Genomic DNA, 280,253 nt, shown 5'->3' with positions numbered 1-280,253 from the left:
TTGGAGGCTAAGGTAGATATGAATTCATTATGCAGCCAGCCAGCCGGCACTGTGAGCAACACCTGCTAGTTAGTCAGCAACATGAGCTGCATGTTGGCAACAGCAGAAACGACGACGACGTCGACGTTAGCAACATATTGCAGCTGGTATGCAAAACGATTGCATTGTAGTTTTAGTTGCAGCTATTATTATTATTATTATTGCTGTTGTTGTTGTTGTTTACCGCTGCCTTTGCAATTCATTTTGCAGCATGGCTTATGGAGAAAGACTTGTTACAGGGGGGAGGGGAGGAGTTAGGTAAAGCAGGAGATACATAGTTCTCTTTGCAAAAAGATCTCCTTGCCAGTGTAAACAAAATATTTTTCAAACCTATTTCTTTTTGATAATTTATTGGCCCTTTTGTTGATTTCCCTAACTAAAATAAATTAGATCTCATTTCACATTTGGTCTCAGAAAAGAAAACGAATAGATATAAAAGTCAGTGGAAAATCAAAAATCAATAATCAATCAATATCCTAAAAAAAACTAATGTTCGATTATCTACTTAATCGACTACTTAATGTTTTGAAAAAGTAATGTTAAAGGACAACTTTATTCTTAAAAAAGTCTTTATAACTTTTCTAATCCTTCAAATACAACCAATAAGTCAGTCCTCAGTTGCGTTATTGGTAAAAACAAAAAAAATTATACCAAACAGTTTTCGATTTTATCAAAATAGTTGTGAAAATAATAAAATCAAAAAAGAGGGAACCCTTCTACTGTATAAACAATTTCATGATATATTTAAGGGGTTACATCTAGTTAGAATTTTCAAAAAAACGAATTTTTCTTTTTTGTAATGTACATGTATTTAAGTATACACTCTAAAAATTTAAAGTCAATCCGACGATTATTTTTGAAGTTACACGCATAAATGTAACGACGCGTCAGTGTATTTTAAAATGCTTTTAAAACTTTAACCTTGTCTTTCTCAAAACTGTGTTTTGAAAGTCGGTGACCAAGATTTCTCAGAAACGGCTAAACCGATTCATCTTAAATTTTTACACAGGCTTCTAAACTATATTTTCTAGTACTTAATCGAAGCTTTTTTATTATCGATAAAAATTGTCTTTTTTATACACAATTTAACGCCAAAATTATGGCAAAAAATATATTTTTTTTTTTGAGAATCCGCCATTTTGTCAAAAAATTTTTTTATGCTTATTCCTTCGATTAATTACAAGATTATACATTACTTTAACGAAATCCGATTGGTTTTTTCATTTCAGATAGTCCACTTCAGAGATATAGTGGTCACCGTAAAATGCCTTCTCTAAAAGGGGTTCCAGGAGATCTGCTGTAGGAGCTTTAAAAACTGTTATTTTGACAAATAAAAAATTTTTAAATACTCTTCATAGTTACCATAATATATGTACAAATGCTTAAAATAATAAATTTAGAAGTTTTCTCAGGAAAAAATTTTGAGAAACCTAATTTTTGAGAGCTTCTAACTAGATGTAACCCCTTAACTCGACCTTACTCTAAAGATATCGACGCTTTGGAAGGTCTTTTCCATTAAGAACTGAAATAAAAATTGCAGAAGGTAAACGCATCGGTTAAAGATTGCTAAGTTGCTGCCTAAATACAAGTTTAAATGTCGTCGTAGCCAAGTAAACTTTTTAATACATTATAAATAACAAACATTTAAATTTTTAGCATGTTTGTAATAAAAACTCAATATTTATAAACCTGATCACCATGTCACAAATTTTGTCAAACGAATAACACCCACATCATAAACAATTCCGCAACTTTGTGTAAATGTTGCAAATATTTATGTATGTGTTTGTCTATTCCAACAAACAACAATCTAATCTTAATCTTGTTTCCATTTGATTAGAAATTATATCTGAAAGTATCTTCTCTAATGTTACAAAAACACCTTTTTAGAGGTCACACGGGAGCAATACTTATATGTAGAAAAATCCCTAAAAATCCTCAACATACGATTGCAATCCAAAAGAAATACACAAACACAGAAGATATCAAGTCAAATAGCCAAAGACAAACAGTCAAACATAATAAAATGTCTTACGGGAACAGCCGCAAAACAATTTTTGACAGTCAAAATAGACATGCCAGACGACAGGCAGGCGGCAAGAGAAGATTCATCCAATACCGATCCCGATGCCTATGCCGATGCCGATGCCTATCCAAACCTATGACAAATGAGCCGTTTTAAGCCAAGAGTGGCAAATGAAAAATTCCAATCGAAAATTAACTTAAAGAGATCTATGTTTGTCTATTTTCAACTTGAAAGTTTGTCCCCGGCAACATTTGTGCCCATAAATCATCGACCCGATGATTGCTATAGAGCAGCGATTTGACAGAGAGCGAGAGCGAGAGAGGGGAGGAAACTGGCAATAGAAAGAAGGAAAAGGTGAGGCTTGGAGTTTCCTTGGCCAAGACAAAAACTGAAAATCAATTAAGTTTAGTTTTTTTTTTTTTCTATTTTTCGGCAGATAGCAAGAGCAAAAGAGAGAGAGAGAATTGAGTTGTCAATCAGATGTTGATTTTTGTCGCCATTTGCTGTCAATCAGCAGCAGTAACAGCAACAATTGCAACCAAACCATCAATTATTTGTTTTTGAAGGTATCTTTCAGTTGTTGTTTTGTGTTTTTATTGTTGCTGTTATTGCTGTTATTGTTGTGCACGTGCGTCTCAGTTGCAGTTGCTGCTGCCGCATTGCATGTTGCCGGCTCATTAGTTTAGCTTTTATTTTTGGAAAAGCCAACGCGACGCATTTGCCGGCCTGTCTGCTGTTGCTGTTGCCTTTGCCGGTTGTCGAAGTCACAGACATACATAGACGGACGGAGGTACGGATGGACGGACGGAGGTACGTACTGACGGTGGAGATGAAGATGGAGACGGAATCAGAGTCAGAGTCATCGCCGTCGCCGTCGTCGTTGACGCTGCAGTTGTCGATCGTTAGTTGCCAGCTCTGTTGTCATCCCATCGAGCACATTGCCGTCTCACCGTGGTTTCATATTTATTGATTCTTCTCTCAAATGTTTTTAGATTGCAAAAACCTCAAACGCAATAAGGCTCAAGGATTACTTAAGCTTAGCATTTCAATATTAAGTCGTAGGACATTAGAAACCCTTAAATACATATTTAAAACTAACGACTTTATTCTAAAGAAATCTTAAACATTTAATATACAACAAAAACTTTTATATAGGGATAGATTATTTGAACTCATCATAAAAAAAATTTGTGATAATTTTTAAACGGTTCAATTTGTTCACTTCTAAAATTTGTAAGACTCAAAATTTTGAGTTTTAGATGAGATGACCAAATTAGTTTCTGCAGGCAGTTTAGGTAAATTTCATTTTGATTCAATCCTTTTTTTTAGCTTTAAAAAACATTGTGGTCTTTAAGATGTTTCTGAACCTTGACAAAGTTCTAAAAATCCATTTCAGCGTTTAGAAAACTTTAAAAAATGCAAACTTTTGTTTCCTTTCGGTATTGAATGACAGATGAAGTCCTAAAGTTGAAACCTGAAGCATTTTATTTACTTAAATCACTCAAATTAACAATTAAAAGGTGATAGTAAAATGCCAAAATGTCAAGCAGTTTGTGCATTGAACCACTGTGCCAGTCAATTGTATCCAAAAAAAAAAATGAACAAAAAAATTATTAATAGACCTTTTGTCTGGTTGTTGCTGCTGCTGCTGGCGATGTTGTTGTTGTTGTTGTTGTTGTTGCTGCCGTTGCTGTTGGCAAATGCCAAACACCGCAATTGTTGCTGTCATTGTTCTGTTACACTTGCAATCGCTTCATTTATTATAGTCGCGACTTGGTTCAGTCAGTCAGTCAGTCAGTCGGTCCGTCAGTCATTCAGCCTAGAGCCATCCAATCGTTCAACCTTCCAACCGTCCGTCAGTTCGTCAGTTGTCGCGGTCGTTGGCGGCTCACTTCTCTGTCCTGTACTGTCCCCTCTCCTCTCCTCTGCTCTTTAGTCGTTGCCCCCTTTTGGCAGCCACCAAGCTCGATGCAGACGCCAGGCGACAAGACACCTAAATTTAATGCGACAACCGCCAACCAGCTGCATTCAATTATTTAGTTGAAAAATCATGATCATCATCACGATCATGATGATGATGATGCCGATGCTGAAGCTGATGCTGATGATGATAATCGTCTTGTTTGTCTGGCCATCGAAACAGACAATAAAACATCATTAAAACTCAACGGCGTTGTAATACGCCTTGCAAATATTTTAATTGTTTTTCCTTTTTTTTCTCTCTCTGTCTCTGTCTCCGTCTCTCTCTCTTTCTCTCTGCATTTTGGCACTTTTGCTCAAAATTTTCGTATTTTTCTTTTCTTTTGGTTTTCCTCTGTGTGCGTGTCTGCAGAGGCTGTTTTTCAATTTGCATTTTTATGACCGAAAAATTGCGCAAAATTTGTTTTGCTTGGTGTTGTTTTCAGTTGTTGTGCCTTTGAGGTGTTAGGAAAGGACCATAAAGTTGTCTAAAGGCCACACATGATCACACATCTCTCAATAAATGGGCCATGAAAATGTAATTTTAATTGAAAATATACTTAATGTATTTAGCTGAGATTTCAATAAGAGAAAATACACAAAAAATTTGTGACTTTTGAACAGTTCTCTAAGGAGAAGGCACTTTCCCTCTCTCTCTATCACTATCTCTGTTTCCATCTCAGTGTTTAGTGAGATTTCAATAAGAGAAAATACACAAAAAATTTTAGACTTTTGAACAGTTCTCTAAGGAGAAGGCACTTTCCCTCTCTCTCTATCACTATCTCTGTTTCCATCTCAGTGTTTAGTGATTAAAATCAATATTTTTTATAACCATTTATTTTAATTAACATTAATACTAAAAAGAAAAAAAAGTCCCCAACTCACCTAATTGTTGGTAATTCCACTAACGATTTTCAAATAAACTTTAATGAATAAACTTAACTTAACTTTATTAACTTTTCTACATGGAGATTTGTAGACACTTATTATTTAGTATTTCATTCATATGGAATGGCGAATTTGATGTGAAGTTATGGGAGGAACAGATTTTGTCATTTGGGGGGTGGGAAATTTCAGTCTGCAAGATTTCCTTCAATGATTGAAAGTAGAGATAAGATCGCGAATGAAAATGCTTCCCGTCCCATCCCGTCCCGAAATCAAATTTGCTTTTCCCATCCCGGTTATCCCGAAAAATTTTCAGTCCCGACCGCGGGTCCCGACATTTTCCCGAAAATTTTTTTTCATCTATGCATATGACTTTATTTATATATTTGTTTTTCCAATAAACTCTTACTTTATATATCCATATTTTTATTTAAAAACAATATTTTTTCAAAATTGTCTCCAATAAGCCGAGTTCTTCTGTCTTCCAAAATTCTACTTGAAGTAGAAAAAACTCTTTCGCTAGTTGCAGAGGATGTCGGAACATTTAAAGTTTGCCTAGCCAGCATTTGCAATAATGGCAATTCATTGCACTGCTTCCAAAAAGATAATATATCCACATTTTTCTTAAGTTTAACATTCTTAATACAATTACTAATTTCTTCGTCAATATCATCTTCACATGGAAAACACGAAATATTGCACGAGTAATATTTCGTGTTACTAATAAATTGCAGTCAGTGAGTAATATCGATAAATACTGAAAGTTTTATCCCGTCCCGTCCCGGTTTTTTGAAAATCTTTCCCATCCCGGCCAATTCCCATAAAGTTTTCGGGTCCCGCGGGATTTCCGAAAATCCCGATCCCGACGCCCATCTCTAATTGAAAGCATCAAACATAAAAAAAGGCTTGTGGAAACTCGTTCGGTAATCAATTATAATAACAATTTGATTAGAACCTTCGTATTTGATCTTTAGTGTTAGGCCTTAGCAGTCAATATGTTAAACCATTTTGCCAGATGCGTTGCATTTTTGAAATTAAAACAAATTCCAAGTGACGACATCGAAGAAAGAAACGGGGGGTTGTGGAAAGGGGACGACGGGGGGCGTAACCTCACATCGGACGACTCGTGAATGAACACCTGTGCGCGGTGCGGCGGCTGACTGTGTCTGAGTATTTTAATTAAAATACCAGCGCACACAGCCACAAACAAACACAAAAGAAATGAAAATTTACATTACACGGCGCCTGACAATCAATCAACATGAAAATAGTTAAAAACCAAAGTGCCAAAGCCGCAAAAGCGAAAGCCGTAGAGAGAAAACTAATCCATCAGAGAGGTTGGAGAGACTCATTTGCATTAAATTAGAGAAAGGGAGAAGATAGTCAACTCTCTCTCCCTCCTCTCCCTTTCGCTCACCATGCGCACTCAAAATGAAACCTTATGTTCGTTACAAATTTGTTTTTTCCAGCCATACGGAGCCATATAAAATACAAAGTAGAGACATCGTAGTAGCAGCAGTAGTAGCACGGACTAATAGAACATATGGATGCCGTGTCCAATAATGATGACGCGCTGATGTTTTGAAAACAAAAAAGGAAACCGGAGGAAACCCATAGAAGTGCATTTTGTGGCATGTGTCGTTTAATTATGCTAAAAGCTAACAACACAAAACAATAACAAGTCAAACAAATGTCTGAAACGAGTAAAAATTGGGATGGCCATTGATACACTCACTCATACTCGAAATTCGTTTGTGAATGTGAAGAGGGTGCGCAACCAAATGCCAACCCCTTGGCTTAGAGCCCTTTGGGAAATTAGTGCACGTACACACACAGTGAAACGGAATAATAAGAAGAAAACCAACAACTGTTCTACTATGAACATGTATATATATGTATATATAATGATGGACGGACTTGCGCCCACTTGGCGCATTTATCAGGCCATTTCACAAAAGACTTTAACGAAAACAAAAAAAAAAACACAGCATAAATATCAAAATGATGATGTCGATGACAGGACAGAAGAGTTGATTAGAGAAGCAAAGCAATAAGCATCCCAGGCAAGGCAAGTCGCCAATCTTCAGCTCATGTGCGATCTTTATCAACATGTCATGCTTAAGTCTTCATTAGCGACGGAGACGTCTCCATGCCGCAAAACACACACCAACTCCAGTCACCAGTCACCAGCCACCAAGCCCCAGTAAGCATCAGCAGCAATAGAAACACCCAAAACATTGTGCTGGCACTTTGGCAACATGTTGCTGGCAACATAATGATCATCAACATGCAGCTAAAGCGAAAATTACCAAAGCTTGCGCTAACATGGTCTAAACTGCCATTCGACACGCGGACTCACTGGACTCTATATCTATCTCCCTCTGTCACTCTTTCCCTCCCTCTGTCTTGCTTTTTTCCCCTTTTCCATTCGTTTCTTAGCCCACAGTGACAGTAAACGTGGGGATACAGTGGGTCCAATTTCAAGAAGAAAAGCAACACCTGAAAAAAACTCTTTGATGATTACCTTGAGAGTGTTACCCAACCGATTTGAAATAGAATCAAACATATCTTCAAAAGGTAACCAACATTATCGCAGATCGTTAACGATTTCTTGAAAAGTGCTACCTCTGAAAAATGTAATCTATTAAAACACAAGAGTTATTTATACAGGTAAATATTTACTATAGCTACTCGGGCCCAAAACGCGCTTAAACTACATAAATTTGGTATCAAACAAAAGAGAAAAATTCCACGAGCACGACCTCAGGTGCGCCTTGGCGATTTATTATGTAGTTTTTGTGCAATTAACAAAAGAAAAATCATGTTTTTAGCGGGATTATAGCTAAAAGTAGCTTTTTCCGGCTAAAAAAAGCTGTCAAATTTTAAAATAGCGTTGCCAGAGCAGCGGAATATTCCTTAATTTTATAATTTAGAGTAAAATATTTAGCTGCCAGGGCGGTCAAACAACGCGCCAAATAAGAAATAGCATTTGCCAACACTGAAATCTAGCTTTAGCCGATTTCTTCACTTTTCAACACTGAAATCTCGAGTAGCTATAGTAAATATTTACCGGGATTTAGAGAAATATCTCTACGGATATGAAGTAGCTCGAATTTGTTCTCGAATCTCGAACTTTATAAAGCTCTCTAACAGAAAGTTCTTACCGAACCAGAGAGCCTGTAATACCTTTGTTTTGAAGGATTAGAGGATCTATAGAGATCCGGATTTCAGATTTAAGTGGATTTTTATGGTTTGATTCATTATGTCCAAAAGCAGCGTCTTTAATATTAGCGCAGATAGTTTAATAATTTGAGTTGTGATTTTGTGTCCATTTTAGTCTTCTTAATGTTCAATTGGCCTCTTAAGTAATCTAAGTTTAGTTCAGTTAAGATGTCTATTAAGTGTGAGACAGAGATATTTGGTTATTTTAACAACTCGTCTTTCTTTGGAGACTTTCAAACAATTGTATTGTATTTTATGTGTTCTTCAAAGAGAAGAGTAACTTGAAGTTTCAATTCGAACAAGATTCTGCATTGAGTTAATAGTTATTATTCTCGATTGTCGAATATATGCTAAGGCTTGTGGGTAATAAAGACTGTGCTTTAGCCTCATTGTATATCAGGTTAATGAATTCTGGCCAATGTAGAACTAATTTAAATGCTTTGGCTAACTTACGCAAACCTTTTCCCATGGAAAGTTTTAGAATCTCAAATACTTTTAAGAGCAATTTGGTCTTCATATTGGCATCTTCGAAAAAGTAGTCTGTTACCTCCTTCATTATATAGGTAAGAACTGAATAGATTAGATTTTTGAGTGGATATCAGAATTGGTTAACGTTTTTTTTTGTAAAATCTGTATCCATTGAAATCTAATTACACGTAATGATCAATTATTATTGTGAGTTGTCGTTTCGTTCGGAAAGACCACAGTAAATATGAAATCAGTTTCGGTTTGGATAGCACCTCGTTGCTAATGTTGCTGACTACCGGTATTAAGTATATGCTTCAACTAGCATTTTTTCGTTGTTGTGGCAAGACCACAGGCTGAAGAAAAACTTTTTTTTTTTTTTTTGGTCAGCTAGCTTGGCACGCGAAAATGCATTTCCATTTCCCGCTGTGATCAAGGCATATGCCCAGGCTAGGTCTGGTCAAGTCGCCAGTTGGCTTCATGTTTTTCACGCTGTTGTTGCATATTTCACACACACAGCTTGCGGCAACACCTCGCACACACACACCGGCAACAGCAGCAGCAGCAGCACCGCCAGTAATCGAGGCCTTCGTCGTCTCAAGAGTTTTGCCTCGAAAATTAGTGCAAAATAAGCGTCGTCGTCGTCAACGTCATCGTTGTTGAATGGACAAAAGGAGTTGGAGCTACATTTCGGTGTGTTGGTGTGCATAAATTTGTGTGCATGATCGGCAGCAATAATTTTATTTGTTTACGATTATGTTCGCTGGCCAACAGCCAATAGCCAGATGCTGCTGACCAGGTTTGTTCCTTGTTTGCAGTCGCGTCACTCATACGCCCCGACGACAGCCAACAACAAAAAAATAGGCAGCAAGCCAGCGTAGACTTTGTGGCCCCTTCGCCTGGGTTTTTTTTCCAACCAACCAACCAACACCAAGTCTTCTGTCCAGTTGGTCTGAGATTAGAGCCAAGCCAAGCTTGTAAGCAGGCGCCTGCGTCTTGGTCTCTCGTTCAATTCATGTGAAAATTGCTATAAATTTGCCCAGATCAAGCCAGACTTTGTTCAATATAATTTTTTAGCTTGTTTTCATACCCTATACATATATAGCAAATAGTTGTCAGAAGAGGGTATATCAAGTCCAGATCGAAATTGACATATTTTCATTTTAAATTTTACCTACTTACTACTAAATCTGTGACTATTTAAGCTCATTTATATATACTTGCTTTAATCATTTTGTACAGGGTATTCTTAAAGTCCAATGAGCTTCTCCTTATTATTTTGGGTTTCTTTTGCTTTTGATTTTATTTTCTTGCCGCACACGGTAGGGATTTATTGTTTATTGAAATTGCCACAAAACGGTGCAAAATAATGAGAAAATCGTTGCAGTTGGACATTTTTATGTTTTCATTTCAAAAGTTGTTTACATTTTCCGCTCTGACAGCAATTTGAGTCATGTAACCGTAGACGTCATTAAATCTCTTCAAATATCCAATCTGGCAAATTTCCCTAAAAGCCAAACCACCCACCACATCCTCAGCCTCACTCTAGTAGCTGACCCCTCTTCTGTTCTCTTCTCTTGACTATCTAGCCGACACGTGGCCATCTTTTGTTGCTGCCATCCATTTCCATTCCAGTGTCTGGCTTGTTAATTTTCATGTTTTGTGAATGAGAACAACAAAAAAAAAAATACAAGAAATCACGTCTAATCAAGATTGATAGCGCGTAACGCATTTATATCTGACTTTTAACGCTGAGTGTAGAGAGTGCCAACCCCCAAATAAACGAAGAATGGTATTGGTAATGGAAAGCCACCAACCCCTCCCCAAACACACACACACACACCAAAACACATTGATTGCAACATTTGTGCTTTTGTTGGTCAAATGTTTATGCCGCAAGTGGCAGCCACAAAAAGGACAGCCCAATGAGACGAAATATCTAGCCCAAGCAAACCCCATATGTACCATTAGCGACGGCTGCCTTGATTAAGTTATAAAATTTGATTCCTCAAACAACTTTATGTGTGTGGGAGGAGGGAAGTGAAGATGGAATCAGAAATTCGAACTATATACAAGTTAATTTCAATGACATATGGGCTAGAGTTTTAATTGGCTATTGACTATTTTATAACAATTGAAATTCAACTCCAAATGCTTTTAGTTTTTCTTGGTTTGAAAATGATCGCAAATGGAATATAAACTTTAGTTTTATGTACTAGGTTTTGGTTAGGCTAATTTGAAGTCCACATGGAATTCGGAAATCTAAGGTTTTATTTGGTAGTAGAGAGATATACAGATATATTTGAACAAGTTTATAGACGTAGTCGTACAAGTGGCCCATATGACACCAGGCCCGAGCCTGTTACGAATGACCCTAAGTAAAGTTAATGTTACAACCTCTACCCACTCCGACCTAAGGGTATAGGCGTATTACATACATATATAAACATAAATTAAACTAAAGAAATAGAAAACAGGATAGGTTAAAATAAAGATGATTACAACTAATTACGAGCGAGGAAGGACAAGATCGCAGTTTTTATACCCGGAAGCGATGTTTCGGAACCGATAACGTGCCAAAGTCTGTTGTAGTCACTACATAGTATACGAAAAGGTTCATGCAGAGAAAAGTTAGTTGTGCAAGTGGTAAGTATAAGCGGTGTGAAGTTGCGGGTCCTTCTAGATGAAACAGAAATGTTAATTTGGCTCAACAGCTCGAAAAAGTCAATCTCACAATTCAAAAGTTTGTAAAGAAAAGTTACACCAAGCATTGTTCTACGATTAGTTAAAGAAGGAAGGTTAATTAACTGAAGTCGACTAGAATAAGATGGAAGTTGTACACACTTGGATCCCAGCGCAAATCACGAAAGGCAAAGAGTAAAAACTGTTTTTGTACAGATTCTAATTTGTTTTGATAAAACTCATATCTATCGAGAAAGCGCTTTAAGCTGGCAAGACTTTTATATGGAACGGCACTTATTAGTTTAAGTACTTCTCTCGTTAGGGTCTGCTAGGAAAGTTAAGGACTCATTCTCTATTTCCATTTCTAATATTCGCTTTTTACCTCTGTTAGTTTAACATTTTCTCAAGTAGTGAAATGGACTACAGACATGAGAAGCAACTTTGTGTTTGCTAAGCGATCGTTACAACAAATTAGTTGTGCCTTCCAGCCAAAAGCGACCCCATTTTTCGTAATGTCATGTCTGGCCTAAGGCCCTTTTCTCCCCTTTCGTATGCCCCCCCCCCTAAACGCAACTCAACTCAACTCTCTCGCCCAATGTCAATTAAACATCAAATCAAGCAAAGCAAACAAACTTGTACATATTTGTCTGGCAATTTCATTTTAGTACATGAACAAATTAAAATTACTTATTACCATTTCCAAAAACGGACGCAAACAGAACTTACAGAAAAATTTGGACAAATATTGAACAGACAGACAGAAGAGGGAGAGGGGAAAAAAGGTTGACATTTGTTTGAGCACAAAGGCAAACAACAATTCCAGATGCAGTCGATGGAAGGAAGAGAGAATAAGAAGGGGAGATAGCTTCACTTCATTGGATTGGATTAGGACCACCGCCGATTGCGACTGCTGAGCACTTGTTATTCCATTTTAATTAAGTTAATTGCTCAGATTTCGTGTCATTGGGCGATTTGCCCAAAAACGGACGGAGGAGGGTTGCCCAGCACCTCGCTAATATTCAGTCACGCACAGTCCACACCGAGGAGGATACGATCGGGCAGAGGGCATTGTGTTTCAACCCTCCAACCCTCCGTGTGAGGCAACAAAACCAGCCAATACAACAAACAAACACACGAAAAATGTGCACAGACTTGCAGACTTGGTGGCGAATTATTGGCAAATGTTCTGAAAAAACAATACGCAAAATGAAATACTTTTTCGCACATTTGTTTTGTAATTTCCGCATTTCAACGGTCTCTATCTCTCTCTCTCTATCGCCCTTTATTTTATTATTATTTTTTTTGTACATTCTAATTTGGCAGGCAGTTGTCTCTCTCTCTTTGCAAATATTTGCCATGTGAATGAGAAATCTGTGCGGTTGCCTTGTCAACCATTCGAATTGATTCCCTTTGGCTGTCTGCCGGTTGCGACAGTTGTTCAAAATGCAGCAACAACAACGTCATCTGTATCCAAGAGTGTTCCCACTAATTACACTAGGCAAATAAAAATATGAAGCACACTCTATATAATACATATATATGTACATACAAAGGTACAAATCTCAGGGTTCTACTCTACTCCAACAGATGGCAGCGAAAAAGTGCAAAAAAAAACTCCTAAGTGGTTGACAATTTTAACAATTTAATGTCTACTAAAATTAGTTTGAAGATTTCAACAATGCCAGAACATAAAAATGTTCGAGTTGGGACTCATTGGAGTCCAAATCTTTGTCATTGAATTGCTTTAGTAAATGAGTTGATGTTATAGTATAATGGTCTAAATGTCGATGGAAGAGGCTTAAACTGCATCACTTAATTCATGAGATTATGCCTTGACATCTTCCAGCTTCGATTTGGCAAAACTGATAAACAAATAGCTTTAAGGCAAGAAGAAAAAATACACAAAACCACCAGAAAAACCCCAGCCACACTCCCCACGGCCCCCGCCTAAGCCGTTGTCCTATTCCTTACAATTTCGAGGACAAACCAAAACTTTAATGTTACTGAACCCGAGAGCATTAAATTCAACAAACCGAAACGAAACGATATGCCCTGTGTGTGTGTGTGTGTGTGTGTGTGCCATGACAGCGAACTGAAAACTTCTTTCCTTGACTAAAAGCTTTCGACGCAAAAATTTATTACACACAGAGCTGCCGCCCCCCCAGCGCCCACCGAATCCCCAAGCAGAGAGAGAGAGAGAGAGGGAGAGTGGTAACAGTAAGGAATTCTAATAAATGTCAGCCCAGGTCTACCCCACACACACACACACACACACACATACAAGCAAATTCCTTTTGATGAACTCGAAATTGTGCACGTGCAAAGTAAAGTCAGTGGCGGGCACAAGGAAAACCAAGACTCGCTTCAGGCAGAGGGAAACGCCACTGGATAAGTTGGATGAACGCGATGAACAACCCCCAACTGGGATCTCTCTCTCTGTCACACACACACACACACACACACACACACCCACACAATGTTGGGGTGTGTCGGAGTTAACGAGTTCAAATGTATTCATGAGCTGGCCTTACCAGCTGGATAAATGTGGGGGAGAGACCAACCAACCGACCGACCGACCGACCTCCCCCTCAACCGTCTCCTTCTCCTCCCATGCCTAAGGGCTTTTTAGCTCTATGTTAGGGCTTCCTGTCAGCTGTTAGACGGCTTGCCTGATATCTGAGGGTTGACTCTGACTTATTGCCTTGCATTTACATTACATTTGGAATGCGGTCGACGGTCTGGAGACGGAGAGGCGAAGTGGCATTTTTAGGTCCTGTGTGTCGAATTCACGAATCCTCTTTTCATGTTATGCAATTTGCAGGTGTTTTTCCATTTGCACATCTGTAGACATTTTTCCTTCTTCTTCATTGGCTTTCAGTTTTTTTTTTTTTTTTGTGGTAAGGAAATTGTGCAAGTGCGTAAGGCGAAATGAAAACTGAGAGAGATAAAGAGAGTGAGAGAGAGAGAGAGGACGGGGGAGATGGGATTCCGAGATGTTAGGTGAGAGGGAAGAGTGTTTGAATGAAAAACATTGAAAGAAAACAAACATTTCAACATCAATGAGGTGATAACAGGCTGCCAGTTGAAGCAAGTGTTAAGTGTCTGCCGCTTTCTGATGTTGTCCAGAAGTCGGCAGACGATCATCAGTTTTCTTCCTCCCCCCCCTCCTTAGCCTCTCTTCTTTACATCACAACTGAAAAATCGATCGGCAGATGAGCGAAGTATATAAAATAAAATATTTCCACATAGATTTTCGAATAAAAAGAGAAACGTTCATTGTATTTGGAGAATATCAGCCGGCAGCTCGTTAAATTTCCACCCCCCTCCAACAACTGCTACTGAACTTCATTTAGATCGGAAGCAGCATTAAACATTAACCACACTGCCACCTACCAATACCAATACCAATGCCAACACAAAGCTGACCAGGCCAGGCATCCAAGCAAGCATCAAGCACCCAGCAGCACCTTGGGCCCCCATCAATTTTCATGTCTAATTTAGTGGCAGTTGCTGCCGCAACAAATCGCCTTCATTAGGCGCACAAATCGCTAGCTTATTGACCGTTTCACATACTACACATATGTAGATATATATATTATATGTTGAGCTATATGCACATTCAGTATAAATTTATGCGAATTTATTATGGCCTAAAAAAATGAGTGCAAATTGTAAATACACATACATCCATACATTCAGTACAGTAGTTAAAGGCTATGGCCAACAACAACAACAACTAGACGATGCAACTTAAAACGATGGCAACCCGCTGTGATGACCATCATCGTCCCCACAATGATCGTTGTGTGAGTGTTAAGACCAACAAAGTGTTGATGTGGTAAGGTGGTGTGTCCAATGATCACCTCATAGCCATCGCCATCGCTGCCGTCGTGGTCGTCGTCGTCGTGATCTTGGTCAAGTGTAAGTGGATTTATATTAAGCGGTTTGTAATAGTTTTTTGAGTATACTGAAATTGGCTACTAAGAGGAGTGTGCCTCATGAAGCACACACTGATTCAGCATAATTTTGTTTTTATAGCCATCGTCAATTGTGTAAATTTCATTTTAAACCATTAATAATAGGAGAGTTTTTTCTTATTCTACAAATAACTAGATCTATTTTATGCATCTTGCATCTGTCATGATATGTTTAGGTTTTATGTGCATTCTCTTCTACGCAATTGAGTGAGAATCGGTGGGAATAAATAGTTTTGAAGCAAATTTTATGTTCAGCCTATTGAGAAACGAATTTTAGCGGCCTTAAATGAAAACAGTTACTAACTATGTGATTTCAGAATAAGTATAGATTTCTATTTATACTATATACAGCTGTGTTCAGAAAAATAGGAATGCATACTAGTATGACACTTACAGCACTTTTTTGACAAACAGGTGCTCACAAAATTTAAAGAATTAGGTGTAAACGACAAAATAGCGTAAAATATATGACATTCTGGCGTTTCCTTTTCTTCTTTTCAATGCCAACTCTGGCAGGCAGTTCAAGAAGGATGGGGCAAAATATCTGTGCAGCGTTGTCAGGACCTTGTGGATTCCATGCCACGTCGTTGCCGCACAGTTTTAAATTATACAACAAAATACTAACTATAACCAATAATATTAACCGGCTTAAATGAAGTTCCTGTTGTTTTCTTTAACGTTTAAGTAGGCATTCCTATTTTTCTGAACAGACGAATTTAAGAATTTATTTTGTTTTTGAGCCGTGGAAGGCAAACAAATATGAAGTATTATCCAAAAAATGTGTAGTATTATGAGAAATATATACAAATTCTTATTTTCATTTATTTTTGCAGCTATTTTGCATTTTTCTTGTTTTTTTTCTCCTGTTTCTGTGCAAGACAACTACATTCCTATTTTTCTGTACACAGCTGTATATGCCCTAACAATTAGTTGATTAATTTGGTAGAATGTCAAACCAATATTTATCCCTCGAACCAATCTGACTTCTCTTACTTTCTTTTCATCATTTTGCGTTGAGTTCTTCTAAAAAATTAACCAAAATTTTGGGATTTGTGGCCACAATTTGCGGAAACCTAGCTAATCTCGAAATCGAATTTTAATTATTTGAATGATATGAAAAATACTTCTGTTAAAGTAAATTTTATGTGGTAAATTCCCATTCAAAGTAAATGTGTCGAGTTTATAAGTTCATAAAACAAAATTCAAAAGAGTTTCTTAATAACTAAGAAGAATAACATTTGAAGTCTTCTTCACTTTTATGTAAACTCAACTTATGAGAAGTTTTTATTTACTAAATGTCTCAATTCTATAGAATTGATTTTATCTTTAGGCTAGCAATTTTCACTAGAAAAGTGTAGAGTATTTATGGATAATCGGGCCTATTTTTTTGATGTACACTTTCTGTTTTGGCTCTCTTCAGCTTGAGCATTTCCACCTTCATCTGCCCTGCCAATCACACTTCCATAGCGCTTTCATTTTTTGTTGTTGTGCTTTTCTTTTAATGTACATATTTTACTTTATTTATGTGGCACATAAATAAAATATTTTTGGTACATATTGGTCAGCTGTTTCCCATCAACGGTGCTTGCCACATGGCAAACAGTATTCAAAAAAAAATACATATATGTACATAGACGAACACTGAACAGAAGCGATTCGAGTGAAACCAAAACTGTCGGTGGTCCATCGATTGCCATGGGCTGGCGGTGGTCTGGCTCTGGGTCTGTCTGTCCATCCGCCTGTCCCTCTGTCTGTCTGTCTTGTTGTAGATTCTATCACCTTCATTTTTCTCAAATATTTTTTTCCCTTTTTTGTTTCGCTGTGGCAGTGGCATAAAAAAGCGCTAATGTTGCATTAAATTCAAATGAAATCAACTGTTAAGTGGCTTTCAGTGAGCTATTTAATTTTCCAACACCAAAAAAAAAAAACAGAAAGAAGAGTAAAAAAAAATGATATGAAACAAAAAAAAATGAGCAAAAGAAAATAAATACAAGAAAAAAAAAATGTTCATAAATAATCAAAAGTTGTGCATTTTGTGGAAAAATGAAGAGAATTTTTAATTGGAAAATTAAGAGGATGTTTGTCTAATAAGTTCTTCACCTTCTTCTTGGTCGATGTGATGAGAGTATAATTAATAAATACCCTTTATTCATTAAGGTCAATGAGTTGAAAAGAACCGCTCGAAGGAATGTTCCTTAAATTCTATGAAGTTCGAAGTTTCTTTTAGTTAGAAAATTCAAATGGTAAATTAATGTCTTAAAAGTAAGTAGGCCAAAAGTAGTAACCGACAATGAAGAGGCTAAAGATTTGGTAAGAAAAGAGCGAGAATCTCTCGTTGGTGTGAATGTTGCAAGGACTTTGTGGGCCCACTAGCAGCAGCACCAGGACAAACGAAATAGAAACGATGCCATCAGCTATTGCCAAGCTCTTGGCCAATAGACTAAAATATTCTTCGAATGACTGCAATTAAGGGAACAGTTCTAAATCTCTCCAAATAGTTAATTCATCTACACATATTTTGGAAAGGTAAAAGGACCTGAGTACATGGTATCGCAATGTTAGTCCATCTAATTTCAATCCTACTTTATTTTATTGAAACTTCGATATCTCTGGCATAGCTTTTCCAAGCCAAGATAGTTAACTTGTTTACCTACAGGACATTTTGCTCATTAAATCTCATCAGATCATTTAGTTGGGTCGATGTGAACTTTTTAATTAAATGCTCTCATGGATATCACTTGAACTATTGTAAGCCATCCATTTGGTGAATCTTGTCATCACCAAATCTCAGCGATCACTGACAAATGCGACATATGTTGCCTGCCCCAAGTGACATAGGACAACAACAACAACAAAAAGAAAAGAGATAGACAGACTAAGGAGAAAAGAAAAAGAGAAACACTCTATATGTATATAGAGACAAACAAAAAGGAAAAGATAAAGAACAGCAGCAAAATAAATCTAACAAGAAAATAATTCTCCATTCACTTTATTTATATTTATTACAGGCAAAGTCACGGCGACGAAAGGCTTCTTAGAAAATGCATAAAACTTGTGTGTGCCAGTGTGTGTGTGAGTGTGTTGAGGGAGGCGGGGGTATTGGGGGTGTGCGTACACGAACGATTGACTGTCGTGAGGCTTCGTTTAAATGCATTTTTAATTAATTATGCGACGCGCGTGCCACATGCAACATCAGCAGTTGTGGCGCAGTGGCAACTGGCAACACGATCAACATAAAAATGCAGACGTCGCAACGGACGACAGTCATAAAAATGCAGCAAGAAATTTTCAAATTTGTAAAACGCAAAGCATTCCCCGCATTGCCCATTCCCATTCCCATTCCCATCTTCATCTTTATCCTCTCGGCGTTGTCATTCCAAAATGCCATACCCTAAACCATTCCCCCCCCCTGACTTTGCCGCCTTCAAATCCTCAATCCCAATTGCAATCCTTCGCCACGCATGTGTTAATCTGCTTGGAGCACAATTAATTTTTCTGCAAATGCTTTGAGTCGCATTTTTGAACTAACAATGAGGCACACCGCCCTACCATCCTGGCATATGCGTTCCTCCTCCTCCTCCTCCTCCTGCTGCTGCTTTTCCGTTCTGGGGTTATGTTTTATTAATTGCACTCAAGTGCTCTGGGGGCCACCAAGGGCTGAGGCAGAGGAGATGAGACTGATGATGCTGATGCTACTGCTTGGCTGGCTGGCTGGCTAATTACTGAAAAATTGGCAGTTGTCGTTGATTTTATGGTAAATTATTTGTCAGAAAGATGGAAGATGGCCATGCATGACTCTGAGTCTTTGACTCTTTCACTAGTTGATGGCTGGCGGCATCTGTCTATCTATATATCTATCTATCTATCTGGCATTGCGTTGTCTGCTGTCTGTTTATCTGTCTGTCTGCCCGTCTGTCCTCCACTCTTTGGCCAGATTTATGTTTGCCATTTGAATCTTTATGAATATCTCTCAATGCGGATCTCATTTGTGAGTTAATATGGCCATGAGCTATTGCTAATGCTTATGTATGAAGAAAATTGTCGAAACATCATGCTGCATTCAAATTGATTCATGGACAAAAACAAAAGATCCGCAACGAACCCCAAATCAAATCTTTTGAATTCATTAGTGGACATTATGGGCTCCTTTTTCCAGACTTCGTTGCAAACAAAAAGACGTCCTGAAATCAATCCTTATCGTATATAGAATAAAGTTTTTCCAACAACTGTGAAAAATTTCATTCCTTGATCTATTATACTTTTCTCAAAAAAAAATTCTTACTTAAAAGCGCCTTTTCCGCCCAAAAAGGTAGAAACCCCCCTTAAATACAAGTGAAATGAAATGATTGAAAGATCTCACTTGGAAATGTTTAGTTGTTTTTTCTTTATGATGGAGGAACCTAGCTTATATAGTCGAGAAACAGTTAACTATAAAAAGTAGTTAATGTCTCCCCATCCCCCCATCATGATACAAAACTTCAATTCAAGAGACATAAAATGCAATTCTGAGGCAATTTAGAGATGTTGTTCTTGTTGTTGTTGTTGGCCTGCCTTTTAACCTAGCTAGCTGAATGGAAACTAGCCCACCCATAGCCATCTAGAGAGGGAGTGGGGGGGATGGAGGCCATTAAATGAAGTCAAGTATCTTATTTTTATGGGCCAAGCTAGTTAACATTTCCACTAATCAATGTTTTCATTCTTTCTCTCTCTCTCTCTCCAAGTCACATGCTTTGCATATTTCGACTAATTTTCATTGGTTTTTCATCCAAGATCTTCTTCTACCCCTTCTTCCCTTCTTGTTCTTCTTCTTACTTGATTTTATATACATACATTTTTGTGTGTCTTTCACGGGTTTTTCTTTTTGAGTTTTCGTTAACCAAATACAAATGCCTCATAAATTGTCGGCTGATTAGTGCAACAATTTCAGGGTCATAAAACTTAATAAAAAGCCATAAAACCGGCATATACAGGCAGGCAGCCAGGATCCAACCAACAGAGACAGAGATACAGATAGAGAGGGGGAGGTGAAGATAAAAATGTATCTCATAGATGCGAACAACATGCAACAAGCAGCAATAAAAAATCCAAATTGCAATGTCTAAACGACTGTAAGCGACTAATTTTGCACAAGTTAATAAATTTTGAAGGCGTGCAGCAGCAACAAGGAGCACGAGGAGGGGGAGGGGGAGAGCGAGGCAAAGATCCAGAGATCGGGAGATGAAGATCGTGCTACTCTGTGGCTCAACTACTACTACTCGCTGCTCGGAGAGTTGATCTTCATATTTAGTAAGCTGCAAATTATTACCGCAATTTCCAGACGCAATTTGCCGAAAAAAGGCAACGAGCAGAACAACGCACAAGGAAAACATATGGAAAATTATAGTAATAAATACTTGCAGGCGGCTGGCAAAACTGGGAACGGGGCACGGAGGGGAATGGAGACGAGATTGGACGACACGCAGCCAAAGTCTTGGAGGTAAATCTGAAGAAAAACGATAATGGCAGCACTAATAAATTGCAGCCAACATGTTGCATGTTGCACGAGTTTTGCAGTCGGCCTCCTGCTCCTGCTCTTGCACCTGAAGAGACCGATCGACTGACCGACCGACCGCGAGAGAAACTGTGAGTCAAACATTGGCAATGCCAGGGCGTGCAATTAGACTACAACCTCTTTTTCCTTTTTTCATTTTGGTTTTTGGCTTGTTGTCGTCTTAAATCTCAGTTTGGTTCGGTTTCGGTTTTTGGTTTTGGGTTCATCGTTGGGATTGCTGCTCATGCAAATGACGCACCATTGCAATAATGCAACGCACAACAACAACAACAACAACCGTGCCCCAAGGGACACTTATTAAAACACAGTTATTAAATGCGACAAGCAACGCGCATGGAGATTTTCAAAGTTATCTGTAGAGTGGTGCGTGGTACCGAAAAAAAACCAAAACCCCCAACCAAGTCTCAACTCGCAGCTCCAGCTTCAGCTTCATTCTCAAGCCAAAGTCGTGCAAGTCCCCCGCGGCTTTGCACGTGTTCCACTCGTATTTGTATAAGGACATGCGTACAAACGGCGTCGCCATCGACATCGACATCCCAACCCAAACAGCTCGTCGGTCGTCGTCGTCGTCGCCGTCGTCGCCGTCGTCGTAGTTGTTATTATTACAATTCCATGTGGTTGCTCAGACTCTTGCAATATTGGATTTCATGTTTGCCACTTTTTCGTTATTCACATATTTTTTCCCCCTTTTATTTGTCCCTCCTCTCCCTGCTCTCCCTGCTCACTCTCTCTCTTTCATTCGCCTCTGCTTGGGTTCGGGCGCGGCTTTTGGCTACATTTTATGCTGATTACACGTCTAATCCGCAGCGTGTGCCTCCCAGGCGACGCCGCATTATGGCCAGAGGGAGAGGCGGTTGGGGGATCAGAGAGCGAGCTAGAGCGACGTCATTCAATTGCCATTTGCGCCATTGGCGTTTATGTTGATATGGCAGAACTTTAATTGCATACAGGGTGTGCTTTCTCACAGTGCTGCATATATAGACTTTATTCCAGATTTATTTACTTGAAATGCTATTTAGATTGGAATAAATGTCACATCGATTTCCTGAGGATCATTTAAGGCTTCCAATCTTTTTCAAGAATAATTAAAGTCAATTAGATATCTTACCTCTTAGTTTAGACGTAGAACTAACTAAATCAAACTACAAACCAAATAAAATCTTATAACGTTGTAAATCAAGTGTTGTGTTGTGTCTCCCTGTAAAAATCCTGAGTTTCCCAAGTCCAATCCTTGTATCTAAAGGAAGGAAATGGTAAGAATTCCCCTATAAGGAAAATGGAAACTCATAACTGGCGAAAAGAAACTGCATAAGAATGACTTTTAAAGAGATTTTTTCAAATCGATACAATATTATGACATATAAAATAATACATTTTTGTGACTATAACTTAAATAAAATCCCAAGTTTCTGGTTTTAAAACTTCAATCCTTTTTGTTTGTTCCTGTGTTAACTATATGATTTAGTGCGAAGGAAGGAAGCTCTTTCATGAATAGATAGTTTCTATTACGAACAGAAGCCGAAAGGCAATTGATATTTAATGGACTAGGATTACGAGCCAAGGGTTTAAGGAAATTAAAGATAGTTAACTTTACTTATATAGTACTTTACTTATATAGTAAAGTTAACTATAGTTACACGATAGTTCAAATCGTGAAAAAGTTAAATGTTTAGTTAAGATCATTGGATTATCAGTTTGCCAAAGTAAATTTTATAAAACTTGTATTCCTTGTAAAACAGAAATCAAAGGTTTTTTTAAATTTGAAAACATGGCACACACCCTGTAGACAAATGTAGAGCCATCCAAGAATGTTTACCATGAGATCGAATGAATGGCAATGGCAACGACTATCCCATACTAGGGTTTTTGGCATTGGCGTTTAATTGGAATCTTGAGCAAATATAGAAACAAATAAAAACATGGAAAATGAAAATGAAAAAAAAGAAATCCAATAAATGTCCTGCGTTGCACGTGCACGCTGTGTGAGACGACGCCGTTGCCAGTGCTGAGGCCGTGAGAAGTTGGGAAAGTTTCGACTGGGCAGCCTTAATTGAACAGGCGAAGCGCAGCAGCGATGGTAACGATTCTTGGACGATTGTTGCTGCTCGGCATGAAATTGGATAAATTGAGAGATGTTTAAAGGGAAGGAGAGATAGAGAGAGGAATATGGGCTGGGCACAATGCCATGTCACAACAATCGATTGTCCTTTTTGTGGCCCGCATAGCTGACATCATCCATATAAGTAGAGAGTCAGCGGGAACGAAAGAAATTGCCACCCTCGCCTCCACCGACAGCAACGACGACGACGCACTTCCGATTTCCGACGTGCTCTGATGGATTTTTGCTTGGCCGTGCGCTTTTGTGTTATTTGAATTGATGCCGCGACACGTGTTAGCTACCCCTCTCGATTCCGGTTAATGTTAATGCACGTGTGGATGGATTCCATCCAAAAACAAAAAAGGATTCTCTCAAACAAGCCAACGAAGGAGCGATATTTCGTGCGACCGGAAGCCCATAAAAATGCCAACCTAGCCACATAGTGAAACCTTATCACATTGGGAAAATCGATTTCGTTGGCATCCTGTTGTTCTCAGATCCTTTTCTCTTTTTGCAGTGGGAGGCGCCTGGCCGCAAGTGGACGCCATTGCTGCGCAGTAGAGAAACCAATATCAAGAGAGAAGAATAACATACAAAAAGATGGAGTGGGATAGAGGGAGCTAGCTAGCGACACTCCCCGTCTTTTGTAGACATTCCTTTAAAACAAAAAACAACACACGTGCGAAAAAGAAAAACCCGAAAACAAAAAATCAGTGCAAAACCTTATGAGTCAAACAGCACAAAATGTCTACAAGGCATAAAGTCTTACAACTAACCAGAGTGTGTCTGTCTGTCTGTCTCAGGTCTCCATCTAACTGGCCATGGGCACAGCCTGTCCAAACAATTGTCTACGTCGATCTATTTGAAAATTGTGTTCGAACAAACGTCGCATTAACGCAACATTTTTCCAATGTTTTTTATGGCCAAAAAAAACAAACTCTCGGGCCATTGAGCCTCTCTGACGGCCGCTCTGCGTCAGCTGCCTGTTATTCAACACGGCGGCGACAGCCAACCTCAGCCCCCCAACAACAACAACAACAACAACAACTGCAACTCCAGGCAGCTATGACCAGGTTCAGGCTAAGGCTCACGCTCAGGCTCAATCTCAGGCTTAGGCTGCTGTCCAGTTATGCGCCAAAAGCAGTGCAGTCTCCAGCTGTGACTTGAACTCAAGTCTTTTTCACAACACACACACACACAAGCGCCTCCCCCCTTTCCACGAACCACCACCTCCTCTGCATCCGAATCCGTATCCCTGATCGATACGCCTTTGTTTTTTATGGCCATTCGAAAGCTTCCAGCCAGTCCCACAACAACAACAACTCGTGAAATGCCAGTGCCAGTTGCCTATCTCGGCAGTCGTTTAGTCTAATCAGTGCCCGGACTTCAGCCTTAGAGAGATTTTGCCTATTTTGTTGCTCTTTGTCTGCTGAAAGTTGGAGACTCCGTAAACCAAACGACCATAGAGACACTGTTCCTAATAACTTCCAGTCTCAATCATAATTATTATTCATTTTTAATGTTTTTTTCTTACTATTGAGTCTCTATCAGGGTTTGAAAACTGCGAAAACTCTCAACAGTTTTGCTGTGTGCTGTTGCTTCTGCTTCGGAAACTATGAACAGTCGAAGCAAAAGCAACACAAAGTATTTGTTTTCATATTTGCTAAACAGTCACAGCAATGAATAGCACAAAATTTATGACTTTTGCTAATTCGACTACAGCAATTTAAACACTGGCCTCTATTCCCCTCCCCGCATATGGCATAAAGTTCCACATTTCATCAATTTCTTCAAAACCTCAAAAGCAACATCAAGATGTTGTCGGGCCTGTCCATGGTTGACCCTGCATGAAGTGAAGAAGATACTTTAAATACACATGTCATCTTGCTCACTCTTAAAAGAACTTTCATAATTATTCATTCAATTATTGACTGTAAACTGTTAAGGAGCCAAATTAAACTGTCCAACTTCTGGGCCTATCTAGATAATTTTAGTAAACTGCAACTCAACATCCGACCAAAACATAGAACACGTACTAAAAAACTGCCCTGCAACCTCCCACATTAGGAAAGAAATCTTTGAACAATTTTGCCCCATATCAATCCTTGCAAACCCTACTCCAACAAACCTCTTAATGATTATAAACTACCTCAAAAAAACAAATTACTACCACATCCTATAGGTTTAAATTTAGAAAATATAATTAATCATACAAAATGGAAATGTAAATAAATAAATGAAATAGGTAAATGTAATAGGTAAACTAAATATGTAAATACACAAGCCGAAGGCCCATGCAGCTAGCGCTTAGTAACTAAGTTCCGACTAATTTGTAATTAGTAAATAAATAAATAGTAAGAATTTGTCAAGACCAATTAGAGTCCTTTTAGCAAGGTTTAGCCCTTGGTCTTCTGCTCAACATTCGCTTTTTAGACAAACCCGAGAGAATGTGTGTCTTAACAAAGACCAATCAATCTCTAAAGAGCAAAGCAAAGTGGCTCGTGATGGACAGCTCAACTTCCTAAGCCACAGTAGGTGGGTCCAACCGAACTAAGTGTCTCCTCCGCTTGCCACAATTTTCAGTTTGATCACACTTCTTGAATTTAAGCAGTGGAAATAGACAATCAAAACAGAGAAAAGTTATTTTATTCTGATGAAAAGTCTCTGTCTATTAAGCTGATAAAGATTCAATAGGTGAATTTCCCAATTCCAATTCTATTTTATGCAATTTAAATGAAAAATCGTTGTAATCAAATTTTTATGTTAATCAGAAAAATGTAAGTTCTATGTCCATGTAGAGAGCATGGTTGTTATCAGCAATGTTTGCTTGATTATCTAACCGGGTTTAAATTCCGCTAACATTGCCATGGCCCGCTAGGCATCCCCCCCGAACCACCCCCTATCATCTTGGTTAGCCTGATTGACCCTCATAAAGTCAAATGCCAACGTTTAGCGATCTAAATCAGTTCAAACAAATAAACAGAAATGCAGAAAAGAAATAACTGCAACTGGCAACAACACAAACAACAACAACTATAGTTTAGTTATATGCAATGCAGGAAACTCTTTCCAGGAAACACCAACAACAACTGCAACAACACGGTTGTGGCAGCTGAAGTAAACTCTGATTGTGTTGTGTCCACCTTTTTTTGGTTTTTGGCTGCCCAATTGAACCGACCAGCAGCAGCAGCAGCAACAGCAGTCAAGAGATTTATTTGCCAGGCAGCAACAGCAACTGAACAACCGAATGAACAACATGACTTGGTAGTTTTTCGTGTGCATGTTGCTGTTGTTGTTGTTATTGTTGTTGTTGGCAGTTGCTAGTAGTCCTCGAAGATGAGATACTTGCCGTCTGATTAGCTGACACAACCAGCAAACAACAACAGCAACAGCAGCAACAACAACAACATCAACTCTAAACTCCAAGAGTGGGCAGCAGGCACTGTCAGGCTGCCAAGTCAAATCGTGTACACAATTGGCGCGACATGCAACATTATTCTCCTCCACCAAGACCAAGACCCAGACCAAGACTAAGAGAGAGACCTGGACCCAAAAGACCGCCGATCCCGATATCCCGATCCCGACGTCGTCGTCGTCGTCATCGTCGTCTCTGTTATGCTGTTGCTGTTACTGCAGCTGCAGCTCCAATTGAAAGTGGCGCGGGCGGCCAACTGTGTGTGGACAGACTCCAACTCCGAAACTCCAAAAACTTTAGGCTCTCCATGATGCCCGCGTCCCAATCGCTCGATTGCCCGATTGGTAAACGTTTGCAGCTTTAGTTTGACTTAATTTTCACCGTCCTCCTGGTCGTCGGTCGGCGTCATCGTCGTCGTCGTCGTGGTCTATTGTCTGCCGCTTTCGCTTCGTGATTTGCGATTTTATCGCATTGAAATGAAATAATTTGAGTTCAAAATGATGAAGTTAATTGTGTTTATTAGGCTGCCAGTCACAAGAGTTTCGAATTGAAGTCAAAACGACTTGAATTTCAACAAAACTGCCGGCTGGTGGCTCACTGTATTTCCTTCTATTTTTTTTGGTTTTCTTAACTGACTGACTCTCTGACTCACTTGGGCCCTCAAGGCGCGCTTCCCTCTGTTTCAGCAATTGTTGTTGTTGTTGGCCAAATAGTCAGGCGGTTTATGCAAATTCGTGAATTTATGAGCTGTGCACCATTAAGTCATTTTAAGAGACTCTTTTTTTTTTTTCTTCTCTCTACCTCACTCTCTATCTCCCAGCAACAGCAGCAACAATGGCCAAAAGAGTATACAAAATCCGAATCATGTCTGCATTTCTGCATCTGGATCTGGATCTGAGTCTGAGTCTGGAGGGGGCTCTGCAATTGATACTCCAAGACTGGCAACTTCAACTCCTAGCTACAGAGTTAGTTTCCGAACTCAAGACCAAGACCAACATCGACTGGGACACACTGGAGTCCGAGTCCAGTGAGTCCATCGAGTCGTGTGCGATATTAATCGCATTTGCTGAAAATGTCATGTCAGTTTTGTGTCGTAACATGATTATGCGGTCAGAGTTAGACCCACAAAATCCAACACAGATTCGAAAAATTCTTACGAAATGTTTTGCAAAATCTAAGTAATTAAATGGGAAGCTAACTAAAAATAGTTTTCCATTTTCATCATTTAAAGAACATATTTATTCACACATTTTGCGTTGCTCGAAAGGAACTTCCCTTGTTCTTTAAATTTATGCAATTTCTGCCTGTTTTTTTGGCAAACAATAAGAATAGAAATGTAATGAGCTGGAAATCTGAGAACGGAACTGCAGTGAAGTGGACAAGGACAAGAACAAGAAGATGAAATCGTTATGGAAGGGCTAACCTTCCCATTATGGCACATCAGCAATATATAATCTCATTGTCAGAGGGTTGGTTGGTTGTTGCTCTGAGATTTGAAATGTCGAATGATCATATCGCGCAACTTAAAACGCTTGTCAGCCGTTCTTAATGAGCAGAACGAAGCCTCGTGTCGCATTTGTAAGGGTCACGTGTTGGGAATTTGTGACTTGTCCAGCCCCCCAAGTGTTCATCTCAAAGCACACACACAGCTGTCATGTTGGAGGAAGAACTATATCTTGATATATCCAATGAACGACATGAGCCAACGAAAAGCTTTGCATCTGGGTCTCTACTACATTTCTAGGTGGGTTTACTTTACAGAACCCAATCAAACCATACCAAATCGGTTGAACCAACGAAATTCTTTGCATCTGGTGTCCATATAAATCGATTCCCATCGTCTGAAAAGCATTAGCAACTACCCTTGGGGACCAGCCAGGGGGGATGGATGCCAACTTACCCCCAAAAGTGTATGTACCTATGACAATATATGTTGCTATAGCAACCCAGTCAATGTGGAGACTTTTACTCCCACTTTGTCCTCTCTATCTCAATCTTTTCTCTCACAGCGCATGCACTTACAATATTTTTTGAAGTCAGCCATTTTGAATTAATTTGAATAATTTTCATGGGTGAGAGTAAGAGAGTGAGAGAGAGAGAGAGTGAGACAGAGAGGTAACGATTGTCATCAACCCCCAAATTTGGCCAGCTCCAAACTGTAGCTGGGGACCTGCAGACGCTTTGTAGACTTTTTCATATTGATTTTCTTGGTTTTTCTTTTCGCCTACCCTAGAGAGGGGTAGAGTGACTGGGGGGAGGAGGAAGCCACTGTTACGCCCACATTTTAAGGCATTGCCATAAATCTTTTTCTATAGACATTGCATTTCTATAGTTTGATTTTTATGCAAATCGCAAGGCAGACAGAAATTGTCTATGCATATTTGTGGCATGTCACAAGTCCAGACCGAGACAGAGAGAAACCCATAGAGAGAGACCATAGACCATGCTAGTGGCGCTACACACACACACACACACACGCCAGTCCCTCGAAAGGAGCGCCCCCTCACATACATAGTTACTCACGATCGCAGCACAGCACGAAATACACAAAAGCCAAAGCTCCTGAAAATTGTCATGACCCCAGCATGGCAATTGGGTCAACATTGGCGAGGCGACATTTGTTTGGTGACACAACACGAAAACATTTTCCAAAGGGGCATACACACACCAACACACACACACACACCTTTATATGTATATGCATTTCCGACACGTGGCTTATGGAATTTAAGGCAGCTGGCCAAAACTTTTACCTGTTCCCGTTCTAATGAGGCTCGATCCCAGGCTCTTTTTTTTTCCCCTGTTTCTTGTGGTGCATAATGCTGACAGCCACGTGGCCGCCTTTGCTTAAGGGGGAGGCGGTGGCGTCGTCGTGCTGTTACCATGCCACCACCAAAAGCAGTCTCCTAATTGACGCACGTCCTCCTGGTCGGTCGTGTGTCGCTTCAACTTCGCTATATGAAAATTTAATTGCTGCATTTGTTTGAATGAATTGAATGGCCCTGGGGAGGCAGACAACAAGAGAAAAAGAGAGCTGCGCAATCAATTTAGTTGATTAGGTTACCGCGCCCCAAACCCAAAACACACACTCACTTCATCCATGCACATCAAATTATTCACAAATTGGCAAATAAAATGAATGACACACAATAATAAAACATGGAAAGGTTATAGTTAATTCATCTTTAGAAAGAATGAGACTAAATTAAGTCTTAATCGGGGGTAATTCCCCGATTTGGAGAAACATCTTTACAGATCGATGGGTTAGAACTCAGTCCGACTTTCCCAGACTACTGAACTTTTTAAGCCACAACAAAATTGTGGTAATAAGTTGTGGCAACGAATTTTAAAACTAGTGAATCGAAACCAAGCCAAGCCTCGCCAATTGGCTTACTTCACTTTGATTAAACTAAACCCCCATTTCCATTGTAATCTCGGCTGTTTTAATATTCCACACAAAAAATCAGTATAAGTATTTTTAAAGCAAAGAAATTTGGAATACTTTGGGTGGTGATGAATGAAAGATTTCATCATCAATCAAGTGACGCACAATTTAATCAAGTATTTTAAGGGGATCAGAACCATTTAGTCCTCTCTTTGGCAAACTTCCCTCAGGGCTAGTGGCGAACAGCGATGCCAAGTCAAAATTTGAGAAATACGTAATAAAATCTACGTATTTTTACGTAGCACAATTTTGCTGAAATACGTAGATCTACGTACTATTTTTTAAAGCTTAAAAACAATAAAAAAAATTAATAAACCATTAAAATTTTAAATTAACTGTATTGTACTTCGTTGTTATTAATTTCAATTGTCGTTTTAGAAAGCAAATTATATTGTTTAAATTATACATATTGATTTATGTACATGTTTTACAAAAATTTATACATGTTTTGATTAAAATATTTTATGTGTTTGTCAGAAGGCTCTAAGTTTTCCTATAATCCACTTTTGGTGTGAAGCAATCCTTTTAAAGTCTTATTTGTTTCTATTATTTGTCTTAAGTAAATTAATTTCTGAAAATAAACGCTCAACATTAGCACTGCTATGTGGCAAAACAAGCAAATTTTGGGTTAACCCCGTCAAGATGGGAAACATTTGGGTTGAATTTCCGTTTTTCGAAACGGAAACGGAATTTAGTGCTGCTAACCCAATATAAATATCATCTTTTTTATTTAATTCATAATATATTGATATTACCCAAAAATTTTTGGTTTTAAAATTTGTTTTCAATATTTTTTAAAAGTACGTAGTTTTGGTCTCTTCGTACGTAGATCTCCTTCGAAATACGTAGATCTACGTACAAATACGTAGACTTGGCATTGCTGGTGGCGAATTACAACAAAAATAAAGGCAAAGTGTACAAATTTAGAGTTCATTGAGATAATCAACTAGGTAAAGCCTGTAAATTATCTATACTATATACTATAAATTCATGAACGATTTTGAAATCTAACTTGAAAGCTATATAAGCTCATTTTGAATGTCATATTTAACCATTAGTTGCTTTCTTCTAAACATAAATTAATACATTTTGCTAGTCTGTCTATCTGACCCTTCTATGGACTTACATTAAGATGATTCGTCTGTGATGAAGGGTTTAAGTCAGCTTAATTTTAGTGTGCAGGCAATATGAACATTAAGGAGGAATTAAGGAGCAGCTACCAGCAGAAGACAAGCGGCGACAAGGCGAGGCGAGGCAAGTCAAAATGACCTCTGAACTGCAATTGCATGTTTAACTAACCAGGATGCACACTTGCACAGTGCATTCATCTGGCAATCTCAGCCTAAAGCTGATTAATTGAAGTCATCATGAGATGTGGCAGCCAAAGCAGAAGCTGCTGCTGCAGCAGCACAAGCACAAGCACAAGCACTAGAAAGATTGCAACATAAATTCACTTAAGATTGCAACAAGCTCTGGCAATTTGTAGACGCTGCAACAACAGAGGCATTCACTGTATGTCTTTGGATGTTGTATCTTCGTGTGGCTGGGTGTGTGTATGTGTGTTGCACCACTTGGATTCTAAGCCAGCCAGCTGAGTGCAGCATGTGTCACACACACTGCCAGCCAGACGAAATGATTAAGTGAACATTTAACGGCTGCTAATGAATGTGGTGCAGAGTTGCGACTGCACTTGGAGTCGGAATCGGAGTTGGCGGCTGGAGTTACAGCAAATGTCACACGCGATGCTCGAGCGATTGAGGCACAAGACGACGACGACGACGACGATGCAGAAAGATGCCACTGGAGGTCGCGACCGACAACTGACAAAACGGAGGCGTCGCAGCCAATCAAGAACTCTTCTTTTGTGGCATCATGATGGTGGTGCGATGCTGTTTACAGTTTCAGTCAGTCGGTGGGTAAAAATTGTACAACGAAAAGTTGCAATTGACTTTGGTAAGCAGTGCCTTGCCTCGCCTTGTCTTAAGTGCCGTCGCGTCATAATCCCACATGGTCCGGGTTTGCCTCATCTCATCTCATCTCGTTGACTCGTCTGGAATGCAGTTGTGTGTGTTTTGCTACACTGAGAGAAACCACTCAGCTACAGGATGATTAGTGGCCATTAATACATAATTAACCACAAATCGTTTGAGTTCATTAAATGTATTAAAAGAGATTTTCGATTTGTCTATATGAAATGTTTAATAAAACGTTTTTGTGCAGTGCCACTAAGAGGGAAACCTCTCCTTCCCCGTCCCCCCTCTCTCTCTCTCTCTCTCTTGCCACATTTGCATGCGCTTTGTGCAGCTGCAAAATCTAAATCTACCAGATTGTATAAATATTACTCTTTCACTTGAAGACTAATTAAATTTGAATTTTTTTATTAAACGAGACTCAAGCGGGAGTAAGTACTTCTTAGGAGATGTTGCTGCTCCTGCTGAATTGGGTGAGGATGAGGGTGAGGAGTGGTGAAGGAGTGCATCTCATCTACTACTCCACCACTTGACTTTGACACCAACGCAGCTGCAGACACGAAAAAAAAGACTGAAAGAGCGAGAGGAGCCTGACGAGACACTTGCAGAGGCGTTTTACTTGTAGACAACTTGCACTGGCCTCCGCCTCCTCCTACTCCTCCATCATAACTTCACCATTCGACTTCGCGCACCCCCGCCGCCTCCCTTCCCCATTTTATTATACCATTTCTATCCTTACCCCCATCCCTGGTCCAACTACTGCCACTTGGCTGGTGGTCCAACGGCGTCTAAATTTATGGCTTAATTTGGTGCTCTTGTGTTAATGCGTGTGCCTCAATCTATGTGTGTGTGTGCGTCTCTCAGAGGGGGGCATGGGGGCATGACTGCATGTTAGTTCGTTGCTTGGTTGGTAGGTGGGCGTAGCTGTCAGAAATTTTGACATTTTAAGTGTCTTGTGTGTTCTGTGGCTAAACAAATATTATCGCAATCAAGGGTTTGCCTAATTGCCCTCTATAGCTCAGCAAAGACGTTCGCAAAGTTCGTTCTTTTCACACTCACTCACTCGATCTATCTATCCCTCCTCTTCTTATCGGTTATCGTATCAAAGATAATGCTTATTAAAAATCTATTCAACCAATCTAATCAAGTCAAATGAGGACTGTTCCAAACAAAAACTTAATAGAGATAAACAAATCCTTTCAAGTCATTGCTATTTTCGCAGTCCCCAAAATCAGTCAAAATCAAGGACATAAAAGTCAAAATATTGACATTGTGCATAACATAAAATATCTCTAAAATATCTCTTTAGCTTATGGTTAATGGTCAACACGAGTTTTTAGTTGGCCCTTTTCAAAAAACAAGTTCAAACAGTTTAGTTATATAGAAATTTAAGTATGAAGAGAGCTTACCTTCTTTTAGATTATTATTTTCGTTTCTTACAATTAGTCTATTCCATTTTCTATTTCTTCTGCTGTAAATAGGTAAAAATCATTTAAAAATATTAATATTTTAATATAGAAATATATATATTATTTCATTTCATAATATGCTTTATTTCATTATTTTTAATTTTAGCTTAAAGCTAGCTATTTTCATAACAGAGTTTAGACTATTGTTTATGCAGCTGAGATATTTTGTATTTTGTTTTTTTTTTTTTAATTTTATTTTTTGTAGATTTTGAATGGTAAAGGAAATTGGACGAGAAACCTTTATAGAGGACTTAAAAGGCAGGCACTTTAGGGAAACTATATATGTAGATATAGTATGGTAAGTACCTGTCAACTCATATATCGAGCTAGATAATTTTTTGTATTAGTGAATTTTATGGTTGCACGGGAGATGAGCTCATCAATCGTATTAAGATTGGCTATTTCATGCAGAGAAGTCGTTCTGTGATGACCTGGTAAATTTAGGATCATTTTAAAAATTTTATTTTTTGCGATTTGGAGCTTTTTTAAATGCGTTTTGGCTGAAATATTTCATATTTCTGCTCCATACATAACCATTGGTGGTAATATTATTGATTTGTATATTGTTAGTTTGTTTTTAGTCGATAAATGAGACTTTCGATTTATATTATATATAGTATTGAGATTGTCGTCTCTAGTTCTTTGACTTTATTCCCTTTATAGAAACATAACATTTAAGTTATTCCACCTATTAATAGAAACAATGTCTAGCCGGGTTCCAAACTGGGTATTGGCCCAATCGTTTACAAGATGGAGATACATATGAATGTGTGTGTGTGTGTGTATGTGTGTGTGTGAGAGTTTACCATTTGGGATGGACTTTTTCTAATTGTCATGCAGCGTATAGCTCCGGATGTCTGAGTTGTCAGCAATGTTGTCGTTGTCGTTGTTGTCAGTGTCAGAGAGCCCTCCTGTGCTCTCTGTCTGGGCCTGATTTGAATGCGCATTTGGTTACCAATTTGGCTAGAGTTTTATGTATGTATATGTTGGTATGTTGGTTAACGTGTTAGCTTGTTGCCCATTTGATTGGTGGCGGCCCATAAACAAATCGAGGCGCAATTACCTACCAAAAACAAATGCGACAACAATTTGATGGGTTTTGGGTTTAAAATTAGCCCCGCCTTTTATAATTAGCCGCAGCAGGAAATTGGCCAAGTTTCGACCGTTTTTGGTTGTCCCGCATAATTGAAATTTAATTTAACCATAGAAATGTTGGATTGCTATATGGAAATTAGGAATGAGAATGCAAAACGATGTGTAGTATGGGGGGGACTAGACGGTGGACGGGGGAGTTGGCCACAATTTGCGATGAGTGGTGCCAGATAAATGTGGCACATACAAACATGAACCGCCGACGCCGCAGCCTCAGCCATTCGATGTCGTGAAAGAAGGTGTAAAATTATGATTTACTCGATCCCGAAATGAAGATAAAATGTAGTCACACTCGCAGCCAGCCAGCCAGTCAGCCAGGGCAATGGGGCAACATCGTGCCGATGCCAACAGCGGCGGAGCAAACCTTCACAATATGGAGGTGACAAATCTTGGTTAGCCAATTGCCATAGTATATGTATATCCAAACACCTGCATTATATCCCATAACCAAAACACCAGCAGCAGTACATATTGTGGCAACACGAACAAAATACGGAAACAAAGAAAAAGATCTCTTCATGAATCTATCTACATATATATATATATATATACGGTAGAGAATGTTACACTTGAAAAAACTTAAATTGTTTCCAAATTTCAAATATCATTGCATTGTTTTGTTGACCTGAGTAATTAAAACGTTGGTAAATATTTACTTAAGCTACTCGAGATTTCAGTGTTGAAAAGTGAAAAAATCGGCTAAAGCTAGATTTCAGTGTTGGCAAATGCTATTTTTATTTGGCGCGTTGTTTGACCGCCCTGGAAAGACGGAATATAAGGAATATTCCGCTGCTCTGGCGGATATTGTATTCTGAACTATATTTGTTGTCTAAAATCAAGAAATAATGTAAACTCAACAATATTTTCGATTGTTGAGAATAGTGCGAACAAAAGTTTCAAAAAGTATTCGAGTATCCGATATTTGGCATCTGGCAACGCTATCTTAAAATTTGACAGCTTCTTTTAGCCGGAAAAAGCTACATTTAGCTATAATCCCGCTTAAAACATGATTTTTCTTTTGTTAATCGCCAAGGCGCACCTGAGGTCGTGCTCGTGGATTTTTTCCCTTTCGTTTGATACCAAATTTATGTAGCTTAAGCGTTTTGGGCCCGAGTAGCTATAGCTATATGTAGCTATATTTACTATAGTAAATATTTACCAAAACGTTATCATGAATTACTAACTACTGCCTTTTGCTGTTCAAACAAGATTTCATCAAAAGGCTCTAAACTTCTTTATTAAACATAGACAATATTGAAGTATATTTTAATTATTTGTTGACTGCATCTAATAGATAAATTGATAGACAGTCAAGAAGCAAATCTATAAATTGGAGCTTTAAATTTATTTACATCAGAAGAACTTTTCTATTGTATTGACTATCAAAGTAAAACGTGAAAATCTGATAACTATATTAAAGATATAGCTGACATATGATTAATTTGTATGCTTTATGGGCCGAATGGTTAGGCCACCGAGCTTAACTTTGTAGACATCTGTTTTGGCAGAAATTCTAGAAGGGAAAGAGTATGCAAATACATAGGATTTATGAAGCTAAGGATTAAGGATCAATCAAGTCATTTTTCTTATGTTTATGACTTTTGTATATTTCGGTGAAAACTTTTTTAAGTTTCACTCAACACAGTTAAAAGTTATCATTTATACACTTGATAGAAGAAACAAAACAATAGTTTAGCCAAAGCCTTGGCTAAAACAAGAAGAACTTTTTGTAGATTTAAGACAATTAAAATCGTAAATTGTTGTCTCTTAAACAGATTAGCAATTAATGTGTTTTATTTTTATCAATTAAGCTTTATCAAAGGCCCAACTCTTGGACTAGGCAATGTATCAAATGCATTGAATTCACATGAATGTATTTATAAGGTTATGTCATGTTGTGAAAGGTGTAAGGCATCACACCAGCTGCAGGAATTATGAACTCGCTATGGCCAGCCAGCCAGCCAGCCAGCTGGCAGTCCGAATCGTTTCGATTCGATCCGAAAAAAATCTTACGACTGCTGCTGCCCATTGACCAAATATGCAAGGCGGTCGCGTAAAAAATATTTCAAATATCGGTCGAATGACCATAGAAGAGAGAGATCAGCAGCAACAGCGGCGTCGTTTTTTTTTTGTTTTTTTTTTGCATTTTCAACAAATATGGTCAAGGCAGGTCGTCCGGCCGGTCGACCGACCGACCGACCGATCAGATCGGATCGGATCGCGGCTAGTGCCTAAAACCAGGGACCACTAAAAATGTGCACCCAAGTGCTGACCACTTTTGGTGGCGTAGAGTAGTAACTGGTTGCATCCATATCCATCGTTTGGCACTTGTTGCTGTTGCTTTTGCTTTTGCTGTAGCCGTCCGTTGTTGTCGGGGATCGTTTTGGGCGTGTTTTATGCACTTGTCGATTTTGTTGCTGTTTTTGTTTGTTGTTGTTGCTGTTGCAGTTGCAATTGCCTCAACATGGCTGGCAAGTTTGTTAAATGTCAATTTTGTGTCAATATGCATTTGGTTGCCAGAAAATTGGCGAAAAACTACGCAAAATGAATTGACAAACCCCTGGCATTGGGCACACACACACACAGACACGCACACGCACATACACAGTCGACAGTTTGTAAGGCATTGACCATAAAAGGTGAGGCGCCTCTCAAACTGCACCGGCAATCAAAATATTTTCATAGCCATTTGAAAATTAAAAGCTCCACAATACACAAATACACGGGGTCCGTCCCCAGAGAACGGACCATTTCATTCTATGGGTCTATGGGTAGCCATAAAATATGACACGTGGGTAATATCAAGAAGCCATAAACAAAAGCTAAAATATTGGGCAACACTTGGAAAAATATTAAAAACTAAAAAAATAACCCGAACAAAATAAGCAACAACAAGAGAATTATAGAATTTGAAAGAATGAAAATGGTTTGTTGAAATTATTACAACGAATATGAAATACTCTAGTGCAAGTTTTATCTAGATTAGCCCTTAAAATGGAGAGAATTCTGAATTCATGTTGCAAATGTATAAATCAAAGTTCACATTTGAATTGTTCTAAACATATTCGAACATTTATATAGAAAGGTTTCAGGATAATCATTATACCCTTCTGTCCGTGTAGGGCATAGCCATAGCATAAAACGAAAAAACGTGAAACAAACTCGAAATAGATCACAACGCATTTAACCCGTTGGCATCATTAGCAGCTCGTATGAGGGGCTCCCACTATGAACAGCTGAGGCGGAATGGTGACATGTGGGAACTGGAAATCACCCTAAAATACCCCCCCAACCCCCAACCCCACCTCCACCCAATCCGACCATCACCTCAACCCTAAAACACTTTTGCCTTTTTCTGTTATTCTGTTTTTTTTTTTCGCCTCACGCTCATCCCATCCCATCATCAGCAGCTTCCTCTTCTTCCTCATCATCATCATCTCCACTCGGGTGCCCGCCCTCCCCCTTTTGACAGAAATAGCGTGTTAATCGTGGCACGCTCTTTTGCCTGCAGAAGTCAGAGAAAGAGGCGGAGATCGTCGTCGTCGCCGTCGTCGTCGTCGTGATTTCCACTTCCGATTTAACTGGAAATGCATAAAAACTCACAAAACTTCCCTGGGCCCCATCCATCGCACAAACGATCCCAAAAACCCAAACAGAGTTGGAGCATGTGTGTGGCTGGTGGCTTGGTGGCCCCCTTTTTTGGCTTTGGGCTATTCTTTCGAAAATTTCCGATATTCTCTTTCATTTTCCTCCATTTGAGAGGGCAGATAGAAAGGAAGGAAGGAAGGAGGTTGCGTTCGGAGCATGCGGCTGTCATGTGTGCCAAATGTGCAGCTGAAGGAGACGATCGAATGGCATACCTTATGTTTGATTTCATAAATACAAATGCCAGAGATACGAACCATATAGATACATATGTATATTTGTATATCTACATATATATATATATATATATATATATATATACATATAGTATATTCCCACAGACAATATTTCTCATTTCTCAGTTCGCTGGGATATTTCGCCTTGGCGCGCATTAACATGTAACAGATGCGCGCCATATTGCGGCTACACGGACAACGACAACGAAAAACGGACAGACACACAGACAGACAGACAGATAGACGGAATGGACAGACTACGGGAATGAATATTGTTTATAAACTGCATCCGCAGTCAATAAAACTTATACTTTTTGATACACTGCCCAAGCATTGAATATACAAAGATATACTTATACTCGATTTACAAACAATCGAGCACACACACACATAGAGAGGGAGAGAGAGAGACAGAGAGATCATGCTAAAGCCTTTGATCAATATTTCTTCGATTGAGTTTTATTACCTCAAATGGTAAATGGTAAATGAATGTTATCAATAGTTGGAATTTATTCAAAATGCCATTATCTCAGACAAAAATAACTAGGTCAGCGAGATTTTCAATAGAACTAAAAGTTATAACTTAAAGTACAAACAATTCATAAAATCCTTCGAGGAATCCATTAAGACTTGATTACAAGAAGAAGAGAACTGATTGATGAAAATGACTATAATTTTCTTAGATCATTTCAAAAATTTAATCGGGATTAAATGTAAAAAAAAAAGGTTTTTCAAAAAAGTTAAATCAAAACAAAAGTTGTACTGATAGTTTGGTCCGATAACTATTGCTCTTTTGCGATCATGAGTCCCCTTCCCTTTTTTGGTTCCCCAAAGTTGATTCGTTGGCAATCAGTTGCCATCAAACTGTAATTGCAATTGTCAAACTGTAATTGCCCTCAGGCTTCTGCAGCATTCAGGTCGCGCCCTAAACCATGCAATTTCAACTTTTAGTTGCCAAATTGCCAAATGACCCAACAGCAACAACAAAAATTGAGTAAGAGAAAAAAAATAATAACACAAAAGCCAATCAAAGGCCTCGGACCCACGACCTGGCCAAGTGAAAGATGCGAGCCAGAACGGACCAACAGAGCGAAGCAGTGAGCCAGAGAGAGTGGGAGCGATCCAGGGAGTGGAGTGGAACAGTAAAAGAGAGAGAGAGAGGGAGAGAGAGAGAGAAATCTCTGCCTGAAATAAACTTCCAATCGATTGCCTTTAAACCTTTCGAACTTTAACTGCGGATCATGGCCTGAAAATTGCGTGAAGCGGGGCATTATGTTTATTGCTTTATGTCTCTCAGCTTTGTTTGCTCATCCAAAAGTGGAGTGGAGTGCAGCAGACAGTGGATGGAGGGCAAGGAGTAGCCAGAGTAGACCTTTAAAGGCAAAGCGTGCCCGCCCGCGTCTGTCCACAAAGTCTCTTTTGCTGACCTTGTTTAAACATCAAAACCATATTATTGCCATGCCGACGATGTTGCGTTTTGTTTTTGAGTCTTTTTTTTGGTTTTGTTTTTGAAAAATTGCTAAAGTTAAAAACCATTTCATTGCATTTACAGGGTTTCACTTGCCTCCATGGCCAGCCATCGCCTCCATCAATGTGGTCGTCATCATTGGTTGCGGTTCGCTGCAATTCGATTTGTTTTGTTGTTGGCTCTTTTGGGCTTTGGGTTTCCAGTGATCGTAGCCGCCGCTGCCACCGCCGCATTGTGTAATTTATATGCGCCAAAAAGCAAATGAAGGCGTTGCGTAGTGCAGCAGTGTGGATATGGACGACTACGTGACCTCCAATTTCGGCTCGATTTCATGTGCGTTAAAGTGCACATGTTGCGGACTGTATTTCTTTTTTTTTTTCTCTCTCTCTCTTTCAGTTCGGTGTGGTCGCCTTTGATGCATGCCGCTCCATTGACTCCAACTTCAATTCCAATTGCAAACGCTCCTACCCCCCCCACAACACGCATCCCCACCCCTCGTCGTCGCTTCACTCCATTCCACTCCTCAGAAACAGAAACCACACGCACTGCTAAAAACTCCACACAGAAAACTTATTCATATGCTAATTTCGTTTAGCGTTAAAGAAAATATGGCCAGGCCATTCAGACAGCCACCAAACCAGGCTAAAAGAGCCCGCCGCACTTGTCACCCTGTTGACTTGTGGCTTTACTTAACTTAGCTGCATGATGGCAAGGCGACGTGGCAAGGGGTGCAAGATAAAAGCCGACAACAAATAACCAATTAAAGTTATTCAACGTTGCGACAATATTGACTGCTGTGCCATGCCTTCTATATTCGATCAAGAAAATCTACATAACGAAATCAAAATTGATTGAGACATGGCCAGAAATTGGTTAAAAATCAACTTCTGACTTTTCATTCTCATTTTTACTTAACGTTTGACTAAACAAAGGGCCATTATTCGTCCTTTTGTTTAGTACCTTTACGTGAGAATTGCCTCTCTATTTATCCTTACTTTCATATAATTCATAATAATTAAGAACTTACAATGCTTTTATTTAATAAACTGTTAAGTTTTAAGTTTTTTGTAGAAGAATCTACAAGTTTAGAAACAAATGTGATATTTATTCTTTGTATGCTTAATGCATTTGTTGTTTCTCCTCTTAAATTTAAAAATAATTTTCGAGATAAATCTATATGTATGTATATGTAAATCGTCTAGTACTAAACCCAACTCCAACCAAGGCTAATCATTTAGACGAGTTCGATTATAAATAAAGTCAATTGATAAGAGAATTGGCTAGCCCTTTTGGGCCAGTTGCTGGTTAACTATTTCACATTTTACCCTGATATTTAAGTCACTATAAATTTTGTTGTTCTGAATCTGCCAAAATATAATACAATATTCGTAAGCCTACTTCTAAGTGAACAAACACTTTCCCAAAATTTGAGGCATGTGCAGTGAGTTTTCATATAAATATTTCTAAGTATATTGATCCCACTTTCTTTTGCAAAACGAAACAATCTTTTGTCTGTTGGCATTAGAAATTATTATTAAACATTAATATAAACGAAGACTCTTTTCCATTTTGCATAAAAATGAACCAAACTAAAGTAAAACTATTGAGTTTTTACCATTTTATGATGTGATTTGCAAAGAAAAGGGAAATAAAAACTCAATGGGGAATGAGATTCCATTCTATTCCCGATCTTTTGAATTCAACAGAAGCTTTTGAGTTTAAAATGTCTAGTTTTCAGTTCATTTGTAGATCTTTGGCTTTAACCATATATGGTTAAGTATCACATTCAGTTATGTGAAGAAATGGTTATTAGTTGATAGCTCTCTCTGTCTTTTTGTCGGTTCCCCAAAAAATATCAATACACAATTGTTAGCCTTGGAGAGACACAAGACAATGAAAATTTCTATGGATTTTCAAAATGAAAAACCAACAAAAAAAAAAAAAAATGCCTCACTAATTAAGTGTGGAATGTTAAGGCAATCAGTTGGCTCTATTCAAACAGGGCCGAATGCTCTTTCCCACTCTCCGCCACTCCATAGTGTCTCGAGGTGTCCAAAAATGGTCATTGAACGTGCGTGATGCGTGGCTATACATACAACACAATACAAGTTTTTGGGGTTTAGTTTTAATGAGCCAACAACCAGTCAGCCTGGACCCGCTTACCCGCTGAAGTCTATCAACGCTCTTGTGCGTTGCGGGTGCGTGGCCCCAAAACAAAAACAAAAACCAGGGAAAAAAAAAACCAAAACCATTTTTTTTTTTCCATCAAAGCCCCCCAGCAGCAGGCAGCTTCAGCTTCAGCTTCAGCTGCGTGATTATCGTGGTCATTGTTACCCGTCGGTCGTCGGTCGGTTTAATATGATCTCATGTTGATTGATTGCGCACACCTGTGTGAAAGACGAGCTGCTGATGTCGATTTTGTTATTTCGGTTTTGATACCCTTTATGGGATCCCTACCAACAATCCATGGGCATATATAGAGCACAAAAAGGGCACACAACATAAATAAATAAATAAATGTTTCCTAAAGGAAACTAAAGTTTCATATATGATCCTTTCTCTCATTTTTATTTATATTCTTTTTCTCAGTTTAGATCAAAGAAAGATCAACGCAAGCAGCTTTATCTACAATAAATTCTACCTAGCAACAATTCAAATTCCTTTTCTATACCTTTCTCTTTCTGAATAGATCCTTGAGTAATGTGCTTTTTAGGTTGCTTTTCATTTCTATCCTACTGTTGAGTAAAATCATTGAGAAACGATTAAATTAAACATGATTTCAACAATTTCAATTTATGCTATAAAATATTAACGAATTTTCATCAACGTTTTTCCTTTTTACCTCGTTACCATCTGCTATCTAGAAAAACTCTGCTAATTCGAAGTTTGTAAAAAATGGAACATGAAGTAAGCTTCAGATATCTAATATTCATGTTTAATAATATGTTTGTTAAGTTTAAGGTTATTGCTATTACTATTTTTGCTTTCAATGCTTTCCAAATAAATATCAGGCAAAAGAATTCAAATCGTTGGTAACTTTGATTTTTAAATGGCAACACAATATTTTTCTTTGTCTTTGTTCAAAGGGGAAGCCCCTTCAGCAATCTGTGAGCTATCAGCAGAATAACATGGTGCTTTAACAAGGATATATAATTCAAGAAATTGTGAATCACTTTTTATTACAACAATTTATGTTGAGTGATGAATAAAGTTGACTTGAGCAAAGAGACCAAAAAAACAAAAGTCCAATAAAGTAAGGCAAAACATCTCCTAAAGGATCTATCATAGAATCTACATACAATTCACTTTTTTTACTATGTAATTCCGACTTGTAATCAACAGATCTAACTTAAAGTTCTATCTATAAAAGAGAAGTAATGACAATCACAGCCTAAAAGTCATTTGTAATTATAGACTTGGCTATAAATTTTAAGGGCATTTTAAAGAGCATCGACCAGTTGAGCCACTGCTTGATGATATGCACAGGGTATGTCAAGGTCTGTGGCTTTTACCTAATGTATGAGAGATTTTGTTTTTTTTTTGTTGTGTTTGGTCTTTTGTTGGTCTTTTGTTTTATTGTCTCTGCGGGCCTGACTCTTTGAGACTCTGGGACTGAGAGACTGTGTCGGACTGTGTCGGGGGGGTCTGCGGTTGTCTTTGACCCGCTCGGCCCGACGGCAAAACACTTTTGCCTGGGAGAAAGCTAAACTGGAAGCTAAAGACTGCTCTGAGCCTTTTGTGTTCGTCGGTTATGCAATGCAAAATAATTATTTTTACTTTATTTTAGTTTTTGTTTTTTCTGCTTGTGTAGTGTGTTTTAGCTTGTTGTTGTTGTTGTCTTTTTTGCTGGTCGATTTTTGTGCTTGGCTGACTTTTTGATGGACAGTCGCATTGGAGCTGCGCTTGGGTGGCTATGGGGGCTCTCCCCAAAAGTAAAAAAAAAAGAAGCTTATGCGCCATCCTGCACCCTTCCTGTCTGCGCGCCCCCCCAAACTGCTGACGATGCGGCGGCTGGCTAGCTAGAGCTATTGTTGTTGTTGTTCCGCTGCTTGGCGGTCGGTCGCCGCTTGCAATTTGTATGAATTTCAAATTTCTTCGTCTGTTTTGCTTCTTTTTTTTTTTGGTTCCCCCTCATTTTTTTTCTTTTTTTGCTGTTGTTCATCAACATTGAAGAATATACAACAACAAAAAGAGCGGTTGAATGAATAATTTCCGCAGTCGTCGTCGTCGTCGTCGTCGTCGTCTTTCTTCCGTCGCCGTCTACAAAGATTCTGCCGTACAGCTGTTGTTGTTGTTGTTGTTGCCGCTGTTGCCATTGTTGTTGTGGCTGTTTATCGTTGTTGGGTTCTCTCTGCCTCAGCGCCAAATGAAAATGAACACGTGCGTCCGGTTGCTGTTGCTGTAGCTGCTGCTGCTGCCTCAGCTGCCTCATATATGTGTAGCATATGCCCTGTGCATGGGTAAAATCCACAGCAACAACAGCAACAATATCAACGACAACAACAACAACAGCCCCAACAAGGCTGATCGCCCCCAAAAAGCAGCCGCCAAGCAACGGCCGCCAAATCCAACACAACAAAAAAAAAAAATAAAAAAAATTAAGCAGCAAACAAAATGAAAGAAAACAACAATTTCACTTTATTGATGAGCACTGCACTTGAATTGCAGCTGTGTGTGTGTGGGTGATGTGGCTACCACAGCTTGATCACACACCCGCACACTCACACTCACACACAACCACCCACACTCATACACACACACACACGCTTCGAAAACTATTTGCAACGCTTGGCCGCACAACGAGGCGTATAAGCGATTTGCCATTAACAACAGCTGTTCTAGCTCTAATATGAACTATTGTATTTCATATTGCTCTCGGCTTGCTGCTATTTCAGCAATTGTTTTCATTTTCTCTATTTGTATTTTTCTTTTAAATTCTTTTAAAAATTAAATCGCTTTGAAATGCAATACACAAATAAATCTCACACAATCACAAGTTTATACATTTTTGACCATCAAGACTTATTTTTATCACAAAATCAACAGAAGAGCCTCAAATCGATTATAGAATTAAATACATATAAGCCTTTGAGGCCAAACAATTCCAATTTCTTTATTTATTAGGATCATCCTTTAGTATCATTTCTATTTAAAGTGGCAAATCTAAAAGATGTGAAAGTATGGAAATATTTCCCCCCGAAAAATGAGTAGATATGAAACGCTTTCCCAAAGTGGCAGAGTTCACTTCCTTCAAATCTAAATGATGATATCTAGTATCCTGAGGCGAAATATGATCTTTAATCTATTTTTATTAACCCACAAAAAGAAGAAGAACCTATAGTTTAATACTTATAAATATTAGTCAGAATTTGCTTTTGGTTTGGTTTGGTTGAAAACTGATTTAACAAGACTTTCCACTAAGAGCTTAACATCTAAAATCACAGCTTTTACTTGAATCTTGAAGAAGAAAAAAAATGCAAATAAAATAAAAAAGGAGAAAGTCATAAGACCAAATTTCAAACACATTCAAGATATTTCATATTGGTTTTAGAACTCTCTTGGCCAACTCTGATAGACATGCATACGCAGGCCCGGACTGGGACCCTGAGGGCCCACCGGGCATTCAAGTTGAAGGGCCCCCTATACTACATGCTTGAAAAATTATGTCGAGGCGAATGAAAGGTACACATTTTTAGGTTTTACATCAATATGATCGCTTATGTGAATAAAACAAAAACGACTTCTTACAAACAATTTTATTTGCCTATCTTTTTTCAACAATGCACTTCTACGTAAGGCGTAATTTTACTAGATTTTAAATCATCAAATAGTCAAAAGTTTTTGAAGTAAATTGCTCTGTAAGTATAAGGCTTTAAAAATGCGTTCATTTTCAATTTGATTCAAGTTTCTGCCATAAGCAAGAAAGTTTCTAAAATTTTGAAAACAATTTCTAAAGTTCCAGCAGCTTACAGGGCTTCTGAATTCCAGGGGCCCCAACGTATGATTCTTACTGGGAACCTCGTACGAAGGGCCCTAGAGATTAAAATTTGCTACTCTACTACATGAAATTTCATCAAAAGGGGCCTCCTACCTTGAGGTACCTGAGTCCGGGCCTGTACATACGCACATACATAGGTAATATACATGTTTGAGATTTACAACTACGGGCCGTGTGAAGGGCATTGGGTAAAAACTCACTAAACCGTATCCCACCATATCGTGGAGTAAGTTGAGATCAAAAATATTTATGAAAATGCTGATTTCTGCATGTGACGACTTCACTTTGAGTTTGAGTTCAATGTGCGTGTGTGGCAGTCAACCAACTGTGCAATTTCAACTTGATAAATCCCCTCGGCCATGTAACAACAACGCGTTTCATTCATTGTTTTGCAAAAATAACACGAAGCAACAACAACAACAACCACTCAACGCATTTGGGCCCCGTCCGTTGGTGGGGCTGGCCGATATATATTTTTTTTCCACTGCCTTAGGAAGTTGCCATTGTGTCTCGCTATCTTTCCCGCTCACCCACCCGCACCACAACAGAAGCGCGGATTGCTCCACTGGTCTGGACCGAGAAGCTTGTCCAACGAAGCTTGACAAGAGCCAACAGTAAATGACCCTGCTCCCAAAGCAATGAGGATCGGAGAGTGGAATAATAACCTTGCAATGGCAAAATTTGTATCGAAAATTTTCATCAAATCTGATGACTGTGGCAATTTGAACAAAATTCTACGCACATGTTGCTCAGCTGTTTGCAATTACTCCAAAATTGGGAGAAATCAGAAAAATCCTAATCTACCCCCCAAATCAAATCGCCTTCCCTTCCCTGCTCTGCCCCTTCACGTTAAGAAAAACAAATCAAAGACGATTGTTCCATACAATTGCGTAACAGAACCGAAATGGATGGAGTGTGTAATGGGAGGCAGGGGTTAGGGGGGGAGATGCTGCTGCTGGAAATGTATTTCAGGTGCAGATGATCATCATCAATGTCGGCCTGTTTGCCGGAACTGAGCGACTTCCGTTCGTGTCTTTTGCGATCTATCTGCAAGAGACTTTGTTTGTGTGCAAGTGTGTGTGTGTGTGTGTGTGTGTGTGTGTGTGTGTGTGTGTGTACTGTAACCCCTTCCTTCTTGTTCATCGTCGTCGTCGTCATTGACAAACAACACGTGTGAGAGATTGAGTGAATGAGTGGGGCAATGGCAATCAATGTAATGTTTATGCCGACGCTGAACGCTCACTTTTGCCCGGCTGGGCTGCTCATCAACCAGGAGAAGGACCAAGAGACCCAGGCACTCATTCATTCATTCACTCACTCACTCACCCAGTCAGTCAGTCACACAGCCAGCCAGCCAGTCAACCAGTCATTCAGTCAGTCAGCCACAAATTGCTTTCAATTATGTTGCATGTTGCTCCCGTTTTTATGGCTCATTGTTGACGTGTCTCCGACAGTTGCCTCTTTTCTTTTCTTTACCCCTCGCTCACTCTGTATTTCTTCCCTCACAATCAGTCTCTCTCTCTCTCTCTCTCTCTCAGACGTGTTGATGATGATGATGATCTGTTTGCGATTGATCAATATTTTTATATGGCAACAACTCCACCAAATCCACCATCGAAAACGAAATCTTTGAGAATATTATTATGTATATATATGTTTACCGTGATCGAAAAGTTTAGCAAAATGTAAAAATTGCAACTATATTTCTATACAACACACACTTTTCTTTATATTGCTAACAACCGAAAGAAACATAAGTAAATATACTTCTTTTAATAATTCTGGAATCAGTTGAATAACCGAAATAACCAAAACGAAAAACACTGACTGGCAATTAGAATTGATTACCGTTAGTGAAAACAAACAAGAAACTTGTAATAAGTCAAAAAAGTGTATTACCATTCAAGCTTTCTTCTTCTTAATAACCGAAATAACCAAAACCATAAATGTACAAATAATATCTTAATTTTAACCCTCATATTATTTGTTGTCTAAATTATTATATATATTTAGTAAATTCTAACGATAAGCGAAATGATGGCAACTAATCGGCTGCATAACCGAAATTAAATTACAAATTATTACGGTTTCATGAACTTGAAGGTTCTTGACTTAGTTTTAGTGATCAAATTTTTGGCTAACAATAAGATAAATTTTTTTTTTTTTTTTTTTTTTTCTAAAAAATTTGTATATTTGGTTTAAACTAGTTTGCTGATACCTTCAGTGGCAACTTAACCTAGCTTTACATTAAAGGGAAAATACAATAGATCACAGGTGATATTTACATACGATGAACAACGTTACATTCAAAATTTACAATATTACATTTTTACAAAATTTACAAGGCAGATTATTTCATTAGTCATGGGACCTATTAGGGAGATCCGTTGGGTGGTATCGCTTCAGTCTTCTCTTCCTTGGTTTGGCAGTGAGACGTCTGGCTAGGCTGTTTAAGTGACCACCGAGGCGTTGCAGATACTTTTCTGCATATTGCTTCATAGCATCACCCACCTTAGGGACGCCCAGGTCCCTTTCAATATCCTTGTTTCGTATATACCAAGGTACGTTGGATATACGCCTTAGAATTTTTGACTGCGTCACAACTATTTTCTTTAAATTGGATGTAGCTGCAATTCCGTATATTTGTACTCCGTATTTCCAAATGGGGCTTAGTATGGCTTTGTAGATTGTCACTTTGTTGTGCAATGACAATTTATTTGTAGGTGCGAGCAACCAAGCCATTTTCCTTGTTTTCGCCATTATAGACTGCTTGACCATGGTAATGTGGGATTTGAACTTTAACTTCCTGTCCAAAATGACACCCAGATATTTATAGGAGCTCTTGTGCTGAATTGTAGAACCCATCATTGTGATGCCTCCGCAGGACAAGGGTCTCGTTGTAAAAGTAACGGTTGCACACTTGCTGCTATTTACACCTATGTTCCATTTTGAAGCCCAGTCTTCAAAACTGGACACATATTGTTGTAGGGCTTCAGTGGCACAGGTGATGCTTGGGCTTCTGGTCAGCACTGCAGTGTCGTCCGCATACGTAGCTATCAGCACATTATTCTCGCCCAACCTGGTTATTTCTGTACTGGTGGGCATATCAGCTGTGTATAACATATATAGCGTAGGGCCAAGAACGCTGCCTTGCGGTACGCCTGCACATATAGGGCGCTTTGAGGATTTGACTCCATCAACAACAACTCTGAAATTTCTACCTTCTAGGAAACTGCGAACTAGTTGGAAAAGCTGCGGCGTTAATATAGATTTCACTTTAGATAGGAGGCCATCATGCCACACCCTATCAAAAGCTTGCTGAATATCCATAAAAATGGCAACTGTGTACATTTTGTGCTCCATAGCATCCAGGGCGAAATTTACGACACGATGAAGCTGTTCAGGGGTTCCGTGACCTTGCCTAAATCCAAACTGCCACTTTGGAATGGTTTCAGTTACAGGCTTTAAATTCATAATTCGGTTGAGGATCACCCTTTCTGTCATTTTGCCCAACGCTGAGAGCAGACTAATTGGTCTGTATCCATTGACTTCGGAGTGCGGCTTTTCCGGCTTTGGGATCATGGTGATTAGAGCAGTCTTCCAACAGTTTGGGAAGTGACCAATCCTTAAGATACTGTTTAATAGCAAGACTATAAACAGTAGAGCTCTTTTTGGTAAAAGCTTCAGGGTCTTGTTGTCAAGTTGATCCTCTCCAGGGGACTTCTTGACCTTGAGATTCTTAATTTGTTGCTCGACCTCTTGCAGCGTCACTGGATTTGCTGGTAAAGACATCTGAAACGGGATTTCTTGACTCTTCTCTACAGCCGCTCGCGTCTCTGTAGATGTAAAGTTAAAAGGCTTAAATCTTTCCTCTAGACTGTTTGCAAATACTTCAGCTTTCTGCTGACTGGAGTAACACCATCCTCCTGCTGGATCTTTGATTGGAATTTTCGGGATAACAACTCGCTTAAAGCGGCTCGTAAGCTTCCAAAGAGTATAGTTAAAGGATGCATCTGGCCCAGCAGCTTCTAAGATGTCATCTTAGATGTCATAAGATAAATTAAAAAGTTATTAAGACCTTTAAGATTTCCTGTCTCTATGGCTTCTCTCTCTCTCTCTCTCTCTCTTTCTCTGTCTGTTTGTTAACCACGGTGGCCCCATCACGACACTTGGGTTTTTATGGCTTGAATTTTAAACATCGGTTTCAGCATTAAAATGTTCCATTATACCCCACAGCCGTCTCCATTGGGCAAAGAACCGCAGCAAATTGCTTACGGAAGTGTGCCACGCCCACTAAAGTGCATGTTCAATTCAGAACGAAGACTGCGCACTGCGACTGCGACTGTGAGACTGAGGCGGAGAACGGAGATTGTGATTGTTGATTTGGTTTTTTGCGATTGCGATTGAGTTACTCAACGCATCGTCATCGTCATCAGCATCGTCATTATCATCATCAGCAGCATCATTATTATTATTATCATCATTATCATTATCATCATCGTCATCCGTCTCCATCCCCACATTTCCATCTCTGTCTCAATTTTACTTCAGCTGCGTGCAAATTTGTGCTTTTAAAAACAAACTAAAGTGAAAATTATGTCAAACCTGTTGACCAGCCGGTCCCGCTCCCCAAATGCTGCTTCAACCGATCTCGATCTCGATCCTCATGATCTTGGTCTCGGTCTCGATCTCAGGCATCAGCATGGAATTGAGTAATTTGTTGCAAAGACAATTAGATGCTACAGATTGTTGACTAAGTGACTGAAACGTTTTACAGTTTGGAGTTTGGAGATCGGAAGATCGGAGGATCGGCCACATGAAGACATCAGTTGCCTTGGGCGCAAAACAGTTTTGCTGCCAACTGTTGGGAGTCCAATTCTCTCTCCCACTCTTTGCCTGCTGCTAACAACCTGAGAGTTGTGAGTTCAAATGAGTTCAGTAGTCGTCAAGTTGAAGTTGAAGTTGAAGACGAATCAGCTGCAACACACACACAGCCCTCGTCACATTTCATAATTTTCAGCCAATTATGCGAAAATTGCCAACTCTTTGGGGCCACAGCCAAAACAAACAGACCTTGGGGCCGAGTTAATGACATTGAATGGGGTCAGGCCGCAAAAACAAGCAGCAGCAACACAAACAACAACAACAACAACAACAACGAATACAAGAGGAAAGATTGCTGACAGCAATCAACAGTTGTGGACTTGGACTTGCCGCATGTGAGTGTCACTCTTCTTCTTCTTCTGCTACGCTACTACTTCTTCACTCCTCCCTCCCTCTGCTCCCAGCTCTTTCATCTTCATCGTACGTTTTCTTCTTTCTGTCAGTCAGCAATTTATAAGCATGTTGCAACAAATTGGGATTGCGTTTACGATTTGATGAGAATTGGCGCTGGGAGAGAGAGGGGGGCGAGGAGATTCATATCCAGTTAGAGGCACAGAGTAAACATACTCTCGGCGGCCACCTGAAGGTCCTACTAAAGTTAATCGTCTCCCCAAATATTCAATTCTAAACATCTAAACATCTTGTCCAAGTATCGAAAATCTCAAAGAAGCCAAACCAACTTATCGGAGTTTTATTAATCTTTTCAGGCCCATTGTTTGTCTATAGGCAACTTGCAATTAATATTAAGTTAATCTCTATACTAAGTTCCACTATGTCAAGTTCATAAGAGATTGTCTTTTTCAAGATTTAAATTGTGAATTTACAAAAATTGCCTTTGATCTATTCGCATATACCCTGCAGTTAGAGAAAACCCTGTGATCTATCTGTCTCGCACTCCCTCTCTCACTCTCTCCCTCTCTCTCATGCAAACAACACGTGTGCGCACACATCGAAAGTCTAGGCTTTATAATTGGTTTGGCGAATTGCCCGTCCCTCTACCTCTAACCGGCTTAAAGCTTACAACCTGGCCAAAACCAAAACCAACGTCGTCGTCAAACGACGCTAAGTGAATTAAAATAATGCTGATGCCGCGCACCGTGCGACGACTGAGGCTGAGGCTGCTGATGCTGATGATCATGATGTGGCTCTGCCCCATTCTGTGGCCAGTTGGCTAGTCTGATGATTCTATTTATTACATGGTGAGCAATTTGCAATTCCTCTTCTTCGTTTTTTTTTGTGCGCTGTGTTTTAATTATTTGCCATGCCGTTAGTTTTAATAAAGTTGCTAACTGTGAAGAGACGTGACTGGTAAAGAGCTTTTTTTTTCTAACTTTTTCTTGAACAAACGGTACGCTGGAAAATTGGGAAAATGAGCATTTAATTCGCAGGCGAAAGTGTCGGAGGAGCGTTTGGGTCTCTCGAGGGGTTGGCTGGCTGGATGGCTGGCTCCTCCAGCCGACATCTGATTAAAATCTCAGCACAATTCGCAGAAAATTCTTACACGCAAACGTTGGCTGACCGCTGGGACGACAGCTGAAAAGTTGCAACGTTAACACCCAGCCTCCAATCTCGCCGTGTCCCACTCCCTCCCCCTTGCGATAGTCGGGATGGGGATGATGGGGATTCATGCGAAATTCTTTATCACGCAAGAGGCATTTGAACGACGCCATGTGATAAGCATCTGCCAAATGCTGCAACGACTCGACATGGCTGACTCTCTCGCCAGATATAACGATACAGCAGCAGCGCGATCTTTGGACGATCAGAGATTGTGATCATCATGATCATCAATGGGATTGCAGGCGATCGAATCGGGCCTTGCAAGCAAAGGCGCGCACACAGCAAGGCGATACACGCCCCAAATTCAAACATAGCCCCGAAAATATAGCTGGATGGGATGTGGTACGGGATGTGGCAATGGTGGCTAGTGGCCTTATCTACAATCGGGCATCTTTTGCTGAACGCATTCCAATCGGAATGGGCGTGTTAGGGTTTCTTCAGCCATCCTCCCAACAAGTGCCAAGTGTTTGCGCCAAGCGTTGATTATTCTTATCGACGGGCAGCATCTATCTTTGCTTTCGTCGCAGCTGCGTCAAGTACAGGAACGGAATGGGCTACACAACTCAGTGGAAACTTTCAATCAGATTTCCTATCCTACACTTTGAAATGTTTCTGCAGTCCGGCCCTGATCCAAGCATATGGCGTGAATAGAGATTGCGTGCGCTCCTCTCGAGAAATTCGCACAGCGTAGAAGAAAATCTCAAAACGAGAAGGAAAAGAGATTGAGGTGAAGAGGCAAACAGCCAGACAGACAGCCAGCCAGCCAAGCAAGTGATGAATGTCCGTGTTATGCGATCTAATGATCTAGAAATGAAGTTAATAAATCGTTTAACCAAATGGCCCCCATACACACTAAACAAAAAAGAAAACACAAGAATGAGAACGAGAACACGACTAGACGACTACGACGACTCTTCTAGGTGTAATGGGCTAGTGGGATTTCGGCCGGCCGACCACCGAGGATCACCTGAGCGACAATTTGCATAACTACTGTGTGCTTATGTGCTCCAAACATAACAAATTACAACAATTTCTGCGTACATACCAAAGTGGTGGAGTGGAGAGAGGTAGAAAAACGAGACGTTTAGCAGAACATTCTTCTGTGTTGTGGTCCACCGTTTCTCCATGTTCGCCATCTTCATCGTGGCCATAACGGGAAAGCAAGGAGAATTTCGTTGCCGAGAGAAATGGTGGGGGGGGGGGGGATGGCAAAATTATAAGCAAACAAGGCCAAGATAATGCTTTGCACATGCTAATAAGAATAATATGTAATAATAACCAAAGAGAGACTCTCTCTCTGTCTCTCTTGAGTGAGAGAGATAAGCAAATATTACAACAACAGGAAGTGCAATTTGTTTTGAAACGAGTTGTTGGTTGTTTCCTCTTCCTCTCGCTCTCTATACTCTTCTCTTCTCTCATCATCCTTTGCATATTCCATTAATATTACCTCCTTTTGTTGTCTAATTATGTGAATTTGTCCTACTGCACAGGAGGAGGAACTTTAAGCGTCTCTGTGGAGCCCCAGTAATTGGGCAATATGTGTTCAATTAAAATTAACAATTTGTTTCTTAAGTACTTATTAATATTGCTTAAAGGCGACGGACCCTGACCAGCTTTTAATCTAATAAACCTTAAACAATTGATCTTACCAATCAAAAGATGAAACAATATACTTTAGAGATGGCTCCAAATGCCACAAAATCTTCATTAAATTTGATTAAAAACCAATCTAATCTCATAACCAATCTACAAGACACACTTTCCTTACCGATTTTGATATAAGATAAACTTATCTGTTGATAAATCAATCATTACAACTGAGGGGGGAGGGAATCTTCTTAAACCAATATTTAAACTTATTCTAACCAGCAGACACTCTAAACAATAGAGACACACTCACACAACCTCTGCCACACACAATTAAGAACTATTTTTTTTTTTCGAGAGAGATTAGCTTTAATATTATAGTAAATTAATCTATCATTATTGCAATATGTTAATTATTATTCTTATAGATACACACACTGGCAGCAATATGTTCTTTCAAGGGCCATGTTGTTGTTTGGGAACCTAGAGCCTCCTTTTTGAGACAATTTCTGCTAGTGTATTAATATTTAGACTTATATTTAGTTTAGTTAGTAGTTAAGAAAGAAATAAAAACTCTCGTTTTGTGTGTACATTTTGCATTAAGTGCTGTAGTTTTATTGAAAAATCACTTAGATTAAATGAATTAAATTTGTTGTGTACTTTAGATGGATGAATTGTGTCCTGATGAAATGTACAATTAATTATCGCACACAAAAACACACCATACACACTAATCTTAGACTAATATAAATAGGCAGTCGTTTTAGTGGTTGCATTATGAAGGGGATCTACAAGAGAAGAAGAAGAAAAGAGATACCAAGTTTCATCAATATTTGTTGCAGCAATTGGAACAAACTAAAAAAACAGAAAACGAAAAACAAACAAAAACCAGAAAACAAGTCTCCCCCTCCTCCTCCACCCACCTCTTTGGAGTGGGAGACAAACTCAGTACGTAATTTACAATCAAATTATTTCATTAGTCTAACATATGTAAAAAACATCATAGTATTGTTTTCAGGATCGGGATTTGAATGTGGATATATATGTATATTGGTTATGTGCAACTAACTCTTACCTTAAATACTAAAAAGTGTGTTTCCCAAATCGAGATCTGCTGCGTCGTCTCATTCTTTCATTCGAAAACTGTAAGAAAAAATAATGTGGATAAGTAAAAGTCTCTTAGCGCTCAATTAAATAAAGACTTGATATCATTGAGTTAATCAGTAAGCTGTTACACTAATCAAAAACTTTTCATAGGTGTCCCAAGGTAATTACGTTATATCATCACATTCAAATCAAATCAAATCAAGTGTTTTCTTCTAAAATGATAACTTACCGCATAAACCAAATTAATAGGTTCCTCTCCTTCTCCTTCGCCTTTTCCGAGCATTTTGAGCATCTGTAAATGAAAAAATTCAAATTAGATTACAAATGTTAGAATTGAGACATTTTTTGAACAGTTTTTCATCAGTTACTAAAATTATACACTAATCAAAAACTTTTCATAGGTGTCCCAAGGTAATTGCTATATCATCATAATCTTAATTCTATATATTCCCAATTAGATTGGAGTCCACAAACTCACCTTTAGAAGGCATATCGTGTTCGAATGTCCTCCAATTTCTTGCAGATCTGATTGGGCGTACGGAACATGTCGCCGGCTATGCTCTTTTGCTTAACCGCATCAATGGATAAATACTGCTCACATAGGTCGCCATCTAGGACATTCTTGACTGGGTAATAGGAGCTGCGGTAGCTTAAATGATCACGACCACACAATGGCGGATTCTCGTTACGCATATGCATCTCCAGATGCTGAAAGAAGTCGTAATCCTCGCGACTGGTGAATGGAACGAAGGCTCCGACTGTTCCGCTCAGTGTGGCATAGATGAGAGCCTCAGAGCCACCCGGAATCAGGGTGGCCTTTTGCAATGACATGATAATTTCGCCCACATGAAACGAGCAAATGTTTTCCGATTTCTGGGATGCACCCGAAAGTAGGCCACGATCCCATAATGATTTTGTGCCCGTGGGATCCTCGTCCACATCATCGGTGACAGAATGCGGCAAGCGTTGAATACTCAAATTGCCAAATTTATCGGCTATAGCAATCGTATCATAGTCCAGCAATGTGGTGGCTGTCACCCATCGCGGATGCGTATCATCGGCGAATATAATCAACTGATTTTCGGCACGACGATAGCGTATAAAGAAAACCGACTCTTGGACATCGGAGACATAGACTCGATGACCCATGGCCTGAATATTGACAATCTGATAGGGAATGTGTTTATTCTCGCATTTGCGGAGCATCTTCTTCTTGCCGAGATCATAGATGCGAAGCATACGCCCACATCCGGCCAGCAGGCGACCCTGGAAGCCGCACAATGCTCCAGGAATCTCTTCAATTTCAGTTCGATGCAAAAACTCCAAGCTAGAACATGTGGGATCAATTTTATAGATATCAATGCAACCACCCTGCGAGATTCTCGGATTCAATTGCAGATCCTTGGCAATGCCCACAGCCAAATAGTAACGACCATCGGCAGCAATGGAAAACTTGAGCATGGCCATCGACATGATGGCCTCATTCTGTGTTAGCGGCACATTGAACATTGTCTGGCCATGCATGGCATCCAGACAACGAATCTGTGAGGCCCACAAGCCTAGGCCAGCTTTGGGTGCCGAGAAGACATCCTCGGGCAGAGCTTCGCTAATAAATGCATTCGCCATCTCCCTGGCCAACTCACGCTCCTCGTCTCCTGCTGCATTGCGCATCTCTTCGGCCATTTGCTCTTTACGCGCACTCTTCGTATCCTCTGTGTAGGCATTGTGATCAGTTTCGGCAATTAGCATGCGACCCGTATCCGGATGAATGACAAATGTACGTGGAGTGTATTGCAATGGGAATGCCACCTGATTGAAAACAGCGCCCAGCTTCTCAAGAGCCAAGATACGCAACGTATTGGTGGAAATGGCCACAATACCCTCACTACACTGCTCGCTGGAGAAGCCCGAGGCATACTCCAGGGTCTCGTACGACAATGGCGTGAGATGGAAACGATTCTGATGATAATACGACAACCAAGTGCGACTAGACATGGCAAGTACAGCCTCTGAGCCCTGCATTTTGATGCGGAATAGCTTAACAGGCCGTGAACCCAAGTAACGAGTTCGTGTATCGGCCAAATCACCGGAGACTGGATCCAAGACGGTACGAAGCAACACACCGTTGCTCAGTCCAATATTTAAGTATATTGTTCCCTTATTGCTGCCGCCGCTACGTTGGGCAGGCACATCTTCATCACCGACCGCAGTCGTTGTGCTCTCCGTGTGGCCCATCTCAACCAAACAGAGAGATTCTGCCGGCGAGGGTAATGCTTGCATTGAGCATGGGGACAAGCAATTATTTGGATCCAACGAGAGTATCCGCACTGTATTGTCAGCCAATCCCACAGATAAGAACCATGAACGTTGCTCACCATCGGGAACGGTGCCCAGAGCCATGCACATAATTTCAGCCGGCATTTCAGAACGTTCCGTATACTCGTTCAACTCGCCAGTCTATCAAATGGGAAGAAAGACACGTGCTTAGTATTTAAAACATGACAGAGAAACAGAAACTAGGATAATGGGGAAATGCTGCTCAGCACTGCAGGACACAAAGTGCCTCAACATGATTGTTCTTTTCGTGTTTTTGTCATCAGAGCAAAAGAGTTCAAATAGAGATTGTTGGATAGGTCTTCCAAGAATGTCTTTAATGCTTACCGGATCCATTTCGAAATAGACCAGTTCTCGGCCTGATAGAGTGATGACCACTTGGCGTTGGTTAACAGCACATTTGGTAATGGATTTCTTGCCAGGAGCCTTCCATTCATTGACACGCTTATCGGAACGTATATGTCGTATGCCATCCGGATAAACCTGAACTAGGGCATCGTCACCCAATGCGGCACAACACAAAGTCGGCGTTGTGCCCAGGAAACCGCTGTCCGTAACTTCCTCAACTGTCTCGCCGATACTCAGGACAAGAGTGGCATTAACAAAGGACACGATAATATAGGCATCAAATTCGTCTAAAAGTAGTTGTAAAAGAACAAAAGGAGGAAAAACGTTTTGGTTCATATTCCAATAACAAAATTCATACAGTTTTTTCTTTTTCTTTTCGCCTAACAACTTAAGAGAACATTGAATAATCAGTTTATCATGCTGTAATCAATGTAAAATTCAGCTGAAACACGGTTGATAAAAATCGCATCATGTTCAATGTCTCCAGAACGAGAGAGAGGGAGAGGGAGAGAGAGTTGATAGAGAGATTATATTTTTTGCCTACTTTGCTCTCCAGGAGAGTAATAGTAGTCTTTTTTTCTTTTGGGTTTTTTTTTTTTTTGGGTAGTAGTATTATTTTATATATATGATCGTATTATGTAGTATCTGTTCACTTAGGAATTATATATCCCAAGTTGCGAAAATGTTGCCTTACCTACTATCGCTTCACAAGAGACAAATTCATTTCATTTTACATTTAGCGAGAGAAGAAGTATTCCTCTTCTCTTCACTTTCACTTGTCTCTTTCTTTCTCACACACAACAAACAGTTGATCCGTCTGTGTTTAAGCGCCTGAAATAAGAGAGAACTGGTGGTTGATAACTTGTCGATGGTATTTTGTGTGGAATTAAATTTGAATCAATCTCTCATATCATCAATGCACCAGTTGAGTTATTAGAGGGAATCATTTCTTTTTTTTTTTCTCATTTCACACTTTTGTATTATTTATAGACTAAACTTAGAGGGCAAAAATGCGATAAAAAAACACGCAGCAATTCTTTCTACTCACCGTCAACACGTTTCTTTACAGTCCATACAGCATTCGGATTGCCGGGCAATTCAGAGACAGCCATTTCGGATACTTCCAGGCCATGTCGGAGAACACGCAATGTGGAACGTGGTCCACGTCCGCATAGAACATACAATTGCGGTGTATCCTCATTGGCCAAATCAGCCACCTGAGATGTTACAATCGGTGCAAACGATGGCAACTCATCGACCAGTACAAGATTCTTCAAGGCTCGCGGCGCAAAGAAGAATGTCTCGCCCTCCTCTAAGGGCATGGCCGAACTGAATTCGGGCTCATCGTCATCATCACCCAAATGAGCAATCTGATAGAGATAACTACACAAGGACAAAAAGCGCAAAGTTAGCATACGTGTGGCGTCGTGTGAGGAGTACAAGATTTCACTTACTGGTTGCCAAATTCACTGGCCACAAAGAGAAAACCAGTCTTTAGCACACACATTGCCGTTGCTGGGGGCACAGTATCAAAATATTTAAGTTTAATCTCCGATACAACATCGTCGTCCGTTTCAAGGGTGATCTTGAAAATGTCACCTTGCTCGGTTTGCAGTAAAAAGAAATACATGCTCTTTGTTCGATGAGTGGCCGAGCATATGAAGATCATGCCACGCTCTGGATCATCCAAGTCATTACGACGCCTGGGTATGGGGCAACGTATATCATGCTGATCGCCGAGATTCTTATATGTTAGATAATTCTCCGAGCAAATGAGCACACCCGATGGCCCATCATTGCCGCCAGGAACAGAGACCAAAAAGTTGGCATGCTCCTCCAATGGCTCAGAATATTTTCGTACCACGTGGTTTAGACCCAAATCCAATTCGTAGAATGTCAGAGTTTGTTGAGTATGCTGAGCGGCATCGCCTGCAAGGAATGCAAGGTAAATAATGTTAGCAAACAAAATACATGGAGATAGAGTGTGAATGGGTGTGGGCCACAAATCAGTGAAGTGTTGCTAGGCAATTACAGCAACACCAATGGTTCAGTGGTCAATCAAATTTATCTAGCACTAAGTACAGTCAGTAGACTATGGTGGAATCCACAGTCTCTGAGAATTGAAGTGCAAAATATTGATATAGATATAGATGAGAATGAGAATTATTACCTTACCTGAGGGATCTAAGTCGGCCTCCTCATAGTCAATCTCGAGGCAGGCAAACATGGGATTATCGAAGCCCACATCGACGCCGACCATGTGATAGGTGAGGGTATTCGATTTATGTGCCTCCAATGGGGATGAGATAGTCAAACGTGCCTGCGTATCACGATTCATGATATAGGCCAGCTTTTGTTTCTCAACGGCGCCAATCATGACGGCACGACCTTTGGGATCAATGGCAAAATATTGTCCCGGCACAATGCGACGACAACCCGTCTTTCCAAATGTCTCCTGATGCACTTTCTCTAAAGCATTTTTGGCGGGAATGTACTCCAAAATGACAATGCGGCCGGAATCAGAGCCCACAACAATATAATCTATGCACAAGTACAAAGAGTGTGAAGGGGGGAAACAGTTAGATTAGATTGCCTTTAATTTATTTTTAGATTTGTTAATGTGCCTCGAAGTTTCAATTCGCCATACCATGTGGTTATAAGGATAAATGGCAAATGCGACGACAAGTCTTTTTATTCTCGCACTTAGACATGTTTAAATAAGGTCTTACTGGGGCCAACTATTAACAGTTGCCTCAATAGGGATTTGTGCGTCAAAATTTGAATTTTATTTTAAATCTTAAAAGTCTATTTCTTACCTTTTGTGCCGCCAGTCAAACGAAAGGACATCAGAGCTCGTATGCACCCAAAAATCTCTGTGGACATCAATGTATGAACTTTGCCCGTGTTGGGATCGGGCCTGAGGAGCTCCAAAGATTTACCACGTGACAGCAGCACCTCTTGCTGCTTGCCCCCGGAAAAATTACCGTGGATTGCATGGGTCACACCCGTTCCCTTCTGCAGTGTTAAATTATACAAATACATGATGAAACGATGGACTCTAGAAGCGGGAAGGTACAAAATATCAAACATTGAGGTTAGGTACAGTTGCCGCACATTGTCTTCAATAAGATATGGAAAATTTCTACATTAATTTTGTACTGCTTTGAAAACCATGGCCACAGTATGGATAGTCGTGTCGCCTAACGATGCTAGTAAGCAGCAAATACAATATTTACATTTATTTAGCACGCTAAAAATGCGACCAAAGCGCAGACATTTCTGCTTTTCTGGAGATACGTCGTGCATACATATAAATTATTATAAATTACCTCAATAATACTACAAACTAATAGTTTAAGGTATTTTTGCTTACCTTTTGTTAATCTATTTCAATATTTCACACATTTTATCAACGATGGCTTTGGATTAAAATTTTTTACAAATTATTCATCCAGCGCCATTTTGAACTTGCTTCTGTTCGAGTTGCCGGCCACAAAAAAATAGACAGTGCTGGTCATAGAGGTGGTAAAACCATCGATGGCACCATCGATATTATCGATATTATCAATGGAGTGCGATAAATCGATGGCAATTTTTCAATGTCGATAGAGAGTAAAAATCGTGAAAAATAGTACCAACATCAGGTAAAGGAGTCAAACTCCGACAAAGGAGTCCAACAAAAGAGTCGAACTCCGACAAAGGAGTCGAACATGCAACAAAAGAGTCGAACATCGTACAAAAGAGAGTTGCCAACATGTCTAAAGCAACGATACCATTTTCGATTTGTACTCATCAAGTATCGATAGCACCATCGTTATTATTGATAACATAGTTACTCTGCCCTTAGCACTTTGGCTCGCCCTTCGCACTTTGACTCAGCCCTTAGCACTTTGGTTCAGCCCTTCGCACTTTGACTCACCCTTCGAACTGGTTGGAGTTGCACTCATTGGTTCCACTAGGCCTTCGCACTGCTCCATTTTATACCCTTGCAAATAGGGTATATTCGTTTTGGTCAAAAGTCGTCTGCAACGCATAGAAGGAAGCATCTCCGACGAGTTGTCTGGGGAAAGAGTAACAAAAAATTTAAATTTTACTTTGACTATTACAATCTACTCGTGTGTTTTGCGGGGGCTCTCATACCATTTCACTTTCTCTTGTAGCTGTTATCAGCTCAAGGGTGTTATTATTAAATAATAACTAAATACTCTTATAGTATATAGTATACATATTTACAAGTGCAAATTGCATATTTATTTTGTTATTAGCTTGTAAAAAAAAAATATATATATGTATATATTAGTGTAAACTTTAAATTTTTTCTTTGGAATACGGCTGATCGTAGAAGGCGGGCAGGTGGGTTGGTTGGGATATACAATACTATTTGAGAATTATATTATGGGCAAAAAAAAAAAAAACAATTATAATAATAATATTAAATATGTGTAAACAAAAACAATACTATTTGTTTTCTATTGGTATTGATGATGGCGCAAATTGCCATTGGGACTCAATTGCGGCGAATAGTCCGGCATGGGATAGCCATTGGTGGCCACCAGGATGGTTTCCTGCTGCACTGGAGCCTGTGATGCCTGGCGTGCAGGTGGTGGCTGATTCTTTGGGGCCGGATACTGTTGAAATGCATCAATATTACGAAAACGGCGATCCAATAGATTGGCGTCGCGTGACAAATGTGCTGCCCGTACAATGGCCTCCTCATTGACTTCAATCGTTTCCGCAGTAGAGCTTCTATCCGGTACGAATACATCATTGCTATAGCCACGGATTTCCACTCTGCAAGGGAATTTCAATTTAATCCAATTTCAACTAATATATTCGATCGGTGCTGCTTACCTCTCTTCTTCCTCATAGGCGCGTATGGGGGGTCTGGTGGTCAGTATATCATTGGAATCCTTGCGTGGATTGAACAAAGTATCCTGTAAGATACCAAAAGATATAATGACTCATGATCTTAATGGGAATGTATAATATCCTGATTTCTATATATGTATGTACATATGAATCATTATCATTAATAGTTCAAATTTCCACGTAAATTCCAATTAAAAGTACTCAGTGAGCGAGAGTCCATACAACCAATTTGTGTTGCCGATGGAACATGGCTTATCAGTAAGTAGAGCAAAGCTAACTTTAGGCATGCCGTAGTCGCATTTTTTTTGTGTTTTACCTATTTAGATTCATAATTTAAGTTGTTTTTTTTTGTGCGTATGCCGAATTCTATGTAGATAGATAGAGACTACACACATACCACAAGAATGTGCGACTTGGAGCTTAGTTGCTTGTTCCATTTATGATTTATAACAATAGACAGCAATGAGCAAATGGATATGATGTCATTTGGAATTGGTAAAGTCTTACTCACCGTTCCATCCTTATCGGTGGCAATGCGAACAGCTCGTATTAGTAAATAGATCAAGAGGCCGAAATTGATGAACCATAAAATGAAACCTTTAAAGGATATTATCATCATGGCAATGGCAGCCACTCCGCCTGCCATTAGGGTGGATGCCATTGGATAAATTTCTCCTGCATTCATATCGTTGGCATTATATATTGAAGCAGCTGCATGGAACCGACCAAAATCCACACCAAAAATAACTCCAGCGGTTACATCCATCGCACAAATGATTAGTATAAAAAAGCCCCAAGTATAGATGGCTGCCAGAGTTTGCTTCACATTGTCTTTACGCACAACTGAAATATAAATAGTTTAGATATACATATCTAGGAGGTTTTATCTAAAGGGGTCTATATATCAACATTATCGATCATTTCTACCGATATCTTAATGGAGATGGAGTAGCAAATACTTTTTTTCTGCGAAAAAAAAAAAATGTAGAGGCCAGAACCATAAAATCATCCAATTGTTGTTATACAACGCGTCTACCATAAAATACAAAAACAAACAAATACAACAAACAATTGTAATCAGAAAAAAAAAAGTACATTTTGCGTTCTCTCTTTGGAATTTTCAGTATTCCTGCGAGGGTTGCTCATAGATAAAAACTAAGGTTCCATTCTTGAATTCTTGAAATATCTAAAACTATAACAATCAATTGGGATTTCTTGGATGGCACACAGTTTGAGTTTGGGTTTAGGTAACTTTCTTTTGATTTTTATCTTGGGCTTATAAAAATGAATTGGGGTTTAGTTATTTTTTTGTGTAATGCCGACTGATAAAATTGCAATGAATCATAAATAAATGGAAGCACAATGCGTTATCTAAGGGAGGAGGGCGATTGCATTTCCACATCCGTTTCGTAAATTTTGTTTTCTTTCTTAGGGTTTACTCACACAGGAATAGCGCAATGGAGACAATAAACCAGCAAACAGCTACACCCAAATATACGGAATCCCAGATCAGTAATTGTGTGGGATCGAAGACCGTTTGGACCTCATTCAAGAATGTATAATTGAAGTTTTGATAATAATCGAGTGGCATTTTGCAGTAGTCCGTGTGGAAGTATACTTTAAAGAACACATACTTCATCATGGTGCCAAAATTCAATTCCGGCGCTATATACAGAATGCAACAATATGCCAATATGGATGTTATCGTAAGACCAATCCAGATGACTGATTGAATCTGTGCAAGAATACAAAAACGATATGTAAATGATTAGATTAAACAACGATCAAATCTATATATGAGAGAAGTTCGTATCAACCCGTGCATACATGATGTACATATGAATGAATTGTCTCTGCTCAGTGATTCAATGTTGGATGAATGGTGTTTTCTTTATGGCCAGCTGATCTGATTACACTTTTTCTAAAGTGTTTGTGTGTGCATAATGGGGTACTCCCTGATTGTCAGATATGATACGTTATAGATGGATGGATGGATGGTATGATGATAGAAGGCAATTAAAAGAAGTGCCAGAAGTGCTTTCAGTGTGTACGACAAATGTCAAAAATTTGTCCTTATCTAAAGTGTTGAAGTGTGTGTGTGTGGGTAAAAGAGGTCGCGGTCATCGATTTGAGAGATATGAGATTTTTGGATCACACATATATTTATGTATGTTATGTACTTACCACGCCAAGTATTCCGGCCCATAGTACGGCCGTTCGCAATGATGGGAAATTCTTAATGGCCGTGCCGCCCGTGGCCCCGTACATTTTGAGCTGATCGGTTGGCTTTTGTTCGATTTGGATCGATTTGATTTTCTCACGCGCCGTAACGAAACGACGACCGTTTGGCAACTAAAAATCGACCCGGACACCAAATAGGCAAAAACGTAACATGCGCCAATTAATTTTGCGTTTAGTTTTTTGTTGTTGGTTTGCGTTCTGTTTCGATAACTGGGCGATAATGGAATCTCTACTTTGAATATCAACAACACCAACAAGGTAAATGTCCAATATATATATTTTCGCTGATATGTATGCGTTCGCTTTTCGTTTCGTTTGCCAACTGAATTTAGCTTTGCCGTCTTCGTTCTGTTACCAAATTGTATATCAATTTTAACTTTTTGTTGTGTGTGTTTGTGTGTCCCAGCTGATAAGGAGGCCAGAGCTATAGCCAGGCGATTTTCCTTCGTGGCTGTCGGTCGGTGCTAAATAAATAAATCGAGCGCCTAAAAATGAAATATTCAGCTTAATGGCATGTGAATCTTATCGACAAAAACAACAAAAAAAAATGTAGTTTTTCATTATTATTATTAGACCACCTTATACACACATTTAGTTGTGTATTTTATGTTAGCAAACACATTATCGCTGCTATCGTTTGTTTTGCCTTTCTTACCTCATGATTTCATTGAGCCTTATATCTGTTTTTGTTTTGTTTTTTTTTTTTTGTTTGCGGTGGTTGGCTGGTCCGTTAGGTGTGCATTTGAAATGCCATGGTGGCGCCCTCTGCTCATTTGATCGATCAAGTGGCCACTTTCCGATCAAGTGGCAACACTGATTCAAGTGGCGATAACTCAGCTTTAGTGTGAACGTATTTTGCAGAGCAAGCACGGCGCAATCAATTTTTGACAATCTAATTTTGGACTTTACCCGAAATTCGAATCATGAGTTATTACTACGACTCCTCATCGTCCTCGTCCTTTTCCTCTTCCTCTTATGATTCGTATTCCGACAACGTATCAGACGATGAATCCAGCGAAGAGGAGATGTCATTTGGTGAGGGAATTCAAATTGCTTTGATCAATATACAATGGACACCTCAAGAGCTAAAGATTATGACAACAGATGCGCAGATAATACAGAACATAATCATGAAAACGCTCTGTGATCATAATCCGGATTTCAAGAAAGCATTTGGAGGACTCAGCTCGGCTGACAGCTTTCTGGATGATATTCAGTTCTCGTTACCCGACAAATACGATCTCAATATTGAATTAAGGCTGCCTTTGTTCCTTCAGGCTGTTTGTGCCTACGATTATTCCGGTTTCGTTTTTCTACATGTCATTGGTGGAGATTATGGCCATCGCTGCGTCCAAAAATATAATGGAAATTACTACATCAATCGCCTTCAATTGCAGAAGTGGTTAACAAATTGTTTATCCAAAGTGATGTATCAACTTGCTTTTGTCAATGTCAGCCGAAGACGCGCCTATAGCTTAAAATATATTCCACGTGGTGACGAACATAGATTCGAGGCCATCGAGACATCTGGAAATGGACGCCGTTTATGTTTTAATTTTGTGCCCTCCATTAAATTTGCAGCCAATCAATGGCCTCGGGGATTGGATAAAGTGCCAAATAAAAATCTAGACTGGTATGCAAAGCCACGAAACTATGATAAAGCAAACTGTCAGAATGATAGTCGTTCATTCATCATATCAGCTCCGCATTGGGAGAATTTGGCACTGTATAATAAAAAAAATCTCAAGAATTCGTTGCGTCTGATGAAAGCTTTTCGTCAAGCCAATGAAATGCATGGCCAAGTAAATTACATGATCAAGTTAATCTATCTAAATGAAATCAATAAGAAGCCTGAATCCTATTGGTCACAGTCGCCAGGAGAGCTATTGATATGCGTGAGTTAATTGTTGTAATTAGTTTGTTCCTCAGTAATTTTAAATATTTTTCTCGCTTTCTCAGATGATGAATAAACTAATTATTGGTTTGCTGAAAAATTACATACCCTTCTATTTGGATCCATCGCATAATTGGCTCGACCAACTCAAGGAGTCCGACAGGCGTCAATATTTACGCAAAACCAGTCGATGCTTGAACAAACTTAAACGTCGTCAAAATGCCAACTATTTAACCGATGAAGATCTTGATGAATTTTTTGGTGTTTAACTCACTCTTTCCTTTTTTTTCATAAAAACTTGTAATGATATTTTTGTATACCGAACTACAATTTACATATACATATGCACTTTTCATTTAAATTTGTACATAGTTTGTGTTTTTTTCTTTAGATTTATGGTGTTTATTATGTTTTATTTATGGTTACATTTTTAACATTTTTTTTTTGTTCAGTTAGAATTTGTTTTTAGCAATAAACTCGGTCAACGTTCGACAAATATATATGGCAGATTACAAAAAAAAAAAAAAATACTCTGATGTATCCCAACTTCATCCATCCATTCACATTATCCTTTTATCCTTTCATCATCAGATGATCGATCGTTCACTCTTATAACATACAAACTAGCAAGCAACTTGCAGCAGGTACGTTGAGGAGGGCCTTGTTAATAACCGCTTAAACATAGAAACTAGTCTTACAAATTAGTTAAGATTTTCTTTTTTTTAGATGTCTGTATGGTAAGAAGGGAGTAGATACAATTATAATAATAATAATAATAAAAAAAAAAGAAAATGGGGGAAAAAACAGACTCACACACACACGCACACACACACACACACACACGCACACATACATTGGTATATATTACATATAACGATTACGGGAAAGGGGTGTCCAGGGAGGAATTTATGTTTTTGTTTTTTCTTTTCTAGATGAATTTCCAGCACAACAATTGAAAATTCTTCCGCATGCTTCTCCAGTTTGTTTTTTTTTTTTTTAGTAGCGTTGGCTTTCGCGATCCGAATATTTGCCACTTAGCTTGCTAACCGAATACCTATCCGAATAGTTATCATATTTATCGGCCTTATAGTTGATCTCTTGTGGTGTATAACCGATATTCTTTTGCCAATGTCGCGTCCAATACAAATCCTCGTTGCGCACTTGCGATGGCGTTTTGGCATCCCGGCAGACATACACACAGTAGATCATGCAGCCGATCAGTGTGAGGAAGCCAAAGATCAGGAATATAATGCCCAATATCCACACATAGACGGGCTCATAGAACTGAACCACAACAACAAAACCCAATGTGACCAATATGAGGCCCAAGTTGAGTAAAAGCATTAAACAGCAAACGCCCTTGACATTGGGACAAAATGGATTGGGGGCCGACATTGTTTCGATTTTGGCTCCACGTTTGGTAGTCGAGCGGGCACTTCTTCCCGTTTTGGCAGTGCTGGCCACCGAATAGACACTGCGCGGTGCTCCACGTGACACTGGACGATGACTATAGCGGCTAAAAAAAATGCAGAAGGACATGAGAGTGGAACAACCAAATTTAATTTCGCCATTACCTAATCTCGGAGGGCGCTTTATAGGCGGCACTGGTCACATAGATATCACTGCCAGCATCTCCTGCTGCCTGGTCATAGCTCAAGGCGGAGGGCGCCCTGGGCGGTTGACGTGTCGGCGGCGGACCACTCAATGAACGGGGCCCACCATTATCCGGTGAGCTGGATAGGCCCATTTGACTGTGGTTATAGCTATGCTGCAGGTATTGACCACCACTGCCGTTCGTGGAGCGTTTCTTGCGTGATGAATTGATGTATTGCGACTGCTGGGATTGGGGTGAAATCCGTTCATGGGTCAATGTGTATTCAGAGTAAGTGGAGGGTGCACGATGCGAATGCGATTCCTCGCCATCGGAATAACCGCGATTCGAATGCACATACGGCGGATCTGGGGTCAGCCGTCCATGGGTGGCCACATAATGGCTGCCCTTCAATCTACGGAAAAACCAAATTCAATTTTCAGTTGCTCAATCGATTGACTTCATTGATTGAAACTCACTTTTTCACTTGTCGTTCATGCATTTCCAAAAGTCCAGAATTTTTATTTCGTTCTGTTTTAATTTTTTGATTACTTTAAATGAATGGAAAGGAATGTCGTTTGAGCGGAGAGGTTCGTCTTACACGGCGGAATGGCGGAATGGCGGTTCACGGCAAATGTTCTCGACTAGCAATTCCACACACTGCCTGCAAAAAGAAGACATACAATCATTAAATTTGCCGACAAATTGAACTAAATTAAATCTACAATTGATTTGCATTGAATTTAACTTTGTTTTTGACTTTACTCTGATTTCCATTCATGCCAGAGTTCACTGTATTTTTTGTTTGATTTGATGACATGACAAAAGTCTACACACACACATACATAATTGGTAAATCTCCTGAGAGCTCTCAAGAGTCAACTTATTGTTTTTGCCTCTTTTCTTTCTTTGCCAAGGCGTGGGCGTAAGCAAATAAACATATCGATAAGCTTCTTGCCGCACACACACAAATCCGCACACTCTTCTCCTCTCCACTTGCCCCTCAACAGCACTCCATTTCAGATCATTTCACTCTGAGAACCGTAAAATTGTATTTTGTGTTACTTTATTTATGATTTGACAGGAGACACACCCAGAATTGTCGTTTTCGTTCTCGCTCTCGTTTCGTTTTCTTTTAAATGCAGTTCGTTGCACCTGGCAACGTGGCAAGGTGGTGGCCATTGCCATTGCCATTGCCATTACCATAAGCATTCCGAGTGCTTTAGTGTGTCCTTGTGTCAACTATTTTTACCGCATGCCACATGCCCCCTTGACAGTAAAGAAAAAAGTTTTTTGCATGAAATTTTCTTTCAAGTTCAACTGACATGGAAATGTGCGAATGGAAATGTTTTGCGAGGGTGGGCGGAAAATTGAAGTTGCTGCTGCAATTTGTCACTTGGTCACGTAGCGTTTTCGGTCGCTCATCCTTAGCTTGGCCAAGGTGACAGGTGACACACTCAAGATAGACTTTGCTCAAAAGCGCGATAAGAGTGAAAAGCACAACGCATCACCTAACAAACTGGTCCAGGCCAGACTGGACCCCATGATGCCGCAAACTTAATTACAGGCTGCTTCTCTCCCAGTTGCTCAAGGGATTTCTGTTCTCTTTACTCTAGACCTGTGATAGATACGAGTATATTAATTAAAGCTTAAAACTTGAAATAAACGATGTGTGTCTCCCCTCCAACCAACCAACTAACTAATTAGTAAGCATTTTAGCACTTGGTTACTCTTCGAGTCGATGTCTAGGAGAGAGGGTATTGGCTAGTCGTCCATCGGTTCTCTCTTCTTCATGTGAATATATCAATGGCGGCTCTGTTGGCTTTGTTGCTAGCCTTGTTATTTAAATGAATATTATTATCGCCTTGGCTTTGTTTTTGTAGTTTGTTGTTTTTTGTTTTCGTTTTTGATGTTCTTGTTGCTGATAAAATTGAGTTATTGCTTCGATTAAGCCAATTAAAGGGTGTCGTTAGTTATCGGGGCAGGAAGGCTTGTCAAGTTTCAACCTCCTTGCTTATCCCAGCTCCATCTTCCTCCATTCCTATTCGAAAGCAGCAGCCAATGTCGGCCCCTTTTTTGGTGTCTTTGTGTGTGTGTGTGTGTTTTGTTTTAGGAAGGATCGTTTGGGGGCTTAGCCCTTTTTCTTATTATTATTTCAGCTGGATGCATTTTACATTTGTGTTTCTTTTCTTTTCTTTTTTTTTTGGTTGCCTGGCGGTCAATCGCGATACAATTGTCTATTCCCTCCCCCTTCCCCCCTCACACCCATTGTCCCCCGTCTACAGCATTTGCCTTCTTTATTATTTGCCTCTGTGGTTTCGCATCTTTGGAAACTTTCAAGTTCAATGCGGTGATTTTGGCGCCCTGGGGATCTACTGTGTGTGTGTGTGTGTGTGTGTGTGTAGGGGGCGGGGTCAAATGAAAAATCGTAACAGCCAAACCCCTTTAGAACCTTTTTTGGGTAGTGTGTGTGGTCTTCACCCCGCCATGCCCCTTCCCCCCATAACTAGGACCCAACTAGAAGGAATCCTCGCTCTTTTCCATTTTGGTTTTTGACCATTTTCTATCACTTTGGCGGGCATCAAAGGCTGATTTTCTGATGTTGTTCTTGCAAAATTCCCAAGTGTGTCTATCTCATCTCTTCTACCACTGCCCCAACTGCCCTGCCCTGCCCACCTAGACATCTTCCATCACTTCCATTGCTAAGCACATTGATTTGTTTATGCGGTTTTTGTGTGGTTTCTGGTTTTTTTGTTTTCTATTTTCTGTTTTCTTAGGGCTCGTTTTGCCTTAAAGCCTTTTTTCGGGGTTTTTCTTTGTCGAAATGCCATTAAAATGTATTTGCTTTCATATTTACCTTTGGCGCTAAAAAATAAAACCGACTTTTGACGACGACAACGACGAGATGAGAGGAGCAGACGAGGGTTGGAGTGTTGGGGGGGACCCCTTTAACCATTTAACGCAACATAAACAGCATTAATAAGGCCTGACACAAAATGTGTGAGGGGTCTTTTACGATTCAATATAATATATGGCTCATACATGAATTTTGCATTTTGCTCTTTGATGATGGATTTCACAACTTTCGCTGGCTGCTGGCCGCTTCCGTTCCACCGTCTTTCGACTCAACTCGACTCGTTCAAAGCGAACGGAAGTCGTTTACAAGTGAAACACAATAACAATAACGAAAAAAAAAACCAACTCAAACGTAACAAGAAGTTAATTTTGTAGCAATTTTCTGTTAGACAAAAGTGAGAAACAACCACAAAAATGCAGTCACCACACCGCCCTTCCCCCCCCATGCCTTTCGTTTTAAGGGCAAACTATTCCAGTTGGGTGCCAATTTGGTGGCTTCATCATTTTGTGGTCAAGTGTCATAAAAGGTTCAACAGATATTTTAAGACCTCAACTTGCTTTGCATTTGGGGTCTGTGCTCTGGTCTAGGCTGGCCTGGCCTGGCCTGGCTTGGCCTGGTCTGCTCTGCTTGGCCAAAAGCCATGGAAATTTCATGGCCACACATTTTGTCGTCGTCGTCGTCTTTTCAGTTTGGTTTTTCGGGGCGCGGTTTAGAAAGTTTTTCCTCTGTTAAAACTGGGGCAAGGCATTCACTAGAACCGCAGGCCAGCAGCAGCAGTTGCCTGGGACAAAAGTGTAACACACATTCACACACACTTACACACAGCCTTTCACAAGCTGTGGTACATGAAGCAGGAGGAGGACGAGGAGGAGGCGGAGGAGGAGGAGAAGGGAGACAGGCTCAAGAAAGTTGCCTGGCAAAAACAAAAAAAATTACAAGTCTTACAATATTTGTGCTTATAAATTTATACGAGAAAGAAAAGAAGCAAGAGAGATAAGAGACAGAGAGAGAGAGAGAGGGGGACAGAGAACAAATGCAGATTTTCTGGACCGGGAGCCGCCTTAAGATGCATTCTCTTTGCCATGCAACACACATTTCAACTCGTTTAGAGAGTGGAAGCAGTGCTGCCAATTTAGCTATTTTCCCACTAGATCTAGTGGGTTGCAACAAGGAAATGCGGGATAAATTGTGAAATAGCGGCTAGCGGGAATTATAGCTATTTTGCAAGAAAAACAAACTTAACTTTATATTTTGAAACATTTAGTAACTTCGTGTATTTTTATGCTCTATGATGCCACATTTTCATACGAATAGTATTTTTTTCATTTGAATGGCAAAAAAACATCGATAAGCGAAACGAGTACTCACAATCAGTCTTATCGTTTTCTGTGAAGTTTACTAAATGTTTCCCTATTTTTAAACCGCGAGCAAAAGTTGAAAAATGCGAAAAATTTACAATCAAAAACCGCGTGGTAAAGATTGGCCGACTTTAAATGCAGCTGATGCGGGCAAATGTTATTGCAAATACTGACATTAGTCAAATGAATATTGTCAAAACGAAGCAAAGAAATAGGTACGGCTAATACAACTTTGAACGTCATTTTACATATAAGGAAAAGCTTTTGTAAAGCTAATATTTTACAAAATTGTTAATTACAAGAAAAATGCTGCCACGATTACAAATTACCAACATCATGTTAGAGAAAGATAGGGACCAATGAAACCTACATAAACCAAGATGTTGAAGATAAAGTCACTGATGAAATCATCTAAAATATTGAAATAAACCAAAAATAAACAAATATTTTCTTTTTTTTTTGGCTACGAAGAAATATTTCTAGCTATTTCTAGCTTTTTTCAAAGGTTGATTTAACGTTTTGATGCAACGAAATGTTGGCAGCACTGAGTGGAAGTCGAAAATTTCCTTAACAATGGGCGTAGCCTGAAAATTCTACTGAAAATTTATTTACCAAATATGAAAGTTGAAATCTCTTAAAGAGATTTACCTACAAATAATTAACAATAAGCAGGCATCCACAACGTCCTGAGTTTTGTCTTATTTAGTAATTTTGATTAACAAAAACAAGTTACAAAATACATTTTACACCTGACAACAAAAGAAGGCATAGGGGCTAAGGGGGGAGAGAGGGAGATGCTAATGTTGATGATGATGATGTCTGGTCTAAGCCAATGATTCCAATTCCAAACAGTTACATTTCTTGTTGGCTTATGGCCTCAATTTATCAGTTGAAACAGTTAAACAATAGAATTTGTTAATTTTTACAGCTTGCGACGAGTCTTGGCCGTTGGGAAAGAAAATTGTTAAATTTTGTTGGCCTTAAATTAATCTGTGAATGTTGCTTAAGCGGCTAAGCTTGCTTGATTTTACGACTTCTTGGAGAGATGACTCTTTGCTTGCTTGGTTGGCTCTGCATTTTCTCCTTCTTCTTGTTGTTGCTCATTCTCAATAATCAGCATAAAATTTGATTGCATTGTTAAAACACAAACACTTAATGCCGAATGCTTGATGCCTGACAACGACAACAGCAACAACAACAACAATTCACAGTGGCAGCCATTAAAACTGGTGATCTTAGAAAGACGTTAAGTAGCCATAGCCACAGTCATTTGCCATAGCCATGTCGAGGGGCGATTTGGCCTGGTCCTGGTCCTGGTTCTGGTCCTCGTTCTGAGCTTGGCCAACGCGTTAATCGCTTTTAATTGCTAAATTACGCTCTCTGCATGGGCAACATTGTCCATATTCAAGTGTCCCGAGTTGCCTAGTATAGGTCGCAGACCTGCTTCAGACCAGCTCCATCCCAGGAGGCGGCTGTTAACACTCTTTCTTGGGATTCTGTTCAGAGAGACAGAGAGAGAGAGAGAGAGCGAGAAAGAGAACTGGAACTGGGGATCTAGGCAATGCTGCTAATGCGTGTAATTAGCCGCAAAAAAAAAACAAAAAAAAAAAAAAAAAAAACAGACCAAAGAAGAAAATAAAGCGGCAAGACCACTTAACTGATTTATTAAAACGTTTTTCCATTAAATTTTTAACCCTGCTGGCTATTAAAAACACTAACACTAACACACACACACACACACGCACAGAAACTGGGTAAAAAGAGGCCGCAGCAGACCGGCAATAAGCCACCAAAAAGCGGGATAAAGGGGGGCGACAACGCGCTTACCGAAGAGGGCGAAGAGTTGAAAAATGAGCAGCATTTAAAATTCTGTTCTTTACTTTACTTTACTTTTGTGCACAGTGAGGCAAATGTTAAACCATTTGCCATATCAATAATGAGAATCCATATAATGGAAAAAAGTTCTTTCTAAACAGAATTTGGCAAATTACTTTAGTTAACCCTCTAATGCCCAAGAGTGTGTCAAGGCACATATCGATACTTTATAAAATCATTGACACTGACTATTTTTTAAACCATTTAGAAGTTAATTTATGTTAAAAAGTTTCATTTGTTTATTCCCAACTTTAATGATATTAAAATTTTTCAAAATAGTTTGTGTTCATTGTTTGTTCCATAATTTTATGACAATCGATAAAAAACTCACGAGCATTAGAGGGTTAAATAGTAGTAAAATCGTTAGCGATATTTCTCGTAAATTCTTAGTCGAACTTCGATAACACTGACATCGATATCTTTAACTCCAATAATCTTCAATTTAAACAAAAAGGGAACAAACAGATTAATTTCTTATAGAATCGTTTTGGCCGATATTTCAACTTAGTTCATTATTCAAACTAGTTTTAATTTAAATTGACCCTATCGTTTAGTCCTATTTGTTTGCATTGGACCCACTGTTCGTTAAGTGGTGACGCTTACAAGCTGCCACTGTCCCATTATCCATGTCAAAAAACCCACCGCCCGGCAAAAATTTAAATGGGGCGGTCAGTTGGCAAAACATTTTGACAATAAAAAAAAAAAAGAAACAAAAACCCATCCAAAAACCATAAGTTACAAACACTTTCTAGCCATAAATGGGCGGAGGCATTGAGGGCTGGGCGGGGCGGGGCCGAGTCGACAGCTCATGTTGTCGTCGTCCAGAGCAAAAGGAATGAAATTAATTAACGTGGCCAAGTGCGGGCCCCGTTTTTGGCTGATGAAAGTGCGATAAAGCCTTGGCCACATATTTCGTTTATTAATTTTTCTAAGCCATTAAAATCTAAATGGGCGAATGAGCGCGGTCAGACAAAAGGGAAGTCCAAAATCGGAATCATCAAATGAGTGAGCCAAAAAACAGAAAAAAAGAATAAGCCAAGCCACACACCAAAAAGAGACATAAGAGTTGTAGGAGAGAAGGTTACAATTGCCGTTTTATTATTGTTTCGTTCTTTTTGTATACCTTTTTTTTTTTGGTTTTGTTGGTCTGCTGTTTGTTTTGTGGGTAAACATTATTAAATCTCAACACTCGTGAAGAGAAAGTTGACTTTATGGCCGAAAAAGCTAAAGCCACAGCGGTTGGGCCCATCGATGGGCCTTGCAAAAGCTTTCAATTTTCATTCCCTTTATTTTTATTTCGATTTGATTTTTTCTCTTTCTTTCTTTCATTCTTTCCTTTCTTTTCTGTCTGTTTTTGCAAACTCACTTAAAACTACAACAACAAAAACAACAGCACCAGATAAAGGGTCCGCCGCCATCCCTTTCCTCGTCGCGGATTCTAGTTGGTCACGGGGCAACTGTCAGCTGTTGTTCGCATGATGAAGTAAGGTGTTAGCTCTTGGATTGGGGTCCCTTTTTCCACTGCGTCACGTTTGATACATTAATTTCAATCAAAATGCCACGCCTCCGCCCTCTGCCCCTGTCCCTGTCCCAACCTAACTTACTAGCGATTTGCCAAGTGTATGACTAGGGCAAGAAAAAAAGAAACCCCAACCAAACAAACAACAGGAACATCAAACGCAACAGTTGTTCAAAATGTAAGCCGCCTTGTGGGTCGTTTTGTGGCCAAAAATATATCAAAATTTCATTCCATGCATCAACTAACAAGATACCCTATAAAAAATTTAAGCACTAGTTGACTTAAAAATTCAATTATTGTCTTAGCAAGTTTCTCTATGATGCTTTTTATGCATCGAAAAACTATATACAGAGCAATTTATCTTAGCAATGGCATACTTTTGGGCGTTCAGAAACTATCTACCCTTTCTATTTACAGGGTACCAACAAAGCCACCATGTAAGCCTTTGCTAAATCTATGAAAAAACCTTTTGTGTGAAATCTTTTGGAACTTGTCAAAAAAAAAACAACAACAAAATAAACACAAAAACAAAAACATGGGAAAATATACTCTGCTCATAGGGCAAAATTTTGACAAATTTTTCACAAACCAAAAATATTTGAAAAATGCATAAGATATAAAATTGTGGCGACATAAAAGTAGAAGAATTTCGAAATTATCTAGATTTGCATTTTCAATTTGACGTAGAGATCGACTGCTTAGAAATTTCTCAGCTAAATTAGCATTCAATTCATTTTCGAATTCTAAAAAGATACGAAAACAAAACAGTTTTGGGTTTCGAAAACGTTTAGGAAATGAGAACGAGTTTAAAGGCCGCATTCATATTTATAAATAGGACAAAATAAATGTTGTCGGGTCGGTCATCTAGTTTTGTTTCTAACAGAAATAGATTTACTATTATTTAATTTCTCTAGTCTAGGATAAGGATAAGATCTAGATTAACAAAAGCAACCATTACTACCCGAGATAATGGTACAATCTTTAAAGAATTCAAGTGAAAAGGAAGATACAGGAAATCAACAAAGAAATGAATTAAAAATGAATCAAATATGAAGATCTTTACAGTAGTCTAGTAACTTCTAGAGTTATCACTGAAATATGCAAATAGTTGACATTTTGTTCTTTGATTTGAGAGAAGTTGATTGGTTTTTTGCAATCAGAGAAAAAGAAGGTGGGAAATTACCATTTATATACTCAATTATTTGTATTGTATATTTTGATGTAGAGAATCTAAGATTAACCTTTGTTTAAATGATGTGATTAACGATTTACAATAGATCATTGAATAGCATCCACCACCTTTTCCCAATCCTCTATCGAAGCAGAGAGATATATACCTACATATATTCCGGTTAAGTATGCACATTAAATTGCTTTTCATTACTATTGGGTGTCGTATATTGTGGGCAATAAATGTGCTTCCCAGCCATATAGTAATCATGCAGGGGGAATGGGTGGAAGAGAAGGGAAGGGAAAGACACTTGGGCATTAAAATGCTCTCCAAAGCAGAACCGATAGATAGAACGATAGAGATCATTGTCAGGTGTTTCGCTTATTCTTAACTGTAACTTGAAGTGTCGGCAAAAGGTAACTATGCGGTTTGGTGGTGCTGTTGGTGCAGTTGGTGGTGGTGGTTGCCGCTGAGTGGATTCAGTTGTGTCTGCGGCTGGAGCTGGGGATATCCGTATCGCAAGGCGGTATCTAACTTGTGTGTGTTTTGGCGCACGGTCTAAATGGCACCCAAAACAATGCGCATAATAAATATATGTTGACGCTTTGACTCTCTGGTTGGAGTGGCATAGACTGAAGTGGCATAGGATGGAAGGGGGGGTGGAGAAGTGGGGCGGTTGGTGGATAGATGGATAGACCAAAAAGTTTAACTAAAACCAGTTACTAGTCAGAGAGGCAGCGCGGCACATATATTTATGGGCATTGTGGCATGATAAAGTCTCTCTCTCAATCGAGGAAAATTTCGTAAAAACCGTTATGACTTTTGTTTTCTTTTCTCCCTCCCTCTCTCTCTCTCTCTCTCTATCTCTTTTTTAGTTAGTAGTTCAAATAACTGCACAAGTGTTTTATGCACGCACTCAAAAAAAAAAAAAAAAAACCAAATGATACTCTTTGAAACGATGCTTCTTCAATTTGATTGCCCAACTAGCACAAAACTTTATCTCAAACAAAATGTCTTAACAATATGCAAAACGTCTCTTTTTTTCCAATCAACCATAGAGAGAGAGAGAGAGAGGGAGAGGGAGAGGGAGTTGGGGTGTACTCTATTCCAGCATACATTTTTGGCTTTTGGTCAGAAGAAACTGGCTTTTGCTTTGGTTCCCACGCTTTCAGCTTGCAGCTGCTGCTGCTGCCATTCGAGAATGCCCAGAGAATGGTCGCTGATAGATACAAGCATTATTCGCATAAGACTGGTATTTGATTTTACCAAAGATTAATTAATATTGCAAATTGTTGGCAATCGTTTTTTCTTTCCACTGCACACACACACACACACACACACAGACACAAAAGACAAATGCAAATACAAATCCAACAAATTATATATAATCCTTAATGCTTGACACATTCTGGGAAATAAATTTCTCTTCTCTTAGTTTCAGAAAAATCTATCAAAGTTTCTTGGGCAGAAGAAATATATCCAGTTATTTGTTTCCTTTAATATTTGGAATAGGGGAAAGTGGGGCTAATCGTCGCAGTCGAATTATCTTGAAATATAATAGCACGATCCAAAAAGTGAAAAGTGTCCTAAGATCGCATTTTGGTAGCCTATATTTGGATAATAAACTTAGAAGTATCCAATTCGTAGTATCCGAAATTTTTGTGATTATGTAATTTTTAACCTCAAAAATTCATTTTTTTTCGCCGAGAAATGGTTTTAAAAACGTTGAATAAATTTTTAATTTTCATAGATGTTAACTAAAACAGGTTCCGACATGTATTAACTTATGGTGTGCACTTCGTTTTTTTTTTTAAATTCACACAGTTTTAAAATATTAAGTTTAAAATGCTAAAACTAAGGGTGGGGCAAAATGGCGCACTAGTTGAAATTTAAATATGGTGTTTTAAAATCATAACTATATTTGATATATAAACTAATTATTGTTAAAAACAGTACATTTGCCAGAATCAGACGGATCAGAATACTATATCATATAGCTGCCATACAAACGATGAAATTAACAATCATAATTGAAAGTCTAAACCAATCAACATTGTTGGTGGTAAAAAGAGTTTTTTTTATAAAACAAATTTTTTAATATTAAACTATTTTTTTTTTTTTTTCGAAAAATTGCTTGTTTCTATATAAAAAAAATTGTAAAACGCCGATGCGCCACATTGCCCCGCGATTTTTGACAACGCCAATTTCTGGTAAGTTCGGAAAAACTGCTATAGCTTTGTAACGGTAAATTATATCGAAACGTATCTTTGATCAATAGTTGGACAATGAATTAACCTTTCATTTAAGTGGTCATATGAGAGGATAAGAGCTCCGGATCAGGATATATGAAGGATTAAAAAAAAATGCGCCGATTAGCCCCACTCTCCCCTACTGATGATAGAATTCTTTCTATTTGTAATTCCATACTTTCTTTTTGTTTATCAAAAAATTAGTTTCAGCAACGTTTTTTGAGATGAAAACTGTCTTTTAGCCTTATAATAACTCTGGATTCTTCAGCAAAGTCTCAGCATTTGATATTCATACGATTTATTAATATCAAGTCAACTTACACCCAGTTTTGATTCACTTTGGCAGAAATCTTTTTCTCCTTCTGGCATATTAGCCATATGGGCATTTAGTTGATTAGTCATAAGTAGTTGAAATTTCCATAAAAATCAAGTGACTATAAACCTTAATGTGATTCACCAATAAATTGTGTATTAAATATAGATATATATATAGGAATATGTAACTAGGTATAGCTAATATATATGTACATATATAACATCATAATTATACATCAAAACCGTGTTTAACTAATTGAAGAGCGAAACATGATGACTTCAGATTAAGCTTTTGTAAACTCAATGAATAAGTTGTTTTTTGTGTTTTGTGTTTTATTTTGGGGCCACAACGAATCCATTCACAAGTTGCAAGATAAATATGTGTATTTTGTCTATGAAGATGATGCAAACACACAAACGGAGAAAAAAATGACTTGTGGGTAAGGTTAAATTCAACATTTGCCCGTTAAATGCCAGCCGAGATTGTCAAGGTCTTCTCTAGGTGGCTAGATGGCTCGATGGTTCAGTCTTTTGCTCTTAACGGCGGCTAAAAATCACACAAAGATTTATACATATATATGTTTATGGAGGGGTGGAGTCATTTTTGTTTTTGTTTCTACTGTTTTTACGGGTTTTCATGTTGTTGTTGCTGTGTGTAATTTTATTGTCAAATTTTTTGTATATTTTTTTTTTGCCAACTTTCTGACTCTTATTGTTATATTTAGCTGGTAACCATATGTACCTATAATTTTCAAGCACTTGGCTCTGTTTGCCTTTTTGTTTTTTGTTTTCTGTTTTCTGTTTGTGGCTGTGGGCGGAGATTGAAATTTGTTGAAAATACTTTAATGTCAAGTGTATGGGAAATGAAGATGAAGATGTTGATTGGGCAAAACACAGACTTTGCAAATACCCTATAACCAAAGAGTGCAAGTGAAAACTGAAAAACTATAAAGAGCCGTTAGTTGACAGCTTTTTCCTGCCTTTCCAAATTGTTTAAAGAAATTTTCAAGAATAGAAAAGTCTGAAAGGACATACCCCTCGTTTAGTTTTCATTGCAGGGTATTTCAAGTTATTCAATTGTTCAATTGAAGATTCGTATCAAATACAAATCATCAAAATCAAGTTGTTCAAACTGAACTGAGGACATTGACGTTTTCCCTCACCTTAACAGAATTTGAATACGAAAAAAACACACGGTTTTCATTGTTTTTCAAATGCTCGGAGCGAAGCCTGACAAATTCCAAAATGAATCTCAAATTGTTTTCATTTGTTTTACAAAATTTCTTTCTATACTTGAAAATTAATTTGAAGGTTTATTGCAAAAACTAATAAGAGAATTGACATTTAGTTGGTGTAGCTGTCAATCGTACGCTTTAACGATCGGTCTGCTATATATATGTCTATGTCTGTGTGTGTGTGTGTGTGTGTGTGTGTGTGTGTGAGGAATGTCAGTAATTTTTATTTTGTGTAATGACACGAGACATTAATTACATTGCGATGACATCATTATCCACATCATTATCATCATCATCATCATCAGGCACATCGTCTAAAGATTTCAATTGCAGTAACAACTGCACATGCCAATTTGCGAGGGTTGTTCCACATGTTTGTGTAAAATATATAAAATCTCCATCTACATCGAAACTGAACTAAGCTAATAGCAAAAACGTATTCAAAAAGTTGTACCTTTCATTCAGCTCATTTGTTTGTTTGTTAATATTGCCAAAAGAAGCTTCTTAAATATTAATTTCCCATAACTTTACCCAATAAATTGTGATAGGACTAGATGGAATGCCATAACGTATACGCCATGTATGGTAAGTCACTTTAGTTTCAAGGATATTTTGTAGAAATAGATCCATTTCAGACTACTTTTCTATTCAAAAACTGTTTCAAAAGTTAATTCTTTTGGGGTAAAATGTGTCTAGAGACATCTCACTCTCTCTCTCTAATTATCAAGAGAGTTACTTTCATCTATCAATCTTCTTGTATATTGGGTTTTAAAACATGAAATGAACTTTGCTAGAGTTTTTGGTAATATATTCCTAGGCAAAAGCTAATGACTACCCACGAATTTATGGCTAAAGTCGACGTCTGCCATCCGCCAACCGCCATCAGCAGCTCTCAAATGTCATATGAAAGTTGCAGCACAAATACTTATTAGATAATTATATATGTATGCACATACACACATATGTACATATATCTGTGGTAAATCTATGTATGTGTGATGGTTGTCGTCTCGTTCACTCTCTCCATATCTATCTCTATCTCCATCTGTTTGTCTGACAGTTTCACACGCAAACACAAAGTCAGTCTCAGATTGCACAAGAGACAGACAAGAGGTTATGATTTTATTTTATATAACCAAACTCAGTCGGACTTACTTCTCTGACTTGCCAATTGATGATTAGCGCCTTGATTGATTTCACTTGACAATGCGCAAAAATTTCCATATCGTTAATGATTGTTGCAAACTTGGGGGAGGGGGAGGGGAAGGGGCTTCTGCAATTGCATCATACTAAATAAAGATGCCACACAACAAATTCTAATTGCTAAACACAACACAAAACGAAAGAGAGACAACAGCAAAAATTATTATTATTATTATTTTTATCAAAATATTGTCATCAACAGTAACCACAACAGAAAACTAAAAACTAAAAAAAAAGAAAAACAAACACACTTGGCCCCCTGGCTTTGGTTTTGAATTTCTGTGTTGTGGATGATAGTTGGCTGTTGTTGTTGTTGTTGTTATTGTTGTTGGCCGTGTAACTTTTATTGGTTTGGTGAGCGTGCTAAGCACGGTTGCCTTTTAAAACTAAACATACCCCGAGGGGACAAATTCCTACCATTGAGTGAGTCGACTTGAACAACGACTAAAGAATACCACGCAATGACTGTGAAATGTTTCCAGTTGGCCCCATTTTGCTTCACTTTCGAGTGGAAACCTCTTCCTAAAACAAATTCTGGGTGATAACCCTGATAACATTTTGGAGATCCGTTTTTAAGGGGGTCCCTGGACTTAACCATTTCCTTAGCCCGGCCTTGAATGTGGCTCCAAGTAAGCCTTGTTGTGAAAGAGAAATGGAGTCATCTAAAAAGAATCTTCTCTAATGTTTGTAAAGTAAAATGAAATGCTATCTAAGGCATTGCTTCTTTTAATACCTAACATTTGTATCGACTTTTGCTAGAACCACTTATACCCTTATAGGCCACGATTACAGGGTAACACAACAAAATAATAGAGGGCACAAAAAGCAAAATAAAAAACTATATAATAAAGGAAAATAAAAGCTAAAGCAAGTTCTGTTATGCTTAGTCGCATTACATGAGAAATGCAAAGGAGAAGAGACGATAAGGGAGGGAGTGGGGAGGGTCAAGGGGAAAGAAGGGCAGAGTAGGGGCGGAGGGAGATTTAACTATGAGAGACGATTTAAACCTTAAGTATTTTTTAAAATGTTATGCTCATTGTGCTTGGCCCTATGAATTGACATCTATTATGATGATAATATCTTAGGAAAGAAAATAATTTCAGAGATTACTTTTGTGTTTTTTTCTTTGTTTTTTGAAAACGATTATCTTTGTAAAATATAAATTTAACATATCAAATACATAATCTTTATATATGTTTAAGGAATGATATGTATGGAAAAGGTATATGAAGATTTTGTTTTCTTTTGTTCCTTCTAACCAAATGAGAAATTAGGTTCAATATAATTTGATCATTAGAGGAATATCTTTCTCTTTTTTAGAGAAAAAGTAATGAGAAATTGAGTTTCCAAATAGGATAAAAATGTAATTACATAAAAAAACAAAAGTTGAAAATTGTGAATTTCTGTTTTTAGTCTTCTAGCCAAACTAAGATGGATGCATTGCAATAACGGAGAGGAGAAACCAGTTAAGTTAAGTTATTACCAAAAGGCAAAAAGAGCGAGAAACTCGAATGACCCCCCAAGGAAAAAATGAAAAAAAGAAAGAGAAATCATTCAGACATACAAAACATGCAATTTGTATTGGAAATAAGTTCGATTTTGGTATAGGTATGCGATACGGGAAATCAATATGTACATATATAAGTATGCGCCATGCAATTTGCCTCGAACAAGAAGCAAAATGAAACTTGAATGAAACGTTTTTTCTTCTTTTTTCTCTCTTTTTTTTGGTACCTGCAGTTATTATTATTTTATTTCATTTTATTTTACTTTGCTTTGGATGCTCTGCTGACAAATGACATAAGCAAGACCAAAATGAGGCAATAACTTGACTCAGAGATGCGAAGCGTCAGCGTCAGAGTCAGAGTCAGTTTGGTTCAGTTCAGTTGGCCATATATTAATGAAATGGAAATGAAAATGGAAAGATAAAGACCGAATCATGTTGGACACACATAAAAGGCAAATCTTTAAAGCTCCTCAGTGCCTTTTACGTCTGTGTGTGTGTGTGTGTGTGTGTGTGTGTGTGGGTTTTGTCACTGCAAAACTTCCATATACAAACCATATACCTCATGTATATATAACTTTGTAGATTTTTATATTCATATTCAGGGTCAAAACCCCACGCCAAATGATTAAAGAAAGAAACAAACTCGAGACAGATTCAAGAGAATTCAACAATTTTGCGGAAATGAGGCAAATGCCGATGCACTTGAGTTTCTTCTTGTGATTGCCTTTTTGGCCAAAATCGAACAAAAACAAGTTTAGAATATGTATATATATATTGTGGGTTGTTTGGTATATAAGCCCACATACAAGTAAACATTTTTATACCAACAACAATAACAAAAAAATTGATATGCCAATGCACGAACTAAATAAATAAGTGAACAACAAAAAAAAACTGGCTTACCTTCTCTCCTCATTGTTATACAGTTCAAGTAAATTGTTGTTGGCGTTTGTTGTTGTCGCTGCTGCTGCTGCTGCTATTGTTTTTCTTATTTATTGTTAACGCTTTTTCGCCAGGCCAATACACACACACACACGCGCAGAGAGAGAGAGAGAGAGAACGACAGGTTGTTAGTTTTTACACTGAACTCTCAGACACATTTCATTACACTTAAATCTTGAAGAAATAAAAATATAAAAATATTTATTTAAATTACATAAATGAGCGGCTGCTGTTGCTGCTGCTGTATTATTGCGTAGGCCAAAATCCAAATTCCGATATCTGCTATTTACTACTCGTTCTGGCCAAAATGCCAGCCAACATATTGACTCTCAAGTATGATATAATCGTTGGATGAATGAATGAATGAAAGGCGTTTTCACACTCACACACAAAACAGAAGATTAATTCTAATTTTTCAAGTCATTAAGTCTTTGGTTACCCATTAATGGCAATGGGTATATTTTTTTTTTTTTTTTTTTAACGTTTAATATATATTTGTTGAATCTACTCTTAAATTAGAGCCTAACAACAAGTTTGAGATATTTTTCTTAGACTAGTACTTAAGATAAATCCTGGGGATATTGCAGGCGGCCCTAATCACTTGTTATTGGGTTGGTCTGTCATTTCTTTTAAGATTTCTTTTCTTTTAAGAGTTCTATTATTGGTTCGCGTAAGGGAATTGGCAAGAACATTTGGGTGTGCATCCAGTTTCGCAGAATACTTTAGTTGTTGAGTACCTATTTCAGATTTTACGCTAGGTATATTTAGATCATTTTGAATGTTGTTGATTGGATACGAGAATATCCATCTCGATTCTCAAACGCGTTGGGAAAGGAGGGAAATTTTGCTACCTCAAATCTGAAACAGGAAACTTTTCAATATCCAAGAACAATGTTCTATATAAAATCTCCAAAATTTTGAGCTAAATCTCCGACTGCTTCTCATAATATTCTCTTGATTTTTGTAGCCCTTTTAAGGAAAGGAAAGGATTTCAAACTTGAGGGACTCTTGTTTGGGTTAGTGCTAAAGGATGAAGGTCATTTCAGTTAGCACAAACCACTAACTAACAAAAAGGGTCTGATGAAATGGAATAGGTAAAAGAACAGGTGGTAATTTACACCCATTTTCCACTTCTCCCTCCATGTTTTATTTATGCAAACAGACTGACGACATACATAGTAACTTTTTTTTAGCGTATCCCCAGACCGAGCACATAACGACCCTTTGATTTATAACTATCGCTTGTTTGTTTGTTTGTTTGTTTGTGTGTGATAGTTTACGTCATTTTCCCACGATCCCTTCATAATGTGGCATGACGCAATGGATGAGTGAGTAAGACTTTTAATTCACCATTATGGCTCTATTAATTAGCATAGCCTCTCTAGACTGAGGAGACTAATGGAGGGGGAGGTGGAGGGGAGTGGAAGGAAGGAGGGAAGATGGAAATTCCAAAGAGGGGACATTTTCTAAGGTACGAAAGAATGTGTTGCAAACACTAGACACACTACTAGGGGGATGGGTTGTTGAGTGAGAGGGGCGGGGTTAGGGGGCAGGTAGATTGTTTCGGCATTAACGTTAAGAGCCAACAATGGGCAAAACTTGTCTGCTTTTTCGTTGTTATTTTTGTTGTTGTTGTTGTTTTCAGCAAATTGCAGCCTTATAATCTCTTGGCTTAGGCTAATAATAGCAGCAGGTTTTCGGCCAACACATATACAACAGCACACCAATACATCAAGACGCCAACACACACACACACATTCGCACACACACACACAGAGTCAAACACATGCACATTATAGCCAAAGGGCTTAGCAATTTTTGCTTGTTAGAAACAATTTTTTTCTCTCCTTTTTCGTTTGAACAACAACAACAAAAAAAAAAAAAATAACAGCCCAAAAAAATTAAACAGAATAGCAAAATATAAAAAAAAACACATATACACACAGACAGAACTCGAAATTCAAATTTAAATGACACTCACGTAATCGGTCTAAAAATATATACACACATACATACATACATATATAATCGGAGTATATATGAATTTTTGTGTTATTGCGCTTTAAACAAAATTGGTTGTATTTGTAATTTTTAACAGTAGTGTATGTAGTATTGTTGGCCGTGTTTCTTTCAAGCGCCGTCGCCTCGAAGTACGAAGCGCAAACGTTGCGATCTCAACTCGAACTGATCTTCGTGAAATCGGGCCCAAAACAACAACAGAGAAGCGCCAAAACTAGCCCCCCCACCCCCGCGTAACAGAGACGACTGAAGTTTCGGCTTAGGAATTGCAATTTGGGGAGGTTGTTTTTTTTTTACCCCAAAATTAATAATTCATTTATTGTTTGTGGATAAATTGAAAAAGTTATCATTCTTTCAAACAATTTTCTAGACTTCTAACAAAGAAAACACACAAAAAACTACAACAACAACCTGTTAGGTTCAAATGTGACTCTGTTAGATCTCTGTTAAGCTGACAAATCTCTGTTAAATGCAAAATGGTCGAAACTGGTCGAAGAAGCAGAGATCGTAACTGGTTTTCTTGAGCTTGGATCTCGCTCCCACACCCACTCTTTTTTCTCTCTCTCGCTCTCTTTGAAAATATGTCTCTCTTTTTGCCGGTTGTTGGTCGCGTTCCCGCTCTTTCGCTGCACTTTGCACTTTTTGTCTGATGGTTGTTGCTGTTGTTGTTGCATTTAATAACCGTTAACTGAAAGTTCTGCAACACGTGCAGAGCCTAACAATGACAGAGAGTTGGCCAAAGGTGGAAATCAAGTGATGGAATAGCGAGTGGCGATGGGGAGAGTGGGGAGTAGTGTTGTTAGTGTGAACCAGAGAGGCCTGTCAAGTTAGCACTTTGACCATCTGTCGCACGTGACTTTCATCTTGTTGAAAGGGTCTAATTTGCATCAGGTCATTAGGCCATAATGAGGCCAAGTCTTATTCCCCCTTTAACTGTATAAGTATCTATATATTTATCTCTCCCCCTCTCTCTCTCTCTCTCTCTTGGCTGGGTTATTCAATTTGAAAAGATCTCAACTTTTTCCAGCGACTTTTGCACAGTGGACCTCAATTAATAAAGTTTAATTTATTTTGCATATCTCACGTTAAGGGACCCAAATGAAGTCGTTGAAAGGGCTTTAAAATTTGCCTGGCTTTTGGCACTTTTCAAATTAAATGCAAGAAATACTTTTAAAATATTTATAATATAAATAAAATTGAAAAGTTTGTCTAGATTGAAGCCACTTACATCAATAAAACTAAAACAAATTTAATTTATTCATAAACAACACTCGAAAATTTTCCAAAATGTGCAGTGGTTTTTCTACATTAATTTATAAATCTAAATATGAATGTTGTTTAACACTTTAACGCTTTAAAAATGTTCAATTTTTGAGTCAAAGCTTTAAAAATGATTCTATTATCTTTGGGTTTCAAAAAAAGGGCTAAACTAAAAGGCTTTTCTTATGTAATAGACTGTTATTGTTCAGAAATTGAACAAAATGGCGTTGAACTTTATTAAGAAAGTCTTTATTTATTATTTTCTGATGATGCCCAAAGTATTTTGAAAAATATTCAAATTTTAAGTTTAAAGATTTTACTATGCAGTTTGTTCGACTGAAGCGTTGCTTTTTATAAGACTATTAACCCAAATAAGATAAGATTATAGTTCAGAAAGTATTCTAAATATTAAAGAAATTGAACATCACGAAAGCGTCTAAGTTGTAAATGAATATAGATTGTTAATCATGAAGAAATATTTAAAGTAATTTTTGCATGAAATATTTTAGCAATTTATCTTTTGCTCACTGTGAGTAAAACTATTTTGCTTGCAATATATATGTATGTATCTACATATTTACATATGTGTATGCATACATGTATAGAAATATGTTTCTGTGTATATGTATATATATGTATATGTGCATAGGATGTATGTAAATCAGCACGTTGCTCGTGGGCACAAAAGTACACGAAAGCCACCAACACAACTGGACTAAAATAATATGGCGCATTTTGTGTTTCCGCTTGACGGCCATTTCAACTCAACTAGAAGCTTGGCTACAACAAAAACCAAAAAAAAAAAAACAAACGAGAATGAAATATACCACTAAGTAAACGAAATTTCTCATTCTTTCTTCATTTTCTTTTTGTACGTTGAGCTTACTTGGGGAAAATATTAAGAGGAGGGGGAGAGGGAGAGGGAGAGAACTCAAGAGTTTGGTTTAAATCATTGCAAATTTAGTTTTATATCATCAATTAGTTTAATATATAAGTGCAACTCGAACAACTTTAAGTTAATCATACCTTTTCCTGTTCAAAAGTTAAGTACTTAGCTCAAAGACTGACAAACTTTTTTGGTAGCTATGCAAAGTCCTCAATCTCTTAGATCAGTTAGTTTAAATTTCCAGCGTATTTCAAGGTAATCAGTGATCATTTATATATACCAAGGACCGTAAATAATGATTATTTTTTTTTTTTTTAATGAAAAAATCATTTACTTATAGAGGACTTAGAAAAGAATAGATTACACCAATATATTTAATTCGATACCATCTATGCATTTTTGGAAAGATTTTTAAAAATTCAATTTTTTCAATTTTCTTCAAAGAAGATCATTAATTTTGTAATTTAATAAGAATTATCCATAAAAATCTTTTTTGATCAAAAAAAATAAAAATCAAAAATAATGATTAACAATGATTTATGTATATTTTTTTCGCTCAAAATAAAACTCATCAGCTTTAGCTTTTGAAAAATGTATGAAAAATGAAAACAATGATAAAATTGGTATTAATACTAATGTAAAAAAAAAAATTATATGGAGTGGTAGTCCTTGAACTCCTTTTTAAGGATGTACAAAAATATTTTGAAAATATTTAACATGGAAGCCGTTTTTCAAAAGTGAGTTTTATTTTGAGCGAAAAAAATAAAAATCATTTTTAATCATTATTTTTGATTTTTATTTTTTTTGATCAAAAAAGATTTTTATGGATTTGTCTAGATTTCGACCTTATTGAAGTTAATCAAAAATTTGTTTGAGCAGGCTTCAGGTCAATCTTACTGATTTATTTGTAAGACTTTAAATCATAGGCAGCACAAAAGGTGAGCAGGTTGTCTGTATAGCTATTTCAAGAACCACCAAGTTCTATCATCAGCAGACTTCGCTAAAGAATCCACAATTGTAATGGCCATACCATATCTTCAACACTAAAACTAGTTGGGAATTACATTGCCAACTAAATGAAGCGAAAAAAGAACGGCAAAGCTTGCAACTGCAGATTCCACCTTTTTTGTGTGCATACCCATGGGCGCCAGCTGAATTAGTGTAAAGGGCTTCGCCTTAACCAACTAATCGTCGCGCCCAAATATTTTGTAATAGTATATTGTACTATATGCAAAAAAGAGGGTTTTTACAGCAAGTGTAAAACGGCGGGCCTTCCGTTTTTGGTATTTGTCTAGATTTCATTACAATTGTGGATTCTTTAGCGAAGTCTGCTGATGATAGAACTTGGTGGTTCTTGAAATAGCTATACAGACAACCTGCTCACCTTTTGTGCTGCCTATGATTTAAAGTCTTACAAATAAATCAGTAAGATTGACCTGAAGCCTGCTCAAACAAATTTTTGATTTTTATGGATAATTCTTATTAAATTACTCAAAATTAATTATCTTTTTTGAAGAAAATTGAAAAAAATCGAAATGTAATGATTATCAAATAAGTTTTTTAATATAACTTCTAATGATTACGGTCCCTGATATATACAACTTTAGATATATTTAAGTTCAATCAATATTAAATTACATTCTCAATATATGTACATACTTAGATAACTCTTTTGAAAGATCTTTAAGTTTTAATTCCACTTGGATTTTTAGGATAAGAAGACTACATAGTTTTGAAGGCTTGGAAAAGGGTATACACAAAATATTCTCTTTTTTAATCATATCAAAAGTGGTTTCCATGTCATCATTGTGCCTATGTGGGCAATTGTCACAGCAGTTGAATGCATTTGCCTCTCTCATTGTCTCTTGGTTGGATTCTCAGTTGAGAGTGTTTGGCTTTAAGATTTTTGGGATATTTCTGTCAGTCAAGTTAAAGTAACCTCCTTTTTTTTTTTGTTGGTCTGTCAACCCACACAAACACACATTTGTATGTGTGTGTAGATGCTTCATGTTGGCTTGTCTGTTTTGTTAGTTAGTTTTTTGTTGCAGTTACTCTCACATTCCCTATCTCTCTCTTTTTCTCTTTCACTGTGTGTTTGTCTCCAACTCTCTGTTTATCTGTTTCTGTTTTTTTTTTGTGTGTGTGTTGTTTTGTGTTGTGTTTGTTTATGTCTCTGATGCTTGTTCTTTGTGGCACACATACTGCAAGTCGGCAAAGTCGTAAAAGTTGCTTCTGTGTCATAAAAGTTGCATAAAAACTGCTGCTGTGGCTGCTGCTTCTGCTGTGATTTTACAGATGCGTGGCATGACACGAGAGAGAAAAAAGCAAAGTTTTAGGGTCCCAATCCCATATTCAGGGCCTTAAATATATTTCACAGGAATTCAAAGGACTTTAATATGACCATACAAGGTAGAAGCATAAAGTTTTCATTTTTTTTCTTTTTCTTTTTGCCACCTCAAAATGGCAAATCATTTGCACGTCATGTGCAACTATATATGAAAGAGCAAACAAGTAAAAATAAAAAATAAATGGAAGAAGGAACGAAGGAAGCAGAGCAAAAGGAAAAAACAAGAATTGAACTTTGGCTTGGGTCGTCGTGTATTTGGATTTAATTTAGATAAAAGCTTTGCCACACTTCTTTCCTTTGGGCCAACAAACACACGAGCCTTCTTCTTTGATGCGTCGTCAGATAATGCACTGAAATCAATTCCATAAACACTTTGGCTGAGGCCACAAGCCCACTCGAAACCCGCTCAGACCAACCGCAGGCCAAACCATGCCCATCTCCATCTCCCTCTCTTTCTTTCTCTCACTCTCTCTCTGTTTCTCTCCCTCCACATTTGACAGCGAAACGACAATTTATTTTCATCGCCAGCTTAACATATTGGATGGATATGCTTGCTGGCGCTTCATGTCAAGAGTGACTCAAGCTTAACAGCTCAAACGGAACAAAAAGGATGCAGGATATTAGCTAAATGGTTTGTTTTTCTTCTTCAGCAAAAAAAAAGAAAAAACCAACAAATGTAAAAAAACCTTGTCTTTAAAACGTATTCCATGAGTTGGTAAGGGAAATCAAACAAAATCAACATTTTTTCTTTTGCGATTTGCAATTTTCCCAAACATCACTCCACGGAACAACTGATTATAATTCGTTATCTATTGAGAATCAAGTCGAGAATCTTAAATTTACTTTACACATTCGCCAAAAATTAACGTCAACATGTTCTTAGATTTTATACATAGTTTTATTCTGAAGTTCGCTAAGCCAAAGTGACCAAAAGATATCAGAATTGAACTATTTCACGGGATTTATGTGTCTAAGATTATAAATTTGTTCACTTACCCTCTTAATCATCATTGAAGTTTTGGAGGTGAAGAGTGGGCAATTTCTGAAACAAAATAAAGTTAAAATAGATAAAGAAATAAAATAAAAACTCAAAGTCAAAGCAATTACAGTGAAACCTCGATATAACGAACTTCGTTATAACGAAAAACCCAATATAACGAATTTTTTGTTAAGTCCCTTGAAAGGACTAAGGTTTTACATTTCAGTACCTATAGCGAATCAATAGATATAACGAATAATTTTGCGATCCCCCTCAGATTCGTTATATCGAGGTTTCACTGTATATTAACAAAACATTAGGTAGTTAAATAATAGTTAAAAGAGATGGGAAACTATTTGGTTAACGAAACTCAGTGGCGAATTTGTGTAATGATTTTCATTCTTAAGTACACAACTTACCTAAGATTTTCATGATTTGTTGGGAAAATTCTTATAGCCTCATAGGTAATGGAGATAACGACAGCTAAAGGTTAGAACAACAAGTGGTGGACTTAGATTCTTATATAGGCCAGGTCCTCTGCACTTATCTCTCTGTCTATTCCTAAGTATTCCTCTCTCAGAAACGGAGATAAAGTGTGGGCGAACGGGAAGGTGGGTTAAGGCAACTAGGCGATAGAGGCAGAAGGATGGAGTAGAGACCAAATCTAATTTCTCCCGCATTTGGACGACTTTCCAATATCTTGAAAATTGCTGCATAGAATTGGAATCAACTCAAATAATTCCCCATAAAAAACATTTGTCTTTGAGGGCGATCTTCCTTATCTTTTTCACTCTTGGAGAGTCATTCTTTCAATTGTTAGACCAGCAGGAATTCAGTTAAAACAAAAGAACTTTTAATTAATTATTCATTGACATTTATTGATTGAATTTGATAATGGTTTTTCTTGTTCTGCAGCTTTGTTTTAAGTTTTGTGTGTGTGTGTTTTTTTCAGTTGTTGAAATTACATTTATAATATATTTGTTATTGGTTTTTTTTTTGTGTTTTTTGTTTTTTTTTTTTTGCGGGGATTGTTGCATTTGCATCTTAATATTTAAAACAGACATTCATTTGTTTAAGTTAGTTTTTTTTTTTGCAGTTTTTGGTTTGCTTGTTTGGCTAAGAGTTTGTTTTGCTAGTTTGGTTTCAAGATCAAAAAACATTTGCGATCGTAGGAACCTGCACACAAGTGAGTTTAACCCCCGTTCTTTTTTACGGGGGGAGGGGGGTTCTGGTGGTTTTCTATATACTTTTTATTATTTATAAGTTTTTCCAAAAAAAAAGAGTTTTTTTTTTTTTGTTTATTTTCTTTAGATTTTTCGGCGGTAAAGAGTTGGTTTTTTTCATTTTTGTTTGGTTTTTTTTTCAATAAACCAAAAAAAAAGAAATTAAATATATATTGTATACATATATAGAAATGTAAATGTGGAGAGAAACGAGTTAATAAATATTTGTTCTTGTTGTTGTTGTTGTTGTTTGTGTTTGCTTGTATCTCTGTATAAAGGATTGCCTTGGCTTGGTAATTGCTAATAACAAATTTCTGTGTAATAACATATAATATTCAGAATATACATGTCTATATATATATATATATATATATTTATGTATATATATACTCAAAAATAGTTTTTTTGTTTTGTTTTGTTTTTGTTGTCTTTTACTAATTCTTCTAACTGCTTTGTTTTTGTTTGTTTGTTGTTGTTGTTGTTGTTGCTGTTGTAGTCTTTAATTGTATATAGCAAATGTTTAGATGCACATTTGCTTTTTGTATATATGCATGTAAGGAGGGCTCTGTTAAGGGTACTCAACAATTGTCTATATACATATATATATATGCATACATATATATATACATATAAAACATGTATTTAGGTATTTGTTCATTTTTGGCCTTGTCAAGTTTTATTTTGTAGCTGGAAATGCTTTTGGTCTTAAATTGCAATTTCAGTTTCTGGTTTTTTTTTTGTTCTCTGCTTTTAAATATGCATAAATTTGATTTGATTCGATTTATTGTAGTTTGATATATATGTATATGTATGTATATATATTATTGTAGGAAATTATCATAGGTACACATATCCATTCAACACAGTTTAATATGTATGTATGTATGTTTGTTTGTTTGTTTGTTTGTTTGTTAGTTTGCTTGCTGCTTGTTTGTTGGTTTCTTTTGCTTGTTGTTTATGTATTTTAGCTTATTTGTCTATTAGGTATACATATATTTAGATTTATTCAACTATTTTTTTCATTGCATTAGCCAAGAAAGGAGAAGCGTTGGAAAATCAACAATTAAAAGAAATCGTTTTCGCTTAGGAGACAAAGAAAGCGGGGGAAAAGTGAAAGGAAATAACCACAGCAAATGGCAATCGAATCGAATTGTAATAAAAACACTTAAACTCCAATGCAGTTCTCATAGATTTTACATAGTTGTGAAACCAATTGGCAATAAATTATATTAGAAATCCGCACATTCCCGTTCGAGTGCAATAAAATACTTTATTTACTTATTAAATTTCATAGTCTTATCACAATATAACTGAACTGTAAATAACTAATTGATTGATTCATTTTGCAATTTGCTGGTGTCAAAGAAAACAAGAGTTTTTATGGAGTTTGGAGCTTGAATACATATGATCAATTAGCCTACTACTTCGATGTTTTTCCGCGCAGATCATATCAAAATATAAATATATATATATGTAAACATATGTCGATGTCTTGGCGATGATGAAATTAATAGAGTAAAAGAAAACTCAAAGCCAATTTATATAGTTTTAGATTTTGTTGCAGTTTTCGGTTATTATTTTTCTTCTGTTTTGTTTTTGGGGTATGAGATTTTGCCTTAATAACTAAATATTTGATATTATTTTGTTATTTGATTTCGTTTATATATATATATATGTATGTTAATGTATAATATGTATGTGTGTGTGTGTATTTATATTTTATTTTTCTTTTCTTTTCTTTTAGTTTTTATGCTTCATCTTAGTATGCCACACATTTGTTCATTTCATTTCATTCATAACTAACAATAATAATGAAAGTTTCCTTATGTTGCATATGTTTTTTTTCATCATCTTGTTCTTTAAGTTGTTGTTGTGTAAATATTAAAAATATTTTTTGTTTTTGTTTTTTTTATAATTTGACTTGGGCCGTAGTTGTTGTAATTTTTGTCTTTTTTTTTTTTGTTGTTTGTGCAATTGTTTTTGTTTTATTTTTTAAAATTTAGTTGTCTTTCAGCGAAAGGTATAAAAAGTTGTTACTTTTACAGTTTAAAGTTTATCTATATAATGGTTTATAGTGTATATAGTACAAAATTTACAGTAGAAGCCAACTAACTTCCCAAAAAAAAAAAAGGTATATATAAATTTATATAATAATTAAACAAATCTTTAGTTTCTTTAGTAAATTAAAAGAGAAGAAGGCGCAAAAAGGTGTAACTTATGTGTGTCTTTTGGTGGGAGAGAGATAAATAGAGAGACAGACAGAGAGAGGTATAGAATATTTGGCGGTGGGGTTTAAGGTCTAAAGTTTTTGGGTCGGGGGCGGAAGGTCAAGGTAGGGCGGATTTTTCATATGAAAAGCAAAAGGCTAAAGGCTTTTGTCTTGCTATAAGCATCTGTGTGAGTATGTGTGTGTGTGTGTGTGTGTATATGTTTCCCTAATAAATTTATACAAAATCCGTGCTCAGAAAATAGTTTACAAATATTTGTAGTATTAGTTACACTGTCCGTTGGGCGTGATATATTTTAATATATATATATTTGATGTGTTTGTTGGCTTTGGTAAAGTTCTTGTTGTTGGTTTTGTGTGAATTTTCAGAAGAAGCTCGGAGTTACTCTATTTTAAAGGTTTCTTTTGATTGTTTCTAGGCTGTGAGAAATCTTTTGTATGTGTGTGTGTTTGTGTGCTAAATTTGTTTAATATTCATATTCATAATCGTATATACGTTTAAATTGACCCAAAAAATGTTTGTGTGTGTGTGTGTAGTTTAGTGTAAATTTACACATGCGCGCACACACATACAATACATATGTGTGTTATGTTTGTATAAGTAGTGGTTCCATTTAGAGCTTGACTTTTAAGCTATGCGACAACACTCTTCAGCAATAGTTTTTTTTTTCTTTAGGTTAAATTCTCTATATATCTAATGTGTGTGTGTGTGTGTTAGTGTGTGTATGTATGTAAGTTATCAATAAGCATTCTAAAGTCTAAAAGAATAGCCTTGAAGCAGACAGGTAAATCGTTTTGTATCTTATTCGAATTTGCCACCAATTCTTTGTGGGTTTTTTTCTTTAGCAAATATTTTGTAATATTTTTTTTTCGGGGGAGGATGGAGGGGGAGGGAGGGGGGGAGGAGGTAGTTGGCCTTTCATTTCTTTTAATAAATGCGTCTAAGCAACATTATGACAGTTCTTTTTTGTCCAGTTTTTGTGGCCAAGCTTAGAAATAAACTTTTCGTAGCATACTTATTGGGGGCAATTAGGTATGGGAGAAAAATGTTTAAAAGTTTTGAAAGTGTTCGGTTAAAAAAATGACTTTGGTTGTAATGAATCTTCATATTTGGCACTCAAATCCAAAATAGTCATCAAGATGATTGATGGTGAAAAGTGAGCTTTAAAATTGCATCTTTTGATTGTTCTTTTGTCTGCATCTAAAAACTTGTTAAACAAAACTAACAAGTTTCTAGTCTAGTTCAGTTCAACAAAGAAAACGATTAAATTCATAGAAATTTTAGTAAACTCTACTTATTGAACGAATTAAATTTCGCTTAAGATAAAAACTTCAATTAACTTTTCCAGCCATGTCCTTTGCGATTTCACATTTTTCCTTTGCTTACATTTCTTTTGGGGGGAAAACAAAACTCTGGTAGCAACTTTTCATTCAATTTGCCTGTCTGTCTGTCAATGGCTTTCTTACTTTTTATTTGCACCATTGGAATTTCTCATATTTGTAGTTGGTTTTTTTTTTTTTTTTGTGGGGTTTGTATTTTTTTTTTTTTTTCTTTTTCTTACTTATAGTACCTACAAAAAAAAAAATACTTTAGTCAGTAGGGTTTGTTTTTTTTTTGGGGGGGGGGGAGAGTTTAGGGGGTAAATAGTTGTAGGTTTTTGGAGTCTTGTCTTTGTCAAATAGCAGCTACAAATTTAAGTAGGTACAATTACATTTAGTGTAAAATACACATTTAGTTTCACTTTAGTTATTTATACATTAATGATTAAGTTTAGCAGCAGCAATTACATTGCAAAATCAACTCGAAGAAATCAATTGTGTGTGTGTTTGTGTGTGTGTGTGTGTGTGTGTGTTTGTGTGTGTATGTATACGTTTTACAAACGCTCACCTGTCCACCGACCAACGACTAAAAATCAATTGATGAAACGCGCTTTCTGTTTGCGCACAAAGTCCTGTGCCTGTTTATCATTTAAACGCAGCTCCAGTATCTGTAAAATGGGATTACCTGGAAGGAAACGAAATGAAAGGGAAATGAAATACATAAAAGCGAATGCGTCGTCTTCTTCTTCGTTTACTTACATTTATCCTTTTGCTGCATTAGCGGCAACTCAATTTGCTTTAGACCATGGAAATTATCCACACTGGTGCTATAATCAGCCACTCCTGGTATATTGCCCAGAGCCAAATAGGCTTCACCACCAAAATCATTAGCCGTAAGGACATCATGGTCCATAACAGTGAAACAAATCATTGCCCCTTCGGTCAGGCATTGCTCTAAGGTGACCGAAAACTCGAAACATTCATCGAAAATGGGATTGAGAGTGCGCTGAAAAAAAATGAAGAAGGGGAAAGGGAAAAGGTAATGCGATTGAATGGCAGTTCAGTCCGATTTCGTTTCGAATGTTTTACCTTATGCACGTTCGTCTGCTGTTCCATACAGTGTAGGAATATGCGTCGCGGCAATAATTCAATCACCACAAATGGATCACTGAAACCATTTGGATCCAAGGGCACAACATCTCTGGCATGCAATACCTCCACACATAACGAATCGTGATTGAAATAGGCTCGCACAGCCAATGAACCATACGGCCCCGGACTAATGGCCACCAATTGTTCACGCAAACGATTCATGTAGAACATATCGATCAGACGTTCTGTATCCGTTTTATGGAATTGTAATCTCTGCTCAATGCGCCAAAAGTCCTCTGTATGGAGGCACTCCAATAGTAAACCTTGTCCCTCGGCATGAAAGAAATCCACCAGCAATTGCAATGCCTCATAGAGCCTTTTATGAAAATGTGTTGGCTTATCTGTCTCATCGCCCGTTTCCATTTGCCGCGACATTTCCCCCAATACGGTCTTCCATATGAAGCGCAACGAACGATTAAAATTTTTCGTAAGCAGCGCACTATTCAATGCAGCCAGATGGCAATCCAAGTATTCCAGCAGCGGAACAATAGCCTGATTGGCAGGCAGAGAGTCGGGTGACCAAGCCAAATGGAATACCGCCTTCTGCAGTGACATTTGCATCAATGGGGCCAATTTGGATAGTATACGTTCGCAGCGATTTTCCATATGCGTTAAACTCGACTCGAGTAAATTATCAGCCGATTCTTCAAGCGGCTGCTCATCCGAACGGAATTCGGCCAATGTGCGTCGCACATATTCCACATTATTTACCGTCACACACATATCATCGGAGCACCGGAAGGGCCCCTGTTGCTCATAGTATCCACTGTCCGCCAGAGCCGTATGTATGAGGTCGCAATAGTGCATGGCCGCCGAGCAAACGACATCAATCAATTGCGATTCCAGCATTATGGCCGTATCCTCATCGGGCCAATTGATAACCTTCCAAAACTCTTTGATGTTCAGCAATGTGCTGGCCGTGTCCACCGAGGAGCTGCTATAGCGCACAATTCGTTCACCCTCACAGATGGCGTCCATGCGGATGGCAGCTCGAATCCGTTGCAATGCCTTCGCCTTGCTCACCATCATCCAACGCTCGTAAGTGGGTATGAACCACTCGTGGCTATTGCTCAAGGCCAGCGGTTTTTCCGGCGGCTGGGGCTGGGCTGATAAATGACGTTTCAATTGACAGAACTCCTGCAGGGCCAGAAAGAGTTCAAAGGGTTTCGTATCCACTGGCTCCTGATCACCCTCCAGTACAGCATATTGTGAGAGATTCATTCGTACGCCCGGCACTTGGCCAGCAGCCATGCGGCTATAGATCTCATCTCCCACCATTGAATCATATTGTTTGTAGATTATGCTAAAGTACTGAATGCCATTGGTGCTACACAGGAAGAAGAGCAAAAACAAAAAAAGGAATTTTCTCTAAATGATGCAATTAGCTTTGATAACTTTTAACATTCCCATCGCCCATCGCCCATCACCCGTCAACGACCATTCCAGAACACACTTTTAACACACTCAAAGGTTTGGCCTGGCCTGGCCTGGTCTCTCGTCTAGGTCATGCTTGGCTCTGGCCAGGCTCTTTACCTTGTCAGTTATTGCTTCAACATGAACTTGTGCTGCTGCCTACCCCCATCCTCATGGGAGGGATGGCAAGGGGGAAAAGCATTTTTATGACAGCACAATTAATTTGAGGCTTATGTGTGTGTAAGCCACTTGATGTCCCTCATTAAGGTCCCTTTTATGGCCTCACTAACTGGGGCAAATATGTGACTGATTAGTCCAAATGGGAGTCATTTTTGCACAAGTACAACATTCTAAGAACCCATGCAACTGTCTATATATACATACATACATGAATATGATGTGAACAAGGAAAGGGAATTTGTCCTTTGTCTATATCAAATTTACATTTAACATAACAAACAGATGTAACACATTTGAAAGCATTAAGGAGAATTAGAGCTAAGCGAAAGCTGAAACCTGTTATTTGAAATCAATTTTAATTAATTTCATTTGAACTGAATCAAATCAAACCAATAATCGATTGATGCTTGAATTTGACTTTGATAAGGCTACTGATACGCAATCAGCAAGAATTCAGCTAGTTAGTTTAGTCATTTTTGTAGTCCCCTTTACTAAATAGTTCTCCTCTTTTTGGGAGGGGAATTTTTTTGGTCGGTCTGTCATGACAACCAATTTGTGGCCCCTCATTAATGAGGTTTATGACTTTGACCAATTGACAAATGGCCCCCCAAAATGATTAGAGTCGACAACTGTAAAGTTGTTTACAGACATCCCCCCCCCCACCCCCACCCTCCCCTCCCATTGCCCAAGGGTCCAAAATGGATGCCTGCTACTAAGTTGGAATGGAAAATGACGCCATTTGCGTGGGTTCGTTCGTCCGTTGGTTCGTTTGTTCGTTTCGATTCAATTGGGTCAGGCAACATTCGACAATGCAGTTCGCATGGCAACCTATTGGAACGAGGGACATCATCTAGTCGTCCTCCCTGAACCTCGCGTAAACCATCTTCATTTTTTGTTTATTTTTTATTTTGCTTTTCACAAAAGTTTTCTAGTTGTTTTGTTAAACTGCTTTTGTAAATTTTATTTGCCCAGTCAGACGACCCTTGAGGAATTGGAGAAATGGAATGGAATGGATACGAAATGGGGTGCAGCGTGTTTTATGTGCGACACGTGTCCAACATATTTAATTCAGTGCACAGGAGCACACACACAAAGGTAACCCAAAAAGTGAAAAAAAGTGGGGACCCCAACCGATACTCACTTGTCGAAGAGCGCATGATAGTAGGTCTGACCCAGCTGGATATCGGCCGTTAATGTTGTTACAAAATTCGATAATGGATTGGGCAAACACTGCGATTCACGTAAAACATTCTGGCCCCACATAATGGAGCCCTTGCGCAAGGCATTGACCACTTCGCCACGAACGCCTTTGTTGAACGGGCAGACGGCACGAAAAGCACGCATCGAACCCAATAAACCGAGACAACGCAGCAGGAATTCCAGTCGTATCAATGATGGTGGATTCAATGCTGGAAATATATCCCGATGTCGTCGTATTTGATTAAGTGAACGTTCCACAAAACCATTCATGGCCTCGGCCAGCCATTGCTCTAGATCACGAGTGAGAGCCTCCTGATTGGGTTGATTCCATTGTTTCTCCACATCGCTAAGTAAACGATGTAAAAATTTCGGATCTAATGGCGTGGTTCGATTCAAATGAGCAGCAGCCACATATCTACAACAACGAAAATCAGAGGGACAAATGAAACAAAACATTTGACATCACTTAATTACCTTGCCATGGCACAATGTAAATCGGAGAGATCAGCCTGCACTGCCGTTTGATGTAGTATGGTTAATGCTGGGCCAGGTAAATCACCACACCAGGTCCACGATGGCTCATGGGTGGTCACCTCATGTTGCATGAACACCGATTGCAATTGCTCAATTTTATGGACTTGCTGCTCATGATGGGGCTCTTCGGTGCCGGCATTGCCGCCTCGATCCTCGCGCGTCGAGAGCCACAACTTGAGACGAATCCGACCCTGGACAGTGCTACGTTGACTGCGTGCCTCCAGCTTGAACCAGGCATCCACTCCAGTGGAGGGTATATCGGCAAGTGGTATATTCACAGATCCCAGGAAATCATCTTGAGATCCCTGTCGTGCCGATTGGCAAACTTGCTTAAAGAAACGACCCAAGCCCCGTACACCGCGCACTTCATTTAAACGCGAAACGGCATCCATGACGCAACTTTCATCGTCATGGTCCCAAATGTCCAAGTGAAAGGTGTCCGTATTGATGTCATCGATGTCGCTAAATGACCAAAAAAAAAAATTAATGTGAATGGAATGGAGATTGTTACACAAATATAATAAAATATGAAGTAAGTAAGTCGTCTCGCCGACTTGGGTATACCATACACCAGGTGAAACAAATATTTAAAATTTCGAAAACCAAATGTATGTCTACTAAATTGTTTTAACATGCCTCATACCATTTGCTATCTCGCTCACTCTACAAACACACAAGCACTCTAGCGCCGCCACTAGCCAACGGCCAATTCTGCCCTTATGGATCGCGTAGCAAAATACGTTCATACGTATATTTTGTATGTTTCTAGTCCGATTTCAATCAAATTTGGTAGTTTGATAGAAATAGATAAGATTTATTAGTCTGCCAAATTTGATCGCGATGGTCAAAAAATTGCAAAAGCTAATCGGTTTTTTCTAAATTATGGAGGCGGAAGTGGGCGTGGCAACATATTAAAATATATGTGTTCTGCGCGCATACTAAGCCAATATACATACTAAATTTGGTGACTTTAGCTTTGTTAGTTTTCGAGAAAATCAGTTTTGTTTAATTTTCGGGGGCGGAAATGGGCGTGGCATAATTTTTAAATAGTCAATATCTGCGCGTCTATTAAGCTAACTTACATACCAAATTTAATGTCGGTAGCTGTCATAGTTTTTACGAAAATCAGAGTTATGTAAATTCCGGGGGCGGAAGGGGGCGTGGCAAAAAGTTGGAACAATTATTTTCTGCGCGCTAACTAAACGAGTATATAAACCAAATTTGATGTTTCTATCTGCTATACTTTTTAAGAAAAACAGTTTTATGTAAATTCTGGGGGCGGAAGGGGGCGTGGCAAAAATTTGAAACAAACTCGATAAGCGTACATACTACACGAGACTGCATACCAAATTTGGTGGCTCTAGCTCTTATAGTCTCCGAGATCTAGGTGTTCATACGGACGGACGGACGGACGGACAGACGGACATGGCTAGATCGACTCAGTTTTTGATCCTGATCAAGAATATATATACTTTGTGGGGTCGGAGATGCTTCCTTCTGCCTGTTACATACATTTTGGCGACTTTAATATACCATTTCACCCTATGGGTGTATGGTATAAAAATGGAAATCGCTTCACGATTTGTTTCATTAATGAAATTTGCATATAAATTGTTATTTTACCCGCCATCACCACCGTCATTTTTTCTCTCGTTTTTCTGTCACTTTTGATTATTGTTATTTACGATTTCAAAATAAACAAATTACTTGCAATCAGTCAATGGTCAATGTATATTTGTTTTTTCTTTTAACATTTTGTTCTTCAGACAAAAAACCATTTAGTTTATACAAACGTTTTTAATAAACTTAACTAAGCAATTGTCTAACCAATTAGTCGCCTTCATTTTTAGATTTAGAGAATTATTTATGAAATGAATTGCTCTTATCATGTCATTCAATAAATATTCTGTTCATATTAGATCAAATTGAGATATATCAAGTGTCTCCAGAAAGTACTAAATGAAATCTTTTATATGCTGCCCATAAAGAAGATCGTTTCCATGACATTTTATGTTCATTCAATCGTTCGTTCGTACCTTTGGGATACTTGGGATACATATGTATGTGTTTTTTTTTTTTGCCATTTTTATGACATTTTATTAGAAATGTATCGTAAATTTCGTTGGCAAAACATTTTTTCGACGAATTTGATGATGCAATTAAGACGATTGGATTCATTTCATTACGGTTTCGGTTTTGGTTACGATTACGTTTTAAAGTGCCATCATTTTGCTCTATATTGAACGTAAATTATGCATAACATTTTTTAATACAGAGAGAGAAAGAGAAGAGGAGACTGAGGACGGATTGTTTTGGGAAATGAAATCGTTTAAGCATGTGACACAGATCAAATGGCAAAAGTTCACACAGTTTACAATTTACCCAAAGTGTTTAATAAAGAACAGAGAACAGCAGCAGCAGTAGGAAAAGAAAACATTTATCAGGCAAATGAGGCGTAAATGAAGTATCCCTGTATCGAGGAGTTCGAGCTTGAGCCTATTGTAATTCCAAGAATTTTAGTTAAATTATAAAAGCACGCAGCTGCCATTTGTATGGTCTGGTAATTGAATAATTCGTTTTCCTTCTCCTCTTCTAAATGGGCATTAGCTGCCTGCTAAACGGTTTTGTTTTTTGGGTGGCGGGGAGGGGTTAGCGGGTGATCTAACAATTGCTGCGTGATTGAATTTAAATGGGTCAGGAAGAAGAAATTTCATTCGTTTCACTTACAATTTGAATTTCTCATTCCATTTGGGTGTGAGTGTGTGCGGCTTAATGCTGGTCGCTTTGATTAACTTGGCTGGGACAGGTCCGCCCAGCGAGTCGCGCTGCTCCCGTCGACCGGAGCCGCCATCGCGTCGCTTGAAGCTCAAGCGAAAGCTATGCTTGCGATGCGGTGGCGAGTCTGTGGCACTATTATCGAAGCCACCGCTCATGTCCGCTGATAGAGCACGTGGTGTCGGCGGCAGCGGCAGCGGCGAAACGGGCGGACCACCTCCACCACCTCCTCCAGCATCACCATCCGGTTGAATGCCCAGCATGCAATACGGATCCGAGAAACCTACAGAGAGAGAGAGAGAAATTGTGCATCATTAATGAAGGGAGATATATGTACGACTGATGACATTAAATGGCAATTAATGGAGTCGAGACCCCGTTGGCAATGAGCGCCAGCTGTCTGGGGTCACACATTGCGTATGATTAACATTTCATTTGCATAAAGTGCCGCCTCAATTATTAAGTATCTGTGATTTACAACACCGCCAGTCTCCAGGCATCAGACTTGAATACACACACACACAGACACACTCACAAACACACAAACAAACAATTAGTCACAAATTAAAGTAAAGAAATTATAAATTTTCAACATCAGAGCAGTCAAAAACAAGTTTAAAAAAAACCCTTTTTGTCAAAACTAAATCTAATGTAAGATTTAAAAAATGTTAGCATACTTTTCAGGGCAGTCGACCTAACAGAAAGACAGAGAGAGAGCAAAAGACAGAGTTAAGTCCAGTAAATGGCAACTGGATATGGAATGTAGTTGCTAAAAGCCAATATCCTTCAATGGCACTCCTCGAATCGTATAGAATTTTCCGCTTAAAGGCCATACCCGCTTTTCTATTCTCATAGTCTCTATGTACTCGTGTGTGTGTGTGAGTGTGTGTGTGTACCTGTAACCTGATTCATTTGCCAATTCGGTTTATATGCTTTGCTACTTACTTACACTCACTTACATGACCTTTGAGAGCTAAGTACTCAATATAATGACCGAGTAAAATGATGGCTGTTGTTGCCATTGCCATTGCCATTGCTATTGTTGGTGTTCATGCTCGACTAGACTCGACGTGGGCAAGGAACTTGGTTGCATCTGTTCGAACTAATGAAAACTGAACCCGTTGACGCGGTAAGCAACGGCTGCTGCTATTCCCTCCCCCCCGGTTTTCTCAACATTCGCAGCTTATTTGCCCATCGAGAGCAAACAAAAGCCGCTCACTCGCTTTACTCTCCGTCATCGTCGTCATTATTATTATTCTCATCATCATCATCATCATAGTGAATAGAAGCAGCATCAAGGGCATCCAGCAGGTAGAGTAGGAGACGCAGTAGCCATGGCCACGATTCATTGGCAACACACATACATTCACTCGCACATATAATCAAACTTATAGACATCACAGTGCGTGCCATATTTATACATAACGAACTAAGAAATTCCTTATACAAATCTCTATTACAAATAATCGAACCATATATTATCAGGTTTATAACTTCTATCATATAATTTCCTTTTTTATGGATAAAATATAGAACGTTTTCGTAGTTTTTTCAAACTTTGTTTATATGTTTTAAAAACGAGATCATTGTCTGCTTCTAATCATTTCACTGCCCTAGATCAGTGGTGAATTCTAAAGGCCAGAAAACTTTTCCACGTTTTTAATCGTGATAATAATTAATTTGAGAATTACAAAATCTGACAATTTGGTTAAACTTTCTATATGAATATGGATCAGACTGTATATATATGAGGATGGCTGACTCAATCTGCCAGTGTACCCCCAATTCTCAACATTTCCTCATTTTCCCAGACGGCAGTCGTCAGCAGTACATTTAACAGATGGCAATAGAGGAATGGGTGAGGAGGAATGGGTGGAGGGGATTGAGGGCAAGCAACTAAACACTAAACTAGCATGGGTGAAATGGAAACAGACGCACAAATAGAAGTAGAAGTAGAAGTAGAAGTAGAAGTAGAAATAGAAGTAGAAGTACAACCAGAACCAGAAAAACAGAAGTAGCCAACGCTGAGGCTAAATAAGGAACTAAGAGCGAGAAGAGAAATTGGTGGAGCAGTTGGAGCAGCACTCAACGTATTCCTTACACATCCTTGAGCACATTAAAATGCGAAATTGCGTTGCCTTCGTCTGCTGTTGCTGTTGTTGTTGCCTCTCGAGCATAATGAACGAAAATGGGTAGCATTAAATTGCAAATTTATTGAACGAACAGAGGAGCAGGGACAAAAACTGTTACAACAGCAACAGCAACAACAACAACAACAACAATATAAGAACAACAAATACTATATAAACCAAAAATGAATGAGAATATACATAGTCAACGCACATGATGCTGTCGTTGTCGTTGCCGTTGCCGTTGCTATTGACATTGCCGGTTGCCACAGTTGGTGGCGCCTCTTTATTGGCTTTTTCATTTGCCTCATAATGCAATTACCTAACCACAGAATCAAATTTTCTATAACTTGAAAAATATTTGCCAATACACACAACACTAAGCACACACACACACACACATATATGTACCTTGCTTTGACATCTACATTGACATATTGATAGATTGGTAAATTGTTAAATTGATGCTTACCATTCGCATCTTTTGCCTCCAAGCCATCAGCCTCGATTACCACAGCCGAGAGCACAATTATTTTTGGTTTATCCTCGGCCGAGGCATGCAGCAGGCGATAATGACGATCCGGATTGACACCAAAGGCGCGCTGGGCATGCAGATACATTTCGTCCTTGTAATGAGCAAACTGCAAATAGAATGAGACACACAAAACACAAGTGGATATCAGTGTGGAGTCAGTGTGAATAAATGGGTGACATTGACACACGCACAGACACACATGTGTGTGGGTGGGTGTATGTACATACATATATGTCATTATAAATTACGTTGGTAATTTAATTATTTTGTCATTTTCATTTGCAGCACAAGCAGCAACAACAAACAACATTATAATATCATTAACAACAAAAAGACAACAAAAAAAAATAAATGTGAAAAAATGAAGAAAAAACCAAAAAAAGAAAGCGAAAACAAAATTTGCATATTTTCACACCCTGTATACATATATGAAATACAGGGTGCACTGTAGACTCGCAACTCGAAACTCTAGGAACGACTGCAGACTTGCATTTCTTTAATGCTAAAACTAATTGAGAATTACAATGAAATAAAATGCACAACGAATGGCAGAGGCTTTACAAAAAACCAATTGCTAAAATTAGCAGAAGAATATTTCAACTTCATTTTTTTTCTATCTACAGTGCTTAACACAATGATAAGACACATTAAAAATTTGTTTTGTTTTTCTAGCTAAACAGTTATTTTTAAGAATTTAGCGAAAAACAATATACCGAATGAAAGATCAAAGCAACAGCTTTGGAAAAGTACCGTTGGTTTTTATTCCCAGCATCTGCCTGCAATGTACCTTTACTTTTCCAGAAATATGTATGATATTTGCTTGCTTGCAAGCGTATCACAATTATAAGACACATTACAAAAAGTGAAGTGAAAGAGATAGGATAGACTTTTTGTTGGTGTTTATTATTGATTTACCTCTAGAATTTTTATTTAAAACAAAATGGGGCGATCTACACTGCTTTGTCCTGAAGAAAAGGGCTCTATTTTAGCATTTCCCAAGTCAGGTTGGACTATTGCCCGAACTTCCCGTGAAATTGGCCGTAGTCGAACCGCAATCGCCAATTTTTTAAAAAATCCGGAAAGTTACGGTAAAAGGCGGAGTACAGGTCGAATGCCGATTCTTGGTGACCGTGAAAAACGGTACATTCTTAATAAAGCAAGCAACTCGACAATATCATGTGCCCAACTTGCTTCGATTTCCGGCAAGAAAGTGTCGGCTATGACAGTTTGGCGCACTTTAAATAAATCAAAAAATATTGTACGAGGTGTGCTTAAGAAGATACCCCATTTGACTTCACGACAATGCAGTTTACAAGCTCAAGGATGAATAGTTCGGACTAAATCCAAGTACTTGAGAGTAGCCTGCTGCCATTTTTAACAGAAAATAGGGAAAACCCCTATATTTTTATGCAGGATAACGCAAGAATCCACACAAGCCGGCAAACAAAGGCGTTTTTGCAAGACTGTTCGGTCAATTTAATGGACTGGCCAGCATGCTCTCCGGATCTAAATCCAATTGAGAACATTTGGGGTATTTTGGCAAGACGTGTTTATAAAGAAAACTAGGTTTACGGCAACATAACCGACCTTAAGGAAGCAATTATCAGAGAATGGGGTCTTCTAGAGGATCAGTTATTAAAAACTCTTTCGGATTCGATGAAAAAGCGTATTTTTGAAGTCGGAAGAGCGCAGGGAAATGCAATTAATTATTAATTTAAAAAATATTAAGGAAATTTCTACTTGTTTTTTATTTTTAAGCTTAAATTGAAATATGTCTTATAATTTTGATATGGTTGATAACCCTATTTTTTTTGTTTTCTTAAAAAAAATATATATATATGAAAAATATTATTGAAAAATGACATTAATCTTATTCGCATTCTAATTTTGAATATATTTCTAAAAAAAAATTTTGATAAACTAAAGTGTTTTAGAAAATATGTGTGAAAAACGACGTGTCTTATCATTATGATAAGCACTGTAAATAAATAGTTTAAAAATAACTTGCTAACAAAAATGGGACATTTAAATTTAGTTAACTTTCGTTTGTAACTAACGTTTTGTGTAGGACTGGCGGGCCGAAAATTTCATTTTTGGTTTTTCTTGTTTATGTGTGTGTGGGTGTGTGTGTGTATGTGTTTGGGAGTGTGCTTTTTTATTCATTTTTTTTTTAGCTGTCTACTTCTCACACACTTGCTTTCTCTCTCTTTCTCTATTGATTTATCTTCTTCAAAATTTATTAGCTTACAGACTTTTGATTTTTCTATCACGCTTCATGTAATGCTTTCATCATCAAAGTTTTCTCTCTACTTTATTTTAATTTGATTTGATTTGATTGCCTAGACAGCCTGAGCAGCAGCGTCCATTTAAATTATGAAATTTCTTCATTATGAATACCCTCGAGAGAGAGATAAAGCGAGAGAGAGAGAGAGAGAGAGAGCAAACGTTGCCAAAGCAATTTTATATGAAAAAATCTTAATAATTGGATATTTATCTTTCAGATTTCAATTACCATTTTATATGAGCCGAAAAATTTCAATGTGATTGATTTTATCAGATTATATTTATATGATTTATGCAACATTTAAACCTTAAACTGAAAATGTTTTAGAAATAGAAACACACCAAGTCATTTAACCATAACTAAGAAGAAGTCACATTATATTGATTTCCTGTCTAATTAAAGAGCAACCACTATATATATTCTTGATCAGTCTAATGAACTTAATTACCTTTCTTACATTTTGTCCTATTTAAGGAAGGATAAGCGTTTAGACAAAAGATTTAAACTACAAAACTGAATACTAAACTTAGTTAATTGCATTTGGCTTAAATGGCAAACAAAAGGGCAAATGTTGCTCATGTTACAACATTTGATTCAATGCTATTAGTTACAATATGTGAGAAACTAAAATTAGTCAAACACATAATAATACATAATAATGGAATCTTGTGAACTTAAGTTCAACTTTTGTATTATTATGATTCGTGTAAGGTTTTGATATTGAGAGGATGTTCTGCTTTATTTATAACTTTAACACAATTTACTTGACGACTTGACTGGAGGAGGTTGTGCTTGTTGTGCCTTTAACTTTATCAAAAGTGGCCCCTTAATTAAGAGTTCAACAACTTGGCAACTCTCTCTTGCCAGAGAGAATTGCTTTTAGCAATGGAATTCCACTTTCGTTGTAAACATGCCAAACAACAACAACTAGAGCAGAGCAAAAGAGTTGGCCATTTTGTGTAAGCCAAAATAGTTAGCATATTTCGTATTTTCTACTTATATTATATGAAGTAAGAGGATATACCAAAAATTTTCTGCTTGATTTTCCTGCTTGATGATTTTCCCTGGAGTGTTTTACTTGCATTTTTCATTAATTTCCATTACAATGGCCAAACGATAAACCAAACTGGGGTAAATCGCATTTATTTGTAATTATTTACCATTAAATGCAAAAAAAAAGAAAAACAAAAACCAAAACAAAACAGAAAAATAAAAGGGGCAGGGGAAACCCAGAGAGAGAGAGAGCGAAAACGAAAATAAAAATGGCCATTTCCAACTTGAATGCCAAAGGACTTCCCGCAGAGCCCAGGCCAAGTCAAATAACTCAGTATCTTTCCTGCCTGCCTGTCCACCAACGGTTACCTCTCTCTCTCTCTCTCTCTGGCTCTTTCTCTAGTTACTCGTTTCTCATTCTATCGGCTTTACTTCTTGCGAAGCTCCCGCGAGAATTGAAGGAGCAGCTGAGCAGCTTCACTCAGCTCAACTCAATCACAGCAGGACTAAAGTTATTTTCCGCTGCTAAATAAAACTTTTATTATGCTGGCATAACCTTGTGCCGCATCCCCCCCTCCCCACACAGCACCCTTCCTCTGACACACCATTACACGCAAGTCTTCACCTCTTCGGTATTCCCTGGAGCTGGCTCAAGTTTCATTAGTTGTTGCTGGCCATCTAACAATTTTTCTCACTAGTAAATTAAAAACGATAATTGAAAAATGAACTTCGAGTTAAGCCAGCAAGGAGCAAAGGGAGCCACAGCAACAGCAACAGCAGGAGCTTCAGCTGAAGCAGAACACAAATGAAAAGGGCGAAGAAATATATATTGTGAAAATATTGGAAAATTTTTCTTCCTTCCTTACAGTTTTTTTTTTTTACTTTCAAAAATGGCAATCATAGAAAGCAATTGCAAGAACTTAAAAACATATTTAATTGAATTTATTTTCCAGATGACTTCAAAAGCTGCCAAGCAGACACATTTATTATTGGTAAAGAATTTCGGGCTTAAACCAAATAGGCCAGATTAAGGACATATTCAATCAACTGAATTCAAGCCTCTCTCTCTCTCTATCCTTTCTCCCTTGCTCTAATTTGCTTCATTTGGCAACTATTTGCATAACATACACAACCCCAAAAAGTCAAACATCCACCTAATCCATCAATTAGGGTATCAGGATTTCATAATCAAGTTTGTAATGTACACCAAAAACGCATTAACATTAGGTAAACCAGTTGAAATTAAAGATGAGGAGATATTAAATATTTAATCAAATTATTATCGAATGCAAACAACTTTACCATTGGGAATAAAATTTGCTTTTGCTTGTTTCCCATCTAAAAATTTGATTTTGTTAAATATTTATGAACATATGGATCTAGATCGCAACAGATCTTAGCCAAAGGATATATTCCAAAATATTTAACAGTGTTTCACAAAATATGCTAAGCTAATAATAGGAAAAGAGCGTTCAAGAGTCAACATAATGGAAAATGTAAATAGGTTTAATATATTGATTAACTTTCTTTTAGGTTAAAGTTGTCTTTTTCTCTTTTCCCATTTTATTTTTCTCTTTTCTGATATTGTTAACTTACCTGTCCACCTGGCGCTGGAGCGCCCACTGTATTAGCTATGGTATGCAAGACCTCAATATATAATTTCTCCTTCTCATCCTGACGGTCAATGGACTCCTCGGGTGCTGGTGGATCACGTTCATTCTCGGGATTAGCCTCGGCACGTGCTTCCGCGGCACGCGTTGCCGACATGCGACGATTTTCACGTTTCCAGCCCAGAGAAGTAAAATTCTCAAAATATGAGCCATCCGTTTCCTGTACACTAAAAATGAGAAGAGACAAGGAAGAGACCAGAGCAGAGAACAGCAATAGAAGTGAATGTGAGAATGGGAGTTTCGAAAGAGTGATAAAGAGTTGCGTGTGTGTGTGTGTGTGTATATACATTCAAATTGACTAACTGAAACTGTCAGTGTCAGTGTCTAACTTTAATTGGCACTGTCAATATGCTGTATTTTTTTTTTTTTTTGCTTCTTACCTCTCTATCTATACCTCGTTTACCCCAAATCCCGAACCCCTCACTTTTTACACACACACGCACAAGGATACACACACATATAAATGTATGCAGAATGTCATACCTATTTCAATTTTGATAAGGGTCGAACCGAACCGAAATGCCTGTTGCCCCACTAGGCGTATGCTTGATATTTGCCTTTCGAGTTGTACGCTAATTGTCTACAAATATTTAGCTGTTTGCATATTTGATGGAAATAAACTTTTTTGATTTTAATCAAATGTTCAAATGAAAACGAGAGAGATGAGTTAGAGCGCAAGAAAGAGAGAGAGAGAGAGTGGGATCAACTATATAATAGAGATATATGGCGTGCTTATAGGACTAATCATTTGATTTGAAGTCAGTGCAGAGCCAACACCGTGTAGCAATGGCAACGGCAACGGCAAAGTCAATGGCAAAGCCAAAGGCAGCAGCTGTGGCTAAAGAATAAAAGTTCATTTTAACTTTTTTGCACACTCAGCAACGAGGGACAGAGCCCATACGAGACAGAAAAAGTGCGAGAGAGAGAGAGAGAGAGAGAGGCAAGGGCGGAGAAATATCTAAGCGGCTTAACTTTTTGTTGCCCGAGCAGATTTTATTTTCAGCTTTCAACTGAAGCGACTCTAAAAAAGTAGGCAACACTCTTTGCGCCGTCGATGCCACTCGGAAATGTAGGCAACACTTTTTTCACATTTTTTGGGTTTTTGTTTTTCTGTTTTAGGTGTTGTCGTCCCTTGTCCGTTGTCCGGGCGTGTGAAAGTGAAAATGGTCGGCATCAGCAATTGCTGTAAATGATAGCCCAGGAAAAGGGAGAGCAGAGAAAAATATGTAATAAAATCGTTTGCTTGCCGGAACTCTCTCTAACCAACTGCATTGTTTGTCAAGTTTGTCAAAACAAACGAACGAACGAACAAACGACACACAAAACAGAAATACGAAAATGAAAATTAAATTTTCAACTTTTTAGGGCAATTGTTGTTGTTTGTCTAGCCTCTTATTTCGTTACCCTATATCCTTTGCGATGGATTCACAAAAAAAAAAGGGTATTCTCAAGCTGTCGTCGAAATCGAACTTAAATTGAATTTATCATCCAAACTAAGTATATTTTTAATCAGTCTGGAGGCTAAAATTGCAATTTTTACAAATTGAATATAGGGTATTTGACAGTCGTCTTACTGTCTCTCCCTTTCGCGTTAGGTATAACGCATGGCATTTTTGTCGTTCTCTGCTTTCTGCTTTGTGATTTGTGAGTTTTGTCGCATGTCTTCTTGACGTTGTTGTTGTTGTTGTAGTTGTTGCTGGCGTTGCAACACTCAATTTCGCAGAGAAAGTTTTCCAGCTGACAACTTTTACTTTCCATTTATTTATACTTTAAAAAGTAATGTTTTTTTTTTTCTTCCCTTACTCTCGCTTTCTCTCCATCTCTTTTATTTATTTTGGCATTTAACTTAAAGGTAAATATTGTTTTTCAAAAAGAATTTGAACAAAAAAAAAAATAACAAAACTTTTACTGATAAGCTACAAAATCCCACGACTACAAGAAGAGAAAAAAAAAAAACCATAACTGTTAAAGAATGTGAGAAGAACTTGTGCAATTTTTTAGGTGCTCTCAACTAAAGAGGCCTGACAAAAGATGCCCAAAGAACTTTCGGAAGATAAAGTAGCCTACACAATCAAATTTAGCATACAAATATTTATGACGAAAATTTAATAAACAACACTAGTCCATTACTTGTGGCTACTTTTGATTGATACAAAAATCTTTTAGATAAATGATCAATATCGCTTCAAATTGTCTTCGTTTAATTGGCAGTTATTGAAACTAAAATTATAAAATGTAACATGGCGAAAACATAACACAGGCCGACATTTTCGAGGTCATGAAAAAGTGTTCCAAGTTCAATAGGTCATCACGCCTGACGTGATTTCGAAAAAAATGCGTTGGAATTATTCAAAATGGCCTCATTTTCAATATTTTCTAGTATAATATAAACAAGTTATTATACTCAAAACCTTATTATTTTAACCTATTAATATATTAGGTATGATTTCAAATCAAAGAGGCGTTTCTTTGTTATCATGCATATTATCATACACTTTGGATATGGTTCCAAAATAAGTAAAATTCGAACCAAAAAGTATGCTATAGAGATTTAAAGAATTTGCAACTTGTTAATTTTAAAGAATTATTGCAATTTTATTTATCTAACAAATTGTTTATAAGTAATGTTGGCAAACAACAGCTATTTTTCTTAAACAAGAAATTCTACAATTCGTTAAAAATGTAGAAAAAACAATTTTCAACTTTATATAGTATACTTTTGGGTGCCTATTTTTCAACCCTAGATCCCCTAATTACACAAAATCTGAACGTGATGAACAAACACTGAGTATGCAGTCAGAATCAGCGTACCCGAATTAGTTAAAAACATTTCTCAGGTTAACGTCACCAAAAATCTTGTCGGCCTGTGTAATTGGACTAGTTAGAAAATATCTTATATTTGATGAAAACAAAAATTCATTGACAAATTGTTAAATTGGTTGTTGTTGTCATGGCAAAGAAACAAACAAAACAATTTGCATACTCTTGTTGAATTTTTTCTTCTCTATAATTAATGGCAATTAAATTGATGCTAATATAAATATCACCATATGACAAAAATTTGCAATTTATAGTTTGATTGATTTTAGGCTAATGATATCAGTTTGCCCAACTGGCTAATTATGCATATCAATAATTATGCGTTAAATAGAGTAGTTCGGGTCGGGTTGTGTTTATTTAAATTCGAAATGTCATTTGCAGATGTTGTTAAAAGGAAAATCTTTTGCGGTTTTGCCAAAAGGAAGGCGACTAACCAAACTAAAAATCTCATTTCAAGCTTAATTAAATGTAAACCAAGATACCAGAAACTCTCGCTCATTATGCGCACATTTTCTACAGATTATGCAAAAATGAAGAAGGAACCCAGGTTAGCCAAAACGTGAACTAAGAGGTGACTCAGGGTTACACTTGGTAATGTGTGGGTGTGTTAGTGTGTGTGTGTCTGTGTGGTTGTTGTTGTTGTTGTGTAAGAAAAGTTGAGTGCCAGGTGGCCAGGTTATGTATAATGTTGCATCTTCTTGCATCCTTTCTGTCGGTTTGTGTGTGTGTGTGAGCCTTGCAACTAACAGATAATTCCATTTGCACCTTCTCGTTTACTCGCTTACACAATTCTATAGAGAAGATTGAGAGAGTCAGTCGAAAAGAAGCTTTAAAATAAGACACTTTCAATGTGAAAATGCGGCAAAACTTTTCTCTGTGTTTTCCAAAGAAAAGCAGAAGCAAGCTGCTTCTGGCCCGCATTTGCCACGCCTCATAGGCAACCGACAGCCGAAAAAAAAAGATCGAAAGTTTTGTTGTTTTGGAAACTTTTGTAATTACATAATTATGAAGGTCGCTCCCCTGATGAAAGTTTTATTTGTGCGGGGTGGGGGCGGAGACGAAGGAGCAGTGCAAGAACTGAAAGATGGAAAATCTGTCCCCTCCAGAAATACACAAAAACAAAAACTCTAAAAAAAAAAAAAAATTGAGCATGGAAAATCTTTAAAACAAAAATTGAAGTACATTAATTAATTGGTAAATAATTCATTTTACTTGTAAGTCCTTTGCTCCCATCCCACTGAATCCTCCTCCTCCTTCTCCTCCTCCCCTGCATTCCTATCCCTTCGGCTTCAAGTTTCCGTGTTATTTATATTTGCCTGTGAAATCCCTAAAGAGGCACTCATTAGTTGTTGCTGGCATCCGCACCATCCCTCTTACTCTGTCTATCTCCCTTCGCTCTCTCACTCTCTCTCTCTCTCTCTCTCTCTCTCTCTTTCTCGCTATTCTCTGCTTGTATAATTTATGCATTTCACATGCGAATACCTTTCTCATCATGTGCAAATGTCTGCCAGACTAAATATTAACATTTCTATCTGTATCCCCCTCACTCACTCTCTCAGTTCGAGATCTTTGCGTGTGTGTGTGTGTGTGTGTGTTTGTGTGGCCTTTGCCTTGGTTAATTATTAGAAGCAAACATGCTCCTGACTTTGCCCTATCCTACTACTATCCTATACCATGTAAGACAGCTCTTTAATTTCCAAATTCATTTGCTTTAGCTGTGTAGGACGCATGGGGGACGCTGGAAGGGGTGGACTTTTCCGCACATCATCAACTATGCATTAAGGGACGCCATAAGGTCTGCTTTTGTGACTTACCCGGAATTGGAGCGTGGATCCACCTCGGGCCAGCTTAGGCGGCGTTTGCAAAATGCCAACGGTGGTCGTGGCGGTGGATCGGGCTGATGCAGCGGTGAGTTTCGTTGCCGAAACGAACCGGTACGCGGTGGGGCCAAACATTCCAAAGCACGTGATTGACGACGCGAACCATGGGGCGATGATGAGGGATATCCTGAAAAAATCAACAAAAAAAGCATCAGAGTGATTACCCAATATAAATATAGGAAATTAGCCTTTAAATATTTGAATTTCCAACGAAGGCGGCAGAATGCGAAATAGGTTTAGATGCTCTTATAGTTTTAGTTAAGTGTATTTATAACCAAGTCAAACCAGCTGTTATTCTTGATTAACTATTCCAAACCGAAGCACAATAACAATTCAAAAGCTATAGAGCAAGTGGAAAACCTGAATTCTCAAAGTAAAAGTAAAATTTTGATAAGTTTTTATTATGGTTTATGGTCTAAAATAATCCAAAAAGTAAGCCATAATAAATTTACACACTACAAACGCATTGACTCCAAAAAGTATGCTATAAAAATGCTACATATTTGGTTTAAGCAGAAAATTCTAGCGAACTGTGAAGGAAAATTGAGAGCCGATTCAAATTCTGAGAGAGAAATAAAGTAAAATCATCGCAAATATTGATTAACTCTTTGTGGATAGCATTTGCATATGTGTATATACTGCACTTTGTTAGCCGATTCCGGTTGATGAAACTTTAAAATAGTATAAGGCAAGCCCTAAAGTTTTATTTCCATAGCCATTTGCAATGGGTTAAAGCTTTAAAAACCAAATGTATTGGTTGAATATTGCAACGAGGTGGGCCAACAAAAAAACGGAGAAGTTGGGAGAGGCAGCAGCTACCAAATGCATGTTAATGGGCTAATGTGGCCAGCACACGCGATCAAGATACTGCCACAATATAAGTAGGTCCAAAATAAGAAACAAAAATGTAAGAAAATAAAAGGGACTTTGAAGGCGACGGAAGGAAGAATGACGTGAAAAGTGGAAAGCAAGGAAGGAAGGAAGGAAAGTTGAAAATTGAAAGCTGGCAGGAAGTCAGAAATGAAGGTGCAAGAGTAAGAGGAAGCCAGTCGTTCAAGTCAAAGTCAATGTGATGCGGTCAATGCGGCTGGCTGGCTGGGTTGGTTGGCTGTTTGGCTGTTTGGCTGGCAGGCAGCGATGCTCACTCAAGGTAAAACTAAAAGGCAAAATGCAAGCCACACACAACCTTGATATGCAGCGGGGGGTGTGCTACTTGTACTCTGCTTCTGGCACTGGCAGGGACAATAACTAGCAAGGAAATGAAGCCCCAGAGAGAGAGCCCCCAAAAAAGCCAACAAGAAGAGACTAAGGTGGAGTGGTAGAGGAAACATTTTTTGGTCACCATGTATGAACATTTTCCCTTAAAATTTGTAGTCAACTCAGTTGAAAGTTAACCAATACAAGAATAGATATCACCACAAATCACACACACACACACAGAGAGAGTGTGAAAGCAGGGTGTGGGTGGTATTGGGATTAAGTCAAATGCGCTTACACGTCGGCGGTTTTCGAATGTTCGCTTGCCACCCACCAAAAACCGCCAGTTTGTGGCTCGTGCAACAAGATAAGCCAATTTCAATTTCCATTCAAATGCTGTTGCTGTTGCCGTTGCTGCTGCTGCTGCTGCTGCTGCTGCAGAGACGTCACTGAATCAAAATCTAAGCAAATGTCAAGTCAATGCTTTTCATGTTGTTGTTCGTGTTGTGGCTGCCTGAATAGTTTCACACACACACACACGGACAGAAAGACAGGCGGAAATCTGTACACCAAGAAGACATTGGTTTTTGTGGCCAGGACACGCTCTGCACCACTCTGGGCTCTGGGCCACCGCCTGCTTGTCTACTTTCACTTCTGCCCTTGCCCCAAACCAGACCAAAGCAGCTCAGCCCAGCCCAGCCCAGCCCCGACCAGCCCAAGCCTTATCCTGACATTTAAATGTGTTTGCATTTGCCAACTACAAACGACTTGTGCCTTCATAGGGAAATGCGGCAATGGCAATGGCAATGCCAATGCCAATAGCAAGGATCTGGGATCTAGCCTAGAAGTAGACACATATGCATGTTGATTGCTTTGGTTCCCGCATAGTTTTCCTGCGGATTTGTCTGCACATTTTGTTTATGCATATCTACTTTGCCCCACTTTTTCCTCCTTATCTCGCATTTTTTTTTGTTACCCTCCCTTTGTCATTCTTTTGGCTTGGTTTGCTTTGCTTTGCTTGGGGGGTAAAAGTTTCTGGTAGCATTTGGCTTGTAATGTGATTTTCATGATTTTTCATTTTTTGTTTCTTGTTTTTTTTACACACACACACATACATACATACGTATGTATGTATGTTTCGGAAATTCGATGACAACGTTGACGCCCATCGAAAATTCAATAAACTTTTGGCGTTTTATTTGCACATTTTTGTGGCTAACAGTTTACATATCTATCCAGCTCTATATCCTTCTCCATATATATATATATGTATGTGCGAGAGACGTTTAATAAATGACAACTTTAAGTGTTTAAATTACTTTAAACTTTCTTTCTTGATCTTTGCAGTTACTTTAGATAACCTTTGAAATGCCCCTCGCAAAGATATATCCTACATATGTACTTTTGATTTCGGTTTTTAGTTCTTTTTTGGTTTTTGTTTTTGTTGACATTTATTTATGGCCTTGCCAGCTGAGCTCTGAATATCTAGAATAATACTTCAGACAATGGGGCGTATGTGGAATATTTGTTTTAGAGCACGAAAAAAACACCGAAAACCGACACCGAAAGAGAGAGAGAGCGAGGCAAAGAAAGATAAAGAATAAATTTAAATGAAAATACAAGAAGATATATTTCTTTTATTTAGTTCTAGTTTTTCTTTATTTTACTTCTTCTTGCTAAAAACTAAATCCTGAGTAATTAAAAAACTTGTGAATCATATAGAAAGAGATACAGAAAGTTCGAGTGAATCACAAAATTGAAACGTTTTATAATACTGAGTCACCTGCCAATCAACGCACAAAAAAAAAAAAAGACACATCTGCAATTTTCCCACTCGTCAGTCAGAGTCGTAAAAATGTTATGCAATCAATCAGTAAATTCAACATTTAACATCCTGGCATAAAAGTTTTGATAAGGTTCAATTGAAGTTAACTTTTACCCACATAATATAAGCGAAAATATCGTAAACTTTTCATGGCTGAAAAAAAGAGCAGAGCTGGTCTCCACACACAAGCTCGAAAGCAAATTAAGGCCAAGGTCTTGGCCCAAATAATTTTTGTTCTCTTTTTTTTTTGGAATAATCATGAATAATCATTACACCTGTCGCCTTGAGCTGATTGATTTAGTTATCAATCTAAAACTATGAACAGCATATACCTATATAAGTATATAAGTATATTGTAGTAACAAAGAAAACGGGGCAACTTACCGAGTAATGGATTAGTGGCATTCGGATTGCCGATTACAACGCCACCGGCTGGATAATTACTGCCTGACGATGTTGCCACCGACACGCCTGCTGTCGGTTGAGCTGGGGCACCGTAGCCGCCAATGCTACTTCCGCCGCTTAGCCCAAGGCCAAGACCGCTGCCAATGCTCGCCTGTTGTTGCAATGGGGCATGTGAATGTTGTTGTTGTTGCTGCTGTTGTTGTTGCTGTTGTTGTTGCTGCTGGTGCTGTTGTTGCTGCTGGTGCTGTTGTTGCTGTGACTGTTGCAAAAGTAGCGTTTGCTGCTGCTGTTGTTGTTGTTGTTGTTGCTGCAAAACGGAAACACTGCCAGGTGTTCCACCACCTAAGCTACCAACAGCAACACCAACACCAGCAGCTCCGGCTTGCTGTTCACTTGATTCCTGCCTGGAGAGGGAGAAACGACGATTGCCAAGACCCAGACTGGATATGCCACTTGTTACATATTGTTGCATGGAACTAAGGAAACTCATGGCGGCATCTGTTGCTGCTGCTGCTGCTTCTCCTGTCTCCTGTTACGTTTTCTGTAGGATTTCCTGTCTTCTTTTGCTTTCTCTCTCTCCCTCTTGTGTTCGTTTCGTTTTTCTTATCACTGGAGTAATTGGCTTAGATTGTTTGTGTTGCTGCTGCTGTTGCGGCTGCGGCTGTATTGTTGTTGTTTTTGTTGTTGGCCCCTTTGTGAAATTAATCACTTGGAAAGCCCTGGGATTTGCTTCCTCCTTATGTAATTATAAATTTTTGGCCTTAACTCCTCAGAGTTCTGCAAAGAAAACCAAAGAAACAGAGTCAAATAAAAAAAACAACAACAAGAAGAAATATCAAGAACAAGAGAAGACAAATGTAAGCAGTCGACTTTAATTTAAGGCTTAAATCGATACAAATACCCAAAAATAAATAAATATGCTCGTCGTGCGGATTATAAATAATTAAAATAGACAAAAGGCAAAATCTCATTTGTGCATAGGTAACTTCAAAATAACCCAGAACGGTATGGGCGCTTCAAAACCGTAACAGGAATGCTAATGATTAAGCATTAGTCAGAAATTCAATTTCGCTAACCGATAACCTAACCGATATAATAAATAATGATGAGCATTTTATCAAACAAAATAAGTTGTAAGTTATGTAGCTAAACGTATGTATATTGAACTGGTCCAAGAAAAGAATGGGTCATCAATTATGGCCGTTTCTCAAACAACCTCTGAGGAATCTTTCAAAGCATTTTAAATATTTTTTTATTATAGCACATTTTAGTTTCGTTTAACCTGCTAAAGGTATTAAAGGGAACCTTTAGTCGTTTCCCAAATTAGAAGATATATCTCATCCCCAGTGGATATTTCATTCAAAAACCAAACAATGAAGGCAGCAAGCAGACATTCAATTTGCTTTTGCTTTGCGATACTCTTTACCAAAAAAAAAAAACAATAGAAGGAAAAAGGATATGCTCGAATTTACCAGAGATTCGAGAAGAGTGAAAGAAGTCAATCGTTTAAGGGAAAGACGGTAACTGTAAGTCGTTGCCTTTCTTTTGATGAGCACAGAGGATTTTCCTCATCTGATTTTGCGTTGAGTTATTCAACTTATTTTGCACTTTGCCATCATCATTTGCTCATAGTCAAGCATTCATCCCTTTACTCCCTGTTGGCACTTTTCGGTATTTGTCTTTGATTGGAAGTTCTCGAAGGTCTGCGCTATTTGATTTGCCCAAAAGAAAAAAAAAACAACAACAAGCAAAACGAACAGGAGAACGAGAACGAGAACGAAAATGTGCGAAAAGAAAAGAAAAATGATTGGCTGTCTTTTTGTTTTATCAATCGATTGAATTGTAAAGGTGAAGCATTTCTTGTTCATTTCAAGGCGCTTGCTGGCAGCTAATTAATTTTACTTCAATTCAACTCCCTTTGATTGACACACACACACACACATAGAGAGTGACAGAGAGAGAGAGGGTGAGTGAGAGACAAAACACACAAACAAAATCGACAGAGTAAGGACTTGTCTCCTTGTTGTGTTGGTTTCTAATTAACGTTTAATCAGCTAAGCTCAGTGAAGCATTTTGCGGCTTTGGTTCGACTAAAGCGACTAATCGATCTGCATGAATAATTGCCACCTGATGGCCTGATGGCTGATTGCTGAACAGAGGCTACGCCGACAGCGACAGCGACTAAGGCTATTACTTTTTCTCGCTTTCTGCTTCATAAATTAACTGCCAGTTTATTTTTTGGGAGGGCTCCCCACAAAATACTAATAATCATAATAATTATGCTTCCATAGTTGGTTAATTAATTATTTGCCTTGGCGTATTTTGCAGCAAAATGGAAATAAAATTTGGATTTTTTTGCTTTGGAAACGTGACTAGCTTAGCATTGACTTGCTTTGCTTTTTCTGGTTCTATTGAAATGTGTTTTACACAATGCAATCGTAGTAGCTCTCACACTTATCAGTTGTCATGACGACAATATCTACACTAGCCCCACACAGAAAAACGCACGGACATGAGTTGAAAACCAAAGCAAAAAGCTCTTCAAAGCGGATTAAAATAACAAAATAAAAAGTGAAAAGGCTTCACTGTGTCCAATGGGAAGCCCCAACAGAAGGATATATATATTTCAAATATATTTACTCAACTAGTCTTATATTCTCAATGTTTGCTAAATTTTGTGCCTCAATCATTTTACTAGACTTTCGATTACCTTTAAGTGCGTCAAATATTTGAATGAAAATGAATTTTGGCTATTTATTTAACTATGTATCTATAATCGATGAAGAATTTGGCAAATTCCATTTTAGTTTAAAACAAAATCTAAATTGAAGTTGTGTATTAGGTCATAAATACCTAAAATATGTAAAGTCATACCTTGTATCATGGATAATTTATTCAGAATTATTCAGTTTCAGTTGCATATGCATTATCCTTCATTCTGACAAAGGGAATGTTCGTTGAATTAAGGGTATTAAAGATAGTTCACATGCATAACGACAGATATATGCATATATGTATATGTAACGAGAGAGAGAGAGAGAGCAATCCTTTTAGCAGAGATTGTTTTCGGCTGGTAGTTAGAATGAATTTTAACTTTGTGCTATTTTGTAAATTGAAACGCACTTGAACTCTTGGAGCATATCAGACATAGGAGAATAGGTATTAAAATCCAGTGAGATTCTCTCTGTGCAGTGACGTGTCTAAGAATGTGAAGTTGGGGGGAATTACCCCCTAAAGTATGCAATAAGCAGTCTAGGAATTCGCTTCAATGAAATTGGGATATATCATGTAGATAAAATATAATTCTCAAAGCACCACAGCAGTTTATGGACCAAATTTTAGTTAAAATGTATATAAAAATTTAAAAATAAATACTATTACAGACTTTAGGGGGCGAATTTACCCCACATTCCACAGCCATAGCTCCGCCTATGGTCCGTGTGTGTGTGTGTGAGTGTGCCTTTGGCTCTTGTTTTAAATGACAAAATGAGAAGCAACTGGAAAACAATGCAAAGGAATTAAATGCTGACCATTTAGAAGCCAATGTATTTGCGGTTGTGTGTGTTTATCTCGGTGTGTGTGTCTGTATAATCAGTGGCATAGGTATATATAAATGTACATATATATGTATGTACATATTGGTGCTTGGTCAGCAAGAATCCTATTTACTGGCAGTATAATTAGCGTTAGGGCACAGCAAAAAAACAAAAAAATAACAAAATTATTTGCAAAAACCATTTTGTTTGTGTTATCTATATCTATACGTTTTTCAATGCTAAAAATAAATCCAACCGCCCGCCGCCCACAACAACAGCAACAAAAGCAACAGGAAGAAACCAACGCAAAACGGAATAACACATAGAAAGTTGATTTATATATTGCACGTAAATTTGCCATTAAGAGGCAGACAAATGTGGAACAATTAAATGAAAATGGAAACAAACGAAATGAAGTCCGATTTAGGAAGAGCAACAGCTGCCACCCAGTCAAACAGACGCGCACATACACACAGACACACTTACACTTATAGAAAACTGTGGATATATGTGTGTGGCTTGTTGTCCTTTATACATATTTCCCGCCTCTGATCTAAATTCGCAGCCAACTTTGACTTTAATTAAGATTAATTAGTCAGTTCGGCCAAGCCCCAAGAGTGTTGGGAAGTTCACTTTATCCCCCACACCTTTTTCCCCACCTTCCTGCCCAACGTAACTTCTACCCTAACTCATCACGAAAAAAAAAAAGAAGGAAGATATGTGCCAGGGGTTAGTATATTTTTCCGTATGTATGTGTGCTAATGAATCCTTGCTCTGGCAGCAATCTATTTAGTTTTTATTAATGATTACTCATACGACATGTGTGGCAGCTAACCCTCAAATAACTATCAACAAAATAAGAAGCAAACGAAAAGAAGAAAAAAAACCAAAACGTAAAAATAATAATAATGGGAACTAACTAAATGAAATGCTCATTGCATTAATGTGGCCTCTTGCCTAGTCTCGAAACTATAATTAACTTTTCTCTACTACTTTTTGGAGTAGTGTGTGGGTCGTCACCGTCGCTTCCTTTACCCCTAACTAAAAGTTGGAAAACTTTTATTATTATTTCAAAAACTTTTCATTTCTAAAACATTTCTTGGCCATTAATGGCGAAACATTAAAAGTTGCATGTGCCATTTAAATGACAAAACAAATGTCCAAATGGTTAAATGCAAATGTTAAAAAATTCATAAAATAATTAAAGCACTTTCACCATGACACCGAATAAAATGGAAAATAAAATCATATTTAAATTGAGAGCAAAGAATTTTACTTTCTACATTTAATTTTAATTGATATGAACTCGAAAATTTCTTTTACTTTGAAAATTAGCTTAAACTAATAGGAGATAAACTAGACTTTTTGTTCAAAACCATCAAATATTAATGACCCTCATAAGTATGCTATACATTTATATATATATATAGTCACTTGGTAAATTAACTTTTACCATTAAGGATAATGGCTTTTCTTTGTACATTATTTTTAGTATTCAGCCTAATCCGTTGATTCCACCCACTAAGTAAAGCAAAGAGCGCCTCTTAATCGCCTTGTTCATCTTATTATTCAAAGTAAAAAAGATTGCTTAACCCATTAATAAACTTATATTTTCCTTTGATGGATTTCCATGGCCCACAAATGACCAGCAAGCAATACAGGTATTTATTTTTATTCCATTTAAGTAGATAAATTTAATTTGAAAAAATTTCATTTTCTTTTCAATAAAAAAATGTGTATGTATGTAACACTCAGTGTTCGCTTCTCATATCTCTTTTAAGTCAACCAAAGCCGCAACTGGTGAGGAAGAAATATTTGTTTGCCATGTTTGGCAAAGTTAAAAATAAGCATATACTTTCATGGTCTTGCTCCTGTTTTTGCTCCCGTTTCTGTTCCTGTTCCACCCCAAAACTCTAGCTCTTGCTCCAATTTTGTTGGTTTTTTTTTACTTTTTCGGGGGGTAGCAATTGTAAGGCAATTTCAAAGGCAAAATTATTATGTCGCTTTATGTCATTTTTTTCAGTCAAGATTTTTCAAGGCAAACTGCGTCGAGATGAATGTGTTCAGTATTTGTGAGAATTGCAAAGGGAATGGGTGAAACGGGCGGTGGACGTGGGGGGTGGCTACGTGAAAATGACAAAGCAGCTGCTGAACAACAAACGGCAACGCATGCTGTGGCATAAAATTTATTTTCACTTCTCTCTGTCCCCCATGGCCGTGATATGTGGCCTTAAATCGAAAGGAAAAAAAAGAAAGGAACCAACCAACAAAAAAAAATAAAACTCCACACAATGGTATGGCAAAAAGTGTGGTGTGGCTTGTGAATGGGGGGCGGGGGTTAGAGGTGGAAAGGCGAAAACTCGTTTACATAGCCAGAGCAGACATTTTCAGATTCGACATTTCACAAAAGGCAAATGGCCAAATGAGGAAAAACAAAAATAACAAAACCAAAGAATAAGAGAGGGACAAGGAGAGATCGAGAGAGAAACGCACAGAGAACTGAGTTTAACAAATGTGCGGCATTCAAATGTCTTATTTGGCTTTAGCTACTGCCGTGTGTTTGTCCTCCCCTCTCCCATTTTCGGTATGTGTTTGTGTGTGTGAGGGTGTGCAAATGGGCGTGACAAAACATAAATTACTTTACGCACGAGCTGCAAGCGAAACGCGTTAACAATTGTGGCCCAAATATATACATATAACAAATATAATTTAGTTGAAGCAGTAAAAAGTCAGCCAACAGTTGAAGGTTAGCCAAATGGCCGTAAAAATAAGCATTACCAACTTAAATATATATATATACCAATTGAAGCAGGTATTCATAACAAATAAAAAAACTGTCGGTTTCATTTATATATACATAGATAAGTAAGTAGTAAGCCAAAGCGGAAGTTTATCATCAGAAAACATAATAAGAATGCCAAAAAGTATTTGTGACGGAATCTTATTCAGAATCTTATCAGGCCAAAGGGCAATGCTAAATGTTTATTGGCGAAATTTCCAGCTTTAATTTGAAAGACTGTCTCAAATGTCAACACAAATTAATAATAATGCTTCAATTTAAACTAACAAAATGGCAAATTTACCTAATTGACAGATGTTTGGCCATCGTACCGCAACTCACAGCACCCATTCAGATATTTACACAAAGAACGAAAGTGTGGTAGGTCCTTTCTTGGGACTCTCTCTCTCGTCATCAACATCATCATCATCATAAATCAGAAAAGTGCAGCACATGCATCACTTTTCACACAGTTTTCCACAGTTTCGCACAGTTTGCGTTTCCATTGTTTGCCCTGGGCCAGGCCAGAACAGTGAGGGCGAAAGGAAGCAATCCTTTTTGGGTCTCCTCCACACTGTCAAATGCAATAAACCATACCAAACACAACAATGCCACTAGACTATGAGGACAAGGACCAAACGAAGGCAAAAGTAGAAGCTGGACAAACAAGAACCTACACAACAACAACAACAGCAATGATTCAAGTCAAGGAGGTAGAGAGTGGCAAGGTTTTGAGTAATGTGGCCAGAGCATGAAAAAGTTTCCCCTCTCCATCCTCTCAAATTGAAAGCAGGAACCAAAGAACTCGTAACCAGCCGTCGTCATCTTCATCTTTGATAAATGCGCTCAAGGGTTTTGGGCAAAAGCAAAAGCAGCTGCAGCTTAATGCACACACACACACATGGCGTATGAGCAATTTGTGCAAATGCAACACAAATTCAATTAACTGCCCTGACTACAACATCCAACACACATCATCTAAGGATCCTTTCGTACGTCAACTGTTATCACACACTGCTGCTTTTAATTACAAAAGAAAATGTCAAAAAATATGAAAGCAGAAAATTGCCAGTAGCAGCAGCCGATAGAAGAGAAATGCAACAAGAAATCTGCTTTCTATATTACCTAAAGTCCTTTGGTTTCTAATTAGCTGCCAATGAAGGCAAAATATAACACATACACTCATGCACGGCTTGCATGTATGTGTGTGTGCATACAAAGTGTGTAAAGTTTTTAGCTTTTTGGTTGAAAAGTTTAGTCATAGTCATACATATGTGTTAAAGTTAATTAAATGCTGGCCTAGTTTAATTAAATCTTACGAGCAATATGCTCTAATCAAATTTCAAACCACTTTCATCCTTTGACACACAAACACACACAAACACACACACTCGCACGCAGAGAGACACAAGAAGGAATGTTCAATTAAAACTATTAAATTACGCATACACCACGTTGTCACAAAAAGGAAATGGCAATAGCAAATGGCAATGTCGTCTAATTATCATTCGTAACCCCTTAAAGGCAACACCAAAATTTTGGTTTCGTATAACTCTCTCTCAGTCTCTGTGCGTGTATGTGTGTGTGTGCGTGTGTGTGTGTGAAATAATTCGAAGGCCTAATCATTGACAGATGGTGGCACCGACACAGAGAGAGAGATAGAGTTAGAGAGGATAAAGGCCATGGTAAATTTTTGCAGGAAATTGGAGGCGCGTCAAACACAGATACACACACACACACACACAAGCATACATAATTAATGTAGTGGCAGGGTGATTCGGTGTCTCTCTGTTGCCTAATTGTCAAGTAGCCTGAAACCGCAAAGTGAAACAGATAGATACAAAAGAGAAACACACACAGAGAGAGAGAGAGAGAGAGAGAGACTGAGTGGAGTAACACAAAACACACAGTAAACAGGGAAAATCAACATTTAATTGTTGTTGCCCTTGCCTTTTGATAATGCAACAATATCAAATTGGCTTCTGTTTTTGTGGGGTTGGCTTAACCTTGTTTGTGGTATTTAATTACAAATTGAATGGAAATTCTTGCACTCTTGTACATCATTAAAACGAGGGCATAAATCTAAAACTCAAACGAAAAAGCAAAAACTTACCATTTTGCATTCAACAGCTATAATATTTTCCAGCATAGGCATAGAATTTGACTTTGTATACCCTAATTAAGGCCTTTTCATTTCACAACCAACAATGTACCCCAATCAATCGCACACATTAGAATTGAAAGTCAATAGTCCATCCAGAATGAATGCACTTGGTGTTCTATAGATTGGCGCTCTATCAATGGGACACAAAATAGTTGTCTAGTTTAATTAAAACCAAGCGAATTGCTAAATTTTTGCATTTGTTCTATTTGATGACCCCATGAACGCTTGAGTTCTCGTTGTGCACTGAACTTCAATGTCACCTTTGCTGGTTTTGTCTGTTCGTCTGTGTGTCTTGTGTCTGCTGTCTGCTGTCTGATGCGTTTTTTGACGCCAATCAGGTTTCCTTTACTACCACCCACATGATTCAAACCCATCATCTTTTAACTTGTACCCTTTCTTCCTGTACGTACATACACTTATCAGGCAAACGCTTTGTTTGGCTTTGACATGTCAAATAACAAAAGCTGAGCTGAGCTCGCAGGAAAAGCTGGTGAACATATAAGAAGACGAACCAAGATGATGTTCTCCAGGCGATGCACTGGCTCAAGTTAGCAGCTCGCACACACACACTCTTACACCCATACAAACATTGTTGCAAATTACAAGAAAATCCAAAACGGCTCAATGCACAAAATGCTCCAATAAAAATGTGAGATGGGACGTGGGGAGAGGGAAGAGTTCGTTATGGCTTTGCCAGACGGTTCAACATTTCCAACTGGTTGGCTGGCTTTAAGTTCATTTTTACTGGGTTAACACACACACACACACACACACACACACTTCTACAAAGGGCCAACATAAAAATTGCTTTTGCAGTCTTTCGTTCTGTTCTTCATTCGTGCTACTTGCTGTTGTCTCTGTGGTTGTTTTTATTCTGGTTGTTGTTGCGCCATTGGCCTTTATGCCAGTCCGAGTTTATTGTTTGCTCTGGCCTTTACCCTGGCCGCTGTTCCCTGTCAACGTTTCTCCATTTGCCATCATGCCTGCAATTAAAGGCGCCACAGCTTATTTACGTCCCCGACAATGCGGCGTATGCGCAATGCACTCACACACATCCTGTCCCTCTTCACTGGCATCTTCAGTTATTTTTTTTCTTTTTTTTTTTTGACCACCAACAATTCATGCATACATTTTTATTTTTTTTTTTTTTTTACTTTCATCTTTCAGTTTTCAGTTTTTTTTCTCTCTGTTTTTGTGGGGGCTTTGCAATTAAAATGTATTTTTATTGTACGCTTTTCCTCCACATACATATACACACGCACACACAAACACACATGTTACCACACACAACACAACACAACACAACACGCACACACATCTCCACACACTTTTCAACTCTTTTTGTTTGCTTAAAATGCGCGGTAATTAAAAAGCATTGAGGGGAAAAACGGGCTGACATGGCGTATACGTACTTATGTATACGGAATGCGCGCAAAATTTGCTCAAATATATGTAAGCTACCACCCAACATTGAGTTTTTTGTTTTTCACAATTTTACATAAATATAGTTAGTTAGACTAAAGTGAAACAGGACCAAAAACGGGAGAATTTTAACCAAACGTGGGCAACGACCAGGCGAGAACATGCAAGGATAGCCTCAATAGTTTGCCACCAAAAATGCTTTACCTCCTATGCTTGAAACTGGATTGGACTGAATTCTACTGATCAATTATCACGTATACGAAGAGTGTGCCAGTCATATGCCAAATAGTCATAATAATAACCAGACAAAAATTCTAAAATCTTTTGCCATTTTTTATCAAATTTATTGATTTGAAAATAATGAAGGACTCATGTTACTTCTTTTCTCTCTTTTAATAAGAGAACTTTATGCACAACCCGCGCATAAAATGAATGAGAAAACATCTAGCTACATATAGCATAAAATATAATCCATGTAATTTGCGAAAAGGAATAAAAGATTCATTCTTATAAAATATTAACTGCTTACCGGAAGCTACATATATACCAACATATATGTGGAATACCATTATTTAGAAATAGCTAATTCCATTTACAATAGTAAAGTAATCATTTGATTACATTGGATATAATGATGACTGCAATTATTTAAATAGGCTTAAGTGCAATAGAAAACCAGACCAATTTATTATAATTGCACGGCAAGAAATTGAAGATCGAGATAGAGCAAACTAAAGGAAATGACAGAAATGTAAATAATGGAAAAGTGAAAAATGAACAGACTCGGTGATAAAAAAATCAAAGAAATGGATAACAAATATATATAGAAAAGTGTGAGTTAAGGATTATTTCTTGGCATCGTTTTGTTTTCTTTTTGGCCAACAGCAAAATTAATCAATTAATTGAGGGCAAAGCAATAGAGAAGAAAATTTAATTCATAATGGTTTAAATGTATCAAAGACTTCACCTAAAAGTTGCCAACACAAACTCTACAAACATTTTATAAATAAAGAGCATTAAAAAATAAAACAGAATGCAAAAAACAAAAAACAAAAAAAATACTAAAATTACCAAAAACCAAAAGAAGCAAAAAAATTATATGGAAAAAAGCGACCAGCCTCAAGGGGATTTGAAGCTGATGATAAATAACCCATGGACGAGAAGGAAAAGCCTGTCAGTCTTTCATTTTTTATATCTTTAAAGTAAATACCTATATAAAGCATATATAGAGGAACCTACATACCTACATACCTACATATATATGTACATATATTTATATGTATATTTATATGACAAGCAGCCCACGTTTTATGCTGGTTGTTGTTGCTGTTGATGTTGATGCTGTTGCCGCAAAGCTGTCAACAGAACGTTAAGCAGGATTAGCGCCTTTTTTGCATTGCGCTTTTTGTTTAGAACGAGAGAAACAGAGAAAGACATAGAGAGATGAAAAGAGAAAGATGCCAATGCCGATGCCGTTGCCGATGCCGATGCCAATGTCTGCCATCAACAAGGTGACATAAGAGCAGCAGCAACAATGACAACCAGCAACAATTTTCACATATTTTGCATATGCCTTTAATGCCGCAGCTTAAGAGCATAAAAATAGCAAAAGTCGCTACGGGGGCAAAGGACAAAGGGACTAAAAGATACAAAAGTATCTCCTTATGTCGACAGCTTTATATGTATAAATATATGTATGTACATTCTCAGCTTCTTTCGGTTGTTGCTATTGTTGTTTGTCTGTCTCGAGGCAGCCTCCAAAATGTTGTTGTTGAAACAAGTTGAAGACAGCCAACCAAAAAGCAAAAGTAAAAACCAAGACTAAGTGGAAGCGAGTCAACGCCGACTGAAAGCAAGCAATTGGCATTGTCAGTTGAACAAAGTTTTTAATTAAAATAACCGAGCAATAAAACAGCGCAAAAATAATGTGACAGGAGAGAAGGGCAAAAACAAAATACACACACACCCAAAGACAACAGTGCGGGGGAGAAATTTTGGAAATTTGTTAACGACAATTTCCTTCGTTTTAAACAAAAAATTGTAATAAGAAAGTAAACTTCGGCTGTAACGAAGTTTATATACCCTTGACCATTCAACAAATGATCCTCCTTTGCTTTACGGGGTTGCATTTTGAAAATTATCCTAAAAACAATTGAATGATTTGAAGATCGTGTCACAGTTAAAAAACGGTGATGAAAACTTGAATTGTGAAATGGAATTTTGTTGGATATTTTGTCCAGTGTCCTAAGCATTCAGTAGGGGCTAGTTGACTGCTCTGAAAGGATGGGATTAGGTGGGGTGTTTCTTTGGCCCCAAACGCAATTAAAATTTCATGGCATACCCTAAAAGCTTCTATTCAGAAATTTACGCCACTTGAATATTTATTGCAGCAGTCGTCGAATAGGAAAGGTCAATGCAATTTGGCCTTGAACTTGAACCCTTTTTGCTGCCCTTTGTCCAGTTATTGTTTGGGGGTCAAAAATATATTTGGCTTGTATTCTTTCAAAGGTTTTCATGCTCCACTGACCACGCTGCTGTTCAGAAAGAGGGTGCATGGGAAGGAGACGGTTACTCAGATTGGGAAAAATCGGAGAAATTTTTGAAAACGAACTCATTAAAAAATCATAAATCACACCGCCAATGCAATGTTGAAAGCTGCATAATGAAAATTAAAAAAATATATATAAAATGAAAAGAAAAACTTTCAATAAAAAAGCAAGGCAAAATGAAAGAGGAAAAATTTCACAGTTACTGGATAATGATGGTGCGTGCGTTGGCGTTGGAGTTGCTGCCAAGATTGATTGATGACATGACGTCAATTTGCCTCACCAAGGGAAGGGAAGAGAAAACAAAACGAAACCCAAAGGAAAGAAAAGAAGTATGCAAAAGACCAAATTGTGCATGATGTGACCGAAAAGAAAGAAAAATGGGCGTACATACACACACACACACACACACACGCAGACACAGACACACAGAGGTAGAGGGTCTGGTCACGCCTTCATCTCCCCGCCCAATTCTCCCCCGTATCTCTCACTCTTTTGGCGATAACGATGACGATGTGCTCCAGCTCTGTCTGCCATGGCGCCTATGAAAAGACAATGAAAAAGGCATTAAAATTGTGGTCAGTCCCATTTCGGGGATTCCAGAATGGTTTTATACATACATACATATGTATGTATGTATGTCTGTCTGTCTGTCCGTATGATGAACCACTCGAGGGCGTTGTTGTGGTGCATGTTTGGCTTGTTTGTGGGCGTGGCAACAAAAAAAAAACCCCCCATACAAGAAACAGACCAACTTTTGGTGCTATTTTTATGGCTTTTGGGTGTAAACTTTGCTCTGCCGCAGCGACAAAGACAGAGACAGACAGAGCGAGAGAGAGTGAGAGAGGGAGATAGATTTTTCAATAGCAAGGAACTTTGCATTATCTTTTTAATTTTTTATTTGTGGCCAAGTGATAAACACACGGCAATAAACAATGATAATAGAGCAAAGATACTTTACGCTTCAATGGAATAAATCTTCAAGTTTATAAACGAATAAAAACACAAACAATATGCAAATGCCAAGAACAATTTTTCTTAAATGAATTCTATTTCAGTTTTATTTTCTTTGTGACAATTTATATTTGGTTGGTTTTCATCATTTTTCATTTTAAATGCTGTCTACCGACTTAAACTAATGTTCGTATTTTAATCCATCTCCCCTGGCCTACCCAGACCAACTACAACAAATAACTAAATTGCTTAACAAATTAATCAATGAATTATGTTGGCAGAGAATTAGTAGCTATATTAATTAGTTCATTGTTGCAAACGTTTAAACCAAATATTCCTTAAACCTGCCACTAACTTTTCAAAAATAAATCTTTTAAAACTCAGAGTCTATATTATTAAATTATTAAATAGATTTAGTCATCACTTGAAGAAAGAAAAATACTTTCCATTTAAGTCATTTAGATTTTATTTTTAAAGTGAAAACTCAGATGTTTATTATCTCAATTTAAAATAAAGAAAACGTAAAATGCCAATGAAAATTATTGCAGAAATAATTTGTTGACACTCGAGCACATGGCTTGGGCCATTTTATGTAGAGACCGCAAAATCAAGAAAAATCTATGAAAATTTCATGAAAATCAACGAATAAAACGAAGAGGAGTAAAAAATGATGCAGCAAAGGCAAAAGGAAAAATCACATAAAATTGTTGTTTAAATACTTACCGCAAAAGGCAAACAATTTGATGGCAATGCGGCAACATTTTTGCAGGCAAAACCGTCTCAAAATCCTTAGACTTGTCTTTGCTCCTACTACATCATGCTGGGCACGTTCTTCTTTGCTCTGCTCTGCTCTGCTCTGCTCGTTCTGCAAAGAAAAGATAAAACCGAATCGGCTTCAGCAATTACTTCAACTGATGAGTTTCTAATTTAGAGCTTAATTTCTGTGTGAGCGAAACGAAGAAAGGAAAGAAAGAAACAAACAACTGAAACAACTGATACCCTCTAAGAAAACTGGAAATTAAGTGGACAAGAATGAATGATCCCCGGGCATTAGCTAGATTATGTGTCAGGCTCAGGACACTAAACGATTAGGCTAGATAATTTAATGGAAAATTTCCTGTTAAATTCACTTGAACTTCCTGCTGCTTGCTCTGGATGCAGGGTATTTAGCGGACTAGTTGCCTACGGGAGTTTTTCCACATTTCTTTTTTTTAGCTTTCGGTAGGAAAAGTCATAAAATGTCAGCAACGTACAGGTAGAACAGTAACAAGAACAACAACAACAATTTGCAACACTTTATGAGGCCCAAAGAAAAGCGAAACCTTTCACCTTCTGCACACATTACGTATACGTCCCATAGTCCTGCCTCCATAAATTTAATGCTAGAAATTGCTCAAGTTATTCCCTTTGCTTTTGGGTCCTTGTAACATTTCCTCTTTTAGTTGCTTTTGGAGTATCCGTTTCCGTTTGTTGATTTTACGCACTCAAGTTGGTTGCCTCTCGTCTGTGTCCTGCGGCCTGAATCCACGTGTCCTCGAGGTAAGCAACGCACACACACACACACACACAAAGAAAAAAACGAAACGAAAAGTAAATTAGAGTGTCGCCTGTCGCAGGCTCAACTACAGTGTTTTCTCTTTTCCTTCTTTTTTTTTTTTTCTTTAGACCATTAATTGCCTTTGGTTTTCTTTTCGGTTTCAGTTTCTGCCTTTAAGGAAGGGGCCAAGCGACCGCTTCTCTGTTTTCTGCTCTTTCTCCATCTCTCCATATCTCTAACGTTCACTCTCTCTCTGTCTCTGTCTCTGTTCCCTTCTGGATCTCATGCTTGATTGCTCGGGCGTAAAGCATTAGAAGAGAACGAAGAGAAAGGGCAACATTGGGTTAGAGTGTGGGGCTTAGATTGAAATTTGCTGATTTGATGATTGGCTATTTGACTAAAGAAAATGGCACATTTCAAATGCTTTTCTGGTTTTATTCATTTTGCTTCTTTTTTTTCGCTCTCTTGTGTTTTTTTTATAGAAATCGAATTGCCATTCCATTTAATTCAAATAGTGAGACAATTTGAAACTCATTTATATTCCAACAACAGAAACAAAAACAAAAGAAAAGTCAAAGGAATGAACAAAATGTAGCATATTTGCCCTGAGACTGAAGACAAGACAAGGTGAAGTGAGTTGAAAATTTAAATGAATTTTTTATGAAATATAATAATATTCGGAGACCAATATGATAATTAGGGAACTTGAGCGAAAAAGGCAGGACAAGTATGGGATACAATGACCCAAATCTTTCATAGAAATCATGTTCAGTGATTCATGAAGAATTGACTACTATAAATTCTTTTTTCCTTCTAACTGTCGACGTTTTTTTCTAGTTAATTGAAACTAAAAAGAAAAACTTATACCACAGAACACAAACATACATTCTATTCGTGATATTTTTCTGCTATTATTATGTCTATAGACAACTGGAAAACATTCATAGGACACAATGCCCATGTCCAGGCAATCAAATGGCATAGGATGGAAATATGCAACTTCATTAACATTCCATCATTGGAATTTTGTTGTTTTCTTTGTCTCTTGCACACACAATTAAGAATGATGATCTTTTTATCTAAGAGTTGCTTTGATACAAAGAATTTTTGTGAATTAACCAACTCAAAGTCAAATCAAAACCACAAAGAGACAAAGATAATTGAACGGTAACGGGAGATGGAGAGAGAGAGGCCAGTCAGTGACAACAAACGCATGTCAACATTGTTGATGTTTCCTATGTCGAGGGACCAATTGCTGGGCCGGCCCCCAAACACAACCAATATGCCACATCACTAACAGAAAGGCAAATGCTGTCACTGCCAGATGCAGCAGAGTAAAGAGTGGAGAATGAAATGTGGAATGAAAGTGAAGTGGAGTGAAGGTAAGGGAAGGGAAGGGCAGGGAAGAGTAAAGTGGAGTCGAGTGGAGTAAAGTGAAGTGAAGTGGCGGGGTGAAGACAATGCAAATGGAAATGTGCAACGACGCAACGCAGCGCAGGCCGAACGAGGCAAAAAACTGACAGAACTGTCAAAGTGTCTTCATTGTGTCCACTTCGTTTGGTCAATTCTTTTACCATGTCCAGTCCTCCATTTCCACCTCATCTCCTCAATATCCTTCTCATATCCACTTCGTTATTTTTTCCCTTTTAAATGCCATTTCCAGTTTTAGATTTTCACTAAAAGCTTTTTCTTCTTAATGGTTGGGCATCAATATTTTCTGTTCGAATCGACAGAAAAAACACAAACAGACAAAAAACGAGGGAAATGAGAAAAAGTGAGAGATGTAAGGGGAATGGGAAAGTGAGAGGGGAAAGGGTGACAGAAAATATAACATGGCCACAAACAAATTCACTTTGTGCATTTTGATTCGTCAAAATTGAATATAGAAAACCATCAGCAACAACAACAACAACAAGAAAACCACATAATTTCATTTGACTATAGATGATAGAAGAGAGTGAAACTGAATGAGAGAAAGAGAGAAACATATCGACGTAAAATGAAAGTAAGGAAAGGTAGCTAAAATGAAATGCTAACCCTTTTTCAGAGCCACACATTATTCGGTATTTTTCGGCATTTCTATATACCCTAAAATCTGGTGTTTCAAAATGGGTATATTTGTTTTAAGTCATCAAACTTTAACCATGTGAAGATCAAGAGGTTAATAGAAATTAATTGCTTAATTAGAAAATGTAATTTTTAGCCACAGCAACTTGTTGATCATCAAAAATGGAACATCATTCTCTCTCTCTCCTACTGGATATTCTCATGTCGATGAAATAGGGAAAATGATTTTTTCATTTCATTTTTTTTTTTTTTGGCATCTAACAACTGAAAAGGCAGGCAACGTTTTTCTCTATGTGGTGGTCTGACTGTTGCCTTTTTGCTTCGCTGTCTGCCAGCATTTACACAATATAAAGTACACACACACTAACACACATTCACTAACAGTGTATGTGTGTGTGTATGTGTGTGTGTGGATTTTTTGGTATTTCGGGCACGTAAAACATCAACGCATAAATACAAAATACAGAAGCATGTGGAAGGAACACCGTACGAATAGCTGAAAGACGAAAACACCAGAGAGAAAGAGAGACTGTGAGAAAGAGGTTTAAGCCAAAAGACAGAGGAACGGGAAAAGTTAAAGCTGTCGTTCGACAGATACTCTCGTAGTTACGCGTATTGCTGAGAAATGGTAAATGCCATCTGCCGATCACTAGACAATGCAGCAACACAGTTAAGTTCAAATGTGTTAAACACGTAGAGACAGATTGAGCTGCCTGCCATGCCAAAAAGCACACAGCGAGAAAGAGAGAATCAAGAAACCAATTTGAAACAGCAAACTAGTTGCACTCTGTATGTGTCTGTCTGTTTGAATCTTGTATTTAAACATTTCATTAATTGGCTATTCATAAAAAGGAAAACCTCCTTTTTCGCACACAAATGTTTCTCTAATGAATGCTACACATCACTCTGTCTCTCTCTCTCTCTCTCTCTCTCTCTCTCTCTCTCTCTCTCTCTCTCTCTCTCTCTCTCTCTCTCTCTCTCTCTCTCTCTCTCTCTCTCTCTCTCTCTCTCTACATATGGATGAGTTTATGTCTTCGTAATCCAGCTAGAGTTATTAAGTTTGACATTTAAAATTTGATTTAAAATGAAAGTAAATTGTAAGTTTTCTCTAGAATAGAAAGGTTTTTGTACACAAAGTTTCTTATTTAAGCTGTACGTGTGTGTGTGTGTGTTTTATGTAAATGAATTTTCAAGTAAATTAAATCAATGCTGACAGCTGATACTAAGAATTTTATTAAGCTCAATTAAATGTAATTTAAGCAAGTGAGAATTGAAATTAGACCATCGAATTAGCAATTTCCTTTGCATTTCACAAATAATAAATCAAACAATGCATAAAGAAAGAGTCATGACTTGAGGATTGAAAATTATCGTCAACAAGAGGAAAAAGATTCAAATAGCTCAGTAACAACTAATATTTACCACTTTATAAAGTTCAGAAAGTTTCAAACAATATTTTAAATGGCCTTCACAATTCTTTTGGGGGCAACTGTATGAACCGAGACTAAGAGTAGTTTTTGATGTCTTATGTTTCAAATGCTTTGTGGTAACATTTCCATATGGTTAACATAGACCATTCATTCATTCATTCATTTCATTTATGACAACATTCTGTGGCCTGGCTACCTTTTTTTATATTTAAAATTTTTTGACTATGAGCCCACAGCCTCTGTCAATATTTAGTGATGGTTTTTGGCAACCCTTTCGCTCTCCCTTTCCCTCGCCCTCTCTCTATTTCTGGCTTTCTCCCTAGCAGTCGCGGAGGGGTGAAAATGAAAATTCAATTTGTTATAATTTGAAAAAATTTCATTTTTCGTTATGTAAATGTCGAACGATAAGCTAACAACGACTGAGGAAATACACACACACATGGACAGACAGTCAGACAGAGAGAGAGAGAGAGGGAGCAAGACAGAGACACATATGAGCATATGGATAGGAGTAAATGCTATTGGCACCACCCTGGTGAAGAAAAGCAATTTGTGGCAGCTTAAATGTCAATACGAATGGGGAAAGAGTGGCTAAACTTACGATTTAGCGCAAAACTTCAGGCTATAAATAGAGAAAGAGAAGAGAGTAGGAGGGTGGTGTGGTGTGGAGTGAAGTGGAGTGGAGCGGAGAGGGCTTGAAACACGTCTTGGTTATTTTTAGCTCCAGGCAAAAGGCGTGTCCCATAAAACTAAAGTTCTGTTTCTCAGATGGACAGCGTAAAAACAAATTGCAAACGATAAACAGAAGCCCAAAGGCAGCCTACACATGTCTACCATCCATATATACTTCAATATAGACACCTATACATGTATATATATATATACGTATATACTTATATACGAACGAACCATCATCGATTAAAAGAGACATGGACAAAACTCAGTCCTGAGGCTTCAGTCCAGGTGGCAACAAACCTTTTGTTCTCTCTCAGATGCCCATTGATTGTTTTGTACCTTTTGAAAACATTTTGTGGGTGTGCGTATGTACGTATGCGTGCGTGGGTGTGTGTGTGTGTGTGTGTGTGCGGGTTGTGCGTTTGTTGTTATCCTTAAACATGAGCAATTCAATTGCAAAACTCCCGTTGTTGTCGCATTGTTTTCATTCTGTCAAATAAACATCCAACAGCCATCCTATCAAAAGTTACACTATCCTACCCTGAGATACCTTAATATTGGCTTAATTCCATCATTAAAATTACCTTTTATGATATTTAAATCCCGTTTTTAAGGCATCTACACTTTGAGTTAACTTGGCATTTAGATGAAACATTGTAACAGGATAACTCTGCCATATCTTCAGGCTTATTTGCCTTTAATTAGTCCATTACCACCCCCCCCCCCCCCCCCCCACGTTGGACTCGTTCAACTTTATTCACCCTCAGGAGAGCGCAGTGATGAGAGACCTTCAAAAGATTAAATTTAGCCTGTCTAGTAGAATTCTTTCATTTATTTAGGATGAATGGATATGGTTTTCAACAATCTCTTTTCGTTTGTGTTACGCAAATTGAAGCAATTTTCATTTAAATCTATCTTTAATTCAACAATAAAGATTTCTTTTATTTTGTTGGACAGTGCTATTAGCATAACTGTCAAAAAAGTTCCTATTTTGTGGCTTATTGGGTGCAACATGGCGTATGATTAACATATATGTATAAATATATTAAAGCCTTTCGTTTTTGGTCTTTCTTTTATCAACTGCCAATTTTATATCTTCTTTATAGAGTCCCTTTTATTGGGCACATAATGAGAAGCGAGAGAAAGATAGAGAGAGAGAGATAGAAAGCGAGAGATATATGATTACGATTATTATTATTATCATGTGTACAATTGCTTACAATAAATGGAAAAGCTCTTCGTAAAATTTTAGCTCAATAACTCAATCAGATTTCGACACAAAAAAAAAAAAAACAACAAAAACAGCAATAATAACATATATGGATATAAAATATATATATATACACAGGCAGACAGAACATTTTGATGCATGGCCAGAAATACAACACAGATAAGAAAGAAACGAAACAAGAAGAAACCAAAATCTGACCTAACAATGAATTTCTAATGCTCTTCTTCGGCAAGTAATATTTCTATTAGAAATTGCAAAGCCAAACGAAATTTTCTGTGTGACCCAAAAAAGTATGCTATTTTTTTTGCAATTAGCTTGTGTGATTTAATTGGAAAAAAAAAAATGTAATTCTTTAAGTTACTTTCAATGCTAAATATTTACTGGAACTTGCTAACAAAATTTAAAGATTTTTTCACTTTCTTTCAGATAGAAAGCCACGAAACTCATTCTAGTTTAGTAGAGTAACGAAAAACTGTGGTTAGATGGTTCGGTTTTCTCGTTTTTGGCTCCCTGACCACGTATATTTGTTACAAAATCGATGAATCAAAGTAAATTACCAGAAATAAATGAGATAAAATATGGGTAAGCGAGGCAGCTCGACCTCGCCCAACCATTTCCGCCGCAATATTAGCCAGGTGAGGTGAACAGGGCGCAGCAGCGCAGAGCAGCAAACGAAATGGAGAGTGACAGAGATGGAAAAGATGTTTGGACGGGGTGTGTCGTGTGTCTTTGATTTAGCAGGAGGATAAACTGCAAGTTGACCTGAAAAGCAACTACTCTACGTGGGGGGGTTTGAAACTACATAGCTAGTTGTCGCCTCCATTGTGAAATGCTGCTTAGATGAATGGCAGCCACTAATATGGGGTGGGTGGGGAGGTAAGAAGTCAAGAGGGCCACCCTCTTGGGTGTATAACACCTTGTTCATGCAAACCCACATACACACACATGAGTGATGTGTGTGTGTGTGTATGTGTGCCGCTGCAGGAAATTGAAAAAGTTTGTATATGCCAGTGGAGAACTTCCGTTTCAGCTGTTCCGTTTCAAGTGAGTTCGAGTTGAGTGAGCTGCGGCGGTGGCGGCGACTAATTTAATAAGGCAAACGCGAAAGACACATGGCCACTTTTTACTACACACACACACAAGCACACACACACACGTACAGATCCTACATAGACACACACACACACACAATGCTTTCTCTAGGCTGCCAAATTGCCAGTGTTTCTTTACTTTCTTTTACTTTTTCTAAACTTTTACTCTTCCTTCGAATTCTTTCTTTTTTTTCGCCCTTTCTCCAAGTAATCATATAAATATTTGTTGGTAACTGTGTTAGTTTTCCACTCATATATATATATATGTATGTATGTACATATGTGTGTGTCAGTCTGTCTGTGTGCGTGCCAAAAAAAAGTTTTGCGTGTTGCGTGTTTATTAAAAAAAAAACCAAGAGAATAGAAAATAAGGCAGAATTGAAAGAAAGAAACTTGTCCCTTCTTTCTTCTTTTTTAGCTTCACAAGGATAGCTTTTGTCTGACCCATAAAGTGAAATTCATGGTCAGAGTCCAGTCTATGGAGAGTTTGAGGCGTGTTTTGCAATTTACTGTATTCAAACTTCTTACCGAAAAAAAAACAAAGTATTCAAGCGAAACAAGTCTTATTCAATATCGTGATTTGTACGATATGAAATTTTCTTTTTTTTAGCGATCATTTGATTTAGTTTAATCTAGGCCAAATTATTTAGCAAATTAATTCTGATCTCATTAGGCATGTTAATGCCATTTAATTTCAACTTTTTATACATGCTTTTAATGAGCTAGTATCCAATGACCAGCAAATCATATGGACTGAAATTGTGTCAGACACGCCTAGCCTAGCTAGCTCATTACATGGTTGGGTCTAGAGTCAAAGCCGCCGAGTCATATTCGTAGGGACTCTGGGGACCTATAGAAGTTTGCCTCCACTCTTGCCCAGACGACTCTCAAAAGCAATTCACTTATGCACACATCATTATTATTATTATTATTATTACGATTTGAACAGTTGGCCATTCGAACCGAACTGAACTCCGACCCCAAGCTATACTACATGCTACTTGTTGTTTAATTTATCGTCTAAACCAGGGCAAAAAAAAGGGGAAAAAATATTGTTTGCCTTTGCCACTACAGCACTCCACCACCATTCCAGCATTGTTCCCCATAAGTTACTCAATGGTGGCCAAATTCCCCCTTTACCCCGAGTCCTTTCGCTCTATTATGGCCATAATAAACTCATTAAAATGCAACACGCTGGTCACTGTCAACGCCAGTCGATGAGGAAGGTGGGGGGTCCCTCTACCATATGGTTGAGTGGTTCCTTTTCCGACTTGACAGTCGGCTATGGTGGTTTAGCATACGCAAAGGACCACAGTAGTAGTAGGAAAGGGCCCTGGTCTCCCTTGCCACTGAATGTTTTCCACCCCCGTTTCGCAGGCTAAAAGGTTTCTCTTTTTTTTTCTTCTTTTTCCTGTTTTTTGTTTACATTTTACTGGGCGCGTTTACTGCTCCTGCTATGGCGGCTGCTGTTGCTGCTCCTGTCGCTGCTGGCTAAGTGGGTCAATGTGCTTTGAACTGATTAGTGTTGGGCCTTAACTATGACCATCGTGATGATGACGATGATGATGGTGGTTGTGGCCCATGCTACTATGCGTGTTGGTCATACTCAAATGTTCCATCACGTTTCTTAAAGCCATATGTCCACCATACACACACACATACACACACGGACAAAATCTACAGATGCTATGCATAAATTTTATTGCAGAGGCCAAGCAAAATCGATAAGATATCGTTATGTATGCTACGGTCCCACACTCTATTCCAAAATTTTCTCACTCCCTGTCATAACGAAGCCAATAAATACAGGAAATTATTAACACACACACACACACACATACATTTTGAAAATGTACACTTTAAACAAATAAATAAACCAAGCCTCTATGGAATTTTGTGAAAACTCATTGATAAGTCAACTAACTAAAGCGAATGTCCTTTTCGTTTCAACTTGCGTTAAGTGCAAACAAAAAGAGGCAAATCGTTAGGGGGGGGAGGATAATTTAAACTCAGTTAGAAAACCAAGTGCATCATTAGATTCAGCCTATTCATTTATCTATTACTCGACGATTCATCTCATATAACTCCACTTAAACAAAACCAAATCAAATTTATGTCTGAACTGCCTTCTCTAATTAACGCAACATTAATTATCAATTGATATATGTAAATTCCTCTAGATAAAGGTTATTTGTAAGAAAAGCTTTACTTCTCATAACTCAAGCGAATTGCCATGGCCTTCCTTTGGGGTCGTAGCCTAGTTTTAGTCTTACTAATACTTAAGCTATCAGACAAATATGCACATTTTTTTCTTCAAGTGTATGAAATGTTTTTGCGTCTGCTTTTCTTTTGGTTCTTTTCTTTCCGATTTTTTCGGTTTGTTTATGTTTTATGTATAGCCAGCCCCCCTCAAAAAAAAAATATATAAATAATAATAAATAAATAAATAAAATGCGTAAGAGAAAAGAAAAGGAAAATAAAGATGTTTCAATGCGTCAAAAAATTTAAAATGAAAATGTTTATATTTATGTTTATATTCATGGCCAGTCATTCAGTCAGTTAGTCAGTCAGTCAGTCAAGGGACGGGGAAGGATGTGTGGGCGTGTCTACGCAATGGGCTATCATTAGTGAGGCAAACTTTTTCAAACAATTTGCAAATTTTATGTTTGTTTTCATTTGACATTTTGTTGGCTCGTATTTTCTGTTCTGTTCCCTTTCCATATATCCTAATGCCTAAGCCGCTTGGCTCACGATTGCCATTTCTCCTTGCCTCTCCTCTCCTCTCCTGGTCCTGGCAAGTTGAGTAACTTCATTTGGCGTTTATTGACAGCGACAACTGACAAACACAATGTCAAGCCCCCGCTCGCCAAAAAAAAAACGAAACAGTAAAAACAGCTACAACAATAACGGGATGTTGTAACTTTTTATCAAGTTATTAACTTATCTAATTCGATTATGGCCCATGCTCAGCCTCAGCCTCTGCCTCTGCCTCTGCCTCTGCCTCAGCCCCTGCTGCTACCTCTAGTTCAGTTCCTGTTCGTTTCCTTTCTTCTCCCAGACGCGTCACTTCCTTCTTCTCTCGCCAGTCTCTTCTCCTGTCGATGTGGCAATGCCGTTTACATAGCAAAGCAATTCAATTACAAATGTGGCAGCACCAGCATAGAGCAACACCATCAGCAACAACAACAACAACAACCACATTGTCAAAATGGCTGCCTAGACAAACAAAGAGACAGAAAGACAGACACAAAAGAAGAGGAAGAGGCATAGGCATAGGCAAGAGCAACAAAATTCTTCGAGTTCGCGATTTTTCCTTCCATTTATGTCCTGTTTATGCCTCAACAAAATTTCACGAATTATTCATATTTCAAATTCTTTTAATATGTTTAATTCGTTTGCTTGACCAAACATTTTGCATTACTTTCAGTAAATAAATTTATGAATTCTCAATTTCTTATATTTATATTAACATATTTTTTAATAACCAAAAATGTCGTCATAGAAGTTTAGATCTTAAAGAACTTAAAGAAGAGAAGAAAAACAAAAGTTAAAATTTAAAAGATGATACCAAATCCTAGTTATCGAGCAAAGAGCCAAAAAGCGACACAAACAGGTGGGCATGGTTAGTAATTAACCAGAAATCAATTATTCAGATCTCTAAGACTTACGACACAGATCAACTTAGTTAATAAAAACATTTAAATTAAATAAGCTTTGAGTTTTGAAAGCATTACTCCTAAAAAAGTAGTCACACATGGCGGTCGAAAAAAAGTTATCGTATAAACTAAAACTAATATCCTGTCTCTCTCTCTCTCGTTTTCTCACACACACACACACACACATATAGTCTATGTTTCTCGGTTGATGGCTGGACTTAGCCTACAGTTTTTACTTTGACAGCAGCATCAGGTTCTTTTTGTCAGTTAAATTTTTACGATTTGTTGTCAAAGCCCGCATAGAACATTAAACTGTCTTCGTGTTTTGCCTACAGGCCAGGCACTGGCAGGTCGCCGCCTCTTTATTTGTCATTTTTGTTTTTTTTCTTGTTGGAGAGATGTAGATGGACAGAGGCGGGGAAGGGCAAGGGGAGACGAGATAGAAGAAAAAGTTGGCCATTTGTCTGGCTGTCGCTTTTAGTCAGTTATAAAGTTTTTAACCTTTATGGAGTGCGGCCCATTGTTGCTTGTTGTTGTTGTACGTGACCAGCAATTGCTACATTGTCATATACTCACACACACACACTCACACATATATATACATTTCTATATATGCATGCATGTTTTTAGTATGTAAATGTATATCTACGCTCTTTGCAGTTTTTGTTTCGTTTTTGTCATTTTTAATAGCATTGTTTTGTTTCCTTTCCCTTTCCCTTTTCATTTTGGTTTTGTTTTTTTTTTTTTTTTTTTGTCCTGCGTGTACGTGTATGTGTGTGTGTGTGTTGGTTCTTTTGTTTGGCAATTGATTTGCGCCAGAGAAAAGAACAACAACAGCAGCAACGAAAAGAAACATACACAAAATATGATAATAAAAGTGGACAGACAATGGATACACCTCCCCGCCCCATCTACAAGCACCCCTCCAAAAAAAAAAAAAAAAAAAAAACTTTCTCCTGGTATTGACCTTTTCCAATCAAACTTGTATTTTGTTTTCTTTTTTTTTTTGCTTTTTTTGTTTGGCCAAAAATGTTATTGAAAGCAGCTTAATGCGACAAGTAAGCTGTTCCATTATGCCACAACATGTACCAAAACAGGACAAAAAGAAAAAAAAGAGAAAAACCGGGGGACAGGGACAAGACCGAAAAATATTCAACCATCTGAGAGCCAACTGTGCCTAATTTCAATTGCATACTTTTGGGAGCTACTTGGGCATTGATTTAGACTCTCTATTGATATGAACAGATTTCACGAGACCTTATACAAACAAAACTATTGTAGATAATATTATTAAAGTATTAATTTAAAAACTGATCATTATTATTTGAAATGAATAAATTAATATAAAGAAAATTTGTTGCCTATTAAACTTTATCTTGATTTTTTTAATCTGATTAGATTTTTTTAAGCGATTTTGCTAAAATCCGCTCCTGTATGGCCACCACACTTGTCTCTCATGCATAATGCTTTAGCATTGTTGTGTTCAAAACTGACAAAAAGCAACTTTTATATTTTTGCACAGAAAATTGAGAAGAAAAATTTGCTTATTCCGGACAAGAAGAAGTCATATTTAGCTAGAAAAGTGGAAAGTGGAAGATGGGGAAGATTCAAGGAAATTCATGAACAGGATTTAGTCACAAATACCAAAAAACAAGAGAAAGCTATACAGAGAAAGGCAGTGAGAGAGCGAGGGGGAGGAAGAGACGTAGGAGTAGTAGGTAATATGTAACTGCATAAGTATGATTGATGTTTTTGCTAGCCCAACTTCAATTACCAATTCATAGGGGAAGAACCGGAGATGGCTAACAACAGAATCATCAAGCTTCAAGTTAGACAAGCAACAACAAAATCAGCACCAAAAACAGCAGCTACAACAACAACATAAAACAAATGCCTACGTTATGTTGCTGCTTTTTGCGCTTCAATTGTTAGTGAAGAAAAGCAGCTAAATGAAATGACGGACGGTGAGGGCGACGACGGAATGGCAGAAGAGCAAGGCAAGAGAGAGACGGCAATGCCGCTTGGCATTGTTGTCAGAACAATTTCTTTTGTTAAGTGGGCTAAAATTCTCTTGCCAGCCCAGCTGACTCTCCTCCAGACTTCCCCTCCCAAATTGCTTCTCTTCCTTCCATTTAATGTTTGCTTTTATAATTAAGCGATTTTTTAATTAATTTTTGTTTGTTTTGTTTGCTTAAGACACATTACGCATACGCCACATGAGACGGCGCCTTAAACGCAAGCAAGCAACATGGCTTTAAGATTACCCCCTTTTGTTTTTTTCACTGACTTCCCGTCTGAGCATGACAATGACATCCTTCTGACCCCGCTGCTGACAGCAAAGAACAACTAAACGAAACGCCAAGAGTTAACTAAATGCTCGACAGTTGCATTTAGAGCAATGGCAGAAAGAAACTACAAAAAAACAAAACTTAAGGCTAAAAGTTTATCTCAACTGTCGCTGACAGGCTTGAGGCATTTTTCGCCATAACACGCCTCCCCCTCAACTGCTTCATTCCATAGCGATCGGCCCTTTATATATATCCGGTGCCGCAAACACTTCCTGTTTACAATTTAAACTAATAAGCACAGGCAAAAGGAGTCCAACAGAACGACAACAACAACAACAACAATAACAGCAACATGGATTGCAAACATTTTGCCTCTGGGTTTAGCTTTGGCTATGGTTCTGGTTCATCATCATGCTCGGCATCATCATCATCATCGTCATCATCATCATCATCCTTGTTGACTGGCATCGTTTTGAATTTTCATTTTAACGCCATTTTTTTTTCTTCCTGCCTGCCATATTCAATAAATCGAAATTGACATTTGCCTTAGCAGGGGGTATCCTTCGGCTTATTCGTATGCAGAAACATATTTACATATGTATAAAGTGCCAAGGAGAGAAAGAGATGGACTAAGAGAGAAAGACAACAGAGCGGATATCCCACTGGCAAGTACATATTTTATTGGCTCTATGCCAAAAGGAACTCTCTTATTTAAATTGCCATTTCAATAGAGTTTTCTTATTAGCTTCCTAATGAAATAGATTGATAACCGATCAATCGAATCGTATCTCTATTGGTTGATAAACAAAAACCAAGCGTTTACATTCTTTCTTCAGGAAAATTACAATTAGTTGCCATTATTATGTTTGATTTTTTTCGTAAATGTTTTGAAATATTTCCAATTTCCCACTGACTGCTAGTGAAAAATCTTTGACATTCCAAGACTTTTTCTCTCTCATTTCTCGGCATCTGTTTATTTGGTTAACTGTTAATTAACATGGATTTTCAACACTTTTTGTGTTCCCTTGCTAGGATGGAACTCTATTATTTTCCTCACTTTATTCGCATTCCATTCAATTTTCACAATTTTCACAATTTTTGTTTCACTCCATGGCCTCCTCCATGTCGTTCCTTATCATTCCACAACTTGTTGAAACTCAATTAACTTGTTCAACAAGAGGGTTACAAAGGGAGGGCCGTAGGCTGAGCAGTTCTTTCTTTTTTTTGTCGTTTTTGTTTTTTTGCTCCTTTAAAAACGTTAAATATTTGCAAATACTTGGGCATAAGGACACTTGAGACAAACACAACAAAAAAAAAGCGCAATCAAAATGTCAGTATTAAACAATAAACGTTAGCTCAAAATTTTACATAAACTTTTTCTTTTTAATAATTTTTATGATGAGCAGAGAGCAAAAGCAGACAAAGACGAGTGGTTAAAGGGAGATTGGTTTGTGGGCTAAAGTTGAGGGGCTTGCTCTTGGAGCTGGAGCGGGGGCGGGGGTTGGGCTTAGGCTCGGGTCGGGGTCGGGGTTAGGCGGCGAAAACTGTCAGCCTGTCAACGTGTTGCTATGAGATGAGATGAGAGCCAGTTACCGTTACTTCTACTCACAATGGTAGTAAGCAAGAGCGAGAGAGAGAGAGAAAGAGAGTGGCAGACAAGGAAAAGGAAAAAACGAGCAAACGAGAAATTGAGTGGCTCTGGGAGATGAAGGCGGAGGATAGAGAACGTTGGAGAGGAGTGCGAGAGAGCATTACAATGTTTACGTTATCTCATTTAACACTTGAAAAACTTTTACAAACACACACACACACACACACCCATGCACAGCAGTGCTGTCGCTTTGGCTTTTTTCTAGCCAGTTTTGCATACCTTTGACTTGAATCCAACAATCAACGGTTTCAAAGATAAAATCATTTGTCCCAACAATATATTATTTCTCTTTAAATAATATATAAAATAATATACAGTTCAAATACTCTAAAATTCACAAAAGAATAAGCGACAAGCTAATTGTTATTCTTTAGTCTTAAGTCTTTACAGTCTCGTCAATTTCTAGAGATCTCAGATTGGCAACTAGAAACAGCTAATTAACTCTTCCTTTAACTACTTTTTTTGATTAGACCTTGAACAAAGGACCATCTGTGGTTTTTTACCTGAGCAATTTACAAATAAAGATTTGAAACTTAACTTTCTCACCAAATTCTCAGCTCTGATGCATAAACGAACATGTCTACTGTCTGCTTCTTTGTCTGTGTCAGTATCGGTATCTGTTCCTGTGTGCGTGGCTATGTGGCTTGGTTTGTGTGTGTGTGTGTCTGAGTGTGTGTGTGTTGTCTTTTAAGTAGGTGCCTGGTTTTCTGTCTGCGACTGCTATCTCCTTCTACCTTACATTTATTCGTTCTGTGTTCTCTCTGTTGCAAAGGCATTTGCACATTAACAGTGTGAAAAATTATGATGGAGACATAAAACAGTCAGCTGAGGCCCTGGCAAAGAGCAACAAAAACAGGTTTACTTTTGCTACCCTCGCAGCGCAGACCTTGTCACATGTGTGGAAAAAAGTTTCAATGGTATTAGTTGGTTGGTTGCCTGGATGGTTTGGTTGCTTGGTTGGTTGGTTGGTTGGTTGGTTGGTTGGTTGAATGGATGGATGGATGGATGGGTGTTGTTTTTGGTGCTTTTTGTCTGTCTGCTTACTGTAATGCATAAATCAACAAAGCCCAACCAGCCGACTCCCAAGAGAGTCACAATTAAGAGGCGTGCCCCTGCACCTGTCCCATGTCTCCCATCTTCTGTCCCCTGCCGCCCCAAAAATATACATACCTACGTTCATTGGGCCTCTGGCTCAATATCAATAATAAATGAGAGCTCAGAAATGTTAAGAATTGAATTGACTTGGTCTGGCATATATAAATCAATCATATGACAAGCTGATAAACATCCAAAAACAGCTATACAAATATGTATTTAAGTGGTCACACACACAGAGAGAATAATCTGTGAATGTGTGTGTTTGTTGCGCGTGCTTCGGTATGAATGTGAATGTGAATGTGCCACTGTATATGCATTTGCTTGAGACAATAAGAGCCAAGTAATTTCTGGGTTTTGGTTACGCATTTATTGGATTTTCTCCCAGCTCTTGCTACATGTATATTGTATGCTGCTATTTTTAGATCAGCTGCTGCGCAACAGTTTGGAGCTAATGTCTATTTATAGACAATGAAAAGCTTTTCCTAGCCCACAAACCGACCCGACCCGGCACCTCTCCTTTCCTATCAAAACCCTCCCATTCCACCGCTCTCTTGCTCTCTTCAAAATAGTAAGAGAATAGCAATTTTCCTATCTTGTCTTTGCATGCAAGGCAAGCAACAAATATTTTAAGCTGATTCATAAGTATGCTACACTTTCTTGTATACGTACAAAAGAGCAACGCAAGGCAAGCTCAAAATAGTATGCTATAATTTTGCCATTAAAATAAATATAAACATGAAAACAAGGAAAAGAAACACCAAAGAACTCAAGCAAAGAGCACATGAAAGTTATAAACGTTTTCATTTATAGAGCCAAAGGATGAATGCTTTCAACTAAAAAAAAACTAACAACCAAATCTTAGAGAATTTCAAGATTTCTAGACTTTAAATAAGTGACCTAATGAAAAAAAACCAATTAATATCTGAAACAACAACTTTTGCAGACAATTCTGGAGTCGAGCAAGCCCTATATCCCTCGGATATAGGTATCTCGATTCGAGGCATTGGATAGAGAGATGTCTTGACAGTAAATCGGAGCTCTGTTTTTATTTTCCCCGCTTTTGAGTGTGCGTGTGTGTGTAATCGCTTCAGTTTTTCGCTTATATGCACTTTGCCGTGCCAAACTAAGTGGTATGAAAATGTGTTTTCTGTTTTTTTTTTTTTGCTTTTGCATTACTTATACTTCATTCTTGATTCCTCTTTCTCCATTTTGCTTCAATTTGGCCGTAAAGTATGCAATGCTGTTTCTCCTTCTTTGCATTTCAAATGTGTCTAGTCCTTTTCTTGCTCGTTTTCGTTTTTTTTCTCCCCTGTTGTATGTTAAAGAAAAGCATTTTCTTTTCTCCCTCCCGTAGCCTTAACCCATTTCATCGTGTTCTCCCTTTTTTGCGCACAATTACGCAACAACAACAAGGACAATAAAAGAACAAGCAAACGAACAAAAAAAAAAAAAAAGAAAACAGAAAAAAGAAGGAAACGTAACGAAAGCATGGCCCGTAATCAGAAAGACGTAAAAATTTTCTACAAGCAGGTAACAAAAATATTTGAAATTGCTTTTTGCTTTCTGCTCATAACCTTTCTACCCTATCCATCTGCTATGCTTTGCCTTTCCCGCCTTGCCGTGCCCTGACGCGTCCCGCCCTATTCCTTTTAGTAGCACTTCGCCTTACTTTGGCCTTTGCTTTCGGCAGCATTCCATCTGGCTCCTGGTTAATGGTATACATTTTAGGCAACGTTTCGTCTGTTTCTTGACATTTTTTCTCCTCATCCTCATTCGGTCTCAACCTCGGTTCGACGCTTGATAAGGTTAATTGCCCAATTTTTTTTTTTCTCTCTCTCTCTCTACACCTTTTTTTTTGGGTTTGCTTGGTGGCAAAATTCCTGTTACATTTTTTGTCATTTTCATTGAAACATATCGAATTTTGATTTGACATCGCTGAAATTGATAGACAGAAATAACTGAAATATTTTTCATGCCTTTTTCCAACGCAGTTTACAGGGAACAAGCAGCAGGTCATCATATATATATCTATAGTTATATATGAATCGCCAATGTCAGTTGATAGCCGTCATGGCAACTATTCACATTGTTACAATGTAAAAAGTATTACAATCAGATTCAATAAATACATAAATACATACAAAAGCATATGAATGGATACTCGTATTTGTATATTGAATTTCTCTTCATTATTATTTTTATTGTATAATGGCGAATGGCCCAAGGCAGCCAAAAGCTTAAATTACATACAAATGTTTTTCGTGGTAACGAAATATAATTGGGTAAATATTGTGCTAATTGATGTTATTAGAGAAACTTTAGCAAACGTATTAAGCATCCCTTTCCGAACATTACACCTTTCACTTGTTATCGTTTTTCCATTAAAAACTATCGAAACATCTATTAGCGGACTTGAAACCAATAATATGAATAATTTGTCAGCTTTGCGAAACTAAAACACACACATTCCAGACACACAAGAAGCACAAAAAATGGATAAAGTTCTTAACAAAACGTTCGAGTCCTGTGTGTCCTGTGTGTTTTTGACGCCCCATTTGCAGGTGACCACAAAAACCACAGGAGGAAAAACATAAAAACAAACTGAGCAAACAAATGTCTGCCAAGACAATAGGAACAAAAAGCGAAAGTGTCTTAACTACAATAAAATAAAAATAATTATGACTAACCGACATACTAAAATAAAAAAGTTGTTTCTTTCAGCCTATTTTATATTCATTTCTTTCTATTTTTGGTGAAATTAAAAGACAACTTGTAACAAAATGCAAAACAAGGAGTAAAAAACAAGAACAAATATAAGAACAAAAGGGGCGGTCAAAGTCAGAGCACTTGAAAGTTGATTTTAATGAAATGTCCTTTGAAGTTGCACCAATTGAAGAGGTCGGCAAGAAAGCCAAAGCAAAACAAAATACAGGCGGACAGACCTGCGGTTGGTTAAAAGATGGAAGCAATAAAAACAAAAACACTGCGGGGAAAAAAAAACGGAAGTCAAATGGAAATTATGATAGTCCTTAACAGAAAAAAAACAACAACACAAAAAATAAGGAACTGCTAGAAATTATGTAATCAGCAAGAAGAAAATAAAAGCGAAAGGAATAAATTTGAAGACTTTGACTCTAGCCTAATATCAAAAACAGGAAAAAAGGGGGCAAATGATGATGATGAAGGAAGTTGGTGGTGGTGGGGAGGGGTGTCTAACAAAAATATGTCTCGATGTTAAGTGCTTCATTTAATTAACAAAAGTTGACATGAAAGCCATGGCCTTATGGCTACCTTCTGTTTTTGCTTTTGCTGCTTTCACTCCACTTGCTTGCTCCTTGGAGAGCCCGCACCTTTCGGATGTTTGTGTCCTCCAGTTATTTGCTCTACTTTTTCTTTGCTTTTAATTGTTTCTCCTTTCGCTTCAAACCGAAAACGAAAGGGTACACTCATTTCCGTAGAGCCTTTGTCATCATCCAAATTGTAGGCTACTTAACCGTGGAATACGCAGAGTTTGGCTAGAAATTAAGTACAATTCAAGAACCTTTTAAGCTCTATTTCTAATCCGAAACTATGCACGATTTTAAACGATGCATCTATAGGCTTAAATGAAATATTAAGATTCTTCAAAAGAAGAAGGCTTTATATTTACCATCTACATCAGGAGACAAGTCGATTTAAATTTTATGAAAGTTGTGCCTCAAAAGGGCAGAATACTTATGTAGGTGTTTGGAAGAGTGAGCGAGATAGCCTGAATTTTCACAAAAGGAAACTTGGCATATTCTTTCAGCTTAATATTCCTCTTTGAACGTAAAGTAACCTGAATAAAATATGCAATACAATTTCTGAGTGGGCAAAAAAGAGTATCTGTAGTTCAATATAACATTATTTTGTTATCTCTTTTGTTCTATTAGTGTTTGTGTTTTCACCATGACACGTGGCTTAACACACACACACACAAATACATGTATACATACTATAATACTCATACGTCAGGTGTGCCATAGAAAGTGGCTAGAAATACTTTTAATTAATTTTGCGGTGCTGCCAAATTGGTAATATCACTAAAATTTGATACCCATTTACATATACAACTATTTATATATGTATAAGCAGAGTTCTTTTGTGTTAGTTTGTCGGCGAAAAAAAAAATATGAAAAAAAGGTAATTACAAAACAACAGACAAAACAGTAAATAAGTTTTTGGATTTTAATTAATTGCCTCAACAGGAATTTATGCCAACTACTCTTCAACATCAATAACAAACACTTTTACACATTCCCCACATACACATACACATACATATATCTATCTTTATGTATGTATTTGTGTGTGTATACAGTAATTTGTTATTACATTTTTATCTTCTCTATTGTCATTTTAGTATAAAAATCATCAACAGCTGCGCATTTCACAGACGACAACAACATGCCGTAAATCTGCAAATGACATATATGTACGTATGTATAAGGAAACAAATTGCACCACAGTAACACCCAAGTACAGGGTGATTCGTCAAAATGAGACCCCTTGGAAATCAAACATTCATTTAGCCAGGCCGCCAGGAGGCCATTCTTTCCCATTAAAACAAAGGTGTGTGGAAGTTATCTGTCTACCAACCTTTTTTATCAGCAATAAGACTAAAACTACTTGGGAATCACAACCAAATTAAGTGAAAATGGGAATGGGAAAACTTACAAGAAATGCCTTCTTTAGCTATTTGTCTCAAACCATCCAACTATGATTCGGAATATCAAAATTAATGGTATGTGGGCTCAAAAAATGTTGAATCACCCTATTAATAAATAATTATAATTATTATGTTTGTATATCTTTATAATATATACACTTATACCTGGCTTTAACACTTGTTGTTCATGTTATACATACATACGTGTATATCCCTGGATGATAACGCTGAAGTAATTAAAGTTGCCTCCGGCCGGCATCAATTAAAATATAAAAACAAGAGTTTCTATTTGTTTTCCATTGTTTTGAAAGCAAAATATGACTCTCGGTTTCGGTTTGTTTAAATTCATTTCCAGGTTAAATTCATTTCCAGGTGTGTGTGTGTATGTGTGTGTGTGTGTGTTTGTTGATTCTTAAAAATCAAATATAAAAATAACAAACTGTTAAACAAATATTCTGTTCAAACAATTTTGGATTGAACTCGATTTGTTGGCAAATGCATATTTGATTACGCGATTTTCCATTTAATAATCAAAAAAAAAAAACAACAACAACAACACTCCTCATAAACAAACATCAAATTTCATTCATTCTTTTTCTACTTTGATCAATAATTTATGGGAAATATATTTCTGAATAAATTTTCTTTTCTATTGAAATTTGTTTATCAAATAGTTTGGCGTATTAAAATACTTTCGAAATGATGTTGGCGATCAGTTTCAATAACTACAAAGACGCAAAATTATTAATTTGAAATTCCAATTAAATGTTGTGAAATATTTTTGATTTACAAGGATTAAATGCCCTGACCAAATATCAACACTTGACTTTTGACCATCGATAAATAAATATACACCCTTTGCTTTGATGTATTCCAATATAAATATACAAACACACACACACACACACACACACACATACATATCCATATATTGACATACTCAGACATACTCGTTTATATATAAAAAAATATGTTAATAAATAATGAATTGATATATTAATATCGCTGGCAGGCGAGAAAATTAAAAAGACAAAAAAATAGAAAGAAAGACTTTTTTCTCTTCATAACGAATGAAGAGCAGAAAAAAAAACTAACAAGAATTATATAGAAAAACGAGCACTTTAAATATTTCATAACAATTAAAAAACGATAAAAAATTCATTACGCTGAGCATAAATTGTTATTAAGCATAAATAATGAGACAGTTGGAACGGAAACAACGATTGGAGAGCACAAAGAACAACAAAACAAGAAACAAAAAGTGGACCAAGGACTCACCTTTATTCAGCAACTCTTTTTTTCCTCCTCTTATTTGGGTTCTCCGTTTTTTTTCTCCTCTATGGCTGCATAAATTGGCACTTGGAATAAATCAACTGGCCACGGCGCGGAAATTTTAATGCAAATTTAAAAATGTTGGCCACGATTTCCCCACTCGTTGGGTATTTTGATTCGAATTTTTATTTCATTTCATATTTTGTAGAGCGCAAAATTTTTGTTTTTTATTTCCTTTTTGTTTTTGTTGTTTTTGGTTTGTTTGGTTTTTTTTATGCAACTTTTTTGTTAAGCACTTTTAAAAAAAATATAACCGAATAACGGAGAAATAGAGAAGAGCCAAGGTTGTGGATAAAAAGGATCGTAAAATAAATATCCTATGTGTGTATGTGTGTGTGTGTGTGTGTGTGTGCAACAGTTGCCGTGACTGTTGCCTTTACCGTTATACCCTTGCTAGTTGTCCACAACCAACAAATGGGTTTTTATTTTTATGGTTTTAAGCGAGCAATAAAAACCAAAAAAAAAAAAAAAACAGGAAAAAAAAGCAACAAAAAAATAACAACAACAAACCTAACAGAACTGTGCAACAGTTTGCAATTATATGCGGCGAATGGGGGCGGGTCGAGATGAGTCGAGCCGAGGCAGCGGGGGGCGTGTTTGTGACAGTGCAAAAGGAGAAGAGAGTGCGGGATCCCGTTATAGAGCTGCTTGGCTGCAATTTGCAATTTGGCTTTTAATTGTTTTTCCGGTCCCAATTTATTTCAATTTAATTTTCTTTTCAAAACAAACAAAAAATTCACGACGCGCACTTTTAATTTAGCTACAAAAAAGAGCAGCAACAACTTTGTCTTAATGTTCGTTTTCTGTCTCTGGCTTAGTCTTCGTCTTCTTCTTCTTCTTCTTGTTCTTCTTGCTGCGTTTCTTCTTTAACTGCAATTTCAAATATCAATTTCAACTCAAGCTTCGGCTATTGCTGCTGCTGTTTATTTTGATGTTGCTGTTGCTGTTGCTGCTGCTGTCTTTTTGTTTAGCTGTTAATATTGCTGCTGTTGCTGCTGCTGCTGCTGCTGCTACCTTTCAGCGCTGCCTGCCATTTGCAAACTGACTTGCTCCAGTTTTGTGTTTCACCTTATAAATGCGAATCGCTCCTGTTGTTATCCTTAAATGTGAGTCCTGCTTCCAGCTAGTCGGTTTGTCTCGTTTGATAAGAACGTTTCTGTGTAGTAAACGCGAAGTGTGTGTGTACGTTTATCAGTATGTGTACGTGTGAGTGAGTTAGACCAAGAGAGAGCGCAAGCGAATTTGTAATTCGAGAGCTTCGAAGAGAGACAGAGAGAGAGCGAGTCACACCAGCTGCTCTTGGAAGGCCAACTCAGGCGATAGTGAGAGTGAGTGAGTGAGTGTGAGAGAGAAAGCGATGCATAGATGTATAAAAAGAGAGCGCCAAAGCTCCTGCTTGTTGCGGTTCATTTGAATTCAAATTAATAGCAAGTTCAATTTAAAACACCAAATAATTAGATCTTCAAATTAGATTTCAAAATTTTGTTTTCGAAAATTCTGTTCTTATTTGTTTATTAACAGTTTACAATTCATTAAACAAATCTTCACAATCATAATATATTAACTGAAACTACAAATAGGCAAGAAAAAAAAAACTTTCGAAATTTATAAGTATCCAATATTTAAAAATTTATACAGACGAATTAAAAGAATTTTACATTTTAGAAGATTTGAATAAAGACTAAAAAGAAAACTCAAAAACGTTTTACAAATAATTTAAATTAGTTTCTGTTATTTTTTATTTGAAATTGTTGTTATTGCTTGAAATTGTATTTTTATAATTAAAAATGTTTTAAAAAGCATGTTCAATTGTTTTATTTCGGTTTACTAACGTTTCTTCTAATTCATATTGCAAAATTACTCGTTGTTCTTGCCTTCGTCTCTCGCCTATGACTTTCTCGCTCTGTCTCTCTCTCTCTCTCTCTCTCTCTCTCTCTCTCTCTCTCTCTTCTATCTCTTTCTTTCAAAGAAAGAGGTTTGTAAGTATCTGCGTTCATGAATGAACACCCTCCTGTTGCATTTGTTTTTATTGTAAAAGTAGGTAATGTGTAGGCAGACTCTCTCAGACCATACATGATAGATAGAACTCAGTCTCAGCTAGGCAGCCACCCAATATACGCACACGCACACGCACACACACACACACACGCATACAGGCTTGAGCTTACACCCAATATCTCACGCTCTAAGCTCTTACGTCTGGCCCCTGAAGTTCAAGATGAAGGTTATGCAGGCGAATACAAACTCCAAAAGCGTTTTGAGTTAAAGCTTTCTCTCACGCTCTCTCTGGCACTGTAGCTCGGTCGCTTCCTCACACCCTCATTCTGGTTCACTCTCTCTTTCTCTCTTGCTTTCTCTCTCTCACTCTGGTTTTTCATACATTTGGTTTAACATGTTGCTGGGGACTTCGCGAAGACGACAAGGACAACGATTTGTTTTGTTTTCTGTTTTGTCGCGCCCCAAAAATTATGCTACAGTTTTGTGAGTGTGATGAGCTCCATTAAACGACTGACGGTTTCCGTTCCATTCTGCGTTTATAAGCGATTGTTTCAGCTATTTGGCTAAGTCTTGTCGTTGCCTCTAGATACCATTCCCTTTCTGACGACCCAATTTCATGCCTTCACGTACAGAAAAGGCCCCAAAGAGCTTGAGTGTAAACGGCATGGCCAAGCTTAAAGGTATTTCGGAAGACTCCAGATTTTGGCCAATCATATCTTAGGAATGATTGGCTTTAAATTCTTCACCTCTTTGGTTTCTTTCTTTACATTTGATACAACTGAGATTCGGTTGCATCGCTATTGAGGGTATTATAAGACAAAAATTGAGAACTGCAAGTGCAAAGTAAATTTGGCATCTTTTCATGCTGATATTGGCTACTACATACCTACATATGTACATACATATGTATATAAGCCCTGCGACAACTAAAGCACCAACAAAGTGCCCAGTATCCCATTGCGTTTCCCCTACATGCTGGCTTCGATTGCTCTTTTTTGGACAGTGAAAATGATAAAAGTTTGCCTCCAAACTCTTGGTACTATCTTTTTCTTAATTTGACTTTGGACCAGCGTCAGAGTCAAAGTTGTTTCGTTGTCAATGATGTGAACTTTTGAACTTTGATTGGCTGACTACACGTACACTAAGCCATACAGAGAGACAAACACACACAACAGCCCGACGTACATACCTTCAAAAGGTTTTACAGTCAAAGTTAATTCCTCGATAAATTAAATTTTCAAAAAGGGGGTTTCACTTTATATTCAGATAATTCACTTAGTGTGCAAAATCCTTTATAATTGAGTTTCTTTTAAAATGTGGTCGGAAAACTATTGAAACAATATATTTGCCCCCCTTTCATCTGCAGTTTTGTTACTGAATATTTATTTGTGTGCTTTAAGCCATCACTTGCTTCAACGTCAAGTCTTAAAATTAGTAATTTATATTATTATGTATAAGCAAAGCCAAGCAAAGGCCAATGAAAATTCCATAGATAATACCAACTTTACTTAAATACTCAGGCCACTTCCAACCCAACAACAAAAAAAACAACAACGACCCCATGATAGCCTGCAGGCAGACAATTCTGCATCCGAATGCATTCCATCAACTTCATTACGTTCATGCAGAGTGAGGACACAGCACTAAGAAGGAGAAAGAGAGAGAGAGAGTGCGTGGGGAACAAAAGCCATTCAGGTAGATGGTTTGCCTTTGGGACTGCAGCAGCTTAAGCTCAGATAAGCCTGCATGCTATAGCCTTCCCTCTGGCTTCAAAATGGATTGTCCCACGGTGCTGTGTAGTGTAGGGTGTAGTAAAAGAGCCGGGAGGAGTGTGAAATGCAAATGAAATGGCTCAAAACAAAATGCCAAAGCGCAATTGCAACAACTGACAGAAATGTCAGTCAGTTAGTGAGCCAGTCAGCCAAGGCAACGCAACAACAGCGAAGCAAAATAAATTGCTAAACTGCCGCAATCTCCACTCCATTCCACTTCCGCTCTCCCCCTAACCTTGATAGATACATACATATAACCTCACCTAACTAACCGCAAGTGATACAAATCACTTTCACTAATTATGCTTTAGTTTTGAAAAATCTAATCGCCCACATAAACACGCAATCGTACTAAAATCAAGAAAAGAAGCAACAACAAAAAAAAGAAGAAGCAAAAGAAAATGGGTGGCAAAGGTGAAAAAGCGACAAGCCAAGCCAAGCGAGGAGACCAAATTGAAAATGTTGATGAGAGCAGTTGGTCACGATTTGGTCATTAATATTATTATGGCCAGACTTTAAACGGTTTTGATTATTTCTTATTAAGTTGCTTCACTTTTAATGATGGTCACAACAAAAAAAAAAGACAACACACACACACACACACATATAAATAGAAATGTTTGAAATCAATAAATTAAATATTAGGCAAAGACAAAAAATAATCCCAATTAGAAAGGCAATCCAATCCTAGCAATCCTTTCATCTTTAAACTTATTAGTATAAAATATGTTTAATTTGTAAAGCTCAATTTTTAAATATCTCTTAATTTAATTATAAATTGTTAAAGGCAATAGATTTGTCACCATTATAAAGTTTTTATGCCTAATTCCCAATAAGAGTAACGTATACGCCGCGTGATCCCAGTTAGGCTAGTAATATTCAGCAGAATTACAATCCCCATGCTGATCATATGAGTGGATTGGAATTTATTTAACACAAAAAAGAAATTGAAAACAAAATGTTAAAGTTATCTTAGCATTGGAAATCGTTCATATTCTATGGAGAAGATAAAAACGTAGCATACTTTTTTGGGTTCTCCAATTCAATGTTTCGTTTTTTTTCGATTACAGTTCATGGCAATTTTACAGTTACGTAGGGGCTATTAAGGCGACAAGCGACGATGGCTTTCGAAGCACCCGGGAGTACTCGACGCTCCCCGATCGGTGGCGGGCATAACAAATATCTGCTAAGCCACAAGCTGACAGCTCTCAATGTTAGTATTAGTGTTGTAGTTTCTTTTCTGTTTTATTATTATTTTTGTTGTCGTTGTTGTTGTTGTTGTTGTTGTTGGTCTTTATTTGTCTACTTCTTTAGGTGGACAGTTTTTGATGGTGGCTACTGCTGCCATCCCCATTACCATCCCCTCACTGTCCCCGCTGTCTACGAGAAAGTATGTGTGTCTGCCTGACTGTCTGTCTGTATTGCCACATGGGTGTGACCGCATTTGCACCTGAGGTCACGAAAAACCTTCAACTTGTCGTTTTCGTTGTCGTCGTAGTTTAGTTTAATTAAAGTTTTCTTGAAATTTTTCGTTGTGGATATTAAGCGAATTGCTTTATTTGCTTTATTTCTCTTCTCCGTCATTTCATTCGAATTGAGTAATTTATTTGACTGCCACGACACGCGGCATATAACAGATTTTGCGGGTAAACGACACTGTCTTCTCTTTACAAAGTTCTAAATACATTTATGACTATTTATTTTTCATTAATTTAGAAAGAAACAAAAAAAAAAAAGGAAAAATAAATTTTACTGTTTTTTTGTTGGTTTTTTGTGTGTTTTTTTCACTTTCTGACTGTCGTCTACAAAGTTTTTGTCACGTAAATCAATTAGTATGAACGATTTTGTTACCTCAAAGAGTCGTTGGGTTGGGTTGGCTGTAGCGGGAGGCACAAAAGGTGCACAGAAGCAAAGGAAAGAAACGACACCTGCTGTGTTATTCCTCAAACTCAACTCAAGCTGAGGGTCATTAAAACACAAAACTCAAAAAAAAGAAGAAGTAGAGAGGGGAAAAGGACCAGCTATATAAAGATGTGAAAGGACAAAAGTAAACTCAATTCGTTTCTTCTTTATATTTTCTTTCCTTGTGAGCAGCATATAAAAATAACACAAAAAACTCTCTTCAATTTCACACAGTACTCACAATTTACATTTCTTTTTTAACTTAAGACCTGTCAATTGGTTTTTTTTTTTTTGGGTCAATTAAAGTGTTTCAAGGTCACACCTAACGCTGCTTGTGTGTTTCTGTTTAACTTGTCATAAATTTTTTGCGCCAAGCCTCTTCTCTCGGTGTCTTTATCTAGAGTTAGACAGCTGGCCTATGCCTTATTGCCCACTAACCATCATTCCACTGTCTGTTTATCTGTTCGTTTCTGCCTTTTGGCATTCTACCAGCTGCTGCTGCTGCTGCTGCTGCTCTAGTCTATGCCACCAATACGAGGGCAGATACCAAAATGGTTAGAAAGTCAAGAAAAACATTCAATTATCAATTCTTTTTAGTTTCTTTTGTGTCTTTTAACGACAGTTTTCACTTGTGATGTGATAACTTAAAGAAAAGCTTTCAAAAGATTGCGTATACGACATATTAACCCTTTTGATTTCGTTTTATCCAACAAATTTTGCTTTAGCTTAGTGAAGTGCAACTAACTAAAACCTAACAATTTGTAAAAATTCTCAATGCATTCTTCTGTTTTAAGCAACTTTTCTGTTAACCCATTAGGCTGAAGGGCTTTCCATTTGCCAATTTATAGCAAGCAGTGTTTCGTCTGCCGGTGTGTGTGTGTTTTTCTTGAGAGTTGCGTGTTTCTGGTTCGGCTGTCTGCCTTGTCTGCCACAACTCCCCATAATGGGGGGTGTTATTCCCAATGATGATCGATGCTCTGATGTTGTTCCTTAAAATTATGGCCACTGATATCTGGACACGCACAAAATTCGCTGTCGCTGTCGCTGTCCTTGATCCTGGGTTATTGTCTGACAGGGTTTTTATAGAGTTCTGTTCTGGTTTGCATGAAAATTGGTAATTTTCATTTAATTTATTGACTAATTGCATTTACACTAAACTAATGGGAAAACTCTCTCACTCTCTCTCTCTTTTTCTCTCACACGCTTTGTTTTGTCAAAATGCCAAATAAAATGGCAAATTTATAAATTTCTATCACGCGGAGCGAATACGAAAGCAGGAGCTGGACAGGAAAGGCTAAAATGATAAATATACCAAATCAACGGCCTCGTCAAAAATATTTGAAATGTTAATTTACAAAATACATCTGACCGGGTTTGAGTTTATGAGTTTAATAGTTGGCTAATAGATGGCCGTGTGCGATAGGCTTTAAAGTTTTCCCATTTTATTGTTGCCCCCGTGTACCGTGTACCGTGTCGTGCCGTGTCGTGTCGTGCCATGCCGTCGCCACTGTCAAATGAATGTCAACAAGTTCCTTTTCCTCTTATGGTCCAGGAAATTCTTCTTAGTTGTTTACCAAAAATCTGCAGGTGACAAGGTCACAAGTTGCAACTGAAGTTGTCAAGTTTCCAATTAGGGGGCATCAAATAGTTTTTCTCCCCCATCGCCCATCCATGCAGCCCACAACAATAAGGAAAACTTCAACACCCTGACCATCCTTGCCACAGATTAAGTTAAATGCTTAAAAAAAACCCATAGATATAAACCCATAGCCACCGCAACAGAGAGGCTGATAGAAAAGAGATTTTATTTGTACTCTTTTTTTTTGTTTTCCTATATATGTAACTTGATAAACAAAGTTTATAGTTACAATTGAGTGGTAAATTTTAAATATTATTTATATTTCACCAAGCTCAAAGCTTCAGTTGGCTGATTTAATGATTTAGTTTCCAGGAACTATTAAAATAAATAAATAAATTGGAATTATACAACTGACGGGCTGCAGTCGTTGATTGAAGTAAAGTTAAATCCATTGACCCTACAGGTAAGACTTTCCATTGTTGATGTATGGATATGTATATATATATGTAAAATTTTATGTATGGAAAAATATGTATATGTATGTATGTGTATGGATATGTAAAATGTTGGAGTATATATATATGTATTTAAAAATTTCTTTTTCTCTTTTTTCTTTTTTTTTTTTAAATATGAAAATATGGAATGGCGATATGCAGAGGTGTGAATGGATCGGATTTCTTTATATAAATTAATGTTTTTTTTTTTTTTTTTTAATATGATTTCTTTTGCTGTGTCTAACCGATATGCCCCCAACTTTATAGGGTGTCTGGTCACCAGAAATGTCTAAGTGTGGCTTTTATATGTGAGAGGGTGGTTCACTTTCGTTTTTTTTTTTTTAAAAATCTTTATTATTTGTATTGAAAATTTTCTTCTCTTCGTTGAAAACCACCTTTCACTGCGCGCACACTTTTCCCAGGAGTGGACTGTATTTGCACAAAACCTTTATTTTTGGATTTAATGTAGCACTGGATATGTTTGTAATTTTTGTCACATTCACACACTCTGCTTGCATATACATATATATCTTATATGTAGGAGATCACTTTTTTCGTAGGTTTGATTCACTGCATACATACATATGTGTTAATATTTTTTTGAAATTGCGAAAAAATATATATTGGAAATAGGCAAATAAAATATGGCGCCTTATATACTTGGCCTATATATGCCAAAGTGCGAGGAAAAAACTTGAAGTGGGCGAACCAATATGGCGCCTTATGTACTGGACACATATATATGTATGAAAATTTGGGGACCAAAATTTTCTCTCCTTTGAGGAGGAAAAATTTGCGCGAAAGTAATTTTTACTTGGATTAGGAGAATCAATGGCAACAATTATATGTATGTGAGTATGGGTACGGATGCTGGAGGCATGTACATGTACTCATATACCTATAATTTGCAAAAAAATTACTTAGCTTGAAATATGGATGAAATTCCACCGATGCTAGTGGTTCGAGAGGATCTTAGTATCCGGCTCGAAGGACCAAATGTATTCGTAGGGGGGTTGAATTTCCTAAGTAGGCAGCTAAATGAATTTTTTCCTTAAAATGTCTTCCTTCAAGAAATTGGGCACTGCAGCAATCTCACTTCAATGTTCTTTTTTATTCACTTGTAAGTTTGACACTAAAACTAGCTTAATTAAGAGCAGGGCACCAAGCCCCGCTTGGAGCGAAGTGTGGGGAGTTCTTTCGTGGGGAGAGCGATGGGCACCATCGGGAGAGCGGCGCGAGGTGAAAGCTTCCGCCTCCTTTAACCCTTGTGTTGCCCGGTTGGGCATAAACAGTTGAATTAATCCAATTTAAATTGATGGTTAGTTTTCGAAACTCAGTTAAACTCTGCGCGCAACAACAATAAGTCAAAATTATTTTTTTTTTCCATGAAGTAAAAACAACTTTAGCTTAATTAGTGCAAAAATTGAAAGCATTTATGTGGTGGAGACCAAAAAAACAAAACTTTATCCGAGTAGTTTTGAGTAGAAGAGAACCGGAGACGAACACGGAGACGGAGACAAAGCCAGTACAGCACAAGACAAGGGCGAAAGTGGAAACGAGGCTGTAGGTGAGGGTAAAGTGAGGGAAGAGAGTGTAAGCACTTTCATTAAATTTTGAGCGGACTTTTTGAGTTGTTTGTTGTTCCTTGTTGGCCATTGTCTAAAGTTATGGCCAGCTAATTAGAAACTCCTAGGGAAGGATGGGAAAAAAGAGAGGCAGAGACAGAGAGAGAGACAGCGAAAACGCCCTTGACTGGACAGAAAAGGATATCCTGTACATTTTGTTTGTTAACTAAACAATGTGTGAGGTGCAAACAGATACATACATACATACATATATAGAAATAGTTGTGCACGTGTGTGGCTGTGTATGTGCTGGAATATTTCGCATAATCTCGACAACAAGCCCAACACGGACAACAAAAGGCAAACACGGAAACAACTTGTTGCAACTACAAATAACAACAACAACGGCAAACAATAACAACAACACACCAACAATACCAACAAATGGCTATATAGAATATATGTGTGTATGTATGTATGTATGTATGTTGGATACAACAAAAAGCAGTCCATGTGTAGCATGTGGAAACGGTGTTGGTTATAAATAATTTATATTGTTTACCGAAGCAGGTGTAAAATCCTCACTTTCCTTATACACTTCCCCACAAGAGCAAAGGACAGCATCAATTATGGGCAAAATCTATTCCTTTGAGCGACCATCAAAATAAGAGTTTATGCTGCAAGAGCATTAGAGGTTTCCTTTCCGTCTTATTTTTCAACCTGCTCAAGGACATGATCCTACATGTGCTTGAGTAAAAGTTAAATTCGTCCTTGAACAATTTAAAATTACCAAAAATCAAATGTACTCACATAATATACATACATAGTTGATTTTGATACGCCCGCAGCGTCCATTAAAACAATAACAATCAGAGAAAATAAAAATCAATTTTTACATAAAGTAAATAGCCCACATACACACACACACACACACACATACACACACACACGCACACACAAAGCATACACACACATGTAATAACTGGCAATCTAAACAAAACAATTTCCAAACAAAACACACAATAGGGGAAAATTGTAAAAAGGAAACGGGATTCGCTGTGATAATTGAAATGCTGTCGCGTGCAGCGCCAAATAAAAAGGAGCAGATTGTTGGGTAGCCAGAGGCGAGCGGGACGGAGCGGACCTGGACAGTGGCTGGTGTGTGGTGTAGGTCCGTTAAATGGTCTCAGGCATTTCCGCTAAGCACAAGCAATCAGACATAGGCACGGCTCTTGGTAGTTCCCTTTTCCTCTTCTTTCCTTTTTTTTTAACAATATTTCCAACAAAAAAAAACCTCCCAAAAGGTTGGTCCATATTTGTTGTAACGAAAATTTAATTTTTTGGCACTGGCCCTGACGGAAGGATAGTTATGCTAAAATGTTCTTCGCCATTCTATTGAAAACGAATCCTAAGCTTAAACTTATCTTAACTACAACTGATATTTTAGTTTTTTAACTTACCACTAAGCTGGGTACGCACCACGCAGGATCCCGCTTTTTTCTCTCTCCCTCTCTCTCTCTCTTTCACATATATTCTTTTCGTTTCGTATTTTATTTGCTCCGCCGCGTGCCACCATATTGTCGTATAAACAAAGGCAAAAACTTTTAAGCCACAACTACCGATGTGGCAGTTAATTTAATTATTTACTTGTAACCCACTTTTCGTGTGTTGCTTTAAATGCATTAAAAAACACCACCAACTAAATTATTTTAAATGTTGCACTCCGAAGTGAACGGTAAACCGAATTAACAGTGTTGATCAGTGTCCGTTGAACGCTTTTAACAGTGGCACTTCGCATATTTGACTAATGTAAAATATGCATTTAAATAATTTACATTTGAAAATTTATTAGTACAAATTATCATTTTTTTAAACTTACAACATTCTTAAAAACCTCTTATTAGTCATTTAACAATCAACACTAACACTGTACACTAATCTTCAAGCTTATAGTTTGTCTGCGAGCCCACTGTAAAATCTTTGAATGCTTATGTATATAATGCCATTTCGCTCACACATATTGCGATCGGTGCAGTAGTGCCATCTAACGATTAATTATCGTCAATCGCTTATCGTTTTTATAAGACTTTAAAAAAAAACATGCAAAGATTTAGTCAAATATTTGGACAACAAAAATGCAAAGTTATTGGCATGATACATGTCGATGGGCTGCCAGGTGAGGGGCAACAATGATAGCCAGCAAGAATAATGTTATCTGGGATAACAATTAGGAACACCAAATTATGCCGGAAAATGGAAACAGACGATAGAGAAGGCCATCTATGAGGCGGAATTGTACAAGAAACACCAACTGGTCAGTAGTAACTAAACAAAAACTTGATCAAGGCAAATTGATAATGTATTCGATCTGTCGATTCAGGATGCTGTCCTCATAGAAAATATGCATGATATTCCCTATGTCCCGGAGCGCCTTTTGGGACCCGAAATAGTTGCCTGCATGACACGTGTGGGCCAGGCAGTGCGCCAGATTATGCCACCGCATGTGCCCTGCGGTGTTCAAGTTCTGGCCTGTGGCAATAAACAAGCCCTGGCCATCGCAAAGGCCAGTCAATTGCAATTCATACGCTCCGAGGGCTTTGTTTTTGGTCATGTCGCCGATGAGGGTTACACTGATGCCTGCGCTGGGGATTTGTTACGCTATCGAAGGCTAATCGATGCCCAAGATGTACTGATCTTTACGGATTTGAAAAAGAAGCACAGCTCACACTCGATCACAGCGGACGTCAGCCTTTTAGAGACTGCTCATGCAGCGGAATTCTTTCTCACCGATGGCATCATCATAACAGGCACAGCAACTGGCCAGGCAGCAAGTCCCAAAGATCTAGAAGAGCTTTCGGGCAGAATTAAAGTACCCCTCATTATTGGCTCCGGTGTTACCAAGGATAATGTGGACTTGTACTTTGATGGTGCTCAGGCCATGATCATTGGTTCGCATTTTAAACGTCATGGCAAATGGCAGGAGGAGCTTAGTGAAGAGGCTGTGGCGGATTTTATGAGAAGAATCTGTGAACTTAGAATGTCAAAGTAAATAATTAGCAGGTGTAAAGAGATTTATTGATATTTTTTTGAGCATATAAACATTAATAAAATAATAAATTGAACTTAATGCGCAAAACAGAAAATAGAACCAAAAATATTCGGTCGCCAGATGGTAAATGAGTATGATTTCCTATCTTAAGTTTATCAATCTCATTTAATCTCTTAACCACTTTCAAAAGCAAAGGGTTACTATCATATACACTTAACGTAAACCAACAAATTTTGCATAAATCTTTTTTTTTTAATATAAATTGACAAAAACGTATAATAAGCACTCAACTTGTACGACGCTTAAACATTTAGAAAATGGGGATAAATTTTGGGTAAGTCTTACGTTTGCATATAGAAAACTATATAGGAATGGATATTTCCAAAACAAAAAAGAATCAGTTGTCTTTAAGGGGAATCTGGGAATAGGATATGAAGTATTAAACTTTCTATTGTCCATCTCCAGTATGATTCAGTGTACACTTAAAGTCTTGTAACGCCGATATATACGTATATATATATATACCATAATTGGAATGGCCAAATCTCTAAAAGAGATTGGCAAAGAAGTCATAAATCCGTTCACGCAAAGAAGTGGTTTTGGCGCTGCTTTCCACTTTGGAAAATACAAAAGGTTTCTGCTGTTCCTTTGAATTCGTGGATGTTGCATCGTGAAGTGTATCATCAAATTTAACACGCTTCTTTTGGGGTGGTGAAAAGATTTGTTGCTCCTGAGCGGGAGTTGTCCATCCACCAATTCCAGCATTTGCGCTCTTTTGACTGCTGCCACTTGAACGCAATGGAAAGAGTATATCTTGAAAATTACCATTACCCAGATCTGAATCGAAGAGATCTTCGCGCTTCAGAGCTGAGGGTATGGTATTGTCGACATTATGAGCACGAAAGTAAGATTTCGAATCGGAATAACGACTGGCAAAACCATAAGTGGGATCATTATCTGGACCATGATTGACCGGTGTTGTGACATTCGAGCGTTTAAGTATACCGCGAACATTATGTGCCATTTTATCGCCAGTGGCAATCATTTTATAGAGCTTAGAAATGCGATTCTCCTTACAGCCTCCTCCTTCTCCTCCTCTTAGATGAACTGAAGTGGAAGAAGGAGCAGCGGCAGCAGCAGCAGCAAGAGGCGATGATGGTGGCTGTGGAGCCGGACGCTTCTTCACCTTGTTGTGGCTTACAAATGGAGTTGCTTTACGCTTACCCGGAAAGCAATAACTCTGTGGTTTGGCCTCCTCCTCCTCTTCGGATTCCTCGGAGCGATTTTTATTGCGAAATATGGTCTCATATTCCTGCAAAGAAATTCGAAATTAGCGTCAACTATCAAACTATATGCATTCTCCTTGCATTTGCACTCACGCATTTTCGTTTATTGGGACTCAGTACATAATCGGAACCGAATTTCTTGATATCCTTTTTCCGTATGGGTGTCCTCTTGCTGGAATCCTTGCGCAAAGTTTTGCGGCATTGGACATGCAAATCAATCGCATCCCGTATGAAGCTCACCCATGTGCGAGACTGTTGCAGATCTCCAGCCCCAAATATGATGCCATCATTTTGACAAGTCAGTTTGAAATTACCCGGCAACATTTCATACACTTTGCACTTCTTGAGAGGGAAAATGCAACAACATTCTAGAGAATTCTCAACGACAGTATTTGATGGTCGGTCCTTAATCATTTTACAGTACATGAATATGTCGGACATAAGGACACAATAGCGCTTGATCTCTGTACCCTTGTGGGTGATCTTTTGAAGGATTCCCTCCTTAATGACGCGACGAGACGGTTTCACTATATTTGGTGTACGATTGACCAAGGAATTTTGCAAATGAATCAAATATTGTGTTATTTCCTGTTCCTCCACGCAAGTATTGATATGTGAAGCAGTTGCTTCGATTTCCTTAACGGATTCTGGGGGAAGAAAACAAAAATAAAATGACAACATATTCATCTTGGGAATGATCTCGTCTTACCCTTGAGCAATTTATAGTCGGCATCGGCGGGACTGGTGTAAAGCAGAACTTGCTCCAAAAGTAATTTATATCTGGGCACTCGTTGTATGGGAACTATCATCAGGGAATTGAGTTTGCGTTGAACTTCTGGACGACTTTCGGTTTGTTCAAGAAATTTTCGAAAAACTGGATTTTTACTTATCAAATCCTGCAATATGAACAAAGCACCACGATAATCAAAGGCATAGACCGAATATAGCTTGAAGAAGGGGGCCATTTTCAGAAAAGCCTGAGCCACATTTTCCATATTGGCCTGCAGTTCCCTAAGGAATTCGCCATTTAGATTGTGAATCATTTCAATTTGTCCAAAAAGTGCTGTATGATTGGTCCCATCGATAATGGCTTGCTCTTTCAGTGGCCTGACAAAGTAGTTCATCAAGATCTCCAATTGCTCCAGATACGATTTCTCCGAAGATATGATTTCCTCTACAGCCTGCAGACGAAATCCCATACGTTTCCCTGCCTCTGGATTGGGTGAACCGATTGGGCTACTCGAATTACTATCCAGCATAGAGCATACTAGAAAAAACACACAAACAAACATTTAACATCTGGCCATGATATCCTCCTAAATTAATCCTTTACCTTTCCTTCGCGATTTGGCTGTTAGCAAATTCCGCTCTTGCAACACTTGACGCAACTCACGGCTAAAGCTTATTGGCGTTTGCGGTGAGGAGGCAAATGCCTGACCATGATGCTTCTGCCTGGGCGTATACATTATTGTGCAGCTTATCCCGAATTTGCACAAAAGAAAACCCAAACGAAAGCAAAAAAAAAAAAAGCGACGCCAGCACCTGCTGCTGCCCGTTCAAACAAAACCCGCTAATATCGATAAATATGGCTCAGAAAGCGATAACCATGAAAAATATCAACACCTTAGCACTGGATTATCTAACTATGAATTTGTATTAATTGGAAAACATTCAGCTTAAAAATATATTCGAAACGATTAAAAACTCAGCATTTTCGGCGCATCTATGGCGAACGAAATTTAATTGATTAATTTGACTTTTGATGACACAGTATAGTGGAACTAGCTCACACAAATAGCTTAAATTAGCAGGGCTGCACACTCCGAAAAAAAATAACAACAAATTTTTATTTCTATTTACGTGTCCGTGGCTCTTAGCACCTTACTTACCTTTGCATGTTTGTTTATTATAAATTACTGTTCTAAAATGCCTGCCCAATTGACTGATATGGAGCTGCGTATTGTCCGGCGCCTGAATGAGGAGATTGGCAAGGACGTAAATCGACTAAATCGAGCAGCCCACCTCAGGGATCACTATAAGGATCAAATAATCAATCTTTACCAGACTGTAAGTGAGTTTCAGCTCAAAGTATTTCCATATTAAAGTCCAATACGTTTGTAGCTTAACTATGGAGATCCTCAGAATGTGTCCTGCTACAAATCAGCCTTCCAGTGCCAGCAACAGGTGTGCGAGAGTATCGACTTTGAGCTGGAGAAGCTCAGCCAATTCGAAGCCAAATTGAAGCAAAAACTGAAGGATTGGCAACCCGCTTTAGATGGCGTGGCGGAGGATTTGCAACAAGTGCGACAACTGCAACGTCTGACGCAATATTTACGTATAGTTCAAGATATACAAGAAATCAGTTCTGCTCTGGCAAGCAGCATCAATGGCAAGGATGAGGCTAAATTGGTTAACATCTATCTGACTCTTTACGAGAGCAACGATTGCGAGCATAGTGTGGTTGGACGTCTTCATGCTGTGCAAGCTCAGTACTTGAAATCCTTTGCCGAACGTACTGCCATCTATTGGCATAAGTTGCTATTGAACCGTTTATCCACCGAGTTCGAAGCAGTACTGAAAGCCATGCGATGGGCCCATGCAGAGCAGCAACCACTGAACTATTCCCCCGGCCGAGACACGGCGAAGGCTCAACTATTGGCTGAGTACATGTTTCTAATCAAATCGCCAGCCGAAGAGCATATCTCTCTGACGGCTATAACACCGAGTATACTCTGCCCGCCCATAAACCAAGTGGTACAACTTCTATTGGCACCGTATCGTCAGCGATTTATGTACCATTTTACTGGAGCTCGACAAACCAATCGTCTGGACAAGCCCGAATGGTTCTATACCCAAATTCTCAATTGGGGCAAAGAGACGCATTTGTTTGTTGGTCAAACATTCCAAATGTCCGCCACAAAGGCTGGCAAATTGGACTATAATTTAAGAGTAAGCTAAAGGCTGGTATGCTCCTCCTCCTATGCAGTGATATAACCAATTTTGTGATTTCAGTTGGAATTTATGCGCGGCTTAGTCCAATTGAGCATAGAGAAACTAGCCTTGGATATGGAGCAAATAGTGCAGGAGCAACATCTCTTTACACATCTGCTAGATGAAACTTTGGCCTTTGAGGTGGAATTGCGTGAGACTTTTGGTTATCCATCAAGCTTTCCCAGCGCCATTTCTGTCATCACACAGCCCATGTATCTCCTGAAATGGATAGCTTTAGAAGAGCAATGTAAGAGTAAACAGTTTCGGTTTGTCTAAAAACCAATAATTTATCCCATAATCCCTACCTAGTTTGCGCTGAGAAAATGGATTACATACTGCAGGCGGAATGCCCCTTTGAATTGATTGATCCAAATACCTATGAGGATGACCTCAAAATACCCAGATGTGCTGATCAATTCATGCGTCTTTTGGAGGCCATCAAGGATCGTTATAGTGCTTTGATACAACCAGGACATCAGCTGCAGTTCCTGCATTTACAATTGGAGCTCATCGACAGCTTTCGTCGGCGCTTAGTCCAACTGCATAGCAGTGGCGCTGTTGGCAGCATCCCAATCTTGAATGCCATCAACTATATTATAATGGTCCTACGTGAGTGGGGTGAAAATGTTCACTATTTGCATTTACATGCGGCATTGGCTGGTCCAAATGCCTCTGAAATCAATTCCGTATTTGAGCATGCTGTCGCTGAATTGGAGCATTGGTCCCACCAGCTTATAAAAACTTTAGCCAGTAAAGCAGTCAACGAAATGAAATCCAAGTCGATGGCATATCGTCACGATTCGTGGCCGTCGATGCCCGAACAGTCGGGCAAAGAACCCTTCATTCTTTCACCAAGTGGTGGTGAAATGTTTCAGGTTCTGGTCACTCTTCTACATAATTTAGAGCGTGATCTATCCGCCAATTTGTTTAATCAGACGTTGCGTCTAATGGCTCAGCAAATCGATGAGTTTATGCTAGAGAGTATGATTATGAATACCAAATTTTCGCCATCTGGAGCGGCACAATTCAATTATGATATGACTAGGAATCTGTTTGCTCTCTTTGGCCAATACACCAGGCGGCCGGAATTGCTATTCAAGAGGTGAGATGATTCCCATGGACTTGATATCCTTAATTTACTCTCTCTCTCTATCTCTCTATTTTTCTCTTTTTAACAGAATCCATGATTCAACTAAATTGCTAATTGCAAGCCGAGGCACAGCTTTGCTTTTATTGGAAACAATGCGCAGTCATCAACCGGTTGAAGAGAAAGCAAAACCTTTAAGGGAGCTACAAATTCTAAGCTTGGATAGTAAACAATGCATTGAAGTGCTCGAAAGGCGAATAGATATTAAAATGTTTTAAATTATATGCAGTTTTAGTTTAATTATTAAAGAAATTAATGGAATTTTGTATGCTTTATCTAATAAAGATATCAAAAGGTAGAAATTTTACTACAAAAGGTTCGTTTATTACATTATTTGTGCGTAGTTCTAAACTATAATGAAAAAGCGAATAACTAGATTATTTTCTAGATTTTTCCTATCATAATTGTTCTGTATTTGTATTAAAGACACTGTTTTTTTTCAATTAAATACTTTGAATCCAAATTAAATTTGCTTGCAAAATCTTTTTAACATATCTTTTATGAATTAATCTGAATTATATGTAAACCAAAAATATATATATATATTCCATTTTTTAAGTATTATAACAATAAAAATAATTGTAATCAAACATATTAAATATAGCATTTCATTGCATCATAATAAACCGAACTAATAATAATATTTTTATATATGTATAAACAAATAGAAATCTTAAATAATTCATGTACACAACATTCATATAATGCATTCAATAGCTAAAGAAGCTCTACAATATGTGACTGAAAGTGAAAGAGATGGCAAACAGCGCGCTTTCTCACTCATTCATGCTTATAGAAATAATTACATTTATCAAACTAAATCTAAACTTGTTAACTTATTTGCGTTTCTTTATCGACTTCTTTCGTATGTGACGCTCCGTTTGTGGTTTCGAGCCAGGCAATTCGTAGCGAAATATAATGCAACGTCGATCAAAAAACGATTTCAGTTCCTTGGGATCATAGCGATGTCCCATTTGCTTGAAATGCATATAGATTTCCTGCAGATCGATGGGCTCATACATAAGTAGACTCTCATGTAGCTGAGGATTGGCACAAATCAGATTATGCCAGGCAATGTGAAAAGGTACCAGCGGCTGTGGCGTCTTTTTGGTTACATTGGTCTGTAGTATATAGAACTCAAAATCATCGCAGAGACTTGGGGCTTGGGTTTGAGAGAAGCGTAAGAGTTCCGAACCGCAAGCATCGTGAAATTTCTTTGAATCTGCTGTTTGAACAACTTTGGTTGGTTCATTGTGGCCACTACTAAACGTATGAACTTGTCGAGATAGTGAACAAGATGGACCATCTGTTATAATAGGCGGAGCTGGTGTGGATTTGGAACGTGGCAGATTGTTTCCACTTTCTTTAAACTCTTCTTTCATTATGGGATGCGTTTGATTATAGATGTATTCCAGAATTTTGATGGCCTGTTTACGTTTTAAAGGTTTTATGCCATAATTGTAAAGCTGTTGCAATAGCATCGATTCCGAGAGTTTGGTAAAATCCGGTTTAACCGCATTACAAACACTTATATGATACACTTTGCCATTGAACTCCAATTGCTCAGGTTCATTGGGCATTGGCTGCTTAGATTCCGGTATGGTTTCCACATTGATTTCACCCTTTAGCAACTGGTCCAAGCCACTAGGCAAGATATCCTCATTCATAATGGGATCTTTTGAGTCTTGGAAGACCATACGATCAAATTCGTCAAACTCGTCTCCGCTTCGTTTCTCCGTTTCACCTAGAAACTCTTGAAATCTATGACTACTTTTGCGTTTGAACACAGGTTTGCTGATGGGCTCCAAAAATGAGGCATCTGACCAATCAATATCCATTTGGGAATCTTTCACAGAACACTGTGATGTCTTAAATGGCTGCGAGAGTCCTTTGTCTTCTAGTATTCCAAACTCGGCTCTTTCTTTATTCAAATTGAATGAGTCTCCGGAGTTTTTCAAATATATATCTAAGTCTTCGACAGTTTTAAAATGATCAATAGTGAACTTTGCATCGGCAATCGATTGTGGTAAGGGTGAGAACGCTTCATCGTCACTGCCATCGAATATTGGATCTTGTTGCAGATCCCTGGCCATAGTTTTATTGGCCTTCCAAATGGAATAGTTTATTTCATCATCGGATAGCAAAATGCCATCTTCATTATCACTATTTTGTGTCAAGTCTATGCTTACATTCGAATCGAATGAGTGTAAAGCTTGTTTACACGATGCGATAGAATCTGGAAGTGATTTAGCCGAAGTATTCCATTGAGTAATGCTTATTGGAGATTTTCCTGGCATTGATTTATCTGAGCTATTCCAGTGACGAAAGCTAAGCGGAGACGTTTCTAAATCCAAATTCAATGATGATTGTGACTTATTTTTACTATGCTTTAGCAGAGATGTTTCTAAAGTATCTAATTGAAGAGATGAATGAGAATTGTTTAAACGAGAGCCAAAGGAATTCATTTTCGAGGTATCAGAGTGATTCCAGTGGCGAAAACTGAGCGGAGATGTTTCCAAATCCAATCGTATTGACGATTGAGAAATATTTTCAACAGATTTGGATATAGATGCAATTTCTAAATTAGTTTTTGCATCTAATATTGATTTATCCGTATTGTCCCAGTGAGAAAAACTGAGTGGTGAGGTTTTGAAATCCAATTGTGAAGCTGCTAGAGACTCATTTTCATAAGATTTGGGCTCTTGAGATGCTTTAGCCACGACCAAAGTGCAATTGAGATTATCGATGTCTGAATCGGATTCTATACTATGGTTCAATTTTTCAAATTTATCATCTCCTTCAGTAAGATCAATGATATCATCTGGAAAAAGAAAAAGACTTTTAAGCGATATAATTAAAAATATCTTAAATAATTGTAACTGACCTTCATTAGAAATCTGCTGTGGAGTAGCTTCTGAAACAGTCTTTACTAGAAGGGAAAAATAAAATTAATAATTATTTCAAATTTAAACAGATAGGAAGGGATATGACCCACCCTCATCACTGGAACTGGTATAGATCTCATACGTAGTAATTTGAGAAGATTTTTCATGACAACTGACATTCTTGTAAACGTTGAGGGAAAGGTTTTTCACATCTGAATCATCATCGGAATCAGCAAACAGATCGGGAGAAGTACATCTGGTGGCACTTTGGGGCAAACTTAGACTCGTTGAACTAGATGTTGATAATGGTGGAATCTTCGAATTAGGCAGGAAACTTTCCTTTTCCGGCGACAGTCTGACTCGTTTATCTGGTGGCTCCTTCAGAGGACTGCTGTTAGTAGAAGGAATTGGTTCGGGCTCATCTACTTGCGAGACATCTTCAACCATGTTCTCAATAACCAACTGTTCCAAGTTATCCAATTCCATTTCTTTGATTCGCCCATTATCAAAATGTTTCTCCAAATCCTTATAAACCATGTCAAACTGCTCCAAGCGCTTTAGACTTTTTGGATTAAGACGTTTTGGTGACAAGTCTCTTCCTTGTATGGCTGACCAATCTTTGAGCAAATGTTCAGCTGGCGTATAGCTTATTTCTATCAAGTCTTTAACATAATATACATTCAATTCGATTGGATCTTCACTTGGTTCCCTTATGATAGATAATTCTAAAGTGGCTTCTAGTCGTTGGAGATGAGAACTTATCAATTTATATGGAGGCATTTCAAGTTCTACATGTTTCGTCTTCACATCACATTCCTTGAGGAGAGCGGCGACTTTTTTCTCAAATTTCTTTTGCTGCACTTCGGGATTACGTAGAGTGAGTGGTGTAAATTTATTGGCCCATTTGGCACGTTTACCACGTTTACCAAGGACTGGCAATGCGGCTGCATAGGCTAAAGGATTATAATCTAAAAAATTTTGTAAGTTATGTTAGTTTCAGATTGTGACAATGGCATCTTTTTCTTGGTAACTTACCCTCTTTGGCTGCCGTACGAAAGCCATATTTCTGTAGCTTACGCCTAATCGATTCCGAAGATCCCTCTGGTCGTTCGTCTCCTATTAGATTAACCACCTCGTCTTCATCCCCATTGTGCATTGGACATTGTTTTCTCAGTTTATCCGCTTCTGATTTGGATAAGGCCAACGCCATTTCTATATCATCGGGACTAAAATTGTCAGCCAAGCAATGTTGGGCTGTGACTTCTGAGAAGATTTGCTCATTCCTTAAGAAATCACTGATACTGGGTTGCTTCCGGTTGCTCTTGGTGGTCGCCTTTCCTTTACGAGAGCTGACACCTTTTGCGTTAAGTTTTGGAGCCTTTTTGGGCTTGGGGCCGGGTTGCTCAAAAACTTGATTACTTTTTGTTTTCCTCACACTGGAAGGATTTGTTGCAGAATTCTTAGCTTCCTGATTGTCAAAGTAAGCCGACAATGATAGGGCGGATGATATCCTTAAAGAAAAATGTTCAGAAAATGCAATTTTAATTCCTTTATTAACAATTAACAGTAACAATACAATAAAAGAAATTAAAATTACCCCACATTGGGCTCATTGTTGTTATTGTTGGCCGCCTCCTGGAGTTTCCTGAAGTTGGCCCTTCGCGTATTCCTATCCATTATATTAGCGTTCCGTCCTCTGCTTCTCGCTCTCCTCTAGAGCCTCGCGTATAAATTTCCCAGTTCTTGGGGCAGCAAAATTAAACAATTCCCGACGATCCAACTCCTCTTCTGAGGTTGTTAACAACGTCTTACATAGCTTTTCATTGGCGTAACGTTGAATGGGTGTTAAACTAATAGAATAAACAGACAGAAACAGAATAGGGCATAAATGGATGAAATCAACTACAACGACTCTTTTTACCTCCAAAGGCCGAAAAGAACAGTTCCAGCAGCAAGCACAGCATAGGCAAAACGATTGCGATATGTAAAGGCTGGAGTACCTTGAGTACGTCGAGGTTTTCTTTTGCTAGTATCGATGGGGTCCATTACACTCATAAGCGCCTTGTTCTTATATAATTAAATTCATTTTATAATTTCACAAGCAAAAATCAAAATAAAACATGCAAAACGCGCCGCGTTCAGTTAAACAGAGTTGCCAAGCTGCCAACAAAACGAGCAAGGCAAATTTTTAAAGCAAACAAATTGAAGCATTTGAGCTGTTACATAAACTACTAGATTAAAATAAAGCTTCAATTATTTACAAATTATATTGCTATACCATTCGTATTGTAATTAGCTTTCTTCTTTATAGCTCTTTGTTGTTTATGTGAAATTTAAAACACTCGACATCCCTAACTGTTGCTATTGCACCTGTCTGCACAATTGTTTAGTGTTGAGCAATACTGTGACTTTCAACAATATTTGCAGAAAACTTAAAAAAGCTCTCCAAACTACTCATCTTTCGACATTATTCTCTTTTTAAAATATTCTTCTGTTAGATATAATACACCAATCTATGTGCATACCACATCACAATTTAGATTTTCATTTCCGATCACTAACAGTGACTTGTATCAGTGAAAGTGACATTGTGCAACACTATTATTACTGTATGTGCGTAATATGTTGTTAATTAGCAGAGAAGAGAGAAATTTGAAATCAATTTAGTTTGATTTGTATAGTAATAAAGTGCGGGTGCAGACGTCACCACAAAACCTAGTTTGAAGTGTAAGTAGAGTGGAAAATAGTGATAACCCCTCAGTAACAATTACAACTACATACAAATCTAAATTCCACAAATCGTAGAACGCAACAACAATACAAAAACGCAGAAGAAGAAGAAGAAGAGCATCGCACCAGCAGCAGCATTAGAAAAGACAAAGGGTAACTACGACTGCTGGTAAATACAGTAAACAAATGTCATAGCAGATAACGTAGACAAAGCAAAAAAAAAAAAAAACTACAAAAGGAAGCAAAAAAAAAAAAAGAGTTGACCACTCACACACACAGTGAGCACTGTAAACCCGATACAACTGCAATTTTGCAGAAATCAGCGATAAAAAAAAGAAAAAAAAAGCACTGAACAACGACAACAACAACAGAAACAGTAATACAACGACCTAACAAAGCGACGGACCAGCACGGTCACTGGTCATCGATCAACTGCTGCTGAATCATGGCTCGGGAGGACGAAGAACGTATAGTGGACAATGAACAAGTGGTACCGGGTGGTCCGGACACGGACGTTGACGAGGAACGAAGGATAACTAATACGCAGGACAATGAGTTGAACTTGCCATCGGGTGGATGTTGTATGCCTTCAAGTACCATGCATCGCTTTCTTGCCTTGATCTTTATGTGCCTGCTGGGATTTGGATCATATTTCTGCTACGACAGTCCAGGAGCCCTACAATCGGATTTCAAGCGTGATTTGGACTTAAGTTCGACACAATTCACTCTGATTTATTCCATTTACTCATGGCCGAATGTCGTTCTGTGCTTCCTTGGTGGCTTCCTGATTGATCGTCTCTTTGGCATACGATTGGGTACTATTATATATATGGTGATATTGCTGGCGGGTCAATTGCTATTTGCCACCGGAGCAATTTATGATGCCTTCTGGCTGATGATAGTAGGACGATTTATCTTTGGCATTGGAGCCGAGTCCTTGGCTGTGGCCCAAAATAGTTATGCTGTGTTGTGGTTCAAGGGTAAAGAGTTGAATATGGTGTTTGGTCTCCAGCTGTCGGTGGCACGATTCGGAAGCACTGTGAACTTTTGGGTTATGCAACCTATATACAATTATGTGAGTGGTTTATATAATGCCAAGAATCATACAGTCTTGGGTATGGTTCTACTCCTGGCCACTGTAACCTGTGTGATGTCATTCCTGTGCTCTCTCATTTTGGGCTGGATGGACAAGAGGGCTGAAAGAATACTGCAAAGGAATAATAATCCATCGGGCCAAATACCGAAACTAACCGATATCTTCACCTTTAAACCACCATTTTGGATGGTTTCCATCATTTGTGTGGCGTACTATGTGGCCATTTTCCCATTCATTGCCTTGGGACAGAAATTCTTCATGGATCGATTCAATTATACAGAGGCCCAGGCCAATACAGTTGACTCTTTGGTCTATCTCATTGCGGCAGTCTCGTCACCGATCTTTGGATTCGTTATTGATAAAATGGGTCGGAATGTCACATGGATTTTTAGCGCGACCATTTCAACGATTTTGGCTCATTCCCTGCTAACATTCACCCAATTGAACCCCTATATTGGAATGGTTATAATGGGCCTGTCCTATTCCATGCTGGCTGCCAGCTTGTGGCCATTGGTCGCCCTCATTATACCAGAATATCAACTTGGCACTGCCTATGGCTTTTGTCAATCTGTACAGAATCTCGGTCTGGCCGTTATCACCATTCTCGCTGGCATTATTGTCGATCACAGCAATGGCGATCACATGTGGGTGCAGTTATTCTTCATTGGCTGGCTGACCATTGCCCTGATATCCACTGGTGTCATCTGGGCATACAATAACAAACAACGAGGCAATCTGAATATGACGCCGGCGCAACGGGCGGAGTTCGTTAGTGTTCAGCATTATCAGCATTTCGAATAGAGGGAGGTTTGAATGAACGAATGAATGTGAGAGAATATGATTCACAGGGGCAGCCGCATTGAATTGGTTTTATTTTTCATTCTGTATTGATTATGATTAATTAACTATATATGTATATAAGAATACAAAAAGTTGTTCTCGATATGATATGATCTAATCTGATCTTTATCCGTGATGATGTCTATAATTAGAATGTATTGTGATGGTATTTACGAATTGCAATTGTTTATTTTCCGATAGAGAGAAAAAAAGAAATTTAATTCATTTTATGATTAAAAAATATTATAAAAAAAAAACAAAAAAAGAAACATAATCAAAATACTATAAAAATTTTAATAATTTTACTTTTACGCATATGTATTTTTAGACCAATTTATACATTGTACAATTAAAAGATTAATATCTAACTACAGTTACTGTTTTGTTTTATGTACATGTTCCACAAAACAATCTAACTGATTAATGTTAAATAAAATTTGAAAAAAAAAACTAGTAAAACTTGAAATCTATATTATCATCCCTATAATTACATGATCCTAAAAGTCGTATAGAACTATTTGAAGCGGATTCGTTTGTGCTCCGTCATAATACAAAAACAGGTACCCATTAAATTTGGAGTCTGAATAATTTAATAATTTTACTGTATACTAAATGCCTATATAACGCAATGGGGTTTTTTTTAGCAACAATGTCTATAATGTGTTAGTTAGTATGAATGCATTTATTTTAATAGAAAGGAAGTTCATACTGCGAAAATAAGTAAACAAATGAATGGACATTACAATGTAAGTTTTATACATGTATATATTTCATCACAAGATCGTGATACCAGAGCGACATTGACCTGTTAGCATAGTAGCAACTCCTTTTCTGTGTAGTTTCACAAATCTGGCAACACCGTTAACACCGTTTTTTGAAATAAACCAACCGACAGTACAAAGCTTTGTAATTCCCAATTTAAACTTGGAAATAGTTCTTGCGTGCAGGTTAGAAATTATTGGGCACTCATTTATAATTTATTTTAAGTCGAAATGGAACCCCAGTAACCCTGGCAACATAATAAACAATTAGAACGTATGAACTACTTGCGAAAATCCGGACTCCTCTCGGATTGTAGTTTTGAATTGACGGATTCTGATGGCAAGACGATTGTTATTAAATGTCACAAATGTATATTAATATGGTAAGTTCATAAATATGTCAATTCAAAATTTATATGTGTCTGATTTTTCGCAATCCCTAGCGCTTCGCCAGTATTCGAGGGCATGTTCTTGGGAGATTTTAAAGAGGCAAATAATAACGCACCTATTCCCATTATGGATGCTCCTGCCGATGCATTTGAAAATTTCATTGATTACCTTTATTGTGAAGCAGGTGGCCCTGCCATGGATCAGTTGGATTATGAAACGGTCAAGTCTTTACTCTATATAAGCCATAAGTATATGGTTTCCTTTATGATCGACAAAAGTTCTAGAGCCTTGAGTGACATGGTCGACAAGGGCTTGCCACCCAATATTGTTGTAGAAATATATAAAATCGCTAATCAGATTGAAAATAATAATTTGGCATCAAAAATTTTTATAGTAAGTAATTAATTTATGGAATTCCCTATTGTATCGAAAGAGAGGTTTGAAAATTGCTTATTTCCGTATAGACTATGCTCAATGATATCAAATCCACTATGACTTGCGAAGAGAATTTGTATAAGTTGATACGTATATGTCAAATTGAAAACTCGCAGCGAGTCAAAAAAAACTAATAAATATATAATTGTGTTTCAAAAAAGTTTTCGTTTATTTGGACAAAGTTGTGTGAATAGAATATATATTGTATATATAAATTTAAATATGTATAAGGCAAAATACAAATGTATGGAGTTTGTATTGATAGTTTAGAATTTTGATATTCGGACTGCGACAATTAGATCAATGTATAGATCATGTATATATAAAGTGCTTTAAATGCAGCATTACTTACTAAACTAATACGAGACACATCAGATTGGACGGCATGAGTTACATTATGTAAAGGCACATTTTGGTCAATGGGGGAATGTAATGGTAATGGAAATATTTGTACTGCCATTTAAAGTGCAATATTGAATTGTTAGTAAAGGCTTAGCATTTAAAGGGGTTAGGAAAGAGAGACACGTTAGTGGTAATTGATAAAAGAATGAGAATAATGAATTATGCATAGCTTATCTCATGCTCATAGGTTTTCTCCCTCAAATCATGATTGTCGGGCAGAGCATGATGTCGCAGGCCACACAAACGTGGACCATAACGCAACATTATGATAATGACACCGACAATGAATAGGGCCAGAGCAGCCACAGCGGGATATAGAAAATATAGGGCCATTTTTTTGTTTAAATGTCGCTTTCTCGTTTCTGCAACTCTACGTATTCCCCACGCTGACGCTGTTGATGCAGAGTTCGACCCTCGGGGCGGGGCGGACGTTGATGCTGATGCGAAGAAGAATGCACGGGCTCCAACTCGTCAATGCCAATGACAAGTTCGTTGTCGTTTTCGCTAGTGGGAAACACTTGCTGATGGGTTGTGGGCTGCAGCAACAAAAATGGTGAATTAATACAAATTTCCACATCTCTCTCTCTTTTATAAATGAAACTTACATGAAACTTCTGGAAATAGGAAGCGTCTTTCAATTCTGTAAAATCTAGCGGCGGCTGCTTATGCGGTGTGGCTGACCAAATGGAGACAAGCCAACGATTGCCAGTATGTCTGTCCTGCCAATATTTGCGATGCTTGGAACAGCAACCCAAAATAATGTTCAATATAATAATTGTGCCCAAGACAACTGTGCAAATGGCAATTGTCACATAAAACGGCGAGAAATTGCCGTATATGTGACCAGTGAAATATGGATTCTTCTCGTATGCCTTACGCTCCTCTTCGATGGTGGACATAATCCTCCGGAATCAGTGTGTTCCCTTTATGAGAGATTGTGAGAATGGATGCCAGCTTATGCGTTTCCCTTAAGGAATGGCCACTAACTGCAACATTTAATTGATTTCAACTCAAATTAAAAAAAAAAAAACGCTGACGCAGCAAACCACCAAAAGTGTAATTTTTGTCACATTTTGGGCGTGGCGCACTAAACAAACAGTAACGCCCCAAAGAGCTTACATTTGTCGAAAAGTAAAACTTACCATTTGCCTGCAATGTGTTGTCTTGCCAATTCCAATTGGTTTCATTCAGCTTTGTGTAATTGTTTATTTAATTCTAGTTTAACCCAAACACTTACTGTTTAATATACACCTGCAAAGTGAAATGAAAACAACGCCCAAAGCCTAGCTCAAATGTACTCGATGCTTGTTAGTGATGGTGTGGGTAAGGTATCGAAGCGCGTATGCCGCCGCCATAACCTAAACCAATAGAAATGTATCGATTTTAAGCCGGTATTTTACAGTAATAGGGGCGTTACATTCTGATTGGTATGAACACAATTTCAAATCAAATATATATATTTTCCTTCAATGACTGAACACACAATTTAAACTTAAAAACTCATAATTCATAGCTTAAAAACTAATACAGGTTTCGAAGCAAAACAAAAAATAATCTTTCTTTTAGCCAACTATTCAATAGTCGGAGAAACTAAATTAAATACCCACTCTATCCATTTATCTAACTCCCTTTTCTCGCTGTCCATCTATGGTTATCACTGATCAAAGGTTAAAAAGTTATCATTCTGGGTTATATAACGAGCCAATGCCCTCCCATCATCAGTTGGCGAGCCAAAGGCAATGCGATTCACTGGAATCTCCTGGCCCAATATCGTGTGGCATTGCACGGCTCGCATCAGTTTACGGGCAATGCCCTGACGTCTTTGCAACGGCGAAACCCAAATGCGGGAAATGCCACAACTGGAAAATACATATAGACAGAAAAAAATTGTTAGTTTTGATTAAGGAATGAGGAGGTGGGGTGGGGGTCTAATCTTACCTAGCCTCAAAGACTTCCTCGCTACAATAGTCGATGCCATCGATTTGTATGAATCGATGGGCCTCACTGAGGGGCTGCACCAGGCAAAGGCCCACAATTTGTTGTTTTTGTACAGCGAAAAATGCCACAAATATCTTGGGCACAATGAATGAGGCATAGCCCAATTCTTTGTCCACAACTTTGAGAAGATCCCGCAGTCTCTGCAATCGGGCAACTGGGGCACGTTCATTTAAACGTATTATGCGACCATCACTAGACCATTCCGGACATGCAGCAATAATATCCTCATCGATCCAACCCTTGAAACGCAGAATATGCACCGAATTATGATATTCGCGATGCAATTGCTCCTCCTCGGGCTCATGCACGGTATAGACCAAGCCGCATTGTTGACATTGACGAGCCCCGAATTGTTTTTGGCCAGCATCAATCTGATATTGATTGGACCCAATGGCAGCAGATGATAGCAATCGTTGCCTAGAGACAGCAGCAGCCGCAGAAGCAGAAGGCGCCTTGTGACGTTGGGATCTTTGCACCAATGGCTGCAAATTTTGGTTAAAGATGGGAAAGAGTTTTTCCGAGGAAGCCACCGAAGTGACAGGATTTGATACGGACACTTCAGCTATAGTTAGAGCTTCCGGCGGAGCTTCTTCGGCATTTATAATCGTATAAAGCTCGTCGACAATTCTATTGGCTTCAACCTTATGAGTATCCGGCTCGGCAATGAATATTTTGAAGTTTTCTTCAGTACAAATATTATTGCTTATAAGAAACTCCAATAGAATTTGCTGTTGCTCAATCAATTCCGGATCCTGAGTATTGTAAGGCAAACGTAGACGAAATGAGGCAAAAGGATCGACCATTGCTTGAAAATCACAAACGAGATTTTCGTAAAGCTCCTCTGACTCAGCATTGCTTACTGTATCTGGCAATGGGACCGATGCTGATCTAACGATCGGCTCCTCGGCGGAGGGGGATGCTTCGACAATATCATCAAGAACGGATTCATCCAAATTCTTTAAAATTGCATCCACAGTGGCCTGCTCGGCGGAGAATATGGTTGATGACTTGACCCGCAATCTACGCGGCTTCTTTGGAGGTTTACGGATCAATTCGATTTTACCATGATTCACACTGGCTCTTATATGATCGGTAATACGGACTTCCATATGAGTTTGACTCTTACGTCCGGATTTGAAAAATTTACGTTTGCCCAATTGATCACGATCACCTGACGATGGTTCACTTGAGATGATTGACATTGGCTGATGCTTTATTATGGGTATAATTGGTTCCAACTCGATCATATCAAAATCATTATCATCATCATCATCTTGCTGTAGCTGCTCATCTTCACTCAGATCGGAGAAGTCTGGGTTGGTCATATTATTGTTGGCATCATCTTCTATTACGTTCAATGGCTTGGCCATTTTAATGGGATCCTTTGCAGATCGCAATATCTGATAGACCTCTTCAATTTTGGCCCGTTCCTCTCGCTTTTGATTGATGATTTCCTTGAGTTTCTCATTGCGCAGCGAGTTGAGAATATAATCCAATTGGATTGGCGGCAGACGACGGGCTTGAAGAGTGCTTGGTTTACGAATATTGTGACTAACCCCTCGATTGATACCCAAACGGGGACGAGATGAGGTCGGTGACGTTCTTATTTTCGATGTACGTTTTCTTAGGCTGCCACCGCCACCTGATCGCATAATGATATTTCGTCTTGAACTGGGTGCTTTTGTTTTCGAATAGAAGGCCATTGTAGGTATACTTTGCTCCAGAGTTGTTTTACGCATTTTACTCTGTGGTGAACCATTCGGCGATGTTGGCGAGATCATGCTGCACGATGTTCCAGGTTCTGCTTGCATTTCAACTAGTTTCTTCGGATTACCCAATGTCAATGGTGGTGATTTATGTTCCCTCTTTAGAACTCTGCGTTTCGACGCACTTGGAACGCCATAGGACGATTCTGGCGAGGAGATTGATGATGAATCACAGTTAACCATAGCTTTGAGCTGATTTGCATAATCCGAAGAAATGCTTGGCGAGGATAATGATGAGTTACACATTTGTTGTGCCTCAACATTATTCTCATTAGCTGCAACTCCACTTTGACGTCTCGAGCTCTTTGGGGTACGTGGACTATTGTTGGCACTTTGGCTATTGAGACGCATTGTTTTGGTAAACAAATGTGGCAGCTGTTCTGCTGCCTCTCCTCCACCCCCAGCCATTGCAGCCTTTCCTTTGCCATGTGTTTTCTTGTTGTTCTCCTTGTTGGTCTCTGGTGAACTGCTCGAACTACTGCGTAATCTGCGGCCCTCGGTTAACTGATCTCCACCTATAAAGAGATTTTTATTCACCTTTCTTATATCTCTGCGGTGTGGCTTTAATGGCGATAAGCCCAACAAGGCATCTTCAATATCGTCATCATCTTCAATATTGTTGAGTTTATCACTGCGACTACGAAACAATTGTCGCTTGCGTTCTGACAAATGGGGCGTGGCAATCCGTGTTGACCACCCACTCCCCTTGGGGGTGTCCATAATGGTTAATTCAATTGCAAAAAACTGTTTTAAAGTCGCAATTAAACTAGAAAAATATGTTTGAGGAAGCCCGCTTTTTTTAGTGCCAAATCAAGCGATCGGTGCCTAAAGATGTGACCACGATCGATAACCTGGTTGATAAATAGTTGTTTCGATAGTACGCCAAGTATCGATGCTCTCACCCCCTATTTTAGCAGCATTAAAATAGTGGTTCACGTAGTGATGCCAGTAAAGTACAATAATAATAATTCAAGGGCGAGTAGTAAACAAAGTCAGAAAATTAAATAAGACTGAAAATAAGGTTGTTGCTTTATTCTAGAAAATAAAAAAATATTGAATACTTTCATGAATTTTAGTTTTGATTCTGATGGCCCCTATTTTGAACTTGTTTTCATTTTCCAAAGAATACCACATCTAAAAAAACAGCTAGAATTCAGACCGACAGCACTGTTTACAAACAGTGTTACCACCCCCGCACAATTTTTCGGAGATCTGTACAAAGGAGAAAACAATAAATCAATTTTGTAACATAGAGTGCGATTAAAAAAATAGAAATAACAAACTGGGAAAAACCAGGTAAGTTTTTACTAGAGAAGAAGCATATTCGAAAGTGAAAAATAAAAATAAATTCCACAATCTGAAGTCGACGCCGCATCCGAAGTGAGACTGCAAAACGCCATCTTGTATTTTGTGTGTGCGTGTGTGCGTGTGTGTGTATGTATTATATAAGTGTGTGCATGTGTACATATGCTTTTGTTTTGTCCAAGGATTCATTTACGCCTGTTTTGTCCCAGGACTTTTTAGCCACGCCATCGGAATTAGGGGTAGGAAAAAAAGATTGCAGTGATAAAAGAAAAATATGTAAAGTGGAGTAGGAACATCGGCGTTATTTGAAAAAAAAACAAAAATACCAATTTGCTTTCTTTTTCTTCATCCTCTGAGGTCGCGCCTTGTATCCGCGCTCTGACACTGTTCTTTTTGTCGTCGTCGCGAGCAAAAACTGACGTCACGTCAACGTAGAACCGGCACCCGTCACGGCCACCGCCACCGTCAACCGTCATCGTTGCCGCCGCCGCCGCGTATGCCGCATATCTTCCGCCCGCCCCGAATCCCAACATACACATCTCTCTCCCCACCAATTGTCAAGTAACTAAAGAACCGTGGAAGACAACGCAGCGGAAAACGTTGACGCCGCCGCCGCTAACGCTGCCGCTGCAACAACATCATCAACAACAACAACAACAACATCAGCAGCAACAACTGCATCAGCAACAACAACACCAACAACAACAAGCTCAGGCTCAAGCTCAGCAACAACAACGCCAACAACAACTGCATCATCCACGATGCCCGGAGCCGGAACATTCAAATTGTTCATCGGTAATGTCGATGAGAAAACCCAGGCCACTGAGCTACGGGCGCTCTTTGACAAATACGGTACAGTTGTCGAATGCGATGTGGTGAAAAACTATGGCTTCGTTCATATGGAGACAGAGCAGCAAGGTCGGGACGCTATACAAAATTTGAACGGTTACGTGTTGAACGATAACGAAATCAAAGTGGAGGCAGCCAAAAGTCGACGCGCCCCCAATACGCCGACGACGAAAATCTTCGTGGGAAATTTAACCGATAAAACGCGTGCGCCGGAGGTGCGTGAATTGTTCCAAAAATACGGAACGGTAGTGGAATGCGATATTGTACGGAACTATGGTTTCGTTCATTTGGATTGTGTCGGTGATGTTCAGGATGCAATTAAGGATTTGAACGGTCGCGTTGTTGATGGCCAACCATTGAAGGTGCAAGTATCGACAAGTCGAGTGCGCCCCAAACCGGGTATGGGTGATCCGGAGCAATGTTATCGTTGCGGACGTTCCGGTCATTGGTCGAAAGAATGTCCGCGCTTATATGGTGGCAGTGCTGGAGGCGGAGGAGGTGGACGTGGTGGTGGTGAACCGCCATCACCTCTCGGTCCAGGCTACAGAGATCGCATGTACGGTCGGGATCCGTTTCCGCCGCCACCGCCGCCGCCGCCGTTTTTGCGTGATCGCATTATGGATGGCTTTAGGGTAAATTTCCGAACAAAAAAAAAAACAAACTCCTTAATGATATATAAATACACCTTACCACCTACCTTACTACATATATACATACAAATATATATATATAGGTATATAATTATTTATATATATATGAACGAAAATTTTTCCCTTAAAAAAACCTTTTTTTTACTTAATCCCCCTCATAATCCTATAATATATCTTTTGATCTATCCCCCTCGCCAACGATTGCTCGAGATGTGTGTGTGTGACTCGCCTAACCATAATTTTTTACTCTCCTCTAGGACTATGATTACTATGATACACGACGCTTCGAGGATCGCGATCTCTATGAGCGTCGCTATACAAGCGCACGAATGCGCGATTTTCCGCCGCCTCCAATTAGACGTGAACCAATGCCATTGCCCCCGACTCTGCGATCGTGCAGTGTCTCGCGAAGTAGCTATGACACCATGTTCAGTCGTCGGTCGCCACCGCCGCCGCGCAGCAATGGGATGAGTCGTTATGGGTAAGATCGAATGCGTTTTATCATTTTAACAGCCAAAATCATAATCTCTTTACCCCGTTTTTTGCCCATATAGTTCACCCACACCACATGGGTATGAGGATTTCAGTCGTGATTCCTTTGATGATCGTATGATCTCGTCACGTGGAATGCGCGGTCCATCGCCGCCTGGGCGTCGTTATGCGCCCTACTGAGATGAAGTTTACTATTATGGCAGCAGATGAGCAACAACAACAACAACAACACCAACAGCAGCAGCAGAACTAGTGACAACAATTCACTTTTCACACAACAGCAATAACAGCAGCATTATAAGTAACAGCAATAACAACAACAAAAACAACAACAATTGTGCAACTTTCAACAAAAGAGGAGGAGCACATTCATCGACATATTGGTTCCTCTGTTGGTCGCCAGCAAAAAGAGCAATATCGTCGACGTCATCGACTTCGGCTTTAACAACAGCAACTACTGAGCCTGTTGCCTTTCTTAAGAACCTTTTTACACACACACACACACACACACACACAAACGGACAACTGACACCATAGATATCCTTTTTTTTATTTTTTTTTATCATTGTTTTGACTGAACCGCGTATTCCGATTTAATACGGGCCAAGACCTTAACAACTTTTGTGGTTAAAGGAGGAGATTGGGAATAGACACCCACACTCACACACACACACACACTCTATACTACACTATTTTGTGGATACCAATAAAATGTAATAATTCGTAAATAACAAAAATAGTTTTTTCTTTATCCATATAGAGTAAAAGCTAAAGTCTATATTAAAGTCTCTTCACAAGGTTTTTTTTAAGGCAGTTTATATGTAAGTACATAAGGGAAATGAACTCGAGTCCTAATGCTATGATGAGCCGCTGCTGCTGGCGGGCACAATGCTTATGCTCTTTGTCCCTTTGGTGGTTGATGGTATAAGCAATTGTGAGCCATCCTTATTTAGTTCCTGTAGCTCTACGGGATTTGGCTTATCAAATGATGCAGGGATTAGCAGGCGACTAAAACCAAGAGAAAGGAATTCGCGTTAATGCCATTCACTAAAAAATGGTTTTTCTTGAATTAATCTTACTTGCTGCAGAGTAACCATATCATTGATATGAGCATCATCATGGATGTCACACCGAATGTCCAATATGTGCCCAATCTGGTATAGAAAAAGCCCATAAATACGGGACCCATGAAACGGGAAAAGCAACCGGAACCAGTCATCCAGCCCATCCAAACGCCTTGTGGCCTGGGTCCCAGGACTTTGGAGAATATCGTTTGTATCAATGTCACACCAATGGGATAGCCCACCGAGGTCAAAGCGAAGCCAATTATGAATTGGGTTAAGGTCAGTGCTGGCAGCTGGCTACACCATTCCTGTGTCTCCTGTGGACAACCCAGAAATCTGGGATCGTTTTCTGTCCAATTGACTGCTGCACTTGCATTATAGGTTAGCGCCAATTTGGGTGGATCCGGTCCCCAGGGTATGAAGACGGCACGTCCCAAAAACATTAACGAGAAGCCACCCCAGATGAGGACAAAACGTTCCTCAAATATTTTACATAGCGGTTCAATTAGCACAAATGTCACAAGTGAAACAATTGCCGCGGTGGTCATCATTAAACCCATATACCAAAGAGCCTCCTCATTGGACCAGGCAAACATATCCATTGTCAATGAAGTTCCCAATCTGTCCCCACAAAAAGAGAAACAATCAGTTTGAGAAACAAAGAACAATATAGGGAACTTACGTTTCCAGTAGGACAAAATTGAAAACCAATACAAAAAAGGCCACAATCAATGTCCAAGCTGATAAATAATTGGGTTTAATGCCCTTCCAGGTTTCCTTTTCGGATGTGCCACCCTGCATGACCATAACTTCACGGGCAGCAATTTTGTGCTCCTGCAAAATGTTTTAAGATCATAATTCGTGCACATATCCTTTTAGGGGCTGCAAATTTTTGAGATAGATAGGGAGTCATCACCTCAAAGATGCCTGGCATAAACATTATGAAATTGCACAAGCTCATCAGGACATTGATCCAACCGCCGGCCGTGTACATATTGAAATGCATGGCACCCCACAGCCAGATGTGTCCATCGGGTCCAAGCGGCGTGACAGCTGCCTGCAGACCGGGTCCAATGATGAAGCCCAACACTTGGGCCAGCGACACCATGGACACGGCATGTGTGCGCTCAGTCAGACGTGTTGCAGCCGATAGATATGAACGGCAGAGGGCAATGTTCGCTGAGCTGACACCAATTAGAAAACGTGATGCCCACATCCAATACTTCACATTGTCCGGGCGTAGCTCCAGTGATGAGTATATGCCACTGGCCAAAGTGAACAGGGCCAACGATATAAGCAATGGCAGACGTATTGTGCCCAGTTTATTGCCCCACCAGCCAAATATGGGACTAAATATCATTTGGCCCAATGGATTGGCGGCCACAATCAGACCCATAAACTCTTTTCCCGCTGTGGGATCTAACTGAAAGAGAGAGACACAACGAGGGAGGATTGAGTGTCGGTTACAAGGAAAACGGAAGGGGAATCCTCACTCACCTTATTGAGATACGGCCATAGTCCAGTGAGTATTATGCTAAATCCCAAGGCCATAAGGAACATGGTGAAATATATAATACGAACCGAGCGCCATCTTAGATGGTATTGCTCCAGTGTCTCTAAACCATCATCGACATCTTCGGGCAGTCTCTTGGTTTCCAAACGGCTGCGCAATTTCTCCCACAATTGCGCCATATCTGTCCGTTTATTCTTTGTCTTTTTTTTTTTTTTTTTTTGGCTTGTGCCTCTTGACAGATGGATGGGGAAGGGCGGCGGGGGCTATCTACTTACTTACGCACATATAAAATTCAGTATGTGTGTGTGTGTGTGTGTGTGTGTGAGAGTCGATGTCAATGTCTTCTTGTTGTTTTTGTTCTTTGGTGTGCTCCTCCTCAAGCATCTTCATCAGCAACACCTCCCACGTTGCAACATGCTGCAAGTAGACATCACGTTGTATGTATTTTCTGTCTGTGTATGTGTATGTATGTGAATTTTGTTTTTTGGTGAATTTGAATTTATCATCAGGCTTACTATAACTGACCCCAACTTTGGGAAGACTTTGTAGTTGGCGCACGCAAAAGTTTGATTAAATTAAATTTAAAATTAATCATTAAAACCAAAGGCAAGAAGAAGCTAGTTAAGTTAGTTAATATCGTACAGGTAAAGACAATCTATCTCAAGGTTGCTGATGATAGCGGGCTAATCGCTCAGCTGTGTTCCCAAATGACTCGCTTATCACTTATTTCCCCCTAATCGCACACTTACTACGCCCATGTAGATAAGCAAGCCATTAGCTTAGTTAGTAACAGTCTGTAATTTACATTTCAAAAGTGCAATACGAATGACAATAACTGTACAAACCGCCCTCGCCTGTATTTATGTCTGCTTAACTGTATTTGCCGTTAGTTGATAACTTGTGGAAACTAGCAGCAAGGGGATAAGACAAGAGAGAGAGAGAAGCACAACCAATCTGTTGTTGTTGTTGTTGTTGCGTTTTATCAGTATTTAATAAAATCAAGTGTATATCAGAGTGTTGTAAAGATTGGAATTTCAGTCGCTTTTTATGTCATATCAAGCATGACTTTTTCAAAATTTATACAATTATTATTCAAAGTGCAAGGCAAAGGGGTAAAGAACCTTTTATTTCAAAATGCAAAGACGTTAAAAAATTTTCCGGTTCGTATGTCTGCATGTGTGTGAGTAGCACAATTGTATCTACACGCACGCACATATAGAAAGAGAAGGCACTAGCTTACGATATTTGTATACAATGTAGCAGCAACAAGTTGACCGTTGACCAAGGCTACTCATAGTATGTATATATGTACACACATGCATACATACATACATATGTATCTGTCTCTCTTTTGTTTTTGTTTTATTTTAATTAACTTTTTCCTATTTGCTTTGATTTTGCATTGTATATATATGTGTGTGTGTGTGTATGTGCTTGACACCAATATACATTATTTGTCGATCGCTGCTACCACACAAAAGACAAACGAACACACATAAACAAAAACAAAATAAACAACAAATCTTATTTACAAATTGTATCCAGTACTTCATGTATGATTTCTTTTTGAATTGAAGTCTTTCGTTTTGTGTATTTGTTGGCTTGGCATCTCAATGTTTGCTTACTGTGTCAAATGCTTTTTTGTTACCAATTTTTCGTTTTATTTTCTTTCTTGTTGTTATTGCATTGTACTACCTGTTCTAAATGATAATAAGAGCAGCAGCAGCGTATTAAACTACCTGTTAACGCGAGAAAAATTCAACAACAAAAGACCCGCGTACTTAACAGACTCTGTTAACATTAACATAATTGATCGAATAAGCGCAGCGAATTGAAGTTTCATAACCGATCTGTTGGCGCATGTGATTGAAGCGAATTCAAGACATATACTTTTTGTAAATTTCAAAAATTTCCGTTGCTCAGTCGTTTGGTCCTTGATAATGCCGCCATGTTAAAATAAAGTGTTTAAATAAATTTAATACATCAGTTTCTGCATTGGTGCAACAAATTGGAACTGAGTGTTATGCATTTTATATGTAAACAAAATGTAATTGATCTCATTAAAAATCTTAAAAATATACAACAAATTAAAATGCAAAAAGAAAATCTTCCACCTAATTGTTCTGGCGCTGCTGCTGGAGACGTCTCAGGCGACGCTGACGCAGCCAAGGCAGGTTCAAAATGCCTCTTTGGGGTAGCAGCGGTGCAGGCGGTGCTGGTGTTGCTGCTGGAGCCGACACCAATGGGGCCTTGGTCCGGCTCGGTTCAAACGAAATATCCCATCGACCAGGCCGACGAGACTTCTGGGGAGACTCCTTTCTGCGTGACGTGGCCTTGGACGGATAAACATCGTTCATAATATTCAAACTGAAGACATCGCCAGCATTGTTATCGGAGGCCAAATGACTGACCGTATCCTGGAGGACACGGGGAATACGCTCCACAACCTCTAGGGCATCACGCAGGGGACGAATCTCACGTTCCGGCGTCTTTTGAGGATGAGGCGAATCATCCTCAATGGAGGACACTTTGGTAATTCTACGCGAAGACTTCTTTGATTTGCGGGATTTGGACTTAAATGGTGCCGGACGTGTTAAAGTAGGCGGATTCTTCTCCAAAAACCATGGTTCGCGACGGGTCAGAGGTAAAACGGGCTCCACGGCGGCGGGTTTGGCTTCCAATTGCCTCTGCGCCCTCGTTCCTAGCGGCGAAGGACGCACCAATGTGTTGGCAAAGTCATTAAACCATTCCAAATGATCCACTGAACGTTTATGACGTACAGCATCCGATTTCTTGGCCGAAGGTATTTCCACAGCATTGGCCAATAGGGCCAAACCTTTCAGTGGCTTATATATGGTAATGGTGGAACGGCGATTCCTTGGGGTCTTGAAGCGAGCCTCCATGGTTTTCTTCTGATCAAATTGCTCAGCATTGCGTACAAACCGATTGCTGCTTGGTCCTTGGATCAGTATTTCAAAGGGAGTATTCAAAGTGCGAGCATTCGTTTGCATTGTCTTGATGCATTCCGTATCGGAATTCTCATTATTACATTCACATAGACACTCCTCGCCACAATAGAAGCCCAAGCAGCCGCAATGTTCGCACAATGCCTTACAATTCCGCTCATGCTTCTGCTCCGGCTTCATCACGGGATCAGAGGGTCGGTTACTCGACGTCGACGGCGATACGGAGGTAGTTTCAGCAGTCAATCCATTCATGATACTCAGCCATACTACGATTAATGCTACTGTATAGGCAAATAGATTGTGTTCCCTCGATTTGGATGCCGGCATCTTGCTGGCTATGCACCTGCTGTTCTCTGACTGAAGCATTTGGCCAGACTCTAGGGTTTTATACTGCTGACTTGGTTGAAATTATAGAACATACATACTGAAAAATACAAACACTCGTTCGTGACTGGCTGGCGGGTTTCCGTTTACTGTTTTTCTTTTGGTGAAATTTTATGCTGACCCGACTGCTGTGTGATCTTGAAACAATTCTTGAGCTAAAACTAGGTTTCTCCACCCTAACATTTCCCGTATGATGACGATGATGAACCAATTCAATGGGCCTTGGCTTGAACTTGAACATTTTAAGCATAGCGAAATTCTTTTGAACTATTTCTGAACAAATCGTGACATTTTCAACATTCTCCGAGTACATTGCGTCAATAAAATAAACAATTGCTATGTTATTCACAATTCTAGAAAATTTTAGACGACTTTTAGTGGATATCTGAAAGCCCCAATAATAACAACACAAATGGGTCAGATTACTTTTTCATTAACAGAATCCGTAGGACATCAAATTTCATATTTCCCACTTTAATATTTAGAAAAAACATTACGAAAAAAAGCCCGAACTAAGAGAAAAAAAAGAAAACAAACGAGAAAACGCCTACTTAACGCCGTTTGCCTTTGCCCTTCTTTCCGCCACCACCGCCGCTGGCGCCGGCTGTGCCACCAGATTGCTGCTGAGACTGCTGATGATGGGCGGCACCGCTGCCTTCTCCGCCTGGCTTGTTCTGGCGCGTCTTGAGCTGGGGTATTTTGCTGGCCACATGAAGCATTATGGCCTCACGTGTGGGAAACTCATTGTTGTACAGCGTGCCATCGGCATTGCGCAGCTGGACGCGAACACGGCCACGGAATTGCAATTCCCTGCTCTTCTCCCGACAATATTGCTTATTCTCGACAACAAAATGCATATTGGCCACCGACAGAACATCGCGCATTTCCATATAGGTGGGATTCTCTACACAATTCTCCTTGGGTAGACGTCGCCCCTCCTGGCGGGTCTTTTTGCTATTGATATAGGCCGGATAGAGGCAAATCCATCTAGGGGAAAGTAAAATCAGGTGAGATGGAAATTTAAATAACTTGGTTTTTGGTGGTTTCTGCTATATTTACCGTTCCACTTCGTTATGTGTCTTATTGGGATTCCAATTGGTGCGCACTGGTGGTGAAGCGGCCATTTTTTATCTCTGATTTAATTTAAATTTGATCAAATTCCACGGATTTGAGTAAATATTAACACAAAAATATTGACAGTTCCACGCAGGCATGGATTAGAGATGTGGCAAACGGGTTTTTGTAAATGTTATCGAATGGGGAGAACAGCTGATAAGCTCTCGATGATAGTGTAAACAATCGCTGAAATCGATATTTAGATTCGATTGTTTTGCCCACCTCTACTTGAAACTATATATATATATATATCTCCGTCGAACATCTGTTTTTGTTCTTTAACTGAAGCGCGGCGACTTAGCACGCAACGGACAAAGTGCCGCGACTCGGAGAAATAAAACCAAACAATACGGAATTCTAGTCACGCGTGTGTTTTCGAGGGCTAACACTAACAATATCCCCCCCCTGAAAGTACCCGTCCCAATCATCACCACCACCACACCGTCAACAACTTATGTTTCCACCCCCCTCACTAATAAAGGCCAGATCCCCAGTCACAACAATGGACGAACTGAATAGCATATTGCAGAAAACCAAAGATAAATCCACGCAAAAGGAGCAGGATGAGGTAAGTGCGTGTGTGGGTGTGCGAGTGCCAGTGTGTGTGTAAGCCAAATGAACTTTGACATTTCTCAAAACTCCAACTCCCCTAACCACTTCATTATTCCTTGCGCTTTATTTACATGTCACCTTCAATCTGTTACCCCCCCTCTCATCATTATTATCATCGGCCATACAGATACTTTTGCAGCCCTTTTCGTATATCCAAGAAATTCCTGGCAAACAATTTCGTTCGGAATTGGCCTTGGCCTTCAATCACTGGTTGCTTATACCGGCCGAAATGTTGACGCAAATTGGCGACATTGTCCAAATGCTGCATAATTCCAGTTTGCTGTAAGTATTTAATCATTAAAATATGAATATATTTCTATATGTGTGTATGTATTTACATCTAGTTGTCGATACCTAATTTAGGCATTAATCATGTTTCTGTTTATAACTCTTTATGTGTGTGTGTGTGTGTGTAGTACGTGATTGTATGCTGCTTTCTGATTTTGTTTATACTCTATTTAAAGAGGATATATACATATACAAACACTCGAAAAAAGGTCTTTTTCAGAATTTGTTTATCTAAAAATGTGTTAAATTTCCCTAGAAGTCATCCAACATAAACAAGAAACAAAAACTTTATTAAACTAAACACTAAAATCTAGACTTAGTCATGACCGATATTGAAAATATTGATTTTAGACAAAATTTACAGAAATTTAAACATTCAAACAAATTAGTTATTAACTTGCACTTGCTTATAATACAAAAACAGGTAACAATTCGGTTTTTTAGAATCTGCTAAAATTTAATAAATAATTCTTGAACTTGCCTTAAGTTTTTAGAATATATGTTGAGGTTTGGATTTGTTTCTGACCTTCTAGTTGTTGCATATACCCTTAATGAAATCTTTCACCATTCGGATTCTTGAAATTTGTTAACCCTGCTGCTCTCGTTATTTTCAATGTTTACCTTATGCCCGTCTTTTTGCTCATCTGTTGTATCTCACCTCACACCTTTCCACACACCTATCCATTTAACGATTTTCGGTTCCGCTTTTGTTTGTGTAGATTTTTAGCTGGAAATGTAAATTTTAGTCTTTGTTTCTTTTTTCTTTTGGAGAGGGGCTTGTATCTAATCTTTGGGTTAGCTTATCACAGAAAACAAAACAAACAGACGAAAAACAATTTAACTTATGGACGAATTTGTGTCAATGTGTCCAATCAAAATTATGATTGAAATGAAAAAATAATAATCGAATGAATAGAGGCTATCCATATGGTAGTTAATGGTTGGGTCGTTCGCTCTAGTATACATAATTAGTCGAAAAAGATGAGCAGCAAATTTCGTTCTATGTATGACTCACCTCACCTCACCTCACCACTTTATCTTACATTTTTGACCTTGTTCGGCCCATATATTGACTGTGTTTTGTATTGTATACTCAAATCAATTTCAAAAAAGAAATTTCATCATCATGAGCCCGCAGTTTTGTTTTGTGTTTTTTTTGTAATAAATTTCAATTGAATTTCTTTGCAAACAAATTTTTGGTTAAACTTCTCTCTCTCTCATTCTGTTTGTGAAAAATTTTGGAAAATTATTTGTTCAGCTACGACTTTTATATACCCATTGCTTAGATGAACAAAACATGTAACTACAAAATTAAACAATTGTTTTGTTATTTAACTAATTAACAGGAGAAGAAAAAAAAAAACACAACTGTGGAAATTTTCCATTTCATGTTATGAATTAGGAATTTGTATTACAACTATTTTAGTCATTTTGCAATTTATGAACAAATTCGATTGATGATTAACTTCCCCTTTGGGCAAAGAGTAATCAATTAATTTCAATCTGCTGAATATACTCAATTGAACTCTCTAGGCTTATTGAGAGGGTATTTCATTTGGGTAAATGAAATTGCATAAATTATTTCAGATTTTTCTGATTCATTGGAGAATTCAACTTTTTGACTGGAGACCAATTGAAGCGAATCTAAGGCTTTTCAATTAAAGTCGCCAGACAATTGGCTAATCAGAACTATTCAGGAGGACTCTCCCCCCGCCCCTTCCCCCACCTGCTGCTGGACTTGTCTGTCGCCTTGATTTTTCTCAATGCAAATGCAAATGCAAATGCTGAGAAAATAACGAAAAGAAATGTGTCCTTCTTTTGGGCAAATCCTTTTCTTTGTTCCTGTTGGCAGCTCTCCCATGATGATGATGTTTTTTTCTAATGCATTTTCATATCGACTAAAAAACTTAGTTTTACAACTATCCTTTCTTTGCTCCCCCCCACCTCAGGCGTCCCGCCAACTGACGCCTTGTCCTTTTTTCCATGCACTTATGCCCATTGTCATTTAGTCAGTCTCAGGCTTGTCACAACTCTTGCCACTATTTTTATCATCATCAACAGCAGCAGCAGCAGCAGCAGCAGTGGCGGCTCCCTTTGTGCGTTCGTTCTTCTCGCATCAACGCCCACACATTCTCTCAGTCAGTGGGCCTTGTGGCCCTGCTTTTCGCACCCCCCTTCCCACCAACCACCCAGCTCAATTCCCTTTCAATGAGCTCAGTAGTGAAGCAGGAGGAGGAGAGGGGCAGGGGGCAGAGGATGGGCTTTAGCGGAGCGCAAACATTTTTTAATTACGCAAATGTCGGGCCAGTTTGCCTTGCCAATGGGCATATCCAGTTATTGAAGCGATGAAAAGGCACTAAATAGACAGAGAACCCATAAAGTGAATGTGTGGTGAGGCGGAGGAGGTAGAGGAAAGGCTTTAATTTATATTTATAAAGCATATGTACATAAAAATTTATTATACATCTATAGGCGACAGAGAGACAGAAACGTTTCGGCAACTGTTTGACAAGATAGGAACTTGCCTTTATTTATTACGAAACTTTACAAATACATTTAACACTTTCCAAATACTGAGGACTAAGTTTCTCAAAATTTACATTTGAATGCAAGCATGCAGCTCTATCTAGATTAGCTTAATTGGCATGCTAGTTAATATAGAAGTGACAACTTGAATGTTATATGTATACACCTATATCTATATGCATAGATTTTGTGTTCTATCTAACACCCCCTAACTTTCCAGCATTGATGATATTGAAGACAATTCAATACTTCGCAGAGGTGTACCTGTGGCCCATTCAATTTACGGTGTGGCCAGTACGATAAATGCAGCTAACTATGCCTTGTTCTTGGCCCTCGAGAAAGTGCAACAATTGGGACATCCCGAGGTAAATTCACAATCACATTTAATATATACCACAAAGATGTACAGAATTCAATTGAAATAATATCCAGGCAACTCGTGTGTATACGGAACAATTATTGGAACTACATCGTGGACAAGGCATGGAGATATATTGGCGTGATAGCTTCACATGTCCCTCCGAATCGGATTATAAATTGATGACTGTTCGTAAAACTGGCGGTTTATTTATGCTGGCTATACGTCTGATGCAACTATTTAGCAGTAATAAAGAAGATTATTCCAAGTTAACTGCCATATTGGGTTTATATTTTCAAATTCGTGATGATTATTGTAATTTGAGTTTAAAAGAGGTAAAAATCTTTTGCAATATTTGGATTATCTTGTCTATATATGTGTGTATGTTTTGCAGTACACGGAAAATAAAAGTTTTGCCGAAGATTTGACAGAGGGAAAATTTGGTTTTCCAGTCATACATGCAGTGCGTTCACAGAAACAGGACAAACAGGTTTTACGTAAGTTCTTCTTCTTCCTCTTGACCTCCTTCAGAGAAGTCATTAACTACTACAACTACTATTAATATATATATTCTCCTTGTTAGATATATTGAGGCAACGCACGCACGACATTGAGGTCAAGAAGTACTGTATTAGTTTGCTGGAAAAACTAGGCAGTTTTCAGTATACACGCAAGGTGCTTGAGTCCCTAGATGCCGAGGCCAGGGCGGAGGTAAGTAGTGGTCTCTATGCCCATTGCTTAGGATCTAGTTTTGTTTTTGTTTTTGGGCTCTAATGTTCTAACGATGTTATTCCCCGCAGGTTACACGTTTAGGGGGCAATCCCTATATGGATCGGCTTTTGAATAAGCTATTGTCATGGAAAACTAGCGATACAGTCAGCATCAATCAATCGAATCAAATCAATCATAATAATATGCAGGCAACAAGTCCATCATCACCATCACCACTAACAACGACAACAGGATCAACAACAACAGCAACAAATCGTATCGTTAGCCCCAATCAGAATACATTAAATTGCAATTAACAGCCAAAGAGGCAAAAGAGGGAGGAATTGTGAATTGCCGCCGCTGCTGCTGTTGCCACCTCTTTTGCTGTAAATTCTCGACCTCAGGCTTCCGCAGCACCAAAACTAACAACAACAACAACAACAAGAAAATCGCGAACAACTAATGCCGCCTGCCTGAGTGCCCCATTGTGGCATTTTTTGCAAAAATTGAAAATCTTTTAAGATTTATGTTTATGTTCCAATTTACCACTTATCTTAACTAACTAACTAACTACAACAACAACAACAACTCGAAGAAGCAAATATCCTTCTTTGACTCATATAGAAACCTAACCAACAGCAGCCTTACAACCAGAAAAAAAAAAAAAAACAAACAAAAACAAAAACCAAAACCGCGCATTGTTAAGCAAAAAGTTAAGCGATATAAGCCAAGCTTATACACACATACATAATATAGAGTAATGGTTAAATAAGGCCACAAATTGGTTTAAAAAACTTTTTTAAAATTATTTTTGGTGTACAAATCTCAAAACATTAAGTAGTTCATATTATTTTTTTAAAAAAAAGGTGTATTTTCATATAATTTAAGTAAACAGTGGTGGAATATTTTAAGCAGGTTTTGGTTACCCTTCTCTTTTTTCCCTTTTGGCTTGAGCCGTGCCACAGTCACAACAATAAGTTTGTTTTAGTTTTACTTTTCTCGAAAACTTTGCTAAAAATTAATGAAAATAATTATATAAATATTGGTTGAAATACCTTCAGGCCCTCAGATCAATAACCAAGTCGGCAAATAATTACTTAGAAATGGATTATATATAAAGTATAGGTATATAGTAAGCCTATATATTAGAATGAACATAAATTTACTTAACTGATTAGAAAACATAATGGAAAATCTAATTTAGAATTAATGATTACTGATTAATAGTATTTCTCGTTTTTATTTTGAATAAGTATTTAGAGGTTCAATTCGTTGTATTTATCTGTCGACTATATGTAAATACTTTTGATCTTTATAACTAATTTATCTGTACTTTTATCTATTTAATTGAAAAATGAAAAGAAAAAGAAATTGTGTAAAATTTGTTGATTGTGAATCGGACTCAAGCCATCAAAAACAAAACACATTAAATACATATAATTGTAAACGAAGTGGCGGGTTAATAATAAAATGTTTTTTGTTTTATTTCTTGCAAATTTCTAAATGTAATTTTTTCTACGATCTTAAGAAAGCTCTCTTCTTATTCGACACTTCCTTTTTGATCAAACTAATTGTTGTTCCATTTTAATTGTTACAAAAAAGCAAAAAAAAAAAAAAACGATTGAAAGCAAATCATATATACACACAATATATATATATATTATTAAATATATATATATATTTAAATTGTTAAAACTATATTAAAATATTGATAAAACAAAATGATGCACTGCACAGCAGGATTTTTTGCACATTGCACCACCTAAAGTATATATATATATCTATATATATATAAATATATATTTTTATTGTAGTTATACACACGGCGGGCGAAAAAGTAATAGGAAATGCTGAAGATTCAAACACTGATGAGGTGAGAAGAGAAGGAAATACAAATCTTAAAGAATATATGAAGAAAAAACAAACATTTTAAGGTAGAAGAACAAAAAAAAAAACAAAAAAGAAACGTTTAAACATAAGCAAGGGAAGGAAGAATGAAAATAGCCAAGAATTTAAAATGCAGCCAAAAAAAAAAAATATTAAAAACAAAATTAATAAGCAACAATTGCTAAGCACCTAACATTTAGCCTATATACATATAAATATATATATATATATACATATACACTTACTATATACTATCATTATATTGTCTTACAACACACAAACCGAAACAGAAAACCTTGTAATATGTATTTAAATAAATATTGTATTTATGCCAAACAAAAAACAAACAAAGTCCTATTGTTGCTTGTATTTTGAACTGAAAAGAGATAGCAAGAGGGAAACAAAATGCAATTAGCAGTGAAATGAGCTAAATTTCTTCACAATGGGAATCGAATTCCAGAATTATTTATACAATTGCATACTTTTGGGGCCACAGTTTCCATCATTTTACAGCCCTAGATCCTTTGGGTACACTCGTGTGTTGCGATATACAAAGATCGGTTAGTTTAAACATCTATTTTAAAAAGTACAACTTTTTATTTTGGAATTTGACGATTAACAAATGTTGCCTTATACTATGCCGTTACATAAGTTATGTATGTATGTGTGTATTCGTATATGTGTACAGATTTTCATAATGTTGGATGATTTACTCTTAGGCATCTTGCTCAATCATATCCATTAGATGAAAGAGCTCCGCCGCATCCTCATAGGCGTGAGTATCAACATTGTCTTCACCATCTTCCTCATTGTCCTCCTAGGGGAAAAATAAAGAGATTACAGTTTAGTTTGGGATGCAATTTAGTAGATGGAGGGCCAAAGTTTCACTTACCTCAAAACCAAAGCAATTATCTTCATTGACCATTATGTTTTTTGGTTCCCGTTTCACTACCACCTCGTCATCGTTACTTTTAACCAATTCGACTACAACCAATTGACCATTCTCATCTTGCACTTTGACCGTGAACTCTTGCGTCTCAGATCGCTCCTCTTTGATTTGATGATAAGCTTTGCTATCCGATTTACTTTTTAGGCTACGATTTATAATGATTGGCTGCTTGTTGATAACAGGCAACGGCTTGTCCATCACCTCAACTTCCTCTTCAATGTAATCCAAGTTCTCCATCTCATTAGTATATTCTAGATTATCTTCCTCATTTGCTTCCATCGCTCCACCATCGTCATCATCGATTTCTTCATGTGTGTTCCCTCCTCCTTCGATGTTGATCACAGTGCCATCTGGTTTGATTCTCAAATTGCGACCCATTTTCAATTTAAGCTTCTCCTCTTGAGCATTTACCGAATCGTCGTGTATCTCCATGTGGCGCATCAGATTACCCTTGTGGGTGAAAATACGTGGACAACTGGGACACGAATGCAGCTTCTGGCGTGGCGGAGGCGGTTGATATTCATCATCATGGACGAGATTTATGTGTCGTTTCAATAACGGCTGCTGACGAAACGTTTGTGGACATTTGGTACACTTGAATGGTTTCACATTCAAATGGACTCGCATATGGGACTCCAAATGTCGGGCCGACACCGAGGCATAGCTACAGAATGTACAACGGAAACATTTCTCACCCTCATGGGACTTAATATGCAGTTTATAGTGATACCGATCCGCTAATTGCTGGCCACAGCGTTTACATTCGAAGGGCTTTTCTTGCTCCGTATGCATATTGGCCACATGATTACGCAAATCGGCTCGACGGCCGCATGTTGTGGGGCATAGTTCACACTGGAACACTGGTTTGTCGACGACACTGTGGATCAATTTGTGCGCCTTCAGCGAATTGGATTGTGTGAAACGCGCCTGGCATATATCACATACATAGTTCTTCTCTCCCGTATGTATGACACTGTGTCGCTTCAGTTTGAACATATCCTGCGAGGCATAAGTACAATGTGGGCACTGATAAGGACGTTCGCCAGTATGACAGGTCATGTGCCGTCTCAATTTGGTCAACTCGACGCTGGCATAACTGCATTCGGTGCATTTATGTGGCTTCTCTTTGGTGTGCTTATAGCGCGTATGCCGAATCAGTTCGCCGCTTGTGGTAAATGCTCGCTCACAGTATTTGCATTTATGCGGTTTTTTACCCATATGCGTGTTCATGTGATTCACCAGGCCAGCATTCGTTTTGAATCCACGCTCGCATATCGAACACTTAAAACCATATTCATCGTCATGGATCAGACAGTGCCGTGTGATCAGATATTTACGGTTTGTGGTATAATCGCATTGTGAGCAGGAAAACTTATGGCCAATTTTCGTGACCATTTCGGCTTTGTTGTTTGTTTTACTGGCACCAACTGACATATTTGGTTCAGCTGGCTTCAATTTGTATTGTTTGCCCGAATCTATGAAATCAAGTGTTTGTGTATTATTCGATTGATCATCCATATTTTGTTCATCCTCGAATTGATAGACCTCATCATCGGGATTGATTTCAACTTTTGTGGGTTTCGAATCATTGAAGTCATCAATGTATTCCTCAATTAGTTCTTCTACCACATTGTCATCATCATCGGGCAATATCTCTTCATCGGCTACTGCGGGTGCTGGTGGCGGTGCTACAACCCGCTTGTTGGATGCATTCTGTTTTACTCCTGCTGGACGTACACTGACTGCGGTTATGTTCTTGCTGGGCAAAGCTCGTTTCGGTGAAGTTTGTGCTGGACGCAGTTTAATGGCTATAGAAACAAAGCGATTGGCGATTAATGTTTTGAGTGGTATATTTATCCTTACCTTTAGTCGGCGCTGTTGTTGTTGGTTTTGATTTGGTAACAGCAGCTGCCACAGTGACAGTTTTGGAGCGGGTCAATCGGCTTGGTGGTTGTTGTTGCTGTAGCTTGGCTTTCTTTTCGAGTTTCTTTTTCAGTTCCAATTGCTTTTTCGGAGTGGTTTTGATATAGCAGTTTCCTTCATCGTCTATAAAATATTTATCCTCATCGTCATCATCATCTTCCTCCTCTACCTCCTCCTCTTCTATATACTCCTCCGCGACACTTGGTTCTTCCTGGTCCATTTCAGTCACTTCATTTATAGCATCCAAATCGACTTCATAGTCTTCGTATTCTTCATAATCCTTGGCCTTCACCGATTTAAGTACTTTATGCTTCCCCCTTTGGCCTTGTCCATCTTGGCCGTCGACGATTTCTTTATGGATGTTATTTAAAAAGGATTGTATGTTCCCAGATTGCTCGGCACGCCTATGTTTGGACATCTGGAGAAACGAGGAGCCTTATTATTATTATTTTGGATCAGATCAGATCAACATTAAGTGGCGACCCACAGCGGCCAATTTGCTGTGATGCGACCTCAGGCGGGTATACGGTTAAGGGGCGTCTATTGATTTCTCACCCGTTCTAACAGCAGTTTAATTGAGTTTCTTTTACTTACCGTAATCAGTGTCCCTCACCAGATTGATATTCAGATGGCGTACAATTGTCTTAACTTAACGCAATTGAGTTGTAGTTTTTTATTTGCCTCTTTATTATTTTAGTGCAAACATTTTCCGTCAGAGGCCATTTTGCGTAATTTTAATTAAAAGATGGCGACATCTGGCTTGTACCATCTCTAGCTGTAAACTAGTGATGACAACAAGATTATATCGATATTGGTATACAAAATTTGTTTTTTCATGGTTTTCTTTTATAATGCTTGTTTACCTATATAATGATGATTTGCTATTAAAAGGTTTGGTATTGTAACACAAAAGATTAGTTGTGGATCCAAAAACATATTATTGAATAGCGTTAAACTTATTGATAACTCGGAATAGCCTTATCACAAAAAGTCATTGTATACTTCTATTCGTAAATAAAATATTCGAATGTATTTACGTTATCTGTAGTGTAAAGTTTTTTTTACCTTGAAAGTTATATTGTATTTATTATTGCCGATATTTGGAAAATATCGCTATTTTTTATTCATCACTAGAGGGTTGTCGCTGGTCTCAACAATCGTGGCCTGCAGAGCTGCAAAAAGAGGTGATATCGATAACTGTTTAGTACTTCCCGCGCATTTCTATACATATGTACATTGGTGAACGCGAATCCCGGTTTATCATTTCGATTAGCTTACAGGCTTTAAACATTTTTCATTCGCCGAAAAACCATTGAAGAATTAGCATCGCCATCGAGTTATAAACACGTGCGTCATACTTCCATTGGTAAATAACCGCCAGTTGTGGCATCATCAACAACATTGCATACCACCCAAGAGGCGTCCATAACCTTTAATTTTGTTTATTTCGCAGATTTTCTGTAACCAGCAAAAGAATAAAAAGTGAAAAATGCCAAAACGCAAGGCGCTATCTAATAATAACAATGCCGATGCCGTTGAGGCAAAGCCTCCACAGGCCAAACGATCGCGCGTACCTTTCCATTTGGAATTGCCAAGTCGGCGTCACATCGTTGGCAAGGTGTTGGTCTGCGGCACCGGTGACACCGGACAATTGGGCCTCGGCGAGGACATCATGGAGCGCAAGCGTTTGACTCCACTAGAAACCATTGCTCATCCAGTAGACATTTGTGCTGGCGGCATGCACAATTTAGTGCTTACCAATTCTGGCGAAATTTACTCGTTCGGCTGCAACGATGAGGGCGCATTGGGACGTGATACCACCGAGGAGGGCAGTGAATCTTCACCGGGATTGATTGATTTGCCCGGCAAGGCCTTAAAAATATCAGCTGGCGACTCACATTCAGCTTGTCTGCTGGAAGATGGACGTGTATTTGCCTGGGGCTCGTTCCGCGACTCGCATGGCAACATGGGCCTTACGATCGATGGCAACAAACGAATGCCGATTAATCTCCTGGAGGGCACCATTTGTGTCAGCATTGCTTCTGGAGCTGACCATTTGGTTATATTGACCAACAGCGGCAAAGTCTATACAGTGGGATGTGCTGAGCAAGGTCAGCTGGGCCGTATTTCCGAGCGATCCGTATCGGGTGAAGGTAAGTCAGAACACACATTTAATCATTCACAAATGCATTGTTTCATTCGTTTATCGATTTGCCGATCTTTAGCTAAAACTTCCCCTTGTAATTTTTGAACTAAAATTTGTAACTAACTTTGTTTTAAGGTCGTCGCGGCAAACGTGATCTTTTGCGTCCTGATCAATTGATCATCAAACGATCCAAGCCAATTGAAGCCATTTGGGCAACAAATTATTGCACATTTTTGCGTGAATCCATTACCAACACAATTTGGGCTGTGGGCCTCAATAACTACTGGCAGTTGGCCCACGACAAGGAAGTCGAACGCGTCCTGCTGCCAGTTAAGACAGACCTCAAGCATATCCGTCAAATATCTGGCGGTCAGCATCACACTTTGTTGTTGGACGATGATTTGCGTTGCTTGGTTGTTGGCCGGCCGGAATATGGCCGCTTGGGTCTCGGTGATGTCAAAGAGGTGGTTAGCAAATTGACTGAAGTGCCAAAGATGAAGTCAAAGTTGATCTATGTCGGCTGTGGTGAATGCTGCTCATATGCCATTGCTGAGGATGGCAAACTTTATTCATGGGGCATGGGCTCTAACAATCAGCTGGGCGTCGGCGATGGTGAGGATGAGCTAGAGCCAGTTTTAGTGCAAAGCAAGGCCACATCGGAGAAACGTATCCTAATGGCTGATGGTGGCGGGCAGCATAGTATATTCTTGGTTGAAGTTGATCAGCAAGAGGAGCAAAAGGAAAATGTTCCAAAGAAGAAAACAGCAGCAGCAAAGAAAAAGGAAACAGCTGCCGCCGCCGCCGCCGAGGCAGATGATGTTGTTCCGCCCCAAGATGTCAAAAAGGAAGACGCAGCAGCTGAAGTAGGGGCCAAGAAGCGTGGTCCTGCCAAACGTGGACCCAAGAAGCTCAAGGCTTAAGTCTATATCCATTTTCTTTGACTACAACAACATCAGCTACAGCCTATACCCATGAAGTCAAATAATTCGTTTCAACTTTACGCTTACTTTTCAATTTTCTCTTTAAAAAATGTTTAACTCTAGAAAAAATTTAAATTAATAGTTTAGATAGCATAACCGTAACCACAGACCGCTCCGCCCAACAACCGATTTCAAGTTTCGGTTACACTTTAACAAAGAAAACAGAATTCGGTTGTCAGATTATCCGTATACATATATGTGTGTATACATCTATAATTTGCCCGATTTTCTTTTTCTTCATTTAGTCAGGCGGCCGAGGTTCCATTTGAAGAGTTGAGGGAATCTTTAGAATTAGTTTATAAATAGTGTATAAGAAAAATACAAAAAAAAATAGGGTATCTGCTTCGGTTGTTTGTATATACCGATTTAAGGAATACCAACTACTATATGCTTATAACACACACACACAAATCCCCAAGTTATGTTATTTGTTTTTGTTTTGTTTTTGATGAGAATAATGAAATGTCTAATGAGATTTATTTACAAACTAATCAACTTTTTTTTCTAGATTCATTACAATTTATGTATAAATATACGAATATATATATATTTATATATAAGATAGGCGAACAGTGGGAGAATCAATTTGTTGGAATATATCAGATTTGTTTAAGAAAAAAAAAAAAAAAAAAACTAAGAAAATATATATATATATGTAGAAATAGAAACAATAAAATACGGACTCTAAATTTTTTATGTCTATTTTATAATAAAGTCGAAACATCTTGTACACACACTCCTATATATAGAGATATATAAATATATGTATATATATTATATATACATATATATATCAGGCAATGTGGTTTAGACGACTGCGGTTCCTGTTCTCCTCTCCTGTTTCCGTTTGACTTCCCAAATAGTAGCTCACATATAATATGCCGCATATTAGGGTTAGACAAAGCAATACCCTGGCAAATTTTCGCGTCAAGGCCATAAGACCCAATAAATGGCCACCGTTAGCCACACCTCCACCCATTAATTGGTCGTTATAGTTATGTTGATGTTGTTGTTGTTGTTGTTGTTGTTGCTGTTGTTGTTCATGCAGCTGCTGTTGCATTTGGCTTAAAAGTATGGAAAATTCCTCGATACAATCATCATTATCATTATCGCCATGGTCCTTGCAGGCGCAATTGAAATAATTGTTATTGTTGTTGTTGTTGGCATTATAGTTGTTTTGATTATGTCTGGCAGTGCCTTCCATGTTATTATCATCATCCTCATTATTATCATTATACCCAGCATTCCCCTTGTTCTCCTGATCGGTTAAATTGCTAGACTTTAGTAAATATTATTTACGTTTCGAGCAAGGAAATGCAGATCCTTTCGGAGCCGAACCAGTAATGCTGCCAAAATCATGACAACCCTGCTGATATATCAGCACACTGAGGAGAGCACACAGCAGCACAAGTAATGCCACAATCACATATTGTAATTTTAGGGTACGGGAGGTCATGTGGGCCTGCAGCTTCAGCTGTAAGTAGACAACGAAATGGATAAGGATAAGTGGATTAAGGGAAGAGTATGTGATGTCGGATGGACTTACAGCTGCTGCATTTTTGCCGTCATCAACTTTATTCACAAATGAATTACCACCATCATCGCTAATTGCACCGCCACAACTTTTGACACCAGCACCATGAAAGCGACAAACCAATCGGTGTTGCTCAATATCTGGACAACTTGTGGGTTTGTTTCGCCACAATTCGGCTATATCGGCAGCATTGCAATCCTTGCTAGATTTATGTGGAATAGCCATGGCCATTACCAAGAATTTATCCTTATTCTCTTCGCTCAAGGTATGTTCCTGCTTTAGCCAGATATTGATTTCGGTGACTTCTTGGGGATCCAATACGCCGCATCGTGGCCGTACACGAAACTTATCCGGCGATGTGGTTTGAATCTGCAATGGATGAGATCAAGAAATGTACATACATATATAAAATGAGGATTTAACATGCCGAGTCCTTACCTTATAACTGACTGGTGTTTTGGCAGTGGAAACTAGCTTCAATGTGGCTTCCTTTTGTTGATTAAAGTTAACAAATTCAGCTGGTACCGGTTGCAACATGGCTAAATTAAAGGAACGCGAAAATCGAAAATTAGAAAAACCAATACCACGTGGAACACGGAACTATGGGGAATTTTGTTTCAGTGTTTTTTGCTCCTCAAATCTGTATACAAAAAATTTTGTTGAAAACTAGATGTACATATGGTATATATGTATGAATGTGGATAACTAGACAAAAAAAAAAAAATGGAATGTCAACCCGAATCGACTCGAATTTAAATTGAAATATCAAATGACACTATGAGCAAAGTGCTTTGGAATTCAAAACGAAAGGTGCCTGCCACCGAAGTTAAGAGATGATAAGAGAATATATGTGTTTATATGAATTTTTTTGAAGTTAAACGTTTGGGAAATTCTGTTACTTATGGGATAAATAAGATTTACGTTTCACCTAATTGCTCATCATCTGAGGGTGTGTGCATGTTGTCATCAATGTTGGATTCCTTGAGCACCATGGTATCGGTGTTGGCAAAGTGTACCTAATGGATGGGAAGGTAAAAAGAACATTTGTAAATTAGTATAATAGTTAGGCAGAGATGAAAAGATGTCAAATGACCCCACCCTATCCCCCATGTTCCGCCACCCTAATGTCATCTATTAGATGAGAATCTCTTTCATGTTAAACGTGCCCAAGTGTATCTACTCCTAAGAGCACCCCTTTAGCTAAGGACCCACTTATATCTTGAGGTCATTTCGTTAAAAATTGATTTGATTTTGGCCTTTGTCAAGTCTACCGGCCTAGAATTCAAAATGTTAAAACTTTAAAGCGCAGTAAATAAATTGCTTATATCATGCTGGAAAAATATTTTAATCTTACGCTAAATGGAGTCAGGATTGCGGCAAAATTGTTATATTCTTATATATGTTTATATATCTTGATTTTAATCCAGACTTTTGCCCAGACTTTTGGATACGGATACTTCTGTTATGGGTCTGAGTTGACTGTTAGCTTGCTAACTTATTAACAGAAATGCCAGAAAGACACATACCAAAAATACTAAAAAGCCTCAGAAATACCAGAAAGACACATACCAAAAATACCAGAAAAACAATGAAATACAATACGATAAATACGTCAAGTTATCGATCGATTAAACGAGCCAGTTCAAAAATATGGAACCATTTATGACCCACATATACTTTAAATACGACGGCATATAACAAATATTTAAATTATTTGCATGAAAAGCATACGCAAATCAGGTCAGCGTCGATGTACAAAAAGCGAAAACCTCTTTTAAAATTGATGGTCAAAAATTGAGTTGGCATTAATTTGCATAAATTTCACATTCGCACGACACATGATCGCATATACAGTAAACTCAGCAATACAAGGTATCACAAATTCATGGCTTTGCACATATGATCAAATACATTAACTGATCCACTTGTAGGGGTTTACACTGTAACAATTGCCACCTACCCTGGGCATTGTTGAATTTGAATATCACTTTAAACAGCCGATTAAATGGAATGCAGTTTCAGCTTTCTTTAACAATTCTTTTTCGAATTGTTAATAAATCGTAAGCATTAAAGAAATTTAGTTAAACAAAAATCAGATGTATAGGCGTTTTTCATGAGATTCTTTTTTAATTTGACTAGTTCGCGTCAATGTGGAAAGACAACTAACAAAAAAAGCACACCAGAGGCAAACACAAACATAAGGACTAACTACATTCGGCATGCCGACGTTGGTATACCCTTGCCGTGTCTATATGAAGACCACGTATGTATGTGACTGCCTACATAAGACTGCTTGGACTCTGACAAACAGCAAACATCATTATAATGGCTCTATACAATACAAGAGGTTTGTCCTTAAATATTAATGATTAACATGATGGGAAAATTTATATTTAATTTATCTGATCGTTTGTTCTGTAAGTTAACATTTGGCTCTGAAAAATAATATGATATTCACAGCAAGGGTATTAAAAGCTCTCTGTTCATTTGCAACACACACGCACACATACACACTTTTTTACTCTCACTATCGCACGCCCTCTCGCTCTCGCTCTTTTAACACACAGATGGTTTGATTGTTGTTGCTCTCAGCGATCAGCTTCTTTGTCAGCTGTTAAAGATGCATGTAAAATGAATTGAAACTGAAAGAACAAAAAACAAAAACACAAATGGAAAGTGAATATAGTGATATGAATGTATGTATGCATGTTTTGTAATGTGTGTGTGCGAGTGTGATTTAGGTAGGGGATGTAAGTAGTAGGTTTATGATAGTACCCGCATTCCGCTATATTCATGCACAGTGTCGGTCTGCCGCTCCCCCATTAATTCTCGCAATGGGAATTATGTATTTATAATTTATTCCATGAATAGTGTGTGTGTGTGTGTGTTCTACATTTTACGGGTCAACGGTTTCAAAGCGCTTCACTAGATTGGTCAGTGACGGAAAAGGAAACGAAAGTTTTAGCAATATGTCAAACAAATGACTATAAATAGCGCCAACAAATACACTGAGCAAAATTAGAAAATTGAAGTCCTTCACCCAATTAGGACAGGGTTTTTAGAAATACATAAACTTTAAGTTGGAATTTCTTAATATTTTGCGAAAAATATTGATATAATAGGGTTCTCATTGGAATTGTCAGTGCATTTATGTAGTTATTTTATTATTAAGGAGCGGACCACACACTGGGGACGGACACACACACACACACATAGAGACGAATAGGACACGCAAGCACCACAGCAGCGCACCCTAAATCAATACACACTAAAAATGTGAATCAATTATGGCTAGAAGAATATATATGTATATATGTATGTGTATGTATGGTTAGGAGGAGGCTCATCATCATTGCGTGTTAGCGAAAACCAATTAGGAAACGGTAAAAAAAAAACAGAAAACCTCTGTCAAACAAAACACGCCCAAGCCACTGGACACTAAAGGAGGCTATATACAGTTAACTTACCTTTTTGTCCATGCCTTGACTTTGTGCAAATTGTTGTTGTTGTTGTTGTTGTTCATCGTTGGCACCGGCATTGGCAGCAGCTACCTGTGGTTTGTTACGTTTAGTTTCGGCCACAAAGCTAAACTCATAGTTATCCGTGCCACCCCAACTGGCCAGACAATTGTCCTTGGCTATATATTGGTTGATATCCTTTTTCGATGTCATTTTCAAAATCTCAACAGCCCGCGGTGGTAGCAAAGTTTTAATAACCTTAAATGCAGCTAAAAACAAAACACACACAAATGTAAATTACTTTCAAATTGGTTCAACTTGACAATCTTACCATTTAGAACCCAAGCCAGCTCATAGACCAATATATAATTCAATGTATTGGGATAATACATTTTGAATGTTTCCACAATACGTTTGACGAAATCCAAATCCATGGTGGCTAAACCCGTTCCAGACATATCAAAGAATATGGTCAATTGCACCAAATGCTGTTCCCTTTGCACTCTCTCCACCCAATAGACAACGATGCGTATTAACTCATCCAAGTTCTTTGATTTGCTATGCAGTTTAACACGAAATATCAACAATGGTTTGCCATCCAAGTCCTTGCTATGCACAAAAATGGAGCCTTCTTTTAAATACTCCTGATTCAATTGCTTCTCATCCAAATCGTTGGCTCCATACGATTGCCGCCATGTGCATGTCTCCCAGAGTTTAGTCATGGATACCTCCATGTCCAGATCGTGCATTTCCAAGAAACGTTGCAACCAAACATGATCGTTCCGTATGCGATCAATATCAACAGAATGGAAGGGTACTGAAAAAAAAACCATAAATTGTAAATTACATTGAAAAAATTGTTCTTATCGATAAACCTTCCACTAAGATCTAACTTCGAAACGATTTCTAATCTAATAGTGTAAGTTAATATTGAATATCGATAAGATTAAGATTTTATTGAACATTTTAGAACATTCATTTCATAAGACTCAGATTTTTGAATGAGTAAATATCATTTTTCAATAATGGCTACTTAAATGCCAAAATGCTTAGCAAATGAACTCAACTCAAATTATTGATTAGATACATAAATAAACTAAAAGTGTTTCCTTAACCATTAACCTTTACCCTCGACACACAAAATGCTCTCACACCTTTTTTTTCAGTTTTCTGGTAGCAGTCAAAACGGCTCAAGTTCAAGTTTAAACACTCAAGTTCAATTTGTCATTGGGTTGCGATTACCTACCCATTGTCTATATGAATATCTATATAGTATACACATACGTACATATATATATCTACTATATGTAGTCACTAGTTTTGTTTATATCCGCAAAACGATAAGCAATTTTTTTCGTTTTGCTTTATGTGTGAGCAATTTGTTTGTAGCTATGTCATAGCCGAATAGATGAGTAGAGATATTTAGATATTTCTGGTTGACAAAGTTCAGTTTGTTAGATACACTTCTCCTCTAGGATTTCCTTGAATAATGTCTACTCTTACCTGCTGGCGGTGTGGCAGCATATTTAGTATTGAACTTTTGCCGCAATTCCTCGATTTGGCCTGGTGTAGGCTCCTTGACCTTAATGCCCATGGTGCAGAGGATAGTTTGATTGAATGATGGATGGTTATTATAGAAATCAAATGGCCACAAGCGAGCAAGCAACAGGCAAATTCCAAACTACCAAAACGTTATCGTTTTGTGTGTGTTTTTTTTTGGTTTTTTATAGGTCTAATCGATAATCCACTTTCACTGACAAGAATAGCGCTAAAGTTTCCAGGTACAACAATGTTTTAGCTTGATTAGATTGTTTTCTACGCGCAATATTCAAGTGCTTGGTACAAGCTCCTCGGGCCAACTGACGGTTTTTTTTATTGTTATTTTTGACTTGACTAACGGTGTAGTAGCCCCGATAGCTCGATCGATTGATCGTTCGTTTGTTCGTTATGTAGTCAAGGGGCGTACATAGTCGTCGTGGGTTTATATGGAGCACTATTACCTGGCTCTCTCTCTCTGTCTCTCTCGCTCTCACCCACTCTCCACCTGGTGCAATAGAACGCTTTGTGCATTTCAATAAAGAGCGGTGCAAAAACAAAAAACAAAAAAAAAACGCGTAACTTTCAAGCTTTCACATTCGCTGAAGCTTTTAAGTTGAGCTCAAGCCTAAAAAACAAAACACAAAAAAAAAATGAACACACACACACACACACACACACACATGCACAACAAAAATATATAACTCCAAGTTATTTCAGGCAATAAATATTGTATTATTTACACACTTTTTTTTATACAGTTTTTTGGTATTGTTTAGGCAAATTTGTACTCGTAGTCATCGTTGCCGCCCCACAATTTCAAGGAATTGTCAGGATCAACAAATTCACCAATATTCTTCTTGGTTGTCACACGTAGAATTTCCAATGCATCGGCTGGCATAAAGGTTTTAACTATTTTAAAGGCAGCTATGAAAAAGGAAAAGGGGAGAATAATAAACTTCCATTTCCTTGGGGGGCGGGAAACTTTCTGCAAAACTCACCATTTAGCAAGAAGGGCAATTCATGAACAAGAATATAGTTGGGAGCATTTGGGTATTTTGTCTCGAATAGACCAATTATGCCCTTGATAAAGTCCAAATCCATGTTGCTTAGGCCAGCTCCAGTCATATCCATGAATATGGTCAACTTTTCCAAATAGGATTCGCGTTGAACACGCTCCACCCAGTAAACGATGACACGCAAAAGTTCGTCTAGATTTTGGCTCTTTGTATGCTTCTTTAGGCTAAGGATCAGCAATGGTTTGCCCTCCTTATCCTTGTTGTGCACATAGATTTGGCCATCGTGTAAGAATTCTTGGTTCACATTCGTTTCATTGATATCCCAAACGCCGTAGCTTTTGCGCCAAGCCAAATTCTCCCAGAGCCTCTTGATGCATTTCTCGACATCCAGATCGTAGGCCTCCAATAGGGAGGCAATCCAGAGATCATTATCGTTAATGCGCTTCAGATCATTTGGATGGAAGGGATCTACATAGACAGCGGAAGTCAAGTCGGGGGTCAAATCCTTAGGTCAGTTCTTCTCCACTTACCTGCTGGCGGTTCCGTTTCCAATTTCTTCAGTATAGCGGTCTTTACTTCGCTAATCTGCTCAGCTGTAGGAACTTTACCTTTAGGCATTTTGCTACTTGGAAATCTTCAATGTGAATGAACACCAAATAAACGTTTGCCACGGATTTATATCAAAAAAAAAGCCACAAAAACCGTACACACACAACTTATTGCGGAAAAGAAACAATATCACCGGCGTTTAACCGTCTCTCTTATCAGTGGAGAATGTGATAAAATGTATATGAAAAAGCACCAACAACAACTGCAACCGAAGTATCACTTGAAACGTTGTCGTTGTTGAATCTGGATTTTGACTTGCCAGTAGGCGGGCTAATCATTAACTGACAGCCAGACCGGCCAGAAATGCTTCTCAAGTGCTCGTTCCGCTGCTCTTCACTTCACATACAACATGTGCTCCGGTTTTAGTTGTTACCCCCCTCTCCTCTCTGCACTGCTGAAGCGATCATGTAAATGACTCAATGCGGTTGTGTGTTTGGGTGGAGGGAGTGCGGGGGGCAGGGGAGGGCAATGAGCTAATGCTGATGTGGATGTCGACGTTGTTGTTGTTGTTGCTGCTGCTGGTGTTGCCCCCTGACGTTTCGTCTCTGATGTGGCTGGTTCTTTAATCAATAATAAAATGAAATAAAATGAAAAACAACAAAAAATACTACACACACACGGTGAGGAAGAGTCGGTGGAGGATAGACAAAGAGCTCGGCAAGGGGGGGGATATATGGAACTCACTCAATTGCGATAACAACGACCCACTGGCAGGCTTGGCATTATTTTGTTTATGGTCTTGTTGTATATGTATATTCAAACTTTAGGAAAAATTGATTTGTTTTTTATTTTTGCTTTTGTTTTTTTTTTTTTTTTTTTTACTCTTTTATTAGACAGATTGCTAGATTTTGGTTTCAGACTACTCGATCCATAAGCAAAAATTTGTACATAATAATTATTTTGTATTATTTATGGATCAATTTGGCTTTGTTCAAAGATCACACAAAAAAAAATGGGTATAAGTAATGCCAACGGGTTGGGGGTTTGTTTTGTCCCAATTAGTAGTGAATCAGCATGAAGAAGCTACAAATGTATCATAAGGAAAACAAGTTTCAAAAGAGAATACAAATATAAACTTATTTATAGTTAATAAAATAGAAATAATTCTATTCTAATATTCAATAAACTTACGTTATGGTAGTTCCCCGATAATAAGTATATATTTGATTCTGCTCATAATTTGGCTATATTTCATATACAACTGCGAAATGATTTCAAATTTGGGGAGCCATGGCAACTTAGACTTTTGACTGAATATATAAATATATATATATTGATTGTTCAATATATATTGTTGACAACAAAATCTCACCTGAGGGGCTTAAATCCCATAAAAGTTTGCACGTGTAATCACTAGATGTGCCCTCTAACTCTAAATGAGTTAAATTTTAGGTGATTTTTAAAAGTCATAGTGTCACAATTTGAATTTATTGCTTGTAGAATGACATATCAAATGAGTTTTCAAACATATAAACTATATAGATTACTGATCTGGATTAACAGCCAAATTGATCTAGCCATATGCCATACAAGGATCATGAGTCATCAATTTAGCTTTTTCCTGTTTTTAAAGTATGTGCCACTTCCTCATAAATTCAGAAGAATTTTCAAAGTATCCTAATGAAATTTATAACTTTAAAGCTTTGTTTTCAATAAAAAAAACTGGTTTTTCAATTTAATTTGTGCAAAGTTTGAAATATTCTCCTCTTTATTTAAGGGGTTAACGCCACCCCTGAGGTCCAAAGAACAGGTGAAAGAATGAATTATTGCTGTGCGGCCAGTATACAATTTAGGATAAAACTTTTATTATACACAGATTGAGGGTACTTTAAAGAATATTTATTGAAAAAAAAAATTTTTTTTTAACAAAATGGCGGAGATATGGGCCGGCAAGTGCCACCATGATTTGTAAATCCTTGCAGGTGGGGTGTCAAATTTCTCGGCTAAACATCACCCGAAAAATCCAAAAAAAAAAATCTTGTTATTTAGGAAGGCTATGGCTATCCGCCCACTTAGGATTTTTTTTGGCAAAATGGAGGCTGTTTGAACAAAAAACGCTCTTTTTCGGAGAACATTTTTGGCTAAAAAAATTCATAACTTCCAAACAGAACCTTAAATCAAAAAAAACTACGTGGGCGGATACCCAACAAACAGCGGACACCCTGTAAAGAATATGTGGTAAAAATTTAAGCCAAATCGGTCCAGTAGATTCGGAGATATTTGACACCCCGGTTCAAAAAAAGTAGTTTCGAGAAAAACGCAAAAGAAAAAATTTACCGCGTCGGGGCCGACTCGGCCGCGCTCACTTCTAAACGCTGTAACTTCGGAACTAATTCGAATACCGATATGATGTATTTTTTGGATTTTTCGAGCCAAAAAAAAAAAAATGTTTTTTTTTTTTGGGGTGGCGTAACCCCTTAAAGCTTGTTTTCAATTTAATTTGTGCAAAGTTTTAAATATTCTCGTCTTTATTTAAAGGATATTTGTGTGCATAAGAATTGTGAAAATGCTCTTAAAAAAAGGTCTGAAAGTTCTGAAAGAGTTAAAAAAAGAGCATTACGTATACGCAAGGTAAGCCCAGAAACATTTGGTCAAGTCAAATTAACCTTGATCCTCGTTCCATTTACTTTTATAGCATTCCGACCAACAACCAACCAGTGGTTGATGATGGCTTCCAGCATCATCTGAGTTTGTTTATTGTTGACATTGAAAAATATGGTACAAGAGAGAGCTAGAAAGAAGAGACGTAAATAGATGGATGAAGAGACACATAGACGGAGAGCGAGAGAGAGAGAGAAGGAGAAGAGAAATGGCAATGAGAGGACAATAACAAAATGAATGACATTAACATATATTTGAAAGCTTTTCATGCCGCCTGCCTGCCTCCAATTTGCCTTTTTGGACCAAACGCACATGAAGAACTTTCGCCTGGCCGCAGTTGTGTTTGTATTGTTTACGGGTGAAAAACGTGCGTCCTTGCCCAGACGCAGAAGCCAGTGGAAAGAAAGATCTCAAAGATTTGTCCACTCTGACTGAAACCAAAAAAAAAGGACAATTCATAATACCAGCAACAATGAAATTTGCCGAGCATTTAACGGCGCACATAACGCCCGAGTGGCGTAAGCAATACATAAACTATGAGGTAAATCGAACGAAACGAAAAGCAAAAAACTGAAAGAAAAAAACTAAAAATGTGTGGGAAAAATATATGTACGTATGTATGTATGTATCTTATAGATACAAAATCGAAAAGTGTATGCAAAGCTTTTTTGTTGCCGTATGCCAAGACAGCTGATGGACTAAAAAGCTCGAGCGGCAAACATAAAACATTTGACGCAGGCGCCTTGAAGCTAACGGCATATTTTTGTTTTGCTACCCTGAAACGTAAACAAATCTTCGTTTTTGGGATTAGAGAGTAAGAGGAGTAACCCTCCCGTCTCCCCGTCCACCCCCTCTCCACCACAGAGTACATTGAGAGAAATTAAAGAGTTGTTCTTTCTCATTCCATGTAGGAAATGAAAGCCATGCTGTATGCAGCCATCGAACAATCACCATCCGCCGAATTAGTTGATCGTGAGATGTTAACACGATATTTTGCCAAATTTGACGAGGAATTCTTCCATTATTGCGATAAGGAATTGGCCAAAATAAATACTTTCTACTCGGAGAAGATGGCAGAAGCAACACGTAAATATGGTTCGTTGCGTAGTGAGCTAACCGAAGCATTGGAATTGGGGCATTTAAAGAAACAACCGGCCTGGAAACGTCGCACGCCATTGGGCAAGAAAAATGTGCCGGCACGTAAAATTCAGGATCTCAAATTGGCATTTAGTGAATTCTATTTGGGTCTCATATTGCTGCAAAACTATCAGAATCTAAATTTCACCGGTTTTCGCAAGATACTCAAGAAACACGATAAATTATTGAGTGTCGACTATGGGGCACGTTGGCGCACCGATCATGTAGAAGCAGCACATTTCTATACCAACAAAGATATCGATCGTTTGATCCAAGAGACCGAACAGGCTGTTACCCAAGACATCGAGGGCGGTGATAGGCAAAGAGCCATGAAGAGATTGCGAGTACCACCGCTGGGCGAACAACAGAGTCCATGGACCACATTCAAAGTTGGTCTCTTTTCGGGGGCATTCGTTGTGCTCTTCATCACGGTGATTATAGCCGCTATGTTCTATGGATTCGGTGAAAATTGGCGTGTTGGTATGCGCATGTTTCGTGCACCATTTTTACTTATCGAATGCCTTTTCCTTTGGGGCGTCAATGTCTACGGTTGGCGGTCATCGGGTGTGAATCATGTGTTAATCTTCGAACTAGATCCGCGTAATCATCTGTCTGAGCAGAACATTATGGAAATTGCATCGGTGTTTGGTGTCATATGGGCTTGCTGTGTGCTAAGCTATATCTTTTGTGATCCCCTGGGCATACCTCAATATGCAGCCCCATTGTTTCTATATACCCTGATGGCGGCCTTCTTACTTAATCCAACCAAAACGTTCCATCATGAGGCCAGATATTGGGCAATACGTGTTGTGAGTCGTGTATTAATGGCTCCATTTTGTTTTGTTAATTTTGCTGATTTCTGGTTAGCTGACCAATTGAATAGCATGGTTCCGGCATTTTTGGACATACCGTTTCTGATATGTTTCTTTGGACGAAATCCCACATGGCATAAGGCTGGCAAAGGTAAGTGAATAGATCCATAAAAACAGAACTCAAAAATCCTCGCGTGAAATTGAGAGGGAAAGCTTTGTCCCCTAAAGTATGCAATAAGCAGTCCAGGAATATGTTTCTTCAAAGAAATAATAAAGATGGGGCAAAGTTTTCACTTCCCCCCTCTCATTTCAGCCCTAGCCCTAGATCCCCGTCAATGCCTTTATATGGTCTAAAAGATTAATTATATGTATTTTGTTTTTGTTTTTGTTTTTTGTTTTCAGCTGGCAATCATTGTGTGGAATATGTATCCTTATTGCATCCCATTGTGGCCATTATGCCTGCCTATTTTCGTTTCGCACAATGCATACGGCGATATCGTGATACAAAGGAAGCCTTTCCGCATCTGGTGAATGCGGCAAAATATGCTACATCATTTTTTGTGGTCATATTTGCGCATAAGTATCATACAACAACGGGTAAGTACATGTGGGTAAGGGGCGTGGTGGTCATAATAGAGGGATTCTCTTATTCCATTTCACTCCACATACACACGTGTTGTTTATAGTTCAGTGCCAATTAGTGTTTTGGTCCTCTCATTCATTTCGTATGACAACCGCAAATTCATGTTAATTTTATTGAGCCGCACATAATAATAACACGCAATTTCCTTTCCCACACTCTGTCTCTTTCTCTCTCTCTCTGCCTCTCTCTCCCTTTGTCTTGAATTCTATTAGAAACGTATCCACTATCCAAAGAGAATCCATGGTTCTATTGCTGGATTACAGCAGCCATTTTCTCATCCTGTTATGCATACACTTGGGATATCAAAATGGACTGGGGTCTATTCGATTCGAAGGCGGGCGACAATCGATTCTTGCGTGAGGAAATCGTTTATTCATCGACGGTGAGTTGTGGTCGAAAGGGGGGGCGGGGTATTCCACAAGACTAATGGCCGCTATAAATATTTGCTTGAAATGGCACGTAAAACAATCTTTCATTCGCATTCATTAACTTACATACACCCACCCACACACACACACACACTCTGCTCTGCTCTTCTCTGCTCTTTGCTGTTGTATCTTACAGTGGTTCTACTATTTCGGCATAATTGAGGATTTAATTTTGCGCTTTAGTTGGACTCTATCCATGAGTCTAATTGAGGCTGGCTACATTGAAGGAGATGTCATGATGACCATTTTAAGTCCCTTGGAGGTTTTTCGCCGTTTCATTTGGAATTATTTTCGTTTAGAGAATGAGCATTTAAATAATGTAGGTAAATTTAGGGCAGTACGTGATATATCTGTTGCCCCAATGGATTGTTCAGATCAGGTAAGACGCGACCGCACAGAAACCTTCCTCTTCTATTTCTATATCCCGCTCTTCCTTTGGGGACAGACAACAATTCTACGAATGATGGACGAAACGGATGGGGTGATAAATCGACGACGTGGCAAAGCCGCTGGCGGCAAATCGGCCACAAAGAAAAATAACAATAAGCAGGAGCAACAATTGCAGCGTTTGCTACTTCAGGGTGAATCCATAGAGGATCTATGCGGGTAGCTGATGTGGATATTTGATAAATATCCATACCCATATAAGGAGCACATAAAAACGAAGAGTCCATATTAATTAAAATAATAGTTAAACAACAAACACTAAACTAAAATTGTTATACATACGTTGAATAAACAAATGAAAAGGCATTATAATTTTACATTCGATAAAAGTTTTTAGTGGGTGGTGAGTGTGTGTGGGTGTTTTAGTGTGTGTGTGCTCTTTCTACTCCAATGAATTGTGATTATGTAACTAGGTACATTTCCGATTCAATTCGATTGAACTGTGCAGAGGAGCGGACAATATGGCCAAATGATGTGACTACTGGTTCTATATACATACATTGGTAGCTAGGCAGGTAGGCGGATGGTTGTTGTTGTTGTTGTTGCCGATGATGATGCCAATGTGTAGGACGTGCCGAATGTGTTTATTTTATCGTAAAGCCATCATATACTTTCCATTTTATTTCGTTGACATTTTGTGCGTGTGCATTTAGTCAGAGGACACCTTTTCGACACCTTCGTCTGTGTCCCCCCCCACCCTCTTAACATAAATACACAACTTTTGCAAACATTTTAAATAATTTGTTTTAAACAAAATGAAAATGAAAATCAAACCAAACCACGTCCATTGACTGCGACTTTAAACACCAAATTTTCGCCTCACTCATCAAGGTAAAACATAATATAAAAGTTTCTCTTGACTTTTACTGTTTACCCCCAGAAGCCTGAACAAAAGTTTAAGTAGACTTTGTCATTGTAAAGAGCTAGACATATGTATATATATATATATATATGTAAAAGAGGGTATATATATATATGTATATAGCAAAATGAGTTTCTTCCCTCTTTACATTCGACAAAAGTTGAAGCTATGAATGTTTCCTTATAGTTTTTAATACCCTTTTTAAGCGGTTTTCTAAAAAGTACTTTAGACTACAAGAGATACGAGTGTCAAATGTTAATTTTAATCCATATTCTATAAGATTAGATTTGCAATTTCCTAACCACCAGTTTGAATTAACTAGTCTCTACTAACAAACAATCTTAATGTTACACAGAAATTAGAGAAATGATTCTGCTATCTGACATTGAATAATTTTGAAGTTTCCCTAGAATGAGTAGACTCCAGCCAAGTTCTTCAATGAGAATCGGTCATAGATTTGGTAAAGTTTGGTCTCGCCTGGAAGCCAAAGCCTTCACATCCTTTGGCAATGGTAAATTGCCGTTGTTAATCATGAAAATGGAAATCAATTTAAGGGGTTACATCTAGTTAGAATTTTCAAAAAATCGAACTTTTTGTTTTCCTTTTTTGTAATGTACATGTATTTAAGTATACACTCTAAAAATTTCAAGTCAATCCGACGATTATTTTTGAAGTTACACGCATAATTGTAACGACGCGTCAGTGCATTTTAAAGTCGCTTTAAAACTTTAACCTTGTCTTTCTCAAAACTGTGTTTTGAAAGTCGGTGACCAAGATTTCTCAGAAACGGCTGAACCGATTCATCTTAAATTTTTACACAGGCTTCTAAACTATATTTTCTAGTACTTAATCGAAGCTTTTTTATTAACGATAAAAATTGTTTTTTTTATACACAATTTAACGCCAAAATTATGGCAAATAATAGATTTTTTTTTTTGAGAATCCGCCATTTTGTCAAAAATTTTTTTTTTGCTTATTCCTTTGATTAATTACAAGATTATACATTACTTTAACGAAATCCGTTTAGTTTTTTCCAGTAGTCCACTTCAGAGATATAGTGGTCACCGTAAAATGCCTTCTCTAAAAGGGGTTCCAGGAGATCTGCTGTAGCAGCTTTAAAAACTGTTATTTTGACAAATAAAAAATTTTTAAATACTCTTCATATTTACCATAATATATGTACAAATGCTTAAAATAATAAATTCAGAAGTTTTCTCAGGAAAAAATTTTGAAAAACCTCATTTTTGAGAACTTCTAACTAGATGTAACCCCTTAAGAAAATGAAAAAATTGTCATGTCTACCTTCATAATTTATTATAGTATCCACAAGCCTTTTTAGTACGTGTATTATCTACCTAGTATAGTATATACTTTGGATCAGACGACTCCTGTCTTCGAGCTTTGTATAGCTTTTGTTATAGGACATTATTTACAGGGTAAGAAAACTTTGGTAAATCGGCAAAAGTTTCAATTTCTAATATTTGGCTAAAAATAATTGGTGTTTCGTTTTATATTTTGCTTGATTGTTGTCATGGTGAAAATCGTGCAAGATAGCTCTCACGTTACTTATACATATATACAAACATATATACATACATATATATATATATGTATTTAAGTGTTTGTAGGTACATTTTATTATTGGTTTGCGAAGCTACTGACATTGAATACAAAATTTGTAGGTAGCTGGTATATAGATATTTTTACGGTTATGCAAAGTCCAAATCTAAATCTATAAGCTTATCACATCGATAACAGTATCTTTTGCAAGGTAAAGCACTTTTTTTTTTTTTTGTTTTCTATTTAAAAATGTTGGTCTTAAGTGCTTAGGGTTTTGAGCTGTTTACCCAAAGGGCAGAAGAGACACAGCTGCTAATGTTTATTGATTGATTGATGAATGAATGAATGAATGAATATACACACACATTGAATGATTTATTGTCGGGTTATTTGCACTTGCCACCGACAACAAAAAACACCAAAAAAAAAAAAGAGGAAAATAAATGTCGCAAATTATGCAATAATGGAATATGATTTTAACATTTAAATATGACCCATTAAAAGAGGGAGGAGAGCAAGAGCAAGAGAGAGAAAGACACATTGTTAAGTAATTTCCGTTGTGTTCGTTTTCTTATAGCCAACTTATCAATGTCCAAGATTAGCTTAAAGTGCCTTTATGCCATATGGATTTCGTAAATCTTATCGTCCATGGCATGTCAAGTCAATTTGACAATATTAACTAGATTAAAGTCGAATTCCGTCAATTTTCATTAAAACACCCAACTTGTTTTCTTTCCATTGCATTATTACATTGCCCCCAAAACAGAAGCTGATAAAATATTAAAAAATAATAAAAACAAAAAGAAAAGAAACGTAAAAGTTGTCAAAAACCAAAAAAAAAATGATGCTCACGCATATTAAGCAGTTTGGTCAATGGCATTGTGAAGTGGAAAACGTTTGATTCAGGGCAGAAATAAAGATAAATTTAATTTCATATTCTGTATAAAAATCAATTTACCATCCATCAGACATAAGTGATGATAAATGATTGGATAAAATGACAGATTTAATTGATTTTTCAATGTGGCTGGGCAAACAGAACATATTGAATTTCACTTGACAAACAGAAAGCCATTAAAGTTTCATTCAGCTTAAGCTGCTTATTATCTATAGAAATTTTTGTAGTAACAATAACATTTTTCCACTTATACACTTATAGATTTTTCTGTTGATTTCGATGCGAATGAAAAGAAGTTCACTACGTTTTATAATTTTCCTAATCAGCATTTAAGCTGCTTAAAGTTTTAAGTCCCACTTAATGTGTAAGCCATGGAATTCTGATTTTAAAGATTCATCTTCAAAATTTACATTCAAAATAATGAGAAAGCTTTGTGTATAGTAAATACAATATGCTTAATATCAGAGATGCCAAATTTGTTGTTAATCGCCTTTATTTAACTCTCTCTCTCTCTCACACTTCCTCTCTCTTGCTCTATCTCTCATCCCTTTCATTCTCAACTCGTATTTGCATTGTTCAACTTCAAGTTTGCTTTGCATTTCGCAATTCTATTGTTATTTTAATCTATAAGAGAATCTAGTTCATTCATTAATCACCTTATGCAGATGGAAAGGGAAGATGCAACTGCAACTAATGGACTTATATAGAAGTCTCCTATTGAACTTTAAGGCAATTAGAATAAATCGAAAGAGCGGTTGCAATTTAATTGGAGCTTTATTTTTGCGTTAAACACAAAAATAAAAAAAACAAAGTTTTCTAGTGCCAACAAATTGTTGCGTATACGCACTGTGGCAAGGGGAGCTGACAGATTTATTACAACATTTTCTAATGTCGTGAGCAAGATACAGAAACTGGAACTGTAAGAGCTTGTCAGCAACGAAAACATTGTCGCATTTTAACATTCGATTGGAGTGTGTTTCTTTGGCTGTGGGGAGGGAGGGGTGGTGTTTGGTCTCGGTTTGGTTCTATCAAATCAATGGAAATCTGCTTTGACAGCCTCAAATAGTCTGCCGGAAAAGTAGCAGCACTTGTCATCAGAGTTGCTTTTCCTTCTGCTGCTCTGGAAAAAAAGGAAAAATCAGAAAATCAGTTCCACTTACACACATGTTAAAGGCTTAAAGTTTTGATGGAAGTAAGAGAAAAAGAAAGGACTTGGAAAGGAGCTGAAATATAGGTTAGAATGGCAAGGCGAACCATGCTTTTATGGTTGCAAAATCCCTGGTTACATACAACAACCAAACCGACACTTTCATCTGTCAAAGGCAACAAAATGAAGGGAAGGAAAACACACACATTTTGAGCAGAAAAACAAGCCTTTATCAATTCGCCCCGCGGTAGATGGAGAGGAGATGGAAGAAAAGTCAAAAGCAAAAAATGCTTATCAAAGTAAAACTCATCTCTGTGTGCTGTTTTCTTTCTGTTGTTGGTGGTTGGTTGGTTGGTTCAAAAATTAAACGTGGCTAAATGATGGCATATATATAATAATAACACAGCCCACATACAAAAGTCTACCCACTTACCCCCCGCCTCTTCAACCAACCAACCAACCAACTTATCCTTCGACGTGAGCTCATAAAAAACATTCATTGCCAACAAAAAAAAAAAAAAGGATGAAACTCACTTATCTAATGCCTTACGGTCACCATGGTCCACCGATGCCAAAGGCCATCAAAAAAGGGCGACAATGATATGAATATATTTTTTCCCCTCTTTTGTTTATAACTAGTCACCAAAAAAAAAAAAAGCCTACAAAAACAATTTCATTTCTTATCTTAAAAGGCAAAAGAAAATACATCAAAATCATTGCCAAAGCAACGCACAAAAACCATCCCAAAAAACAAAATCCATTACAAATTAAGATAATATAGATATATGTATATACATAAGTTTTTCGAATTTATTCAAAGGTGAAAATATTATTTTGAAAAAGTAAGACACTTGAGCAAATTATTGAAATTTTAAATCTTCCTAATATTTTCTGATATTCTAGACTTTAATTACAATAAAATTATAAGATTTTGAAATATTTCAAAAAACTAGGTAAGCAAAATTTTCCACACATCCTCCATCTCTTTCTTTGCACGCATGTATGGGAAATTTTTTAAATTTATTTTACCTGGTTATTTTTTAAAGTATGGGCGATGAAATCGGTCTAATTTTTGTCGGATTTTTATGAAACATGTATCATTTGACGGGAAATTCAATTTACTTTCATACTTAGAATAAGAAAATATTACTTTAGTTTAAATTGGTATCGTAAAACGTCATCAAACAAAGAAACCTCAAGAATTACATACAAAATCCCGAAATTTCGATTGGCCCCAAATCAAATACTGGGGCTAAAATGAAAATTTTTTGTATGCAGTTTATCTTAAATTACCTAGATCTACAACTTCTTCAAAGAATACACAGGTCTAACTATAATATTAAAGATTTTGGAAAGACCGAGCTAAACTAATGGCCAGCATTTGGGGGCCGATTTTCATTCAAACGCACCTGTAAAAAAAACGTCGAAAGCTGACATGACAATAATTACGTGTCATCATCGAAATACAATAACCAACAAATAACTGAAAAAATTTCTTTATTAAATTTCTTGGGAGCCGAGAAAATCAAATTTAAAATCAAAAAAAAGGGGCTAACCCGCTGACCACCACTGGACTTTAAAAATTAAAGAAAAGTTGTGTGTTTAAATATTTCTTGATTTTTTTATAATGTCTCTTTTCTATATTATCATTAGAATGTTGCTTAAAGTTAAACTTGTTTCTAGCTAGCAAAGTGTCTGTTATATTCATCTAACAAGTAAGGATTTTGGCCAAGTTTACGTTTAATGAAGATGAGATTACCTTGAGCTAAGGTGGTAAAATTTTCCTGGTAGTCATTTATAAACGAATCATTCATATGTACATAGGTGATATACTGATGCTGATGCAATTCTGAGAAACTGTATAATTTATATCTTCTGATATAAGTTTCTATTGACAGCAATTAATTGCCAAGTTGATGGGGATTCTCTTATGTGGAAAAATCTGTGTAACGCAACAAATGGCCTTTGACTTTGGCTTTTAACCAGTGAAGCAGACTTAACAATGCATGCTTTTCCCTTTTCCTTTTCCCCTCCCCCCCTTGCTCCTTGAAGAGCTCCTTTTTTTCACTTTTACCACGTTTTGTTTAGCTGCCTCGTGTTGTCCTCGTCCTCCATTGTTCAAGTACCTTTGGCAATGGTGGGCGGCAGGTTTGGGGGAAGGAGGAGGAGGACTTTCTGGAATGAACTTTGCAATTATTTCTCATCAATAAAAAAAGCACGTGTTGCATCTTATGAACCTCATATTGCTCATCAAAATAATTATATATAAGTATTTGTAATCATCTATAATAGAAATCGATAATTTCTTCAAGTAAATGACATGATACATTTAAATAGAAAATCGAAGAATTAAGGTGTTTTGGCTTTAACCACAAATCCTAAGCATTTTCAACGATTTGGCATTAATTAAACAAATTGTTTACATTGAAAGTTAATTAATTTAAGAAGACGACAAGACAAGACATCATGACAGATAGAGAGCGAGAGAGAGAGAGAGACAGAGAGAGAGATTGTCTGAGAGGATAAGACAAGATTACTTCATTGTTTGCTATTTGGGCCCACCATCAACAGTTCCAACCAATCACTTTTGGCCAATTTGCCTTAATTATGCTAATCGAATGGCGAACAACTTTTAATTAACCATGAAACAACATTTTGACAGCCTGCAAAGAGAGACCACAACAACTAGGACTAAATTCCCTAACAATTTCGTACAACTTTGACGTTCACATTTGGCTTTAACATTTTGTGGCTTTAACTTAATGCCTAAGCCTAAATAAATATTGGCTCAAACAAAAATCTCATGAGTGCGTGCCGAATATGCTGAGTAATTTGATGCAGAAATAAAAGTTGAAGGCCTTTAACCTCATATGCCATTGATTGATGACACCGAGAGAAAGTAGAGGGACAAAGTGCTACAAGAGAAAGAAAACAAACGACTAGGGGCAGGGGAGTGGGGAGTAGGGAGTATGTGGCCAAGTGCTATTTATAATATGTATATATTTATATTTATTATTTATCAGTCATTCACCACATGCTAAAGCCAATATATGTTTACACCAAAGAAAAATCTATACAATAAACTAAACAAATGTCACAGGCAGCTTAGCTTAGTCGGCCGTGAAAAGAAAAATTGTAAGCTTAAGAAAAGTGTTGAATATTTTACAATCCCTTTACTTAAAAGCTTCTTTTTGGGCAACAAAGTGTCCTTTCAAGTGGGTGAAAAGGATTCCAAATTTGGTTTGTTAATCACTTAAGCAAATGATAAAACGGAGAATAATTATTCCTAAACCGAAATTGGTTTTAGTTTTGATTTGTTTGGAACAGAGATAAACCAGCAATCAAGTCCTTGTGTCCTTTTATACTGACTTATTAAGACTTCAAACTATAGGTAACATATTTTCAAGTAAGGACTAAATGGGAATTTTCAATTATTTGGAATGATTTTCTGTCAGTGCATGGATACTTATTGCTTTTTGTTTTGCTTATGTTTGCCTCTGCCGCTGGAAATTTGATGGAAACTAATGGACGCACCGAAAAACGGATATCAAATGCGACCCAATAGACGCATAAAAGACATTAAATTATGAATATTGGTTAAGCCATATATTTTCTTTATAAGAGAAAAAAAAAAGGAAAGAAAAGTATTAGAAAGATAAAAAGATAATGCTTACATTTTTTTTGTCAACCTTTTCGTATTCAATTTATCAGAAAAGCTTAAGCTACTTACTTAACTTACCTTTGGGCTTTTTTTTTTTTTTTTGAAATGATTTAAATGAAAATATCATTTGAAAATTTAAAGCCGATTTATGATTTACAACATTTTGCGCTTCAGTGAGTTTTGGTTAACGTTGGGATCAAAATACAAAATTTGCCTTGACATTCATTCACCGAATTGAAGGTTGAACAGGATGGGGGGCGAGGATGTCTTAAAGTTAATGTCAAGTGTCCCGCCAAGTTTTGACAATGCGAAATTCCATTTCAAAATGAACACAGAGAAAACATACCAAACAGCAAAAACAACAATTGAAATAGTCTAATGAAATATCAACAGAATTTTCCAGCATTTAAGTTTGTTTTTCTTTTCGGATGGTGGGCAAGTAGGTCGTCGGTAAATGGAAAGGGAATTGGGAACTGTTTATGATGCTTCTGAACTAGGCAGAGAGTCTGTCAGTTTTATGGCGTATTTGGTTACACTGCAAGAGAACTTTTCATTATTTACTCTGTGTCAATTCCATTAAGTTTCATAATGTATGTAGGAGGGGGTCGGTGGAGATGGACATTTTCTGATGAAATAATAAGCGTTAAAATGAGTCAGCAACAGCACTAATAATGATATACATAAATGATGCTACAATGATGATGGTTAAATAAGAAATTTCAATCAAGAAATGTTGAAAACTCATTGTTAAAACTTGGCCAAACTACCAAATACTAGGTCAAATTTTTCCTTATGTTTATTTTAAACACCTTTTCCTTTGAAAAGTTTTACTTTTGTTTTAACATGGTGAATTTGATTCAGTAAAAACCATGATTGGCATTCAAGACGGGATATAAATTTATCATTTCTGTAGTAACTTTACTACACCCAAAAATCCACTTAAAACTGTCAAATGTTTAGGACATCTTACACTTGACCTTTGTTTTAATAATATAATAGTAATCAAATGATTACATCTCACTAAATTAAGATGGGTTTTCTTGAAAATGTTTATTCATGTTAAGCATCTTTCTTGACTTTAAAATACTCTTTCGTTTGACTTAAATACTTTAATATTATTTAAGCATTTCACTCTCAAGGGGTCTTTTTATATTTATTTAACTGGGCTAAGCTTTGTTTTATATTTATTATCTCTCTTTATTAAATTGAAATGGCTGTGAAAACTTAAAGGCAATTCGTTAATTTTATGTCACACATATGAAAAATATTGACACATTTAAGGCAAGTTCCTTGCTCTGTTTGCAAATATGAAAAAAAAAAAAAACAACACTCTGAAAGCAACTTCACTTGCTGATGTCTACGGCCGCTGCTGCTGCTTCCGCTTGATTTATGGCTTATGACAACTGAGCTAAAGTTATATACATTTTGTAAAGCAAACAGGGAGAATAGGGAAAACAAGCCAAGCAGGCAGCCGGCAGACAGGCAGTCAAGTTGGCAAAAGGACAGGCAGGCGAGTAGGCAGTCAGGCAGGCAAACAGGAAAACGGGTAGACGGACAGGCAGTCAGTAAAATGAAAATGAAAGGAAAGCCGGTTTGGCTGGTTGTCACTTTGCTGCTGTTTTATTACGTATACGCAGCATGTGACAAGCATAAATATATGAGAGAGGTTAAACTTTACATAGCCATCATCAGAGTGCATGAGTGTATCTCTCTCTCTCTCTCTCTCTCACTCTGTATGTGTGCATATATATCACATATTTATTCATTTAGAAAATTAGCATATCAGACATAAAACACAAATTTGCACATCAAAGATATATGCCCACACACACTATGTACATATGTATATAGCAAAAAGTGTCTTGAAATCAGATTTAATATTCATGAATTTGTTCAACAATTAGTCGTAGTAGTGAGATGGCAAAGAAGGCCAAAAACATTAAGCTTAAGTCTCTAAAAATAAATACAATAAATAAAAATGTATACAAAAAAGCCTCAGGTATTCAGGTGCCCCAAATAGTATGCTACATTTATTTTTTTCGTCGCTTTTTAACAAAAGTTGTTTGAAGATGAATCAATGTTATAATCGCAAATGTGAATAGGACATGTGTGTGATATATAGAGAGAGAGGTGTGGGTAAGAGAGCATAATATATAGGTTAGATTATATACATATGCATACATATATACGAGGAAGATGACTGCCTACGGGCGATGACTTCTGATTTAAAAAAAAACAACTACAATTTGTGCATCGAGCATTAGCTAAATGAGCTTTGAATGTATTATTTAAAATTGTATTTCTAATAAGAGTTCTATTATTTAATCTTGTTTCAAATATCAAGGCTATTTGGAAAAGAATGTTCCTCACTATTGTCAATAATTCGAATTAATCGAGTATTAAGAAAAAAAACATTGTTCAGATCAATGTACCATATGTTTTGGAACAATTGTTTCAAATGAAATTTAGATTATTATTCTGAGAATTCCAAAAATACGTTGAACTCGAATGAAAGTGGGTTCTTTCTTTATTTTCATTTTCAAATTAAATTACATTTAAAGTGAAATTAATAATCAAAAGTTTATAGAACAATTTATTTGTCTTGCCTCAGTTTTAGTTGTTAGTTCATTAAACAATTATGGCACAAGTAGATAAATTGTTATATTATTATTACTATTATGTCATTAGGCACACAAGAAAGCCAATAACAATTATCATTAATTTAATAACTTTGTAACAAGCGTAAATTATCATACTAATTGTCTATACTTAGTTACTAACTACAAACAGCTTAAAGCGAAAGCGAAAGCGAGAGTGAAAGCTGAAAAATGATTTTTTGCCATGGCAACGTGCAAACAAAAAGGCCCCAATTAATTGGCAGTCGTTAAATTCTGTAGGTCGAGCTAACTGAAATGTGAAAATGCATTCAATTCCATGTATACTGTATGTATTTCGATGTCTGTTTAGTGTGTATAAATTTTCAGTTCAAGACTAAGGGTAATTAGCTGTTAAATCTCTGTGAGACAAAAGGAAGACCAAGAATCTAGCAAATTGTCGGTAATAAATCCATTCAAATGGTCTATGTAGGCATCAATCTTCTCAGCCTAAATGAGTCCTCTGAGAATTAAACACATGCTTTAAAGTCTTAGGTGTATAGGCATATAAATACTTGTTTACTATGTAGAACTCAATGTTTAAATTTAATTTTAGATTTGCCTATACCCTAGCCAAAGGACTAGATAAACTATTGCAACTCTCATGGGCATGAAATCGAGAGCTATTATGAGTATGAGCCGATAAGAAGCAAGTTATCTGCTTTGGTTCTTTCATGAACGGACTTTCCTAAATCACTCTTAAATTGTGTAGGCATAAAACTACTTCAACGCTTAAACTAGTTGGGAATTATAGCTTTAAAGTTTACCTTTTGGTTTGCTTTAGCCAGGGTATGAAAACTTCGCTATAGCCAGAGAACTTGGCTCAATCTTTTTGGTGTTTACTGGCTTTGGTTTTTTTTTTTGCGAAGGACTCTTCATACCGCAGCCCTTTTTCCTTTGGCATACAAAAACCTAAACAACCAAAAAAAAACAGAAAAAAAAAACGAAAACGAAAAGGTTTTTCAAAATGAGCTTTTGCCTAATGAGCTCCGTCTCTCATTCAAAATGAGTTAAAGGAATTTTGGGCATTTCACCTACATCAAGATAAACAACAATTTCCCCACCCATCCCCCTCGACCCCAAAACAAACTGCACACTCCTTTGGACTTGTTTCTTTCAAGTGGGGGATGGTCTGAAGTTGGTTATTTAATATTATTACCATTAATATTTCACTTAGCTTAGCTTTATACCTGTTCAATTTGCTGTTGCTGGAAATTTACCTAAAACGGCGAAATTTAATTAAATACATTTTAAAGCGAAGAGAGACAAAGAAGGAAACGCTTGGACAGCCTTGGACAGCCTTGGACGGAGTGTTGCTAGGACAACGTTGCTAATAGACTGACCAAAGTCAGGCAGGTGTAAAACGATTCCCTTTCATTTTTTTATTGGTCCATGAGTAAATCATGGCCAAAGTGGCGATATATCTATATATAAACAAACAGTTTAACTCAAGCGTGTATCAAAGACCAAGGTTGACTTAATGCTTCTCTTTTTTTCAGCTTTTTTTTTTCACGCTTCGATTTTGATTTAAAATTTCTAGCAACATTTACATTCTAAATTGTTGCAATTTCGTAAAAGATTTAAAAGTTCTCTTTAAAGTGTTTGTTGTTGTTGTAAGTTGGCTAAAATTTGTCAATATTTTTTTTTTTTGGTGATGATGTGGGTCTATTGTGGTTCGTTCGTTCATTTTGAGAGGCCTCAACTTAATGAATTGCTGTCTAAATTTTATGCTAACGGGGCGGCCCATTTCAATTCAAGTAACTCAGCCAACAACAATGAAACATGTTGCTAGTGTTGCCTGTTGACTGAGCTTATCTTCTATGCAAACAATGGAGGAGTTCCTCCCCCCCCATCCACCATCTCTTTGGTTCTCTATATGTTTCACTCTCGTTAGTTGTCTAAGGAACTCGAAAGTTTCTTGCTTTTAGGGATATAAACTTTTTGACAGTCTTTGTGCTATTGTTATGGCTGTGGCTGCCTTGTCAATCTTTGGATATTCAGCCATTGGCTTTGCCATTGCCGTTGCTCCTACTGCTCATTAAACATGTACATATTTTTGGCCCACATGTGGCTAGAGAAGAGTGGGCGGAATGAAAACATTATTACACTTAGTTATATAGTAATTGAATTTTCACTTAAGCATCATCGTTTTCTTGCCGCACTCAACACTAATGGAAAACTCATTATCCATGGCATAAAGTGTCCATGTCCATGTCCCCTTCGTCCATTGGAGTAGGTGCCGAATAGCAATTAGTTGGTTGGAGAGCATGTTCTATCTCAACATACATACATATATGTTGATAACACTGGACTTGGACCATTAAGTTTCTACGAATTACGCGAAATCTTTCATTCGGCTTCTGGGAATTTTTTTGCTCCTTACTGTCTAGGTAACTAGGCAAAATGTTTTAAAGCATCAGATTCCACGAATATGTTCCTATTCATCGATGTTCCCCCCCGTTTCTCATTATGCTGGAACGTGGTGCTAGCTGCCCAGACATTTCTATGGAAATGCATCCAGGGAAATGTATATGCAAATTTATGAAATTCATGTTATCCTCACAGCGCTCTGATTAATAACTATATATATGTACATTGTACACATATATGCTGTCAAATGTGTTGGGTATATAGATTTATCAATGCATTTGACAAGAAATTAAAACCATCCAATACTTTTTGTCCTATATTAGATCCCTTTTGACCAAACAAAATAAGTCCAAAAGTTTATTTGTTTTTCCTTTTTGATTTTATCTTTAATAGTTTAATAGGTATTAACAATTAAAAGACTCTTATCACACGGATGAAAATCTGTAACGATTTTGCCTATCGAAATTAAACACAATTCAATTATACATAAACATATACAGTGGCGGCAAAAAATTTGAGTACATTTTTTTTTGACCTTAAATTCTGATTTCAATCGATTGTTACTTAATGTTGGTGAAAAGTTTTGATATGTTAATTTATAACGTTCAATTGGTTATTCTATTGAGATGATGTTCTGTAAATTTCGTGGGCATATCTCTAATGGGTTTTTTTAAAATGGGTTTTGATAAAAAGCCCCCAAATTCACATTTTCAAAATTTGTAAAATTGATCGTACACCTTTTGGAAAAAAAATGTACTCAAATTTTTTGCCGCCACTGTATACGCATATAAAAATACTTTATTCAAATAGCTTTAGCAACTATTTTTATATTCAAAAATATATATGTACATGTAGAAATGTAGATTTTTGTTTTTTTGTTTGGTTGATTCAGTCATTCGACTTTATTCACCCAATTTAATTAAAAAATACTTTTTAACTTTTGCTCACTAAATACTAAAAGTTGCTGTTGGGCTTTTTTTATATTCTATTTTTTAGTTAATTAACTTGTATGTGTGTGTGTGTGTGTGTATATTTTATTTAGTTTTCATGTAATACGCTGCGTATACGCAATTTAAAGGCAGCCATGTCCTTGGCTGAGTGGCTGCTTGCAAATATAACTTTTTTAAAACAAAAGAAAAAAAAAACAGAAAAAAAACAGAAAAAATGTTTGTTTTTATTTTTATGGTAAACATGAAATCGCTGATTTAATTTAAAAATAAAATCTAGACAAAGACAACATGCAAAAACTGCAACGCGAATGAAATAAAACTGTTTGCCAATTAAATAAAGGCCAATTAAAAGATATGTATGGATATATGTTCATGTGTTATAATGGTTGAAATCTGCAGGACTCACTCTCATTCCCCCTCTATCTTTTAGGGGAATGTTGATTTTCAATTGTTTTGAGAGAGAGTTTTTAAAAATCTGTATCAAATTAGACAATTTTGCATGGTAAAGGGTATAGAAAAGTAGAAACATCTATTAGAAGTGTCTTTGTAATTGATTTCTCAATATCCATTGTTAGAAATTCATTGAATTGATTCTCATTCATGCAAAACGTCATCAACAAATGGAATGACAAAATTTAGTTTCCTCTCTTCCCTCTCTTTGAAGTGAGAGGGAAACTTCATACATTTTGGTCCTACTCCAAATGGCAAAGGATATTGGATTGTTGCTCCTTTACGTCGCTTACCGTTTCACGCGACATTTGATTCGTTTGTCTGGGCTGGCAATAAAGTTTCGCAAATGCAACATCATACTCATCATTGCATCGTCAGCATCACCTGCAGGTTTAATTAAGACTTGTACCCCAACGAGTCCAATTAAACCAATGAGAGTGATTAAGTGGCTTTTAATGACGCTCGCTTACCTTGTCCTTCTCATCTCCCTCGGTTTTTTTGATTCGCCTTTGATGAAGTTTTAGAACGTCAAATTACAATTGTGCGCAATTTTGTAGTTACAAAGATTTAAATAGAATGCTTGCGGCCTTTTTGAAACCTGACAATCTGGCACAAAGACAGGAAAAATTCCTGTTATCGGCTTTAAAACTGTCGATTTTGTGTGGGTGCGCTTGAAATTGAAGCACTTCATTGGTAGAATTAACTAGAAAATCACCTTATAGCATGCCAATCCATTTCCATTAGCGATCTCTACTTTAAGGTTGACTAGTTTCAAAGGTTTTCATCAGCTTGCTCTCAGACGGTAGTCGTTACCAGCTTATGCATTTGTCATGTCGTCGACGAGAAGGGAAACTCGAAAGGAAATTGCATGTGCAAAATGAAAGATAGGAAGGGTATCCTTTTAATCAGCATAACCGACTTAATGTCGGATAAACTAGTTGAGTCTAGTGTACAGTCAGCAGAAAAGAACACTAATTGAAATGTTCACAAAATGAAAGATGGTAGATTTAGTTAGTTAAGAGTCCTTGCCAGGGAAACGAAAAAAGCAAATAGCGAAAAAGTGAACAGGAAGACAAAATAAACTCTCATTTTAATGGAAGTGAAGAATTTCAACAGAATTCGTAACCTGCAACCTGTTGTTGTTCACGCTTGAGTGTGTGGGTGTGTGTGTGTGTGTGTGTGTGTGTGTGTGTGTGTGTGTGTTTTTGGGTCCTTGTGGCATGCCATCATAGCCCACGACCTATGCATGCATGTCCTGTGCGGTAGCATGTGTGGGATAGGAAAATATTTCAGTTTTCCCTTGCCGTTTTATCGCTCTTCCGTTGTTGTTGCTGTTTTTCCACCCCAGTTCAGCTGTTTCGAGGACGAGGATATGGATGTCCGCTGCAAATGTAATTTAGTTTGTCTAACATGTTTTTGCACCTTTTTTTTCATTCACCTTTTTCATTCTTTTCTTTTTTATTTTCAATCATTTGCAAAAATATTTTAAACATCACTACATATACATATTTCTCTTTCTCCTCCTCCTCCTCCCTCATTGCTGCGAATTGGCATCAAGTGTGATGGTCGGAATGGGAGTGGGTGGTGATTGCTCGACTGCTGGTTGTATGTCACCTTCACTGGAAGTGGCACCACTTCGTTCCGATATATGACCACAGTCGCCATTGCCATTGTCACCATTTGCTGTGCGAAACGATTCAAGAGAGAAGCAACGAAAAGTGGTTGAGAATGAATGAAAACTAAATAAACAAAGTTCTTATTTAATACGTTTTCAAACGGCCATAAAAGGACGAGTGATTTATCATCTAAATTAAGTTCCAAATTTATAGGTAAATCTATTCAAATTGACAGAAAAGATCAAAAGTTTAGGAACTTTGGATCATTTTCACGAGTTACTTTTGTCTACTTCACTATTGATAATTGCCATTTACTTTGTTTGATAGCGAAATTGGTCTCTTTTTATCATAGCTCGCAAATGACAGTTGATCGTTTTTTCCTTTATGCTCTGCTTTGTATCATAACCGAAAAGATTGTCCAGAAACGATCTCGCTCTGAGCGGCTCTCTTTGTTTTGTTTTGAATTGGTTTTTGTCAAGCGCTTTGCATTGACTCATTCGTGTGATGCTCTCAAATGAGTGTCGCGTAAAGAGCAATACGATTTTCGATCACACAAAGAGTCTCAACAAAAGACAGTTTGACTAAAAAACTCAACAGAAATGATCTTTGCCTTTCGTGTGCATGTAAATACATACATACATATACATAAATGTAAAAAGAAAGAACTCATCAATCGCGTGTGTTTACCCATACATACGCAAAAGACAATTTGCTTCATTTAACTCAAGCAATCGATCAGTGTTTGACTTGAGCGAAACGAAAACAGAAATAACTGTCTTGATCAGAGCGCGAGCGAGCTAAACAGTTTCTGTCTGAGTTTTTTTTATTGTGTGAGTGAAAGACACTTATTTGCAGACAATGGAAAAGTGTCAACATTTATTTGCGATTTATGGTTTTTATAATACTATTGAACCACTGTACATAGGTGGAGAATATTTAATGGAGTCCATTAAAGAGGATTTTATAATAAATAACTATATTACCTGGAGCTCGGAACTGCAATTGTTGTTCCTCCTCTTCGGTTATGGTCGAGAAGTTGGTTAAACGTTGCGATGTAATCAAAGGACTGGCTGCCTGTAAACGACGTGAGAGTCTTTTACTCTGGCCCGTATTTGTGTTCTGTGAGTTTTGATGCTCTCCATTCAATTGTTGTTGCTGGAGTTGTTGCAAATTGTGATGCTGTTGAGATTTCTCAGCATCCGTAAATACCACATTGGGCTAAGGGAAACCACACACACACACAAGAATTTTTTTGAAATTGAATGGTAAAGGTAAACAACATTTTCCAAGTATCCATTGAAAAACTAAGAAACCCACTCACCGATACAAGAGGCGGCTGATGGGCCAAGTGCAATCGCTGCTCACGATAAAACTGATATTGAGAGATGACGCACAGTAAACAGTAGAGCTAAAAGTAAAAATTGGTGATAGATGAACTTATGCCATATACTCGCTCGCTTCTCACTTACATTGAGGCACAGCACAAAAAAATCAATGGTAAAGATAAAACCCACAATGGGATCAAAATTCACGCGACGTGACAAAGTCAAATGGATAAGGTGAGCGAATTCGATGAGTAAATCGCCAAGCATAAAGAATATCCAAGGTAAAAGCAATTGACGTTTATTCTAAAATAAGTCAGAAACAAAATGAACAAGAAAAAGAGTTTGACAACATTTTACTTTATGCGGTTAGGCCCACTCACTCACTCCTCACCTGACGTAGACCCAAAATCAGCAGGAAGGATGATAATAGCATCAGCATTGAGCAAAACAAAAACAAAATGTTGAATATCACAGTCGCTGCGGGAAGTTAGGTATACATACACATACATAAATCAGCATAAATGCCACATAAGTGAGAATTTTGCATCTTTTTCCTTATCTTACCTTTAGTTACATCCCCCCGTTCTAGCATACTCTCACCCAGAGGCTGTTCACGTTGTCCCATTAGAAATTCCTTTTCCTCTTTTAAGTAAAACAAAAACATCAGCGTCGAGATGCCAAAATAAATCTAAAATGAAAGGTAAAGAAAAATTCACGAAATTAAGACATGAATTTTAGGCCAAAAACAAAAGGTACCACGTCCTCCCTTTATCATCATCATCATCATCATCATCATCATCTTTCTCTTGTTCATCATAAGCCTCTCAAGTTGACAGTCAAGTTAAGTCTTTGTCTCTTCAGTGTAATTGCTGTTTATATGGAAAGACAAATAAGTTGAAGGGTTTGCCAAAAATTTATTTCCTTCCTAATGAAATTTTCAAAAGTAAAATTTCTATGAATTTTTAATGCTTCTTGCATGTGTTAGTCTTTGAGTTACTAGAATTAAATCGAAATGTTTAAGCTGTTTTACATAAGAATACCCAACTAAAAAATGTTTACCTCAAAATGTTTACCTCAAAATGTTATGACAATCAACATCGAAAATCCAAAGGAACTAAAATAGTATTTATTTTTGGCTATGGGTAATTCTTGGAACTTTTGTTCCCTTTTTATGAATTTAAAATTAAGTAAACTTAACCTAAATTGAATTATTTTCTAAAATGTTGTAAATATTAAAGACTAAAATTGTATAAAAATGCTTGCCCTAGGTGAAATTTGGGTAAATTACGTATACGCACTGTATGTAAACCAAAATTTCTCATTAACGCGGTGCTTATAATGAATATGCAAATATTTTGGGCTTCTTTTACAATAAAAATTATTCATTCCGAATTGAAATGATAAACGAAAATGATAATTTGTTCAACCGGAAAACACTTTGAAACTTGCACATCCTTCGGAGAACTCTATCTTCTCCAACATTTGAAAATGATATGCTAATTTAAAGAAATTTAATTAGCTTTAATTAACAAGAGTTTGTAAAAGATTTGATAACACTTTCACTTTATTATTCACAGGAAAAAAAGAAAAAGAAAGTGCCGCCCAAGTAAGCCAAGTCAAATTCATTTCATAAATACATTATTAAGACCCATAATAAAGAGGACTTTATGCACATAGATATATGTAAATATGTGTATGTAGTTGTTTATTTCTCTGGTGTTAACATACCAGAGTATATGTGGCACAGGCATAGCTGCCCTTACGCACATTCTTCCAAAAGCAGCAGGACTCTAAGATGGCCATTTTTATTGCTTATTGTCCTTAATCAAACATTCTAAGTGGGTCAGTGGGAACGGGGAAGCGGGATGAAAGTTGGAAATTTAATTTGAATGAAACGGCAGCCGCCACTTTCACTTGACTTTTGTATTACACTTGGACACTTGGTTTAGTCTTTTAGTGGCCCAAAGAAATTCGTCGAATGCGGCTTTATATATGTGAATTGAATTTATTTATTATTATAATTCGTTTTCGGTTCTTGTCTTGTGTGGCCTCGCTTATCTCTGGACCATGGCACATAGTTTGTTTCACAATTTTTTTTGTGGCGAGAGATTTATGACACTGATTTATGACGACAGATTTTTATTTATCCTCCGAAATTGTCGTAGTGCCGCTGCCCCCAGAAAACCAAAACAAAAAGTAGCGTTCACATTGAAAGTCGCGTCAGGACTGAAAGAGAAGAAGTTAACTTACAAAACAAGATGCCTCGATGCGAAGTAACATAACATTTTACGCGCCATCTTCTTCTGTGTTTTCTGTTTTTTTTCTGGTTTCTGTTGGTTCATGAATGAAATTTCAAACTGCGTATAACGCATGCGCCTCAACCGCAACAGGCGGTCTCTGTGTGTCACTGTGGCGTATACTTGATGTGGGGTTTAGATAACGTTTAGGCCCACACTTGTAATGCAATTAACATGGCCACAAATCAAAGTTAATACTCGATTTTATATTGAAACAACTCAATTGAACGGGAAGGGCGAACGAAGTTTCCTCGCATAATCCATTTAACGACCAATTGTTGAGGGCGGGGAGAGCGTCTTGTAGTCGCCACAGGCGGAAAACTCATTGACCTGGCAGAAAAACACAAACATCATTGTATTGTATTGAATGATAAATGACTGAAAATTGGTAGACCAAAAATTAGGCTTGAAGATAACAATAAATGGATATACATAAATGAATTGCAGATTTACGAATGAGTAAGTAAGCAACCCAGTGTGACGTCAGTACTACACACTAAGTTATGTTTAAGACGCCCAACAAAATTAGTAAATGAAATTTAATGAGATTTAAGAAGTTACTTCACTTTACCAATTGTTCATCGATCGATTTATTGAGATTGATAAGAACTTCCTGAACCTGTAGCTCTGAGTTTTCTTTGTCATTTTTGAAATTTTTTTTATCATCGAAAAATATGAACAACAATGGAGGAGGACCTTCGAAGAAAGGGGAACAGAATGGCAAACAAAATGGAGATGAAGGTGAACAGGCCAATTCGAATGAGGATAAAAAAGGAAAGTGAGTCGAAGGATATATGTGTATATATGTATATAACTTATAGAGATATATAACTTATACTTATATAGAGCCAAACTCACTGCGGATAAGAGTGAACAGACAACAAGATCATTGCATGAATTGCATGTCAATTATGTGTATGAAACGGATGACCAATTCTCATTCAAGCCAACACGATCGATACTTACAACACCCCCCGATTCTCTTATCAAACACACCATGGATGATTCACAATTTTTGGACTTTGATGATTTGTTGCCAATGATTGGGGAGTTTGGTTTATTTCAGAAAGGATTGTTTGTTCTGATGATACCATTTTGTTTTATTGCCGCCTTTGTGTATTTGGGCCAGATCTTTATGACATTGGCGCCCAATCACTACTATTGCCTGGTAGCGGAACTATCGTTGGTCGAAGATGAGCAATTGCGCAAGGACTTATCGATACCGAGGGAGAAGGATGGTTCATTCAGTAAGTGTTTAATGTACGATACCAACTATACGGCCATACATTTGGCTAAGAATCGCTCACAATATATAAATACATCATTGCCAAAAATACCCTGTATTAATGGCTATGTATTCGATAAGAAGGAGATGCCCTTTGAAACGGCCACTATGGAATTTGGTTGGCTTTGTGATAATGATCGCTATGCGACCTATGCTCAAATGATATTCTTTATTGGCTCCATACTTGGTGGCTTATTCTATGGACATTTTGCCGATCATTGTGGTCGGATTGCCGCCTTGGTTAGTAGTTGTTTTCTAGCACTTGTGGGTAGTCTATTCACATCGATAAGTACAAATTTTACGGGATTTGCATTTACCAGATTTATTGTTGGAGCCTCGTATGACACATGTTTTACCATGATCTATATATTGGGTAAGCATAATAAACATAATTTCACAGTTAACTATTAGCTAATCGAATTTCGATAAAAAGTTCTGGAATATGTTGGACCAAAATATCGCACATTTGTGGGTAACATGTCCTTGGCCTTGTTCTATTCGCCATTCACTATGATAATGCCATGGCTTGCCTTATGGACCGCAACTTGGCGTACATTTTCAATTGCAGCCACATTACCGATTCTAATATCAATGTTCTCCTATTTCATTTTACCCGAATCAGCGAGGTGAGTCTCATAGGTTTCATTGATGGACCTTTTCTAAATGTCTCTTAAGATGGCTCGTGTCAGTGGGTGATATTGATAATGCCCTGAAGATATTGAAGCGTGTGGCCAGTTACAATAATAGACCTGTGCCCCACAATGTCCTTGAGAATTTTAAAACCAGTTGCCAACAGTTTTATCGCGAGGAACTTGAGGGTCGTCACTTTAATGTATGCTCGATCTTTAAACGTTCACGCATGGCACGATATACGATTTTGATGATTCTAATATGGATGACCTTGTCATTGGTCTATGATGGACATGTGCGGGCTGCCAGCGTTTTGGATAAGGACAATGTATTTTTAGTCTTTTGCCTGGCCTGTGCCACCGAATTGCCGGGAAACCTGCTATTGATTCTGACGCTGGATCGTTTTGGCCGTCGTTGGTGTGCCTTTGTGTACACATCTTTGAGTGGCATATTCAGTCTGATTGGTGCGAATCTGCAGAGGCCAATGCATATGCTGGTGGCTGCTTTGGTGGGGCGTTTCTGTGCCAATATTTGCTATAATATAGGCCTTCAATGGGCGGCCGAGATATTGCCGACAGTGGTGCGAGCTCAGGGCATAGCTCTCATACATACAATGGGTTTTGTGGCCATGCTGATGTCTCCGCCAGTCATTTATCTCTCGCATGTGTCCACCTCACTGATGCTTAACATTCTGGGCGGTCTGGGGATATTGGGTGGCATAATGGCCCTCTTTTTGCCCGAAACCCTGAATCACGATCTCCCGCAAACGCTAAGCGATGGCGATGACTTTGGTCGAGAGCAACGCATCTGGCATATGCCATGCTGTGGTCCCGGCTCAAAGCGTGTTCGCAGGCCGCGACGTTTGTGGCATCAGGGCTCCAGTTTAAGGACCATATCGCGTGAAGAGTTCCGTTCACGGAAAATGCATCGTAAGGCCAGAACGCGGGTGCATAGTGTCCCATCACCAATGAATCATGATAGCGGGAATTGGGATCATTTTCAGCGTGTTGGGCAAAGTCTGGAATCGTTACCATTGGATAAAGAGAAAGTACAAAAATCTTACAAGTACAAATGAAATGAAGGTCGAAAAGTCTAATGGAATTCTTCGCCTCAAAATAATAAATAAAAACATATATGTACATATAAATATAAAAATCTTTCTTAGTTCCCGTAGTTAACTTTGCGTATGAGTGATTTCTCTTTATTTTTAACCGTTTAACACGAGCTTAACGAAGGGAAAGCTTTTAAAGTTCAATCACTAACTTGAAGCTTTTTTCTTTTGTTTAAAAATTTCGATTAATTTGATCGATTTTGTAATCAACTTATTTCTAGTCGATAAATCGACTCTTTTATTGCATGTTCGACTCTTTTGTCGGAGTTCGACTCCTTTACCTGATGTTGGTACTATTTTTCACGATTTTTACTCTTGTTCGAAGTTGGCGCTAAATGAAATTCGATATATCGATATCGAAAAATTCCCATCGATTTATCGCACTCCATCGATGGTTTCCCAGCTGTGGACATACAAAGCGGGGCTTTGGAGCCATTTTTTAGAATGTTTTTGAACGCGGAAGCTTGCAGTTGCAGAGCTCGAAGTCATTACAATGTTACAGCTAATCTTGATCTTGGCGGCCCTAGGCCAACTGCCCACACTGCTGGCTCAAAAGCAACAATGGAGACCAGCACCAAGCAGCACAGCCTCCGTCAATGTAAGTGAAGCAAGACCAATGAGTCATCAAAAAAACCCCAACATCGCTTTAATGAATACATGTTTCTCTATCACTATCAAACAGCCACAACAACAGCGACCATTACTGATCGATGATGAAGTGCATTTTAATCAGACTTTGAATTCGATTTTGGTGCCGCGAGTAGTTGGCAGTCAAGGCCATCAACAGGTGCTCCAATTTCTAGTCCAGTCGCTTACCAATCTGGGCTTTCAAACGGAATTGGATGAGTTTAGGCAGCGTGTCCCAGTGTTGGGCGAATTACAATTCACCAATGTTATTGGCTATATTAATCCTACGGCGCAGAATTTTTTAACTCTCGCCTGTCACTATGATAGCAAATATTTTCCCAATGATCCGAATTTCGTCGGGGCCACCGATTCGGCAGTTCCCTGTGCAATACTATTGAACACGGCCAAGACTTTGCAGCCGTTTCTTAAAAAGCAATTTCTTAATCGAAGCGATTTAGGTTTAATGGTAAGACATCATCAAAACAATCTAAAGAGTAACATTAATTTTTTGTTGCTTTTTGGGGCTTAGCTCGTGTTCTTTGATGGTGAAGAGGCTTTCAAGGATTGGACCAATGCGGATTCGGTTTACGGTGCCCGTCACTTGGCCAGCAAATTGGCCAAAACGCGTAGCGTTTTATCTGGAACAAATCAATCCATACGTAATATAGATCGTATAGTAAGTAGTCGCATTTGAAACAAGTTTAACATTTAGCTCATTTTGAATAAATGAAACAGGAAGTTTTGGTTCTGCTGGATCTTATTGGTGCCCCCAATGCCAAATTCTCCAGTTTCCATCAAAATACACACGGGCTGCACACGAGTTTAGTGCAAATCGAGCAATCATTGCGTAAAGCTGGTCAATTGCAGGGCAATGGTAAAATGTTCCTAAGCCTTCCTTCTGGTGGACAGGTGGATGATGATCATCGTCCATTTTTGGAAGAAAGTAAGTGAAAAATACAATTTTCTAAGGGTGGCTTACAGATGACACGTATGTATGCATTGAGAATTCGGCAGATGCCCCTACAAATTGTTTTGTTTTTTTCCCCTTAGATGTACCCGTTCTGCATTTAATAGCTACACCCTTTCCCGATGTTTGGCATACGCCAAAAGATAATGCCGAACATTTGCATTGGCCGTCCATAAGGAATTTTGTTAAAGTTTTCCGTAGTTTTGTTTATCAATACATTAGGCTGCACACCGAACCCGTAAATCTACGCTACCAAAGAGGATAAGGATTATCATATATCTTTTTTTGAGGATAGTCTTAAATGTACTAAAATATATTATCCATAATTGTTGGTTTGTTACAACACATAAAAAAAAAAGCGTAAAACATGTTTCCCTCCATTAGCGACGTTTGCGTCCGGTTTGCAGCTTCTTGCCGGGCGCCCGTTGTCCGCGATTGCCTTTAGGTTTTTTACCAACTGCCTTGCGACTGCCCTTGCCGCCACCCTTTTTGCTGCCCTTCTTGGCTGGTTGTTGGCCAGCTTCAGCCTCGCGTCTAAAATAATGAAGTAGTGCGATTAAATTTCATTCAAATCGTTTTGACAAAATTTAGCTGTTACTTACGCCAATCGATCATCACGTTTCTGCATAGAAATTGCCTTTTCCACATCCAGTTTGGGTTTCTTATTCAGGACGCTCTTGATGAGGTCCAAATTAGCTTCCTTTTCGGGTTGATCTGTGATATGTGAGGCCTTACGCTTGGCTCCTGGTATTAACTCCTTGATACCCAAGCCGCGGGCTTCCTTTTCTTTTGGTAATTTGTCTTGGAATTTACCCACTGAAGCTGTAGAGGATTTGGCCACTGTTAATGCTGTTAACAGCTGATTCGATGAGGCAGCCTCTGGACCCAGATAGCCACTGCGAGGCATATCGATCTTTCTGGCCCTCACAATGTTCTTCATCCTTTGAATTTCGTTTTTAGCCACCTTCTCGTTGCGCAAATCCATTTTCTTTTGGAACATATCTGTATTGGGATCAACATTTTGGGGGACTTCCATAACCCATTCCTTTTCTTTTTCAGCCTCGGCACGCTTGAAACCATAGGTGGGTACCCATTTCTGTATTTAAGAAATAATAGCAAATAATTAAATTGTTATTTGTGTTTTGTTTTGCATTTCGCAAACTCACATCTAACGTTTCATCATAAGTCTTCTTGTCCTTCTTCTTTTTCACAATGCCCTTCTCCTTGGCGAATTTCTCCCACTTGGTTAGTGGACGTGGGCCAGGTACTTTACGTAGACGCGGCAGGATTGTGGTAGGTTCTGGCAGCTTTGCCACAATACTCTCATCTACACGCTCAGTGGACAGCTCCCAAATAGCATTCACTAGCAACTGGGTATTGTCTCTAGTCAAAGCAGCCAAATATTCTTCTCTGTTCTCTCTGAAATATGCATTTAATCAGTTAAAACATATGTGCATCATTTTTGGATGTTCCCTCTGTTTGCGACTCACTTCAGCTGCCGGTCATCAAAATCGTTGGGATCTGTTATGAGCAATGTACCCACATCAAGACGGCATTCCAAATGCTTTTCAACACTTATGGGTTTATATTTGTCCAATTCCTTTTGGTGTTTCTCTAAAACCGCTTTCACTACATCCATATTGCCGAGACCAAAGTTAAATAAAACAAAATTTACTTTATTTTAAACACACGTGCTAGCTGTTGTTAGAGACGGACAAATCTACGATATATTTAGTATTTAATCGGCTTCTCTTTGCTGCACGTTTATATCGATAGTGCGGTATGTGCCATCTCTAATCAATTGTGGTTATCAGTGCTGTAAAGCGCTTGTGCTAGCCGCCAATTTTAAAAACAACGTTAGAATTTTACATTTTAAATTTTTTATGAACTACACCAAAGTTTTTGGTTCCAAAGCTCTTCGCCATCTTCGACAGTTTGTGGCATGACTGCATTTTTAGTCTCGGGTAAAAATAACACTAAGAAAGCACCAATTATTGATAAAACAGTCAATATAAATAGCGGTAAATGTTGCATATAATGATCCAAATAGCAGACTAACGGCGAAAATAAAGTTGCTGCAGCGCTCATTATATGTATAAGTGCTACACCCTGTGCACGAACAACAGTTGGTAGGATTTCTGCTTGCCACTGTAGTGAAATATTATAGCCCATGTTAGCAAACAAACGACTAAAAATCGCTGCAATAGTCACCGATAGATTCTTAGTTAAAAGAGCAGCCAATAGACTACCAAATCCACAAAACATTAACACCATAAATAATATCGGCTTCCGACCTACACGATCAATAACGAAGTACGTTATTAGACCGCCAGGGAATTCTGTTAGATTGGCCACTGAGAAGGTTATAAAAACGTCGCTTCCTATATCAACTATAAGGCGCACATGAGCATCGTATATCAGAGTAACTAGCATTCCAATAAGTAATAGTATAATGGTTATGCGACGCATTCGTGGATATTTGAACAAATCGAATATTGTATAATTTTTGGATGACTGTTCAGTATTATAAAACAGTTCGCAGCATCGATGAAAGTCTGACAAAATACCTTCGGGGATTTTTGCGCCATTGACATCAGCTGCTCGCTGTATATTTCTCATTCCCTCATCGATTCTACCAACTGATAACAGCCATCTGAAAGCAGGAAATCAATTTAAGGCAACAAGCGGCAACAAGGCATTGATCCAAACTCACCTGGGTGATTCAGGCAAGAAAAAATATAACACAAGTCCAAAGATAATCGGTGTTGAGGTGACTAAAGACAAAATGCGCCAGTTATTTAAAAAATAGGCTATCCAAGGCAATAGACAAGCTGATGGTGTATAGAATAAAGCAACGAATACATTTGCTATCAGCGTACGATATTTAACACCCACATTTTCTAAAACTGCAAGACAAATTTGGTAAGCCTTATTATTAAGTTGATTTCATATTGCTCGAATACAATTAACTTACTTAATATATAGATGGGAGTGAAGCAACTGTCAATGGCCAAACCCGCTACAAATCTGCTTGCAGAGAAGGTATAAAAAGTCTTGCAAAATGCACTAATTACACCACCAATCAACCCACATAAATTAGCCAACATCAATGCAGGAATTCTGCCGCAATGATCGGCAATATAACCAAAGCAGAAGCAGCCAACAATGGATCCAAGAAAAAATATTACAACCGTATATGTTCCCAGTTGATGATTTTCGCACACCCAGTTATATTCCATGGCTATGGATTCATAGGGGACTTCTTCTCGATCATAGGACCAACCCTTTTGACATGGAATTTTGGGCCACTCTGAATTTGCTTGAGTTATATTCAATGCTTTTAAGGTAGTATAATCAACATAATACATTGAACATGTTTCATATTTGCCATCTTCAGACTTTGGTATTGCCAATGCCAATTGTTCGGCTTTGGGTAAGGACTCTATCTCTGGTATACGACACCAATAATCGCGCGGCAAAAGAATAAGAAAAATTTGCGTTAAATATGTAAAAGACCAAAGGAAAACAAATGGCAGCAATGCTAGAAGCAAAAGCTTTTGATATAAACCGAATTCTCCTATGTACGTTAAAAATGCATCAAAGTCTAAACATTTGGATAATTCGGTATTATTTTTTGTTTCTTCATTCCTTTCACTCATTTTAAAAATTTAAATATCGGCGCCTACTTAGCTATCGATGCTCTAGAGAGCGGCCGGTCACACTTAAGCAAATCGTTTATTTGCATAGTATTTACTGAGAATTTGTAAGTCGCTCGAAACGGTCACACTAAATCGTAATTTTCCCGCCATGGACGCGGAATTGCTGCAACTGCGTAAGAGAATTACAAATAATTTTAAATTAAGCGGATTTCTCATACGTTCGGAGAATAGTTCCTATTTGGCCGAACAACTACTGCCCTTCGACCGGGCAGAACGAGACAAATGGCTGACAGTCATCACCGAAAATCTACAGGGACAGAAATTGGCAACGCCGCATGTGGAGCGTTCGGCGTTGGAGAAGGCAATCAATGAGCTTAATCGTGTGGGACTGGATGAGGGCGAGACTGTGTTTGCTGTGATAGATGCCTTCACGGTGCCGCGATATCGCTACAATCAGCGCAATAAGAAATTCGAACTAGATGCGCAGCCGCGTCAACTGTTGACCCAGCCGGGGATGAAATCCACCTATCTGCAGCAGCGGTATGCCATGCTATTGCAAAAGACACTAAGACACGATCTGTTTGCACCGGCTGTTATTCAGGATGGTGTTGGTGCCGATGCGCAGGCCAAGAAATTTAAACTGCAATTCGCTGAGAATTTGCTGGCCACCAATAGCATGAAGGAAGCTGTTGTGCTCGGTCTGCTTACGCAGTTGAAAGAAGGCAAATTCTATGTGGAGGATCCCACCGGATGTGTGCAGTTGGACTTGAGTGGAGCTCGTTTCCATGCTGGTTTCTTTTGCGAAGGATGTTTCGTCCTGGCCGAAGGAAAATACTCAAATGGCGTACTCAAGGGTAAACACATCGTGGGGTGAAGTGCTATGAAATTTTGACACTAATCCAAAATTCTTTCAGTTGATGGCCTGGGATTCCCACCAGCGGAGGCAGCCACCAGCAGTCGTGCCTTTTTCGGTACTGCCAACAGTTGGGGCGGCGAGTCGGGCAAACTTTTGAAGTATTCCCAACGTCTGCAAGAGCTCGAACGGACCAATACGGAAACTACCATAGTATTTCTATCCGATGTACGCCTGGATCTACCCATAGTGATGGAGAAGCTGCGCCAACTTTTTGTTGGCTATGATTCATGTCCACCTCAGGCCATAGTACTAATGGGTCCCTTCTCCTCTAGCTCTAAGAACCAACATGAGATGCGTCAGCATTTTGATGCTTTAGGCGGCTTAGCTGCCGGCTGTGATCAATTGAAGAGACAAACCGATTTAATCCTTGTGCCATCAACTGAGGATCCTACAGCTCCTAATATCTTGCCGCGTGCTCCATTGCCCGAATGTCTGGCTGCTGGACTAATTAAGGCCTGGCCGCGCACTCAATTGGCCACAAATCCCTGCCGCCTGCAGTATTGCACTCAACAGATTGTCGTTTGCCGCTTGGATCTTATGGCCAAATTTTGTCGCAACACGCTCCACTTTCCCGAGGACACATCACAAATTGAGCAACATTTTGCCCGAACTATTGTATGTCAAGGTCATTTGGTGCCCATTCATCCCATTGCCATGCCAGTGCATTGGGATTATGATCCAGCATTATGGTTATATCCTTTGCCCGATTTGATCGTTATGGGCGATTCGTGTCAAAGTTTTCAAAGCACCCAACATGCTTGCACGGTTCTCAATACCGGATCGTTTGTCAAGTCGAAGTTTGCTTTTAAGGTCTATATACCAGCCACACGGACAATTGAGGATTCCGAAATACCAGGTGACATGGATTTAAGTTAATACCTAGTTAATACATAGGCATTTAAGTCTATCATTAAGTCTCTCCTATGCCTTATTTTTAAGTCTTGGTATATATTTAATTTAATTTTTATGTTGTTTCAAGAGAAAATTCTCTGTTTTCTCATTTCTCTCACATGTTGCATATTTTTTTCTATAGTATATTTTGTGTCTCCTTCATATTTTTGTCTGGCATGCGTGTTTCCCAGTTGATAAGCAAGCGGGCATCATCATCATCGTCATCCTCATCGTCAGTCATCATATGCGCCCAGCATGTGTTCCACACACAATCTTCACTGAGACTGCCTAGACTGACGTGCCTTGGCAATCTGCTTTTTACTACATACCAGGGCGAAAGAAGGTTGTCTATTATTTTTCATGACTTAAAGCCGATTTGGAAAAATATTGTTGCCGCACACACACACACACCCCAGTCCATTTTACTCTACTCTACTCCACCATTTGCCTCTCACTTAGATGCCCATTGGAAATTCAATTTCCCAGGCTCACTCGTACACACACATATCTCATCCTCTTGGTAGTAGCTGAAATGGCAATTTTGTTAATGCGTTTGACCTGAGGACAACCAATTGCCCCCAATTTTTTGTCCTTTTTTGTCGTTTGGGTGTCAAAACGTTTTTTTTTTTTTTTTAAGACATCATTAGCCCAAGGTGGCGGCATGGTTAGAGGGAGGTTTGCTTTGGGAGGAGGGATGGATGGATGGTTCGTTTCTAGTATTGATTTATGATTTATGACTGAAACTTTGATAGTTTCCTACGCCTGGCTCAAGCTCTCATTCACTCTGTATCAATTTCTAACAAAAAGTATAAGTAAGAAAAAATGTGTCCAGGCAAATTCAATTTGGTGGGCGTGGTCGTTGCTTTTATTTTTCCATTTTCCACCCCCAAAACGGTTTTTTGCCCTGTGACAACAATCTTGCTTCTGCTTCATTTAACTCGTACACTTCGTGATGATGATTCCCTGTGTTTTTTTTTTTGAAAATTTAAATATTGTTTTGCCACCGCAAACTCGCAGGCAAAACAGGCAATAACATAAAAGTATATATATCCATCTATCTGAATGGTTTGGTCATCATTTTTTATGACTTGACAGTAGTTGACACCATTTAATTTTCAAAAATTTCTGTCTCTGTGGGCCACAAAAGGCAAGTCGATTAAAGCCATGCTCTTGGTCTCTTTGGCATCATCATCAATCACCATGCCTCACCTCAAGAGATTCACTGCCCAGCTGGTCGTTTGCTCTCTCACTCCTAAAACTCCAATCAAGGATCAAAGTAACCCTTCCCATACATACACACTCACTCACACACACATCCTGCTCTTGCCACATTCTCTTCCTGCAACTTGCCTTGTTGGCAATCATGTGCATATCCTGTGGTTATTTAACAATTGCTAACAAAGTCCTTTGCTGGGTGCTTTGTTGGCATATCCCTTCCCCTCTCTATGCATTCACTCGGCTCGCACAATTGCCCATATGTCACTCGTCTTAGTCTCACACATTTTGAATTTGTGAATTATAAATGATGTGTAATCTATATTAATACTTTCGATTCCAAAATCTTTTTGTTTAAAAATTATTATTTATCCATAATTCATATATTCTTAGTTAATATCAGTAGAAGTTAATCCATTGCTTATGCCAAAACTTGACATAACTTAGTTTACTTTCGTCTTTTTTGAATAAAGAAAAGAATAAAACATTTGTATTTCTGTTTAAGAGGCTTATGAAGACTTAACATTCTTCTCAATTGTTTAAAACTTTGTATATTTTATATTGTTAAGTTATTCGCATAGCCCTATGAACTATCTGTTTGATTTGCTGAAGCTTGAATTGATCTATAACTCGAATGAAATGATCCAAACTGTTTATGAGTCTTTGTCTAGTCTAAGTTCACAGAAATGAATTGCTCCCAGGCCATTGTGTATTACCAATTAACTTACGGGTCAAAGGGAAGTGTCAGGATCAAACGGAATGGACAAGATGATTTGGTTTTCAAATTCGATTGCCGAATCTTTAAAGTTTTAACTTTATCGAGTTTTTATTCAGGCCTCTGAATAAAACAAAGACCCTAACGAATCTTGAAATGTCTGAAATCTTTGGAGAATCTCTGCATTTGAGTTGAATATTGTGCCTCGTAGTTGAATTCTATAGGTCGAAACCGATTTGAGGAACGTTTAATGAAGCAGTAGCAAAGGAGCGAGGAATAAATTTATTTTAGATCATTTTAAGTTCAAAATAATAAGTTCGTTAAAGTTAGAGATGGAAATGTTTACTCTTTGGTAGTTGGAAAGGCTCTAAAGTATTGCCAAAATCTTTGGTTCGACCTTTGATACTTTAACCCAAAATATTAAGACGATTTATGTCTTTTGCTTTTGAAGTTTGACTTTATTCCTCCATAAGACTAGAAACTAATTGACCATATCCTTACATTTCCCCTTAGAACGTATAAACAATATTCAACCATCAATAAAAAATATAAATTTTGTCCAAGTGGTTGAAGAGACAATTTTTAGATTTCGCAACTTATTTTCCTTTAATTTAAAGTCTGGTTTCAAGCACCAAAATCTGAAGGAATCTCTTTTAATATCAAATATTTTCCATTAAAAAATGTCCCTTTTATTGAGTCACCTGGCTCCTTCTTCTGCTCTTTGTACCTTTGTTCACTAATGACAGGGAGTCATCATTAGTGTCGTTTAGTAAATGAGCTGGTCTTAAAAAAAACAGAAAAAGAAGAAATTTTTCAATTTGCATGTCGAAACATCGAGTAAGTTATCTTGATCCATTATCCTAGGCTAATGAGCTGCACACTAAAACCAACGGACGGCAATGACAACCTGACATTTTGGATGGATTATTATCTTTCTGAAAGAATTAGAAAAGAAAAAGAAAGAGAATATAAGAGAAGCCAAAATGAAATCAATTAAAATTTATCACATGCCACACAGAATAAAAAAGGAAGGAGAGAGAGTGAACGAATCAGAGCTTGGTTAGTCCCCAAGGTGCAATTCGTTATCAATTTCGAGGACAATGGGCGAACAGGATGCTGTTGCGGCTTGAATTGTAATTTGTCCTTTGGCTTTAGTTTCTGCCATTGTTCCCTCAGCAGTTGCCGTTGCCAGCCTCCCCCTTCTCCTGTTGTTATCGCCAACCCAAAGACAACCAGAGACAATAAAACTGTCTCAACGCGTTTGTCGCTTTAAATAATAAAAACATTTGGCACGTGGCACAGGGCCAACAAACACCAACAAGAAAAAAAGGACAACGCATAGGCGGAGCCATGTGTAAGCAAATCGCAGATAAAGCCAAGAGCGTAAATTAATGGGCGGCACGTGCGAAAACTGAGACTGAGAACTGACTAACACTCTGGTTGTGGATTGTGGAGATTGATTTTGGTGTGCATTGCTTAGGGTTTGGGTTCCTTCTTGGGATCTTTCAATTCAATTCAATTGGTTTGCGGATTGGTTGGGAATTGCGTCCACAATGGGTGGTCCATTATCGCCTACATATGATGATGTCGTCCGGTTTTTCTGGGTGTTTATTTTCGTGGCTGATAATTGAGGCATAAATGTTGGCACACGTCCAAAACGCTTAACGGACAGCTTAACTTTTTAGCCACATAGTTGCCCATACAATTCGCTTTGAATCCTTCTCATGTTTAGTATCATCACCCAACGTCATCCGCATTCACATTCACATCCACATCCACATCATCATCATCGTCATCTCAGGGCCAGTTAAGTTGACTTTATGAACCGAACTTTTTTTCCAGTACTTCGTCTTTTTTAAGTAGAGTCATTCCCATTCGTTTCTTTATTTTAGTGGTGCACAAAAGCCAACAAAGTTGCCACTGAATGAATGGCTGGCTGTATGAATGAATGATTGTGTTGGGTTATCAAATATTTTATGCATCCATTCAGAAAAAGGGAAAAAGAGTGCATAAAAAGTTAATAAACCCTTCTCCCCCCCCCCCTCTTTCCCCACAGAAATATTCAAACGCCATCGGATCCGAGGAGAAAACAAAACAATAAGAATTGTGAATCGTTTGATTTTCCAGTTGATGTTGTGGTTTCAAAGTGCCATTGCAAAAACAAAAGAAACCTTTGACCATATGTGCTAAAAATTTGAAGCTGCTTCCAAATATTATCGGCCTACCTATTACCACCCTCCGTAGAAAAGGAATTCAAAGTTCATTTGGAGAAAAAAAGAGAAAAATGTCTGAGTAAGTTAACCAAAATTATTATTATTGCTTATTTTCAATTGGCTAAGAGTTGAATTCATTAAGTTTTAGACTAAGTCTTCTTCTGTTTAGTTCAAACCAAGGAATTCTCGTTCAGAATCGAATGAATCTAATTCATGGTCCTTGAATGCTTTGAGAGTAAATATTATCGAATCATTTTACTTAAGTTAAGTGTATTAAGATATCGATTAATTTCTTATTGATTGAATGGTTTTAGTCGGTCGGCAATGTCTATAAAACTTTGTATCTCATGCAGATCAAAATACTCAAAAAACTCTTTACTTAACCCTCTAACGCTCAAAAGTGTCTTCAGACACTTATTTTATTATTTAATTTAGAAAAAAACTTGGAGCTTTTTGGCCATTCAAATATTTTTTGATCGTTCACAGTTTTTAGAAAAAATCTTTAAAAGTCCTCCAAAGCTTTTAACGCTACTTTTTTTCTTAATAAACACAAAGCATGTGTTTTTCGCGCGTGTAATATGATCTGCTGCATGTAGTGTTTTGCAGAAATTTAAATAAAAAATCTATTTATGCTGCAATTCAACAAAAAATTGTTTCAAAATATACCATACGAATAAATAAATTTAAAATTTCTATTCAATACTCAGATGCCCAAGAGTGCCTTGAGACGCTTATTACCTTTTTTGCACCTGGCAGCTAAATGAAAACTTCTAGATTTTTTCTGATTTCATTTTTGAATTTAGAAGCCTTTATTTAATTAAAAAAAAATTGTTCTTATTTTCCTCCAATAGTTTAGAAAATAGCATTAGAGGGTTAAAGACATTCACTTAGTTTAGTTTCTACTTTCTGCAATAAATATTGATTATTATGGTTTTAAGAAGTAATATATTTACTTTGTTTATCTTAAGACCGTCGAGCTATTTTTTGGTGCTTAGAAAAGATAATATGAAAGTGCAATTTGGAGATTGAAAAGTAGAAAGAAGCAGCTCATTGATTAATAATATGATTTTTAAGGTGGAAAACTCTTTACCCTTGGCTAAATTCAACTGCTTACTTTCCAAGCGACCTAAAAATGGGCTAATAACTTGATTTAATATATTTCATTGTATGTTGTTGCCTTTTTTGGATTGAAGAAACGAACCTTATGATAACTTGTTAGATGACTTTTGGTTTCGCCCTCGTATAATGTGAACTTATAACTTTGGTTATTGAATTGATTTAAAATGTAAACGCAGCATAAATCATTTGTGGGAAAACAAGCTCTATGTGTGTTTGTTATAACTTACCGGCCAGTCCGGTTTTGTGGTCTCTTAAAACAAAAGCTCTCCAGCTCTTCCTGGATTGCTGGCTGCAGCCTTGTCAGCACAATGTAGGCGGGCAGCCAGGCAGGCAGGCAGAATCGTTTGACATAAGCCGATTTCAGGGATATCTGCCACCTCCACAGAAAAGAGAACACAAAACCAAAAAAACAAAAAAAATATAAAGACCAGAGAGCAAAAAATAAAAAGGAACCAAAAATTATCATCAACGCACAAGTGGCTTGTACTTGTCACAGGACCTACCCCTGCTCAACCCCCCCACCGACCCAGCAACCCCTTCCAACAAAAAACCTAGCCCAACTCTCCAACAGAAACAAACTTTTAGTCTGAGGCAAAAATATTTTCATTGTGTTTCAGCAGATTTTCAACACAAAGCTGATATATGGTCGAAAGGGAGAGAGTGAGAGAGTGTGAGAGAGAGGGGTTGAAAATTGGTTTCGGTAGGAATTTGAAATGCGATTACCTGCGTTTGCCTATTTGTAGCTTGTTTTTGCCCCCGAACACTGGCATTGGCCAGGGGGCTATATTTTGGGCCGAGCGAATGCTAATCGACTTTTGATTGTCTGACCATAAATACGATATTTCAGAAGCGATGCGGAGTGGAGTGGAGTGGAGTGGCAGAGCAGCAGAGATTTATCTCTGATTTCATGGGGGTTGAACTGGCCCAGAGAGATATAGAAAGCCAGTGGGAGAGAGAGAGAGAGAGCGGGAACAAGAACGAGAGGTGTTGATTGAATTTAACTCCTCATCAAGAAAGGCAACACCCAATCCACCACTTGCCACACCATCCTTTCGGTCACAGGTGTAACATATTCCTATCTATATGTTTTTGTTCTCTCATTCCAAATTTCATCTCTGCTTCACCCTCTCTCTCTCTCTCTCTCTCTCTCGCTCTGTTGTTGATATATCATTCCTTTTCCCATATATAATTGCTAAAAAACTTAAGCTGCGTAAAATCCCAAGTTTCAATTTCATGGTGTTATGAGTTTCATTTGTTAGCGTTGGACTTGGACAGCGGCAAGTGCAACTTGCCACTTGCCACTTGTCAGTTTGTTGCTCTTGTTGCTTTTTGTGGTTCTCACTGCAGTTGTTGTCGCCTTCGCCCAGGCTGAATCTTAACGAGGAAAATACCCAAAAGGAGTTATAAGAGTCTCTGAGTTAATTTTAGACTCTTCTCCTTGCACACTTCGTTGGCATATTTAAGACTAGATCTTTTTGAAGCCTTGAGATCGATTTTGATTATCGTAATCTTTAAATATTTGATAGAACAATAATGCACGACTCTCCAGCAATTATAATATGGGACAGAAATAAACAATCGATGGCTAAATGATCGACACACTTTTTGATGTAGAAACTTCCAAATGTAGAGTAATATTCCAAGATTATATTCATGTTTATACTGAAATAGTTTAACATATATTTCCATAAAAATGTTCCATCAAGGATAATATTTTGATTGCTTGCAATTTCTGTGCAGAGAAGAAAATATTGATTAGAAATTATCCCTTAAGAAATTTCGAAGATGTTCCTATTTACACTACACCAAGATGGAATAACTTATTGGATATTGAAATAATACAGATATTCCCCGTGAGAAATCTTTAAGATGTTCGTATATTAGATAAAATAAGAAAAATGAGATCGCTAAAAATATTTGTATTTAAATATTTTCAGTAGAAACACTCGACATTAGATTAAATTGATGAAATTATGTAAAAATCTACTTAATTATGGATGAAATTAATAGATGTTATCTTGTAAGATCTTTTCTTTAAATTAACATATATAACTTTTCGAATTTCTCACTAATTCTTAAAGAGTTCCCTTAAAAAGTATTGGCAATTATAAAAGATCATGATGTAAGGGCTTATAAAAGGAAGTCAAACCACCAGCGATCAGTTCTATGCGAGATTTCGAAACGAAAGATTTAGATTGATCCATTACAGGGATTGAAGAAAATCTTGTTTAGATTTATATATGTAGAAATATAGTAATACGAATCCGTTGAACACATCAATGTAGATTAGTTTTCTCTCAATTTAATTATCACTTTTAAACTAAGGAAAAAGTATCCGCTTTCATCTTTTGGGGCTACTTAATTTTCACACTAAGCAACAGCGGAAAATACTCATTCTGGTTCGGAGGGCTTCTTGTGTGGTGCGCTCTTTCGAAATTCGATGTCGAATAATATGCAATTGCGAAGGTTTTTTTGGAGCATGCGCCAAACTGTTTAAGGGGCGTGTTTTGGCATATTTAGCGCCAATGGCAAAAACCAAAATGGAGTCTCGTTTCTCTACTTTGCCGGCCCCCAACCCAAAAACAAAAATGAAACACAGGAAATTGATTGAACGACCAAGAAGAGGTAGAACTTGTGCACATGATTGCACATATGTGCCGGTTGGCGATTGCTGGCCAAGATTGTAGATAGCACACACACACACACACACATGTACAGTGTGAGAGAGACAAGGAAAGAGAAAACATGAGAGAGAAAGAGAGGGCAAAGTGGGGCCTTGCTGCCAAAAAATGGCGACGCTATCGCTTGCAGGCAACATACGTGTGTACTCGCAACAACATGTGTGATATGTGGCCAGACGTATGGAAGGCACCGCCCGCCCCTCCCGTCCTCCTCCTCCCCTTTGTCCTCCTTTTCCATTCCGCTTTCCCCCTTTAGGGCAAACAGCACCTCCTCCTGGTTTTCGGTCGGGGCCTGGAGGCTCACCCATATGTAAGTATCTTTTACACAATGCGGCGTAAATAAACAGTCTGTCTTTGCTGTTACATACATATATGTATATGAGGCAGAAGAGTTGTATACGGAGTTTTTGGCTAAACATTTCGCCTTTTTCCTTCTTCTTTATTTTCTTATTATAATAAAGTTGTGCTTAGACCGGAAGTGGAGCTTAAGTTGAACGATTGTCCGCCTCAATCAATAGTTTTCCTCGGAGGCATTTTACCTCCTCAACTTACACACTCATACTCCCTTCTTTCCTCTTTCCCTATGCTCGATTCTGATTTAGACTCTTAGCTTGATTTATGAGAGTTATGATTTTTAATGATTGATGAGTTCTTTTTAGCTTACTTCACTTGTTGGGTCCATCAATGTGGATGAGTTTTAGCCGCAGGTTGTTTGTCAAACTACTTACTTGCGAATCTGTTAACAAAATTGTTGTTAATTCCGAGCATAGAAAGCGGAAAGACTGTTGAAAATTCGACAAAAACTGTTATTTTCATTATTAAATTGTAATTCCCTAAGCAGAAAAGGACATTTTTAGTTTAAGGAAACTTGTTTTAGCTATGTAACATGTCTGCAATCAAGGCTCAATTCGTTGGCGCTTAGTCGTCTGGACTTATGTAACGACTTTCTAGTTTTACTATATCACAATTTAAATTCAAGTTGATCTTATGTAAACAGATTTGCTTGTTAAAAACACTATGTGTATTTAGAATAATTCATTTGATCTAGCTTTCCAGTACTTTTACAATATTTGTCTCGATTTCTCTTTGATATTTCTTTGGTTAGTTTATCAGAGTTTAAGTTCAGTCTTAGAATGTAACTAACATTTTTAGAATTCACCGATAAACGCTTTCTCTGTCATTTTCTGGAGAAAATGAGGATTCCTTGAAAATAAGAACATAATACGACAGGATATCTGGGAGTTAACCTCTGCTGATCTTAGGATTTGAAGTCGCAGGATAAAGAAAATGAAAGAAAAACATTCTCTGCTGATAATACAATATAATATAATATAGAATACCATGTTAAAAATTGTCAAGAGACACGTTTAAGTTAACTTTAAGATTTCTGTTAACATTCTGATTTTGAATCCAATGAATATTTGCAAAATTTACACCCACAAAATAATCGATTTTATTAATTTTTATCCTCTGTTTTAATATGTATTAAGTGATGGATTTTAGTGACTGTTTATCAATTAAAATGCAGATCTAAAATAATTTATATGGTGCTTGCCACATTTCCACTTAGCCAAGTTCTTTAAATGGGAAAACTAGTTTTATATCTTTAGTACTCGTTGTCTTTTTATTTCTTGTCATTTTTGGTAACTCAATTTTCTTAGATCACGTTTTGGTAATTATTCAAAACTGATTACCAGACAGAGTTGAGGCAGCGCCCGACCATAAAACTTAATGCTCAGGTTTTATCTTGTCCTGTGAGGATTTTACGAGTGAAACGTTTAGGAGAGGTTTGCCTTTATTTTCTTATTCTTTATCTTGTGAGAATTTAGACTCTGTTTGCGTGACTTCACGGCACACTTTTTCCAGTGTGTGTGTGTGTGTGTGTGTGTGTCTGTGTGTTTTATCAATTAGGAAAGGTGGAAGCATTCCGGCATTCCCTTTTCCGTGCCATTATTGTACTTATTACTCCTCAAGTCAGTCGAGCAGAAATGATTTCCACAATATTTCATTTAAAAGATTCAAATCGCGCGCAAACTGAGCAAACCGTGTGGGTTGGTGGGGGGGGGCTTACGGTTGGGGAAAGTGAAAAGCGGCAATAGCAGCAAAGAGGAAAAAAAGGAAAGAAATACATACATATATATAAATACGCATACGACAAGTGCTCCTGAAAATGGAGAGCAGGAGGAGATGGAATGGGATGCGTTGGGGAGAAGTGGAATGGGTTACGCACGCGACAGAAGGAAACGGATACGCTCGAAGGGGTTGCAAACAGATTCAAAATTTCCAGCCACATATGACAATGCTCCACACAGAGACTAGCGGCGGAGGATGGTTCCCTCCTCTCATTCGGCGTTTTGTGGTGCTCCCTACACAAAAATTCAAATTTACTCAGCGGAAAGGAAAGGCCAACTAACTGTATTCCATTTTTTTGCCTTGTTGTTGTTGTTGTTGCTGTTGTTGCTGCTGCTTCGCGGAAGCTTTAAGCAATGCATGTGTTGAAGGAAGAACGGGGTAGGAGACCATGTTGGGTGGAACAGGGGGCAGGTGGGGGATAGGGAATGGGGGTTATATTGTCGTCCTTATGCCAAGGGTCGTCAAGCGCGAACATTTGCATAATCAAATCATAAAAATTTGCATAATTTTTCTTCTATTTTTATGATTCTACACTCTTCTCCATCTCTCTCTCTCTCTCTGGCCCCTTCTATCTCACTCTGTCTTCCTTAAGAGAGACAAAAAAAAGAAAACTTTTTAGTTTCAATTTTCTGTTTGCTGTTCTGTTCTGTATTTTTTTTTTCTTCCTTCTGGTTGTTTGGTCCTCGTCTGTGTCTATGACTCTAATGTGTCTGTTATCTCTCATTTTGTACCATTTTCTCTCTTTCTCCATTTCTCTATCTGGGGCTCCATCTTCACAGAATGGTGTCAATATTTATTGGTGAACCTGTTTTCTCTTATCGCATGCGAAAAGAAAGAAAAAAATTTGCAAATTTTAACTATTAAAAAAGTTTTTCCCTCTCATTATTATTGATGGCATAAATTCAGTGAAAAATAATTGCTTATAGTTCTTTCGGGTCGTCATTTTCTTTAACTGCAACTGATAAATCAATAATTGTTTATAGCAATATAGAAGATAAGAGTTGCTTCTCCTTACTAGATATTTTTTTAGAGAGAAACCTTTAAATTGAAGTACGACTCACAATGCCTGAAAAATAATTATCTCAATTGAGAATTTGTGTTTAAAATTTGTTTTTGCATCTATTTGAACTTCATTTGGCATAATTTATTGATCATTTATCATTAAACTTCAATATAGACAAAGAAAATCATGATATTTTAGAAAGGAAAGAAAAGAAATTGTTCGAAAAGTATGTTAAAGTAGCTACAATTGTGATGAATAAACAAACAAACTAATAACTTATTTTAGATGTCAATATGTTAATGAAGAGAAACCATTTTACAACATGTAAATTCTAACTTTATATAGTCAATTATTGACCCAAAAAACTAATAACAAGTGTGAAAAGTCATAAGAAATTTTAAAGGCTGAGCTAGTTTTGATTCGTTTGGCAAATCATGTGACGTTTTTCTGAAACTGTTTAATCGAGATTTATGTTCTGGCCCAATGTGCGACTTCTGCTTGTTGTTGTTGTTGTTTTGCCTCAACGGATGCTTTTATCTTACCTTGTTGAAGCGGCTAAAGTGGTTGGTAAAATATTTAGCATGTCAAATGACATATTTGCCTGAGGTTTTCTCTGCCGTTTTTTTTATTTTTGTTATTATTTATTTTTTTTTTTTTTACCGCGACTTTGCCAAGGATGTAAGTGTCTTCCAGCATCACTCTTTCCACTTTCTCACTGGCTCTACCTCTCTCGTTGTTGTCAGGCATATGTGTGTGTGAGTGTGTGAGTGTGTGTAGTGGCAAGGACCTCTTCCCCATGCTCATGTGATATTTTTTGCCATTTTTGCTGTTTTGTTTGTCATTTATCACTTTTCACGAAGAAGATTTCCATATATTCAGCATATTTGCTAGCCAGCCAACAAATACACACACACACACACACACACACTCACACATACACACATATGTATATGATATATGGGATTGGGTCTTTAACCCAGCCAGAGACAGTTCAGTTCAGTTCAGTTTGGTTTGGTTTGGTTTTGATTCAGTTTGGGGTAGTGTGTCACTTATACGATGACAGCAAAGTCAACCAAGCAACCACCCATATACCCAAACTCCATGCAACTGTCTCACTCTCTCTCTCGCTCTGTCTCTCTCTCTCTCTGTCTCTCCACAGGATGGCACATGGTGTAATTTAGATAAGTGGTCATTCTTCATTTTAATGCTCATAATTTCATAATGTGCCAACCCATATGCAGGGACCTCTATGACCCCGTGCCACGTCCTCCATCCTCTCCTTTTCATTCACGAATTCACGACGGCAAATTAAAATCATGCATTAAAACAAGGAACAAAAACAACAAGGCAAACAATCAGCAGCAGCAGCAGGGTATAACAACATGGTCAGCGTCGTTCTAGTTCCAACTCCTGCTCCCGATCCCGCTCCATCTCCATCTCCTTTTTCATTTTACATATATATTTTATTTGTCGCGAGGTTTTTGCTCGATGCCCAGCGCCACCTTGAAAACAGAATGAATATGTATGGCGTGATGTAATTGGAGGATGCGGGGCACTTTGGTCCTGCTGCTGGAGTAGGCGAAAGAGGAGCAGACCGTTCCATGAATATGGAACACTCTATGTACACACACATACATATGTATGTATGTGCATGTGTTATGTTTTTTCCACCGTTTTGTTTTTCCATCTCTGATTTACGAGCCATAAAAGTTAACTTAATTAAATGGTTTTTGGTTTTAGGGAAAATTTATGGCGTACAAAAAATGCTAGATACAAATCTATGGCAAAGTGTTATAGTTTGAAATAATCATTCAATATTTGTTAATATTCAGATATATGTATCTTCTATATCAGTCTTTAGAATACAAAATAGTTAACATCATCAGTTGATTACTGTTACTTATTCTATCTATACATACATATATAAGAAACATTTACAACAATTGATTATATCAAATCATTTTCCTATCATATATAGGTATTAGAGAGCTGCATGAATGAGAGAAAAGTCAAAGTCAAATGAATCCATTCGAATTGAATTCAAATGAATGAGTGACAACTACACAATGAAATGAATGAGTGTGAGTTAGTACTTGTCATATCTCTAAAAATACGTAACTCTGTTTAATGAAAGGCAATGAATTGAGTCTCAAAGCATCGAATTGTACTAAGGCACTCGAATCATTAGAATTATTCGAATTGACTCATTTTTATTGGGATGTTTAAAAGCAACAAAAACTAATTATTTTATCAAAAATGAAGGGAAAATAATAGCGAAATGGGGGCTATTCAAATTAAAATATGCTATACACCAAAAACTTTAGTGCGCAGTTTTGGATTTGACAATTTGGGACAAATCTTGTAAAATCTAAGTTTTCTAAATTAGATTCTTAGTTGCCACGAACAGTGAAAACATAAATAAGGCTATTTAATATATTATAAAAAAAAAAATCATAATCTAATCCATCATATACACGATGGATCTACCTTTTAATATTACTTCACTAGTTGGAAGAAAAAAAATTCTCCTCCATCTCTGTAGGGGGTTTAAACCCGATAACAACAGTATTGTAGTCTGAGTACAGTGATGCCAAGTCAAAATTTGAGAAATACGTAGCCAGGCTCTAAAATCTACGTATTTTTACGTAGCACAATTTTGCTGAAATACGTAGATCTACGTACTATTTTTTAAAGCTTAAAAACAATAAAAAAAATTAATAAACCATTAAATTTTTAAATTAACTGTATTGTACTTCGTTGTTATTATTTTCAATTGTCGTTTTAGAAAGCAAATTAAATTGTTTAAATTATACATATTGATTTATGTACATGTTTTACAAAAATTTATACATGTTTTGATTAAAATATTTTATGTGTTTGTCAGAAGGCTTTAAGATTTCCTATAATCCACTTTTGGTGTGAAGCAATCTATTTAAAGTCTCCGTGTCTAATTTGTTTCTATTATTTGTCTTAATTAAATTAATTTCTGAAAATAAACGCTCAACATTAGCACTGCTATGTGGCAAAACAAGCAAATTTTGGGTTAACCCCGTCAAGATGGGAAACATTTGGGTTGAATTTCCGTTTTTTCGAAACGGAAACGGAATTTAGTGCTGCTAACCCAATATAAATATCATCTTTTTTATTTAATTCATAATATATTGATATTACCCAAAAATTTTGGGTTTTAAAATTAGTTTTCTCTAATTTCGTCTCTTCGTACGTAGATCTACGTATTTCGAAGGAGGATTTACAAATACGTAGACTTGGCATCGCTGTCTGAGTAGGTCCCCACTGAGCCACTGACCACACTAGTTTTGTCGTATAGTAATCACATATAGTTCAAAAGTATACAATACAAATAAATACTAAATACTAAAATCAGAATTTGAATGGATTCATATCATAGCAACTTATTGACTCACTTTCTAACCCATTTAATTCGTTTTGTTTCGTTTGAATGTTGTGCATTTACTTGAAGTCGATTCAAAGTCATTCAATTCATTCATTTGGTTTTGAATGTTGTTAACTCGAATTGATTTTTCTATCATTCATGCAGCTCTCTAATAGGTATCTATCTTTTTTTTTGAAATTGAAACTATTTTCATTGATCACTTATCGTTATTATATTTGTATCCTTGTTAAACTTATTTCGCCCCGCATCTGCCGATTCGATGATTATGGTCGATAGACAGAGACCGGAAACATTTCATCGGGTTTATATTTATACATTTTGTTATCATTTCTGCCTTTTGTTGATTTTGGATCAAAACTGTTTTCAAAATTGTGGCTGCTCTTTAAGTAAGACGATCCACAAAGTGAAAGAATTGTTGATTTGCAGCGTATATAATTCTATATATTCAATCTATGATTTTGGTTGGATATTTCTTTCAGTTTGTCACTGAACTTGAATTAGTTTTTACATTAATTCTTTCCGCTTGACGATTTCAACTCTTCACACATTATGTTTTTGTTTTTTTTTGTTCCCCTCGCCTTCTTTTCTCAAGAGAATTGCACAAATTTATGAGCGAAACAAACAAGTTGTGAAATATTTCAAATGCTATGCAAACTTATTGCTTATTTCCAGTCACTTCAACTTGGCTAAGTTTCAACTCTATGAAGATGCCATACTATATAAGGATTCACACTTCAATAAGCAATCTTCAGGACTCTGACAAAGACAGGGCTGAAATGCGGGGTAGAATTTGGAATGAAGGGGGGACAGAGATGAAGAGAACGAGATAGGGCAAGAGTTTGCCCTTCGAGTTGAAGTGAAAGGGGAAAAACATTCCGTTTAAGCATAAATCAATTAGCGCCCGCAAAACAATACTGGAAAAGCCTTGGGGCTTTTGGTTGGGAAAATTAACTACCTGCTAAGTTAATTGAGCAAACAACTTCCTGGGACAACGCAGGACCACGGGCCCAGGATGCGCCATAAAAAGTTGGCAACTAAAAAGTCAACTCGATGAACGGCTTACAACAAAACTCAAACTCAAAACTGAAACTCTCTCAAACCCAAAGCCCGAGCCCAACTATTAATTATGTGGCAAAAAGTTATGACAGCAGAAAACAGCCGCAGAAACTACTAAAAACTGCCAGCACGCGAGCCACAGAGACAGAGAGAGGGACAGGGACAGGGACAGGGATAGAGACAAAGATGAAGCGAACAAGAGAGAGTAAAGGGAAGCGAAACATCATAAATTACATTTCAGCAGGACATGGCCCATGGCAGAAGAAGGAGGATGTTGTTCCTGGCTGTGGCAAAGGCAAACAGCTTCCATATATCCCAGAAAAATATTCGAAAATGCCAACTCCTGCGGCAACTCACGAAGGTATACAAAATGGCTGCCTCTCAACTCCAGGACACATTCGCACACACACACACACACTCATACAGAGAGAAAAAGTGTCATGGCGCATGAAAAACTTCCTGGATTCGGAGGTCTCTGGCAGGCTCAGGCCTTCATCATCATCCTCAAACCGCAAAACAATGGCAAGCTAACAGTCAGGCAGGCCATGAGCTCCTCCGCATTTTCAGTTTTCGGCAAAATGAAAGTCGTCGCATTGTCAGGCTCAATGTTTCCGGGCTCCACCTCCATCTCCCGTTCTCTCTCTCTCTCTCTCTCTCTCTGTGGGCAGAAACAAAGCGCATCCGTTGGCGAAAATTGAAATGACAAAGTTCAAAGTTTAAGCGGCTTGGCTGTCAGTTTTTCCAGGGGCTTTCTCTCTCTTAAGTTGACTTTGAGCTGGGACCAGTATCAAGTCATTTCTGCTCTGTTCCCCCATCAACAGACTTATCTTTCTTAAGCTCTACCTCCGTTTTTAGTTTTTCGGAGTGTAATCATTATGCATTCATACTTCATTCATAAATTTCTCCATCCGCATCAATTGCATCGGTTGGAAAGAAAGACAAACTGAGACGGAACGAGAAGAAAGAGAAAACACCAAAGTGGAAATTAAATTGCCTGCAGTTAAAAACACTTTAGCCGCGGCTCAACTCAACTCAACAACAATGTCATAAAAAGATTGTAGCTACCGACACGCCTCCTTCTCCGCCTCCGCCTCCACCGAACCATCCATTACAACATACACAAAGAACCCCTTTTTGAAAAAGGATCCAACGACTATAAGGCAACGTTTAATACACTTTTATTTCAATTATATACGAATATCTCGTATTTAGGTAGGGAATTTGCTTAGAACTTATTTGAAGGGACGATCATAAAAATTTACACTGAAACTTTGATTGCAGAAACATTTTAAATTAATTCTCCGACATCTGTAGCATCAGTAGTTTATATAGTAGTAAGACACTCTAGTAAACTGGTTTGTTTTTTTTTTTTTTTGGTGTCTAATAGGTAATATGCCCGTTTTTGGTTTGGTAAGTGCATATCAAATATTTATTTGCATACTTTTAAGCGCAGATGAGAAAAATCACTCATACGCATAGAGGGATGCTATTACAGATGGCCGTGATGTTACTACACTGGGAGTTGACGGCGGGGGAGCACTTTGGGGAGGGACGGGGTGGAAGAAAAAAAGGGGCGTTGCGGCAAGCTGTCGGCTTTTGTTGCTATTTTGTGTGCTGTTGTTTGTGTTGTTGTGCTATTATAACGGTATTTGCATTGTGTTTAAACGTATTTCGAGACTCTTGGTTGGTTCTCGTCAAGGGTTTTGGCTTTGATACACTGAAGAGATCGGAGTGGGGGAGTTGGGGGATTGTGGAATCTGTGACTGGAGCTCAGGCTGGAGCGCTTACCAAATGAGCAGGCAATTTATTTACGGTCAAATTGCGAGGTTAGACAAGGCAAACAATGGGAAGGCAAGGCACAAGGCGCAGGTCGCTACCAGTACAAGAAAAAACAGAGAGAGTGTGAGAAAGAGAGTCTTTTTTGGGTTGGTGGGCGGTAAAAATGTGATAAATATGAAATGTGATTATGGCCTGTTATTATATAGACCCCATCCTATCAACACTGACACTTTGGCTCTAAGGATGATGACGACGATGATGAGGCTTATTATGAAGTTGGTTGCGTTGGTTGCCTTCGTTTTGCGGTTGCCTTGGGCGTCGTTTTGAGTGAGTAGCTGGGTTACGGGTATTACGGTGTGGGGCTTGTGTGTGTGTGTGTGTGAGTGTGTGTATGTGTGTGTGGGGCAATTCACTTGTACTCATAAATGAGGAAATGTGATTTTGACGATGTGTTGGTTTAACGAGACACAAAACAGTCTTTGCATGACTGTTCGTTCACTTCTCTCTCTTTCTCTCTCTCTCTGTGTGTGTGTGTGTTTATCCGGAAGTTGTAATTGTTTTTAAAGGAAGCTGAAATTGCTCATTGGGGGATATGTAACAATATAAATCAGTTTCATTGAATATAATTTAGATTTGCCCCATAAGAACCTTGAGAACAAGTAATAAAAAACTAGTTTCAATGACTCGATCCAAGCTAATACTTTAAAGATAATTAAAAAATACTTTCAAAAAAGTTTTTAAGCTTTTAAGAAACATTTTAAACCTTGTTTTGTTATAATGATTTAAGAACTTACTACTGAATTGTTTTTAGTAAATTCGATATTGTATTGAATATTGTATGGAATAAACAAAATGGGTAAAAAGAGTAGAAACCTTAGTAAAGCAATAAACTTTTCTGTTACCTTTAAGTGATGTCTTGATTAAGAAATCTCGAACTTAGTCGGAACGAATCTGTAATTTAAATAACTCTCTAAAGAAAAAGATCCAATATCTTTGTTTTATTCAAGCGATTGTCAAAATATTCAATATTTGTAAGGTGAATATACTCAGATCAAAGTACTTACTATATTATTTAGCTCCCATTTAAACGATGGTTGCGAAAAGAAAGTTTGATTAGATAAAGACTAGAAAGTCGATCAAAGTCGGCTGACTTTATTAAGTTTATCGCTAATTCTTTAACAGAAATTCGACTTTGTCTGGTAGAATAATTGTTTATTTTAACGCTAGGGTATACAAACGTCGGATATGTTCAGTAAGTAAGTTCGTTAAGCTGAGTTTTCCTTGCAAGCCAATTTAAAGTTCATTTTTAATTCCAATTACAGGCATTACTTATTAAAGCTAATGCTTAGGGTAATAACTGTTTAGTGCTTAAGCACATTACATGCCTAAATCGTTTTGAGAGTCTTAGTAACTTTTAGACATAATTTCGCACATTTTTCGCCCATTTGACTTGTTTATATAATTTGCTTACCTTCTGAGGAGCATCGCCCCTCTTTTCTCTTGGGTCTTTACTCCTTCCTTTCTTCCTTCCTCCCATCCAACCTTTACTCCCTCTACATCAAAAAAACCAACCGAAAAGAATGTCTTTATCAAGTGGCAAGCCAAGCAGCGAACACAAAGCCATAAAATGCTAATCCCATCATGGGAACACAATAGGCAGAACAGATCAGAGCAGAACAGAACAGAACAGAACAGAACAGAACAGAACAGAAGAGAGAACATTTCGTTTGCCGTTTAGCGAATTGATACATCAGCATCAGAATCAAACTGAGAATCAGTTGTGTGTGTGTGGGATAAGGCGCAAGGCGAAGCAAGAGAAGACATTATACATATTCCTGACATCCTGTGAGAATCAACTAACTCAGTGGCACGGGGCTAACAGGATTTGGCCATGCTAAATCAACGCGATTCGTTGTGGCTCATTTGAGTGCAGCGCTGCGAACAGAGGGCAGACTCCTCAGTGTGGCAGTGGCATAGGAGGCATCACCCCAATTGTTGGGCAAATTCGTTGCGCTTTGTTTCAGAAAAATTTGCCATGCTACAAATTCACTTCATTTTTATTTTTTTTGTGTTGTGTTGGCTCATGGGAAAACTCAAAGCGATTGGAATTGAGGGTGAATTTGAATTTCCTTTGCGCTGAAGGAGCACAAAAATATTGAAATTCGAATATCAATTCAAGCACTTGACGGCGCATCAGGAGAAGTTCAGCAAGTTCAGCATTAGTTGCGGTGTCTGGCCAAAAAGTTTACCCCATTTTCATTTAACTTGTTACCATTTTAACTGCTTTTCAGTTCCCAGCATCATCATTATCATCATTGTCATCTCACCCAGTTCCACAGTCATCTCATTAGCGTCGCCAACATAGTGTGTCTCTCTGTGTGTGTGTGTGTGTGTGTGTGTGTGTTAGCCGCATCTAATTGCTGCATACGTCGGAGTCTGGCGTTTTGCTTTTTCAACTGCAACTATGAAATCCGCGCAATTTCAGCTTCACTGCGCTAACAAGTTAAACATATTCTTATACTTATATATATATATCCCTGTACTTATATGGCGTATGTTCCAGTGATGACAAGGGTTTTTGCTAAGCCTGAGAACCTATGGTTTTTGTCTCAGGTTAGTTATGCTGGATATATACCGAATGAAAGTGACTCAGAATAGAATGCACACACAAATTTTGTTGCCTCTGCCCATTGAACAGACTTTGAACACTTTACTATTTGGCAGCGAATCGCATTAATTTTATTTCTGGTTTCAACAGAGATTTCAATATTAAATCTCTGCATAGGATATTCATACTCAACAACGGAAGCATCGGTAGAACTAGAGATGTTAAGAATTAAGATCAAGAAATACGAAGTATTCGAATCAATAATTACTCGTACAACGTAAGTTATTCTTTTAAATTTATTTAAAAGATTTTTCTTTATAGTCAAGTAATATTCCTAATGTGTTCCTAACTTTCAAGTCGTTCTCATTTCGTACAAAATTATAAGTAGTCTACTCTGTTTGTGTTCTTTACTTATAATATTTTTATACCCTTGCAGAGGTTATTATAAAATTGGTCAGATGTTTATAACGCACAGAAGGAGACGTTTCCGACCCCATAAAGTATATATATTCTTGATCAGCATGAGAAGCTGAGTTGATATAGCCATGTCCGTCTGTCCGTCCGTCTGGGCGAATGCGTTTTACTCAGCCGTCTTAAGAGCTATCGGGCTGAAATTTTGTTTGGGGGTTTTTTATTACTCGGAAAAAATAAAGTATGAAAACCATCAGGATCGGACCACTATATCATATAGCTCACGAAGAACTAGAAGAAACATTTTCATAAAAATCGGAGTATGCTATGAAATTTACATATGTGATTGTAAAATAATTGTAAAATAGAGAGTAAAATTGTTTTGTTTGTATATTGATGAATTGAGTTGCAGAAAACAAATTTTGAACATGTAAAATTATTATTACCAAGGACTGCAAGGGTATATAAACTTCGGCATAGCCGATGTTAGCTTCTTTGATATTTTCAATACATTTTCATTTCGAACAAAGTCAGAAAAAATCAATTCACTTGTACTTACATAATTTGGCTTTGTTTTATGTTTCAATCTTTATTTGCTCAGAGACAATTAAATTGAATCATTTCGTAACCATATCCTCAAACTTATTTCGAAAAAAGTCAGAAAAAACGCATTGTGCTTTGTATAATCCACTCTATTTATCTGAAGATATTCGAATGTATTCATTTCGTTTTGATATAGAATAATGAAATAGCTAATTCTCTATTTAGAGGAATAATTTTTAAACTTATAGATTTTTTGAGTCCCCCGTCCAAAAATTTAAGTCAAAATTGTTTAATACTTTACCTTGCCACACTATGAATGTGTCAAGCTTTTGAGTGTTTTGGAGTCTTGGTCAAGTTTTTGATAAGGATTTTATTCATTTACCTATATATTACTAAATCTTTAGAGTTCATATATAATTTAAGAATTCTTAACACATCTTCTTGGTCTACTGTTAAATTCTCCAATAAGATATTCAAAATCAAATCTTCATGAGCTCGAAAAATTCTGTAATCATAAAGTTTCCATTTCCCTTCTTTGCCAGTTGATGGTAAAAATAATGTTTCATAATTTTTGTTTTTGTTTTTTAATATTTGCATAACAATTAGATATTTATTTAAACATTTAGCCATATATTAAATGCTATTAAAAAAAATTTGTTGGTGCAGCGAATTCGGCAACTTTTGTTGTTTTTGTTATCTTAAATATTTTACAATGATAAATATTTTTAAATCTTACATTAGATGGAAAGAGATGGACAAGGAGAGCTAAGTACCTACTTAATAAATGGATATTAGTTATATCTGATTTTTGTTTTTGTTTTTTAATTGCACTAAATACAAAAAAATTTAAAAAAAATTACAACACACGAGCACAAAAAAATAACTAAACTTAATATCACAATCGGGTGAAAGATAGATGGGTGGTGAGGGAGAGGGCAAGCGGGCCAAAGGGAGGGATCGAGGGAGGTGACTTAAAAATATCCGAAAAAATGCTTGGATCATTTGTGCAGATTACTACCACGACGTCCTGGCGAACCACTGACCACATTGATAATCTCATTGTCACCGCTATCGGTCATCACCATCGAGGACGATGATGAGGATGCCGATGATGATGACGACGACGATGCCGACGACGAGGAATGATGATCCCCAGGAGCAGCCGAGTTGTTGTTCGGCTGGTGATCACTGGCCTTATCCTGATGGGCAGTCATATGCCGGGTCAAATGATGACGCTCACGGAATGTCTCCTGACAGACAGGACAGCGTAGCTTCTCCTCGCGCTTGCGACGATTCGGGTCACAGGCCACTTCGCTCTTGTGATGCGAACGCATGTGGTAGACCAAGTCGCTGGTCATGCGGAAACTGATGTTGCACTTGGCGCACACATTCTGGGCCGTCAGGGTGAATGTGGAGGCCAGAGTGGGTGGTATCAGGGTGGAGAGTATGGCCGCTGCGGCTGGATTCTGTAGCGGTTGGGCCACTGCAAATGGATGCGGAGGTGGTGCGAAGCCCGGGTAAGCGGCAGCAGCGTGTAGAAACTCTGGCGGTGGTCCACCTGATGCCACCGACGATGGTGGCGACGATGATGGTGGACTGATGGGTGTGCAATTCGGACCCGGTGGCCTGGTGGTATACAGTTGCTTCAGGCGCAGAGCCTGCATGGAATTGACGGCCTGGAAGGCTCCATTGAACTGATATTCCGGGCGAAAGTTGTGATAGACCAAGGGCGAAGGTGGGGCAGCAGCAGCAGCAGCCGAGGTGGGCATTGCTGGAGGCGGCGTCTCCAATGGCGGACTCATCGAATGGCATGACAATTGATCGGGCTCTATTATCGAAGGCGACTCCAAACGCGATGTGTTCGAGGGGGACGATGATGAGGTGGATACCGATGAGGAAGCCACTTTGGTAAAGGCGCTACGTAGGGGTAAGGGTGGCGGTGATGAGGCTGCTGTTGAGACAGCCTCTGGGGAGGACTCACCGCCCACGGGCAGTACCAATGTGGGGTCGTCGTAGATGCGAGGCGAACGTATACTCAATTGGGGATAACGTTGACGTGCCTCCATTAGGCTAATGTACTCCATAGCCGGTGGGGAAGAGTTGTGAATTTGTGAGGCATTGCCACGGGGTGATAAATCAGTGGGATAATGGTTTAATTGTTGTTGCTGCTGCTGCTGTTGCTGTTGTTGCAGTTGCATGTGTTGCTGTTGCATTTGCAATGCCTCCTCAAGACGAGCCTGCTTCTCGGCCTGCTTTTGTTTGATTCTTTCATCGGGCATCATGAGGAATGCCACATCGAATGATCGTTTCATTGAGGTTTTTGGTGGAGAAATTTGTTTCTCATTATTATTGTTGTTGTTCGATAAATGTTGCTGATGTGTTGCATGTTGCTGCTGATGTGGATGTTGCTGCTGATGCTGATGCTGCGGCGATGCTGTTGAGATTCTTAAATCGGCTTGACGCGGCGGTGTTGGACGACGTCCAGTTGCCGCAGGATTCCCTTGTATGGGCAGATTATCCATTAATAAATTCATTTTGATATTTTGTCACTTTGCTTTGCTGCTTCTTGCTTCGTCGTCGTGTTCTGTGTCCTTTCTGATTAGATCCAAACGTTTCGAACTACAAACTTCGACTGTTGGCCGTTGGCCCATCTGTTCTTCCTTAAGTACTCGCTCAGCTCTGTTCAAAGTGCTGAATGAGAATGGGCAGACAGACAGAGAGAGAGAGAGAGCAAGTCCAAGTGGAATTTTTCATATTGTTCCATTCAGTACCGAATGCACATCTGTCCTGATTCTGATTCACAGTGTCGTCATCCCTTATTGTTCGCTTGCTCTCACTCTTTTACTCTCTCGCTCTCTATCACTCTCTCTCTCTCTTATTAACTTACTGTCTCCTGTCCCTTTCTGTTCGCCCCCTTCCCCTTGCCAGTTTGTCTCTTTCGCTCTCCATCTGCTTTGACCCAAAGTAAACATATTCTGTGGTTTTATTGTTCAAGCTATGCGCCTTCTGGTTGGCTGAGAGGCATATTCGATATCAGCAAAAAACACAAGAAGCAAAAAACAACAAAAATTTCTATATGGTTTTGCCATATCCATGTACTCTGGCACAGTGGTTCGAACTTTTGTAGATAAGCTAGCTATAATTTTACTCTTGTTTTCATGCGCTTTCTCAAAAATTCCCGACATATAGAGCATTTTATATTTACCTTATCACCTAAGCGTTTAAGGGGGGTTTCTACCTTGTGTTATAAAAAATTTCGATTTTATTTATTGCCTTTTTGGATAGGTATATGTTTCAAGAATACTCTGTAAAAATTTCAACTTGAAACTTGTAAAATTACGAAAGTTGTCGGCCGTTGAGTTGAGTGGTCTCAAGCGCTCTGTGCCGGAGCGCAAATTTTCAAACGTGTTTTTCTCAAAACTACATTTTTGGAGCTCATGGTAGTCCTACAGGGCGCAAAAATTAACCAATCGCTATGAAATTTTTTACACATGTTCTTTAAGATATTGTTCAGCGCTGGTAGTAGAATTGGCCAAAAATATTGAAAATTGTTAATTTAAAAAATTAATTAGTAACGAAAAATAGGCAAAAAATAAATTTTTTTCTAAAAAAGCTCATAAGTTTTTCATTTTTTATCCTTTTTTCCCAATTCTACTACCAGCGCTGCGGAAAAATGTCTTGATTAAGAAAAAATTTTCATTTTCGGGTTCAGACTTTTTTTGCGAACTGTAGGACTTCCATAAGGACGAAATGGGGATGCCTTTGGAAAATTTCCCCCACCTCCCCCTTTTCACAGATCGCCGAAAAAAAAAAATTTTATACATAGAATAAAGTTTTCCCAACAACTGTGGAAAATTTCATTCCTTGATCTATTATACTTTTCTCAAAAAAAAATTCTTACTTAAAAGCGCCTTTTCCGCCCAACAAGGTAGAAACCCCCCTTAAGTCAATAAAATTTTTTTTTAAAAGGACTTATAGGATTAACATCAATGAAATTCGCTTAATTAGAAAAAATTTGAACAATGTAGAAATATCTGCCCAGATTTTGACCTTCTGGAAAGGCATTACAACCTGAGATTAGAACTCAGGAGATGCAGTTACTATGCATTTCTAACGCCAAAACCGGTTGGGAATTAAAACTGAATGAGACAAACAGAAATTGGACAAATCTTACAATTCCAGAGTTTACTTTTAGCATCTTAGAATATTATGAATTTCGTGTGTAGCTTGAAATAGTGCAGGTAAAACCATAAATTTCGTTATTTTGAAGATTTCGCTTCGAATTTTCAACTGCTTGAACCACTGTACATCCTTGTTGGCAATGAGAGGGAAAAATGTGTTCGAAAAGAGGCGGTGCTTAGGATAGAGATATCGAAATGGACAATTGCTGTTGCTTGCTCTTTCTATCTGTCTCTCTCGCTCTCTCTCTCTCTCTCTTTAGGTGGGCTAGTTCTCATGCCGCCAATGTGGCTTGCTTAGTGGAGAGAGAGAGAGAGAGCTCTCTCTCTTTTTCTCTCACTCTGTTGTCTTTGTGTTTTGTCTGTCTATCAGCATCCCTTTTCATATAGGGCTCTCTCTGTTGCACTGCCTTTATCTATGGCAGGTCGACATGAGCAACATGATATCCTTGATATCCTTGTTGCAAGTGTTTCCGAACAGGTTGTTTTTGTCGATTTTTTGGCAGCAGCAGCAGCAACAGCAGAAGCAGCAGCATCAGCAACAGCAACGAGATGCGACGCGACGAGACGAGATTGTGTGAATATGTGGCCGATGTTTTTGGGTTGGATTTTGAGTATATGCTAGGCGTAGCTTTTACATATTGCCCAGCGAAACACCACACACACACACAGATAGAGATAGAGAACAGGACAGGCCAACAAAGTGACAGAGAGAGAGAGAAAAAGAGACTTTAGAGAGTTAGAGCGAGGTGGTTGGGGAGTGGGGGGGAGGATGAGGCGAACAAAAAGATTTCGCAAACTAAAATATTTAACTCATCGTCTGTTATATAGCCAAAACTTGCCAAAAAGGACAACAATAACAAATTGTTTTATGTTTTCCGTTATCCTTTTTTTTTCCTCTCTGCTTCTTGTATTTTGGGTTGATTTTTGTTGTTGTTTCATTTTACAGGATGCGAGCACTGCTAAGGCAAAATATGTGTCTGTTATGCTGGCCAGTTTACATATTTACATTTTATTTTTTAAATTCCATTCTTTTGTGTTATCCTTTGGCAGAGAGAGAGACAGAGAGAGAGAGAGAATGTCCATTTTGTTGTTGTTGCTGCTGGCGGCGTCTGTGCAGAATTTAATATTTGCATATTTTCAGGTGCTAATTGTTCCACTTGCCATATGAGTTGCATTTTTAATTAAAATTTATTGCCACTGCGACGCCCCCCACCCCACCATGCCCCCCTCACTGCGCTACGCTGCAGTTATTGGGCACCAATACAATCTACATTATATATTTGTGTATGTGTATGTATGTACATATGTATGTATGTGTGGGACATAATTCGATTGCCGCCATGTTTTCTGTCGACAAAATTAATATTAAACACATGATTGCCTTCGGTTTGCCAATTGTTGTGGAGACATTGCATTAAAAATATTGTTTAGTTTATATTTTAATTAATTGCCAATGTGAATCAACTGAAGCTGAAAGCCATAAGCTGGTTATGCTGGGTTATTAATCGATCAATAAATGGCCACATTTATC

At 37.9% G+C, this 280,253-nt stretch overlaps 32 protein-coding genes, 1 long non-coding RNA gene and 3 other non-coding genes across 44 annotated transcripts; 12 read left to right on the top strand and 24 right to left on the bottom strand.

Annotated features, from left to right (window-relative positions):
- Nucleotides 1-54,321: 54,321 nt before the first annotated feature.
- On the bottom strand, nt 54,322-61,040 carry LOC6639411 (splicing factor 3B subunit 3). Of its 2 annotated transcripts, XM_002062366.4 has the most exons (10): nt 60,896-61,039; nt 60,339-60,580; nt 59,698-60,063; nt 58,977-59,451; nt 58,571-58,905; nt 57,502-57,809; nt 55,319-57,297; nt 55,070-55,132; nt 54,809-54,876; nt 54,322-54,521 (listed from the first exon to the last, which is right to left on the bottom strand). In XM_002062366.4, exons 2-7 carry the CDS (start codon nt 60,562-60,564, stop codon nt 55,321-55,323), a joined length of 3,687 nt encoding a protein of 1,228 aa, XP_002062402.2. In that variant the 5' UTR covers nt 60,565-60,580; nt 60,896-61,039; the 3' UTR covers nt 54,322-54,521; nt 54,809-54,876; nt 55,070-55,132; nt 55,319-55,320. The 2 variants fall into 2 exon arrangements, with proteins under 2 accessions (XP_002062402.2, XP_023037526.1); XM_023181758.2 differs by lacking the exons at nt 54,322-54,521; nt 54,809-54,876; nt 55,070-55,132; nt 55,319-57,297; nt 57,502-57,809 and adding an exon at nt 58,310-58,353 and having other exon boundaries at nt 60,896-61,040.
- Nucleotides 54,673-54,745, bottom strand: LOC6639592. Its single transcript, XR_049616.2, has one exon. It is a non-coding gene; the product is annotated as a small nucleolar RNA Me28S-Cm788 (small nucleolar RNA).
- Nucleotides 54,944-55,030, bottom strand: LOC111519779. The gene has a single exon (XR_002724482.1). It is a non-coding gene; the product is annotated as a small nucleolar RNA Me28S-Gm3113 (small nucleolar RNA).
- On the bottom strand, nt 55,196-55,279 carry LOC6639593. The gene has a single exon (XR_049617.2). It is a non-coding gene; the product is annotated as a small nucleolar RNA Me28S-Gm3113 (small nucleolar RNA).
- Nucleotides 61,041-61,729: 689 nt separating the features above from the next.
- Nucleotides 61,730-64,938, bottom strand: LOC6639417. Its single transcript, XM_002062367.4, has 5 exons — nt 64,576-64,938; nt 63,835-64,126; nt 62,903-63,234; nt 62,374-62,456; nt 61,730-62,313 (listed from the first exon to the last, which is right to left on the bottom strand). Exons 1-5 carry the CDS (start codon nt 64,657-64,659, stop codon nt 61,992-61,994), a joined length of 1,113 nt encoding a protein of 370 aa, XP_002062403.1. The 5' UTR covers nt 64,660-64,938; the 3' UTR covers nt 61,730-61,991.
- Nucleotides 64,939-65,458: 520 nt separating this feature from the next.
- LOC26529591 lies at nt 65,459-66,887 on the top strand. The gene is made up of 2 exons (XM_015179172.3): nt 65,459-66,527; nt 66,592-66,887. Exons 1-2 carry the CDS (start codon nt 65,556-65,558, stop codon nt 66,793-66,795), a joined length of 1,176 nt encoding a protein of 391 aa, XP_015034658.2. The 5' UTR covers nt 65,459-65,555; the 3' UTR covers nt 66,796-66,887.
- Nucleotides 66,888-67,501: 614 nt separating this feature from the next.
- On the bottom strand, nt 67,502-68,658 carry LOC6639418. Its single transcript, XM_002062368.4, has 3 exons — nt 68,597-68,658; nt 68,101-68,532; nt 67,502-68,042 (listed from the first exon to the last, which is right to left on the bottom strand). The coding sequence occupies exons 1-3, from the start codon at nt 68,617-68,619 to the stop codon at nt 67,523-67,525; spliced, it is 975 nt and encodes a 324-aa protein (XP_002062404.1). The 5' UTR covers nt 68,620-68,658; the 3' UTR covers nt 67,502-67,522.
- Nucleotides 68,659-92,668: 24,010 nt separating this feature from the next.
- Nucleotides 92,669-155,875, bottom strand: LOC6639051 (BAI1-associated protein 3). 2 transcript variants are annotated; one of them, XM_047012003.1, is made up of 13 exons: nt 155,692-155,875; nt 133,726-133,867; nt 119,581-120,378; nt 116,109-116,301; nt 111,401-111,641; nt 106,465-106,633; nt 103,816-104,146; nt 101,029-101,550; nt 100,496-100,969; nt 97,699-99,088; nt 97,369-97,615; nt 97,178-97,294; nt 92,669-92,689 (listed from the first exon to the last, which is right to left on the bottom strand). In XM_047012003.1, the coding sequence occupies exons 3-12, from the start codon at nt 120,089-120,091 to the stop codon at nt 97,203-97,205; spliced, it is 4,170 nt and encodes a 1,389-aa protein (XP_046867959.1). In that variant the 5' UTR covers nt 120,092-120,378; nt 133,726-133,867; nt 155,692-155,875; the 3' UTR covers nt 92,669-92,689; nt 97,178-97,202. The 2 variants fall into 2 exon arrangements, with proteins under 2 accessions (XP_046867959.1, XP_046867958.1); XM_047012002.1 differs by lacking the exon at nt 92,669-92,689 and having other exon boundaries at nt 97,026-97,294.
- Nucleotides 155,876-167,113: 11,238 nt separating this feature from the next.
- LOC6639052 (uncharacterized protein F13E9.13, mitochondrial) lies at nt 167,114-168,175 on the top strand. Its single transcript, XM_002062370.4, has 3 exons — nt 167,114-167,231; nt 167,287-167,369; nt 167,436-168,175. The coding sequence occupies exons 1-3, from the start codon at nt 167,156-167,158 to the stop codon at nt 168,102-168,104; spliced, it is 828 nt and encodes a 275-aa protein (XP_002062406.1). The 5' UTR covers nt 167,114-167,155; the 3' UTR covers nt 168,105-168,175.
- LOC6639053 (kalirin) lies at nt 168,109-170,965 on the bottom strand. Its single transcript, XM_023179493.2, has 4 exons — nt 170,724-170,965; nt 170,100-170,657; nt 169,484-170,037; nt 168,109-169,416 (listed from the first exon to the last, which is right to left on the bottom strand). Exons 1-4 carry the CDS (start codon nt 170,854-170,856, stop codon nt 168,652-168,654), a joined length of 2,010 nt encoding a protein of 669 aa, XP_023035261.1. The 5' UTR covers nt 170,857-170,965; the 3' UTR covers nt 168,109-168,651.
- Nucleotides 170,966-171,095: 130 nt separating this feature from the next.
- LOC6639054 (RINT1-like protein) lies at nt 171,096-173,843 on the top strand. The gene is made up of 5 exons (XM_002062372.3): nt 171,096-171,457; nt 171,512-172,339; nt 172,403-172,628; nt 172,691-173,483; nt 173,560-173,843. The coding sequence occupies exons 1-5, from the start codon at nt 171,317-171,319 to the stop codon at nt 173,744-173,746; spliced, it is 2,175 nt and encodes a 724-aa protein (XP_002062408.1). The 5' UTR covers nt 171,096-171,316; the 3' UTR covers nt 173,747-173,843.
- Nucleotides 173,844-174,209: 366 nt separating this feature from the next.
- Nucleotides 174,210-178,090, bottom strand: LOC6639163 (structure-specific endonuclease subunit SLX4). Of its 2 annotated transcripts, XM_002062373.4 has the most exons (5): nt 178,011-178,090; nt 177,449-177,924; nt 176,524-177,381; nt 176,413-176,457; nt 174,210-176,349 (listed from the first exon to the last, which is right to left on the bottom strand). In XM_002062373.4, exons 1-5 carry the CDS (start codon nt 178,088-178,090, stop codon nt 174,365-174,367), a joined length of 3,444 nt encoding a protein of 1,147 aa, XP_002062409.2. In that variant the 3' UTR covers nt 174,210-174,364. The 2 variants fall into 2 exon arrangements, with proteins under 2 accessions (XP_002062409.2, XP_023034915.1); XM_023179147.2 differs by lacking the exons at nt 177,449-177,924; nt 178,011-178,090 and having other exon boundaries at nt 176,413-176,452; nt 176,524-176,658.
- Nucleotides 177,948-178,552, bottom strand: LOC26528799. The gene is made up of 2 exons (XM_015179126.3): nt 178,335-178,552; nt 177,948-178,263 (listed from the first exon to the last, which is right to left on the bottom strand). Exons 1-2 carry the CDS (start codon nt 178,466-178,468, stop codon nt 178,095-178,097), a joined length of 303 nt encoding a protein of 100 aa, XP_015034612.1. The 5' UTR covers nt 178,469-178,552; the 3' UTR covers nt 177,948-178,094.
- A 480-nt stretch (nt 178,553-179,032) lies between these two features.
- On the top strand, nt 179,033-181,452 carry LOC6639165 (major facilitator superfamily domain-containing protein 1). The gene is made up of 2 exons (XM_002062375.4): nt 179,033-179,140; nt 179,219-181,452. The coding sequence occupies exon 2, from the start codon at nt 179,589-179,591 to the stop codon at nt 181,038-181,040; it is 1,452 nt and encodes a 483-aa protein (XP_002062411.4). The 5' UTR covers nt 179,033-179,140; nt 179,219-179,588; the 3' UTR covers nt 181,041-181,452.
- Nucleotides 181,453-181,878: 426 nt separating this feature from the next.
- Nucleotides 181,879-182,819, top strand: LOC124460731. Its single transcript, XM_047012240.1, has 3 exons — nt 181,879-182,223; nt 182,284-182,623; nt 182,695-182,819. The coding sequence occupies exons 1-3, from the start codon at nt 182,117-182,119 to the stop codon at nt 182,797-182,799; spliced, it is 552 nt and encodes a 183-aa protein (XP_046868196.1). The 5' UTR covers nt 181,879-182,116; the 3' UTR covers nt 182,800-182,819.
- Nucleotides 182,811-183,400, bottom strand: LOC26529355. The gene has a single exon (XM_023179513.2). The coding sequence runs from the start codon at nt 183,398-183,400 to the stop codon at nt 183,227-183,229; it is 174 nt and encodes a 57-aa protein (XP_023035281.1). The 3' UTR covers nt 182,811-183,226.
- Nucleotides 183,401-183,408: 8 nt separating this feature from the next.
- Nucleotides 183,409-184,373, bottom strand: LOC6639166. Its single transcript, XM_002062376.3, has 3 exons — nt 184,210-184,373; nt 183,673-184,053; nt 183,409-183,603 (listed from the first exon to the last, which is right to left on the bottom strand). Exons 2-3 carry the CDS (start codon nt 183,964-183,966, stop codon nt 183,409-183,411), a joined length of 489 nt encoding a protein of 162 aa, XP_002062412.1. The 5' UTR covers nt 183,967-184,053; nt 184,210-184,373.
- A 133-nt stretch (nt 184,374-184,506) lies between these two features.
- LOC26528978 (N-acetyltransferase eco) lies at nt 184,507-187,676 on the bottom strand. The gene is made up of 2 exons (XM_015179133.3): nt 185,006-187,676; nt 184,507-184,926 (listed from the first exon to the last, which is right to left on the bottom strand). The coding sequence occupies exons 1-2, from the start codon at nt 187,549-187,551 to the stop codon at nt 184,722-184,724; spliced, it is 2,751 nt and encodes a 916-aa protein (XP_015034619.2). The 5' UTR covers nt 187,552-187,676; the 3' UTR covers nt 184,507-184,721.
- A 322-nt stretch (nt 187,677-187,998) lies between these two features.
- Nucleotides 187,999-190,864, top strand: LOC26529823 (RNA-binding protein lark). The gene is made up of 4 exons (XM_015179183.3): nt 187,999-188,127; nt 188,494-189,617; nt 189,893-190,116; nt 190,190-190,864. Exons 2-4 carry the CDS (start codon nt 188,898-188,900, stop codon nt 190,305-190,307), a joined length of 1,062 nt encoding a protein of 353 aa, XP_015034669.1. The 5' UTR covers nt 187,999-188,127; nt 188,494-188,897; the 3' UTR covers nt 190,308-190,864.
- Nucleotides 190,865-190,884: 20 nt separating this feature from the next.
- LOC6639267 (major facilitator superfamily domain-containing protein 8) lies at nt 190,885-194,438 on the bottom strand. 4 transcript variants are annotated; one of them, XM_047012239.1, is made up of 6 exons: nt 194,400-194,438; nt 192,689-193,121; nt 192,108-192,614; nt 191,874-192,025; nt 191,207-191,812; nt 190,885-191,135 (listed from the first exon to the last, which is right to left on the bottom strand). In XM_047012239.1, the coding sequence occupies exons 2-6, from the start codon at nt 192,881-192,883 to the stop codon at nt 190,985-190,987; spliced, it is 1,611 nt and encodes a 536-aa protein (XP_046868195.1). In that variant the 5' UTR covers nt 192,884-193,121; nt 194,400-194,438; the 3' UTR covers nt 190,885-190,984. The 4 variants fall into 4 exon arrangements, with proteins under 4 accessions (XP_046868195.1, XP_002062414.1, XP_046868194.1 ...); XM_002062378.4 differs by lacking the exon at nt 194,400-194,438 and adding an exon at nt 194,330-194,346; XM_047012238.1 differs by lacking the exon at nt 194,400-194,438 and having other exon boundaries at nt 192,689-193,215.
- Nucleotides 194,439-194,674: 236 nt separating this feature from the next.
- On the bottom strand, nt 194,675-196,154 carry LOC6639268. The gene has a single exon (XM_002062379.4). The coding sequence runs from the start codon at nt 196,034-196,036 to the stop codon at nt 194,819-194,821; it is 1,218 nt and encodes a 405-aa protein (XP_002062415.2). The 5' UTR covers nt 196,037-196,154; the 3' UTR covers nt 194,675-194,818.
- A 317-nt stretch (nt 196,155-196,471) lies between these two features.
- Nucleotides 196,472-197,286, bottom strand: LOC6639269 (signal recognition particle 19 kDa protein). The gene is made up of 2 exons (XM_002062380.4): nt 197,114-197,286; nt 196,472-197,041 (listed from the first exon to the last, which is right to left on the bottom strand). The coding sequence occupies exons 1-2, from the start codon at nt 197,176-197,178 to the stop codon at nt 196,606-196,608; spliced, it is 501 nt and encodes a 166-aa protein (XP_002062416.1). The 5' UTR covers nt 197,179-197,286; the 3' UTR covers nt 196,472-196,605.
- A 146-nt stretch (nt 197,287-197,432) lies between these two features.
- LOC6639270 (geranylgeranyl pyrophosphate synthase) lies at nt 197,433-203,120 on the top strand. 2 transcript variants are annotated; one of them, XM_023181571.2, is made up of 7 exons: nt 197,433-197,738; nt 197,910-198,064; nt 200,853-200,961; nt 201,029-201,289; nt 201,349-201,451; nt 201,538-201,665; nt 201,755-203,120. In XM_023181571.2, the coding sequence occupies exons 1-7, from the start codon at nt 197,625-197,627 to the stop codon at nt 201,980-201,982; spliced, it is 1,098 nt and encodes a 365-aa protein (XP_023037339.1). In that variant the 5' UTR covers nt 197,433-197,624; the 3' UTR covers nt 201,983-203,120. The 2 variants fall into 2 exon arrangements, with proteins under 2 accessions (XP_023037339.1, XP_002062417.2); XM_002062381.4 differs by having other exon boundaries at nt 197,434-197,738; nt 200,817-200,961.
- Nucleotides 203,121-204,127: 1,007 nt separating this feature from the next.
- On the bottom strand, nt 204,128-207,182 carry LOC6639271 (transcriptional repressor CTCF). Its single transcript, XM_002062382.4, has 4 exons — nt 207,019-207,182; nt 206,365-206,842; nt 204,445-206,309; nt 204,128-204,369 (listed from the first exon to the last, which is right to left on the bottom strand). The coding sequence occupies exons 2-4, from the start codon at nt 206,840-206,842 to the stop codon at nt 204,268-204,270; spliced, it is 2,445 nt and encodes an 814-aa protein (XP_002062418.3). The 5' UTR covers nt 207,019-207,182; the 3' UTR covers nt 204,128-204,267.
- Nucleotides 207,183-207,626: 444 nt separating this feature from the next.
- LOC6638677 (regulator of chromosome condensation) lies at nt 207,627-210,041 on the top strand. The gene is made up of 3 exons (XM_002062383.4): nt 207,627-207,790; nt 207,878-208,577; nt 208,706-210,041. Exons 2-3 carry the CDS (start codon nt 207,914-207,916, stop codon nt 209,488-209,490), a joined length of 1,449 nt encoding a protein of 482 aa, XP_002062419.1. The 5' UTR covers nt 207,627-207,790; nt 207,878-207,913; the 3' UTR covers nt 209,491-210,041.
- Nucleotides 210,042-210,226: 185 nt separating this feature from the next.
- Nucleotides 210,227-216,542, bottom strand: LOC6638678 (motile sperm domain-containing protein 2). Of its 2 annotated transcripts, XM_023181749.2 has the most exons (7): nt 216,046-216,243; nt 214,874-215,359; nt 214,552-214,811; nt 212,013-212,100; nt 211,523-211,623; nt 211,097-211,453; nt 210,227-211,024 (listed from the first exon to the last, which is right to left on the bottom strand). In XM_023181749.2, the coding sequence occupies exons 1-7, from the start codon at nt 216,134-216,136 to the stop codon at nt 210,842-210,844; spliced, it is 1,566 nt and encodes a 521-aa protein (XP_023037517.1). In that variant the 5' UTR covers nt 216,137-216,243; the 3' UTR covers nt 210,227-210,841. The 2 variants fall into 2 exon arrangements, with proteins under 2 accessions (XP_023037517.1, XP_023037518.1); XM_023181750.2 differs by lacking the exons at nt 210,227-211,024; nt 211,097-211,453; nt 211,523-211,623; nt 212,013-212,100 and adding an exon at nt 213,184-213,726 and having other exon boundaries at nt 216,046-216,542.
- LOC6638680 (xenotropic and polytropic retrovirus receptor 1) lies at nt 212,751-224,073 on the top strand. Its single transcript, XM_002062386.4, has 10 exons — nt 212,751-212,956; nt 213,016-213,144; nt 213,224-213,431; nt 220,185-220,277; nt 220,342-220,848; nt 221,219-222,407; nt 222,659-222,853; nt 223,112-223,281; nt 223,464-223,706; nt 223,773-224,073. Exons 5-10 carry the CDS (start codon nt 220,780-220,782, stop codon nt 223,935-223,937), a joined length of 2,031 nt encoding a protein of 676 aa, XP_002062422.1. The 5' UTR covers nt 212,751-212,956; nt 213,016-213,144; nt 213,224-213,431; nt 220,185-220,277; nt 220,342-220,779; the 3' UTR covers nt 223,938-224,073.
- LOC6638679 (motile sperm domain-containing protein 2) lies at nt 216,793-218,467 on the bottom strand. Its single transcript, XM_002062385.4, has 4 exons — nt 218,391-218,467; nt 217,628-218,266; nt 217,080-217,565; nt 216,793-217,005 (listed from the first exon to the last, which is right to left on the bottom strand). The coding sequence occupies exons 2-4, from the start codon at nt 217,713-217,715 to the stop codon at nt 216,854-216,856; spliced, it is 726 nt and encodes a 241-aa protein (XP_002062421.1). The 5' UTR covers nt 217,716-218,266; nt 218,391-218,467; the 3' UTR covers nt 216,793-216,853.
- LOC124460717 lies at nt 218,520-219,125 on the bottom strand. The gene is made up of 3 exons (XR_006954733.1): nt 219,019-219,125; nt 218,838-218,956; nt 218,520-218,729 (listed from the first exon to the last, which is right to left on the bottom strand). It is a non-coding gene; the product is annotated as an uncharacterized LOC124460717 (long non-coding RNA).
- A 15,750-nt stretch (nt 224,074-239,823) lies between the features above and the next one.
- On the bottom strand, nt 239,824-243,571 carry LOC6638653. The gene is made up of 7 exons (XM_002062387.3): nt 242,996-243,571; nt 241,832-241,955; nt 241,659-241,744; nt 241,412-241,570; nt 241,264-241,350; nt 240,926-241,160; nt 239,824-240,009 (listed from the first exon to the last, which is right to left on the bottom strand). The coding sequence occupies exons 1-7, from the start codon at nt 243,068-243,070 to the stop codon at nt 239,861-239,863; spliced, it is 915 nt and encodes a 304-aa protein (XP_002062423.1). The 5' UTR covers nt 243,071-243,571; the 3' UTR covers nt 239,824-239,860.
- Nucleotides 243,572-244,192: 621 nt separating this feature from the next.
- LOC6638654 (organic cation transporter protein) lies at nt 244,193-246,634 on the top strand. The gene is made up of 4 exons (XM_002062388.4): nt 244,193-244,342; nt 244,411-245,222; nt 245,283-245,475; nt 245,525-246,634. Exons 1-4 carry the CDS (start codon nt 244,239-244,241, stop codon nt 246,552-246,554), a joined length of 2,139 nt encoding a protein of 712 aa, XP_002062424.2. The 5' UTR covers nt 244,193-244,238; the 3' UTR covers nt 246,555-246,634.
- A 379-nt stretch (nt 246,635-247,013) lies between these two features.
- On the top strand, nt 247,014-248,449 carry LOC6638655 (glutaminyl-peptide cyclotransferase). The gene is made up of 5 exons (XM_002062389.4): nt 247,014-247,188; nt 247,273-247,683; nt 247,747-247,893; nt 247,953-248,160; nt 248,268-248,449. The coding sequence occupies exons 1-5, from the start codon at nt 247,084-247,086 to the stop codon at nt 248,447-248,449; spliced, it is 1,053 nt and encodes a 350-aa protein (XP_002062425.2). The 5' UTR covers nt 247,014-247,083.
- Nucleotides 248,450-248,460: 11 nt separating this feature from the next.
- On the bottom strand, nt 248,461-249,884 carry LOC6638656 (ribosome biogenesis regulatory protein homolog). Its single transcript, XM_002062390.4, has 4 exons — nt 249,675-249,884; nt 249,351-249,603; nt 248,787-249,280; nt 248,461-248,718 (listed from the first exon to the last, which is right to left on the bottom strand). The coding sequence occupies exons 1-4, from the start codon at nt 249,821-249,823 to the stop codon at nt 248,565-248,567; spliced, it is 1,050 nt and encodes a 349-aa protein (XP_002062426.1). The 5' UTR covers nt 249,824-249,884; the 3' UTR covers nt 248,461-248,564.
- An 84-nt stretch (nt 249,885-249,968) lies between these two features.
- On the bottom strand, nt 249,969-251,423 carry LOC111519217 (solute carrier family 22 member 13). Its single transcript, XM_023178831.2, has 3 exons — nt 251,373-251,423; nt 250,898-251,112; nt 249,969-250,837 (listed from the first exon to the last, which is right to left on the bottom strand). The coding sequence occupies exons 1-3, from the start codon at nt 251,421-251,423 to the stop codon at nt 250,066-250,068; spliced, it is 1,038 nt and encodes a 345-aa protein (XP_023034599.2). The 3' UTR covers nt 249,969-250,065.
- Nucleotides 251,424-251,952: 529 nt separating this feature from the next.
- LOC6638764 (DNA polymerase epsilon subunit 2) lies at nt 251,953-253,768 on the top strand. Its single transcript, XM_002062391.4, has 2 exons — nt 251,953-252,697; nt 252,758-253,768. Exons 1-2 carry the CDS (start codon nt 251,992-251,994, stop codon nt 253,633-253,635), a joined length of 1,584 nt encoding a protein of 527 aa, XP_002062427.2. The 5' UTR covers nt 251,953-251,991; the 3' UTR covers nt 253,636-253,768.
- A 21,644-nt stretch (nt 253,769-275,412) lies between these two features.
- LOC6638765 (MADS-box MEF2 type transcription factor MIG1) lies at nt 275,413-277,162 on the bottom strand. The gene has a single exon (XM_047012126.1). It carries the CDS (start codon nt 277,073-277,075, stop codon nt 275,540-275,542), a length of 1,536 nt encoding a protein of 511 aa, XP_046868082.1. The 5' UTR covers nt 277,076-277,162; the 3' UTR covers nt 275,413-275,539.
- Nucleotides 277,163-280,253: the final 3,091 nt, after the last annotated feature.

The sequence above is a fragment of the Drosophila willistoni genome, assembly GCF_018902025.1.
Source record: "Drosophila willistoni isolate 14030-0811.24 chromosome XR unlocalized genomic scaffold, UCI_dwil_1.1 Seg144, whole genome shotgun sequence".
NCBI classification, from domain to species: Eukaryota; Metazoa; Arthropoda; class Insecta; order Diptera; family Drosophilidae; genus Drosophila; species Drosophila willistoni.
The sequence above is the reverse complement of the archived record's forward strand: the minus strand, read 5'-3'. Positions and strand labels throughout refer to the sequence as shown.

What these genes read in the sequence shown, in the direction of transcription:
- LOC6639411 (XM_002062366.4), bottom strand. Translation starts at nt 60,564, where the DNA reads ATGTATTTGTATAATTTAACACTGCAGAAGGGAACGGGTGTGACCCAT. An exon ending in GGCCGACTTAGATCCCTCAG is followed by an intron (nt 59,452 to 59,697) that starts GTAAGGTAATAA and finishes CATTCCTTGCAG; the next exon opens with GCGATGCCGCTCAGCATACT. An exon ending in TCTATTTCGAAATGGATCCG is followed by an intron (nt 57,298 to 57,501) that starts GTAAGCATTAAA and finishes CCCATTTGATAG; the next exon opens with ACTGGCGAGTTGAACGAGTA.
- LOC6638679 (XM_002062385.4), bottom strand. Translation starts at nt 217,715, where the DNA reads ATGCCTAAAGGTAAAGTTCCTACAGCTGAGCAGATTAGCGAAGTAAAG. An exon ending in GGAAACGGAACCGCCAGCAG is followed by an intron (nt 217,566 to 217,627) that starts GTAAGTGGAGAA and finishes CTGTCTATGTAG; the next exon opens with ATCCCTTCCATCCAAATGAT. An exon ending in ATTGCCCTTCTTGCTAAATG is followed by an intron (nt 217,006 to 217,079) that starts GTGAGTTTTGCA and finishes CCTTTTTCATAG; the next exon opens with CTGCCTTTAAAATAGTTAAA.
- LOC6639051 (XM_047012003.1), bottom strand. Translation starts at nt 120,091, where the DNA reads ATGAGTTTCCTTAGTTCCATGCAACAATATGTAACAAGTGGCATATCC. An exon ending in TGGAATGAGAAATTCAAATT is followed by an intron (nt 101,551 to 103,815) that starts GTAAGTGAAACG and finishes TTGGTCATTTAG; the next exon opens with CGACATCGATGACATCAATA. An exon ending in TATCATGCGCTCTTCGACAA is followed by an intron (nt 99,089 to 100,495) that starts GTGAGTATCGGT and finishes CTTCCTGTGTAG; the next exon opens with CACCAATGGCATTCAGTACT.
- LOC111519217 (XM_023178831.2), bottom strand. Translation starts at nt 251,423, where the DNA reads ATGGAATATAACTGGGTGTGCGAAAATCATCAACTGGGAACATATACG. An exon ending in AACTGGGAACATATACGGTT is followed by an intron (nt 251,113 to 251,372) that starts GTAATATTTTTT and finishes CTTAATAATAAG; the next exon opens with GCTTACCAAATTTGTCTTGC. An exon ending in TTCTTGCCTGAATCACCCAG is followed by an intron (nt 250,838 to 250,897) that starts GTGAGTTTGGAT and finishes TCCTGCTTTCAG; the next exon opens with ATGGCTGTTATCAGTTGGTA.
- LOC6639269 (XM_002062380.4), bottom strand. Translation starts at nt 197,178, where the DNA reads ATGGCCGCTTCACCACCAGTGCGCACCAATTGGAATCCCAATAAGACA. An exon ending in ACACATAACGAAGTGGAACG is followed by an intron (nt 197,042 to 197,113) that starts GTAAATATAGCA and finishes ACTTTCCCCTAG; the next exon opens with ATGGATTTGCCTCTATCCGG.
- LOC6638677 (XM_002062383.4), top strand. Translation starts at nt 207,914, where the DNA reads ATGCCAAAACGCAAGGCGCTATCTAATAATAACAATGCCGATGCCGTT. An exon ending in GCGATCCGTATCGGGTGAAG is followed by an intron (nt 208,578 to 208,705) that starts GTAAGTCAGAAC and finishes CTTTGTTTTAAG; the next exon opens with GTCGTCGCGGCAAACGTGAT.
- LOC6639166 (XM_002062376.3), bottom strand. Translation starts at nt 183,966, where the DNA reads ATGTCCACCATCGAAGAGGAGCGTAAGGCATACGAGAAGAATCCATAT. An exon ending in CCTATTTCCAGAAGTTTCAT is followed by an intron (nt 183,604 to 183,672) that starts GTAAGTTTCATT and finishes TTGTTGCTGCAG; the next exon opens with CCCACAACCCATCAGCAAGT.
- LOC6638656 (XM_002062390.4), bottom strand. Translation starts at nt 249,823, where the DNA reads ATGGATGTAGTGAAAGCGGTTTTAGAGAAACACCAAAAGGAATTGGAC. An exon ending in TTTGATGACCGGCAGCTGAA is followed by an intron (nt 249,604 to 249,674) that starts GTGAGTCGCAAA and finishes TGCATATTTCAG; the next exon opens with AGAGAACAGAGAAGAATATT. An exon ending in CTTATGATGAAACGTTAGAT is followed by an intron (nt 249,281 to 249,350) that starts GTGAGTTTGCGA and finishes TCTTAAATACAG; the next exon opens with AAATGGGTACCCACCTATGG.
- LOC6639052 (XM_002062370.4), top strand. Translation starts at nt 167,156, where the DNA reads ATGCAAAGATTTAGTCAAATATTTGGACAACAAAAATGCAAAGTTATT. An exon ending in ACATGTCGATGGGCTGCCAG is followed by an intron (nt 167,232 to 167,286) that starts GTGAGGGGCAAC and finishes GATAACAATTAG; the next exon opens with GAACACCAAATTATGCCGGA. An exon ending in TGTACAAGAAACACCAACTG is followed by an intron (nt 167,370 to 167,435) that starts GTCAGTAGTAAC and finishes CTGTCGATTCAG; the next exon opens with GATGCTGTCCTCATAGAAAA.
- LOC6638678 (XM_023181749.2), bottom strand. Translation starts at nt 216,136, where the DNA reads ATGGGCATTAAGGTCAAGGAGCCTACACCAGGCCAAATCGAGGAATTG. An exon ending in AAACACCAGTCAGTTATAAG is followed by an intron (nt 211,454 to 211,522) that starts GTAAGGACTCGG and finishes CATCCATTGCAG; the next exon opens with ATTCAAACCACATCGCCGGA. An exon ending in ACGGCAAAAATGCAGCAGCT is followed by an intron (nt 211,025 to 211,096) that starts GTAAGTCCATCC and finishes GTCTACTTACAG; the next exon opens with CTGAAGCTGCAGGCCCACAT.
- LOC6638765 (XM_047012126.1), bottom strand. Translation starts at nt 277,075, where the DNA reads ATGAATTTATTAATGGATAATCTGCCCATACAAGGGAATCCTGCGGCA.
- LOC6639053 (XM_023179493.2), bottom strand. Translation starts at nt 170,856, where the DNA reads ATGTATACGCCCAGGCAGAAGCATCATGGTCAGGCATTTGCCTCCTCA. An exon ending in AGCCAAATCGCGAAGGAAAG is followed by an intron (nt 170,658 to 170,723) that starts GTAAAGGATTAA and finishes TGTTTTTTCTAG; the next exon opens with TATGCTCTATGCTGGATAGT. An exon ending in GTCCCAATAAACGAAAATGC is followed by an intron (nt 169,417 to 169,483) that starts GTGAGTGCAAAT and finishes ATTTCTTTGCAG; the next exon opens with GAATATGAGACCATATTTCG.
- LOC6638764 (XM_002062391.4), top strand. Translation starts at nt 251,992, where the DNA reads ATGGACGCGGAATTGCTGCAACTGCGTAAGAGAATTACAAATAATTTT. An exon ending in CTCAAATGGCGTACTCAAGG is followed by an intron (nt 252,698 to 252,757) that starts GTAAACACATCG and finishes AAATTCTTTCAG; the next exon opens with TTGATGGCCTGGGATTCCCA.
- LOC6639417 (XM_002062367.4), bottom strand. Translation starts at nt 64,659, where the DNA reads ATGTACGGGGCCACGGGCGGCACGGCCATTAAGAATTTCCCATCATTG. An exon ending in GGGCCGGAATACTTGGCGTG is followed by an intron (nt 64,127 to 64,575) that starts GTAAGTACATAA and finishes ATTCTTGCACAG; the next exon opens with ATTCAATCAGTCATCTGGAT. An exon ending in CCACCGATAAGGATGGAACG is followed by an intron (nt 62,457 to 62,902) that starts GTGAGTAAGACT and finishes GGTATCTTACAG; the next exon opens with GATACTTTGTTCAATCCACG.
- LOC6638655 (XM_002062389.4), top strand. Translation starts at nt 247,084, where the DNA reads ATGTTACAGCTAATCTTGATCTTGGCGGCCCTAGGCCAACTGCCCACA. An exon ending in GAAGCGATTTAGGTTTAATG is followed by an intron (nt 247,684 to 247,746) that starts GTAAGACATCAT and finishes TTTGGGGCTTAG; the next exon opens with CTCGTGTTCTTTGATGGTGA. An exon ending in TCGTCCATTTTTGGAAGAAA is followed by an intron (nt 248,161 to 248,267) that starts GTAAGTGAAAAA and finishes TTTTCCCCTTAG; the next exon opens with ATGTACCCGTTCTGCATTTA.
- LOC6638653 (XM_002062387.3), bottom strand. Translation starts at nt 243,070, where the DNA reads ATGGCCATCTTAGAGTCCTGCTGCTTTTGGAAGAATGTGCGTAAGGGC. An exon ending in ACGGGGGGATGTAACTAAAG is followed by an intron (nt 241,745 to 241,831) that starts GTAAGATAAGGA and finishes AACTTCCCGCAG; the next exon opens with CGACTGTGATATTCAACATT. An exon ending in ATCAGCCGCCTCTTGTATCG is followed by an intron (nt 241,161 to 241,263) that starts GTGAGTGGGTTT and finishes GGTTTCCCTTAG; the next exon opens with CCCAATGTGGTATTTACGGA.
- LOC6638680 (XM_002062386.4), top strand. Translation starts at nt 220,780, where the DNA reads ATGAAATTTGCCGAGCATTTAACGGCGCACATAACGCCCGAGTGGCGT. An exon ending in AGCAATACATAAACTATGAG is followed by an intron (nt 220,849 to 221,218) that starts GTAAATCGAACG and finishes CATTCCATGTAG; the next exon opens with GAAATGAAAGCCATGCTGTA. An exon ending in ATGGCATAAGGCTGGCAAAG is followed by an intron (nt 222,408 to 222,658) that starts GTAAGTGAATAG and finishes TTTTGTTTTCAG; the next exon opens with CTGGCAATCATTGTGTGGAA.
- LOC6639270 (XM_002062381.4), top strand. Translation starts at nt 197,625, where the DNA reads ATGTTTCCACCCCCCTCACTAATAAAGGCCAGATCCCCAGTCACAACA. An exon ending in CTGCATAATTCCAGTTTGCT is followed by an intron (nt 198,065 to 200,816) that starts GTAAGTATTTAA and finishes CTAACTTTCCAG; the next exon opens with CATTGATGATATTGAAGACA. An exon ending in AACAATTGGGACATCCCGAG is followed by an intron (nt 200,962 to 201,028) that starts GTAAATTCACAA and finishes AATAATATCCAG; the next exon opens with GCAACTCGTGTGTATACGGA.
- LOC6639054 (XM_002062372.3), top strand. Translation starts at nt 171,317, where the DNA reads ATGCCTGCCCAATTGACTGATATGGAGCTGCGTATTGTCCGGCGCCTG. An exon ending in TAATCAATCTTTACCAGACT is followed by an intron (nt 171,458 to 171,511) that starts GTAAGTGAGTTT and finishes ATACGTTTGTAG; the next exon opens with CTTAACTATGGAGATCCTCA. An exon ending in AATTGGACTATAATTTAAGA is followed by an intron (nt 172,340 to 172,402) that starts GTAAGCTAAAGG and finishes TTGTGATTTCAG; the next exon opens with TTGGAATTTATGCGCGGCTT.
- LOC26529823 (XM_015179183.3), top strand. Translation starts at nt 188,898, where the DNA reads ATGCCCGGAGCCGGAACATTCAAATTGTTCATCGGTAATGTCGATGAG. An exon ending in GCATTATGGATGGCTTTAGG is followed by an intron (nt 189,618 to 189,892) that starts GTAAATTTCCGA and finishes ACTCTCCTCTAG; the next exon opens with GACTATGATTACTATGATAC. An exon ending in AATGGGATGAGTCGTTATGG is followed by an intron (nt 190,117 to 190,189) that starts GTAAGATCGAAT and finishes TTGCCCATATAG; the next exon opens with TTCACCCACACCACATGGGT.
- LOC26528799 (XM_015179126.3), bottom strand. Translation starts at nt 178,468, where the DNA reads ATGAGTGTAATGGACCCCATCGATACTAGCAAAAGAAAACCTCGACGT. An exon ending in GTTCTTTTCGGCCTTTGGAG is followed by an intron (nt 178,264 to 178,334) that starts GTAAAAAGAGTC and finishes TTATTCTATTAG; the next exon opens with TTTAACACCCATTCAACGTT.
- LOC6639418 (XM_002062368.4), bottom strand. Translation starts at nt 68,619, where the DNA reads ATGCATGAACGACAAGTGAAAAA. An exon ending in CATGAACGACAAGTGAAAAA is followed by an intron (nt 68,533 to 68,596) that starts GTGAGTTTCAAT and finishes GTTTTTCCGTAG; the next exon opens with ATTGAAGGGCAGCCATTATG. An exon ending in AAAGCGCCCTCCGAGATTAG is followed by an intron (nt 68,043 to 68,100) that starts GTAATGGCGAAA and finishes CATTTTTTTTAG; the next exon opens with CCGCTATAGTCATCGTCCAG.
- LOC26529591 (XM_015179172.3), top strand. Translation starts at nt 65,556, where the DNA reads ATGAGTTATTACTACGACTCCTCATCGTCCTCGTCCTTTTCCTCTTCC. An exon ending in CAGGAGAGCTATTGATATGC is followed by an intron (nt 66,528 to 66,591) that starts GTGAGTTAATTG and finishes TCGCTTTCTCAG; the next exon opens with ATGATGAATAAACTAATTAT.
- LOC6639165 (XM_002062375.4), top strand. Translation starts at nt 179,589, where the DNA reads ATGGCTCGGGAGGACGAAGAACGTATAGTGGACAATGAACAAGTGGTA.
- LOC6639271 (XM_002062382.4), bottom strand. Translation starts at nt 206,842, where the DNA reads ATGTCCAAACATAGGCGTGCCGAGCAATCTGGGAACATACAATCCTTT. An exon ending in AACAACAGCGCCGACTAAAG is followed by an intron (nt 206,310 to 206,364) that starts GTAAGGATAAAT and finishes TTGTTTCTATAG; the next exon opens with CCATTAAACTGCGTCCAGCA. An exon ending in ATAATTGCTTTGGTTTTGAG is followed by an intron (nt 204,370 to 204,444) that starts GTAAGTGAAACT and finishes TTTTTCCCCTAG; the next exon opens with GAGGACAATGAGGAAGATGG.
- LOC124460731 (XM_047012240.1), top strand. Translation starts at nt 182,117, where the DNA reads ATGAACTACTTGCGAAAATCCGGACTCCTCTCGGATTGTAGTTTTGAA. An exon ending in CACAAATGTATATTAATATG is followed by an intron (nt 182,224 to 182,283) that starts GTAAGTTCATAA and finishes CGCAATCCCTAG; the next exon opens with CGCTTCGCCAGTATTCGAGG. An exon ending in TGGCATCAAAAATTTTTATA is followed by an intron (nt 182,624 to 182,694) that starts GTAAGTAATTAA and finishes ATTTCCGTATAG; the next exon opens with ACTATGCTCAATGATATCAA.
- LOC26528978 (XM_015179133.3), bottom strand. Translation starts at nt 187,551, where the DNA reads ATGGACACCCCCAAGGGGAGTGGGTGGTCAACACGGATTGCCACGCCC. An exon ending in GAGGAAGTCTTTGAGGCTAG is followed by an intron (nt 184,927 to 185,005) that starts GTAAGATTAGAC and finishes TGTATTTTCCAG; the next exon opens with TTGTGGCATTTCCCGCATTT.
- LOC6639268 (XM_002062379.4), bottom strand. Translation starts at nt 196,036, where the DNA reads ATGCTTCAGTCAGAGAACAGCAGGTGCATAGCCAGCAAGATGCCGGCA.
- LOC6639163 (XM_002062373.4), bottom strand. Translation starts at nt 178,090, where the DNA reads ATGGATAGGAATACGCGAAGGGCCAACTTCAGGAAACTCCAGGAGGCG. An exon ending in AACAATGAGCCCAATGTGGG is followed by an intron (nt 177,925 to 178,010) that starts GTAATTTTAATT and finishes TTTTTCTTTAAG; the next exon opens with GATATCATCCGCCCTATCAT. An exon ending in TACCAGTTCCAGTGATGAGG is followed by an intron (nt 176,458 to 176,523) that starts GTGGGTCATATC and finishes TTTCCCTTCTAG; the next exon opens with TAAAGACTGTTTCAGAAGCT.
- LOC6638654 (XM_002062388.4), top strand. Translation starts at nt 244,239, where the DNA reads ATGAACAACAATGGAGGAGGACCTTCGAAGAAAGGGGAACAGAATGGC. An exon ending in TACCATGATCTATATATTGG is followed by an intron (nt 245,223 to 245,282) that starts GTAAGCATAATA and finishes TTCGATAAAAAG; the next exon opens with TTCTGGAATATGTTGGACCA. An exon ending in ATTTTACCCGAATCAGCGAG is followed by an intron (nt 245,476 to 245,524) that starts GTGAGTCTCATA and finishes ATGTCTCTTAAG; the next exon opens with ATGGCTCGTGTCAGTGGGTG.
- LOC26529355 (XM_023179513.2), bottom strand. Translation starts at nt 183,400, where the DNA reads ATGGCCCTATATTTTCTATATCCCGCTGTGGCTGCTCTGGCCCTATTC.
- LOC6639267 (XM_047012239.1), bottom strand. Translation starts at nt 192,883, where the DNA reads ATGGCGCAATTGTGGGAGAAATTGCGCAGCCGTTTGGAAACCAAGAGA. An exon ending in TTATGCCAGGCATCTTTGAG is followed by an intron (nt 192,026 to 192,107) that starts GTGATGACTCCC and finishes AACATTTTGCAG; the next exon opens with GAGCACAAAATTGCTGCCCG. An exon ending in AATTTTGTCCTACTGGAAAC is followed by an intron (nt 191,813 to 191,873) that starts GTAAGTTCCCTA and finishes TTGTGGGGACAG; the next exon opens with ATTGGGAACTTCATTGACAA.